Genomic DNA, 239,538 nt, shown 5'->3' on the forward strand with positions numbered 1-239,538 from the left:
GCTTTTCTTTATGACTCAGTTCTGGTCATCCATTTGAATAAAACATAAATAATTTTGTTTTCTAATTACATAATGTTGCCACATGTATATCTTTCTCCACATAATTCAGACAAACACATTCAGATCTAAAGGTTAAAAGATCTAAAGTTTTAAATTGTACTAAACTCATATTGTTGACATTGAATCTTGATGGTGTTTGAATCAGATCATCAATAGTGGAAATCATTCGTTTTAAATGTCATCATCTTCATTCTTCAGTGTCTTGGATATCCCTCCAAAATTCATGAGTCTTTGATGAGGCCCTTTGAAGATCTTTTGTGTGGTTTTATTCAAAAGAGCATCTCTCGTCTTCTCTCGGTTTCCATTGGTTACACCACACAATGTGAATTCATTAACAATGAACAATGTGCTTTAAATACGTACCACATTCAGATGAAGTGTACAGCGTTAAACACAAACTGATGTGAACAGATGTGCAGCGTTACACAGAAAAGCTTTATTAAAGTGCTTACAGTGTAAACAAGTGTGTCCATGTGAAGGTATTGTTATAGGTTATAGTTGATTTATTTGTAATGATAAGCATTTCACCTCATTCACTCTTCAGTTTATCATCACATTACTTTCAGGCTTAAAATATTTGTAAATAATCTCTGGATATACAATTTAAATATTTCAGTGATGTAAAAAGTTTATATTAGCTCTGAAGTTTTACATCAGTTCTGCACGTTTAGTCAACACTTTATTTACTAATGTGAAGATACAAGGATTTATGACAAAGTATTGTTGTATTTTATACACAAAAAGACCAAAACATTTATTCTAAGGCAGCCTGATTTTCTGCATTTCTTCTGAATTGGTGATATTTCTGAATGTAAATACATGTATAAGACTGTGGCCTCTCATTGATGCAGATTCTTAAAGGAAAACACTACCGCTTTCAAACTTCAACTATGTTCTTACCTCAAATTAGATGAATGAATACATACCTATCTTTATTCAATGCGTACAATTAATCTTTGTACAGCGTGTCGTGAATGTGTTAGCATTTAGCCTAGCCCCATTCATTCCTTAAGATCCAAACAGGGATGAATTTAGAAGCCACTAAACACTTTGTTTGCAGAACTTTGACCTCTGGTGCAGTAATATTGACAGAAGTCAATATTTGACCCGAGGTCAAAGTGCTGCCAACTAGTGCTCTTCCACCATACAATATAGTTTTCATTTTTATTTGCTTAAAAATCGGCACGTTTTATTTTGTGCCACCATACTTACTCGTAACTACTTATGTACCAGTCTTTAAATAGAAAAAACATGGAAGTGTTTGGTGGCTTCTAAATTCATCCCTGTTTGGATCCTAAAGAATGAATGGGGCTAGACTAAATACTAACACATTCATAATGCGCTGTACAAAGATTAAGTTCACGTATTGAAAAAAGATAGGTATGTATTAATTTGTCTAAGTTGAGGTAAGAACATAATAAAATACTGTGATGTTTTCCTTTTATATCGAACAGGAAATATTATCTGAGAGATTTCACATGGACACAGCTGAATGAAATAAAGCACGACTCTGATTGTCATGAGGATTTGTGTTCATCTTTCACACCTCAGCTCAGACACCCACTGTAACTGATGATGAACCTGTCTCTATACTTAACACTGAATGCCAATCATACTTTAAACAGCTGAAAATAACACACATCTGACCGTATATAGCGTTAATAATCATCTGTGTGATGTTAATGATGTGTGATTATTAATAACATTTCTTACTTGTTGAAGAAGTTTAACACAGCTATACAACCACATCATCAGACAAATATACTACAAATCACATTATATAAATTTTGTGAGAATCAGATGAATGGTGCTGGTATGAGGAAGCGACTAAACACGAAGTATTGAAAAAACCACACATGAGCTTTATTCATCTCTTCATGTTATTATAGGTCAGGGGTCTTCAACTACTCTTCTTCGAGGGCCAGATTTTAAAATTTTAAATATGATGCGGGCCAAACTTTTAACACTATTTTTACCTTTTATATATTTTTATACGCAGACACATATATGTTTTAACTTATGTTGTTTTCGTTAATTTTTATTATACGTAAAAAATAAAAAAACATGCATTTTCAAAAAAGATGAACACTTCCAGTGTTTTGCATTTTAATGACTGAAAACGCATATTTTCTTTTTTAATAATTTAAAAAGAATTGCAATTTAACATTGCACAAGCCTTATGTTAACTAGTTCAACTATAATCATTGCACAAAAAAAGTGACATTTTAAATAACACATGTAGAGCTCTTAAAAATCTTTTGTTCATAACTGTTTAACTTTCATAAATGGTTACATTTTACGTATTCACAACATATAGTTAGTCTTCTCCTAATGACTAAAATTGCACTTCATGTTTTTTTTTTATATTTTAAAGATATATAGACAAAACCGCCTTTCCATTGTACACTACATCCAGACACGAAAGTTGCGTTCGCCCCCTAATGGCAGTCGTAAAGAAATTTCACTTTAGTCGTAAATCCATGTCAAGAGCCTTTAATCTACTGTACGTATATATTTATTACTTTAGTGTGATTCAAATGTTACTGATTTATGAAAAATGATTCATAATTTTCACCTTGCACAAAGTGTTTTGATTGGAACACACTGAAATACATTACTTCCCGTCTGCGGATCACATGCGGTGTAGTCTCACAAGTTTATTTTTTATGCATCCAAAGCTCAAATTGGATCCAATAATTACTCACCCGCAGATTGTTGGCATCAAACAAAGCCCATTTCTGACTTTGTTTTCAGTCTTTCGGCCGTCATTTGTCATGTACAGTGGAAAGGTAAAAGTAACCATGCTGATTTTAAATTAGACAAAGATGGTCGGCGGGCCAGATAAAGATGATTAGGTTGTTATGCTGACATCTGGACTTATCGACTGGATTCTGCACAGTAAATGAACATTAAGATTACAGGAGATTTCCTTCTTTAATCACCTGCCATCTATTCGTCTATCCGTTCTCCTGCAACCTTAGTAATTGGTTAGTATTTTTCTAACATATAACTGGCTAACAGCATTTAGAGATCATTTCTGTTCATATGTGATCTTTAACACACACAGAGCTCATCTATATTACATCATCATAATGTCACGGTTAGCAGTGAAACAGATCAAACTCAAGTGAAATGTTTTGTATGAATGCAACTATTTCTAAATGAAGAGTGAAGCACACAGTGATAAAAGTGAAGGTCGTGTCATCCATCATCAGAAGCTGTAAGAAATGACCTCGTGTTCAGAGCCATGAAAGAACAGAGCATACATTGGAGAAAGACAGAAAACACTTGATTTACTTTTGAGTCATGAGTTTAATGTTGTTAAAGGAGAAATCTTTTCTTCTGCCCACATTCACTCAATAAGAGAGGTGAGATGCAGAGCCAGAAATCATCTGATAAACTAAACTGTACACCACTGAACTGTCAATCATTTTAAAGATGGGTGTGATTTAATGAATGTTTTATGTAGAAATTTTTAGTCAATATGAATGCAATGAGAATTGGAATCGGTGTAGAATCCAGTTGTAGAAAAACAACAACAAGGCAAACAATCCAAACAATCAGCAGGCAATGAAACATAGTCGAAGGGCAGGCATATAAATCCAGTAAACCAAAAAGACAGTCCAACCAGGCAACAAGAGAAAGAGTAATCCAAAAGACAAACAGGAACAATAGTCATGACAAGGAACATGGACACGAACAATAAACAGTGAAGAATGGAAAGCTCAGTACGCAGATAAACTGATAATACTTCTCAATGTCAATATGGAAAAGGCATGGCTTTAATACACAACGAACAGGAAGTGAGTAAAGAAGGAGAGAGATTGGGAGAGGGTGCCACCTGGTGGCAGGATTATCGGGCATGCGCCCATTCATTACAGTGAAATTAAAAATAGACCTTATTTTTTTCTTAAAACGCATGTGTCACAGAGTGACTTTTATGGGCGGAACAGTAAGGGCGAAGGTAGTTCCGCCCGGACGAGTTTAAGGGCGCACTCACATTATCCAAACCAAACCATGCCCCAGCGCGATTGTCACCCCTCCCTACTCCCCCAGGTGCACGCACTCACACTGTACTTTTTAACAATCCGAGTCCGGGCGCGCTTTAATCATTAAGATGCGATTGTTTTGAAAAAAGCAGGAAGTAAAGCTCTCTCTTAACACTGGAACCCACCGTAATAAGAAGTCTGTGTTTTTTTTTCGGAGTCGTTTGGTGCGCGATTACAGACAGCCCTCTCACATGTCATCATATTGCTTAGTTGATCTGTCACGTGTGCAGCTCAGACATTCACGTAACCCCGCTGCGTGCATCAAAAGGTTTTTACGGAGGCAGATGAAGGTGAGGGGTCACGCAACTGACGTCTTCACCTTTTGAACCGCGCTCCGGCCCACCTCTGCAACCTGGCCGCGGTGCGATTAACCAATCCGCGCCTGGGCGAGCGGAACAGAGCGATCACACTAGTCAAACAAACCAGGCTTTGGGGGGTCAAACACGCCCGAGCGCGGTTTGGTTTGGATAGTGTGAGTGCGCCCTAATGAAACACCAGGCCGGTTCCGGTTGACTCCGCGCAAACAAATCAGAGATTATCGGGATCAGGTGTTTTCAGTGAGTGTGGCGATCGATGATTGGGCTTTGGAGAGGAGAGGAGGCCCATAAAAAGGGCGTGGAAGAAACGGAAACAGGGAGTGGTTCCGCGAGTTCGAGTTCTCTTTGGGAGCCGCTGGGTTGCTGTGAAAGGGGGCGGGTGAGGGGAAGCCGGAAGGAGGAGACGAAGAGTAAAGACGAGCGTCTGGATAAAGTGAAGCCAATGGCGGATGAAAAGTAGCCTTCAAAGAAGGAGCGGAAAGCCATGTTTGTTCCGGCGTTCGCGGGGGAGCGAAGCGGAGAGACTATGGGGGCTGAAGAGACGCATCGGAGGAGAAGTTTATTCCGGCAAGTGCTGTGGGTGAGACGGAAGTGGTCGGTGTGTTCGGAGAGACGTATTGATGTGGATTTGCAGGCTGGGCGAAATCAAGACTGAAGAAGAGACAGAGCTAAGTGTTCAATCATTCATTCTGAAGTATTTGTTCTGATTTGACTGTGTATCTTGAAGAGATCGTGTATGTTGAAAGGACACAGGAAACGAATCGAAGGGGAGAAAGTAGTGACGGAAGAAACAAAGCAATTGTTGCACACACGGCAGAGAAGAGGAAGGAGGAGCTTAAGGATCATGGCCTCGACGTTCACAAGTGGTTGTCCTCTGCCCCAGTCTTTCGACTATTCGGGACTACAAACCCGGCCCAACGTTGTGACTGACCATATATCACTGTGAGTGTGTGGAGTGCGGTTGGTGAGTCTTTTTGAAGTGTGTACACTTGGACAGTTGTAGTGCTGTGCTGTTGTCAGTGTTGTCAGTGATCAACTCCTAGGCTGAAGAAAGAGCCCTGTGTCAGAAGAGCGAAGTGGTGCCGTTGGACGGCTGCCTTATATACATACACAACCGAGACCTGTTAATCTCCTTCCCGCCCGGTGGTGGCGTTGCGGCTGTGGAGAGTGCCAGCCTATGCTCAGTCTGTGCTTCCGCTCATTCACTCGCCTGTATGTATCCCTGTACGCCCAAAGCTAAAAGCCCAGTGTACTCACCGGTATGCATCCCTGTACGTCCAAAGCTACAAGCCTGGCGCACACACCTGTATATCGATCTGAATGCCCCCCTGTGAGAGCCCAAGGGACGAAGGCCAGAAGATTTGCCTTTCCTTTTAAGAATTTAAATCCCCCTCTGTTGTTTTAATACTTAATAAAGATTGTTACATTTTATTTCCCTCTTCTGTCTGGTCATTGGCTTTTTTTGGGACCTCCTCGGGGTGGAAACAGAAGGAGGAGCGTGACCCGCGACACAGGGCGTGAACCTGAGGCCTGGGCTTGAGCCCCAAGTTCAAGCCCTCTACAGCAGAACTACACAGAGAAAAAAAGAAAGCAGTGAAGGTGGAGATGGGGAGGAGGAGGGATGCTAAAAGAAATAGCAGCTGGACGCTGAGGCCTGGAGGCTGCCTTATATACGCTCATGAATGTTTAGGCTCCTCCCAAACCTACGTTTAGAACTACATTTTTGTGGAGTTACTGTAGATCTTTACATGTTAAATGTTATCTACAAATCTACATTAATTTGTTCAATCTTTAGGCAAACTCCTATAATGTAAAGTGATGATGACACGCTTCAAAAAAATCTTCAAAATAAACTTCAGACTCCAGATTCTGTCTTTCATTTGTTTTCCATTTAAATTTGTAGTTTTTTGTTATAACAGTTCTGTGCTGATATTGTTCAAACATAGGATCATTTCCGTATCATAAACGTATCCGTATCCTAAGTGTGTGTTTGTATGTTTTTGTAAACTTTATACGTTAAAGAAATGAAGATAAAAGTTTTCAAATCTCTATTAACATGTAATGAGTGTTTTCTGCACTGATGATTTCTTTGTCATTTTCACACACAGAATAGTATTGATAGCACACTTCATAAGCTTCTGTCAGTATTAAATAAAAATCAGGACACAACGTTCATGTATTAAAACTGCTTTAAATGTTCCATTAGAGCCATATGGAGGCCTTCAGACTCACCTTACACAACCTCTTGCTCACCTTACACAACCTCTTGTCTATTTTGGAGCATCTGAAAGATGTTTTCTAAAGATGTTTTCCTGAGCTGAAAACATTTACAGCATGAATCGCTTTGGGGAGTCAAGACAACTTTCAGATCCTGAAAAACTGTTGGTTATCATTAACCCTTAACAAACTCTTTATTCTGACTCATACACTCACTAACCATCACTTTATCATGTGCACCTGTTGAACTGTTCATCAGCCAATCATGTGACAGCAACTTAATGCATTTTAACACGAAGAGAATCTGCTGATGTTCTGATCTCTACTCAAAACTGCAGCATGTGAATGCAGGAGATGCCAGAGACAAGGTTTAAGGGTGCTTCTGAGGTAAAGATCTTGAGACATTTGACATGAACACCAGAGGACTCAGATGAAGGTATAAATGTGTCACAGTCCATATTCATGTTATCACTCATTCATTTATTCATCCATCCATCCATTCATTTATTCATCCATCCATCCATCCATTCATTTATTCACCCATCCATCCATCCATTAATCCATCCATTTTTTCATCCAACCATCCATCTATTCAACCATCCATCCATCACTTAATCCATTCATTCATTCATTCATTCATTCATTCATTCATTCATTCATTCATTCATTCATTCATTCATTCATTCATTCATTCATCAATCAATCAATCAATCAATCAATCCATCCATCCATTAATCCATCCATCCATTAATCCATCCATCCATCCATTCGTCCGTCCGTCCGTCCATCCATTTGCATCAATTCATCCGTCCATCCATCCATTCGCATCAATTCATCCGTCCATTCGCATCCATCCATCCATCCGTCCGTCCGTCCATCCATTTGCATCAATTCATCCGTCCATCCATCCATTCGCATCAATTCATCCGTCCATTCGCATCCATCCATCCATCCGTCCATCCTATCCGTCCGTCCATCCACGCGCATCAATTCATCTGTCCGTCCATCCACGCGCATCAATTCATCCGTCCATCCATCCATTCGCATCCATTCATCCGTCCATCCATCCATTCGCATCCATTCATCCGTTCATCCATCCATTCGCATCCATTCATCCGTTCATCCATCCATTCGCATCCATTCAGCCGTTCATCCATCCATTCGCATCTATTCATCCGTTCATCCATCCATTCGCATCCATTCATCCGTTCATCCATCCATCCGCATCCGTTCATCCATCCATTCACATCTATTCATCCGTTCATCCATCCATTCGCATCCATTCATCCGTTCATCCATCCATCCATCCGCATTCATTCATTTGTTCATCCATCCATTCACATCCATTCATTTGTTCCTCCATCCATTCGCATCCATTCATTTGTTCATCCATACATTCGTATCCATTCATTTGTTCATCCATTCATTCGCATCCATTCATTTGTTCATCCATTCATTCGCATCCATTCATTTGTTCATCCATGCATTCGCATCCATTCATTTGTTCATCCATTCATTCGCATCCATTCATTCGTTCATCCATTCATTCGCATCTATTCATTCGTTCATCCATTCATTCGCATCCATTCATTCGCATTAATTCATTCATTCGCATTAATTCATTCATCCATTCATTCGCATTAATTCATTCATTCATTCATCCATTCATTCATTCATTCGCATCCATTCATTAGCATTAATTATTTTATTCATCCATTCATTCGCATTAATTCATTTATTCATCCATTCACTCGCATTAATTCATTTATTCATCCATTCATTCGCATTAATTCATTTATTCATCCATTCATTCGCATTAATTCATTTATTCATCCATTCATTCGCACGCACACACACTGTATATTCTATTCCCCTTACCTACCCCATTCTCTAACCCCAACCATCACTGAAAACCTTCTACTACTACACATTTTCAAAAAACATAATTTTGTTTGATTTATAAGCTTGTTTCCTCATGGGGACATTTAGGTCACAAAAATACTGGTATTCCAATCTTTGTGGGGACAATTGGTCCCCACAACAGGATAATTACCAGGTACACACACACACACACACACACACACACACCTCAATAATGAACTATTCAATGTTGATTAAAACATTTTGAATTGTCGGAGCCAGCAGTGTAGTGTGCAGCGCTCCGACATGTGGTGCTTTTGCACTTTCTTTGACCCGAGTTCGATTCCTGGCTCGTGGTCATTTGCCGATCCAATACCCTTCTCTCCTCCCTCTACTTTCCTGTCCTCTCCAAAACTCACTGTTAAGTAAAGGCAAAAACTGGCCAAAAAAATGTAACTTAAAAAAACATTTTGATTTATATTATGTTGTATTTGATTTTGTTCAGAGTTACTGTACTTTCAAGAGTTTAGAAAAATAATGTTCTTAATTGACCAATCCCCTTGATTCTGTTACTAGTCCAACATTAGTTCTGGAATGTATGGTTGATCAGTTTACCCCCAGCTGGTTCACTTTACCCCCTTGATTTTTCTGGTCTGTCTCAGTTTACCCCTTGGGTAGACACAAGACCACTTTTTAAAAACAATCATATTTTCACTGCCCTTCGTCCTAAATACATTCCAGTAATTTCCATTGCTAGGAAACATCCTGAATTAATGGGAAATGTGTACATTTGACTGATACATCATTTTAGCTTCCGATTTGTGGACAACCTACACTAACCACTGAACCACTGCCAATACACACATTAATGTGCAAAACCTTTGCGAAGATATAGCCTCAAATCCATTTTCGTGCTCGCCATTATATTTGTTGATGTGCTATACAACAACTGACAAAAACTTCTAGATTGTGTGTACCAAATCCAAGCCAATCAAACGAACGCCGTAGGAGGAGTTTTGAAAAAGTTGGTATGCTTTGTTATTGAAAATGGCAGACAGAAAACGTTTTGATATCATTTGACTCTGCATACCTCAAGGAATCTAACAATAGCACTTTCATGAATTTAGACTCAATTTTGCAGTAGTTATAAGCAAAAAAAAATCACTTTTCAATGACTGTTATGACACATAACTCATGGACATCTTGACACTTGGTCAGGTGGAGCTGGGGTTTGAACCACCAACCTTCCGATTTGTAGACAACGTACACTAACCCCTGAACCAGTGCCAATGTGCAAAACTTTTGCGAAGATATAGCCACAAATCCATTTCGGCATGCTCATCAGCATGCTCACACTAGGTGGTGCTGTACCGAAACTGTGCACGCACCCTCAGGTCATGACTGCCATCGAAACTACCAAATCTTGTGTGAATATGTTTAACTTTGGCGATGATACAGCCTCAAATCCGTTTGTTCCCACTCTGCGTAAAATTCGTTGACGCGGTGTACGGAAACGGATTGCCGAATCGACACGAATCCCATAACTTTTTGCCATGAGTGTCTCTAGATGCTACACACCCATTCTTTACGCAAATTGGACAAAAGCTCTAGGACGAGTTCGAAAAAGTAGGTTTTACAAACAATTCAAAATATCGAAATAATTAGCATGACGGAAATGATGTCATATGGTGCAATCGAATTGGCATGAGCCAAGGAATCAGAAGAAACAAGAATTCTATAACCCGTTTCTATGACGTACGGGTCAGCAGTTATAACTAAAAATGTAAGTGAAAATTTGGACTGTTGGTGGCGCTATCGGGTTTGACATAGACACTCCAAATTTGGTGTGGGGACTATTTGGAATGTCCTCTTTGAGTGTGCCAAATTTCATAACTTTCCTACAAAAAAAGTTAAAATTCAAGATGGCCGACCACCAAAATGGCCGACCGAAAACCTTTTGGTATCGTTTGACTCGGCATGCCTCAAGGAATCTAACAATAGCACTTTTATAATTTTAGACTCAAGTTTGCAGTAGTTATAAGCAAAAGTAGCCATTTTTCAAATCTCGTGAACACTAGGTGGCGCTGTGACGAAACTGGGCACGCACCCTCAGGTCATGACTGCCATCAAAACTACCAAGTTTCGTATGAATATGCTTAACTTTGGCGAAGATACAGCCTCAAATCCGTTTTTTCGCGCTCTACGTAAAATTCATTGACGCGGTATACGGTAACGGATTGGTGAATCAATACGAATTCCATAACTTTTTGCCATATATAAATAAAATAAAATTGAACTCACGAATAAAGCAGATACAGAGATAATTGGTCCCTATGATTGTATTGATTGTTCTCTTCATCACAGTAATGATATGTTTAAGGGTATATTTACATGATCCAGTTACTGTCTGCTTCATTTATTGCTGCTCACATACAAATCATTCATTGGCTCATACCTACAAATCCCTCTTAAACATCTACAATAGATCTCATCAAGAACATGATTTGATCTCTAGAAAACTGACTAGAAATTAACATACACTTTTCTGAAGACAGAAAGTAAGGACTTCAAACATCTGCTGAAGAATAATGAAGCTTTGTTTTCATTCAGATCAAAAAACTGCTGTTCAATCAGACTTTTGTATGATATTTTATTAGATATAGATATATGATTGTAATCTTTTTGTATCACTTTTGGATGTTTCTTTAACACTTCTGTACTCTCAATGTTTCCTAAAGGAGAAGTGAAACAGCCCTTTCTGTTCCTCTGAGGTTAAATCTGTCTTTGATTTCAAAGATCTTCATCTAAACTCATTCAGTTTATATAACACAAAGAAAGAGAGATGAAGAGTCAGAGTCTCCTGGCAACAGAATTTGACCATGACACTCCTATACAACACTTAACTAAAGCCTTATATACTTATAATAACAGAGATGTATCTACAGGTCACATATTTCATATGACACCAACTTATAGAGGTTTCAGCAAACTATCTTTTCCTCAATTGAACCCATAATTGTAAACGAATCACACATCTTCTTCATTTCACAGGGCAAAATGTTGCGTCTAGGCAATAAACTTTTTCAAATAATTCCTTGTGACATTCAAATGACTCAAAATGTTTTAAGGTGACTCTATGGGAATTGAGCAAATATCGTAGTAAAACTATATGAATACTGTAGTAAAACTCACTGATAGCACACTCAGACCATTGGGTCGCTCCAGACCTTTATATAAATTTTATTAGATGACAAAGAGAGCGATTACATCATCATCATCATCACTGTAGAGCTTCATGACATCATAAAAGCTGATGGTTGTTTTTCAGCTCTTCACATCTTTACAATCACTCGAGATCTGTAATGAAATCCTTCTCAAGGACAGCACACTTCTCCTAGGAGACAGCACTTTATTAAAGATGTAAGAGTGAAGAAAAAAAGCGAGTGAGGGGTGAAAATGAGACTTTATTAATAAATAATATAACACATGAATATTTCCCATTAAGTCATAGTTCAGTGTCAGAGAGAGAAAGAGAAAGACATATATGTTCTTATATGGATATGTTGAGGACAGTATGTTGAATCAAACAAAAAGAAACTGATAAAGCCCGGTTTAGTCACAGAGGAAAAACAACATCACCCACTTTACACCATTCAGTTAATTCTCAATCTTCACCAGTACAGAAGAGAAGAGTGTTAGAAGTCTTAGAGTAAATGAAGTGATGACATCAGACTCATAAAACAATTGTGACATCTAAAACTATCAAGCAATAAATGTAATTCTAAATGTAGGTTTGGGAGAAGCCTAAACATTCAGGCCTGTCAATCATCATTATGAGTGTATATAAGACAGCCTCCAGGCCTCTGCATTCAGCTGCAAATTTTCCGGCATCCCTCCTCCTCCCCATCTTCACCTTCACTGCTCTTTTTCTTCCTCTGTGCAGTTCTGTTGCGGGGGGGTTGAAATTGGGACTCGAGCCCTGGCCTCAGGTTCAGTCTTTCTGAAGGTTCAGAGCTCCATTTGAGGACAGCAAGCCAAGTTTGTTTATCATTGATCATTAAGACTGAACGCGAAGTCTACAGTTGCGTAAGTTCTACGCCGTAGCTATGGCGTAGGCTATCCCTAGCCTGTGCGTAGCCTGAGGTGCACCTTGCAAAATGTTGAACAGCACGTCAGTTCTACGCGGACCGCAAGCGCTATGATTGGTCCAGCAGAACCCCTATCTTCAGGTAAAAAAACTGCATCATAGGTATGAAAACAAAGATGAGCCCAGTTGAGGAGTTTAACTCAAACTGCAACAAAAGTCACTGTTTATTTACTTCCATCATTGCTGGTCTTCTCAAATCATACACAAGTTGCTGTTTCTTCTTCGTTTGTGGAGTTAACTTGCCAAGCTTCTTCTCTGACGGTCGCACTGCTACTGTGGTTACACGCATGGATACTGCCTACCAGTGGTTTGCACGTGTGTTTGCACGTCGACGCTGAGGACGACGCAAAATTATAAATGAAAACCGACACGGAACCTACGGCGCAGGACTTACACACAACTATAATGAGCCCTTAAGACTGTGGGCCCTATTTTAACGATCTAACGTGCACGGTCTAAATGGGCGTGTCCGATGCCACTTTTGCTAATTTAACGACGGGAAAAATTATTTGTATGCCAAGCGCATGGTCGAAAAGAGTTGTTCATATTCTCCTAATGAGTAATGGGTGTGTTTTGGGCGTAACGTGCAATAAACCAATTAGAGTCTCAGCCAGCCCTCATCACCTTTAAAAGCCAGTTGCGCTGGCACTATGTCTACTCCCTATTTAGATGACAGACTTTGTAAACTGAAAAACTAAGCGGAGGAAGAAGACCCCCAGTTTAAGAATAATGTTAAAAAAATTGTTGTTTTCATTTTTATTGAAATTTAAATTTTTTGGATTAAAACCTTTAAAAGACGTTTTCTTTCAGTCATAGAAGTACAAATAGCAGGCTTTTAATTGCTGTAAATTGATATCCTACATAATCATTGTAATCTCATAAAATAATTAGCAAATATGCAAGAAAAGGTTTGTACTCTAAAAATACAAACAAGAGATAAAGAATTTACAAACGCGCCGAGAGCAGAAGCGTTTCAGCACTTGGACAGGGCCATGGGATTTTTAAAAAGCATTATTTAAAATGTTTCTCATCATATCCACAGGTACAGAGTCATCATATACAATAAATCCATAGGGTAGTATGTAAAAAACATTTAAAAACAGATGCATTTGTTTAAAGCAAAGCATTTATTTACTTACCAGGCTACAGGTGAAGCTTCTCTTTACCCCTTCTAATGTCTCATAATCGGTCCTCATTTATGTCCAAGAGACTCAATAATAATCTTTTACATTCAATCCTTTAATTTTTCATATTTAAAAGCGTTTTTGTGCTGCTGCGTATCCATGTATGTGATAAGCAAGCCCGCATTGTCGTCCCGTTTATAGGTGCATATTAACGTGCTCTTTAAAAAAAAAAAACATATTGCGCCATTGACTTTAGACCAGGTTTTTTTGGTCAATGGCGTAGTCTATGTTAGTTGCCTCAAAATAGTGACGCGCCAACAATGCGCCTGAACACACCTCGTTTTTAGATCAGAACGCCCATGGGCGCAAAATTGGGTTCAAATGCATTTGCTATTTTACAACGTGGCGCTAAACATGAGAATGATAATTGCGCTAGGTTGAAACTAGCAAAAGACACTTGTGTCACGCATTGCGTTGCATTGCGGTGTATGATAGAGCCCTGTGTCTGTCTGATATTATTATTCAATCTTTATTTTTTTTTTTAATTAAATATATTAACCAAGCCCCCCTCTTCATTATAGGGTCGCCATGATTTCACAAAACAAGATGTGGTCCTGGATCAATGTTTTAATCAGAGAAACCCCAAATTACCTTTAACTCAAACCCTAATCCTTTTTGAGAAGCATTTTTTAAAATGCTTTATAGGGGGTCCCTCGATGTTTATAGATGTGTAACCATCCTTGTGAATGGGCAAAAGCCTTCAGCTCGTGCTTTGCACATAGATGATGAAGTTAGCATCAGGACTGTCAAGGCCAGCGCTGCCTTTGGACGTCTATGTGACTCGGTATGGGAAAGGACTGGCATCAAGCAGGAGATAAAACTGAAGGTCTATCGGGCTGTTTTCTTACCAACTGTCCTGTGTGGGTGCGAAACCTGGACCGTCTACCAGCGTCATGCCAAAAAACTGAACCATTTCCACTTGAGCTGTCTGAGGAAACTGCTGAGGATCAAGTGGCAGGATAAAATCCCTGACACGGAAGTCCTCAGCAAGGAAAATATCTCCAGCATTTACACCATGCTTGCGAAGGAACAGCTTAGATGGACTGGCCACGTCACCAGAATGCCCTACGTGAGACTTCTAAACCAAGTCTTCTTTGGCGAGCTGAAAAGTGGCAAGCTAGCACAAGGTGGCCCTAAAAAGCGCTACAAGGACACCCTTAAAGCTTCCATGAAGAGCTTTGGACTAGACCTGAAAAGCTGGGAATCCCTAGCACAGGATTGACCTGCCTGGAGAAGAAAAGTCCAGGATGGTGCAGTCCTCTGTGAGAGAAGGAGAAGCTCCTGTGCTATCTTGAAGAGGCAGTAGCGCAAATCTACCAAGAAAGTATATATGGCTGCACCACAAAGCTCAACATCCTCCCTGACCTGTCCAGTGTGCCATAGGGAATTCCAGGCCCGAATTGGCCTCTTCAGCCATCTGTGCACTCATCAAAACCCAACATAATGACAAATGTGCCATGGTCATCATCAACTTTGATGGACGAACAGGATAGGAGGTCCGGGACCACCCTAGCCCCCTCTCAATTCCAACACTGGTTTAAGGCTTGTTGTGAAAAAAAACTGTGTGCTTGTTTATGTCACACACACTTAAAACAAGTGCAGAAGTACTACGATAAACCAGAACACTTTTTATTTTTTAGTCATTAGTGATGGCCAATATCTCTCTCCTCTGTTGTTTTAGCTGTAAAAGTCACTGCACATCTGCAACCTAATAATGTCCTTATTGCCACCAACTATTAGTACGCTACACACCATAAACACTATACCAACTTGTTTTTTATCATATATCCTTATGAATATACAGTATTGTTCAAAATAATAGCAGTACAATGTGACTAACCAGAATAATCAAGGTTTTTAGTATATTTTTTATTGCTACGTGGCAAACAAGTTACCAGTAGGTTCAGTAGATTCTCAGAAAACAAACAAGACCCAGCATTCATGATATGCACGCTCTTAAGGCTGTGCAATTGGGCAATTAGTTGAAAGGGGTGTGTTCAAAAAAATAGCAGTGTCTACCTTTGACTGTACAAACTCAAAACTATTTTGTACAAACATTTTTTTTTCTGGGATTTAGCAATCCTGTGAATCACTAAACTAATATTTAGTTATATGACCACAGTTTTTTAAAACTGCTTGACATCTGTGTGGCATGGAGTCAACCAACTTGTGGCACCTCTCAGCTGTTATTCCACTCCATGATTCTTTGACAACATTCCACAATTCATTCACATTTCTTGGTTTTGCTTCAGAAACAGCATTTTTGATATCACCCCACAAGTTCTCAATTGGATTAAGGTCTGGAGATTGGGCTGGCCACTCCATGACATTAATTTTGTTGGTTTGGAACCAAGACTTTGCCCGTTTACTAGTGTGTTTTGGGTCATTGTCTTGTTGAAACAACCATTTCAAGGGCATGTCCTCTTCAGCATAGGGCAACATGACCTCTTCAAGTATTTTAACATATGCAAACTGATCCATGATCCCTGGTATGCGATAAATAGGCCCAACACCATAGTAGGAGAAACATGCCCATATCATGATGCTTGCACCTCCATGCTTCACTGTCTTCACTGTGTACTGTGGCTTGAATTCAGAGTTTGGGGGTCGTCTCACAAACTGCCTGTGGCCCTTGGACCCAAAAAGAACAATTTTACTCTCATCAATCCACAAAATGTTCCTCCATTTCTCTTTAGGCCAGTTGATGTGTTCTTTGGCAAATTGTAACCTCTTCTGCACATGCCTTTTTTTTAACAGAGGGACTTTTCAGGGGATTCTTGAAAATAGATTAGCTTCACACAGACGTCTTCTAACTGTCACAGTACTTACAGGTAACTCCAGACTGTCTTTGATCATCCTGGAGGTGATCATTGGCTGAGCCTTTGCCATTCTGGTTATTCTTCTATCCATTTTGATGGTTGTCTTCCGTTTTCTTCCACGTCTCTCTGGTTTTGCTCTCCATTTTAAGGCATTGGAGATCATTTTAGCTGAACAGCCTATCATTTTTTGCACCTCTTTATAGGTTTTCCCCTCTCCAATCAACTTTTTAATCAAAGTACGCTGTTCTTCTGAACACTGTCTTGAACGACCCATTTTCCTCAGCTTTCAAATGCATGTTCAACAAGTGTTGGCTTCATCCTTAAATAGGGGCCACCTGATTCACACCTGTTTCTTCACAAAATTGATGACCTCAGTGATTGAATGCCACACTGCTGTTTTTTTGAACACACCCCTTTCAACTAATTCAACTAATTGCCCAATTGCACAGCCCCAAGAGCGTGCATATCATGAATGCTGGGTCTTGTTTGTTTTCTGAGAATCTGCTGAACCTGCTGGTAGCTTGTTTGCCACGTAGCAATAGAAAAGATGTGCTGGGAACCTTGATTGTTCTGGTTGGTCACATTGTGCTGCTATTGTTTTGAACAATACTGTATAGTGTTATAAGTGCTCAATGAAAGAGTTTCCCATCATCCAGGCCTTTGAATCCGTGGCACAAGAAAGTAGTTTAGCACAAAAGAGGCTTTTAAAGACACTCTGTTGTTGTTTTTGATTAATCTACACACTTTTGCTGTTGTATAAACCCAATATCGCTCTTTTTGTGTGATATGGGTGTGATATGACTTTATATCAGCTGTGGTTGTCTCCAGTAGTCGACCTGCGGCCTCATGCCTCTGACCTAATCACAGCCGTGCTGATATATAGAGACATAGCACATAACTACCAGACAGATATTGCTTTTATAAAAAGACTTGTGAATGTCAGGTGTGAAGTAATGCACTTTACACAGCTGTCTCCAGTTCTCTTCATGCTATAACTCAGATTAATCAGACATTAACTCCTCATTTAAAAACTCTTCTTCTTTTCTCCAGTTTATATAATTCGCACGGTTCAATTTTCTGACTAAGTGTGTGAAATATAAAAGTGCTTCATCACTTCTGTTTGATTATAATGGGGTTAAGTCTGTGTGTTTGAGTTCAAGGTGAAAGTAAAGCTGCAGTCGCCTGATATCTGTTCTTCTGCATTCCTCTGAACGTCCTACAAAAAACACAGAATAGTTCAACTGCTTACACTTTCATGTCTTATATGATTTTAAATAGAGATCCATGTCTAGAGGAGCTTTAAGACAAGCTGTTATAAATTAGATAAGGTGTATGTTGAGTGTACCAACTCTCTCTCTCTCTCTCTCTCTCTCTCTATCTCTCTCTCTCTCTCTCGCAGGTGGTTTAAGACATTCAGTGCTTCTTTATTTTAATATGTGAATGTGTCTTGTCACACAGTTTCTATAATGAGTGAGTATTTACACAAATTCTTCCAAAGGACATACATTAGCACTTTCTATCCACAACAGCCTCTCGGTTTCCCATCTGTCATGTTTAATATCAGTGTTAAAATGATGTATTGTGTTATTTACTCTGGTCAGGGATCTCTCCCCCGGTCATCAGAGAGCTTACTCTTCTGAGGATTAATGTATGGACTCCATTTCCCATAATGCAATTCACCCACCTTGATTACTACTGCACCTGTTGGATATCAGTGGGATTATTTAAAGAGCACCAATTATCTGATTTATAAGTGTGATTTTAAGTGTGTATTAGTACATGTTACAATATGCAAAAAGTACAAATCCCAGAGTAAACTTTGACGCGAGTTATTGTCTCCAACGTAAATCCCTTTTCTTCGACTACAATAAACACCAGATTGTAGGCAGCAGTTTACTTCCTGGGCCTGTTGACGTGGACACGATGGTCATTATCATAATTCCTCCCGCTTCTGACATACAGCCTGTAAGTAGTCTATGTTTTCATATTTAAAGAATTTACTACTGACTAAACCATGATAAATACACAAGTTTTGTGCAGTGCAGAGTAGCGCTTGTTGTTTGTCGTGTCTACGATCACAAATACAGACATGCTAATGTTTTAGTATCCTTACCTTACCAATCTGTTACGTCCTGCTCAAGGCGCGCTGGTAAAGTTGATCAATCAGCTTGGTCATCTGTAGAGATCGACCTATACTGATTTTTTAAAAAAAAACGATACAAAATATTTGGATGCTTATGTGCCCGATAACCGATATGCTAAACCGATTTTTATTTACTGTTACTCTATTTTTGACACAATTACTACAACCCCACTGAACTGAACAAACCCTTATAATAATAATCTCATTGTCAGGAAAGTAACAAACAAAACCTCTTATATGTCATTGAATTTCTTAACTGCTTTTTTATGCCAGAATAATTCATATTTTGTTGTTATAGCTTTTGAAATGGCTTTTGACAAAGCCCTTTTTATCTATGCATTTACTTGCGCATTAACTGTTTCGAACTGTGACAGCTCGTAGATGTTTTTAGCAAAATAATGTTTATCTGGTAAATGTTAATACACCAACTTTTAATATGTAAATCTTTTATCGGTCAATCCAATATTACAAAACTGATATTCGATAATGGTAAAAATGCGTCAATATCGGGAAATATCGGGAAACAGATATATCGGTCGTTCTCTAGTCTTATGCATTTTCTGGATCAGATTCGGCTCATATTAATAAGGTAGTAAACTCCTGACATTATTGCATTGGGAGCTAATCTTTAAAACACGGTAAGGAGCGTCACAGTTCCAGCTGACCTAAGAGGTATTCAGGCCAATTACAACGTCTGGTCACAGTGCTTTTCAGAACAATGAGATTAGTACAAAATCAAAGCGTTTCAGGAAGACAGGTGTCACAGGTGACGTTTGGTAAGGGCGGAACCAAAAGTGTGGAAGACGGGTTCCGCCCGACGATGGTTCCGCCCGGACGTTTTATTCTGAACACCGGAATTCCCGGGGTTTCCCCGATTACGAAATCAAGCCTGATTTCGCCCAGGTGAGGGTAATCTACACAGCGGTTGCTGATAGGCTGAGGAAGGGAAGAGGTAGAGGATATAAAGACCTTTAAAGACATCAAACGGGGTGCTTGAGATGTACTTTGTGTACGCTGTGTTGCTGCTTTGCAGACGCTCTGTGCTGGCCTGATCGTTCCCTTGGGGAAGTAAAGGAAGGAAAGACAGCTAGCGAAAGAGTATTAGGAACGTTTTACCCGTGAGTGAGGAAGATTCAGAGCAGCGGGATTATAGACACAGGAGGCTATTTGACAACTAAGAGTGAGTATCAGCCATTGTGGTTACCGTGTACTACGTTAAAGAGGAGTTGCCTGGTGTGTGTTTTTCTTGTGTTTGAGGTCCCTGGCTCCACCGGAGAGGGAAGCGTGGGCGAGCCGTGGTCTGACCGGAAACACGGATGAGACATTCGGATAAGAAGCGCCGTCTACAATAGATCAGTGGCCCTGCGGGATAAGAAAGCGTGGGTGAGCCAGAGAAGAAACAAACAACACATTCAGAGCTGTGAGTAATACAAAACCCATTCTCAGCGGTGACCAAAACATCGCCCAACCATCCTCTCGAGGGAATTGAAGCTGGTGGCTAAGTCCATATTTTCTATCACGTGAAGTGTGTACAAGAGTGCTGTGGGTGAGTTTCACTTATTACTTGGTGTTGCGCTGTACTTGCTGTGTGTATGCTGTGCTTGTAGTGACCAAACTGCCGGCCTCGGACGAATCGTGAGATGATTATACCTGTTGTGGCCTGAGTCCTATGAAGGGAGTGCAATTAAGCCTTGGCCCGGGTGTGTTGGAGAGAGCTCCACTCCTCGATAGAGCGGACAGTGGTGAAGCCCAGGGTGGATAAGAGTGAGTAATTCTCTGAAGTGCACTGTGCGGAGTGAAGGTTATAGTTGTGTGTGTGTTCGACCTAACCAACAGAAACTCGTGGTGGCGGAGCCTCAACGAAAGTTCGCCCCAACTCGGGACCCCGGTTGTGGAAACAGGAGGGGGAGTTCGGGAAGTGTTCGGCTCCGTGCCACTGGACCCATCAGTCCCCACGACGCCCGAGAAGCTTGAGCGGACGGGTGAAGGAACACGGTGCACCAGCGCTGTAGCGAAAGTCCACTGTCTAAGCGTGAGTACAAAGATTCCCAGTGTTGTGAGTAACATACCCGGTGCAGCGATATCTGATCTGTGCTTATAGCAACCACTTACCTGTGTCTGGACGAAAGCTGTGTGAACGAAGACTCCCAGTGTTGTGAATAACATACCCTGTGCAGCGATATCTGATCTGTGCTTATAGCAACCATTTACCTGTGTCTAAACGAAAGCTGTGTGAACGAAGACTCCCAGTGTTGTGAGTAACATACCCTGTGTAGCGATATCTGATCTGTGCTTATAGCAACCACTTACCTGTGTCTGAACGAATGCTGTGTGAACGAAGACTCCCAGTGTTGTGAGTAACATACCCGGTGCAGCGATATCTGATCTGTGCTTATAGCAACCACTTACCTGTGTCTGGACGAAAGCTGTGTGAACGAAGATTCCCAGTGTTGTGAGTAACATACCCTGTGCAGCGATATCTGATCTGTGCTTATAGCAACCATTTACCTGTGTCTAAACGAAAGCTGTGTGAACGAAAACTCCCGGTGTTGTGAGTAACATACCCTGTGCAGCGATATCTGATCTGTGCTTATAGCAATCACTTACCTGTGTCTAAACGAAAGCTGTGTGAACGAAGATCCCCAGTGTTGTGAATAACTTACCTCTGTGTGGTGTTATCGACTTGTGTTTACAGCAACCACTCACCTGTATTTCAACGAAGGCTCTATGTTGAACGAAGATCCCCAGAGGTGCAAGTAACTTACCTCCTGTGTAGTGACATCAACCGGTGCTTATAGCAACCACTTACCTGGACCTGAACGAAAGCTCGGTGTGAATGAAGACCTCCAGTGGTGTGAGTAATTTACCCCGGTGCAATAATATTGAGCTGTGCTTGTAACAATCACTTACCTGTGTCTCAACGAAGGCCCTGTGGGAAACGAAGATCTCCAGTGTGGCGAATAACTTACCTCTGTGTAGTGTATTGATTTGTGCCTACAGCGATCACTTACCTGTGCCCCAGCTAAGGCTCCGTCGGGTAGGAGGACCTCCTGTATTGTGAGTTGTTTCCCAGCATGGCCCACTAACGATCTCTGCTTCCAGTAGCAGCTGTCGAGCGATGAACCTAAGGCACAGGAGAAAGAGGGAAGACGGAGGATTAGAGTAGCAGTAAGACCACATTGAAGCACATTGTGATAACTCGCCTTTTTGATTCTGCCTCCAGGGAGAAGCGGAGCGCGCCACGGATTCTAGGACCAGAGCCCTAAAGGAGCCCCTGTCCCCCAGTCCTTGTCCCAAGTGGCTCTGGAGGCGAGAAGCAGACCCCTTTAGTTTTAACTTGCCCTTTCCCCTTTCCCCTTTCCTTTTAAATATTTAATAAAGTTCATTTTAACTGTAGTTTACTCGTCTGTCTGGTCATTGGGGTGGTCTTGGGAAACTCCTCGAGGTGGAAGAGTTGAGAGGGGCGTGACCCTTAGCATAGTCGGGTCCGCCCCCGTGGTGTGACACAGGGATTTGCTACCCAGTCTTATAAAATTATGTACATATAGTCACGTAATTTTTTTTATTCTTTTTCGTGATACTGTCACGAATTTCTGCTTTTTTTTGGGATCGTATCACAAATTTCTGTTTATGTGTCATTGTCACGTATTGGTTACTCAATTGCGTTTTCCTATTTTCAAGCCATTTTCGCTTCGGTTTAAGGTTAGATTTGGTGTTTGCGTTAGGATGTCACTTTAAGTATTGATTTATACAATTTTTTTCTGATTTATTTTTTATATTTTCTGATTTTTAAAGGAACAGTATGTAGGAAATGTATATCAATTAATCTTAAAATGGCCCTGATATGTCACTAGACATTAAGAAATCATTTTTATTTCAAATACTTATATCACTGACAACAGTGGTCCGGCCAGGATATTGTCATTTAAAAAGTGGAGTTGCAGCCCTCAACTGATGTTTATGTTGTCATTTTGTGTATTGGCCACCAGTTGTGTGATTGCAGTACCAGTTTTAGCCACAAGTTTTGTGATTGCAATACCAGTATTGGCCACAATCCTACATACTGTTTCTTTAACCATTGTCGCCTGGCATTAGGGTTAGAGTTGGGTTTGTGTAAGGATGTCATTTTATGTAAATCTAACCCTAAACCGAAACGAAAATGGTAAGAAATTAGGACAAAACAGTTGAGTAACCCAATAAGTGACAATGACACATAAACAGAAATTTGTGATACAATCACGAAAAAACACGGAAAATCGTGTCAGTATCACGAAAAAGAATAAAAAAATTACGTGACTCTTGTTACGATTGTTCCATGCTTGCCATGATCAGTGTTGCATGCTTATCATCTTTATATGTTTGTTTTGCATGCTTGATTATCATTTATGATTGAGGCTTGTGTTTGCTTTGTTGAGTTACATGCTGCCTATTGTCGGTCTTCACTGTTAAAGGGGGAGTCCATGATGTTTGAAAGCCAATGTTGATATTTGAAATCACCTAAACAAACACGCCCCTACCCCAATAGAATCTGGACCTTCTTTTAAAAGACCCGCCCCACACATACGCAACCCAGTTAACGATGACGGTTAGTAGACACGCTCCTTACTGCTGATTGGCTATAAGTGTGTTTTGGTAGTCGGCCCGTCTCCTTTTCCAAAGCTTTTTTTAAACATCGTGGACTCCGCCTTTAATTATTAAATTTGTGCAAATAAATCCAACAAGTCTTGAGTCTATGTTAAATACTCAAATATTTTTGTGGAGTAATTTTAGGCGCAGAACAAATAATCCAGTTTAGAGTTTTTCGATTATGATGGTGCTGTAAAGGACGACTTCCTAGATGTACTGTAGTATTGATGAACATTGATGTGAGGTTTAATGTAAACAGAGCAGTTTCATTAATACAATTTGTTACTGTTCATCTGATATGGCTTGTGACTTTAGACACTTTATTCATTCTACAGTTTAACATCAACTCAAGAGGTGAGATATGACCTGTGAAACATCACATTTTTTTATTTTAATTGATTTGTTAATTGATTAGAGTCTGAGCACACAGTTTTGCTTGTCCGATTGCTGTAGGTTTTTGGAAAATAAACCATTCCTGCTGTTTATAAAGGAATTAAACATTGACAGGCCAGTGACATTAATTATGTTTAGATTTGAAACACCTCAACTGCACACAATTTAATATCTGAAAGAGAGAGGTATGCATATTTTCTGTGCGCACATTTGTTTTATGAATCGTACGTACGCTCTTTTGAGAAATGATTGATCAAATTTAGAATGGTCTCTATGCAGCATTTTATATAAATGAGGTGTCAGCTGTCAGAGTCTTTATGTTCTGAACTGTTTTCATGGAGTTAGGTAGATAAGGGAACGTTCGGTGTAATTGTTAGCAGAAGGGATTGTGCTTATTTGCAGTTTGCTCCTGATAGGAGCACAGATGTGTAGCAGCGAGTGTCAGGAGGAGAATATGATGTGAACATCAACATGGAGTCAAAAGAAACTTGACAGCACAGAGAGCCACTGTGTCTGTGAGATCATCAGATTGTGATGTGATGACGTGAGGATGACACACAGTGATGTTGTGCATATCAGGAGGTGGAGAGAGTCACATACTGAATGTAGTCTTCCAGTAAGACAGGACTGAGTGCAGTTGCTGTCATATGAAGGGTGAAGAGTGAACCCAGTAACCAATAGTCATCATTTCACCATCTAGGTAAACTATAGACCCGCTATGCGTAACCAACTTCTAGCCAAAATAAACTTGAATTTGGTTACATGTGCCAAAATAACTTGTGAGTTGTCTGATATTCCATTATGTAAGGCAAAGTCAACAGTGATTATGAGCTGTTTGATTTTATTTATTTCTATGGTTAGACTTCTAATAAATTCTTACTGACAACCCAGATTTGGCCTTATTTTAGCCTAGACATGTAAGTCATTGGACGGCTATTAGACGCCTTTTAATTAGCAAAATTGTGCAAAAATTGTCCAACCAGACCTGGGTGGGCGGAGCTAGCGTAAATAAACACTCCATAAGAATTTTTAGAAAGAAGATATAATTTACAAATATACACTCACCTAATGGATTATTAGGAACACCATACTAATACTGTGTTTGACCCCCTTTCGCCTTCAGAACTGCCTTAGTTCTAGGTGGCATTGATTCAACAAGGTGCTGAAAGCATTCTTTAGAAATGTTGGCCTATATTGATAGGATAGCATCTTACAGTTAATGGAGATTTGTGGGATGCACATCCAGGGCACGAAGCTCCCATTCCACCACATCCCAAAGATGCTCTATTGGGTTGAGATATGGTGACTGTGGGGGCCATTTTAATACAGTCAACTCAATGTCATGTTCAAGAAACCAATTTGAAATGATTCGAGCTTTGTGACATGGTGCATTATCCTGCTGGAGGTAGACATCAGAGGATGGGTACATGGTGGTCATAAAGGGATGGACATGGTCAGAAACAATGCTCAGGTAGGCCGTGGCATTTAAATGATGCCCAATTGGCACTAAGGGGCCTAAATTGTGCCAAGAAAACATCCCCCACCATTACACCACCATCACCAGCCTGCACAGTGGTAACAAGGCATGATGAATCCATGTTCGCATTCTGTTTACGCCAAATTCTGACTCTACCATCTGAATGTCTTAACAGAAATCAAGACTCATCAGACCAGGCAACATTTTTCCAGTCTTCAACTGTCTAATTTTGGTGAGCTCGTGCAAATTGTAGCCTCTTTTTCCTATTTGTAGTGGAGATGAGTGGTACCCGGTGGGGTCTTCTGCTGTTGTAGCCCATCCGCCTCAAGGTTGTGTGTGTTGTGGCTTCACAAATGCTTTGCTGCATACCTCGGTTGTAACGAGTGGTTATTTCAGTCAAAGTTGCTCTTCTATCAGCTTGAATCAGTCAACCTGTCCTCCTCTGACCTCTAGCATCAACAAGGCATTTTTTTCCCACAGGACTGCCGCATACTGGATGTTTTTCCCTTTTCACACCATTTTTTGTAAACCCTAGAAATGGTTGTGTGTGAAAATCCCAGTAACTGAGCAGATTGTGAAATACTCTGGCACCAACAACCATGCCACGCTCAAAATGGCTTAAATCACCTTTCTTTCCCATTCTGACATTCAGTTTGGATTTCAGGAGATTGTCTTGACCAGGACCACACCCCTAAATGCATTGAAGCAACTGCCATGTGATTTGTTACAACAATGCAACAAAATCGGTAGTGCAAATTGAATAGTAAAGTAAGTGATGTAGTGTCTTTGCAACAGTACTGCGTGTGTGATGAATGTTAATAATGAAGATATGATGAGAAGTGTAGTTATAAGGTGATGTCACTGATCTATCAACAGCTGCAGGCCTTCAGTAAATGTTTGCTTGTGAACACGGACTGATTACAGCACAGCAGAGAAAAAGAAATCTGATTGAAAAGATTTTCTCCATGAATGACAGAGAGATTAGTGACTCTCTTAGAGTCTGTTTCAATATGATGAAAACTTAGCAGTGGGTGCAGACCGATGTGTTTATGAGAGACGGACAGTATTATCCCGCTTGTGTTTAATTGACTCGCCCACAGATCATCCCATCAAAGCAATCAGGACAGAAGCGGTCAAAAGTGGACAAAAGAGACGGATTAAAAACACCAGGTGTGAATGTGTCTCTCTCGGCCATTTGTGATCCGACAGACCAAAACGCATCTTAATGCCAGCGCACAGTACACAAAACTCATCACAAAAGTGTAACTATAGTCTCCAAATCATACAATTGTGTAATTACACAAATAAATACAGTGGATATAGAGTGAATATCTGTATTCTCATGGTGTCTTACATGCATGCTGATAATCATTCATACTCAAACATTTGAGACTCTTGCAGACACAAATATGAATTAAATGCTAATATGATCAGAGATTGACCTGAACAGCAGGAAGATAATATTAGTGAGTCAGCGATCTGGGCGCAATTCAGCTACGAACCCGAAAAATAAAAATGAAAACGGCCATCTGTCCACAGTCTGAGCAGAGGCACAGAGGACAATATCACTCCATAGAGACTGAAGTTATGTGGACAGAGGGTGGGTGGAAGGTGAGATATGAAGGGACAGATATAGATGAAGATTAAAGACAAACTCAGTCTGTGTGTGTGCTTATTCTGATGATGATGTGTAACTGATGTGAGACTCCAGCTGTGACCGAGAGCTCAGCAGCGTTTCTGATTCATCATCATCATCTGACCTTCACATGCTGAGGGTTACATGTTAATAAATGGTTAAATGAATCGTGTGAAATGTAAATTAATTTATTCTCTCTTTTCACACCTATGTATACATCTCTTCAGTGAAACATTTAAAAAATGTTCAAGCAAGTGATTTTACTGCCCGGCTCTCATAAAGAAGGATCGTTAACTGTTCGTTTTATATGACAGCTGTGTGTGAGGAATCTCCAGAAGACACATCAATGAATGAGATGAAATTCATGATTTAAATGATGAAGATCCGATAACCAATTTGACAACACAAACAGTTATTATTTGAATTAAACCATGTCAGCCTGAAAACAATTAATTTTGGCATAAACCACATTCAAACCCACACATACACACAGACTGAAAATCAGACGAATCATGTTCTTATCATTCCAGCATCATGTATACAAGTGTTTGTTCTGATGGGAGAGCAGTCAGACGCACACACACAGACACGCGCACAGACACGCACACACACTCTGACACGCGCGCACACACACAGAGACACACACACCTCACAGTTTCACAGTTTCAGTCCACACTCATTTTCTCCTGAGGTGTTGTCCACAGAGATGTTATAAAGGTTTGATTGACAGCACACGTGGGATGCTGATGGTCATTTTATCACATCTTTACATTCTTCTCTTCTGTAAGCCACTGCTCATATTTCTCTTAAGGAAAACATAAATATATACACAATAAGACAAACTAAAAACACCATATTACAGTATGGTGTGTAATATTTCTCTTTGGACATTATGTTAATGCTTTCATATTAACAAACAAGCATAAAATTAAAGAATGAAATTATATTCATGTACAGTACATTTGGCGGATGTTTTAATTCAAAGTAATCGATCCTTTAACATCTTCATTCTAGCTACAAATCTACAACGCTCACTGTACTGTATGTGCACTGTCACAACAAATATAATAAAATTAAATCAATTATCCATAAATATTGTGTGACGGATGTCAGCGTTAATGCTCCCGGTACTTCTCACTCACCCGCATACTGAACTACATTTCCCATAATGCACTGCGACCCGCTGATTACACACCAGCTGTAGCGTATCAGCGGGTCTATTTAACCTGGGACTCTATTTAACCACTCAATCTTCGGAAGTCTTGTTTGCCCCTAGCAGCATTACTGAGCGTTTCCTTGTGTTTACCCGTGTTTGCTTTCCTGGTGATTATATTGGACTGTCTACTGGATTATTGCCGTTTGCTGCCTGCCCCGACATTGGACTGTTTATCGATTACGACTGCTTTCTGCCTGCCCCGATCCTGGACTGTGTAACGTATATGAATGATATCTGCCTGCCCCGATCTTGGATTGTGTTAACGTTTATGCTTATCTGGATTTGCCCACTCATTACTCACTGTTTGTTGTGTGCTTACATCAATAAAGAGTTGCAAATGGAACCTCACCTGTCTGATTCGTCACAGAAGACTTCGCCACCACAGGATCCAGCAACCTTAGCACAACTAACAGGCGAGCTGTCCTCACAAGCACACATCCTGGCGGCTCATCAGCAACAGTTAGCCCGGCTAACCTCTCTCACGGAGGAACTGGTTCGCTCTGTTCAGAGTTTAGCGGCATCAGCAAACGCCGCCGCCACTCCAGCACCAATTCCGCCTACACCTCCACTCGTAGCTACACCCCGTCTGACTTTCCCCGAAAAGTTTGATGGTACCCCGGACAAATGTAAAGGCTTTCTTATGCAGTGCGAGCTCTTCATCGCCCAACAGCCCAACCTATATAACACGGAGGTCGGTAAGATTTCTTTGATTTGTTCTTTACTTACCGAAAGAGCTCTGGAGTGGGCCACGGCATTATGGGCAGCAGGAAGTTTTAATTGTTGTACATTTGATGAGTTTCAAAGAACCATGCGAGCTGTGTTTGAACATCCAGCTGGAGGCCGAGACCCTGGAGAACAGCTATTAAATCTTCGAAAGGGACGTCGCACAGCCGCTGATTATGCACTTACTTTCTGCACTCTCGCTGCTCAAACCAACTGGGTAGAGGATATGTTAAAGGTTCTATTTCGCCAAGGATTAAATCAAGAGTTACAGTCTGAGTTGGCCTGCACGTGACGAGGGGAGGAGTTTCGACGAATTTGTCTCCGTGACCATTCGCATTGACAATTTGGTATGCAGTAGAAGACCAGTACGAGGATATGATATCCCTGCGTCATCTTCATCTGATGTTAGTGAACCTATGCAGGTGGGACAAGCACGTCTCACGGTGGAAGAGAGAGAACGCCGATTTCGTGAAGGTCTGTGTCTGTACTGTGGTGAACTTGGTCATGTTCTCGCTGTCTGTCCCACATGACCCTCACAAACACGTCTCGGACGGGTGAGTGCATCAATTCCCTCTACTGCTTTTGAATGTATGGAAGTACCCGTTACGTTGACATGCAGCATACTACAATACCTTCCAAAGCACTTCTCGATTCCGAGGCTGCAGGAAACTTTATTGATTCAAGACTAGTAAAATCTCACGGCATTTCAGTAACCCCTTGTGTACGTCCTCTCTCTATCGCAGCACTAGACGGACGGCCGCTGGGGTCCAGTCGAATCACTCACATCACCGAAAACATTACTCTTGTCACTTGAGCCAATCATATCGAAGAAATCACTTTCTACGTCATTTTATCTCCTCACAACTCAATCATCCTGGGATTTCCCTGGCTCCATCTACACAACCCGCTCGTTTCTTGGAAGGAAAAGCGCATTCTCAAATGGAGTGAAGAGTGTTTGATGTCCTGCTTGAGTAAATCTCCCGAAATCCCCGTATGTACATCTCAAATCAATCCCGTAACCAATTTACCAGACAATTTTCCCCACGAGTACTCAAATCTGGCCATCACATTCAGCAAGACCAAAGCTACACAACTACCACCTCATCGATCCAGTGACTGTGCCATTGAACTGCTACCCAACACTGTACCACCTAGGGGACGCATCTTTCCCTTATCTGAACCCGAACGACAGGCCATGAAGAAATATATTGAAGAAGAGCTGGAGAAGGGTTTCATTCGTCATTCTACCTCACCAGCGGCTGCAGGGTTTTTCTTCGTGGTAAGGAAGGGTGGTGGACTTAACGGCATCACTGTGAAATTCCGCTACCCTTAACCTCTAGTACCAGCTGCTCTGGAACAACTACGCAGCGCCAAGATCTACAGTAAGTTGGATTTACGCAATGCTTACAACCTGATTCGTATTCGTGAGGGTGATGAGTGGAAGACAGCATTCTCAACCAGTGATGGTCACTATGAATATTTGGTGATGCCCTTCGGGCTCTCTAACAGTCTGTCTGTGTTCCAGTCATTTATTAATGATGTGCTCCGTAATATGCTCAGTCGTTTTGGAATCGTCTACATCGACGACATCCTAATTTATTCAGACTCCCTGGAACAACACATCATCCATGTCAGAGCAGTCCTACAACGCCTCATTGAACATCAGCTTTACGGTAAGGCAAAGCAATGTGAATTTCATCGATCTTCAATATTCTTCTTAGGTTATGTCATCAGTCCAGACAGGGTTGCCATGGATGAAAAGAAGGTAGAATCAGTACTTAACTGGCCCAGACCTACTACTGTGAAGGAACTTCAACGCTTTCTGGGATTTGCCAACTTCTATCAGCATTTTATAAAGAATTTCAGCATCATTGCAGCTCCTTTAACCTCTCTAGTGCACAAGTCCAATCACAAACTCTCTTGGAACCCTGACGCTGAATCTGCTTTCAGAGACCTAAAAACTCGCTTCACCTCAGCTCCCATCCTGCATCACCCAGACCCAGAAAGACCCTTTATAGTCGAAGTGGATGCCTCCAACTCAGGTGTGGGTGCTGTCCTATCTCAAAAGCAAGGTAACCCCAGCAAAGTGTACCCCTGTGCCTTTTGCTCCAGAAAATTGAATCCAGCCGAACGAAACTATGATGGAGGCAACCGAGAACTTTTGGCTATGAAAGCGGCTCTTGAAGAGTGGCGGCATTGGCTAGAGGGAATATATATAAATAAACATGGAATATTTGCAATCTGCCAAACGACTCAACACTCGTCATGCAAGGTGGGCATTGTTTTTCACAAGATTTCAATTCACTATCACATATCGACCTGGCTCCAAGAACACCAAAGCAGACGCTCTATCACAGGTTTATGATTCAACGCCCCAGCCTATCTGTTCTGAGCCCATCATCCCGCCCTACCTCATTGTGGCTCCTGTACAGTGGAATGTCATGCAAGAAATTAACCAACTCAATAATCTCAACCCACCACCAGTTGAATGCCCTGCAGACCGCACGTTCGGACTTAGGACTTCCTGAAGACATCATATCCGACCGGGGAATTAATCCTGTGTCTTACCGTTTACAACTCCCTCCTAATTACTGTATCTCTCCCACTTTCCATGTATCCCTGCTCAAACCTGCTGAGGAACCGGGAGCGGCTGTAGACTCCGGTGGATCAGGCCCCCCTCCCATTATGGTGGACGGTGAAGAGGCCTATCTGGTCAGTGAGCTGCTGGACTCCAGACGGCAGGGCTCCAACCTCCAATACCTCAACAACTGGGAGGGGTATGGTCCCGAGAAGAGGTTGTGGGAGAATGCTAGCAACATCTTGGATCCCAACCTCATCCATGAATCCCACAGACTACACCCGGAGAAACCAGCCCCTCGGCTCTGTGACAGATGTCAGCGTTAACGCTCTCGGTACTTCTCACTCACCTGCATGCTGAACTACATTTCCCATAATGCACTGCGACCCGCTGATTACACACCAGCTGTAGCGTATCAGCGGGTCTATTTAACCTGGGACTCTGCCACTCTGTCTTCACGAAGTCTTGGTTGCCCCTAGTAGCATTACTGAGCGTTTCCTTGTGTTTACCCGTGTTTGCTTTCCTGGTGATTATGATGATGAATAGCCTTTATTTTTTGTCATTGTACTTTACAATACAATGAAATTACAAACCATCAACCTGTCCATACATACAATACATAAAAAAACAAGGGGGTAGACAGAACAGGTCGACAGGGCATTGAGAAAAAGTTCAGCATTACATTAGGTAAGGGAGGAGAAAAAAACAAACCCCCAGACTATGCTCCAAAGGGAGTACAGTTTGGGAACAGGTAAAAAACACCTAAGCAACATAAGCACATAGTCAGTATACCTTACAACATGAACAACATACGACTTGCACACATTAGGGGGGACTGGGGGTTAGAGATAGCCCAGCAGAGGGGAGGAGCCATCCGGTCCGCAGCCATTATGGCGCTGGTCACAGACCCGCCTGTCAGGCTGGGGGGTACAAAGCTGCGAAGGCTTGGGATGTGGGTACTGGGTGGTGATTGCATATATATATATATATATATATATATATATATATATATATATATATATATATATATGTGTGTGTGTGTGTGTGTGTGTGTGTGTGTGTGTGTGTGTGTGTGTGTGTGTGTGTGTATTAGAGTGCCTCAGTCCGCAGGATGTTAAAGCGTAAACACAGCAAATTGCCATGAAGACAACCTTGATTAGGTCCAAACAGAGTCAACAATCAGCAGGTGTCTGTGGGAGATAGGTAGGGAACGCAAGAGCATCTCGCTGCAGTGCTCTTCCGAGGGAGTTGTTGTTCCAGCAGCGGCCTTGACCGAGGCCAGTGCTGGATAAGGGGGTCCGAAAGCAGATAAGATTGGAATTATTTGGTCTTTGGGCGAGTAGCCGCATTCCTTTACATGACTACTCTCATAGTCCATTCTGGTCCATCTGCTTTTTCAAATCCGTGAGCATCTCTTTGATGTTATCCATATTGCGGCTCATTTTTAAATTGTTATCCAAAATGCGGTTAATAGTCCCAGCCTGAGTGCTGACCGCTCTGCCCACTGCTTCAATCATCCCGGGCAGATTTGTTGGGCTTTTGGCAGCTGTCACCGTCTTCTTAATTTCTCGATAAACCAGGGCAAAGCCTAATCCAGTCAGCAAACCCCATGTTATCATGATTCTGAATAGATAGATATCTTCAATGTCCTCCACGGAAAGAGCCGCCAGACACACGACCCGCCACCTCTCCCATGCGTCCATCGTGTAGCCAGCTGCGAACGTTCCGGCAGGGCAGACAGGTTCCCCTGAACCCAAGCTTCTCGTCGAGAAGATGGTGTCAATTGCGTTGAGAGACCAGTTGATCAAATCCATGATTTTTTAGTTTGGAGAGCAGTGCGGAGAGAGTCTCTCAAAGTTAAGACACAAGACTATACAACACGATAGGAGCAAAGCAGGGAAGGTTACGGGGAATTATATTGTACTGTCTATTGGATTATTGCCGTTTGCCGCCTGCCCCGACATTGGACTGTTTATCGATTACGACTGCTTCTGCCTGCCCCGATCCTGGACTGTGTAACGTTTATGAATGATATCTGCCTACCCCGATCTTGGATTGTGTTAACGTTTATGCTTATCTGGATTTGCCCACTGATTACTCACTGTTTGTTGTGTGCTTACATCAATTAAGAGTTGCAAATGGAACCTCACCTGTCTGATTCGTCACATATTGGCAAATATTATCATTTGATAAATTTCTTAATGATAAATTTAATATTGTCCACTGTTTACTTTTATCCGATATGATGGTAAACTTAGATGTGATAAGGAGAAAAAAATCTGCTATCTGTTTGCAGAAACTGTGCCGCATGCTGAATTTTGGTGAAGTGCAAAGAGTTTATGTCTAATAATTTTTCGATTGCTAAACGACAGTGAGCACAACTGGAGCTACATGTGCAAAACTCTACAGTCTGCAGTACCAACAGTCACCTGAGCTAAACTGTTCATATCACCTGCAAAACTCACTCCAAGCAACACAACTCTTAACACATGACTCAAAACAGCTCAGTGCAGCCAAACACAATGCACAACCCTCACTGAGATAACACACACTGTCACTCAAAACACACTGAGAGGAAAAACACTAACATCAAACACCAATACTGAAAATACAAACTTTTCATCTTTACAGTTTGAACAAAGTAATGTTTTCTTCAAAGAAAAGAGTGACATTCTTTCACATTATTTATTTACATTTTTAGAACATAACAATTCTTTAAGGTAAATGAAAAATAGCAGTTTTCTTCAATAGTTTGTAGTAATTTATGGAATTACAGTAATGAGAAAAAAAAGGTAGAAACTAAAAGTACATACTGTAATTCAAACAAATAATTGAGGGGGTAATCCTGCCTCTCTCTAGCATCAGGCCACTACCTGGCACCCTTCTCCCTCCATAAACCTGTTTTCCTTGTTCCATTTCCAAAATTAGTCTTTTTCCTAGCTCTACCTATATGTATTTATATTTATAAATATATATTTATATATATAATTATATTTATATATTTATATGAAATTGCAATCAACAGTGTTTGAAAGGCACAAGACTAAAATCAATTCTTTTTTGAATGTGTGGTTCACAGTTTTGAAAGCAGTGTGTTAGCATTTGAACAAAGTGCTGTGAATCCACAGTGTTGTGCAGGTTGTGGTTAAAGTCATGGGATAAGTGTGTAGAGTTTTGAAAACTATGAAAAACAAACTTTTTAAATTAACAAAGGTTTTTAAATGCAGTATAACTGCAGTTGATTATTAGTTCATGTTAACTAATGTTAACTAATGAACCTTATTGTAAAGTGTTACAATTTTCATGTTAAATTAATTTAAATTAGATATTAATGACTGCCAATATGAATTATACTGTAGGTTTGTATAGTAGTGATAAATATGTGATTCTAGATCATTTCTATTTTAATCACAGATGTAATGTGTGGTGTACTAATAAAGGTGATGTATTGTGCTTTGGTTATGTGACAATGGTTTAGTAGTTAAATGGGAAAGATTGGATGATTCCAGTAATCGAACAATGGCTAATGAATGATAAAGCCTTGATAATTAGTCATTTGAAAAGTGGGTGGAGGGATTGAATTGCTCAGCACACTGTGGAAGGCTTTGAGCCGATACGTTTGTGTCAGTTTCCAATAATGATGAATGTAAAAAGATTGTGATATAATTTATAATAATAATAATCATTATTATTTATTATATTATTTGAGAATAAGCAGAAATTGAAGGAATTGGTTAAACGACAACAACTGAGTATTTGTGAATCTAAACATGCATTTATAATTACAGCTGTCATTAAAAGCTCACATACACACTGCTCATTTGCTCTTTATCTTGTCTTTATTCATTCATGGGGCTTTTCCACAACTCAGATCATTTTACTTTTAATCTAAATGAAAGGTTTTCCTCACAGCCCACAGTGAATTTAATTAAAGTTTAGAAAAAAAAAGATTATAAAATGGAAGCTTTTGTAAAGTGAGATATTTATATATCTATCTGACTTACACTGTTCCTCTGTGTTTTCTCAGTTGACTACAAAAAAATGATCATAGATCTCTTTTAAAACAAAGATATTTTGATAAATGATGGTAAGCACATGGATGATGGTACCCATAGTAGGATAAACTAAAACTATGAGGTTAATGGGTACTGTCAGCTGTGGGCTTACCATCACTTATCAAAATATCTTTGTTTGTGTTAACCAGAATAAAGACTCATACAGGTTTAAAACAACACGAGGGAGAGTAAACAATGACAGAATTTCTCTTTAAACCATGATGTGTCAACTGTTCAAAGTCTTCCCCATTTCAAATTACCATGGTATTACTATCTGACAGCACCACTGTACTGATTGTAAGGGTTACTGTCACTGCTAATATAAAACATATTGGCAGCATCATGACGTTTTATCCCGTCACCATGGCAACCGTCCGCAGCATCCTCTGTCCATCCACGCAGCTGGACGGTAAGAGCCCACATGATCACATTCAGACAGACAGCGGATGGTGGTGAAGATGTCAGGTGTGTTAGCCCGGGTTAAACAGCTGAAGACAAACACGATACACATCGGACCGATAGAGGAATAAAGCAACAGCATGAAGGTCAGTTCAATGAACGTTTCTCTTGTTTGCTCTTATAGTTTATATGAATAAGCGCGACGTTAAATCTTACACAGATAAATAAAAATAAGCGCTAAACTTCTGAGGTAAAAATGATAAATGACTTTGTGAGTTATTAAACCTTCACATTTCAATGACAGAAACATTTGAACCCTGCGTTATTTCAATAACGCTTCTTCATCACTGACGCGACTACACGAGCGAGCGTTTATTCATGAAGGATATCATCTTCATCTATCTATATGATCGTCAGACGCTATATACAGCTACAGTTATAGCAAATATATGAGGATCAAACACATAGGGGTGGTTTCCCGGACAGGGATTAGACTAGTCCTAGACTTAATCACTTTTAAGAGCTCTCCAAACTGAAAACAACTTGCACTGACATATCGTAAAATACAACAGTGCCCTTTGTTTTATCTCAAAATGCACACAGGTAATGTTTTTAGTAAGGCATGTTTGTTAAAACTAGTTATATTTCCTAATTAAACTAAGTCTTAGTCCTGGATTAAGCTAATCCTGGTCCGGGAAACCGCCCCATAGACATCTTAGAGAAAACTTCTTGATTTCGATATTTTTATCGAGATAACAATAGTTTGCTCTAATATTCGGTAAAGGAAACAATATATCCTGAAGGTAACATAAGCTTGAGTTTAGTTAACATAAACTAAAAACGAGCAATATAGTTTTTTATCATTTATAAATCTTTGTTGATGTTAGTTAATGCCAATACTATTGTTTATGTTAATTCATTCTACATTCATTTATGTCAACAGTTACAACTTTACATAAAAAATGTGTTAGTAAATTCTGAAATTAACACAAACTAAGATTAATGAATGCTGAAGAACTGTTGTTCGTGGTTAGTTCATGTTAGCTAATGCAGTTCTCAAAACTTTTTCGGTATTTCAAGAAAATGTATGACATAAAATATCTCAAACTTAAAATTGGAATTTTATTAAACATCACATATCTCTTTTATAAACATAGCATATTAAACAAAACATATGAAATTCTACAATGTAGTGCTGTTGGTTGGCCTTATTTGTCTGAGGTTTAATTGCAAATTAAAATATTTTATAAAATGTCATAAAACTAGGGCCCCCCGCCCGGCACAATCTCATGGCCCCCAGTTTGAGAATAACTGAGCTAATGCATTAACTAATGTTAACTAATGAAGTGTGTCTGACATGTTTTCTTGTAAATGAGATTTTTTATCAAGCTGTTATGTTTAGGTTCAGTAATTTCAGTTTAAAGGTGGAATACGTAGAATTCGCCACTAGATGGCGCCAAAACGGCAATAATAACAAATGACGTAGATTTGTGGTCTTTAACTCGTCCGCTGATGGCCATCAATCAGACACGAACGAGAAATCACGTTGACGGATAAGGTAATCAAGTTTTATAAATGTTGCGTTTGATGACATCGTTTTATTTTATGATGTAAGGTTATATTTAATGTTCAAATTGTTAGTCATAGATGTCACAGTATTAGTCCAAATTTGATGGTGTGTTAACAGAGCACAGAATTGAGTGTTCAAACTTACAATCTACAATGATTTTTCACATAATGTATTGACAGTACAAATCTTATTGTGAGGTTAAAATTATGATAGACTGTACAGTACCAGACTCTACTCTATTATCAAGTATCTTAAAATGACCATTTATATTGCTTTACAATACCTCTTGATATGCATTATATCGTCCGAGGGAAGATGTACTGATAACATGTCTTGTGATCGATATAATAGCATACGATTTTTGAAGGGTTACGAATCAAAACAACTCACCCGTAGCGTAAAACAAAAGCAAGATCAGCCTCTATGTCTAGTTAAATGTTGTCATGAAGCTCTCTCCATCCAGATAATGCAACACTGACATTGATCCTCATTCTTTCTCTCTTCTTGTCTTAAACTCTTCTTGGGTCGTTTGGTTGGCCCGTACGCTTACGGGAGCTGTCTTTGCTGACACAACCAGCAGGAGACGGTAAAGAGTAATCTTAGTCCATAAAAAAGCGTGCAGCCCGACAGGCGCTAAAGCATAGTTCCGCATTTCTACACGACACTGTTGTCATGTGCTTTTTACGTCAGTAAAGGCGGTAACAAAGGGTCAAGTAAGGGATAATGTAGAGGCAGCCGGTAGTTATTGGGAAATAAGCCCCGACAGTGTGATCAGGACCCGACGCGAAGCGGAGGGTCTTGTATCACACTGAAGGGGCTTATTTCCCAATAACTACCGGCTGCCTCTACATTATCCCGCTTATTACACGGCTACTTGCCACATAAGAAAAAAAACTGGACATGAATATGAATTTGAAACGTTTTATTGGCATATTTGTTTTAAATTAACATTTTTATCCTTCCGCGAAACTTTGCACAGATGCATAAAATGATCGTAATACCTTATTAAGATCCTCTGCTTCATACTTTTCTGTCTCCATTTTTTCTCTTTTAGCCAGTCTTTGAGAAGTTTTAATGCCCATTCTGTATTTTTTTGTGTGATGGCTTCGTAGCTGTCATGCTCTATTTTGTCAAGTTCAGTCTCAGTAAGCTGTCTGTGTCTTGTCGTGGTTGTTGAGTGTTTGTCACAAGATGGCGCCAAACAGACAGTCTTTATTGATCTTTATTGGCGCGGAGCGATTTTACTTGTGCAAGTAGTACCGGCTATGCGTTATTATTTTGGAGCGGTTATTATTTGAAAAGAACGAACCTGCAAATGTCTCAACTGACCAATCAGAATCAAGCATTCCAGAGAGCCGTGTAATAAGTGGATATTAACGTCATTTACAGGAGACTGCACTGCCCCGTGTCAATGTTTTGAATGGCAATTTTCTCATGGTTTACATGTAGTTGAAAACATTAGAGATATTGATAGTAATCAATTGGACAAAATATATAACACTGGTCTAGTGGACTGGATATTTTACTGCAAATATCTTACAAATTGCACCTTTAATGCAATAAAAAGATTATTAGTTAGCAATTGAAATGTTGTATTTAACAAATGTCACTTTTGTTATTTCATTGTTAATGAACAAATTTGACCTTCCTTTGTCTTTAGTTGCAAAACCCTCTTTGTGCATGGAAGCTCGCCTACACACTTGCACTCATTCCTATATGCTTTTTAGGGATTTCCCATTCAAGTTTGGTTTTTATGTAAAATCTTACAATTTCCCCATTCAGTCAAAAACCTTATTACAGTTGTAAACCATAGAGAGTGCTAAAACAAACATTTCGTTAGTTTTATGTGTTGCTAAGGACTTCATTTGGACCCTCAGATATCAGGTTGTCAAATCATTGTATCTCTGCCAAATAGTTTTGTGGTCCAGAGTCACCACATTTGACTCCTTTCCAACCACTGGCTATAGATGGTTTCAGTGGCAACAACATAAACAAACGGCTTTTGTGGACCAAACTTAACTTACAGTATACTTTTGGGAGTGGTTTCCCGGACAGGGACTACTTTAAGACAGGACTAGGCCTTAGTTTAATTAGGAAATATAACTAGTTTCAACAGACATGTCTTTCTAAAAACATTATACTTGTGTGCATTTTGAGGCAAAACAAAGGGCACTTATGTATTTTAAGATATGTCAGTGCAAGTTGTTTTTTAGTTTGGACAGCTCTTAACTTTTATTTTAGTCTAGGACTAGTCTAATCTAGGGCTGTCACTTTTTATTCGATATTCGAATATGCATTCGAACATGACGTGAAATATCCGTATTCGAACTATAAATAAACCATCCGGTTTTTAAAATGACATGTTTAGCGCATTTTTTACAGTAACACCTCGTAATAGGAAGGAAGAGTGAGAGTGAGACCGACGGCAACTGTGCACAAGAGAGGGAGTCAAATTGGACCAACATGAACCTAATGTGCATGTCAAGATAGAATTATAGTTTGTATATAAAATTACATTATTATAGTGTTAAATATTATAGCAGAATAAAAAGCTTGTGTTAATACGCTAGCATTATGAAATTAGCGCGTATGAAGATAATTTCATCATGTTTACAACGCAATGTAAACTTTATATTAAACTACAACAGCATTTGTCTTGTAAACGGATTTTAAATGATCATGTGCTGACTGTCGCGTGAGTCAAGTGAGCTCTGCTTAACTCATCGGTAAGTTTTATTTCATCTCAAATATCAAATGGTTTGCGCTCTCTATCATTAAAAACGGGCAAGCAAACAGCACGCGCAAAGATAATGCACTTGTCAATGACGGCTCACAAACACGCGAGATAGTCTATATATGTGTGCTTGTTGTCAATGAGATATCTTCTCACAAACAGGCTCAAGCGTGGGATATGTGTGCTTGTCAATGAATGGCATTATATCCGCGGAATTCAGCGGAGTTTTCCGCCGAAATCTGCGGGCGCTGATTTCGTTTGGGCTTTGCTATATGCCTTACTCCTGCTGCTGTTTAAGTTGTCACCTGTTCTGAGTCGTTGTTATTCATAAGTTGATAACCTGCTGTTTCAAACATTAAGTAAAAAAAGTAATGCAGACAGCCCTGTTTATGACTGTCACTGTTAATAAATTGAATCTCCATTACGTTGTTTTTTTTTTTATACGCGCGGGTGCACCTAGATATTCGAATATATTCGGATACATTTCATGATATTCGATATCCGTTCGAATGAGATTTTTCTCAAAAGTGACAGCCCTAGTCTAATCCCTGCCCGGTAAACCGCCCCCTAGCGTCCCTCTAGAGTAGATTATTTCTGATAACAAGCTAAATAAATAACCAGTAATATTACCTTAGTTCAAATCAAAGCACTTTAAAGGGGGGGATTAATGGTATTTCAAGCATTCTGACTTATTAACACAGTTATAGAGTTGTTTCCTCATGCTAAACGTAGGCAAAGTGTCAAAACCGCAGTTGGGCGTGTTTCAGAGTATTTCTGTGCCGAATGCACTTCGCCAGGGTTCGTACAATTTTCGGCTAGTTTTTTTTAATTACGGTTCTAACTGACGTTTCAGGGGTTTTCAATACGTATCACTTCTTTATATGGGCTTCCGCCGGAAAACTTCCCCCGGAAAACCCCGCCCAGCCGTCAGTAAGCGGGAGACGCTAGAGCTTGCTAACAGCTTATCACGCCACTCAGCTTTGTTTAATTTCAAAAGTCAACAAGGCACAACAAGAAGTGTGTTTTTGGATGTAAGGAGAAGACATCCAGCCTTATGGAAACAATGGATATAGTTTATTATCCGGATTAGCAGCAGAGTTTTGCGTGTGTGTTTGATGCGGTGGATTTTCAGAACCGGGTCATGACGAGTTACACGTGGTAAGTATGACTTCTGTCTTATGTTGGAAATAGGCGCGTGTATATTATATAAATGACACGAACATGTAGTGAATCATAAGTTAAAACAGTGTTGTATAGTGTTGCATGACTCGTACTCGCTCCTCCTGCGGTAGTAACTCCTCCTTCTTCATTTTTTCGTACGTTATCGGAAAGATTCGGTAAAGCTAATCTTTCTTTTATAAATCTGATTAAACTAAAGACTCTTCAGAGATATAAAGGATGTCATACTACTCTATAGGTACTCCAGATTAACATCAGAAATGCAGAAACAGCGTGTGTTACGTGAGCTTTAACCATTAAACTGAGCTAAGATTACTGTGTAAAATAAATCTATACAATGTTGTAGCAACTCAAAATGTAATAACTGCACATAATGTAAAAACTGCACATAATGTAATAAGTATTATTATTATTGTGTAATGAAATGTTAATTGTGTAATCATTTTCGTAAAACGTAATAAAATCTTAATAAAAATGATTACATTACGAAAAATATATATAAACTCAACAAAAATCATTTTAAACATTGCAAAAAATATTATTAGTGTTGCTTGCATTTATGCAAAGCATCACTATTATTATACATGGTAGAAACATAGAAGTTTCACTGATTGGTGGGCACTAATTCTCTGCCAAACAACCAAATAGAGTACCCTAACAACCGTTTAGCAAGACCTATATATCTGTATTAGAAAAAAATTTAGTGATCTTGCTTCCTTAATGGCCTGGACTGTAATCATTGGTGGAAGCCAATTCACTCCCAAGCAAACACCCCAGGTACCCTAGCAACCACATTTCTTTAGAAAATGGTACATTGCGTTTTGTATATAAATAAGCCAAAAACTAAAACTTATTTTCCACCTGCATACCACAGTACAAAATGTGAAAAGAGGAATTAAAATGAATGACAAGAAAATAAATGGAACTGTGGGGATTTGGGAAAAGAAACTATAAGTATTATTAAGTTTGTGGATTATTAAGTAAGCAATAAGGTACGAGAGGCTGTGCTGTATCGTGAATAAGTAACGGCTGAAGGGCGTTGTTAGGCACGACGCGAAGCGGAGTGCCTGCAACCCCTTCAGCCGTTACTTATTCACGATACAGCACTTGCCTCGAGTACCTTATTGATTTTATAAAACGGTTACCACACAATATTAAAGTTAAAAAAAATATTAGTGCAACTTTCATGAAGTTAAATCAATAAAAGCATTCCTTCCGCTAGAAAAAAATAGTCCCTGACTGCGAACAACAACATGAAAGCTCAAATAAAAACAACAAACTGTTCTCAGACTTTGTCTCATTATATGTTTATGTGTTGCTAAGGGTGTTGCTAAGGGCGCAGTGATATTAAATAGAACCGTTGTAGCAGTGTTTTATCGTGAATAAAGCACACATATTGACCAATCAGAATCAAGTATTGGAACTAGCCGTTTTATAATTACTTTTATGTACTTATGTACAGTTTTAATGTATGGAAAATAATTTATATTGTAAAATTATTATTATATTGTAAATGTTGTTTTAAATTATTTGCCAGTATTACCTTATCAACTGCGATTATAAGTGTTCAAAATGTTATTGTATGAGAAATGTATTACATTATTACATTATGTGAAAAATTATAACAAGATTTTATTACTTTTTGAGAAAATTATTACATTATTAACATTTAATTATAATAACAATGTAATACATGAAGCAATAGTCCATGCTCACTGTCTCCCCTAAACTTTTGAAAACCAAAAACTTTTTATTTTCCACAAGGTATTTGTTCCAGAGGTTAATTTAGCCAGATCATAAAACAAACAAAGATCGGAAAGTAATTTTAGGCAAGACACATAACAGCGACGCTTGTGCATCCGATGAAACCATAAGATGTTGACATTTCTCTTTTACACTGAGGAGAAATGAGAAACTCATACACAACTATTACAAAAGATAATCACTGATGTTTAAGACGGCAGCATTAAGAGCCAGGAATGATCAATGTCAAATGTTGTTATTTTGTTGCTTCCTGAACGATGAAATAAAATGAATTGATTATTCGTTTGCATAGCCTTTGCTCCGCTTGTCTTCTTGAGCATCAGTGAATCTTTACACCTATTTTGATGAGTTGAATTGACATCTTCTGAACTACAGTAGTGTGTGATGTTATACAGTAATGTGCAGACATTTACTTACAGTTAGGGCTTTGTTAAAATACCAAACCCATATAAGCAATAAGCAAGCTTTTAACACATACTGCCAATAAGTGAATGAATCCAGTTTCATCTCAAGATCAGTAATCATTCTTATGCGTACAGAAGCGCAAAACTAATAAATGTTTTGTTTTGTTTGTTGTTATCTTTCATTAACACATAGAAGTAGATGAAACATTGAGTGGTTAATGTGGTTAAACTGATGTTGGCTCCTTCTGGTGGTTGAGAGGTCTGACTCTCAATGACAGATGTAAAGTAAATTCATACCATTATCATTTTATTATGATTGTAGCTGACAATGGACGCATACAATTATTTATTAAAAAAAAAAAGCTTTTTACTGCATGCATATATTTTATCATTATTCAAATGACTTGGAGTTATTACAGGTTCAGTGTTTTATCCCGGAATGAGTTCAACCCAGTGATTTCTGTCCTGTTCAGTATAATTGTCTTAAGTGTTGCGGTACTTCTTTTGTAAAACTCTTGAATAAATGTTTATACTGCTTGTGGTTAAAATGAGTCATATAATGAAGAGCAGTATATCAGAGCTTCAGGTCTGTGAATGTGTGTATTTAACAGTGTTTGAGTTTGACCACCCACCTGCTGTTTCCTTGAAACTGAAGCCATTTTCTGTTTAGAGTTTCAACTCCGCTTCTGTTTGATTGCTGACAAACCATTCAATCAAGAGAAGATAAACCCTCACTATTCCCATCACACACACGCACGTACGCACGCGCACACACACACACACACACACACACACACACACACACACACACACACACACACACACACACACACACACACACACACCAACACAAATTTGGATTGTATTGAAGGGGGTGTTTTACTCCGATCTGTGATTTGATCATTAGGAGTAAAGTATGCATGTAAATGTGTGAATTGTAGTAGTTTTTGTAGTAGGAGCACGATCAGATAATTAACTAATCAAGCACAGGTGCATCTAATTTGGTAATCAGCCAAACACTACATATACAGACATCCTACCTACCTCAGTCTATTGAGATTGTTTTCGGATATCCCTCCACCACCCCAACTCGCCAATCTAATCTGTTCTATACCAGTTTGGGATGGGGGAGTTCTCCGGGTTCGGGCCATACCCCGGATTCGGAGTTCGAGCTTCACTCCGGATCCTGAGTCCTCCCCCAGGACAGCACGCCAAAATATGCTTACTTTCGCAATCAGATTAGATGTAAGGGCGAACTCGTGAAATGATTTAGAATAAAACATTTGTGGAGACTGAAACAACACATGAGGAGAAAACACAAAGCGTATTGTAAGCATCATCCCTTCACCTGTATTCGATCAATTGGTTCATAGATGGTGTGCTATTTTGGAAAGCCTTGAAATGACACAAAACACTGAGTATTGTATTGATAATAGTTGTGCAGATCTGCGCTAAGGTTTTGCTGCTTTTTCTTCTTCTTTCTTTAAAACAGACAGTGGAGGACAGATAAAGAAAGATGAAAAGTAAAAGCAACATTGCATCAGAAAACATCAAAAGGGAGGTCATTATTGCATTGGTCACAAATGTAGAAACAAGTTTCAAAGTGTCAAAGCAAAGGACAAAAGAGTCCAAACTACAACTGATGGATAACAGTACTGCTTCACTTACTGTCTGCACGGCAGAACTGAAAAAAAAGGAGCCCTCCGATGGGCATCAGATAACATTTACAAAAAAATGATAAATTGTCTGACTGCTTCATTTCCACATGAGCCAAACTCGATCGGCACAGGTCGTTTTTTGCTCATTACCCCAATTTGTCATTGCATGTAACCGCCTTCAAAGGTTTTCTCACAGTTTTGTTCATGTGTCACAAACAGAAGTAAGTGTAAAGTAACACATAAAAGTCTACGCTTGACTCATGCAGTTGGCAGAGAAATGGTGAAATTTAAAGCTCATGTTAGACTTACAGGCTCTGCAGACATTAGAAGAGATTCGACAGATTTCTTGCTGGCTGAGATGGGCAGTGACATCACTGCCTGCGAGAAACCTGACAAATCTCCAAATGTAAACGCAATTTTCGGTTTATTGATTTCTATAATAAGCAGATTTTTGGTAGTTATTGGCTTATTCTGTGACAAATGATCACACAGACTGCTGTTGTGCTCACTGTGTCAAGAGTTTTGTCACTAAAGTATTAAGAAATGTGTCCTACTGATTGAAACAAACTGTAATGCTAAATACTAGGTGCTTATCCTCTCCCCAAATGTATCTGATTGGTCTGTTGTCTTAAATTGACTTTGATCATCTGGACTATAAAAAAAGAAGAATACAAAACAATAATAAGATATGGTGCCATGTCCACCTGCCACATGTGTTTATAGACACACAAATAATAGCACAACTGGATCTCTTTTGTAAAAAGTGGCTTAATGCTTATCAACGGATATCTCAATGTCAAAGAATGACAGTGGGTTTATGCCAATGAATGCAGTGTTGTATTAGGATCAGGAGGAATATTAGTCAATGTTGTATTAACTGTGTACTGTAATCCCTTTTGTCTGATATGTCTGATCATGTGTAATGTGTCTGATGGTGTCTGATCGTGTGTATTGTGTCTGTGTCATCAATTCTCTGATGTCTCTCGCTTTACTGCCACAGTTTTCCTCGGGTCACTTCAGCAGTGAACATTTAAAGTTATACACAGACAACTTGACAAATGTTTCCAGCAGCACTTCTGGGCTTTTGGGGCTTCAGTCCCTCAGGTGGGCTTTGACTCTTTGCTCTGTCCAAGACTATGTGTGTATGAAGATAAGCTCAAGGACAAACTAAAGTGATGTAAGCTTAACTTAAAGAATTAGCTCAGCCCAAAAGGAAAATGTAGCCCTTATGTAACCTCTGATGGTTTTCTTTGTTCTTCAGAACCCAAACACAGATTTCATGTTGCTTTAGGTTTTCGGGGTTACTATTGGAGTCAATGGTGACTGCCTCTTTAAACTTCAAAAGAACACACAAGTGTTTACTTAAAACTCATCTTTGAGCATCATAATAGCATATATATATGAAGAGTTTGGTTCCAAAACGCAATAGATCCATTTTGACAAATTTCGGTAAAAACGTGTTTTCTATACCAAGAAAGTGACAAGATGAAAAACACTATTTTCTGTTACAAACTTTCACATAGCATCTTTAGGTTATAAAAACATACAAAATTAAAATCCATAACTTGATTTTCAAAGATTTATTATAAAAACTGATTTTTTTACCCACAAAATGCAATAAATCCATGACAAGTTTTTTTCAAAATGCTATAAATCTATTGAATCAATGTATAAATGTGCATTCATCTTTGCCATGTTATATTCATTTAGTTGAACAGTTGTACACACTGATTAAAAAAATAAACATTATTGGCATTAATCAAAACACTTACTTTGTTATATTAATGACACTGTCATTGCTGCGGTTATACTTGACGCCGTCGCTTAACATTTTTCAAAGCGATCCGCTGTAAAATGTTTTGGTCCTGCTCGATTTTCGTTGACTTTGAGTAAAATAATGGAAAGTTTTTCATAAGATCTCCTGGGATCAATGTGTTAGAATCACAAACTTCACAGATGCTGTCGGAAGAACAAGCACCCGTCTCCCGAGTGCCTCTCGCATTGGATGTTGATGACTTACAATCTTTCCCGTCACAGAAAACAACCACAGGTTTTTCAATGCCATTAAAGTATTATTTTGCTTTTGTTTGTTTGTTGATCACACAGTACAAAGTAGATGAGGAAAACTAGGATTCTGTGTACTCAACGCGCCGCCATTTTTTGTTTACATTGCGTGGAATGGTGCGCTGTGGGATTTATTGCGTTCTGTAAAAAAGGGGGAGTGGCGTTTATCTCATTTTGGGAAAAAAGGGAGAAAAGATGACAGAATAACACGGCGGATATTGGATTTTGCGTAAAATTAAGAATTTACTTTTAACTACTGACCTGATATAATGCTGATTTTGGCAGTAACTCATTTTTTTCAAAAATGGCGTTTATCGCGTTTTGAAACCAAACTCTTCATATATATATATATATATTATATAAGGTTTTCCTGTGAAAGTAATTTCTTCATGCTTTAAAATAGCTTGAATGTAACGCCACACACTTACCTTATTTATTATACATGGATAGGAATATTAGTGAAGAAAGTTAGTCCCCACCTACACTATTTCACACCACCTCGGACCATATATAATATATATATAAATAGATGGTACGTTTGGCAAATTCAGACAAATTCAGACAGCAGCTGATGATTTTAAATGATGAATTTGCACATGGTTTATCTTAAAGGGGACATTCCAGAAGATGTTTTTAAGATATCAAATAAATCTTTGACGTCCCCAGAATACATATGTGAAGTTTTAGCTCAAAATACATGTATAGGTAATTTATTGTGGCATGTTAAAATAGGCAATTTATGGGTCTGAGCAAAAATGCACCGTTTTTGTGTGTATCCCTTTAAATCCAAATGAGCTGCTCAGGTAGGCGGAGTCTCAAGCGCTGGCGCTGTAGACATGACAGAGCATCAGGGAGATATTCTCACGAAATAAGTTATGTAAGCGATGTTAAGCATTATATATTTGAACAAGTTTAAAAAGTCAATCATCTGTTTTATGCATACTAAATACATGTTTATCAGCAGATGGGGAACATTGTGGAATAAAAATAAAGACTTTTAGGTCTCATAGTGTTTTAAACAGGCACAATGATTTTCAGCATGTTACAATAAATGACACTTCCACAAACACTCAGAAGTTTACTTTTTGACCAAACCACACAAGCACATTTAAATGATCTGTAATAAAACAACACGTTTAATGCTTAAACTTTAGAGAAACAGATCAAATGACATGTTTAAGTTTATTGTGATTGAACACATTTGCGTTTCTGTCAGTCTCTCACTCTCTATCTTGTAACTCCTCGTATTCATTTGAAACTTGAGAGAAATATTAAACAACATATTTATGATATGATAGTGAATAAGCGTTGTTCTCTCACTCTGTCTCGTGCAGTGCAGTGCATTAATCCTCGTGTTCATTCATATAAACTTCAGAGAAACATATTAAACAACATACTTTAAAGCGAACCGTCGCGTTGCTCTCTCTCTCTCTCTGTTCGTTCGCTCACTCACTCTCTCTCCCTCACTCTCTCTCTCTCTTGCACTAAGATAACGTTAATCATTTAGAACGTTAATTCAACATAGAAAGATTATTTAAACTACAAGTTATAAGACTGTAGGCTCCTCTTTGTGTTTGAGGGAATACAAACGCGTCATGCTGTCAGTCATACTTTCTCTCGGTCGCTCGCACTCAAGGTAGCGTCATGGTTGGATAGCGCAGTTGAAGGGGCGGTATCATTATAATAAGATCCCTTAGCTACGTCATGGGGAGAGCGAAATCCGCATGACCTATATATTCACATGCTTGCAGAGAGAGCCCTACCAAAACAAAGTTACAGGGTTGCTATTTTTCATGTTTTCTGGGTTGGTAGAAGCACTGGGGACCCGATTATAGCACTTAAACATGGAAAAAGTCTGATTTTCATGGAATGTCCCCTTTAAAGCATATTAAAAGACCACATAGAAATATAAACAACAATAAAAACTCGCTTTACACCACAGGGGGACTTAAAGATCAGATGCAAACATCACAGTTGACACATGCATTTGTGTTGTTTCCCAGACATTACACATTATTTAAAAATTAATGTCCTAAAATGTGTAAATGACAGACACATGTCAACACGTTTATTAAATAGATTATATTTTAGTTACACTTGAGTTATCTAATGACACTTTTGCAGTCTCCTGAAGCTTGAAGAGGCGGTCACCATCCAGTCCCATTGTAACCAGAAAACACAAAACAACACTTCAAAAACAACAAAATCAGTGTTTTGGTTCTGAACAGCGAGAGAGCGAGAGAGAGCGAGAGAGCGAGAGAGAGAGAGAGAGAGAGAGAGAGAGAGAATTTGAATTTTCAAAGCTCTTTATTCATAAATATACAAAAACGCTTACATCAATAATACAAAACAATCCTAAAATGCAGTAAATTACATATGCAGAGTCAAAAGAAAAATAATACAGAACACAGAGCCTCCTTACTGCGCTATTTCAACTCAAAAGAAAGCAAGTCATTCACTGACTTGAGAAAATTAAAATTGATAAACACTCTGGAGCTGAAGAAAGAATAGTTACTTCATGCCCAGGTTTTTGTTCAATTAATTTCTTCCTACTTATGTTGATCGCTAGTTTTGCTTGACCCAAAATAAATTGAAGCAACTGACAGTCAAAACATCTTATCAGTAAATAGCTGAATAAAGGTTTCTACAGAAAAAGCTTCAGAAAAACAACTAAAAAGACTGCTTAAAATAACAAATTAAGGTTCTAACCTAAAACATTTTGAAAGAGCATGGAAGACATTTTCTTGTTCAAAACAAAAAGAACCAACCTCAGGATTTAAAACAGAAATCAAAGCATTAACAGCAATGGCCCCGTGCAGGATTCTCCATTGAATATCACTCTCTTAGTTAATGATGTCATGATTCTGCCCTCTTGTCCTTGTTTTAGTATTAGTCATGAGGCAGAATCATGACAGGCCCATGTTTTGTGTGAAAGCACTGGCCTTGATTATTTAAGCCAGTGTTTCCCAATCCTGGTCCTCGGGCACCCCCTCCCAGAAAGTTTTAGATGTCTCCTTATTTAAAACACCTGACTCGACTCATCAGCCTCCTTCCAAAATGGTAAACATGTGTCCCTAACAAGCTGATGAGTTAAATCAGGTGTGTTAAATAAAGAAACATCTAAAACTTTCTGGGAGGGGGTGCCCGAGGACCAGGATTGGGAAACACTGATTTAAGCCATGTGCTTTCTGTCTCGTCTTTTGACCCCGCCCCCTTGTTTCCTCATTAATGATCCCATTATTGTTTGATTCATGTCACCTGTTCACCTCTTGATTTTCTCCCCTATTTAATGCCCTTGTGTTTGTTGTTTTGTGCAGATTCGTTTTGGTAATACCTGTACTTACCTGTGTGATTATAGGCAAGAGTATTTTGTCAAGTTTATTGTTCTATTGTTCATATCCTAGTCTTGTTCCTGTTTTTGTTTAGTCAAGTCCTGTTAGTTATTGTCATTGTAAGTTTTAGTCTTAGTCATTGTCTTGTTTTACCCCCTTGTGGGTCTTTTGTTTGGAGGTCTTTTATTAAAAGTTTTTTGAGTTCATCTACACCTGCGCCTGGGTTCTCTTTCTCTCTCCTTTCGGAGAAATTCCTCACAAATGATGGTTTATACAAGATTCTCCATTCTGGTTTAACATCTTCAACTAATTTAAAATGAGAACGCCATTTAAAACCTTCCTAAACACCAGAACACACATTTTATATATATTTTTTACCACAAACTGAAACAAACTCATGATTCAGAGACTTCTCAGCCTTTAAAAATAACCCAGTACATTCATCTAGTTTGGAAGACATAATGTTGGAAAAGGGTCATCACTATTTGGGAATTCTTATCCCAGTACAATAATCTGATATTAAAAGTCTTTCTTTAGTTGTTAAAGCAGACTGCCATTTAACCATCAATTGAGAAACGAATCATGTGGAGGAGATCCTGAGATGTGATGATGCTTGGTCAATATTAGAAAAAGTGGGTCCAGCCACATCAGACAGAAGCCCCAAGGTGTTAATACAGTATTAGATCTGCACAATATGGAGTTTAGACAAAAGTAAAATCAATGTCAGATATTTCCTAGCGGGCTCCATATACTAAAGGCTCTTTTAACAGCCAGTGAAGCGAGTCCATATCTTGTACTCTTTGAAAATTAAAGAGGCTCCATACTTTAAAAAGATTCTGATAAAAAACTGGCAAGCCTCAAGTGTCCAACTTAAGGGGATCCACCAGGAAGAGGGATTTGTCCATCTGTAAGCCTCCCAAGCACCGTAAGAGAGCACAAACAATGGCTTTCCAGCTAAATTTTGTTAAACCTACAAGTATTCTCTGTATAAACTGTAGCCGGAAAGCTTCTGTTCTGCTTTGAATGTTCATCAATCCTTGTCTACCCTCCTCTTTGGATAAATATAAAATAATTTGAAGAATCCAGTGTAATTTGTCCCAAAATAAATCTAATAAAATAGCTTGAATCTCTGCAAGCAACTTTGGTGGTGGATCTACACAAGCAAGTTTATGCCAGAGAGATGAAGCAACTAAGTTGTTTATATTTAGAATACGCCCCTTGTAAGACAACTTTGGAGCTAGCCACTTCCATTTGTCTAAACAACCTCTTCTCAACAACTCCATGACAGTTTTTGTGGATGGTAATCTCATCACCTAGAAAAAAAAACAAATATTTATAACCACCGTTACCCAAAGATACTTCAAGTTCCCACAAATTAAACTTATTCCAGTTAACTTTGGCAGAGGATAAGAACTTAAAATCATCAAGGAAATTTAATAAACACTGTACATCACTTTGACTATTGATCCCTATGACCACATCATCTTCATAAGCTGATAAATAAACATTGTAGTTAAAACCAGGAATATGAAAACCACATGACTTATCATATTTGTTGCGAAAGGGGTTCTATGTGTAACCAACCAGACCTGCCGGTATTTAAATATATAAGTTAAATGCCACAGACGGTAATAGCAATGATCACTTTTACAAGCAGTTTTATTTATAATACAAAACTTCTAATTCCACATAACATGATAAAATATTTAAAATACTATGGCAAACCTCATGATGTAGAAAAATATTTATACTCTCATGACAAAATCACAGGGCTCCTTAAAAGGCACCACTGGAATTGTGAAGGATATACAACCACTGCAATGCAACCCCACTTCAACACAGCAATCACAGCACACAATAAAAGGTGTCACGTCACAAGAATATCCCACCACCGCACCAGTGCCAGTCGCACCCACAAGGGAAGCCCCTGTGCTGCCGAGAGTCAGAAAGGATGAAAACTACAAAGAGAGGAAACAAAATTAATCATACATTTCACAAAAATAAAATAAAGATAATAATGAATAAAAACCCTCAAATCATTACACAAATACTAATAATAATCATAAATCACTTATATAATGAGAAAGGGGTAATTCACCACAAAAATCAAAATATAAAATAGTAACAATAGTCGTGCTCGACCTGTAAAACAAACACTAAATATGAATTCCTTAAATCAACCCTTAAATTAAATTAGGAGGTTTTACCAAATTAAGAAAATACCTTAAAAATATATCTGGATCTGAGAAAGACAGAATTAAAACCAACCGGTTGTTTCTTCTATTAAAAAGGAACCTACAAAACAACCTTTATGAGCAAAAACTTCTTTTAGCATATTAACATAAAGACTTATTAATACTCATTACCTCTAACAAGCATTTCGCTCATACATCACTCATACTCTTTGAAGACTCTGTCGTCAGGCCAATCACCATTAACACGCACGGTTTTCTGAAAGATGACAACATCATAAAACACTTTTCTTTCTACCCCTTTAACCTACTAATTTCTTTATAAATTCTCATTACCTTAACAATAAAATCCGTACATGAAGATGCCTTATACCCGCATTAAATTAAATGAACAGTAACCTATAAACACACAAACAATTCTAAACATAAGCGATCAACTACTTGGCATTAATTAGCTGGCGAACTTAAAATATACCCTTCCATAGTCATAGAGACCCATTACCTGAAGATCGACAAGCTTGTTTGTAGACCCGACAAATGAGGTGAAAGCAATCCACACTACTATGAGTCTATTTATAGTACCTACAGACAGCGTGAAGCGCAAATCACTTAGTAGCAAATACTTGTATACATCATCAATGCATAAATGAAACGAAAGCGTGTTATGCTACTGCACACCCCATATAATTACACAAGCAAACACAATCAAGCACAAATACCTTATAATAATGTTTGCTTGTTGGCAGAATCAATGAATGAAAGAGGAGGACACGCTATGCTACCGTGCGTCTATTTATAGTGCGTGCTGACGTAAACATTACGCTACTGCATAGCCTTATGGGAAATGCAGTCTCGAACTCATATCACCCCGTTACATATGGCAATTGAATAGAGCATGCCTGACAAAGGCCACCCTTGCCTGACAACCCTTCAAACTTAAAAGGGAGTGCATAAAACACCATTCCCTTTCAGCATACTCTCAACGTCACTGAAGCAAACTCTGATCTTATTAATAAATTCTTGGCTAAAACCAAATGCTGTTAAGGTTTCCACAGAAAGTTATGTTCGACTCTGTCAAAAGCCTTCCCTTGGTCTCAAGAAATTAAAGCAAAATCCTATTTAAACAGTTTGGAGACTTCTAAAATATCTTGTATTAAGGAAACATTATCAAAGATTATTCTACCAGGTACGCAGTAGCTTTGGTCCTGATGAATGATTTGTTGCATTACTTCCACGAACCTATTTGCCAACGCTTTAGAGCAGTTTGTAATCTGTGCAGAGCAGTGAGATGGGGCGCCAGTTCTTGATGTCAGAGAGAGGTATAGGTTATGCCCTGCTATCAGTCTTGTTCTGATGTAGAAAGTAAATAAAAATTTGGCTACTTGGTTTTGGTAAAACTGTTTTGGCTAAGAAGTAAGATCTGAAAGCTTGAAATTGAAAAAAGTTTGAAAATGACCTCCAAAGGAAAATTATTCATGTTAAAAGATATTAAATGTGTTTTCAGTTTGTCTAACCACAGAAAAATGTGTGTTATTAACCATCCAGCCAAATTTGAATGATAAAAAAATAAGTTAAAAAACAGGCAGGATTCTCTGCTCTCAAACACTGGGGGTGTGTCCCCTGTCAGAGCTGAAACCACACCCACTAGCGGGAAAGCTGACATCTCTCTCTCTCAACTTTCAAACACAGCTATGGACCTGAATGGATGCTTGTGATTGTGTTAGGGCTGAGCCATGCTCGGTGGCTACAGTGCATCATTGAGCTATTGTTTTAGCCCCACCCAAATAATCCTGAACTCAGAAATGTGGAAAAACTTTGATACTTGTGTAACTCCACAATTCAATATTGCATACTTTACAGTCTTTGTGCTGTGTTTCAGCAATACATTTGTAACATTTATAATGTGTGCAGAGACAATTGTCTGAAATCACTTTACACCAGATACAACCCTGCTCCTGGTGAGCTACTGTCCTGCAGACTTCAGTTCCAACCCAGCTACAATTCTAAAGGAGCTAAAATCGGCAGGACGAACTCAAGTCTTGAACTGAATGGTTAAGTGTTGATCTGTTCATAAGAAATACACATTTTAAAGATCTGTAATTAGGATATCAATTTCTATGTACATTCAAACATTGTAGCCTGTAGCATAATTCATGGGCTTGAAGTATGTAGTCATATTTTCTGATCTCTGGAGATCCATTGATGATGTGGTGATCCAACCGTTAATGCTTTGATCTTTGAGAAATGTCGTCTTCTCTTAAGAAGAGCTTTAAATAATAAATGCATTCACAGATGTGATTTTGGATGTCAGTGAGTGCTATTTTCAAATCTGAAACCAATGATTTTCCAGCACAACATCTAAAGAACCCAAAACTGAACTCAAATTAACCTGCAAAACTGAGGGAAAAACACAAGTTAACACAAACACTGGTTATACATTTAGTATAGCTAAATCTTAATGACTAATTTATGTTTACATTTTTCACTTTGTTTTCATATGTCAGATTACAGTCACTTTTATTTTTAGATTAAACACCCCCTTTTTTTAATAATGCATGAACACTGTGAGCTAATTTACTATAGTACATAAACTTCATTCTCACTTTGACTTTATGTAGACCAATCAATGTTTGACATTATTAAAGTATGCTGACCGCTCGACATGTCTTTGAACTGCTCTCATGATTCTTTGATGTCAAACGCTGATCAGTCTGTGCCGTCCTGCATGAAGTCAAACAGTCCTGTTAACTGCACAGATGTCTGTGGGTTGTGTTTTTAGCATTATCAGACATTATCAGTCTATTAATCATCTGTTTTTACCATTTTACATTTAATTAATGTTATCATTTTGATAGAGGATATATGAATCCTGACAGATCAGTGTTGTACTCAACACTTGGTTAATATGACAGTATTTGTAAAAGCAGTCAGTATTTAGATAATCTGTTCTATAATGTCTCATAACCCACTACTGTGTGTCATAGTTCAAATCATTCACACAGGATGAATCGATCAGGCTGTCGTAGGACCTTCACATCATCTCATGGCCGTGTGTTCAGCTTAGAGCTCTCACTCTTATAGACGTGTGGACAGACACAGACGCTGTGTAATGTGTCAGAACTAATTCAATTTAATTTATAAAGTGCTTTTCAATTGTTTAGTTGTTCCAAAGCAGCTTTACATAAAAAACACAGAAAAATCAGAGGACAAAAAAGTAGCAAAGTAACAGTTAAGATTAAACCGTACTAGTCAGCGAAGTAATAATGTTACATATAGAAGAAACATCTAAAAGTTAAGCTAATGTCAGCTGACTCCCTAGGGTTTGAAAAATACTCCCTGGATAAAAAAAACAATAGTATAAACCAATACTTAAAATGAGATATAACGCAAACTCCAAATCTAACCCTAAACTGAAGCGAAAATGGTTTGAAAATAGGAAAAAGCAGTTGAGTAACGTGACAATGACACATAAACAGAAATTCGTGATACAATCATGAAAAAAAAACACGGAAATTCGTGACAGTTTCACGAAAACGAATAAAAAAATGTCATTACTAATAGGTACATAATTTGGGTAGACTGGGTAGGCAAAAACAGTGAATAAAAAGAAACCTTTGATGCAGCATAACCAGATCTAAATGCAATGTTGTAGTCTATTTTTTGCTTTATTATTTATTTAATTGCATTAAAAGCACATTATTTAAAAAAAAAACTAGCCTATAATCATACTGGTAACACTAACACTTTACAATAAAGTTGTATTAGTAAACATTGCTAAATGCATTAACTAACACGAACAAACAATGAACTATAGTTTCTCATGTATTAGTGTTAACAGTTACTTATACCAGTGGTTCTCAAACTTTTCCGCGTTCGGCCCCCCTTGTGTACGGTGCATTCCTTCACGGCCCCCCCAAAGAAAATTTATGACAAAAACTGTTCTAAAATTTATTTTTTAATTAAACAAAGCATATTAAGTTATACAAAGTAGTGCAAACAGCTAGCCTTATTTTTATTAGGTTTAATTACACAGAATTCATGATAAATTAATGTATTTTATAAAATGTCATAAAACTGGGGCCCCCCTGGCACCATCTCGGGCCCTGGCCCTCAGTTTGAGAACCACTGACACAATGCTTGATTTTATTAGTAAATAACTTAAACTTAAACTAAGATTAATGGTTTAAGTTTAGATGTATTGATCATTGGTTTAGATGTATTGGTCATTGTCAGTTCATTTTTGTTAATGCATTAACTAATTATTAAAAAATAAACTTATTGTAAAGTGTTACCAACATATACAATTATTTTAGGAAGACATTTTTGCATGGCGCCAGTATTGTTGCGTCTGGGTTTGTATAATTCATGAACAATTAATTGCGTCTATAATGAAGCATGCACATGATTAAAACATAAGAACTGATCAAATTTAGTTTATTAATAGTAATAATAATTAATATAATAATTTTTATAATTAGAATAAGTTCATTAATACTATTATAGTTATATTTCTGTTGTACCCTCAGTCCTACAGGTTTACATTTTCAACACTAGATTCTCCCACTAGATACTCTTTCATAATATACTTAAAGTGCTCTATTTTCACATACTAATTTTATACTTAATATACTAAAATTTCTTCTTTTGTTAAGATAATCTTAAGAACATCATTCTAAATGTATTTATGCTATTATGAGACCATGAATATGAACTAAAATGTGCTAAAAATGTATTTAGTTACTACTTGTAGTAAACTTGAACTCATCTTTGTATGAAAGATGGGTTCAAGTTTATTAAAAGTGTTAACTAACTCATTTTTTAAACCAGAGATAGTATGTTAAAAGTGCATTTTAGTTCATATTCATTGTGTCTCAAATAGCACAGATAAGTACTTACTAAAGAATTTTACAAAGTACAAAATTAGTGTGTGAAAATATAGTACATTTTTGAAGTGTCCTGCTTTTTCACCTGGGCTTTCATCACAACGAGGCAGAAAATCAATCTGATCAACATTCACTGATTCTGTTTCTCTCTACAGAATTAAGCTGCCGGTCTTTAACTCTTTTATTAACTTCTTACATTTGCTGGTGTTAAAAGCTCAATGCATCTTAATCAGCTCCTTACTTCATGTATTGTGAATCACTATATGGGTTAGGCCACTTCTAAGGACACTTGGTCACTACACTCTGGAACACAGATGACTTATTTTCCTGGGATTGGACTATTTAAGAGCATTGTTATTTATATTAAAGAGCATTGTTAAACGTCAGCAATGGTATTTATCACAAACAGGCAGAAGCTATCTCTCTGTTTTTCGCACTTCATTTGTGGTGCTTCAAGTACTTTGATTATTCTGTTACAAGTCTGCGCAAAATTTCAGCCGAACTTTAAATATGAACTAACCCGATGTTTCCTGCTTGTCTAACGATGTGTGCATATATATAAAATATATGTTATTATAAAACGGTTAGTTCCAATCCTTGATTCTGATTGGTCAATATGTGTGCTTTATTCACAATAAAACACTGCTATGACCGCTTCACCCAACGGTTCTATTTAATATCACTGCGCCCTTAGCAACACCCTTAGCAACACATAAACATATAATGAGACAAAGTCTGAGAACAGTTTGTTGTTTTTATTTGAGCTTTCATGTTGTTTTCATGTTGCAGTCAGGGACTATTTTTTCTAGCAGAAGGAATGCTTTTATTGATTTAACTTCATGAAAGTTGCACTAATATTTTTTTTTTACTTTAACATTGTGTAGTAACCGCGTCGTGCCTAACAACGCCCTTCAGCCATTACTTATTCACGATACAGCACAGCCTCTCGTACCTTATTGCTTACATATATATGTTAAAGCAATAAACCCCAAGAAGCAGTGGGTTGCCAGTACATTTTATAACAGCTAAGGGGCGTTGTTAGGCACTTAGCTGTTATAAAATGCACTGGTAACCCAATGCTTCGAGGGGTTTATTGCGTTTATAAAACGGTTACTTCATATTCATAACGTTAGCGGGATTTTATAAAATAAAACACAAATAAGTTGTAATTATATTAGTACATATATTAGGGGAGAGCGGGGTAAGTTGTCACACGGGTAAGTTGTCACACTGTTCATAACTGCAACACTAGAGGCTCTATGTCAAAAATCAAATAGCCACTTTATGTGACTTCTTCTTCTATAGTCAACTTCCTGTTCACATGTGGTCAAGATCACTGTAATCTGAGGTTAGCACAATTTTCTTATTTTTCTGCTTAAAAAGTAAAAAAAAATCACTTTACATTTTATGCAATACAACTTTGTTAGGTGTGAATGTTTAAAATGATTATTTTGCACAAAATAGAGGAGACCGTAAAGTGTCTTTTGATACTTTAGCTAAAGTGATATGATGAGCTAAACTTGAGATTTAGACAACATTAGCACACAAGTAAGTATGGGGCAAGTTGTCTCAATGACTTTGGGGCAAGTCGTCACATCTGACAACTTGCCCCTGTACAAACAAACACATCGAACATGCTCAGAAAACATGATATAGAAAAGAATAAGCCTCAATCTAGCAAAAAGCTGTTTCAAAAGAAAGGGAAGCAGAAATCTGGACCTATGAAAAACAAGGCAGCTAAAAGAAGAAAAATCATGCAAGAGTCATCATCAGATGATGAAGAGTGCTTCTGCCTCGTCTGTGTAGAGCCATTTTCAAAGAGTCGTCCAAAGGAGACCTGGGTAAAATGTGTAAAATGCAACAATTGGGCCCATGATGCTTGCACCTCAGGCCAGGCAATTTATGTGTGTCAGAATTGTGATTCTTGAGATGAGTCCTATTAGTCATACAGGGCATCTGTTTTGTTCAGAGGTTAAACATGTTAAGTTAAGCAAGTTATCTGCAGCGTTCCATTCAGTTATCTGGTTTTATGTGAAAGCCATAGAACATTTGAACCAAAGTTCAAAGTAAAGTGGTCTTGCCACTTAATTGAAATGTGCATTATTTGGATTGAAATAATTGTTTTTCCAGATTCTCCAGGCACGGATGTTTATATTTCCAGTTTGGTTTGAGTTTAAAAATTAAAATCAATATTCACAATTAAGTAGTTGTGTTCTTATTTTTAGATAATCTAGTGTGACAACTTACCCGCCCTAGTGTGACAACTTACCCTCCGATGGGGCAAATTGTCACAAGTGCACAGTCACTATTCAACAGTCTACAACTCTGTAATGAGATAAGATATAAAGATGTTATGAATACAACATATGTGCCCAAGACTTCCTTCTTTCATTTGGTATGAGATTTATACCATTTTGATGTATGGTGCTCAGTAAATGTTAGACAGTGTGAAAAGTGTGACAACATACCCCGCTCTCCCCTACTCTTCCGCCAAACAAAGTAGTTCCTCAGAATCAAGTGTGACTGAAACAGAGCGCAGTTCCCAACCAACACAGACGCAGCAAAGACGCAATGAAAATATGATTTAAGACTGTGGTGTTTATTTTATAAATCACCATTCATCTAATTTATACATTAACATTTATATTGTGCAACTGTTGAAGTGATGAACAAATATGCTTGGAAGCATGCTGAACTCTTTCCCCGTCAGCGTTTTTTTTTTTTTTAGTTGCCCCCCAGTTTTAGTTTAATGCCGTACAGAAAAATTATCTTTTTTAAATAAACAGAAAATAACAAATGAAAGAACAGTCCATCCGCTTTCCAAAAACAAACAAAAAAAGTTTCATCCTACCTTCATTTGTTCTCTTATCACCTCTCAATTTTTTTAGCTAAAAGTGGAGATAATTCCATTTTTGTGAAGAACTTTTGTAAGACATCAGATTCAGAACCTGATGAAAACACGCTGTTTTCAGTGTTGAGTAAATGCGTCAGTGTTTAAATTGGGTAAGATCGCCACCCAGTGGATAATAGCGGACGTATGAACTTGAGTTATAAACTCCTGAGACAACGTTTTCTCTTTATCGACAAGATGACTCAACAATATTTATTGACATTTATCTGGATATCGCCATTAATTGTGCAATTGTAGACAAATTAAAAAAAATGATTAAAGACTGTGGCGTTTATTTTCATAAATCAGTACGCAGCAGTGGCGCAGTGATACTTAATGTGGTCTGAACCATGAGGTTACCGTTGTATTTTATCATGGCTTAGAATGCGTTTCAACCAATCAGAATGAAGAACCAGAACTGCCCGTTTTATAATTATTCTTTTGTAATGTTTTTAAAGTTTGCACTTGCAATTTCAATCTGAGAGGCTTATTAGGTGTGTTTTTTTTAATCATGAATAAATAATGGCAGTTTTAGCAGAACTGTTCCTTTAAAGTCCTTCATTTGACCCTGTTTAACTGTGTCTTTGACAGGGTGCTAGTTGTCCAGAAGAGAAGTCTTTCTGTCTGTATTCCTGGTTTTCCAGGAAGCAAATACTCTCAGATTGAGGTCCCGGCTGTGGGGTGGAGATGGAGCGTTACTTGGGGGAAAATTCCGGTGCTCCGACCAACGCCACCAACGTCACGACCACAACAGGAGCGACGTTTCATGTTAAGGTGTTGACAGAACGATTAGCCCTGGTGACTCTGTTGGCTTTGCTGACGCTACTGACGGCCATCATGAACGCTGCTGTTATCGCGGCCATTTGCACCACCAAGAAGCTCCACCTCCCCGCAAACTACCTCATCTGCTCATTGGCTGTCACTGACTTCCTGGTTGCTGTGCTGGTAATGCCCATTAGCATCCTCTACATCACCATGGAGACGTGGTCTTTGGGACAGATCGTGTGCGAGGCGTGGCTGAGCGTTGACATGACCTGCTGTACCAGCTCTATTCTGCACCTGTGCGTCATAGCGCTGGACCGCTACTGGGCCATCACCAAAGCCATCGAATATGCACGCAAGAGGACAGCTCGTCGTGCGGCCGTCATGGTGGCGACGGCGTGGCTGATTTCTGTGTTTATCTCTATACCTCCTCTGTTTTGGAGGCGTCGGGAGGACGGCGGTGGCCCGCAGCAGTGCATCATAGAGCACGATCACGTGGGGTATACCATTTTTTCCACCTTTGGCGCATTTTACATCCCCATGACACTCATTCTCATCTTGTACTCGCGCATCTACGCCGCCGCCAAGACGCTGTATCAGAAACGAGGCTCGTCGCGGCACCTCAGCAGCCGTAGTACCGATAGCCAGAACTCTTTGAACCACTGCCGGGTCACGCACGCTTTCTGCATCTCCGACCTCTCAAATTCTGACCATACCACAGAATTCGACCGGAACAATGTCGCTATTCGCATGCCATCCATCGATATGGAAACGGCAGATTCGGACGAGAGGAATCAGATCTGTACGTCCCGCGAGAGGAAGGCTGCACGAATTTTGGGCCTTATCCTGGGAGCTTTCATCCTGTGCTGGCTACCCTTTTTTCTGAAAGAACTGCTGGTGGGCCTGAAAATGTTAAACCCACCGCCTCACGTGTCAGACCTTCTCACGTGGCTGGGCTACATGAACTCTCTGATTAACCCACTGCTCTACACCAGCTTCAATGAGGACTTTAAACAGGCCTTTAGGAGACTGATCGGACGCAAAGAGCACACATAGGCACAAATTATACCTTAAAGAGACTCCTAAACGAAATCATGCACAATTGAGTTCTAGATTTTGGATTTTCATTAAAGTCAAGTCAAAATGTTTCTCAACGCAAAGTATCACGTGAAACATTACTTGCTGATATAACATTTTAATAAAACACAATAAAAACCCACTGTCTGCTTTTTTTACAGCACCGCAGACATATAATCACAAATGTTTCTGTCAATGTTCGAATTCAGAGAAATTTTCAATGTTAACAAGTGTAACATCCCTCCTCAATGTGTCACCTGTCAATGGTGTCACGTCAGCGTTATCCCTGGTTTTCGGATTTACTGCTGTAGAAATCATCAGTGTATTCGACATGACGACGTGAGTCCTGTTAGATTGATTTCCATCAGCGATGGAGGTGAAGACTACAACTCCCATCATTCCCCGCTCTTTTAGACCTACATCCATAGACATTAAAGGAACAGTATGTAAGAAGTTTATATCAATTAATCATAAAATGGCCCTGATATGTCACTAGACATTAAGATATAATTTTCCGTTCAAATACTTATATCACTAACAACAGTCTGGCCAGGATATTGTCATTCAAGTGGAGTTGCAGCCCTCAACTGATGTTTATGTTGTCATGTTGTGTATTGGTCACCAGTTGGGTGATTGCAGTACCAGTTTTAGCCACAAGTTTTGTTATTGCAGTACCAGTTTTGGACACAATCCTACATACTGTTCCTTTAAAGAAATGTTACATCCTGTGTTAATGTTAAAGGATCATTCTGGTATTTAACACTTTGAGTCTCATTTCTGGTTTGTTTTGGATGAACTACAGTGATGGACACTGAAATTTTGATAATGGGTCGTGTCTTGAGTTTTTGACTCGTTTAGAAGCGTCTCTTGACTGCTTCAGAATAGAAGTCAAGGGCCATGTACAAACATGTCATTAAAACAACACTTAACGTTCATTTTCAAAACTGTGCTACTCACAGAAAAATTTCTTCTGAGAGAAACCGAGCTAAAAACTACAACCACATGTAAACAAACCCCTTTTCCGTTTCCAGCGGCGGAGTGATATATCAGCGAGCAATGAGTCTTCCAAGAGAAGTCAATTAAATTTTACAAAATGCCAGATAAAACACCACAGAAACTGTATTTCGCTACACTACTTGTTTTTAATCATCAGAATGGAAGTCAAGAGCCATGCACAAACATGTCATTAAAACAACACTTAACGTTCATTTTCAAAACTGTGCTACTCACCGAGTAGTTTGTGGTGTTCGTTCATGATTAAAAACAAGTAGTGTAGCAAATACAGTTTCTGTCGTGTTTTATCTGGCATTTTGTAAAATTCCATTGACTTCTCTTGGAAGACTCATTGCTCGCTGATATATCACTCCACCGCTGTGGTTGTAGTTTTTCGCTCGGTTTCTCTCAGAATAAATTTTTCCGAAAAACCAACGAACCACTCAGTCAAGAGACGCTTCTAAACGAGTCAAAAAATAAAGACACGACCCATTGTCAAATTTTTTGTGTCCATCACTGTAGTTCATCCAAAACAAACCAGAAATGAGACTCAAAGTGTTAAATACCGCAATTATCCTTTAATATACTGCAATACTGAGCCAGCCCACTAGAGACTGCAGGAGTCAATGTTCTGTGGTTGATACTGAATGGAGTAAAATAAAATAAGAGTGTTGTGAACCTAGTCATGCTCTCTTCATCTAAATTTTTCAGACAATAAGCTCCAAACACTCCAAAATACCTAGGCCGTCCATTGGCCACTTTTGTTCTGCTCCTACGATACGTCAGCGGCGCCGGCAAATTAGATGTGGCAAGATGCGACCATATTAGATGTAGCAGGAGTAGCAATGGTTATTTTTTTAATGTCTATGGCTTCATCAAGCTTTGCCATGTAGTTTGTTGGTTTCATGTTGTAGTAAAATTGTAGTCCAGTTCATGTTACCTCACCCCAATTCTGTCAAGCTTCCTGAGCTCATTTAAAACTTTAGCTGAATTTCAATCGCATCCATGTGCCTGATTCAGATGGGCAGAGTTTGTGTAATGGGAACTTTGGAAGAAGATAGGCAATTGTAATTATTATATGATAATATACTCATTTAAATCAGACTTGGGGAACAGATTAATGAAAACATAATTTTCTCTTTTCTCATCATTTGCATCCCATTCCGGCAATTCCTTTTTATGTTTAAAATGTGCTGTTCCTGCAGCACTACTGACTCACACAAGGACTGCTTGCCTGATGCTTAATTAATGATTATACAACAGTTCTTTCTGGTTCTCGAATCTGATTGGCTAAGAGCACTTCCCAGCCGTGCAGTATTCTACTGATAACATAACAGTAACTGCATCACTGTTTGTATCATTCCACCACCTACTGGTCATTTTAGATTTGGTGAGCAGTGGCGGCTCGTGACTGCTCGTCCAATGGGCGCTAATTCAAAATAAGTGTTCGGAGTGTCGTGTGTGTTGCTTGCGTTTTCAAAATATGTGTTTGTTGCACGTGTTTTGTCAAAATAAGTGCCTGCTGGACACGCGTCAAAACAGTTTATGATAAAAAAAGACGCTTGCGTTCACAAAATACACACAAAACACTCCTTTAACAGTAAACTTTGATTACGCATGAGATTATGCGAGTTTCTGGCAAACACAAGCGTCTCTTTTATCATAAACCTTTTAGACGCATCTGCAGCGGGCACTTATTTTGACAAGACACGTGATGCACACAGGATCTCTCGATGTGCAGACCACATATTTTGAAAAAAAGAACCACACACATGACGGGCTACATACATGTCGTGACGAACTTCGCATCGAGCGCCCTCGAAAAAGAAGTCACCGGCCGCCACTGTTGGTGAGGGAGGCTTCTTTAAACACTTGAGCCATATGGTCACATATCTGTGACTGGAAAAAGGCACCAGAGCAGATGGTCACACACACATCCACGGACTCAAATGCTCTCCTACCTGAAGTGCCCTTAAAAGGATGCAAAAACACCATTTGGAACTGCAGGTAAGGACTGCTCACTATAAATTGGGGCACTTGATGATTATTTTCGTGTGACATGACTGTTAAAACACGTTGTGAGATATCACTACTGATATTTGTAACACATAGAAACATCTCTCTGAATTAAATACACAATATAAAAAATTTTACAATAAAAAAATGACATCATAAAACACTTAATTATTCTGTTGTATGTACTGACAAGAACAAAGTGCAGTAATAAAGCGAGTGCTCAATTTCCTTCAATTAATGACAATACTATAACTTTTTCGAGAGGAAAAGAGGTAAAAGCCAATACAATACAAATAATGCCATATTCTCTCATTTGGTCTTTGGCTGAATGCAATTTTACATAGTTATTTAATGATAACATATTAACCCAATAAGTCTTTAAAGGGACTGTAAGTAGGATTTTAAATGTTTTATTAATCAAAATCAATGTCTTTATTCATAAATATGTCCTCGTTGGTGTCAAATGACCTCTACCAGTGATCTGACTTTTCTTTGTAAGATTAGAATTTCTTCTCTTTACTTACATTGAACTGGTAAGTCCAAAAAGGCATCCATATCGTTCCGCCGTATTGATAAACTATAATAGCAGAGAGGGACAAAAAGCACTTGCCTACCAACGCGTTTCCACAACGCTTTTTCATTCAGAACACTTCAACTAGCTGCAACAGACAAGGAGATCAGCGATTACATAACAGCTATCGTAGTTGCAACACGCATTTGGAAAGGGGAGGCGCTAGAGAGCACTGTTCGTTTGAATGCAAAATACAATTTCACCACTAGATGGGGGTAAATCCTACTTATTGCCCCTTTAAATAATTATATAAAATTGCATAACTATTTAAAGTTGCATGCTATGTTTAATGCACAAATGAAAGTAGCATCCCCCTACTGAATAATCCAGCGAAGACCAGTATAAGCTTCTAGCTGGTTTTAGCTGGTCCAAGCTGGTCCTCCCAGTCTGGCAAAGCTGGTCAAGCTGGTAGGTCAGCTGGTCTTCCAGCTTGGCCAGCTAAGTCCAGCTTAAAAAGTGACCAAAACACAGCTAGACCAGCTTAAAAAGTGACCAAAACACAGACCATCTTAAAAAGTGACAAAAACACAGCTAGACCAGCTTGCTACACCAGCAAAACCAGCTAAAACCAAGCTGGAAGACCAGCTAAAACCAGCTCACCAGCTTAAATATAAATATACAACCTAAAGCACGTTTTTAATTACATACTCAAGCAATAAGCCCCGCGAAGCAGTGGGTTACCAGCTAGGCGTTGTTCGGCACGACGGGAAGCGAAGTGCCTAAAACCCTATTAGCAATTATAAAATGCTGTAACCCCACTGCTTTGCAGGGCTTATTGCTTTTATAAAACGGTTAAATCATATGCATAGCAGGAATTCATAAAATAAAACACAAATAAGTTGTAATTATATTCGTACAAATATTACTCTGAATAAAGTGTGGCTAAAACAGAGCGCAGTTCCCAACCAACACAGATGCAGCAAAGACACAATGAAAATATGATTAAAGACTGTGGTGATCATTTTTATAAATTAACATTCATCTAATTTATACATTACCATTTATATCAAGCAACTGTTGAAGTGATGATCAAATATGCTTGGAAGCATACTTAACTCTTTCCCCGTCACGGTTTTTAAAAAAAGTTGCCATCCAGTTTTAGTTCAATGGTTTCCAGAAAAATTATCTTCTTTAAATAAACATATAATATATCAAATGAAAGAACAGACACTCCGCTTTCAAAAAAATAAAAAATAAAAACGTTTCATCCTACCTTCATTTGTTCTCTTATCACCTATAAAATTTTCAGCTAAAAGCGGAGATAATTCCATTTTTGTGAAGAACTTTTGTAAGAGATCAGATTCAGAGCCATGATCATAACACGCTGTTTTTAGTCTTGAGTGAATGCGTCAGTGTTTAAGTTGGGTAAGATCGCCACTCAGTGGATAATAGCGGAAATATGAATTTGAGGTTAAAGAACTCCTCAGGAAATCGCTTTCTCTTTATTGACGAGATGACTTAACAATATTTATTGACATTTATCTGCATATCGCCATAATTGTGCAATTGTTGAAAAATTAAAAAATGATTGAAGACTGTGGTGTTTATTTTCATAAATCAGTACGTAGCAACAGTGACGCATTGATTCTTATGTAATGCGGTCTGAACCGTGGGGTTACCGGGTATTTTATCAAGGCTAAGAACTCGTTTCAACCAATCAGAATGAAGGACCAGAACTGTCCATTTTATAAAAAAGAAGCTCAACACAGTAAAACCTTCATTAATTTTTGAAAATATCCAACAGGAATAGGAAGCTTGGAAAGCATAAATAAAAGCAACAAGCAATTTCTAAAATAAGGGACTACAAATCCACGAGTACCGTGGGGATGGATTGCGAAAGCGTGCATACGGTTTATACATTTGTAAAACTGAGGGAACAGTTTAATAAGTTGTACGGTGTATAAACTGAGGGGACAAACTACAATACCGTGATCATGGATTTGCAGGACTTGTTCTCTTTTCTGCCAGGCTCCGTACTACATTATGCATTTGCAGCAAATATTCAGAGTTCAGAGAGTTCAGAGAAACTTTATTGTCTATCTATATTTTTCTTTGGTTAAAAGGCTCTCATACAGTACAACATAACAATAGATACATACAATCCACAATGCATATTTAAAAAAAACATCTTTAAGATTAAAAAACAACCTCACACACAATCACTTAACCTTATACATCTCTAAATAATGTCTGATTTCTGTAAGATATTCAATGTAAACAAAGTGGACACAAAAATATCAGAACAGCATCATCTGCCTTTAGTTTATGCTCACAGGATTTATCTATTATCTAATTCTGTTAATCACTTGTTGGCCGTATTAAAAGTTCTTTTTATGTAGCGTCATTAAATGCAAAAATTGCATTTTCCTCAAAGCCACATGAATAAGAGGTATTAATCACACATGTTTCCAAAGGGGTACTGTATAATTTGAAATCATTCATAAAATGTGACAGATTTGGTTTACAAAGGGCCCATTTTGTTTTGTTTGTTTTTTGTCCTTTTTTATTGCATAACGACATCAAATACAAAAAAACACATTTTGCTCAATGCCACATGAACAAGCTGTATAATCAATCACATAGTTTGATAAATAAATTGAGTGCTTTTAAAATATTACATGTTTTCAGAGCTTTTTTGTTTCTTACTTTTTCCAAAGGGGTACTGTATAACTTAAAATCATTCATAAAACATGACAGATTTGGTTTACAAAGGACCCATTTTGTTTTGTGTATATGGTACTTAATACAATAAATAACTGTATAATATATTGTTCATTACTTTCCAAATGATCTCTCTCAAAATAAAAAAACACATCAAATACACCAATTTCTACTAATATAATTTTCCACATCTTTCCCAAAAAGTCTTGAGTAGATACAACGATGAAACAGATGCAAAATTGTTTCTTTTTCCTATTCACAAAATTCGCAAGCATTTGAAATATTAAGCTTAAATCTTTCCAAAACATAATAAGAATATTCATATGACAACAAATACAACTGTTTTTAACAACTGTTTTACCAAAATAATCCTTTCATTGAGCCAGTTTGATAGAAAAGTGATTTGTTTTTAAATAATATGTCTTTGTTATTCCAAATGCAATAACTGTGTGATGAGAAACTGTGTTTAAATCAAATTCCATGCTAACAGGGCCTGTTTATGGAAACCGGCCAGTTTAACCAGAATTTTATCAACAGAAGAATTACATTTCAACAAAAATGTATGCCCCCAATAGAGTTAAATATATATTTAGGAAATACATTCCAAACACTTTCTTTATTCTTCATAAATTCTATTAACCATCTAATCTTGAAAGTATAACTGTGTAATATAATTCAGAAACTCATGTTCTTTAATATTACACATGACCTCTTTTTTAAATCATGGGGCTTTTTTCTCCAGATAAAGTCATACAATATCTTATCCATTTTTTTTATCACAATAGGAGGCACATCTTAAGATAAAGAAATGTAGGCTATACAGATGTATAACCACAAATTACATTTATTTTTTGTTTCTTGGTTCAAAATTGGCTTCCTTGTTTTTCATTTTTTGCAAATAACTATACCAAGTTAACTGGTGTTTAACTGGAATACCTTCTATACGCCTATTGCCTAAGGGAGCAAACTTTTAGGGAAAACAAGATTTATCTAGACTAATTTTAAGGCCCGAAACAGCAGTGAATCCCTCAATACTCTTATGTATAACTGGAACCTCAAAAAAATACATAAATACAGCACGTGACGTGACTCACGTGACTCACATAGTGCGTAATGACGTACAGGGATTTGGTGTCACGTGACGCGCTGTGCGTACGCGGCGGAATTGTAAGTGAAGATGGCGGACGAGGAGGCCGAGCAGGACCGCAGCGAGCGGATCGACGCTTCCGACGCTTTTAATGCGTTCTCAGCGCGACTCGACGAGATAGCGGCGCCTTTAAAAAGCAGCACGGAGTCTCGGGACGAGTGCACGTCGCAGTACTGTTTTGACTTCTGTCAGGTAAGAGCAGATTAACCGACACAACACTCACAAACATCAGCCCTGCAACTCAAATACAATAAGTACGGTTCTGAGAACCGCTGCATGACTACCTAAAAACATTACTAGGGATATAATTGATGCGTTAATGCGTCTGTAGCGCATTTGTCGCGTTTTTGGTGTCGTTATTTGGCTACAGTGTGCATCACGCGCAGCACTGTAAACAAGCACGCAGCGCACGCACGCAAAGCTGCAGAATCAACGCTATGTCACTGTTAAACATCTATATTATCTATTAATGACGTCACATAGTCATCTATTAGCCATTGCAAAACATCATCATCACTGGGTGTGAGAAAAGGGCATTATAAATGAAACGTATTATTATAATCTGCAGTGAATGACAGATGATGATGGTGAAGATGAAGTGCAGTGAATGACAGATGATGATGATGATGATAATGATAAAGTGCAGTGAATGAGAGGTGTATATATTTTCATGATTCATTTAAACAGTAGATAAATTATTTCCAAACAGAAATAATTGACTACACTGTAGACCTTTACCATTTTTGCTTTGTGTTTTGGCTTTGAATTTTTCCTAAGGGCCCCTTAAAACCTTCTGGGGGACCCCTGATCTAGAATGCATTTCCCTAGGGGTGTGACGGATAACAAAACTTACGGTTCGGATCACATTAGATTTTTGAGGCATGGATCGGATAATTTTTTGGATCAACAAAAAAAGGGGTGGGGAAAATCTAATAAGAACAAATAAAAAAATTACAAACATTTATAACAAAGTAAAGTTAAAAGGTTAATTGAGGTTACTGTCTCTTTAAGATAAACACAGACCTGGTTTCTGTACGGATCAACTGTGATCCGTTACGCCCCTACCATTTTTGCTTTGTATTTGAAATTTTCTGGGGGCCCCTTAAAACCTTATGGGGCCCCCCAAATCTACAATTCACAATCTTTATGCGACTAAAGGCTGCTTTTGCACAGCAATGCAATAACAAAGGCAAAGCTTAATGATATTAAAGGAAAGTGGAACGATGAAGGATGTAGTGCGGATATTAATTATGGATTTACAAATCCTTGGTAACTCTTGGGATTATTTGGGAAGTACACAACTTCATAAAATATATCACATTGTGCAAGTTTTTGGATATTTTTATTACTAAAATCTTACATATTGTGGCTTTAACATATCATATGAATATGTGCACTGGGTATTAAAAAAAAACAAATAATAATAATAATTGAAACAATATTTTGTGATTTAATCTCTTACCCATCTGTATTTTCTGAATCAGCATGATGATATTGTTTATTACTTTTATAGAGGTAGTGTATGAGGATAATAGATGAGAATAGCATTATCAAACTTTGAGAAAAGATCGCTGATTACCTGTAGTTCAACAAGTGTTTTTGTGTGTAGTTGTATGTTAATGTTACTGTGATGAGATGAGTAAGGGAGTGTTCATGCAGTTGTGTTTTTGCTGTGATCGTTTGTTGACCATCCATCTACTATCGTGCATATGAATAAGTCCTTTTATCAGTGATATGTTTATTCTGCCCTTAACTTGAGATAAAATTAAGTTGTGGTAGTCTATAATTTCTTAAAAGCGGTGAATGTTTTTTACGAATCATTTTTCATTAATACCACTGATAAGTTGATATTAAATCAGTTCAAATCCATTTACACTGCAAATCCTAATGCACATAGACATTTGTTTACCTTTATCAAACATGTTTCTTATCTCACACTGAGAGTTGGTATTAAAGATACATTTAGCACAACCTCAGAGTCCTAATGTGTGACTCTTGCGTGTCATATCAAGCGTAAAACACATTGATCTGTAACCTGCAGAGAGAAACAACTGCTTGTATCTCATATTATAAAGATGGACACACTGCACCAGCAAAATGCTTCTGTAGTCTGACAAATAAATGTGCATGACATAAGAAATTGTTAAACATAAGCTTTGGTGGGTCTGTGTAAACAAAAATAGAAAATTCTAGTTTAATGTATATTGTGTTATTTCTGGACATACTTATAGTTTCTTAGTAGAATTGTACTCTTTTAAGCAACATTGAGAAAAGGTGTCTGCTTTATATTTGAACATGGGAAGTCTTACCTTTGACAAACCTTTGACCTTTAGTGCCTGATTTCCTGAATTAACAAACCTCCTTAGATGTTTGTGTGTGCATTTAAGAAATGAAATACATTGTGTTTTGGGATAATGATTAAAGCAAATGATTAGACTTGTTTAATGCTTCAATGGTATGTTGTAAATGGTCATGTTCATATTACAGCTTTTATGCATATGTTAAAAACGGCTACTGTATACAGTACAGATCAGTGCCAAAAGCCGGTAGTGATGCCAGACTTCACAAGTAGGGGTGTGATGAGACACTTACTCCACAAAATGAGACATGAGATTTTTACACTTTTTAAGAAATCTTAATGATAAAATATATAAATGGGAAACTGAAATGTTTTAACTAAATAAGGACTGTCACTAACAATTTTTTTTGGTAATTGGTAATGAAGTAATTAGACATTTTTTGGGTAATAAATAGGGATTTACCAATTGTTCGAAAGTGTTCGGCAGCCGAAAGTTTTCCGCCGAACAAATGAAAAGACCAAATACATTTTATTAAACAATGAGGTCTTTGATGACTAGGCATGGGCCGGTATAAGATTTTGGCGGTATGATAAACTTTAGCGTGTTATTTTCAAATGCCAGGTAAAAATAAAGCCTTTAAATTAAAATATGATTTAAAAATATATATATATTATTTTAGTAATGTATATTAAATGTAAACATCAAATCAATCACATGACTTAATGATTTAATGAATTTTGTATAAACACAGCTCATAACCTTGGAGACGGTATCACAGAACATTTTAGTGGTTTTGAAACCTTGACTGTTTAAAACCTCGGTTTACCTTGAAACCGGTAATCGGCCCATGCCTATTGATGACATGATCAATTAGCAACCAGTGCACAGTGAGAGAAGCGCAAATACAGCAAACATGTTGGTTAACGCATTTTAAAGTGTCCATGAAAGACACGAAAACATACAGCAGTACAAGTTTCAAATAACCTTTAAAATTATAATAATATATAATGCTTTTATATATAATAAAAAAATTATAATAATGCAATAATTATTGGTTCAAAACAAATGTTTTTTATTAAACAAAAACAAAACTATGTAAGAAAAACGGCTGTTTTTGAAGGGTTGATTGTGTTTATAGGGTGCACATTATATATGCGTTATTATTTATTGTCATATTTTCATCACTGAGTGTTTGTCTTCAGTAAGCTTGGGTCCTATGGCATTAAATATTTTAATAACATAAAGAACTTATTAAAAGATAAAAAAACTCTACCATGATATGTCATCACAATATAAAATGAATCCTAATGTCATAAAAGTTATATATCATCAAAGAGTTTACATATCAACTTGAAGAATCAGTACCAGGCATTGTTATCAGCCAATCATGAAGACAGCAAATATTGGTACTCTGTATCAGCTGCAAAAATCCTGATTGGAGCATCCCTACTAACCACCTACCACACGTTGTCCAGAAACGTCACGCACCTTTCCATTGTGGGTAGTGACTATGACTGACTGTTGTTACACTGAACGCCCACAACAGATATCTCTGATCATTATTGACTGTCTGAGGCGCTGCACGCTAGCCAAGTTGACTGTTGCAGGTTTTCTAATGGTAGAATTCAGAAGGTTGCCATTTCCATAATATAAGTATCTTTGCTGAAAGTGCGCCATAGATACAAGCTGGAGGTGAGGACAGGAAAAGTGCCCTTCGTATGCTGCTTGGATATAATTACAACAAACAGTGCATCAACGACTTAGAAAGCGAGGTGAACAACTAGAAAAATAACACTTGATGATAATGAACCCTTTGATATGGACGTATGGACTTTCCTGCGACTGTTACCAGAGTGCCCATGTGAGGCAAGTTTAAGAAGTGAAATCATAATCAAGGGCCCCTTTATGTGTAAAGAAATTGTGTTAAAATGCAGTACTTTGAGATACATTTTCAGTGGATTTTTTTAGGGATTTGTCTGTAATGACCAACTAAGCAGTATTGACTAATGACCAATGGTTAATCGAGTATGGCCACTTTGCTTGGGATCATTTCAGGCATTGGTGGAGTTTGCCAGTCTGTGGAAGATAGACGAGGAACCATTAGCAGTACTGGAGGTTTACGTCATCGCTCTTCTCAGCTTTACACAGGTGACCTCATACCTTTCTGTAAAGTGTGAAAAGGTGCCTGTCGTACTCGAAAGACTTTCACTGTAAGTATGCACTTAACAGTTTATGTAAGAATACTTGATTGTTTCTGTTTTTATTTCATATACTTTTACTTCTCTATTAGTGCTGTGCGATAGACTGGTTCAAACAATAAACCAATCTGAATTATGCACATGGTACGAATACTGACTTATCAACACAATTTAAGAGTGGGATTCCTCATGCTAAACATAGGCAAAGTGTCAAAAAAGCAGTTGAACGTGTGACGAGTATTTCTGTGCCGAATGCACTTCGCCAGGGTTTATACAAGTTTTTTTCGAACATGGGTACATCCAACGTAGCATGGGTAGACCTCACTTATCATTTCTTTTATGGGCATGTCCCCCGAAGAAGCATGGTCATATGTTAATCAGTTATTATGTGTTATTTTTCCTTCTGTAGGAGTTGTGTAGAGTTGCTGATATCTCTGCACCAGAATGTCCCAGATGCACTGTGGGAAAGGTTTAGGTCAACTGTTCAGGTAAATTAAACAATGCATTGGTCAGCTTTACCATCTTTGGACTGTTATTCTAAACTGACAGATAAACAAACAAAGCAAATGCTGTTTCCTTTCACTACTAATTTTGTATTGGTTTCAAGACTAATGGTTGTAAAATAATGTTTATATTGTGGGCTACTACTTGTGTATAGATTGCCCATTCATCGGTGCAGGAGAAGGAAATTTCCCAGCTGATGATGCTCTTCACCCTCTCACAAGAGCAAGGCATATGGACCAATCCAACACTGCAGAGTATCCTTAAAAATGAAACGCCAGCTCAAGAGAAAGGTGCGATTATCTTCATTTTCCTCTTTAAATCAATCGAGGAACCGACACCAGCAGTCTGAGATTCTTCTTTTTATCTCTTTAGTTCATGAGTTCCTCACTCTTGAAGGACCAACATTGCTTATGCTGCGAGTCAAACACCTGATCAAAGAGAATTGTGTTGAGCAGGCTGCATTGCTGGCCAAGGCCTGTGCTGAGATCTCTCAAATTGAAGAAAATGGACACTTCAAACAGACATACCTGGTTTGTTTGTGCACTATTGCTCCACAGGAAATTGTAATGGAAGAGGTAAGACATTGAATTGGGAATATGTACTTATGAATTTGCATGCCATCATTCTGGTTTAGTTCAGAGCTTCATTCAATAAATATTCTGCTTTATTAAAAAGCTAAGAATTCAAACTTGAACTTTCTGATAGTTTTCGTCAGTAGGTCCTTGGAGTTTGTTTTTCATACACCTAAAACACAAATGAAACGGCTTTTACATGACTTTTTTTCTTTTTAGCTCTCGAGAGTGGACTGTCGTGATGCTTTAGAGATGATTTGCAACCTTGAGGCAGACGGTGATGAGAAAGCTGCGTTTACTTTGTGTTCTGGTTTTTTGACCCGTCAAATTCTTCAAGAGGATTCTTACTGTGCTTGGTAAGTTACAAAAGTTACCAGCGTTAAAAAGATAAGTGTGGAATTTCATAATGCAACATTCGCCTTGATAAGAAATTTCAGCTCATTGTCAAAAACAGGGCTGCGCAGTACAACCGAAATGATTGAAATATCCCAGGTGTTTATATGGCAATAATAGTTTGCAATAACTGAATAATTTGAATTCTTCCAAAGGCTATGTATAGTAAAAGTTTATCAGACGGTCTGGAATACTTTGACGTGTGGAAAATGATCAACGATCAAAAAAAATGTGAAATGTATGGTTTTTAGTATTTAAACATTTTAATAAGTTCAAATTGATTTCACAAACATTTTATTGCATATCTATTATCACATCAAAAATTGTCTTTGATATTGTGCAGCCCTAGTTAAAAACATGCATGATAATTTATATTCTAAATATTTTGATGTAAAGATCTTGTATGCTCTCTTGGCAGGGAGCTGACTCTGTTCTGGGGCAAACTACTGAAGAGATTAGAACCTTCAGAGCAAGGCTTTTTAGACAGATGTCGTCAAATGTCGCTTCTGTCCAAAACTGTGTTCCATCTACTCTTTTTCGTTAAAGTCGTCCAGTCGGAGGTGTGCCTTTTTTCATCTCATGCTTCATGTAATTATTTTAGAAAAACATTTAAATGTCTTGGAAACACTAACCAAACCTTTATCTATCTGTAGATGGATAAAGATGGACTGCCGACTTGCATTGAGATGTGTATACGAGCTCTCCGAATGGAGTCGTGTGAAGATAGCACCAAGGCCACAGTCTGCAAAACCATTTCCTGCCTGTTGCCCTCAGACCTGGAGGTTAAACGGGCCTGCCAGCTGACACAGTTTCTCTTGGAGCCGACGGTTGACTCCTATTACGCGGTGGAGACTCTTTACAATGAGCCAGACCAGAAGCTAGAGGAGGAACATCTACCAGTACCGAACTCACTGCGTTGTGACCTGATTTTAGTCCTCAAAACCCAATGGCCTTTTGACCCTGAGTTCTGGGACTGGAAGACATTAAAACGCCACTGTTTGGGTCTTATGGGAGCGGAGGCCTCCATTGTGTCCTCTATTGATGAACTAAATGATGGTGACCCTGAGGCATTAGAGGAAGAGGCAAACTTGTTCGGTGGGGAGTTTAAGGATGTGAATCAGCGGTTTCTGGATACAACTAATGAACTGAATGAAATAGCAGATCAGAAGCAGAAGAACAGAGAGATTAAAAAGTTGAGAGAAAAGGGCTTTGTTTCTGCTCGGTTCAGGAATTGGCAGGCTTACATGCAATATTGTGTTTTGTGTGATAAGGAGTTTCTCGGTCACAGAATAGTGCGACATGCGCAGACTCACTTTAAGGATGGACACTACACCTGCCCAATATGTTTAGAGACCTTTGATGCAAGAGAGACTCTCGAACCACACGTTGCGTCGCATGTGAAACTTTCATGTAAAGAACGTCTGGCAGCGATGAACACGAGTAAGAAATTAGCCAACCCAAAAACCGCCGCTCCTGTCATAGCAGCTCTGAAAGCTAAAAGTGAAAATCAGCTGCGAAAGACCAAAGCAAAAAACAACTGCAACAAGGACTCCAAAAAACTCCTTAATGGAGATGCAGATGACTCTGAGCGTTTGGACTTAAAGGATGGTAGCGAAGGGAGTATTTGCCCGGTTCAGAGCTGCCGGAAGGGATTTAAATACTTTCGTAATCTTCTTGCTCACGTAAAAGATCACGGTGACAACGAAGAAGCAAAACGCTTCCTTGAAATGCAGAGCACAAAAGTAGTGTGTCAGTATTGCCGTCGTCAGTTTGTCAGCGTTGATCACCTGAACGATCACCTACAGGTACACTGTGGCACGAAACCCTACATTTGCATACAGCTTAATTGCAAAGCCAGTTTTGACTCTAATGCTGAACTTCTTGTACATAAAAAAGAACACCCAATCTTCAAGGCTAAGTGTATGTTTCCAGGTTGCGGCAAGATTTTTCATGAAGCCTATAAACTGTATGACCATGAGGCACAGCATTACAAAACATTTACCTGCAAAGCACCAGACTGTGGTAAAGTGTTTCATTGTCAGGCCGAGTTAGATCTCCACACTGAGGGTCACGTCACAAAAGAGGAAGGCCAGAGCACTGACAGCCAACCTACAGAACCTTATCAAGAACAATTGCATCAGCCAGACCCTGCCTTGGTCACGCATTTAAATGGCATTGGCATGGATCCTCTTGTGGACCGTCCGTCAGCCACGGTGTTAGTAAAGCATTCTGTCGAAAAAATGTTAAACGTTGCTTTTGCAGTTTCCTCTGAAGGGTCTGTGAATCCAGAAATAGGTAAACCTAAACCGCAAGAACAGAATCCCATTTATCAGCAGATCCCTCAAACTAATGACCATCTGACCCAGGCAGCTATGGGTGCGCACATGTCACATTTAAATCAGTTTGGACCAGAGGAATCTCTCCTGGAGGCATTGATGAATGATTCAGATCCTATTCCCTCTACATCTTCATACCAGAGCTTATTAGAGGACTTTCTGCCTGTTCCAGCGACAGATGTTTTGCAAGACCAGCTACCAACCACTGATTCGGGTAAGACTTTATTATACAACAATACAAATGGTGTGTTTGGGCAGTACAGTACCAATCCTTTGGGTCAGATTCAGACGCAGTATTCAAACATCTACCCTAATAACATGACGCCACAAACACAGTCTTGTCACAGTGCAACGCCACTTGTGTCACTGGGTCAGATGGTTCCACCTGTTTCACAAACACTTCCGCTTCAAATAGCTCCATTACCACCAAGTAATGGACAAACATCTGAAATGAAAACTGTCCAACCGGCAGGCACAAACAGCGCTGTAGAAGTGGTGAAAGAAAAAGAAAGACACAAATGTCCACATGATTCATGTACTCGAGACTATAGCTCTTACAGGAGTGTAACTAAGCACATGAAGGCTGTTCATCCTGATTTTTACACACAGTGGAAACTAGCGAAGAAGAACAATGTGGCACCCCGTTCCGTTTCTATGAAAGGACGTGTCAGTTCAGTTCGACGAGACAAGATGGGTCAAAGAGTCCCTGTCCCTGTTGTTCAAACACAGAACCACCTTAGTCAACCTAATCCTTTCTCAACAAACTGCATAAACCCCAGTTTTCCTTCTGTCACCTCTCATATAACTGCTCCCCCCACAGGCCATATCCAAACCAATGGAATGGACAACATATTGGATCCCATTGTGACCTCTCAACTTGGAAATGGTACAAATCAGTCTCAAATGCCATCTGGCCACTCATGGGACTCCAGGAACAATTCATTGCCCCAACAACAGACATGTCATTCCCAGGCAATGACTCAAAACATGAACACCATGTCAAATAGTAATTTTACTCCTCACTTGGACACAGCTTCTAGTGAAAATCCCCTGCATAGAGGAATGCACTATATTACTCTACAATCACAGAATGATTCTAACATTTCACCTGCGCCAATACCAGTGGAGAGTGTTCAAAAGCTAAATGGACCCACCAATCACAGTTTGCATTCACTTGGCAACATCCATCCACCTCAACAAGTCATGTGTCCTAATATGATGGGAGTTGGTAATTCTGTAGCAAATCCAACTTTGTCCTCTGCTCAAACGTCTGTGTTACCCTCTTACACTGACAGACTGAACAGTTCAATTCCTAAAGATTCATCCGTATCTTCCTACTGTCAACAAACAAGCAATGATACTTTCTCTGGAGTAACACACACTGAGTGTGTTGTGAAGATGGAAAGGGAGAAGGATCCAAATTTACATATACCACTATCAAGCAATGGAGCTGCCCCATTAGATGAGAGTTCTTCTCATAATAACACTGGACATGTGTCAGACGCCAAGGTAAAGAAAAAGGTCAAACGAAACAGAAAAACAAAGTACCCATCCATTATTAAAGATGGAAAGTTTATTTGTTGCAGGTGCTTTCGAGAATTTCCAAGTCCTAAATCTCTTGGAGGGCACTTATCAAAGCGTTCTTATTGCAAATCATTTGAGGAAACTGACCTAACGAATGATCTTCCCAGCTCCTTTCTTGATCTTCTCAATTCACCTCATCCAACACCTTCCTCATATGTGAACCTGGAACTGTCTGTGCACCCACCAGTAAAAGGCCCTCTTGATCCGAAACTATTTCCCAATGTCACTTATCCCCAAGCTAATGGTTCCATTCACACGAACAATGATAAACGGATAGAAGAAGTGTTCAGGCAAAGCACATCAAATTTGTGTGTGAGCTCTGGACAAGAACAACAGATGCTTCCTGATGCCGGCAGGGTGTATACTCAAAGCAATCGCATGTCAGAAACTAGTGTTATACAGCACACAGATAGTGTAAAACATCAACTACAAGCAAGTTACCCAGAGCTGTCCAACCCTATTTTTAATGATGGTCTTAGCGATCCTCTTCTTTCTCAGTTGTTAGCTGAGGACCACTCTGCATCCTCTCCGGGTAGTGGATCTTCAGATCATGTCAGTCAAATTCTTCAAGCTAAAAGTATAAATAAAATGAAAGAGAGCAAGGACAAAACATCTGTCGTCAATGCAAATGAGTTATCAAATGATGGACTTCTGGCAGCCATGGCCAGTCTTGCTCATAATTTAGTGTCTGAAAAGAGTGTCAAAGAAAGACTGCGTGAACAGATATTGGCTGGAGACCCCAACAAAAAACCCAGCAGTTTGCCTGGTGAATCAAGTGTTGAAAGTCCCTGCTCGCAAATGTCTGTAGCAAGTCCGGTGACTGGAGATATGCAGCGTAGCTCAAACGTTATTCAGAATGTGGCTCAAAATGAACAGGAAATTTTGGGAAATGCTGCTGGGAGTTCTGCCAAAACTGTTCTGGAGTTGGGAGACATCAATCCGAACGAGGGCTTAGTTCAAACCAAGTCCTCTGCCTCGGTAGGACCTGCTGTGAATGACCAAATCACAGCCAAAGTGGACGAAATCTTAGAAATTCAAAAGGCTTTTGAGAAGCTTAACCTAGACAGAGATATCAATGAAGATAGCAGCACTGTCAGTGGTCCTACCGTGAATGACGAGAAGCCTAATAAGCCAGTAGAGTCCAAAGGTTCACCCACTGAGATACCAAGTTTTGTGAAACCATTTGGATGTGATGCAAAGGGTTGTACTTACAGAGCAATGACAAAAGATGCTCTTATTAAACATCTCATCAAACTGCACAATTACACAGATGACATGCTCGCTCAGTTAAAAGACCAGTTTAATGTTGCCCCTTTCACCTGTCAAAAATGTTCCAAGGCATTCACACGCAACTCCAACCTCAGAGCTCATTATCAAACAATTCATAATTTTTCACAGGAAGATTTGAAGAAAATGAAAATGAATCATCAGTCGATTCAAATGCCGAAGGAGAGTGACACAGGAAGCCCTTGCCCAGTGCCAGAATTTGTGTCCAATCAAGTGAATAACATGCCACTTCCAGATGTGCGTCAACAGCAAGAAGCTGCTACAGTTACATCAAAGTCCTTGAAAGTGAATAAAATCAAAAAATCTAAATGCGTCATCCCATCACTTGTCCAGCAACCTGCTGTCGTTCCTCAAGGCAAACGTCTTGCTATAAAAAAACAGGCAGTAACTTGGGAAATTCCGATTCCTATACAGCCTTCAGTCATTGTGTCTGGTCATTCTTCAGTAAATCCAAAAGTAGATCAGCCTCCTAATACATGGTGCCCTGGTCAGGTGCATGGCTCCCCTCTTAAAGAACTTCTACCTATGCCTCCCTTAACCCAAAACCCGTCAGCACCTGCAAAAAAAGCAAATAAGTCAGTTGACATGAAGCCCAAACCTAGCAAGCCCCGACCGGCAAAGCCAAAAGAATCTCCCAAAAAAATAAAAGAGAAAAAAGTAGAAAATGATGATGCATTTAGTCCCTACAGACCTTATCGTTGTGTTCACCATGGCTGTGTGGCGGCATTTACAATTCAGCAGAATTTGATTCTACATTACAAAGCGGTGCATCAGTCGGCTTTGCCTAAATTTGAGGTGAACAATCAAGATGAGCAAAACGATGAGGAGACAGAGGAAAAGAGTAAGAATGAGGAGAATGAGGACACTCCAGATAGTGAAATTAAGGAGGTGGATGAGTTCAGGTGTCAAGTCAAAGACTGTTCTTGTATTTTCCAATCAGTTCCAGACTTGCTTCAGCATTACCTTCAGCTGCACAAGTTAACCCTCGAGAAAGCAGGTGCCATGATGTGTAGCATCAATCTGGGCCGGTTTCAGTGTGATCAGCCAGACTGCTCTGAGACTTTTACAGGCTTCTGGAAGTACGTCAATCATGTCGATACAGAGCATAAAGATATAAAAATCTCTCAAGTTGATGCTGTGGAGGGCTTGTTCAGATGTCAGGTGGAGGGTTGTGAATGTGCTTACAGCACACGGTCAAATCTACTGCGGCACACCATGAAGAAACACCATGATGTTTACAAACGACTGCTCATGAACCCACAAGAAGGCAAGCGGGTTAAACTCGGTCGTCCAAGGAAAAATCCTTTGGACGTCGTTGAAAAAGAAAACCGCGAAACGAACAAGAAGCCAATAAAAAAGGGGTGTCTGAAAAAGAAAAAAGATAAGAAAAACAATTGGACCAAATATGGAAAGCCCATTTTGAAAACACAGGAAGAAGCTTCTGCGATGTGCACAAAAAGATTACAACTGCAGTACGCTTGTATGATAAAGGGCTGTGAAACTGTGACCGGTTCAGAAAGAAATATAATGAAACATTACCTGCAGCATGGTCTCCCAAAACAGTACCTGGAGGAACAGAGAAGCAACTTTATATACTGTAAAAAGTTACCCCGATCCAGATATAAAGGGGTCGCGTCCAGAAGTGACGACACTGATAAATCTGCGGAGAGCTCAATCGAGACGTCTGATAACGAGGAAACTGTTGAGCCGGGTCCGAGCGAATCTGAGTTCTCAAAACCCACATCTGAGAAAGAAAGCACGGAGGATGCAGATCTGTCGGACATTAAGCCTTCCACAGACACGTGTTCAGAGATATCGGTAGTGGTGAAACGCCGGAGGGGACGCCCACGCAAAGGCGATGGCAAAACAGACAGATCGTTAGGACGTAACAGGACGACAAGGCCGAGGACCGTGAGAAGCTGTGCTGTGAATTATCTGGACGTAAACTCTGATTCCACCTCCTCTAGCGCTACTCTGACCCAGGAGGATGTCTCTGATCAAAACACACCATTGAATTCGTTCAAGCCCATGGGATTTGAGGTGTCCTTTCTTCAGTTTCTTAAGGAATCAAGGACATCCAATAAGCGAAAGGCAACAGTACCGATAAATGGAAGTTCATGTAAACGGATGGCTGCTTTCCATCTAAAGACCGCGACAGTGGTGTGCAGAAGATCCGATGCAATAATGCCCTCACGGGATGTCCTCCAACATGTTGAATTTAAAAATCCCCAAAAGTTGACTTCTCTCAGCAATGTCACGTTTGAAGTGCATAAAGTCTTTTCTGATGTCCTTGAACTTCTGCTCAAACAGCTTCATGAAATGCGACCCACAGTGATTCTTGAAAAAGAAAATTAATTTACATAAACTTTTGTTGTCAGAACTCAGGATTAAGGTTCATTGCTGCAAACCGGTGTCTAGTCAAATGGTTTTATCTATGGTATGACTGCATATGGACTGAATGCAGAACAGCTGTTGCTCGTCGAAGGAGCTGTGGAATTTGTTTTAATTGTAGAAAACACTACGTGCCCTTGATCTTAATGACCCCTATAGTATGATGTTTATAACTTGTCAAGACAGCTTGTGTATGTTAACCTCACGTGATAGTTGCAGTAGGTGATGAAATACCTCTAAAGCATGCGTGTCCTTATATAAAGCCCATCAGCACATTTTTCTTGCCTTGATTTTGGTTCCTTTATTATTTGTTTTGAGTATTGGATAGGCTCATGACTTTGTAATATTCTATTGGACTTTTTCTATCCAAACTGAAAGTGATTCATGATCATTTCTGAGGTTATGTGCTGTGTAAGAATTGTAACCGTTTTGGTCATGTTTACCTTGTAAATTTAAAAATTTGTCAAAAATGTTGTCTGGTTCTTTGATCAACTACTGCCACCAGCAGTCTGTATGTTACTTAATAGATACCACTTTAATACAGCTTGCATTTTCTTACTTTGTCTTGGACTCATTCTTAATGACAAAGTTTGATTTTTACACGTATTTAGTCATTCAGCAGATGCATCTTTCCAAAGTGACTGGCGATTCATTTTAGTGCCAGTAGTACAATATTTTAAGTTTTGTCACAACATTGTGTTAACAAGTAGTGTTAGCAAGTACACAGGGAGATGAAGGAAAGAGCGAATTAGTCTAGATTTTTTGCACTTCTGTTAACCATCATCCTGATCCGAGTAGTTCAAAATTCGATTAGTATCGATCTTTTCAGTGGCCATTATACACTTTCAGAGAAAAAGTTACAAAAGTTGCCACTGGGGTGGTACCTTTAAATAAGGCCCTAATACCTATTATTTAGGTACCGGTTTGTACCTTTAAGTATGTACCTTAGCGGTACCATGTGCACCTGGCTTTTAGGTACGAAAGTGTACTGCTTGAGAAGGTACCACCGCAGTGACAACTTTGGTACATTTTTTTGAGAGTGTACAAGGAGAGCAGGTTGGATGATGCCATTACATACATAATGAAGGCAAGTGAGAACGTTATCAAGCTGTAAAATTACAATATTTACTATAAAATAACAGAGAGAATCATTGAAAGAACCACTTGATGAAAACACTGTTAACAGATCTCACAGTAATTTGTACAATTTTACGAGTTGGCTATTTTGAATCCCATATGGCAAATATATATATATATATATATATTCAAATATAATTTTAGATATATTTCAAAATATACAAAAAATGCCCAAAAAATATATGTACTGAAATATATATTGAAAATATTTTTCACATATATTATTGCCCATTTTTGTATTTTTTATATTATTTAATATTTTTAAGCATTTAAATATTCACTTTGCATTGGAAGAAAAATGTATCTTACAAACCTGTAAACAACCGGAAACTGAAAAAATATACTTATAATTTTATACAAACATATAGACTTTATACGTATACTTTATACATTTTATTCAAACTTTTTGTTTGGCCAGAAAAAAATATTTTTTGCCGTATGGGATGTAAAATTAGAAACGGATTTGTTGCCCCTGAAATACGTTTTAAATTATTTGTTAATATGAAGGTTAAAACAAAGCTTTACCCTTCTAAAAAAAACAATAGACACCATCACAGAAATTCTATTGGATTTATTGGTTTTAATGGGATTTTTATTGGTTGTATTGGAAACTATAAGGGTCTCTGTTGGTCTCTCCTGGTATGTGTTGGGTTCTATTGGTGGGGCCATTAAATCCTAATGGAATATGTCCTAAAACACTACAAAATGAAATGATAAAAGCTAATGGTTCCTATTGGTATTTTAATGGAAACCATTAGGAATTTCTGTAATGGTTTAATTATTTTTTTTCAGCAGGGTACTTTTTACAAAATTAATTTAGCATATATTTTAAACCATATTTTTGGCCAAATAATTTTACAAAATTTAAAAAATATATAGAGTAATGAAACCCCGCCCCTAACACAATGTCATTGGACGAAATCAAATTGTTCAGAAATATATGTGGATGTATGATGGGATGAATTCGTACAAAATTTAAAAAATATAAACAGTAATGAAACCCTGCCCCTAACGCAACGTCATTGGGCGAAATCAGATTGTTCAGAATGTGGATGTATGAATTAATACGAATTCGACACCTCGTAAAATACGTACGAATTGTCATAAGATTGTGTTGTAACAGACGATGTTGGTTATCAGTCTGGCTGCTAATCTGTCCATGACTACTTTTATTGCACAAATGATGCAATGACCAACCTTAAGTCTTTGACAAAGTTATTTATTTTGGAATTGTTAACACTTCACTTTTCCTGGTTTAAATAATCCACTGTGACGTAGCCACATTTCACTGAAAATATTCCCAACATATATTTCATGTGGCATTAAAGGTTGGGTTTTCTTTCTCTGCCGATGCTGAATGAAGGCCACCATCATTAGATGTTGATAAAAGCTTTGGGGCGGCTGAACCAACAGTCATCACAGACGGAGGTCGACTGCGACCGACGACTTTTTCGTTCACAGAAATGTACTTTCTACTGAAACACTTCCAACACTGTTTAGATATAATGTACAGCATCTCCACCACGTTCAGTACGATGCAGAGTATAGATGTGCATCCCATAATATAAAGAAAGATTTTTTTCTCCGTGGCTTTAGAAATGTAGCAATCCACAGTATTGGGGCATGGGCTCTCCTCACACTGAAGTAATCGAGGGACGTTAAAGCCGCTGTACAGGAAATAGAAAGCGAGTAGAGTCCCCACCTCGAATGAGGTTTTAAGGACCAAACTCATGATGTAGGTGAAGAGCAAACCTCCGTCTATGCTGCTCGTGCTCTGGTACAGTCGCCTCTTGTGTTTGCTCTCGCGGTGTTCTCGGTAAGCCACGTGCAGCGCCACCAACAGCGACGGTGTGGAGACCGTGATCAGCTGAATAGCCCACAGTCTCACCTGAGAGATGGGGAAGAAATGGTCGAAGCAGACCTGCTCGCAGCCCGGCTGCTGTGTGTTACACACGAACTCTTTAAACTCATCCTTCCACACCTGCTCGGCGGCGGCCACGAACACCAGGATCCGGAACACGAAGAGGATGGAGAGCCAAACCCGTCCGATGACTGTCGAGTATTTGTTTACTCCGCTCAACACGTTCTCCAGAAATCCCCAGTTCATCTTCTGTCGGCTGTCATCGGGCTGTCGGTGTAAAAATCACCCTGAAATCAACAGGAGAGGTTTTGTTCTGGTCAAATTTGCTTATGAGACAGGAACCTCCGGAAAGTTTGCATTTTGCAAAATACATAAAAAGATAATTTCAGCTCAAAAAGTGCTTCTGCTGTATTCCATGAAAATAAATGTCTGTTCAATCTAAAATATGCTTGCAATATTGGACAGAACAGTGTGTTCTGTGCAATTAAAAACAAGCCAGTACTTTTGTTTTGATATTTATGTGCCATTATATGAATATTTGGAGTATTGTAAAACATTAAAAACCTCTTTAGAAAGATAAGCACCCCACTTTACACTAATCTGAAAAAGTGCTTCATAAATGAGAATAATACAGCAGAAGAGAATTAGAGATAAATTAATACAAATGTGCTACTATATGAACAGTAAATACTCATGTCATCGTATACAGATGATCAGACTTTTGCAAATAAAATACTGGTATGCACGTCTTAGAGAAATAGGTCTTATTTACCTGTGAATTTGGTCAGATTCCTCTTTTCTGCTGTTTTCTCTGTTTGGTAAAGACTGAAGAGTGCCTCTCTGCTATTTGATAGTCAAATACACCTGGCGTAGGTGCCGCACCTGTTTGGTTTCCATGGGAGAGCTCCTATGTCAATGGAAACACTTCAAGCCAACCAGAGTAATAATGGACCAATCAGATGCTTTATCGCAGTACATGATTCCTGGTAAACAGAACATGTGATGATTTCGTATCCTACTGCAGTGTTATCACTGTAAACACTCACTGTGGGTTGTGTTCAACTTAACTCATCAGATGAACACACACACACACACACTTGTGTCCTTGGTGTAATGTTACTGCAGCGTACAGTAGTTTCTTCATTTCAGTCTCATCTCAACAGTTTAAGCAGCACATTTTTGTGGAGCTTTGCTAAGAAAACTATATTTAAAAAACTATATTTGACATAACATGCATTGTGAGTTAAATATTGTTTGGAGCCGAAAAGAAATGAGTTTGTATTTTACTGGCAGTTTGTTGATGTGATAAAGGAAACAGATGTCATTTCAGTCATCTAACACAACTTCCACTGATAGTGGAGCGTCATCTTCCTCATTTGACCACAAACAGAAACATCACAGTATTATTATACAAATCTATATTCTTTCAAGCACTTCCTTTAAGGTCAAAAATATGTTTAATGTTGAAGTTTGGTAAGTTAATCTTTTCATTCCCATAACATTTGTTTATTTAAAGTGACTGATATGGGCCTTACATATCATTTGTAAGTTAAGCTTTAATGTTACTGTGTTGGCTGTTCCTCAATCTAAAAAAGAAGTCAAAAGGGAATTGGGTGATTCTGGCGAAATTAGGCTCATGAGGTGTCATGAAACATTTTGATAAAAAAAGTAAATGCAAAGTAAGAGTATCAAAATAAGATGCATACAGTTACAAACATTTCAATTTTGCACATGATCTCAAATGACATCATACAAACCAATTTTGTTTTTTTTCCCACATTTAAGGGGAAAATTTTCATTACCGCAACGTGTCCATGACTGGATTTGGGTTCTTTGACATGGAAATATTTATGATTAAAAAAAAAAAAAACTTCAGTGCATGTTATACTATAAACATTTACAGTAAAGAAACATGTGGTATTTTTGGTGACCATTGCTATATGTAGAGACAATAATAAGGAATATAAATGTGTCATCCTCCGCAACAATTTTCAATCATTGTTTAAGCCCTCAAAGAACACTTTCAAAAAAAAAAAAAATTGGTTGGAAGGGACATAATTGACTGTGACACTTAAGATGGCTACCAGCTAAGCAATTCTTATTTTTTCTCCCCAGATAAAAGTTGAAATTTTGTTTGTTATAGTACCTAGACAACTTTTTGGTTCTCATTAACAAACATGAGTTTGTAAATGCATGTATTTAATGTAATATCATGTTGCGGTAATGATAATTTTTGATAATGATAATTTTAACAATGTAAATAAATCTATATGAAATATTTTTTTAAATCCTCTAAAAATAATGATTATAGTAAGTTCAGACCTTAATCTTATATGTGCAAAAAAAAAAAAAACTTTTGGCTTCAGGGCTTTTTAAAAATTCTGATGCTGCCTAAATCTGGACTTTGTGAGAATCACCCAATAGGGCTTTCTCTAGTAGCTCCTAAACTGTAGAACAGTCTGCACCTTTATATTCACAATCTGCAGACTCCATCCAGAGGTTTTTAAGGTGTAGTTGAAGACTCATCTCTTCAGCCAGGCCTTTGAAGTAAGGGATCTTTAATTTTGTTTACAGGAACCTTTTACACTTGTCCAGTCGCATGTAAGAGTTTTGTGAAATCTTTTCTGTTTTCCTTATTGTGCAGCACTATGGGCAACAAAGTTGCATTTAAATGTGCTATATTAATAAATAAAAGTTCACAAAGGGTAGAATCAACTTCTCCTAACTGTGAGAATAGCAGGCATCCTCCCAGCCTTCAGGCACAAATTCAACATCCATCTTTTTAGAGATTTATTGTGTATATGCTGTGATGAATTTGTTTATATGTAAGTTAGTAGAACTGTAACAGAAGGTACTGATCCAGGTTAGTGTCACTTATTGCAGAAAACTAATGTAACACAGGTGCACATTCAGTTTTAATGACTGGCCATAAATTACTGATGAGATCTGTGGCACTGATCTTATTACCAGTGCAGAGACTGAATGTAGTCAAATACAGAATATTATACATTGTTTCCTTCATCAAACTACAGTAGATGTAGTGATGCTGCTTACCATATATATGAATGATACATCAGTGCTTGTTATTCCATAAAATATCACTTACATATACACATATAAACATATCCTACACATGTAACAACTCAGCCTACGCTGACCATATCCAACACTTTTACTCTTAACACGTCTACTCCAACCACCTGTCATGTTGTGTCTGCCAGATAATTCACAGAAATTTACTGTATGTGATCCTGTGGTCTGTGTAATCCAATCTAAAGTTTCATGATCTAACGATGAGAATAGGAATTTCATTTCACTCGTTGATTTTAATCCTTGATTTCATTTGGGCATTTAACAGATGCTTTTATCCAAAGCAACTTACAAAGATTAGGAAACAAGAAAGCGATTTGTCATAGGGAGGCAATAATACAAGTGCTTATGCCACGCTATAAATGTTCAATCTTTGACATGACCATACACACTTAATATTAAAGACATCACAGTGTGTTATGTAGGATGAGTTTATAGTAAACAGTAGATCACAAATAACTTTAGCTGGGTTTTCACAGGCAAGGTCACAATTCAAATATTCTTGAATATCCAGTTTCACTTGAAAATACAGTCAGAGTGAAATTAATTCATTTCAACTCCCATTCAGTGAAGGAAACGTAAAAGTTACAGAAATGACTAAATTACATAAAAAGTTTTGAAATATTTTACCTAATAGGAGGATAATGGGAATAAATTACCTGATAGTTTGTATTAGTAACTATTTTAAATAACTGATCTGAGGACTGGTATCATTGTGCATGTTTTGCTGAGTCTTTCTCAGTGTAGGCTATTGCTGTGTAACTTTAAGATTTCTGTAACATTGTAACTACATTGTAAATTTATAGTTATATTGAAATTACCCAACATGAATGACCTTATTGTTAAAACACTAGCCTTTAACGCCCAACCATTCTACTGTTAAATGTGAATTTATTAAAAGTAACAGGACACAAATGTGCTTCAACTCTTAGCAAAACACCATCTCGATAATCCCTTCTGTTCATCTGAATTTCAACTCGTCGATATTCTGCAGTAATGTTTTGTGGACGCTGGAGGGCGCTGTGATTTTACTCTGAAGCGTGTAAACTCTCTGTGCTCTCTTTATTTCCAGTGCTTTATCCAACATGTCGTCCGCCTGTGCATGAAAACAACAGAAGCGATATTCACAGCGCAGTTTATGAAGTGAAGGGAGGTCTTCTTTATTAAAGGGAGTTTATTAAGTGAACGAACCATGTGCCGTGCGGAGGACGCCAGCGGGAAGGGAGGCGCGCAGAAGCCGGGCACCGGTGAGCGGGAGACGGGTTACAGGAGTCCCGGGCTCCGGGGAGTCAGAACCACTTCACTGTTCCGCGCTGTCAACCCGGAGCTTTTTATCAAACCTGTCAGTGTTTGTGTTTACTTATTTTAAGGGTCAAGTCTCAAATGCTTTGCGATTTGTAATAAAAAATGATAGATGACCTTCTGTGTCCTTAAACTAACCCTGTGGGCTGTCAAATTGTTTTGTATTACCTCACATGTTGAAGTATAAACATAAGAGTGTGGTGTGTTAGACGTTTAACTGCCCCTCTCTCTCTCTAATAAACCTCAATAAAGTGTACTGATGTATTTGTTTTGTCAGAATAAAGGTGTGATGGTGATGGGATTGTTGAGCATCAGTCTGTGTGTTGGATATCTCGGCTATCTTCACGCCATCAGAGATAGAGACCAGCAGCTGTATGAAGCCATAGACAGTGATGGAGAGACATACATGAGGAAAAAAACCTCCAGATGGGACTGATGATGGACAGAAAACCTCTAAAACATATACATATACAGTTGTGTGCTTTAAAAACATTAATAATAAAGCATTTATTTATTTTATTGATAATCATAACGTTTTGTAATAAAATAAAGTATTGACAATGTCTGACATTGGTGTCCGGCGTCATAACAGCACATTTTGTTATGCTGGATGTATGTTGAATGGCTGTACACAAATATATTATTTTGTTAATTATAAAAAAAAATCATAATGTATGTATCAGTAGCCCTGTATTACTGCTGTAATCATCTCACAACATTTATTTGGGGTGATGATGGGTGTTTGTATCTTAGACAGTGAGGTTTGGATTTGTAGAATGAATGACAACTGAAGTCGGGTGATTTTAATAAAATAACACAACAGATTAGCTCACTAAAATGCCATATTTGTCATTACTGAATATCTCTGATAAATAATTCTCAGATTTACTATAGCTCCTTAAGAAAGTATGTCATGAATGATCAAACACAGTATGAGGAATTCACTTCTGTATATAATTTTTGTGTATGAAAGAGACATCTAAAGCTTAAAAAAAATCTCAAAATAGGTTTGACACAAAAAGCTATAACTTGAAATATGCCTGACATTAAAGATATCAAACTACTCCCATCATTTACAGTGAAAACAGGACTAATAAAAGAGATCATGTTAGTTTACTGTACATATCAGGTCAAGAAAGTTTGTTGACTTTGTCAAGCGTGAAATTTTAAATGATAAAGATCTTGATTATGAAATCATTTCACAAGAAATAAACAACTAAATGTGTAACTGATGAAGACAGAAGAGAGGAGGATGACATTTAAATCTGTATGGACCTGCTTATGTTATACACTCACCTAAAGGATTATTAGGAACACCATACTAGGGGTGGGCGATAAACCGGTAGACATGATTACGTAGAGATTTTGGACTATCGTTTCTATCGAGGTTACGCGCCCACGTCATGCTCCTGTGTGCGTGGTCACGGAAACGTAACGTTTGTTCACGTATTGAAGAGCCGCAGTTTTAAAACAAGTAATTTTAAGCCACTGAAACACAAACAACAGATCTATGCGTGCACTCTTTCTGTATGTGAGGAGTGCGCAAGTCGCGCAACCGCTGCTCATTAAGCTCGTGAGCATTTTTCCCACTTTATTGGCCTTAAATACATATATGCGTCAAAATTCCCGTCTTTGCAAGTATCCTCATAAACACGATCATTTAGGGCTTAAAGGTGTAGCGGAGGATTTTCTCGAATTTTAGAAAAGAACCGCCTTCTCCACTCCTGATTGACAACTAGGAGGACCAATAGTCTTGATGATCCACCTGGAAAAATAAAATACCTTTAACTCTTTCCCTGCCATTGACGAGATATCTCCTCAATCAAGAGAAAACGCTTCCCGCCAATGACGAGTATTTCCGTCTTTCCGCAATACCGCTATTATCCACTAGGTGGCCCTTCCGCAACTTTTTAAAACCGGAAGTATTGCCCTATGGCAAGCTGCTGCATGTCCGTGTATGTTTTAAAGATCGCTCTGAATGGGATCTCTATGAAAAGTCTGTCACAAGAATGAATGTTTTTGCAGAAACCTACCCATATTCAAAATCTGATTACAAAAGAACTACTGAAGGTAGGATGAAACGTTTTTTTTTTTTTTTTTTGAAAGCAGAGGGTCTGTTCTTTCATTTGGTATATTGTAAGTTTCTATATTTGAAGAAGAACATTTTCTGGAAGGCATTAAACTTTTGTGAAAATCATGAAAAACGCTGGTGCTGGCTGGCAACTTTTTTAAAAAACGCTGGCGGTGAAAGAGTTAAGAGAAAGTGAACGCATGTGTAACATAAAGTAGGGTCCGGACTTTGGGCTTAAAGGGGAAGTTACCTAATTTTGCTCCTGTCTGTCACTTATATTTATGAAACAGCATTAAGAGAAAATCTCTCACTGCTCTTGACCAAATCACTTTTCTACCTTAAATAAAAAATAATAAAATATATATATATATAGTATACATAATTATTTATTATAATTCCTTTAACATTGACTGTTTATCTTCAGAGAGCTTGAGTTTTGTTTGTTTTTATTCTTCTTTTTATGCTTGTATAAGGTTTTTGTGAGAATTATGAACATTTCGATGGTATTAAAGATTTTAATAACAGAAAAACCTTATTAAAAAACTCTACCGTGATACATATCGTTATCATGATATAAAATCCTATCGTGATAGAAGTTTTCCTTTCGCTTTCGGAACTGCCTTAATTCTACGTGGCATTGATTCAACAAGGTGCTGAAAGCATTCTTTAGAAATGTTGGCCCATATTGATAGGATAGCATCTTGCAGTTGATGGAGATTTGTGGGATGCACATTCAGGACACAAAGCTCCCGTTCCACCACATCCCAAAGATCCTCTATTGGGTTGAGATCTGGTGACTGTGGGGGCCATTTTAGTACAGTAAACTCATTGTCATGTTCAAGAAACCAATTTGAAATGAGTGACATGGTGCATTATCCTGCTGGACGTAGCCATCAGAGGATGGGTACATGGTGGTCATAAAGGGATGGATCATGGACATGTGGCATTTAAACAATGCCCAATTGGCACCAAGGGGCCTAAGGTGTGCCAAGAAGACATCCGCCACACCATTACACCATTGCATTAATAAGAAATTGAATAGGTGTTCCTAATAATCCTCTAGGTGAGTGTATATCATGCAGGGGTTAAATATTCTGTTATCTCAGCATCAATAGTAATTAAAGACACAAAAGTCCAAAGGATTTTTTTAATATGCAGTACTAAACATCTGGAGGTGTATTACAGAGTTATCCCAACCAGACGATTCATGAGTATTAATTTCATCAGAAATAAATGAATGAGTAACTATCTTCCAGTTCAGTCATAAATACAGTAGAAAGAAGACAGAAAAAACTACAATGCCTGTGACATTTCAGTCATTTGAAGGTTTTGCACAACAGTGTCTTTTAGTGGAGTTTGAATACTAAAAAAAATTTAAGTAAACATTTTGATGTATGTTTGTTTTCAAATATAGCTCTGGTCATCTTAATTTCATTGATGTGAACCATCATAAAACTATTATATTAAAGGAACAGTATGTAGGTTGGTGGCCAAAACTGGTATTGCAATCACAAAACTTGTGGCTAAAACTGGTACTGCAATAACACAACTGGTGGCCAATACATCAAATGACAACATAAACATCAGTTGAGGGCTGCAACTCCACTTTTTAAATGACAATATCCTGGCCAGACCACTGTTGTCAGTGTTATAAGTATTTGAAATGAAAATGATTTCTTAATGTCTAGTGACATATCAGGGCCATTTTATGATTAATTGATATAAATTTCTTACATACTGTTCCTTTAACTATTAAAAAATATTTAGTAAAAGCTGTAATATCTACAACAGTATATTAAAACACAGTTACAATATTTGCTGTTAGTTAAAAGAAAAAATTCACCTGAAAGTGAAATATCTTTTATCTCACTTTCTCACCCTGGTTGAGGATGAATAACGTCTATTGGGTAATTCTTTAAAGTCTTACAGGAGACTTACACAAGAGTGATTCATTAATCAGTTTTCATTTTGTGGGTGAACTAAGAGAAGTTTGAACAGCAACAACACAGCATTGTATTTTATAAAGTAATGCACAAGGACTGTGTGTTTTATATTAACTAGACATGAATGTTTTTGGGGCAAACATCAGTTTGTAAGTGTTTGGTTGAGAAAGTCTCTGAAGTTTTGCTTTCAGCTTTAAAGCGTAACTAAACCCCTGGTCAGAGCCTGACTCCACCCACTGGCAATATTTGAAAAATGCAAGAAAAGTAGGCAGATCCCAACAGAGATAGAGGGGACGAACTAAGCTCGTACCAAGTGTGTGGTGAGATCGTAACAAGGGCGTGGTGAGCTTGAACCTGCTTACGTCATGAGTCATTTTTTGGACCCAACATCCAATAGGAAAATTCAACTGCAGTAGCCACCGTTCAACCTGAAGAGGGCAGCACTCAGACGTTTTTACACCATATATTGTAGTATTGAAACACTTTATATCCAAATGTCAAAAAACTTACTAAAATCAATGAACAGCGCTAATAAAGCATCATTCTTAAAGATCATTAACTAAAAAAAGTTGGATTAGGGTTTAGTTACTCTTTAAGTGATAGCCTTTATAACTCAGTATATAACAGTATATAAATCTGCCAAATATTTGCCTATTAACTCATATCTATATATGATGAACCTCATTTTCCTAATTCTTGGATTATTTTCACTGGGTCCTTACTAAAAAACATTTACTTTTATTTTTAAACATTTTGATAAGAACTAGTAGTGACATCACAATGTCCAACACATGACCACAAAGAAAGATTAAAGAAAGATACAGCACTGCTGAGAAACATAGTTTTATATCATCGTCACTACCACTATTATCATCATCAATTACTAGAGATCATTCAGCTTCAGCTTTAACAGATAACATTCAGAAAACCCCCCAGACGATTCTGCTGAATTTAATGAGAATGTGTTCCTTTAAAGCTGTGTGACCTGTTCTCTTCTCATTCCTTTAACATGATAGGTTTACAAAGACATTTCTAGTGGGTTTTTTTTTTCGACAAGACTGGATTTTATTCAACATTTTTTAAATGCCTACATGTTTGTTTCAGTGTGTTTGTGTGTGTGTGTGTGTGTGTGTGTGTGTGTGTGTGTGTGTGTGTGTGTGTGTGTGTGTGTGTGTGTGTGTGTGTGTGTAGAGTGGGCGGGTGTTTGTCGGTTTGCTCCGCCCATCCGCTGTAGGTTATAAATGAGCGCGTGCGGTATCAGATTCGGCTGACCGGTTATCAGGACCACTGAGCACCGAGATGTTCGCGATTTCGGGCTCAACATGGCGGAATCTCTCGCGTGTTGTGTCTCTGTCCCATTGCACACTAAGTCTCTTTTAAAGTTTATGAGTTTTTTTAATGAGGATTATGATGAAAACGGACGCAGTTTTTGGTGTTAAATGAAAAACATGAGCAGCTCACGCGCAGGTAAGCAACAAGTGCATCAGCTTCAGTTTAAAGTTCGTCAGGTTTAAGTTAAATTTCCTATCATAATGACTAATTTTATTAGAATCATGAGTGTTTGTGTGAGTGTGTACGTGTATAAACAAACAATATGAATATTAAATGTTTAAATGTTGTTATTTTAGAGATGCTGCCTGCAGATGACGTGTTAAAGTCTGGAGCTCTTACATTCCCCGGTAAATCTAATTCAGATTACTGTTGTCGTCATTACAATTTTTGAGTCTGATGAGATCTAATAATGAGTGAATGTGTGCAGGTGTATTTGATCAGACCGGATGTCCACTGCTCGTGTTTCCTGCTGAGACTCAACACAAACTCAAATCAGATGAGATCAACAAAGAGGATGTGTCTCAATTCATACACTACTGTCTGCGTCTACACAGGTCACGCAAATCTCTGTGTGTAAACACTTAAGTGTTAAGTAAATGAAGAGGTTTTGTCATCAAACTGTGCTTCATGTATCATAAATCTCTCGTTAATGTTACAGTAAGAAGGTTGAGGAGACTCAAGTGTCTGTGGTTGCTGATCTGAGGCAAGCTGACATCTCTATCGTGAGGTTTATCACTGAAACCCTGCTTTGGTTGGAGGTTTGTTTTTCCTCTAACATTAGTTATTTAGTATAAATAATTATTAAAGGGGCCATGGCATGAAAATCTGACCTTTTTCCATGTTTAAGTTCTATGATTGGGTCCCCAGTGCTTCTATCAACCTAGAAAATGTGAAAAAGATCAACCCAGTAACTTAGTTTTGGTTAACCATTCTCTACAAGCACATGAAAAATAGGTCATTGAATTTTGGCTCTCCTTATGATGTCATAAGGAGCTCTTATTATAATAATACCAACTCTTAATCTGCACTATCCAACCATTTAGTGCAGAGAAAAGCACAATTGAGTTTTACTTGCAAGAAACCACCGTCATTGTGATCAGTGTTTGAATTTCATCAGCTCATTTGTTTTTTAAAGGACACACACACAAAACGGCACATTTTTGCACACGCCTACAAAGTGGCAATTTTAACATGCTATAATAAATTATTTATATGGTGTTTTGAGCTAAAACTTCAGATATGTGCTCTGGGGACACCAAAGATTTATTCTATATCTTAAAGTCTTGTGCCATGGCCCCTTTAAGATGCTGGTGAGGTCAGACAGACCTTAACCATGTTTACTGTATTTTTACTCATCTGTTGTACTTCACAGATTTTGATTCGTTCTCAGTTTGTATGAGGATTGAAGAACTTTAGTGTTTTGTTTGCTGAAGTGTCTAGAAGTTCACATGTCTGCTGTGGTCATATGTCTGATCTTATCTAATGCTGAACTTCTACTGGGATGCTTTTAGGCTTTAAATGGACATTACAATTCATTAATCCTTTGACTTTCAGTAATATTTAACATACGTTTTCATATGGTGTTAAAGGTTCACTCAAAAATAAAAATTGTAATTTTCTCATCCTCATGTTTTAAACCTGTATGTTTTTTTGTTGATGAACACAAAAGAAGATATTTCGATAATGATTGTAAACACCCAGCTAATTTTAACCATTGACTTCCATAGTAGGAAAAACAAATACAATGGATTTCAATGTGTACTGCAAACTGTGTGCTTGGCTTACCATAACTTATCAAAATATCTTCATCATTTATTACAATACTTTCATAATATTTGTTTTTCCTACTATGGAAGTCAATGGTTACAATCAGCTGTGTGCTTTAAGTGTCCAGAGTCTGTATATCAGACAGCTGATTGTCTGATGTTACACAGGTTTACAGGAGGATCATTCATTCAGTATATATTGTCCAGCCGAAGAAGAGATCTGTTCAGAAGCAGCTGGTGAAACTTCTGACGCCGAGCTCCAAACAGAATAAACCCATCCTCTTTAAAGTGAGTTCATGAGGATCTCTTATTTTTTTTTCATAGATGCTGGACAACACCGTCACCTGTATGAATTTCTTCTGTTGAAGACATTTTAAAGAACTTCTTGCAGTTTTTATTATAAACTTGCCATTGCCTAGTGGTTAGAGTTGGGTTTGTAACTCAAAGGTCAAGGGTTTGAGTCTCTCGGCCGGCAGGTTGTGAGACCGTGCCCTTTAGCAAAGCAACTCCACAAGTGATGAACACTGCTATGTGTTTGCGTGTGTGTGTTCACGGCTCACTGAATGGGTTAAATGCAGAGGTCACATTTCTAGTATAGGTTACCATACTTGACAAAACATGCCACATTTTCACTTTTAAATGATTGGATAAAGTACACGGAGGCTCCCAAGACCCACAAAATCACTGTTGAAGTGTCATGAAATGGCAAATGCTACTGTAGAGCTGATATATAATGGGTTTATGTGAGGAACTGATATACAGCTCTTGCTTTTGATTTGACCATGTCAGTGATATTCTAATTGCATGATATGATGTCAAACCTGTGTGTGTATATACACACATACACAGAGCATTTAGTAATCAAAAAGTGTGCTTTGAGAGCTGTTGTTGTGTTTTGAATGATTGTTTTGTTCATAAATGGATTTTTGTTTTGCATGTACACACAGCGAGTTTTTCTCAAGGATGTTTTTGAGCTTTCCAACTACATCGACAGAAGTCAGTTAACGTCTGATTTAGGAGGATACCTCATATACTCTCATGAGAGCTGGGTTAACTTCATTAAGGTAAGAGTGTGTGCATACGTCTGCGAGTGTGTCTGTGTTTAAAGGATTAGTCAATTTTCTTTAAAAAAAAATCCAGATAATTTACTCACCACCATGTCATCCAAAATGTTGTACGTCTTTCTTTGTTCAGTCAGGAAGAAAAGACCTGGTTTTTTGAGGAAATCATTCCAGGATTTTTCTAATTTTAATGGACTTTAATGGACCCCAACACTTAACAGTTGTAATGCAGTTTAATATTGCAGTTTCAACGCAGCTTCAAAGGACTCTAAACGATCCCAAATGAGGCATAAGGGTCTTATCTAGCGAAACGATTGTCATTTTTGGCAAGAAAAATGAACTCTTAATCCACAACTTCTCTTCTTACATATATGAAACGCACATTTGCGAACCATTTTAAACCATAAACTGACACAAAGACATTAATAAGTATCATTCGACATACAACAACGTCGGAACGGTCCTCTTTCTCCACACTTGAAACACTGGGGCGTAGTTTCGCATACGATCCGTGACCTCTTTACGTGATGACGTATTACGTGAGGTTGCGCTGACGCGTCATAGGAGCGGGGGAAGACGAGAAGTTGTGGTTTAAAAGTGCATATTTTTTATTTTTGCCAAAAATGACAATCGTTTCGCTAGATAAGACCCTTATGCCTCTTTTGATATCGTTTAGGGTCCTTTGAAACTGCAATTTTAAACTGCATTAAAACTGTTGCGTGTTGGGGTCCATTAAAGTCCATTAAAATGAGAGAAATCCTGGAGTGTTTTCCTCAAAAAACATAATTTCTTCTCGACTGAACAAAGAAAGACATCACATTTTGGTTGACATGGTGGTGAGTAATTTATCTGAATTTTTTAAAAAGAAAATAGACTAATCCTTTAACATTGAGCAAAGACACCAGAACTGAAGGATGTTTAATGATTATGAAGTAGTGTATATGTGTGACTGTATTATTTTAAGACTTCATCTTCAGTCACATGATCTTGTTTCTCCCCATCCACACACATAACCACACCACACACTTAAGTATCTAAAATATACGCAGTAAGAGTTGTGTTGGTTGTATCAATGTTTGTTTCTGAATGTAACTACTGTCTGAATGCAATGCATAACCAAGTGTGTTTTTTTGAAACTATGCATGTCATCAGTTTTGTGTGTGTGTGTGTGTGTGTGTGTGTGTGTGTGTGTGTGTTAGTACAAAGGATCTTTTACAGTACAGTAATGTCCCATGATCTGCTTCAGCGCTGTACTTTTCTATTCACTTTAATAATGTCAAAATCTTCTGACATACTAAAGCCTTCATGTACTCTGTGCTTGTTTTGTGTTTTGTTGTATCACAGTATTATTGAATTCATTGTTCTGTAGTGTCATGTGCGGTTATATCATGCTCTTTTACACAAACATGAGTACGCTTAAAATGACTAATATCAAAATCAGTCTTCCTATTGCTAACCTGTCAACTCTTGATACTGCCATCATTCTGGTGTTAATATGTGTATATTTGTACTTGGTAAAAAAATGTATTGGTATTATCTGCATTTGGTTTATGTGTGTCACAGTTTGGGTACAGTCTGTGGAAACAAACTTCCTCTTCGGAGTACAATAAAGAATGAATGTGAATGTTTCATCATTAGTGTATTCATGAGTTCATCTCTATTGTGTGTTTCTCTGGAGGAGCTTCAGAGATCTGAAATCATTAACATGTGAAAGGGGGAACGTTCGCTCTCTTTCTCTTGTGTGCTTGTCCTCAATGTCATGTGCCTGCTATTCACAAACACCAGTGCTTGCGGTTTTAATACTTAATATTTGCCTTATAAAACGAATGTTTCTACTTGGGCTGGGCGATTTTTTTCCTTTTCCGATTTGAATTGACATTTTGACGCTTTTTATTTTATTATATATAATATAGGGTTTCCTGCATTTAAAATGAAATTGCAGCCGCCCAGGCAAAATTACAAAACCATTTAAGTGATATTATTTTATCTGACTTCGTTCTGTGTACGCTGTGGGAGAAGTAATGGAGAGCGTCGTTATCCCTTCTAATAAGCGTTCCCTTCACTCTCCCTCCTTTGTTCACGCCCTGTCGCTCAGCTCTTTTCTTCAAAAGCAACAAACAAAAGTGCAGATGACTGAAACCATGACCTAAACCCACCTAGGCCTTCAGTGGTGTCCTATCTGAATTAATCCATCTAGTAATTCTATCATTATGGTGTCATGGCAATAGGAACGCATCAACAGTTTAATTGTGAAGTAAAATAGAAATTACTGTATTTTACACCTCAAGGAATAAGTCTTGATTTCAGATCACCGCAATGATTGCACATCTCTCTAAAAAACAGAAGGGGGAGCTGTAGCATCTGTATAAACGAGACCGTATCGGATTACCTTTAAATACGTGTTGTGTATTTATATTTACTGCCAGGTAAACCTTGCAGATGATTTAATTTAAATAATTTCACACACATTATTGGAATTATTTCATAAAAAATAAGAATTAAATGTCAAAGCAATAAAACAGACAATGAATTGTCATAATCATCAAAGCCCTAAAATGTCACAATTTATTAGACATTTAAAGCAACACTATGTAGTTTCCATGTAAAAATGACTCACAGATCCCCCATGTGGTTGAAAAGCGCAACAGTGCCTGGTATCAGACACTCTTCTGCAGGCAGGGGGAGGGGCGGGGCTGTGTTTCCTACCCGCCACCGCCACTTTCAGAGTGTGCTTGTAGCAGCTAGGAGGCTGCTCAGGTTGCAGCAACTGTGCAATTTGTCCAGTTAAAAGTTGTTCTATCACTGAAATAATTTTAGAGACATTATTTAAAGGTAAAAAACTACATAATGTTGCTTTAACCCTCAGCCAAATTTCGTAATGGTGACAGCCCTACTTATAAGTTATAAGCACATTTTTTGTGTTATTGCCTCCCTATGACACATCACTTTATTTGTTTCCTAATCTTTCCTTATATTTTGGACAAAAGCGTCTGCTAAATGCCTAAATGCATGCAATACCGCATGTCATTACCGCAACCTTCTTAAAACTGATGCCATTAATCCAAGCGCGTCATTAAAGCTCAGGTGCTCTGAAATTCTCTGCGTGCCAGGGAGCGGGAACAACATACTCTCTGGTTTTAAACCCCTGTGCACCTAACACATCTCTAGTGCAAGGACATGTCAGAGCCGCACATATTACAAGCTCATGTGCGAGCCGAGGATTCGAGGAAGAGTCCGAGTCAGGTGCTAGGAGTCAATGACACACGCGTTCAGGTCCGAGCAAGAGTCCAAGACGTGTGCATTACGAGTCCAGGTGTGTGCAAGAAGGAATCCGTGCACGTTACCAAGCTTTCTCATGCAAAGTAAAGCCCACAAACCCTTTTATGCGAGGGAAAAGCATGCAAAACTATGATGATAATACGAACTATCGCCAACTATTGTCAGGAAAACCCACTATCAGCCGTATATCTGACTATCGTCGATACACGATAGTATCGTCTACCGGCACAACTCTAGATCCCAGTGTTAATCTATTAAACCATACATGTTTATAGTTGTGGTACACTTTAATAAAAATAACATATAATATAATCCCAGAAGTCTTGAATGTAATTAAGTGACTGGACTGATATCTCTCTATTGATTGTTCTGATCTATTGTCTTCTACAGGAGATTGATGCGTTTGTTCAGGAGTTTCTGTCTGTAGTTAGCAGATTGCCGTCCTGTATTTCAACCCTACAGTCGCTTGCTAAACTTCCTGTACCTGCAGACTTTGAGGCGCTCAGTGAGTTTTGCTCTGTGAATGAAGCTCGATTCCAGCAGCTCAGGAGGTATTCATCACACTGACATCCTCACAGAAATCTGGGCGCTCGTTAGATCAACTTATAGCACTGTTTCTAATCAAACAAACACTTTTTAGGGATCTTGGTTTGGATGAGTTGTTAAAACGCTGTGAGTGTTTACTAGAGAAACTGCGTTACCCTGAAACGGAGCCCTGTTTTCACGCCATGGCTGGAACAAACCTCTTCGCAAACACTACACTAGAAATGATCCACAACTATAATCGGTACGTCTGAACACTAAACACCTTTCATTCTCAGAGAAACTTCTGTTGAAATGTTAAAATGAGTGTCTGTCTTTCAGTATAAATGCAGCGGTGGAGAAAGTGGAGTTGCTATGGCAACAGGTATTTTCAAAGGCCCGCCTCCAACTTCAGGTCATCCACCTGCAAAGAGAAGCTCAACAGGTTAACAACACACAAGGATCATTAAACGCATGTTTCCTCAAAGGCTGTGTCTGAAATAACCCCTTGTGTCCTCCTTCACTATGCCCTACATTACTCCACTAATATTGTCCACTTAGAGAAGTGAATGAAACAAGAGACACTTAAGTCCTCCAGGAGCGCTTCGGGCCGGGCGCCATCTTGTGTTGAGACCCAACATTGGTACTACACGCCTCACTGTGATTAAATAGCAGCTAGCTGTAGAGTGGACATAATTTGTATGCTAGTTTTTGTGGTGTATTATGGGGTTGAATAAGTGCTGATAATGTCCACTTCATATGTAAGGGTACAGGGAGCTATTTTAAACACCGCCTAAATGTATCTGCATAGAAAAAAATCTGGGTAAAGCTGATCTTAGCCCATACGGCAAAATATATGCGAAATACATTTTGTAGAAAGTAATTCTTAATTGAATATATTTTTGAATTTGGAAATGCAACGTTTTAACCTTCATATATCAACATATATATTGTAAAACGTAACAAAAACAGACTAAAATTGAATTGAACCTGAATATTAGGGCCGGGACTCGATTAAAAAAATTTATCTAATTAATCAAAATTAATCACATTTTAATCACATAAATATTTTTCACATGGATTTTTAGTATACCATGAATAATGACTGAATACATAAGCTTAAGCAACAAAATATTGTTTATTTTTGTTCAACCAAGTCGTTGTACTTGGAGTCGGGCTAACGTCCACGCTAGCTGCTATATGTTTTGCATTGAGATGATACTTGAGGCTAGCTTACACACAATCATGCTCTTATCGACGCTTCCATCCGTTCGGTTTTATAAAAAAAAAATCCCAACTCATCCAATGAGAAATGTTCCGCGGTGCAAAACTAAGTGTGATTAAAATGCGTTAAAAATGTTTAACGCGTTATTTTTTGTGTAATTAATCTTAATTAACACGTTAAAGTCCCGGCCCTACTGATTATATTTCCTTGGATTGAAATATATGGAGGGCTAAATATATTCTTTAATGGTTTAAAAAAAATGTTTTTTTAAATATATTTCAAAATTTACAAAAAATGTCCAAAAAATATATTTTGTAAACATGTTCCAAAATATATTTCACCAAATATATTTTTGGCCTTTTTTTGTAAATTTTGAACTATATTTAAAAATATTAATATGTATTTCTTTGCTGTATGGGAATAGCAGAGGAGTGATATATGAATGTCTGCTTTTATTTCAGATACAGGAACAGATGATTGTGTTGCACAGGGAGAAGGTGCAGTCCTACAGGATTGAACCGGCTGAAGATGTCCACAGGGCTGAAAGTCTCCGTCTTGAGTTTGAGACTTCAGTGTACATGCATGCAATGGTCTGTACCAGATCTTAAGGATGGAGTAAATATATTTTAACTTGTTCAGATGATCAAACATCAGCCTAATATTAACAAGCTATAAAATAAAATCTTACGGTAGCTACATTTCCATTACCCTTTAAATTGCACAAATTTATATTGCGAATTAAAATGCGGCCGATGGAAACGCATCAATTTAGCAAAAACTCCCATATATCGTCAAAAGGTGTGTACGCTCGCATGAGGTGATGTTCAGGAAATTTGATAAAGGCATTTTGCAAAACAGCAGTGGAAACTTGATGCAAGTTAGTCACAATTATTTCAAGATGACCTCTTAGAAACACCTCAATATGTGTCTGCTCACATGTATAAGGGGCTTTCCTTGATAATAATGTTTGGATAAAACTTTTACGCCTCCTTCGGTTAAAAAAAAATACCTAGTGCAGTGGATGTTATATTCATAAACCTACCAACATCTCGAAAGAAAAAAATACCTTGCAGTCACAAATCATCGGTTAAAGGTGCAGTCAGTGTACATTTTTACGGATCTAGTGGTGAGGTTGCGTATTGCAACCAATGCCTCACTCTACTGCTCACCCCTCGCTTTTGAAACACATAAAAAAGCTACGGTAGCTGTCACCGGACAAACATGTCATCTTTGGAGACAACTTGGTAAAAAGTTTGTCCGTTAAGGGCTTCTGTAGAAACATGGTGGCACAAAATGGCGACTTCCATGTAAGGGGACCCTTAGTATGTAGATAAAGTGTCTCATTTTAAGGTAATAAAAACATAACAATTCATTATGAAAGGTCTTTATACACCTCTGATAATATAGTTTTGTATATTATTTTGCATTTCTGTCAAGAGATCCTTCTAAAAATTGCATACTGCACCTTTAATGGAAATGCTGACATTTTGCAATAGTTTTTGGTCGACATTTAAAAAATGGTTTATTGTCGGCATCGCTAAAGTTTTGCGCAAATCTGTAATGGAAACTGAGCTACTGATGGAGTGATTCATGTGAACAGTGAAGTCTCTCATCAGTGTCTGTGGTTAGTCGAACAAAGTCTTTGTAGATCTAAAGTGAGGGATTTATGTGTCATGTTGTACAACGGTTTCATATTCGATTACATCAAATTCAACAGCAGTTTTTTAATGGTTTGTCTGTGTTAGATGTCTGCATGTTTAATCTGTTCTCATGTTCATCAATGCTCTTGTTAACAGGCTCTTGTTCGGCGTGCAGATGATGTGATCCATACATTAGCAGAGATGTTTCCATTAACAGAGCTCCAGCCCAGAGAACCGTGGATAGATGATCTGAGAAGAATCAAAGAGAACCTTGCATCTTCTGTTCAACATCTTTATCAAACTCTCAGGAATCTATCAGACTTTCATTACACGTTAAACAAGGTATGTGCACTTCATTCAGAGGAACATTGTTGACTAGTAAACTCTCTATGTTGTGTTAGTTGTGGCATGTGTTGTAGTTTCAAACTTGGATGTGTTGTTTTTTGGTCAATAGTGCAAGAACTGGCACAACCTGGTGCTATGCAAAGCCTTCCTGCAAGACCTGTTGGTGAGCAGAAGTCATGATGGTCTGGATGAAAGCAGTTTTTCTCCAGACCTGAGTGGCGTGAGACGAGGATTTGAGTCGTTTCTCAGAAGAAATCCTTGCCCTTCGGTACAAGAGTTGGTGAAGTTGGCTCATCTTGCTAACGTTATAAGTGACCCCAACCTGCAGTACAGTGGCAAACAGCTCTCTCACAGGTACACACTAGTGTCTTAAAAAATTAAAATAGAGATGTCCCAAACTGATCACATAGTTTTGTATCTGGACCCATCAAGACATTTTTAAACTGATCAGAATTGACTATGTGTTGGCTTTTATTCATTATTAATGTTTGGTAAACTGAGCTCAAGTTGGAACTCAATACTCCGCTAAATCGTCTGTGGTGTAAAAATATAAGAACAGCACAACAAACACTTATGAAATGCTTGCATTATAGATATCACAAGACTGTACTGCAATAATGGAAAGTGAATACAACGCCTTAAAACTAAAACACTCGAGCACATGGCCTCTAGTTTCTCCTGTATAGCTCAGTGGTAGAGCGTTGCATTAACATTGCAAAAGGTCATGGGTATGAACCCAGGGAGCATTCACACATTTTTAGTACTTTACCAGTTTTATGATCATACTGCATTAAAGGGACCCTTCACCCATTTGCATTAAACTTTTTGTATAGTTAGAACCCCAGTCATGTTTTTGAATGCTCGTGCTTAATTTCCTCAGTTGCCGCTGAGACAGGAGAAATGCAGATTTCAGTGTTGTATTTCCTTTCAATGATGAAAAAATCGTTTTGCATCACTAAAAGCAGGATGTCCAATATCTTTGTTGAGGGGGTGAGATTACAAACACCCCTTTTCTTGGTCAAATAGGCACCAAATTATAATTATATATAGGCACTACAAATAAAATAAATAAATAAAACGAACTCGCCATTGAGGGATTATTTTGTCAATTAAAGGTAGGGTAGCACATTTTGAAAAATGCTAACGGTAGCCGCCTAGCAATGAAATCCCACCCTCAAGTCAAATCGCCATCCAAAGTCACGCCTCTTTCAAAACACATGAACACGCACAGATCAGACGGTCACGTCTCATGTCTCATTCAGCAGTGAGAAAACTTTGCAGTACAAAGTGAATAACACTTCCAAAATAACCAACATAAACAACTGGTTTACATCAGAATTAGTTTAAGCACACGTTCGGTTGTGTAGACGTAGTAACTATATCGTTATGCTAATCCGTAAACGAACACAAATTTCATAAGCAACACAATATTTCATCAAAGTAGAATATCTGAATCCATCTCAATACAAACATATCGCGTACCTACCTTACCAAAATAAACAGTGCAACGACTCTTTCAGACTCTTTGCCTCCTGCAGCTGTTTCATCTCGTGGTAAAGCAGTAAAGTTACTGATGTTAATTTGGGTTTTTGCTCTTGCTGATCCAGGCAGTTTTTGCTGGTGTTGTTATAGAAGATGCCTTTAGTTTTGTGGCTCCAGTATAGGTTGTAAATTCAGCAGAAAAGTTTGCTGTTCTCTGTTTACAGACAGGAGGTGAGCGCACGTGAATGCGCCGATGACGTATGGTGTCTGCGTGGACTCGCTGCGCAGTGGGAATTCAAATTACGCTTACGTATGAGGGACAAAAAAGGAAACGTCTGTTCGGACCGAAATCTATGATTGATTGAACATTTTTTGGTCCTACGCCTTTCACAGATGACATACATTTCTACAAATACATTTAAACAACTTAACACAGTGATTGCTATCAGGATGTGAGGAGACTTTTAACCAGCATAACTAAAAATGTTTCAGGATCAAATCTGTTACCATACCTTTAAGAGAAAATGCTTTCCTGCCAATGACGAGTTTTTACGGCAATCCATATCCACATTAGCCTGACGTTGTCATACTCAATTCTAGTCAGAATTTGAGTCTGATACCGCTCCATTGAGCTAAAATTATGAGGCGTGTCTCAACCGAAAAATGCCTCTGCACTCAATTGGATAGACATACGACCAATCAGAGCAACGGAGTGTGTGATGTTGAAATGGCGTCTTTCTTTAGCAGCCTGACCGAACTGCTAGTAATTTCGCTACAATGATACTAACATCATTGTAATTATACTAAGTCTGAGTTAGCGAAGGTACATCAACACCTACTATGTTTACAACATTTCATTTATATCACAACATTAAGTATTTACTAAGTCATACAGTAAGACTTTCTCTTACCATTTGTACGTTAGGTGAACTTCATCCACGACGATAACTATACGTTGGCTTGAAAAATATCGGAGCCTAGCATGTCCCTCCAATTATTCCGATTAGTCACGATTCCAGGCTTCCGAAAAGAAGCTGGCAACGACCGCTAATTATATCCATCTCGTCGTGCACGCCGAGTTGCATCGCTGTGATACCCATTTCAGTTGCTTCTTTAACTTTGTCCTCCATAGCAAGGACGGCGAAAACATAAACAAATGCCTTGATCGCGTTTCTCTGTTCCTCTTTTTAAATCAATGCTCTGTCGATATCTTTTAGAACAGACTCAATGTCAGAATCTACACATCTGAATTCACCAGCGGCAGCCATTTCATTGTAAACAGATTGAACACACGCGCTCTTTGGTGACGTGGTTGATACGTTACTGTTGATCATCTGTCCATCATCGTATAAAGCCCGCCCTCACAATTTGATTCGGTTTTGGTATTCGCATAGTAGCTCCTCAACGGTGAGTCCCCAGACCGATCTTCCCCCGTTTTTCAAATTGTGGTGGGCGGGGCTAAGATCGGCTGGCACCCAGGCTATATCCACATAGATGGGTCCTTGAAATCCTTGAAAGTTTGTGAATCTGGGGAAAAATTTAAGGCCCTGGGAAGTTTTTTGATAATGCATTAAAAGTGCTTGAATCTACTTTATGCAAGTTTCGTTTGAAAAAAAAAATCCATATTCCCTGTGTAGTGTAAGATAATGGCATAAAAATTCTAGACTTCAATCACATGTGCTAAACTATTTACTTTAAATGCTTTATTCTGTATGCGAAAATGTATTCTTACCAATATGCTTTTTTGCATGGTTGTGTTTGACACATGAACGTCTCTGGTTATGTATGTAACTGTTGTTCCCCGAGAAGGGAATGAGACGCTGCGTCCCCCTTGCCATACTTCCTGCGTCCCTGTAACGCCGTCTTTGGCAATATTTCAGATAGCGATATACTTCCTGGCTCCCGCGTCACCCACCCCATCTTTGTCATTAAGCCTCACCATTGGTTGAATTTGAAATACACATTCAGACGCACTTACCCCTGGAGGCGTCCCCAAAGTGTCACCACAGTGACGCAGCGCAAGTTCCCTCGAAAAGGAACTGTAACAATGTATCTTAAAAGGTGACACGATGTAACTTCGCTCTCACTTGAAATGTGTCCCCACATTTAGTCCGTGAATTTGAAGGTATTGGACCTGGGAAGTCCTTAAGGTCTTTGAATTTGAAGTTAACTAAGGTGTGGGAACCCTGTGTATATTTTTATCTTAATACATTGCATGTCACACACAGTGGGTTGATTTTTAAAACTTTGTGGACACCTAAGCAATATATGAAAATACAATTATTCTATAAGGACTTGATATCGGCCAATACTTAAAATGAAGTCAAATTGATTTATTATACCTGTTGAATGCTTTATTCTGATTGGTTGAGAAATGTTCCAAAGGTATAAAAAAAATTTCGTCTTTAAACTGCACACCTGACCTGTAATGTCTCAAAATAACCACCAGGGCAATGTTTGTGGTAAACGTGGTATGAGAATAATTGACCCGGTCCTAAAAAAAATTAATTAATTCAATGACCTAATAGCCATTTTCACACAGAGATTTGCTAATTATCCCTGATTTCTCTCATGAGAAATGTGCATGCATTTTAGCTTTTATGATAAGCTCATATCTTAAAAGTGCAGTCAAAAGTAGATGACACTGTCATTGTCTGCTTGTGTTATCACATCAATTTCAAAACTCAATGGTGTACAATCTAGATGTATCTGTGATAATGTATGTAGATGGAGTGCGTTTTGGATGTTATGACATGAATGATGGAGGTCACGGTGTAAACCATTCTGACCCCTTAAGTTTCTCTGGTAGAATGAGCCAATTTGGCAACAAGGTCGTCACAAAATGTGTACTAGTGTTGTAGGAATGTGTAATATTTTTACATTTAAAGCTTTGATTTGCTGCTGCTGATGAATGTTTTTGATCTCATGTACAGATGCATGACTCTCAGGAGACTCTTGACTTCACGTCACTCTGTGGATCTTCATGATCTTCAGCTTGCACTTCACTGGCAATATGAGCACCTCATGAGTAACAACAAAACCTCTGACATCACCACCGACCAGAATAAGCCTCTCATAGACTCGCTCTTTATATCCAACTCCGTCTCACACAGACGTTCAGTGTCTCACTGTGAGAGTTTGTTTGATTCAGCCAAATGTCCTTCATCTGTCGGCAGTCCTGTCGTAGCGTCTGCTGCGGTCAAACCTCTGTCTCTCAGCTCTTTTGACTCTGGCTTTGATGGAGCAGGAAGCAGTCACTTGGATATAAGGAGCAGAAGAGACTGCACTCCTGGGTTTCTGGGCAGCGTGGACTCAATCAAACCCAAACCGGCTTATGCAGAATTTCATGAGGAAAATGTTACGAGCGTGTCTGATTCAGAAGATCATGAAGAACTACGTTTTAGTTTAAAGAAAGATAACGCTCAGGCCAGTATTCAGATCGTTCCCAAAATAACCTCAGACTCCTTGAACCTTGAGATCAAGGTGAAACGGTCGGCAACGCTACCCAAAAACCCCTGGCTTAGTCTTCCTATAGATGATTTGGAGAGCTCTTATACGGTTACAATTACACAGAACGCATCACGGGAACCATCTGCACGGACACATGACCTGGACACGGATATGAAGAGCCAGGACGGCTTCGAGGACTCTGACCTAGGTCCTATCAGCAATGTTTTGTCCAGTACCATAACAGATCATGAGGAGAAACCAAGCGGCACAGCGGAGGGTGAAGCTTCTCTTGTTTGGGACACATTTGATCTTCACAATCTTCGACAGGATTCTTCTGAACGGTAAGGCTTCTTGACTGAAATAACCACATTATGTTCATATTTATTTGTTGCATCAGCAAATATTGATGGACCTTCAGGTTGATGTTTTTGTGTTGTGTATTGGATAGGTTGGGTGTATCTCTTTGTGACTGGGTTCAGAGAGAACAACAGGAGCTTCAAGAAGTAGAGAAGACTTTAAACCGAGCAGCTGTGATTCTGCAGGTGAGTCTTCAGTCGGGATGTGGATCGAATGGGTTGCTTTCAAAACCTATGGCGTTTTATTCCTTGGTTTGGTTCATGCATGTGTGACCACTGCAATCATGCTTGAATCTGCACCAAACTAGGTACTTGATTAAAAATGAACTCTGGATCAGTTTGCTTCTGGTGAGAAGGCAATCTAACAGACCTTTAAATCAGTCTGTATCACAAATGTAAAACGATTATATCAGTATTACAGTGCCACGCACGTCATCATTGTTTATGGATAACAAATAATAATTCAAGCAATGTAGTAGTTCAAAAACGTGACACAGTGACATTTGTTCTTGGGTCTTACGGCTTTAATTATCTATCAAATATGTTGATTTATGATGAAATCTGGTAGGAATGTCAGCGCCACTGAATTTTTTTAAATTATTAAGCAATGAAGTATAAGGGTGCTCTCACATTGTACCTAACCGGACCAAACCGTGCAAGAGCACGATTGTCCCATGCCCCGCAGGCTTGCACTCGCACTGTACTTTCTTGATCCGAGCCAAAGCACGCTTTAGGATGTGTGTACAAACAACATAACAGTAACATTTTCTAGCCGATTAATAAGACTTATTATACCACTTGTCTGTTGAATGCTTTATTCTGGTGGCTGAGAAGTGTTCCATGGGTGTTGATTATTTTTCAGTAAACCGCACACCTAACTTGTAAAATGTCTTAAAAATAGGCACAAGAGCAATGTTTAAGAGGAATAATTGACCCCGGTCCCTTGAATTATTTGAAAATAAATCACACCCGCGGTAAAAGAAATCTGGTTTTGTATAAATATGGTTTGTGACCCGGACAGTGGCTAGAGATACACTGTTTTCAGTAATGCTCTTCCTAAACTTTGCCATTACTGCCGCACGGTGTGCATTATTTTCGTATAATTAGGGATGGACAATATATATGCCGACATATCGTTATCGGCCGATAACTGCTTATTTTTAATATTATCGGTTATCGGTCTGATAGCAAAATTAGGCCGATAAATGAAAGCCGATAAATGATGGATTATTTTGGTTTGTTGAACCACTTCACTTGCTCATTGCTGGCCATGTGGAGTTTTGATTGGTGCTTTCTGTGACATGGCACGAAGATCACACGTGTTGCGGGCTTAAGAGTATGCTAGTCTAGCGCAAAGACGAGTTTTTCATTGTGAAAATAATATGAATATTTATCGGCCTATAGATATCGGTTATCGCCCCCCCCAAATTTAAAGAGTTATAGGTTATCGGTATCGGCCAAAATTTTCATATCGGTGCATCCCTACTTATAATTCAACAGCCCGTCTTCAATTATTCCTTACTTGGTCAATGCCGATATTAAAAAAATAAAAATATCAGCCAATATATCGTCTATCACTAATTTGTGGCTTGTATTTTGAGTGGTTTGGGACGCAATGACATACGCAGCCCTCTCAGCGTACCTATTATATTTCTTAGTCGATCCATCGCTTATTCTGCTAAAATGTTCACATATCCGCATCAGGTGTTTTTTATTAACTTGAATGATTGTTGCGCATCTGACGTCTTGCCTTTTAAACTGCACACTGAGATTTTGGCTAATTTGGGATACAGCTAATGCCTGATTCTCACGAACGTTTGGTTTAGGCCAGGGTAAGGTTTGGGGTTAGGTTTAGGAGTGATGGGGACGAGACCGCCTATGCCCAGTCCGAGTCAAGAGTCTTTGAAGGGTCTAGACCGAGTCTAGATCGGCTGTATTTGGAAACCAACGGACTCGGGAGTCAAGACCGAGTCTTTGAGCAAGCAAGTCTGAGTCGAGACCAAAGCCGTTTCTCAATGTCAAAGAAGGATCCTCCGAAGCCAGAATTTCGAGGATGCTACGTCATCGACGTCTGTTAAAGGACTGTTCTAATGTCGAGGATCCTCGAAATTTCAGCCAAGGACTGAGTCCTTCGTTTGAGAAATATCCCATATACAGGAAAGGATGTGCATCCTTAGCGCTCTTTACCCGCTGAAATCACCCACAATCCTATGCACGCAGCACTGAAAGCACACATTTCAATCACGCAATGACATGCACTTGCTAGCCTGTTCCATTTAACGTGTTCTCCGAATGCTTAAGAGGAGCCTCGCCTAGCCTCGGCAGGACTAGTCCTTACAAGTCACTTCCTTCAAAGGAAGTATCCTTGACATTGAGAAACGGCTCGAGTCTTTTAGGAGTCGAAACCAAGACCATAAAAACATGTCAGTTTTAATATTAATGATTTAATATCACCCCAGTTAATAATCAACAGTTAGGTCTACAGACTAAGCATGATTGGGAATTGTTTAAAGTCCTCATTAAATAATGATAGCAGTATCTTTGCACCATGGGATGTCATTTTCAAATAATGCCAGTCAACATTGCTTTTTTTATTATTGTTACGTGTTGTGTTAAAAAATGCGTTGGTCTGAAATTACGAGTCTTCTCCCACTGTAGTCCGAGACAGAGTCAAGACCGAATCATTGAAGGAACAAGTCCGAGACGAGTCCAAGAAATCAGAAACCAGACTCCAGTACTACATCACTAAGGTTTAGGATGAAAACTGTGCTCATCCAGTTTGTACGCTCTAATATAAAGGCAGAATATACGGATGAACTTTGACCAATGAAAGGAGAGTTTACTTCTACATGACTTAGTTTGGAAATATAATATTGTAAAAGCAAACCAAGAGGACATTGCAACGTTGTAATAATGTAAGCCCTTGTTTCACAACAAAACTACTGTAGCAAAAGGTTTTTATTTAAGGTTAATTCACCAGCAAACATTTCATTAAGAGTAAAGGTGTATTAACTTGGTTTTCTAATGGAGGTTGAATGTGAGATTTGGATTGTGATGTTGGGTTTCACATGTCAACAAATGGTGTCCGGTATCAGATGAAGAATCACTGAAATCTGTTGTTTCATTGAAAGAAGCTCTCAATTAATCTGACATCTTTTGTAAGGTTTATAACATCACATGGTCCCTCACTCTCTGCTGGTATACTGCATCTCTTTTAAGGGTTCTGAGCGCAGCGCCCCTCCCCTCAAACAGCACAACAAAAATGCTTTATCATATTTGATTACATGTTAATACATACTCAAACTAATATTGTCTGTGTGTTGTTGATCTCTTAAGGAAGAAGAACATGTACTTGAACAAGAGGTGATTCTTGATAATCTGTTAAAAACTGATGATCTGTACAAACATTGGCCTTTATGGAATGAAGATCAACACAATGCTGTAAGTTTGCCTTCATATTTATGAACAGATCTGAGGTCTCTTACAGCTGTATGCATGAACATTCATGTTTCTTTATTCAACCTGAAGTCTTGTTGTACTGAAATGTTCAACTGTGAATGTCAGTGTCAACAGAAATATTTGTTACTTATGTACTGGTATGTGGATGTTAATCATTCAACAAACACAAAAGATAACTGTATACAAACTGTTTTTGTTTTGTTGCTCTTGTGTATATAGTGTATAAAAATGTGTGTTTGTTATTGTTAGAAACTATACCTACATTATGTGAATTTCATGTCATCTTTTCTTTTCAGATGTCACCACAGGATCAGTCTCAGTCTGCTGTTATAGGATTGGATGATGATGATGATGATGATGAAGATGATGATATCTCATCTGCCCTCCCCATCAGCCCTCAGAGTAAACTTTCATCTTCCGATTCAGACACGTTTAAAACAAGTGAGATTTGTCAAAACCCCTCTCCTGAATTATTTATGGGAAGCCCTGCACATCTGGATGGACTTATAGATCAGAAGGTGGACAGAAGTCACATCCTTCAAGAGCTTAAAGATCTCGATGAGCAGATTATTGAGGAGAGCTTAAAACTTGATGCCCTGCGTTGCAGTGAATCTGAGGAGCATCGGTCTGACGTCACGACACACAGCTCCTGTGGAGATCTGAAGATGATCTTGGCACATCCGGAGGAGAAGAAAGTAGAGAATATAGATAAAAGTCTGAACGGAGGACAAATAAAGGTGAAGAAGGGCTCAGGACACAAAGTTGTGAAGTGCTCCATCATGGACAGAAACTTGAATCATGAATTAAGAAACTGTGGTTTCAGACACCATAAACTTCAAGATCTTCATTCTGCTCATCTGAAACATCTGTCAGATCCAGCAACAGATGAAACCAGCAGTCAACAACCTCATCATACAGATACATGTCAGTCGACATCTGAAGAAGATTACATCAGTCAGACACATTTAAATGAAACCATAATGGAGGATTTTAGTCTCAAAGTCTTGTTTGATACTGAGACTTTGAGTTTAGATGTCACACATGCATCCGAGCATTGCTCAAGTTTAGATGTGATTAATGATCAGTGTCACAGTGAATCTGTTACACAAATACCCAGTACACATTTATCTGCATGTGTCCAATCAGAGAGCTTCTCAGATCTTACTGTAGTTAACATCTGTCAGTCAGAGACTGATGATGTGTCTGATCCTGAGCAAGATACATTTGATCCTGGTGGTGTTGTCACTTCTGTGCCTGCTGTTTGGTTTGATATGCAGAAATCAAATCAAACCGCAGACGGACATGAGCAGTCAGACTCGATCTCATGTGACGAAACCATCCAAATACCCCGAGAGTTCACCAATCCACTATACGGACAGCATATGCGTAACAATAACAACAACAAAAATACTGTTGCCCAGCCGCCAGTATTGGACGGAGACCAATCTGAAGCTCAGATGAGCTGTGAATCCTCAAGAGTCCCATCAGAGATGAAGCATACAGACTGTATGTTTATGAATGTTAAAGGTGTTGAGATGATCAGACAGATCTCAGATAAGAATGAAGGTGATGTTTATGACGGTGGTGGTGACTCTGTGAGAGCCGTCTACGGATCTTCACTTGACCGACTGCAGATGAACACTTCAACTAGACCGGTGTGAACTCAAACATTATACTGTAATGGTGACATGATGGCCGTTTCAAACATCACTGAGCTCTCTTCAATCGACGCTTTTATTGACTGACTCAACAGTTTTATGTCTGACATTCATACTTAGTCTAAAGCACCAGTATCAGACTCAATCTAACGTTTTATTCAAGCTAACAAGTTTACTAAAATCTGATTTGGTACTGGAATTGACCATGTTTACATGCACCCTCATAATGCGATTATAATGGGATTTTGGCAATATTGCAATACTTTACCTTATGTAAGCGCAATATTTTAGATAAAAATAATGCGATTTAAGCTCATAATCGCACAAAGTATAATCATATTAAAAGAGGTGGTGTACGCTGGCTTTATTAGCAATATGCGTCTATGTAACATTTTATTGTAGTCTGCACATGCATATATACTATATTGTAATGTCCATTGAGTTTAACAGCTTCTGACATGTGGGTTTTATACTGGTCAGCATGTTGCCTACATAGACATGAAGTCTGCTCACTAGGGTTTGAAACGACTTTTATCTTACTACCACCTTTCATATTCATCAGTGGCAGCTCGTGACTGCTCATCCGAGGGGCGCAAATAAGTGTTCGGAGTGTCTCGTGTGTTGCTTGTGTTTTCAAAATATGTGTTTGTTGCGTCGTGTGAAATAAGTGCCTGCTGCACACGTGCCAAAACAGTTTATGATAAGAGACGCTAACGTTCACACAATACATGCAAGACACTCCCTTAACAGTAAACTCTGATTACGCATGAGCTAATGCGAGTATCTGGCAACCTCGAGCGTCTCTTTTATCATAAACCCTTTAGAAGCATTTGCAGCGCCGAACACATATTTTGAAATTACAAACCACACACATGATGGCTACATAGGCTCTGTCCCAAATGGCGCACTGCATGTGGACTTTCGGTCTTGTGGCCTTAAATTGTGTGTGCTCGCTTAGTCTGAGTGCGTAGGGTGTCCCATCTGTCACTTTTATGCTCCGAAGTGTGCTCATCAGCGCCCCCTTTGAACCCTTGATGCGGTCTTCAGCAAAGCCTGCACTGCAGCATGCTTCATGCACTTTACCAACCCAGAAGTCCTTGCGAAAGAGCAATCAGATCAATCGGACGACGGAAGGGAGGAGTTCACACTGATGGTCAACTTTTCTTCCTATTTCCGGCATGACGCTCAAGTCTGTCCCAAAATACGACTCCAGTGCGCCCTCTTGGACTCGCGTCAAGGGTCCCTAAAGTCTGCACTACATTATGTCATCTAAGTGTGGAATCTGTGCCATTTGGGACAGGGCAAAACATGTGACGAACTTCGCATCGTGCGTCCTCGAAAAAAGAAGTCATTGGCCGTCACTGATATTCATATTAAGTTTTCATTCATGTCTATGCCTTTTACCATATTGTTTTTATTTAATCATTTTGAATCAGATGGAGTACAAGACACCCATTGTTCTAGATACAGGATCTGGTTTGATGAAGGCTGGGTTTGCAGACCAGGACCTTCCATCATCTGTGTTCCCAACTATTATTGGGCATCCAAAATATGAGGTAAACTCTTCTGCTTGCTTACAGTGAGATCATCTTCAGTACTTCAGTCAGTCATGAATGTTGATGTTATTGCAGGAGGTGATGAGTGGAGGTGTAAACCGAGAGCTGTATGTTGGTCATGATGCGCAACACATGAGAGGAGTTCTGACACTTAAACATCCCATAAAGAACGGCATCGTAAACAACTGGGATGAGATGGAGATGGTGAGCTGCTGGGTTTTAATGGTTACTAATAATACACACGGTTTCAGGGGTTTTTCTCCTCCTAGGAGTTTTACCTCTGGACTAGCCATGAGGGTTTTTCTCCTAGGGGGGTTTTCATCCCCTAGAGCAGGGGTGGGGAACCCTGGTCCTGGAGGGCCATTGTCCTGCAGAGTTATGTTCCAACCCTAATTAAACACACCTGAAAAATCCAATTAAAGTCTTCCCGATCACTTGGAAATTAAAATCAGGTGTATTTCATTAGGGATGGAACCAAACTCTGCAGGACAGTGGCCCTCCAGGACCCAGGGTTCCCCACTCCTGCCCTAGAGAGTCCGCCACCTTTGGCTTAAAGGTGGAGTCCACGATGTTTGAAAAACGCTTTGGAAAAGGCCGACTACCAAAACACACTTATAGCCGATCAGCAGTAAGGAGCGTGTCTACTAACCGACATCCTTGCCGGGTTGCGTATGTGTGGGGCGGGTCTATCAACAGAAGGTCCAGATTCTATTGGGGTAGGGGCGGGTTTGTTTAGGTGATTTCAAATATCAACATTGGCTTTCAAACATCATGGACTCCGCCTTTAACTTACTACTTTACTGTATACGTTACATTATTACTATGCTCGCTTTTCTATGCTTTTTCTACATCTATTAATGTAAAGCTGCTTTAAAACAATTAATTGTGAAAAGCACTATATAAATAGAATTGAATTGGACTGAAAACCAAATGGGTGTTTGTCAATCAAAACAGTTTCTGAATTAGTGGTTTTTGGGCTTTGTTTCTAAAAATAAGATTTTTTTGTGTGTAGATCTGGCATCATGCTTTCCAGCAGCTTGCTGTGGATCCTCAGGATCATCCGGTGTTACTAACCGAGGCCGCCAGGAACCCTGTGGAGAACCGTCAGCGGATGATCGAAGTGATGTTTGAGGTCTTTAACGTCCCTCTCACATTTGTGGCCATGCAGGCTGTTCTGGCACTTTATGCTTCAGGACGAACCACAGGTCTGTGGGTTATTTTACATTCTGCTCTCAATCACAGCATGTCAACATATGAAGTTATGCTTCGTTTCATTGTTAGTAAATTAAGTGTTGGCCTTTAAAAATATACTTTTATCAGTTGATACTAATGCAATATTTATAGTCCATGTGTGGAGCTGATTATTCACACTTCTGTTGTTGTGTGTTTGCAAAATGATGTATCATGTTTCCTTACATTTTACCCTCTATCATGGTTTATGGATTAGTTTGTTTCTATATGCCAAACATATATAAGAAAATAAGTGTTGTGTGTTTGTATGGTCAGGTGTGGTGTTGGACTCTGGAGATGGTGTCAGTCATTGTGTTCCAGTATTTGATGGTTACTGTCTGCCTCATGCGGTACAGCGCTTCAATCTGGCTGGCGCAGATGTCACCTCACAACTTCAGAAGGTACACAAACATTCATAAAGTGAGCTTTGATGGTGATGAGATGCAATGAATTAGTAGGGCTGTCAATAGATTAAAAAAATTAATCTAGATTAATCGCATGATTTCATGAGTTAACTGCGATTAATCGCAAATTAATCGCACATTTTTATCCATTCTAAATTTACCCTAATTTAACACTTTTCAGGTTTTTAATATTCTAATCATATATACATATATAGATGCTTTATGCAAATGTATGTTAACAACAGCCTGTTTACATTTTAACAGAATCACCAGCCATTGTTTTGTATATGAATTTTCCTTTCAGAAGATTTTTCTTTCTCCATTTTTGTTTGCTGCTGCATCATTTGTGACATGTGCTGGCAAATTGAGTCGGAATTAGCAAATTTAAAAAAAAATAGTTGTTCATATTTTGACATTCTCTATTAAAACATAGAACAATGCATGATTTGTTGAAATATAAAAAAATATGACAGAACTACACGTGTTTGAAGTTGAAAGAGTCAAATTACCACAAACATTTCCACATCCATACATTATATTACCACATCAATACCTTAAAATCACTGGTAAAACTAATAGATTTAGCACACACAAAGCAAAAACATCATCAATGTATGTTCAACTTTTTTTCCTTGTTGTTTGATTGACATTGAGACAGACTGCTTAAAATCTAAGTGATCTAATATAATGTTACACATCAGATAGTTTTACCCAACAGTTAACCAAACATTTACTTAAAACATAACAGATTATAGAGCCTACCTGCGTGAATTCTTATCAAAACAGATATTTGTAAAACTGTAATTTTGTGTAGATGTCTATATATCCGGGTCGCGCACTCGCGCGTCTGTGTGCACGCGCTTCAGATATCAGTCAGTCAGCGTGAGGGGATCGCTTTTGAGTCTTGTCGCTCTTAATAACTCTTTAACATTAATCAGGTACCGAACTTTATCTCTCTTAATGACTCTTTTAACATCAAGCAAGTCCTGCAGTATATTTTCTAAGTCATGCATAAAAGCGAAACCAAAATGAATTGAGACGCATTTTTGTATTAGATTAAGCATTAGGAGGACGGTAACGTTACACCTCTCAGACGTATAAATAAAGATCATATCAGATGTCCAACGAGCATTTAGAGCATTGGATTTGGTAGACGATTTGCTTAATGTTCTTATTTCTATGAAAACCTTTTACTCATTTAGAGAGAGTCACATTTGTCTGCGTCTCTGTTCATTCAACTATGGGCTGGACCAAGGGTCAAACAGAAATTGCGCGTTGCGTTAATCTTCGTTAATAAAATTAGTGGCGTTAAAATGAATTTGCGTTAACGCGTTATTAACGCGTTAATTTTGACAGCCCTAATTTTTAGACATGACAGCAAGTGACACAATAGACATTAGTGATTTTATGTTTTATAAAACTATAGCAGCAATACAAAACTGGTTTAAGTTTTAATAAAGCATTTATTAATTAAAATCATCAGTTATTTATTAGCACAACACTTTAGGTTGTTTATGGTTGAGACGTGTTATAGCAGTGCACCTGTTGCCATTAGTCATGTCTACCTACTTCATAATAGGGGTGTCACGATTCTCCAAATCCTCGATTTGATTAAATTTTCGGTTCTAATGTCACGATTCGATTCTCAATTTTTACATTTTTTTAAAGCACAAAAAATGCTATGCCATTATTATACTAGACTTTTATGAAACATAATATCTGACCTTGAACCCGGAGATGCCCTGCCAGTCGTGCTGCCAGTGGAAAAATATGGTTCAAGCGCTGATAAAACGAAACTTCCTGTAAGATGAACATTCCTGTCAGTACTTTGCACCTTAAACACACGCTTTTATTACCGTCAGACGAGATTGTGAGACTATACCTCAATAAGTCATGTTTAAATGCTGTTTTCATAACTCTTAAGCAACTGAAATAAGTTGTTGTAAAACTTAAACAGATCTCAGTTCAGAGAAAAGACCGGTCCTGGCACAGACGCCGTTCTGCCATCTCCTCTGCAGGAGGCGCGCGCTGTTTTTTTGTTTCCCATGTAAAGAGCAGCTTGCGTGGTGTCTTCTGCATCTGCCATGCTATCTTTTAACTGGCTGTAGCTAGCCAAGTTAGAGGAGGTTGACTCGCAGCACTAAACGTGTTTTTTTTTTCCCGCTTGGCACGCCGACCGGACGTGACATGGGGGCGTGGCAGCATTGACGATTCAATTTTTTTAAAATTTGAAGTTCGAGGTTATGACTTAATTTCGATCGATTTCAATTTAAAATCAAAATCATGACACCCTTACTTCATAAATGTTGATATTTGTTTTAATAGTAAACTCTGTGTATTTTGTAGCTGCTCCTGGATCAGGGTGTTCGTATGCAGACATCTGCAGAACTGGAGATCGTACGAGAGATGAAAGAGAAATGTTGTTATGTGGCTCTGGATTATGAATCTGAGCTCAGGAGAGGAGATACAGACTCATCTGAACTTCACTACACTTTACCTGATGGACGTCTCATCTCACTCACTACTGAACCATTCAGGTTAATCATCTGTGTGTCTCTCAACATAATAACACTGATCCACCAGCAATACTGCTGTATCCTGTAAATTTACTACTATATTAATGTCATACACAGGGCCCCAGAAATCCTCTTCAGACCGGAGCTGATTGGACGAGATCATTATGGGATGCACGAAAGCGTTTTCAAATCCATTCTTCAGTCAGACATCGATCTGCGGAGGAGTTTTGTAGGAAATATCCTCCTGTCAGGTAGAGAAATGAAGATTATCAGTTCTATTGTTCAAATAATCAGTCCTTCCAGAAAAACTGAGTTTTTTTATCGTTGCGGGCAAAAGTGCTTGATCTTGCGGCACGTTTGCGATTAAATATGAGGGATATTTATGCAATTTTATGTGATGCAATTGAGGGAACTTGGAAAAATTGCGGGAGCTTGCAAAACTGAGAACTTGCAGAAACTGTTTGCAGCTTTTCCTTGACGTTAACGTCGCGTAATTACGTCACTTCCTAACATTCCCATGACAACGGGACATGGCTGCGCTTGTGTGAAGTAAATGCAACATTTTCAGTGTTCTGCTAAGATATATTTGACTTTTTTCCACAAAAATGTGGGGATTATGAAGTCATGCAAGCCCCGCATATTTTGTGTGTGGAAATCTGCCATTTATGCGGCGAAAGTGCAGCGTATTTTTAAAAATGCGGTCACCGCATAAATATGTGGACTTTGCATGATTCAATGCATAATTAGCCAATCACATCACATTTTTCTGGAGGGACAATAAAATGTGCTTTAGTCTGTGTGGTAAATAATGATGTAACTGACCTTTAGTGACACTAATCACAATCCAGCACATCTTATAAAAGTTTATAGTAGTTGTCCATTCTTTTCTTTTAAACAATCAAGTATAGCACTTATTATACATGGCATGTGTTTAGGTAATGTATAGTTTAATAAATATTTGATATTTACAATTGATACAATTTGCAAGTCAATATTTTTTAATAAGACTAATAATATTAGTTAATTAATAAGATTTGTAATTGACAACATTACAGCTCTTATTATATTGTTATAGTGTTTTGACCAATCAGCATCCAGATTTTCTCTAACGCTCACCGTTGTGTCTTTTTTGGAGGTGGTAATACGCTGTTGGCCGGTCTTCCTGAGCGTTTACAGTATGAAATCAGACACATGGTTCCTGTTGATCTGATGGAGAACGTGAGAGTATTGAGTCCAAAAGATCGAGATTTCTCTGTGTGGTGTGGAGGAGCCGTATTGTCAAACCTGCCCATGTTCTCCAGTGCCTGGATCAGTGCTGATGAATATGAAGAGTTTGGTCCACAGATTGTCTTTAGGAAATGTTTCTGAGACAACTCTTTTTAATGTTTTATTGTCTGTCAAACTGAGGCTTTTGAAAAGAGAGGACTTTTTTTAACTCTTTAAAGCTGCCTAAGGTATTCTTAGGTTTTGATCTCAAACTTGAAGTCGTGTTTTAATGATTACAAAATGAACTTCTTTGAACAAACACCCAAAGCTCTTAATAACATTAATAATAATATTGCATATTAATCAGATATCTTTATATCAAATTAATTTTCTATACAATATTTTGTCTATTTTTGTGTTTGTGTGTAACCAGAGTCTGGTTTTTATAAATGTTAAGTTGTCAGTGTTATTCTGATGCTGTGTGTAAATGTGCAGACTGTGCCATAATCATCTATAGACTTAAATCATCTTTATGTGAAACTCTCAGAGGAGTGCAGTATTTACATCATGAGATCCTTTTCTCCTACATCTGCCCAATTTCTCAACCTTTTCTCAGGTACTTTTTATCTTTTGTGTGTTTTGCTGAGCAGAATTTGATTTTTTTTGTGTGCACGCGTGTCATTTTTCAGTTGTCTTTGTAACTTCACTTGGGTTTTGATTTCGTCTTTTATCTGAAGATCTGGTTTTGAAATGCATATGGATGGATTACATGCATTGAGATCTCTGTCCTGCAGCCTTTGACCTCACAGACCTCTTCAATAATTCTCATCAGTCCCATCACTGTTAAAAATGCTTTATTATTCACCTCGTATGTATGTGTATTTACTGTCTGCATTTCTGTGAATGTACAAACTGTAAATGTACTGTAAATCTCTGGGGATTTGGTCGTGTGTAAATGTTAATGTGAAGGTTTAAATACAAATCCTCTTATGTAGAGTTAGTGTATGTGTTGAATGTAATGGATTTAATGTCATGTGATCCCAGCATCAGTGTCTGTTAATCTGTCCTGACATTTTTACAATAAATATTAATTCTAAATGAAGCAGGTTTTGTGTACTTTTCTATTTAAATGTTTATCACGCTCGAAATCTCTACTGCTGCTTATAACCATTTTTATATGTAAAAAATAAGTTTTATTTGACGTGTACAGACACTACTTTTTAAATGCTTTTGTTATATTTAAGAGAATGATGGGCACCCAATATGTTATTGGTGTTACATGTACTCATTCCTGGTAACACCCCTGCATATATCTGACTTTAAACTGACTTGATGTAAAAAAGCTCAAAATGTATTTAACCCGTTAATTGGCGCTGTCCCGTGAGCGGGACACCTACATTTATTTCAATATTTTCTATGTAAATGTTAATCTATCACGACAAACTATATATTGTTGGAAAGGTCTAAGAATGTGGTTTTCATATTTCAAAACCTTTTAGCAGTAATAATAATGCAGTAACTGTAATTTATTCATTTGTGACACAAGTATGCAGCAAACCAGCACAAACCTCCGTTTTTTGACAATTTTATGTATTAAAAATAATACTATATTGCATTTTTATTTATTACAAATAAATGTAAACTGCTTTAAAAAAATTAATATTTTCACCTCCAGACACTTCCCTAAAAAACGTTGACGTGTCGTCTTTAAAACAAAAAATTACCAAAATTAAAACCAAAATTAGGCTTCTAGACCAAAAAAAGGCCAGAGTTATACTAATTTAAAGGTGTATATCACCTTTTCACCAACCCCCCACTCAAAAAGGGCTGCGCCAGTTGAAGGGTTAAACAATATGACTGATATAATATACATGTTAACCATAGCTTAAGACACAGTCTATAATCCAATAAATGTGAATTTAAGTCACTGTAGAAGCTTTCATTATACACTAGTCAACATTTGAAGTGGGTCAAAAGCGTTAATCAAGACAATAACGGGTATTGGATTTAAGACAACTTTGAGGAAAGGTTTTGATCCACTTCAAATGTTGACGGCTATAACTTCAGTGTGTTTTACTACCGTTTCTTTATTCGTCACAATAAGAGACTTTTATTTCGAAACTTTCGATAATGGAGACTTTTATTTTGAAACTTCCGGCTTTAAACGGACGCTGATTGTTTTGATCGCTGGCTTCACTGCGCTGTTTTCACGTGTTCAGTTCACACATCAGTGCCTTGAAGTGAATTGAAATAATGACACATTCAGACGGAATCGTGTAAGTAAATGTTTGTGTGTACTGTTCTGTATGTAACTTTATATTATACATCATTTTGTCGAACTTTAGTTTATATGGGTAACGCTAGTTAAGTTGTTTTAGTAAAAATATCTTGCCAGCTTTCTCAATTTGAGACACGTGAAGCTAGTCTTGGATTATTTATCAGTTTTCCACGGCGTAGTTTCATTACCATCGTAAAAATAACCGTGGTAGTACCAGACAGCTGGTGTTTATGAGAAATTATTGTGCTGTTGTGTGTGTCTGAGATCATTCGAAGTTTGTGTTCTTTAAAACTGACGCTTAGTTTCTTCACTTCTCCTTGTAAATGTTGAAGCTTGTTGATCTTGATCTTTTATTATTTATTTCTTTCTTGTAGTAAAGCGAAAACGAAGCGATCCAAACGCTTTTTGCAGAGCAGAGAACCCAAACTAACAGAAGACCTCAAACAAGCGATGATCATTAAAGGAGGAAACACGAGTGAGATCGTCACACAAACTTTAAAAGATGTGGTGAGAGGTCATAATGTCTGTCAAGAACCATCAGTTCTGTGTGTTGTTGTTGTTATTAAACTTGAGACCAAAAAACCTAAATTAACTTATTTTTAGTTTATGAGGATTCATGATTTTTTTAATGCTTGAGATGTTTGATTAATTGTTTTGTGTTGTACTTGAACTGTTTTGTTTCAGTATGCTCTAAAGAAACCAAACGCAGTCATGTATAAGAAGTAAGTTTTTGTTGTGTGTTTGTGTTTCTGTAATGTTATAATCCTGGATTTAGAAACTGTTTGAGCTGTTAATACAGTAACACTGATCTACTGACATGCAAGTCTCTACAGTACAGGTGCATGATGTAGTCAGATGTATAATTCAGTAATCTAGATAGTAAAAGTAAATAATAGCACACGGTGTATAGTATTCATACTACAGAAGTTTGATTCTGATTGGCTGAGAAATGTTTCATGGGTGTTGATTATTATTCTGTAAACCGCACACCTAACTTTTCAAATATCTTTAAAATAGACACCAGAGCAATGTTTTTGGTAACCTTTGTATAAGCTGAATAATTGACTTTAGAGTGACACTAAAACATATTTGTCTTCTTAGGAAAAACATAGTAAGGCCATTTGAAGACTCGACAGCATTGGTGAGATTATGATTTGAATGTGATGATTTTATTAAAATGTCGTTTTAAAGTCTCATTGTGTAACATGTTCTGATGTTTATCTTTTCTCAGGAATTCTTCTCCAAGAAATCCGATTGCTCCTTGTTTCTGTTTGGGTCACACAACAAGAAGCGACCTCATAATCTCATATTTGGTACGTTGGCTCAATAAATGCATTGTTAAAGCTTTTCACGTACACATGATGCTGTCAAAAAGATTGCATTTACATAGATTTGTGAACGGAATTAAATGTGCTGTATTATGTGGTCAGTAGGTGGCGATGTTACTTTATAAAGAAACACTACACGCTTGCACACATACTCGGTCTTCAACTGAGCGATAAATACAAACAATCAAGGCCAAAAAAGCATAAAGTAGTTTTGCCTAAAAATGTTGTTCTGTAAACAGCCCCTGTTTCTTTTAAAGGTAACGTGTTTGTTTACCTTTGTTTGTGATCTTTGCAGGTCGCATGTTTGATTTTCACGTGCTGGACATGTTTGAGCTCGGCATTGAAAAGTTTGTCGCTCTCAAAGATATAAAGGTACAGCAGCCTTCAGTTGTCTGAATGTTTGTTTTTCCCCCCATATAAATAGATGCACATGCAGTATATATTGTCTGACACCGTTAAAAATCCTTAACTGCTGTAAAATCTGAAATAGAAAGATTACATATGAATTTAATTTACTGGAGACATTTGATGAGTTGTGTTGTGTATGTAAACTAAAAAAAGTTTCTGTCTTTTGTAAAGATAAACAAGTGTCCTGAGGGCACAAAGCCAATGCTGGTGTTTACAGGTGAACTGTTTGACACAGATAATGAACATAAGAGATTAAAGAATCTTTTAACAGGTAAGAGATCTCCTCTAAACTCTCAATGATGATGATGATGAGAGATGAAACCTGTCTTACTACAGTCAAAAAATATTAACTCTTTATTGTGTGAATGTGGTAAAACTTGTCAAATAAATAAATAGTTTAAATATAAATCCATGAGAACATATTTTCAATTATTTATCCTCTTTATTCTTGGATTCATATGAACGTTTCCAAACTCAAAGACTTTTGTGTAAGGTTGTGTTATTTTCTGATTTTGTGCTAATGTCTAGTCCACCATTTGAGTAGATGTTATTTGACAGTTTTATATTAAAGGGGACATATGAAAATCTTTTTTCATGTTTAAGTGCTATGATTGGGTCCCCAGTGCTTCTATTAACCTAGAAAATGTGAAAAAGATCAACCCAGTAACTTAGTTTTGGTAAATCATTCTCTGCAAGCATGTGAAAAATAGGTAATTGAAGTTTGGCTCCCCTTGTGATGTCAGAAGGGGATCTTATTATAACAATACCGCCCCTTAATCTGTACTATCCAACCACGGCACAGCCATTTAGTGCAGAGAGAAAATAATCACAATTGAGTGTCAATTTCAACAAACCACTTCACATATGTACTCTGGAGATACCAAAGGTTTATTTTACATCTTGTGAAATAAGTCTTGTGAAATGTCCCATTTTAAAAAAGTCCCCGATATTAATATTGTAGGGATGATAAGAGTCTGATAAGAGTAGAACAGCAGCGGGAGTCAGTCAGATGATGTGCGGTAACGTTTCTTTGATTTTGGTCTGTCAGATTTTTTCTGTGGTCCCAAAGTAAAAGCAGTGCGTCTGGCTGGACTCGAACATGTGCTGCATTTCACTGCGCTGGACGGCAAGATTTACATGCGCAGCTACAAGTAAGACACACACACAACCACACAAAGACACTTATATATTTGCATAATCCACTAAATTTCACACTCATAGAAAACTTTTCACTTTTGTTTTTAAGCCTCACAGGAAGTGTTTGTTACACGTTATATACTCATAAACCACATATACCAGCGCACACACACACATCTGCTGATCCAGACTTTATTTCGTATAATTGAGTGATCAGTGAGTGATAAAGTAATGTGTGATTCTTACAAAGTCTTGTTAAAGAAATCTGGCTGTCGGACACCCAGGATTGAACTGGAGGAAATGGGACCTTCATTTGATTTTGCCATGAGGAGAACTCACATAGCTTCAGATGACCTGTACAGATCTGCACACAAACAGCCTAAAGGCCTGAAGGTACTCGGTCATTTTATAAACATCACATTCAGTGTCTTATCTCTTATCTGTTTCTGTTTGAGCTTAGGTGTTTTGTTTCCTGATAGAGATGTCACTTCATGCAGTGATTCAGTATTTCCAAAGTCTTGTCATAGAAAAGCATCATTTGAATCAGAGTTAAAATTGTTTTGCTGAGGATTACAGATTAGACATTAGATCTTCATGAAACTTCATTATGTTGTGTCTTTATATCTGCACAGCCCAAGAAAAAGAAGAACATATCCCATGATGCCTTTGGCACCAGATTAGGCCGCTTGCACATGCAGAAGCAGAATTTGGACAAACTGCAGACGCGCAAGATGAAGGGCCTGAAGAAGAGGAGAGGAGAAGTCAAGACTGATGCCACATCAGCCAAAAAACCCAGAACTGATGAATAACATTCCTCTGACACTGGTGCATTATGGGACTGTGTGTCAGATTTAAAATCCCAAACGGGCTTTAATGCAAAAGAAAGAGGAAGATGAAGTGCAGATGTGGATGGCTTTTCTGTTCAACAGACATCTCTATCTGTGAGAGGATATTTACATGGAGAAAGACTGAACCTGGGGTTTATACATTAAAACAGATTTACATTGATAAAAAGCTTGAGTTGTGATTGTAATAAACTCATATTTGTACAGTTTGTTTTTTGAATAAACTGCTGTTTAATAGATGTTGCACGTGATTTTTGTGTGTGTTTGACTTTATTGTTTAAATGCATCGAGTTTTCTGAAGCTATCATTTGTTTGTGGGTGTGGCCATTATGGTAATGTACAAGAAAGACTTGTGTCTGTATGCATTTTTTACCTTGATGGAGAAACACATGTTGTGATGGTGCACGTAAGAAATCTAACAGTAAAAGAGTTGACCGTCTGTAGCTCTATTTGTAGTTTTCAGTCAATGACCCACCTGGGGCTTTGGAGGTTAAGAAAGCCAGTTAATTTTCTTTCTATTTCAAGCTATGAATATTTAAATCACCTCTTAACAGAAGAAAATTTAAGATATGAACAGACTTGCATCTGCAAGTAAAAACACGAGATTCCTGCTAGGCCTCCACTTCAGCGATACTTCAGCGATGCTGAAGCGATTACATTTATTTCATGGAAAAACTTGCCTGACATTCCCCTTATTGCGTGATGACTTACTAAAGCTGGAGTACGGAAGCCATGAAGTGCAATTCTTCCTGAGACGTAAGAGTCCTAAGATTTTTTTTCTCTGTCAATTCTTAAGACTACCACAGAAGAAAATACTGCATGCTATATGCAACAATTAGCATGCAATACCAACTTTGACCCCCAGGTGTCACTACAAGAATGAAATGTAGCTCTCTCTGCTATGTGATTATTTAATTGAGGATACATAATTATGCTTGATATGGCATTTGTTGTCATTTATAACCTCTGTAGTTATTTTAAACCCAGCATTTCGAAACAGAGACAGCCTAAAATCTTAGTTTTAAATCGACCCAGGATGGAGCAGTTTTCAGTGAGGAAATGTCTTGCATCTTTCCGTACTGGTGACACCTTACAACTTGCTGAAACATTCTAAGACATAAAAAGTTTTTTTGCATAAATTACCCTTACAAAAAAATCCTGCAGAAGAAAATATAAATTTTGCCCCTATGTGTGTCTTACCTCTCAGTGTTGCATTTTAAAAAGTCCCTTTTGTGATGACTAAAAAATATAAATACATACATACAAACAAACAAACATATGTATATATATCTGTGTATCGCTTAGGTTACTCACGTAACCCCGGTTCCCTGAAATAACGGGAACGAAGCATTGCGTCAGTTAGCTGACGCTATGGGGGAAACTCCTGTTTACTCCGTGACTGAAGCCTATTGGTTAACGTCTGTACAAAGTACAGACCAATGACGTTTGAACCCGCGCGCGGGAAGTACACGTCCTTATATAAGCGCGGTTCAAGCGTCAGGAGCTCATTATTATTCGACTGAAGCGCGCAGCCGAATACACTCGCTGCGTAGACGTTTGTAGCACGGCAAGTGACGCAATGCTTCGTTCCCGTTATTTCAGGGAACCGGGGTTACGTGAGTAACCTAAGCGTTCCCTTTCAATACGGTTCACTTCGCATTGCGTCAGTTAGCTGACGCTATGGGGGAACGTAATCCCATCACGCCGTGCATACACAACGTACAGAAGTGCCTTACCGGAAAGACACTGCGTGTGGCCCTATACCCGGCATATTCACAGCTTTAAGCAATGTGTAAGCACCATATAAAATGTTGACGCGCACACGGTGGGGTTTTAAACGCACCGGGGGCACATAACATAGCACAAGACGGCGAGATACCGAGCGCGTCGCGGGTGTGCGAGATAAGTAAATTCAGAGTCACGTTGGTGAGCTCGCTGAGCGCACCGTGGTGTACACATAAAACGCATGAGCGTGCATGATTGAGCCGAGAGAACCTGCGCTCGTAGGGCAGGGACGTCTAAGCTGTACAATCTGACAACGTAGACGGCGAAGACCAGCCGGCCGTGTAGCAGATATCAAATAGATACCCCTGTAGACCAAGTCCATGAAAAAGCCAAACTCTCACAGAGTGGGCTCTATATAGGACATAGCTCATAGAGGGGCGTGAGCCAGTGCGATGGTTTCAACGATCCATCTAAATAACCACTGTAAGCAACAGACATACATAGTGAGTGATCTGCGAAACTCACGAACGGCCGATCTGACTATAATATGCGGCAGAACGGTTCGTAGCGTGGGATTATACGGATACCACAATAGTGTGAACCCAGGTGCGCCCTCGAGCGCATCGGGATGCATATAGGTAGTGTTATAGTGCACAGATCGGTGAGCTGTCCAAGCGCGCCGTAAATGTGTATTGACTATAAATTGCACGGGCACAGGTGAACACTTGAATACATCGTGAATGCATATAGATGAATCAGAGTGTTATAATGCACAGGCCGGCAAGATTCTCAAGCGCGCCGTCATGTGTTCTGATAATAAGTTGTGCGCACACGGGTGAACCCTTCAGCGCACCGTGAATGCGTATAGATAAATCAATGCACAGAACGCGCCGTGAATGTGTACAGATATGATTGATGAACGTACGGTGGGCACTCAACGCACCGTGAACGTACACAGATGAACAACAATGTATGTATGTGTCACAGCCGTGTATACAGATGAGCTTTTCCGAGCGCATCTTTAGTGTATACCGAAATGTTATAGCGTGCATATGTGAGCTTCTCTAAGCGCACGGTGGACGCATATAATTAAAACCCATATCGTGCATACAGGTGAGCTTACGCGGCGCACCTTTAATGCAACAAACCTCACTAGTGCGCGAAGCAGGGATGTCGAAGCTGTAAAGTGACAACGTGGACGGCGGGGACCAGCCGGCCGTGTCACAAATGTCAAATGAGAAACTTCTAAGACCATGCCCGAGGATCTAATCCATACATGGAGTAGACTTCATTGTCACGGGAGGTGATAACGTCAACGATCCATAACTAACCTGTATTGACAGGTGCGCTAGTGAGTGATCTGTGACGCCGATGAACAGCTGATCGTCTGATGTACGTCAGACGTATCTGTCATACAGGACCTTGGACAGTTCCAGAGCGCTGCGCCTCGGGCACCGTCCGCATCTGAGAAATGACAGACTTATGAATAAAGTGGATGGTCGGTCATAAAAGCGTGGTTCGCTGTTATCACCGCCACATATATATATACGCAGGGGGAGAAAGCCGCCGTGCACGAGCCTCTGTAGTGAGGAGAAAGCTGTTCCACCTACAATTCGCGGGGGGAAGACTCTCGCTGTCACTAGACAGAATAGATCAGACTTTGCATAAGGACGCCTCGCGAAAGGGGTCCTAGCAGCTCGTGTCAACGTGTTATAAGGCACGTAATGTAGGTCGTGTCCCACGGATGCAATCTCTGCACGCCCATCGTAACGGGTTCATATGTCTGCATCTTGGTAGTTAAGCACGAGATGCGTATCACTCTGATTGAACATAGCTTATAAAGCGATGCAATGAGGTTATAAAGGAGATGACTCGCCAGCTTGTACAGGGGGCGAGATCTCAGTCTGGTTCGGTAAATAATGAAACCACCGTAGTTTGCCCGACCGCATTATCACAATAACATGGTCGAGAGTGCTGCAGTGCTAAAATCATCCCCTTAATGGACCGTATGTACAGTACAAGGTGATTGATATGAGACAAACGGGCGTTCCACGCGCCGAAGGCTGATTGCCGTCGTAAAGCGTGTTCAACCCACAGCAGATGCTGGCGATCTCGTAATGGTAGCACTTCATGCAGCTGTGTGTAACTTAAGCATGAGCTTCCCGGCCGTCAGCTCGGGGCGGGACCTTTGCTTAGTCAAACTGAAGTGGACTTATGAACAGAATGCCACGATATTCAGTTTTCTGAGGCTCGTTAGAGGGGTACGTGAGCCCGTCTTAAACGAGATGCCGCGCGTCTGTCTGTGCGCGCGCTTGAGTTTTGAAACTTATTGTGGCGGGTAGCAAGCTCACTTCAGGTTGATATTACCCTTAATATCTCCGAGTATTGGAGCAGAGCGGAGGTGTGAGCGTCTTCGGATCCGCTGATATAAATCAGCTGTATGGCCGAAAAACGTCATAAACCGCTTGGCTGTAAGCCTTTGAGTAGCCGTCCGGAGAGGGCGCGATTCAAATGCTTGGAGCCATGCAAAAGTCTGAGGCTGCGTCTCTCTAGGAAGAGAGAATGACAGCCGTAAGACCGTGCTCGTTTGCGCCGTCAGCATCGTAGCGGAGAAACTGAGGTGGGCTGCGAGCGAATTTGGCAGAAAAATGTTAGAGACACCGTACAGCCGTGGGGTGTCAATACACAGTATATGGCCAAACCGGGTTTTTTTTTTTTTTTTTTTTTTTTTTTTTTTTTTTTTTTTTTCGGCAAGCGTCGATAGAATTATGGACAGCGGGCCGTGTGTGCGTATTACTGATTGCTTGTCAGTAAGGCGAGAAAGTGTTTAGAGACACCGTACAACCGTGGGGTGTCAATACACAGTATAGTAAGCACGGAAATTACTCTTTTTAGAGGAATTCAATACCGTTCGCCACTATAGTGAGGTCGCATAACCAACAGTATTACACAGTATGTTTGGATAAACAGCACACAGAAAACATTTCAGGGCAGTCCAGCCGAGGCGCGACTTAACCCCTCTTCAGACAGTTCTATGTCGACGCAGCTGTGCTGCGAAGACCAGAGCTCAGCCGTTCAGGTGCAGGAGCCTCAGTAGTGACGGTGACCCGAACGGCTCACGGAGCAGAGCAGTATGTATAGGTGGTTTAATGTCAGACTGAACCCATCGCAGAGAGGAAGTCTGCCGTGAGGCCCGCGGTTTTGCCGTTTATTAAAAAGGGCAGAAAAACCGGGTATATAAGAATGTACCAATATTCAGCGCACTGATATAGGACGGGACTGAATAAAGGGAGGTATTCGGGCCTCGGTATGTTAAACAAATTCGTTCTGCCTCTGATTCCGTCTAAACCAGAGAGAAATGACCGGGCAGACTAGTAGTGAGCTTTCCGAAGTGAGATAGACTCAGGCCGGTTAAGCTCTATAATAAGTGTTTTAGCGCTCAGATAGAGGCGTGTCCGCCTTATCGAGCAGACGAATGAGATCGCGCCGCTCCAGGGGGGAGGGGCATGAAGCTCTGTATAGACGAATAGTGAGCCGGTTAGCTCTTATAATGAGTGTTCTTGATGCTCCAATAGCGGCGAATCCGCCCTATCGAGCAGACGAATGAGATCGCGCCGCTCCAGGAGGGGAGGGGCATGAAGCTCTGTAATCGTTGAACACTAGACAGCTGCATTTAGAGGCAGCGAGCCGTAAGACTGCGTGCTAACTACGCCGTTAAGAGACCTCACCATTGCGGGGAAAGGAGCGAGGGACTCCGCGAGCGTGGAGCACGAGTGGCTGTGCTATGACAGGGAACAGGGGCAGATCCGCCCGTGTTTGCTTGTCGTATGCATCTTTCTAGTTTTACGGTTCCCCCGCTTGTTCATCTCAACAAGAGAGAAACGGCAGAGGGGAGCAGCAACACAGACAGGACAGCCATGCGTCATATAAACGGTATCACCCGATGTACTCGGGAGATTCATATGTGTCAGAGATCTCGCCACTGAATGTGAGAGGAGCGAAGGGACTCTGTAAGCATGAACGGTTGCGATGTGACAGAACACAGGGGGGGTTAGTCCGTGTGTGCAGGTCTATGCATCCATCTAGTCTCATGGCTCGCCGTGTGTTCATCCCGGGGAGAGAGGAACAGCAGGGGGAGCACGAAACATGGATAAGACAACCGAAGCATATAAGCGCGGTCCCGGCGTGGGAGGTGCCAGACCGGTGACGCGCTCGGGGAAATTCATAGCAGGGAGGCTCACTCAAGCCGCTGTGCTGGACGCTATTACAACAGCGCCTGCTCTTTTAGCTTACAGCTTTATATTAAAAATATTGATCTTACCGGGCGGCCGCAGGGGAGACCTCGTCAGGCATGTGTCCGCTGCACAGGGCTCGTACCACGGCAAGCGAAGGCTATCTTCGGTTCTCGGCCGGAAAGCGGCAGGGGAAGACGCTAGACCTGGATTCTGCTGTCTTCGGTTCTCAGCCGGAAAGGGCAGGGAAGACGCTAGGCCTGGACTCCGCTGCAGGGCTTTTGTCGACGGCGAGGTAAGGCTTCTTCTTCTTCTTCGGAGCAGCGAGAGGTTCGCGCTGAAGGAGAAATTAATGAGCTCCTGACGCTTGAACCGCGCTTATATAAGGACGTGTACTTCCCGCGCGCGGGTTCAAACGTCATTGGTCTGTACTTTGTACAGACGTTAACCAATAGGCTTCAGTCACGGAGTAAACAGGAGTTTCCCCCATAGCGTCAGCTAACTGACGCAATGCGAAGTGAACCGTATTGAAAGGGAAGCAGTATTACATTTTATGTTTCCATAACATTGAAAAGGTATAAAGGATCAGAATAAGAAACCTTTTAGGAGTTTGTGTTCATTATTTTACTTTTGGTGGGTCCAATGTAGGCTTGGCTCGAGTCTTTGCTGGCATTTCCAATTTTTGGAATAGGCTGTGAGTAGCCAATGTGCTCCTTCCGAAAACAGCCATGGCTAAATCCTTAACTATGACTGACCATGTTGTGCCTTCTCTAAAACATCCTTTTCACAATGTTCAGCATTTTGTGGATTATCACCTGTACAAAACGCATTCATTAATATAACTTAAATTGTCAGTGCTTGTTTTAAGGGAGAATTGTACTTATTTCTTGAAATAAATACTGTACTTATTTTACAGTAAAACTCATTTGAATGTTTTAAACAGGATATCTAAATCATTCTCACATGTTCCAATTCAGAAGAGATTTGGAGGTGGGGTGGTTTTGAAGGACAGTGCATGCTTTCGCTGCGTTTAGGTAGCAACTCTTGAAATCTGTTAATAATCTTTTAATTTTTAAATGAAAAGAATAGCATGTTAAAATTAACTCTGCAATACATAGCAAACAACTCTAACCATATATAATAGCCTAACTTTTTGAAGTATAAAGTTGAGGGCCTTTAGTTCCTGCTAAATCAGTTTGATAACAGCAAAAAGCATCAAACAAATATAATGTTAATATTATTTATTAAATATTATGCATAATTAATTATTCATTTATTATTATTTTTTGCAAACACAACACAAACCAGTAAACTTCATTGAGGTTTTAATCTGTTACCTTGGTAACCTATTTCAGTACTGGTCTGACAATAGATGGCGCAGTAGAAAATTTACAGCGTGTGACCTGCAATGCTGCATTCACACCAGCCGCGGTAAAGGCGTCAAGCGCAAGTGATTTCAATGTTAAGTCAATGTAAAGATGCATTGACGTGTGCCTGGAGGTCTCGCGGCACGAATGAGGCATTAAGCGTGGTAGACACGATTCCGCCTCATTTGCGTGAATGGCGCGAATTGAGCATTGCCGCAGCAAATGCGCGAGTTCAAAAATTTGAACTTTGGCGGAAAATTGCGCCGCGTTAACCAATCAGGAGCTTGCTCTAGTAGTGACGTGATTACAGGAGTCGCAGAAGCATATGGAAGGCCCTCCCATGACGCGAATTTACGCATGAATGTCTGGATGCCTAGAATTTCACGTGTGAATTAAGTGAGTAAACTCAAAATGTTCAAGCAAACTAGACGCGTTAGACGCAATTTTGATGCCTCAAACGTGGCTGGTTTGAACCCACAGTAATGCTGAGTTTACACCAGACGCGGTAGAGGTGTCAAGTGCGAGTGATTTCAATGTTAAGTCAATGTGAAGACACGTTGACGCGCTTCTGGAGGTCTCGCGTCGCGAATGAGGTGTTTAGCGAATTGAGTGTCTGGCGCGGGACGCAGGAATGGTGCTTTTTGTGCATTTTGCGTTTGACGCGAATTTGCAGCTGATGCCCGAGTTGAAAAATTTTAACTTTGCCGGTTTTTAGCGCCGCGTTAACCAATCACGAGCCTGGTTGTTGCTGTGGCGGCAGCCCTGCCCGGAGTCACTCATTTAACATGGAGGAACGCTTGATATTGTCCGTGAGCAGTCACCCGGAGCTACACAACACAAGTTCTTATTTCTATAGAGACAGGAATAAAAAGGACCTCAGTGAGGACATTGTGCAACCTGGTAAGTTGTAAGTACACATTTCACTTTTGAGTCACATGACGTTTATCGACCTGCGGCATTTGCACCATTTTTTTTTAAACTATTTCCCCCCTATAGTAAGATGACCAAATACAAACCAGTAACTGTCTCGATAAATGCACAATCAACATCAGCCATCTTGCAAACAGACAACCGCATAGCTCTTGCCCCTCCCACAAGAAGCGGATTTCGCCTCAAATGCTTGCATGAATGCATTCAAACTGTTTAATCTGCAAACTTGCCGTGGTAGACACGATTTTGACGCCTCAAACGCGGCTGGTGTAAACGCAGCATAACTCGAGTTTGCGCGAGCAACAAAATAACGGACACTTAAAGAGCATGTATTTTCCATTTCATGATTTTACATTTTCTTAGGTGTGTAAGTGTGTCTTAGAACATGTAAACCATATGCTAAAGTACAAATCCCAAAGTAAACAATGACACGAACTTGAATCTCTTTTTTTGGACTACAACAAACACACAGATTATAGGCAACAGTTTACTTCCACGGCCTGTTGACGTGGACACGACGGTCATTATCATAACTCCGCCCGCTTCTGACTCACAACATGTAAGTAGTCTATGTTTTCATATTTAAAGGTGACATAGAATGATTGAACGGGGTATTTATCCTTGTTCTGTGATGTGACATGTAGACCAAAAATTTTTTTTCTGTCTGTAATGCCTTAGAAGCTTCCTAAAAACCTCTCTCAGATAGCTCTATTAGGGTGGGGGGTTTTAAACAAGTGGTTTTGCACCTATTTGGCTCCCCCTACTGGCTTAACTTGCAATCTCATTACTGATTGGCTGACTTTGCTGCCACTCAAAAAATGTAGCCAATTATTTTAAAGTGGATGGGCAGTTAGATGCCTGTGATGTCATAAGCATCAGTTTTTCAGATTGGGGCGTTTTCTGGCTGACATTTCTAAAAGAGGAATTTCTATGAGACTGAGATGTTTAGCATGTCTAGCACTTTTTGTATGTTTGTGAATGCGGGTAGACTACCATTATTCAGCAAAGACAAGGTAAAAATGGCTTTTCATTCTCTGTCCCCTTTAAAGACTATGATCCAAACACGAGCAGTGCAGTGTAGAGTAGCGCTTGTTGTTTGTCATTTCTACGATCACAAATGCAGACATGATTTTAATGTTTTAGTATCCTTACATTACCAATCTGTTCTGCTCAAAGTAAAGTTGATCGATCAGCTTGGTCATCTGCATTTTCTGGATCAAATTAGGCTCATACTGATAAAGTATATATAAAGACGATATTAACTCCAGTCAGTAATGCATTGGGAGCTAATCTTTCAAACATGGTAAGGAGCGTCACATTCTGTCTGATGTCAGAGGTATTCAGGCCAATTAGCTGGCTAATCAGAGGACACTGCGCTTTAACAAATCTATATTAATAAACCTGCATGACTCCTGCAGGAATAAACCCTGATTTGTATTCTTTCACACAAGGACTTTTTTGTGAGGGACTAAGCGCAATTGGAAAAGACTAGGCATGATCAAATTACATTCATAATAATCTGTGTGAAATTTATTAGGTGTGTCCGTAAGACCACAGTTTGGGGGGGCACTGTCATCAGTGATTTACTGTAGTATGGGCGGGATCTGTAGTAGCCACACCTCTCTAGCTCGATCTATATTTACACGTGTTATTGCAAAAGCAGAAGAGGCATATGAACCGCGTGCTGCGAGAAAGTAACGTTATATGATGTTTGTATAGCGATCCGCACGAGCTTAAATTATATACAATACCTGCACTGACATCAGACATCAGCATGAGTGACGCGTCAAACGCGAGTAAAGACATCAGCATGAGTGACGCGTCAAACGCGAGTAAAGACACCGCAGAGATGGACGCGAGCGAGCCGGAGGTGAAGCAGGAGAACGGGGACAGTAAAAGCGCTCCGGGCGAGGAGAAAGCCCCACCGGGAGAGCTCGAGCCCCCTGAGGGCGGCTGGGGATGGGTGGTGATGCTGGCGGCTATGTGGTGCAACGGCTCGGTGTTCGGGATCCAGAACGCTTTCGGTATTTTATTTGTGTCTCTGCTGAAAGAGTTCGGCTCCGAGGACGACGAAGACCTCCGCTTTAGAACAGGTAAACGAGCACGCGACACAATAGTAGGCTAGTAAAGGCGCGCTTTTAGTGTTTAAAACTTTATATGTAATCTAAACACGAAACAACTTAGTCTGAAGTTTAATAGAAACCTGTGTGAGATATACGAGCAAAGTTCACTGTATGATTGTGGGATTTTTCTGTCAGCTGTTATCAAATGAAATATGATGATGGAGCAAATTTCTAGATTGGAAGACAGAATTTACAAACAGATGAACTAAAGGCGTAGAAACAAAACCACTGCTAACGTTAGAGAAAAACCACATCTGTGCACATTTTTACATTTTACAGTCTTGTGGAAACTTGCCCATTGACAACTGGTTTCTTATATCATTCATGTCCATGAAACTACAGGATAAATTTGTGAATGTGTGATTGAGCATGAAACGAGACTCTGAGGCTTCTTTACAAAGCTTTGTGCAGGTGACAACAGGTCCAGAATCAGATCTGTGCTACTGATGACTGACATTACACAGTTTACAATAATCTGAAGAGATCGTAATTCAGTAAATGAAGAGTTTGGTTCCGAAACGAGATAACGCCGTTTTTTTAATTCGTCAGAAATCTCGACTCGTTTTTTTATTGTGCATTTAAATATAACCTTAAAATTGCAGTTGGTTTGTTTTGATTTAAGTCTTAATAAAAAAAAAAATACACTTTGCACAATAAAACACAGTAAAAACATGATAACATAATAATAAACATGTTTTGACACAAAATTATCGCGAGTTATCTCGAAGTGAAATACTGGTTAACTTAATGTGCAAGTAATACAAATATCAGATAAAAGGTAATCCTAAAAAACAGTAATAATACAGATGATATGATAAAACAGAAATCTAGTATGTAAACCTGATGTTTGTTTGTCTTGAGGTAATGCAGGGACTTTATATGTAATAATGCTCCAATAACACCACTGATAGTCTCCATATGAAGTCTAGCTCATCTCGTGCAAGTCAATGTGGGAACATTCACACTGAGATTTAAATGAAGGTTATTGTCATTAGAGTTTGTGTGAAAGTGTTTGAAGCAAAGCTATAGGGGAGCAGAAATGTGTTAAAGTCATCAGCACAACAATAGAGTAAACTTAGAACATTCCTGTCTTTGTCATTAGTTTTGCATTAGCAAGCGATTATTCGCTAGTGTTAACATTTGAATATTGTAGTGAGAGATGATTTCCTTCGTAATGTTTGTGAAGATTGCATCATTATCATCATCAAAAGCGGTAAAGTCCAGCTGTCCTCGTCCCTCAGACGGCAGTGACGGATGCCAACAGAGCTCAGTGTCCAGCTTTTAAAACACAGTCAACATACTGCACACGGACACTGTAAAACACACAAAGACATTTCATTAATTACACCCTGAATGTGTATTTGTAAAGAAAACATTGCCTGATCTTGTGTTTTGAGAAGGTTTGTGTGTTTGAGGAGGGGAAATACTCTTCATCATTTATGTGTTTAAGGAGAGTCATTGCTTCTTTCATGTGTTGTCAGACACAAATACTGACTGAGGGTTTTTTTTTCACCAAAAGAAAGTGTTTATGAGGTTTGGCTGTTTGTTTACATGACAATGTGATGCGCAAATCTGTGATGCGCATGTGTAAATTTAGTCTATAGACATGCGAGAGTATAACCGAAACAACAATGGTGGCCTACAGGGGCCTATGCCATGAACCCAGACGGTTTAGTTGGCTAGCCTGGTAAGTTAAGGATTAGTTGTGCCATTCCTGGGTTTTGGGCCTCATGAAAGTTACTCAGTAGTGAATTTTGATTCATCTAAGTGAATCTTTCATTTTCAGTTCGTTCACCAAAATGATTCATTGAGATTCGTTTACTGATTCGTTCTAAATACACCAGTAGGTGGTGAAGATGTGTGTCTAATGTGTTATAAGACAATGAAATAGACTAAATCTCATTAGGGTTTATTAAAGCTCAAAGTGTGAAAGCTAGAGAAAACAGTTAATGTTGTGTATTTGTAATGTATTTGACACATGTACAGTTATAGTTCATCTAATCTGTGCTTATTGTGAACAAAGACTTGCATACTGTACTGAGTGACTGGCAATGGATGCCTGCTTTGGTTCAGTCGACCATCAGAATATAAATGAAATTACATAAAAACTTTCATAAATGCAAAGGAAAGACATTGGGCCCTATTTTAACGATCTAAGCGCATTGTCTAAAGCGCATAGCGCAACGTCTAAATGGGCGTGTCCGAATGCACTTTTGCTAATTTAACGACGGGAAAAATGGTTTGTGCGCCGAGCGCATGGTCGAAAAGGGTTGGTCCTATTTTCTTAATGATTAATGGGAGTATTTTGGGCGTAACATGCAATAAACCAATGAGAGTCTCAGCTTTCATCCCCTTTAAAAGCCAGCTGGCGCTTTGTCTAAACCCTATTTAGATGACGGACTTTGTAAACTGAAAAACTAAGCGGAGGAAGAAGATCCACAGTTTAAGATTAATGTTAAATAATTGTGTTGTTTTTCACTTGTATTGAAATTGTTATTTTTTCATTAAAACCTTTAAAACCCGTTTTCTTTTAGTCATGGAAGTAAAATGTAGGCTTGTAATTGCTTTAAATGTATGGCTATCCAATATCATAAAAAAATAATTTACAAGTATGTAAGAAAAGGTTTGTACTCTAAAAATACTTTCCACAAGGTTCAGCATTTAAACAGCGTCAGTATTTTTTAAGCATTACTTAAAAATGTTTCTCATCTAACCATAATCCACAGAGTCATCCATAAATCTGTGAGGTAGCATTTAAAAAAAACATTTAAAAACAGATGCATTTGTTTAGAGCAAAGCATTTCTTTACTTACCAGGCTGCAGGTGAAGCAGCTCTTTGTGCCTTCTAACGTCTCATAATTAGTCCTCATTTATGTCCAAGAGACTCAATAATAATCTTTACATTCAATCCTTTAATCTTTCATATTTAAAAGCGTTTTTGTGTTGCTGTGCATTCATGTATGTGATGAGCAAACCCGCGTTGTCGTCCCGTTTAGGCGCATATTACTAATGCGCTCTTTAAATAACAAAAAAATATTGCGCCATTGACTTTAGACTTTTTGTATTTTTCTTTTAGTGTATTTACTGCAAGACCAAATCTCCTGCTGTTGATATTTTTAGCTTGAGATGTCGTACTGTATGTAGGTTTATGTTTCCACTGCAGTGTTTGTAAAGGTGTATCTGTTATCCTTTAATCTGGTTTTCCTCTGGAAAAATCTGGATTTTAGTTGACATTCGTTTTTTGGCAGGTCTATGTGCTGCTGTGGTCCTTGTTTCCACCTGAATCTGATGATAGGCTGAAACACACAGAGATGATCTAGTGTTTAGAGAAGAGGTTCTGGTGCTGTAGGAATTTGAGCCCAATAAATCGATTTTCTGGTTTTGGTGGTTGAGGTTTCAAAGTGAGAGGTGTAGGGTTTAATGGATGGACTGAGCTGAGCTAAGCAGATTGACTGTTACTGTTGTCAATTCCCTGACAGTTTCTCTCTCTCTCTCTCTCTCTCTCTCTCTCTCTCACTCTTTCTCTCTTTGTCACATTCTTCCTCTTTCAAGACTCATAATAGCTTTATTGGCATGGAAACAAAGCATTTTACATCACCAACAATAAATGTACATGTTATAAATACATGTTAAAAAATAAAGGTCTGCAAATATAAGTCTGTGATAAAATAATGTTAATAAAACAACAAAACACAGAATACTGTAATTTTGTGCAATGTTATACATTGTTTTGGTCAGTGTTTCCCACTATACTGAAATATACTTGTGGTAGTAGCTGGTGAAAAAGTGGTCTACTTTACGTTTGACAAACAACTAGTAATGTGTGACACAACACAATACTTTGATTTATTGAACATTTATAGTAAGTTCACAGTGTCATTTATAAAATGCTGCATAGAAACCATCCCAAACTTGAGCTCACGATCATTTCCCAAAAATGCATACAAGTGATTCATAGAACGAACGTACGCACAGAAAAACACGTACCCCTTTCTTTCAGATGTGAAATCTATAAATCGCAAATGATCTTAAACTTGTGCGCAGCTGAGCCGTTTCTATGACATATAATAGGGCGCCTGTCAATGTATAAATAATTTTCGAGCAGCAAGAATGGCTTATATTTCCAAATAGCAACCGAGAGGTTTACACATAATGTATAGATTATGTAAATGAGAATTGACAAACGTAAGTTTAAATGGTTTCTAGCATTTGAATTGAAATATTAAATGATGCTTTAATGGTGCCGTTTCCTCATTCTTATGTAAACCTCGTACATGCAAAAGACAGCGACTGTGACATTACAGGCAAGATGTACACCCCAACATTAATTTACACATTTAATTAATTACAATGTTATTACAATGCTAAGAAACAAAGGGTAACACTTTATTTTACGGTGTCTTTGTTACACATGTTACATGTAATTATTATAGTAATAACAGTTAATTATGCATAATTACATGCAACTAACCCTAAACCAAACCCTATTCCTAACCCTAAACCCTACAGTAAGTACATGTTGTTGATGATTATTACTTGGTACTTAAATATATAATTACAATGTAACAGTGACGCCTTAAAATAAAGTCTAACCAAACAAAGCTGTGACTGCTTAGTTGGCGCTGTATGCTAGTTATAATGCTATATAGAGACAGAGCGCAGCGCGTCACAACCTGAAAACCACGCCCACCGGGGGGGAATTCAATCCAACAGTCTCCATTGACTTTGTATTGCAAAAGGCCGCCTCCTTGTCATTTCTGGCTTATAACAAAAAACTGAATAATGCCTAAAAGCTGCTTTGGGACAATATGTACAGCTAACAAGCCAAAGAACACAGAAATAAGTTTTTATAAGCTGTCGAGCCGTAAAACCCAGTCTTTAAGGAGAATAAAGTGGATCGCCGATTACATTTCCCCCTATTGGACGCAGTTTTACTAATAGGAGTACTATGAAAAGTTGCCTGTTTCCATTTCTGTGTCTGAACGCTCGTTTTTTGAAGTCGACAGCTTATAAAAAATTATTTATTTATTTTTTTGGCGTGTTAGATGTACACCTTGTCACACAGCAGCTTTTAGGTATTATTCTGTTTTTAAGTTTAATCTGTAAATAAGTTTTTATAAGCTGTCGACCCCTGAAAACGAGCGTTTAAGGACACAAAAATGGATACAGGCAACTTTTCATAGTACTTCTATTAGTAGAACTGCGTCCACTAGGGGGTAACGTAGTCGGCGATCCACTTTATTCTCCTTAAAGGCTGGGTTTTACGGCTCGACAGCTTATAAAAACTTATTTCTGGGTTCTTTGGCTTGTTAGCTGTACATATTGTCACACAGCAGCTTTTAGGCATTATTCAGTTTTTTGTTATAAGCCAGAAATGACAAGGAGGCGGCTTCTCGCAATACAAAGTCAATGGAGACGGTTGGATTGAATTCCCCCCCGGTGGGCGTGGTTTTCAAATTTGCATAACGGCGCTCTGTCTCTATGCTAGCTTTTAGGCTGAAGTTCTACTATTGACGTTAAGTTACATTTTGCAGGTCCATACTGAAAAAAACACAAACTTCAGAAACATCCATTAACAATCTCCAAACAATTGATTATTCCTCAAAATCTGCTCAAACACACACCGAGCTACTGAAGGAGCTGCTCTGAGAAACAGCCAATCCGAGCAGAGCTCAACATTATTATTCATGAGTCATGACCCTTTCAAATAAGGTAATAATAGACCATTTCATTTTAAAGGCAAATCCTAGGGTTGTAAATATATATGTAAACTGTCTCTGGATCATATTTGCATTTAATAAAGCCACAAACCTTCTGTAGATATCAGAGAACAGTTTAACAGATTATTTCAATGCATTCTGCACCTTTTATGAAACATTTAATTTACACAGAACCAAAGGTGAAAGCTAAGAAGAAACTTTACATTACATACACACACTGTCATTCAGTGTGACTGAATCTTTTTGTGTTGTTTTTTTAGTGTTTACTGTGTTTAGTGTGTCATCTCATACACTTTTATCTGCGTCTCACACATGTGGACGGCTGTCGCATTTCCATACTGTGTCATCATAAACTTGTTTTAAAGCAGATAAGAGATACACATACTGCTGGCATCAGGCTTCATGCTGGGGCACAGTAACAGTTTAAAACAAGTTTGTTTTTTTCTCACTTCAATGCAGGTTTTTTTCATGATTTCAAAATATTTTGCAGAGGAAATGTTTATAATTCATAAACATGAATTATATGATTTCCCACAGCTTATTGTTTTTTATATTTTAGTAATATATTACCACCTGCTCTCAGACCTTTATAATAAAGTCGTATTAGTCGTCGTTCTCCTCTACGTCCTCTGGGGTTATGATTGGTTGACATCACTGAATGTTAAAAGTTATATTTTTCATTAGGTGTCCCCAGCTACTTTAATGCCTTAAATTAATATTATGTGGCAATAAAAGAAATATAAAAAAAACTTCCTAAGGTGATAGTAGAGATTTTAGGGGTTAAATCAGATCTCTTCTGTCTTTTCAGCATAAACATCAGTGTTATATAGGGAGACGTATATAACAGTGGTTAAAGGCGGAGTGCATGATTTCTGAAAGACGCTTTGGAAAAGGAAGTCGGGCCGACTACCAAAACACACTTGTAGCCAATCAGCAGTAAGGGGCTTGTCTACTAACCAACATCGTTGCCTGGGTTGCGTATGTGTGGTCCAGATACTATTGGGGTAGGGGCATGTTTGTTTAGGTGATTTCAAATGTCAACATTGGCTTTCACTGATCATGGACCCCGCCTTTAAAGGACTTTCATTTTACATTACAAAATATTAACATTTTTAAAAAGTAACACTAATAAAATATCATTACACTCATGCTGGGTTGTTTTAACTTATTGTTGGGTGAAATATAAACTGGCAAATGTGTAAATGTAAGTCATAACTTAATTACTACAAGAACTGTAATACTTTTTCATGAATGTGATTATGAATGATAAATGCATACAGTCTTTTGGAGTTGTGAAGTGTCTGTGATCGAATCGATTGTTGTCAGTGCTAGAAGAAAAATGTGTGATGTCCCAATCATGTTTTTGTGTGTGTCTGATACGAGTTATTTCATTTTGAATATCAAGTCCTGATCTGATGATTGTATTTTCATATAATGCTAGGTGCACACACATCAAGTACATTTAGGGGTGGTTTCCTGGACAGGGCTTATTCTAGTCCCAGACTAAAGTGCATGTTTGAGCTGTCTTAAGTGAAAACCGTGACATCTCTTAACATATATATCAATGCCATTGATTGTTTTGTCTCAAGATGCACACCAGTATTGTTTTTTTTTGTTTTTTTGTAGGTTTTGTTTGTAAAAACTGCTTAAATGTCCTTATTTAACTAAGGTCTAGCCTTGGATTAACCTAAACCTTGTCTAGGAAACTAACTCTTAGGGGTGGTTTCCCGGAGATTATCTTAAGACAGGACTAGGCCTTAGTTTAATTATGAAGCATAACCTGTTTTAACAAACATGCCTTATCAAAAACATTCCTTCTGTGCATTTTCATGCAAAACAAAGGGCACTGATGTATTTTAAGATATGTCAGTGCAAGATGTTTTCAGTTTGGACAGCTCTTACTAGTGATGCACCGATGTATCGGCCGCCGATATTTATCGGCCGATTTTTGATGAATTTGAAACCATCGGCATATCGGCAATAGCACGAGAAAGGCCGATACCGATTGTTTATTAATTAACTGCAAAAAGAAATCCATTATATGTAAAAAATGAGTTAATGTTGTTAATAAAATTAATGCTGAATAGCAAAAACCATCTTTGAAGATTGTCATGCTGTCTTATTATATTTGTTTTAGCTTAATTTGTGCCTCTCTTATTATGTTGGTCAGTTGAATGTTAATTAGATCCAATCCATGTAAAAATAATTTGATGCAGAAATAAACTAGCTAATAGACCAACTGTATAGTATTATATACAAGTGTTTTAATATCGGCATCGGCCAGAAGTTGTCTGTTTGTATCGGTATTGGCCCAAAGAAATCCTATCGGTGCATCCCTAGCTCTTACATTTATTTTAGTCTAGAACTAGTTAGGGATGAGAAGATTACCGGTTTCATGATTAACCACGATAAAATGTCCTGACGGTTAGTATTGTTTATTTGTTTGGTTACCGTGATTTTGTAAACTCGCTGTAAATCCTGTCAAGCCAGAATCAATTTGACGCAGGCACGCACATGCAACATAGTTTTTGCATAAGGCGGCATTTAAGGAATAATGTATTGTATGAATTTACGGTAAACTTATTAGACAGATTTTTTTTACCACAGAAATAATTTCAGGGACATGAAATATGAAATTGTGATTTTCAAAAATAAAACTTGTTCAAATGTTTTCATTGTGTGTATCAGTTCTTTTTGAACATCTAATTTTAACAAAACCATGATAATATTGATAACTGTGATAACTTTGGTCACTATAATCATGATATGAAATTTTCATACCGTCCCATCTCTAGAACTAGTCTAATCTATGTCCGGGAAACCGCCCCATAATGTTTTTAAAATCAACCCATTGTATGTGCTTGAAAACTAAGTAACTCTCCAGTGCATTAAGGTGAATATATACATGTATCCACTTCACTTTCTTTTAGTTTTTTTTTTAAACTGCCCTTTACCTTATTTTCTTTAAATGGTCTAGTATTATTATTTAACAATTTAGTTTAGTGCAGCATTATAGTAATGTGTAATAAACATTAATATGATCTCAAAATCAGTTTCTACATATTGAAGTAGCAGCATTATTGTGAAACCTGAAAGCAATAAATTTTTTATTGAGAAAGTTTAGTTCCTAAAGTACTTTCAGTGTGACTGGAGCAAAGGAGCAAAAGAGCTTCATTCAGTAATATTGCATCGAACACTCAACAGTTATTTATACTTGAACTCACATCTTCATTGTGTTTCTGGACAACAGATTTCACTTCTCAGTGACATTTCAGTCACAAATCTTGCTGTAAACCTCCTGTATAGCAGAAACATGGCACAAACCTTTTCTACAGAGATACCAGAGTAATTTTGTTATCGCAATGACAATAAAGTGGTCCTTGATAAAAGTCTTAACCAGGCCTGATAATGATCTCTGTGATCGTCTCTGGACATCCCTGATGTCCACACTAGAGATGTTCAGCCTTCAGTAGAGAAATGCACTGAATTCACCATCAGACTAGATTTCAGTGGTTTGTGTCTTCAACTCTTCAGTCCCATCGTTTCTGTATGCGTTTACAGTCTTAACTTATAGTGCCTACATGATATTGATAAACAGACCACTACAGTCATTTGTTGCTCTGGCCTTCGTTCTTATCTGCTCTGAAGCAGGTGGAGTATATGTAGACACGTGCCTCTCTCCCACACAGGTTAGTTAATAGCTAACAGAGCAGTTGATCTCTGTCCATACAAAGTTTAGGTGAAGGTTGCTGGCAGAAAGAGTAAACACCATGAGGACCAATCACATCGCTCCCGAATCCAGTATGGCATCATCTCCCCATAGCTGTAGTTGGTGTTGTGGTGAATGTAGATTTAATTGTTGTTGTGTGAATTCGCGCAGCAGCTGCTCAGGGATGAAGAGACGTTTTAAAGTGAAATGAATTCTTCTGACCTGTTGTTAACCTGACACACAAAACATTTATTACTTTACATTTATTCACTGTGAATTTCTTTCCATTACTTTATTTCAGTGTTTCAGTTTGAAGCCCACAAATGGGCTTTTAGTTTGATATGAACCAGCAGCCTTTCTGCAGCCAGCCTTGAACCTAAACCTGTCCCGCAGGCTATGAGTAACGTTTGTTTGATATCTGCACTTCTGAGAGTAAAACGTTGGAGTTCAGGTGCATTATATCTGGTGATATCATATCATTGACTTGTGTTTGCTGTCTGCGCCTCAACTTAGATGCTAACTCCAAACAGCTGTTTATTTACATTTATATTTATGCATTTGGTAGATGCTTTTATCCAAAGCAGTGCATTACAAGATATACAGTTGTTTTTATAAATATGTGTGTTCACTGGGTTTAAACTGAGGGGCAACCTTCCGACCGCTCTGATGAAGCCAATACGGAAGTGATTTAAACTGACTGGCCACTTGAGGCTGGCTCCAAAGGGGAGTCAATTCCCATTGACACCCATGTTAAAATGCCCAACTTTACATATAAATAATATGTTTACAGCATGGTACAAAAAGTGTTTTTGGTCTGTATAGCTAATTTTGCCCTTCATGACAACTGTGAGGGGGTTGAATTTTTTGGTAACTCATCAGTTTAAATTATATTAAGCCTTAAACTTTTGCATAATTAAGGGCGTGGCCACTTGAGTGACGGTTGAACAGCCACTGCTGTAACTAGAATTGAACTAGGCGGGTATGGTTTGAGCAACCAGCCACCTCAGCTTTACCCATGTCCCGCCCCTTTTTGTCCATTTTCGGTTATCCACGTGATTCGCAGTGATGCGCGGCCAAGATGGCGACGGCAGAAACGCTGATCTTTACAAACCAATGGGTGACATCATGGACACTACGTCAGTCTTTTTTTACAGTCTATGGTTTAAACCCATGAACTTTTGTGTTGCTAACACAATGCTCTACAATTGAGCTATTCAGGAGCACTGTACTGCTGTTTCACAGACACCATATTATTTATCTCAGAGGGTTTATTTTCCTATCACTGCAGACCCTCAGCTTACTGATGCAATACTCTTCCTGTTAAACTGGTCTAGTTATTATGTCTAAATGCTGTTGAAGATTTCATTATCGCTGTACTTGATAGTGTTGAGATCTTTTTCTCTCCTCACTCAGTCCATCCCAAACTCTTTAGGTCTGAAATGATCCATCATCTTCTTCAGCTGTGTGCTGTAGTTCCTCAAGCTCCATCCTGCAGATGGACAACACATGTTTCAGTAGATTTTGCAAAGTCATGATGATGAGTTAAGCTGGGTCAGAACTGTTGAGGCAGTATGGTGTTTTCTGGAGTTTAGGCAAGCACAGAGCTGGAATGACTCGGAAATGAAGTCTGTTCGGCCTCCTCCGTGACCATAAAACCCTCTCAGATCTTCAGGAAAAGCCTGAGGGCAAGCAGTCAGGATCTGTTGTAGGATGAAGTTAAGGCCAGATGTGGATCAGCACATTAAAGCTCAGTGTGGTGCTCAGGGATGAAACTGACTCATAAATGACTGCTGGTGGATGAAACTGACTCAAAAATGACTACTACTGTAATACACAGAGCGATGCTAGCATTATGACAAATCTAACCTTACCTGTCTTATTTAAAAAAAACATGATAGTTGTGACAGTAGATTAATGTTTAGTTTAATTATGTTGATAATTTTTTCTGTCCGACATGCTTAGTAAGTCAATGTTTTAACCTGTTTGACCTTGGGTATTTTGACTGAACTAACATTAGTGATAGTGTGAGATGTGTAATGGACTGGCAGATGTTGGTATTATTTTTGACACCGCTGTACTCCTCTTCTTTAGATTACTATCACTGGGTTCTTTCAGTTTTTGCATAGCAACTTAGCAAGCGTGGTTTGTGCCAACTGTAAACTGTCGATCAGTTTTGCATTGAAAATTCTTCATGAGTTCACTGATTTGTCGAATCTCAGACTGTATGTGTGGGTTACAGAAAACGGGAAATGAACCACAGCTGCAAATATCAAAAAGATTTTTACATTTTACAAGTTCCTAGTCACATTACTAGTGTGATTTGAGTGTTATTAGCTTGTTGCTATTTGGTTGCTATGGTGATTTGAGCATTTTTAGAGTGTTGCTATGTGGTTGCTATGGTGATTTTAATGTTTTTAGAGTGTTACTATTGGCACTTTTCCATTGCATACTACCCCATGGGTCAGGTCAGCTTACTTTAAGGTGCTTTTCCACTGGGTACTCTACATAGTACCTAATATTTTTTAATACCACCTCGGTTGGGGTTCCATTGGGTACTATGCCAAGGAAAAGTGCCAAATGTGGTTGCTGTTGCTATGGTGATTTGAGCGTTTTTAAAGTGTTACTATGTGGTTGCTATGGCGATTTAAGTGTTATAAGCTTGTTGCTTTGTGGTTGCTATGGTGATTTGCACGGTTTTTAGTGTTGCTATGTGGTTGCTATGGTGATTTGAGCTTTTTTAGAGTGTCACTATGTGGGTTGGTATGGTGATTTGAGTGTTTTAATTGTGTTACTCTCTGGTTGCTATGGCTATTTGAGTGTTTTAAGAGTGTTACTATGTGGTTGCTATGGTGATTTAATGGTTTTACCATAATGCTTTATGGTTGTTATGGTGATTTGATTGTTTATTTAGTGATAATATGTGAATACTATAGTGATTTGAACGTTTTAGAGTGTTGTTAAGTGGTTGCTATGGTGATTTGACTGTTTTAAGAGTATTACTATGTGGTTGCTATGGTGATTTGATGGTTTTACCATAATGCTTTGTGGTTGTTATAGTGATTTGGGTGTTTTTTAGTGATAATATATGGATGCTATAGTGATTTAAACATTTTAGAGTTTTACTATGTGGTTGCTGTTGCTATGGTGATTTGAGTGTTTTTAAGTGTTTTGCTATGTGGTTGCTATGGTGGTTTGAGCGTTTTTTTAGAGAGTTTTTCTATGTGGTTGTTGTTGTTGTGATTTTAGTTTTTTACCACGATGCCACGTGGTTGCTATGGTGATTTAAGTGTTTTAAAGGTGTTACTATGTGGTTGTTATGGTGGTTTAAGTGTTTTACCGGGGTCAACCTTTAGATCTCTCTGATGAAGCCAATACAGAAGTGACTTACTTGCAATTTATCGACTGGCCGCTAGAGGCTGGCCCCAAAAGGGAGTCAATTCCAATAGCCCCCCCCCCCCATGTTAATATGCCCAATTTTACAGTAGAACATAATGGGGCGGTTTCCCGGACAGGGATTGGACTAGTCCTAGACTAAAAATTTTTAAGAGCTGTCCAGACTGACAGCGGCTTGAGCTGGCATGTCTTGAAGTACACCAGTGCCCTTTGTTTTGCCTCGGGGTGCACACGGGTAATGTTTTTGGTAAGGCATGTTTGTTGAGACTAGTTATTTCCTAATTAAACTAGGGCCTAGTCCTGAATTAAGCTAATCCCTGTCTGGGAAACCGCCACTATATGTTTACAGCCTTGTAAAAGTGTTTTTGATCTATTCTATATAGATAATTTTGCCCTTCATAACAATTGTAACTACACTTTTTCGCCAGTATATTAAATGAAGACATATTTCATGAAACCAAGCGTTAAGGGTGTAAATTATTTTATTCAAAAAGAAGAAATACAAAATAAATTGTTGATAAATTTTGCCATGCTGGCTGTCAAAAGAGCCCTGAGCACTCATGCACCTATCATTGGTTTAGTTTTTCACAGTTAAAGTATACAGTAAACACTGTCTCATTTTGACTTCATTAAATCTCTGTTGTGTTTTGGGATTTGTGGCTCTGTAGATTTGCACTGAGTAATCGGCTAGGCTAAATCTATTTTGCAAAGATGTGTTTGCATTTATTTGCATGGCTTCTCTGTGTTTGCATTTACAAATAAGAAGATTTTATTTGTTTTAGAACTGTCACATTCGTCATTTAAATAACAGCAGTATATGCCTGCTTGCTACATAATGATATAAATAACAATAGAGCTCATTTATATACCATTAAAATCAGAAAAGCTGAGTCAACCAAAATCACAGCAATATCTTTACCTCAGCAGCTTTATTTGTTGTGCGCCACTAAATAGTTTTAAATCTCCGCATTTAAATGATGTATAACTATTCTGGCTTATATTTCCAAAAACCTGCAGCATCAGACAAGGCGTGGCACTAAGTACTTTTCCACATCAAAGACAGTTTTTATAAATATGGACTTTGCCATGGATTTTTGCATACGCGCACACTTTATGATCAATTTGTGCATACGCACGCTTTATAAATGAGGCCTCTTATCTGTACCAATATGATGATAGGACACATCAATCAAGATCCATATAGATTTGATTTGATTAACTTTATTAATCCCTGAAGGAAAATTCACATGCCACAGCAATCTCACCACACACAATAATAGATAGTATAAAAAAAAATGAAATAAAAATTACCAATACAATTATAACAATGTTTATACACAATGATTTAAAAGTCTATGATTTATAAGTCTGACAGCAGTTTATTAACACTGAGAAGAGAGGAGTCTGGAGAGAAATGTTGGGTGTGGTGCTCATATGTTATGAACGTTGAACTGTTTGTGTGAGCACTAATACATGAACTCTGTGTTGTTCACAATCTTATCAAACAATATTATTGCTGGATCTTCAATGCAAAGTATGCAAGGTGTGTGTTCAGGGTCCCATTTACTCTTAAAGATGTTTTAAGTAATGCATCATCATAATACAAATATACTACTAACTTATATACTAACTCAATACTGCTCTGAAGTTAAAGTTTGTTTCTGTGGCACTTTTAACATCAGATATTGTTTCACAAAGTGTTCATGTTACAATCAAAGATGTATTTTCTGTTATCCGTCAGAGATATGTGTTAATAAACACTTAAGTTATGTGTTGTGTATTCAGTTAAGCAGACACAATGAATGGGTTTTTGAGTACACTGAGAGACAGTCTGTTGATTTGTATAGTCAGGATGTGTGCAGCGTACACGAGCAGATTTATTGTTTGGTTAATTTAGCTGCTGTTCAACTCTTGAGTACAAACCCATGAACGTGATTATAAAAAACTACAGAAAGAGGAAGTGAAGTAAACACAGTAAGTGTTTTGGCAGTAAGGGTTATTTGTGGTATTCAGGAACTGAGCGTTAAGGAAGATGTCATCATAAGTCTTTTGTCAGTCAGTGTAATGTTTACTGTCATTATTGTTTAAAGTAAGAAGTGAAGCGGATGCAACAATCCGTGTGTCAGTCCTGTTTACACATAATTCACTTATGAACCAGATTGTCAACCTGATTAAACTACGCCCGTCACACTATTGGAGGTTCAGCTGTTTGTTTGTGCTGTTTAGGGTTTGTTTTGGCGTTGGAGGATGTGGACATGTTACGCTCTTAGAGATTATGTGATGTTTGTTTGATTTAGTAACCTAACTCACCTGCTGATCTTCTCTGTGGGAACACAACTCAGATGAACATCAGTGAAAATAAGTTGACGATCACTGATGTGAGGAATTATTCAAGAACGGAAGAAGAACTTGTGTAGAATGACAGGACGTTAATGTTGTTGTTTCTCATGGATGCCAACTCTACCGCAAGACATTTCGTGGTATAGTTACAAAATATTTGATTTATTTATTTGTGTTCTTGGGCACGATTATTTTTCGTGTCACTCGGCACAAATTTCTATAAATAGTTTTTTGTGTCCGTAGCACGACTTTTATTTTTTGTGTCATTTTATGTATTGTTTTTTCCTTTTTATTTTTATATTTTAAAATCATTGTCGCTTGGGGTTGGGGTTAGATTTGGAATTTGGTTAGAATGTAAAAGAAAGTCATTCTAACCCCAAGCGACAATGGTAAAAAATAGGAAAACACAATACATAAAATCACATGAATAAGAAAGTTGTGCTACGGACACGAAAATCTATTTATAGTAATTTGTCCTGAGTGACACGAAAAAGACATTTGTGCTCAATAACACAAATAAATAAATCAGGTATTTTGTTACTATACCACAACGTGCCTTAAAGGAAAATTTTGTCATAATTTTCTGACACTCATGTTGTTACAACCCTGTATAAATGTCTTTGTTCTGCTGAACACGAGGGGAGATATTTTGAGAAATGTTTGTAACCAAACCGTTCGTGGACACCATTTACTTCCATAGTATTCTTTTTCCTATTATGGAAGTGAATGGGGACCACAAACTGTTTGGTTACAAACATTTCTCAAAATATCTTCCTTTGTGTTCATCAGAATAATGACATTTATGCAGGTTTGTAACAACATGGCGGTGAGTAAATGATGACAGAATTTTCATTTTTGGGTAAACTATCCCTTTAAGATTGGGTTGTGGATGCTGGTGTGCAGGCTTCTCCATCTTAGGTTTATGTCGTAAGGTTGTCACAGAAGTCTGCCTGGAGAAAAAACCCTTAGATCTAGATGACAACATTTCTTCTGCTCTTTCACGTCACACAGTATAATGGTTTATTAGCTTTTATTCATACACAGATCTGCTCAATGGAATGGAGTATTCATGAATGTCATATTTTCTGTTAATTTTTAATCCTGATCGTCATCATGTGATTTATTTCTATTACTTCCCTTCTGAAACTGTCAAAGAGAGCAAAGCAACATCAAGGACATGAAAGTGCGTCACAGAAAATCCAATGTTTGTCTACAACTGCAGCAGTGTTACATTAACATCACTGACAGATCAACAGATTACACATACTGACTCTCTCAGTCTGTCTGTCTGGTTGTCTGATGTTGTTTGGATGTGTGTGTGTGTGTGTGTGTGTGTGTGTGTGTGTGTGCAAGAGAGGTGGAATGGGTCAAGGACAGACTTCATGTCAGATTTTAAAGGTGCTGTAGAATGTAAAACTGTATTTACCTCGGCATAGATGAATAATAAGAGTTCTGTACATGGCAATGACATATTGTGAGCCTCCAACATGATTGTTTCCTACTTTATCCCTGCTGAAAAAAACTGCATCAAACCAGTGTGGACCAGCATGGGAATTATGCTGGTCTATGCTGGTTTGATGCTGGTTTAGCTGGTGGTCACCAGCATACCCGCACCAAAACACAACATATCCTGGTCTTGCTGGTATGACCAGCATGGGATGCTGGTGCTAATGCTGGTTCGGTGCTGGTATAGCTGGTGCTAATGCTGGCTTGGTGCTGGTTTAGCTGGTGCTAATGCTGGTGCTGATGCTGGTTTAGCTGGTGTTCACTAGCAAACCAGCACCAAAACACAACATATCCTGGTCTTGCTGTTTTTTTCATCAGGGTTATGTAAACCTCGTGTATGCAAAATATTGCTGGAAAACAAACAAATTTCAACATAACACAACTGTAACGTTACAGTCGAGATGTACGCCCCCAACATTAAATTACACATTAAATTAAGTACAATGCAGGACTCCAGACTGCCACCAAATGGGGGCATTTTGCCACCAAAATTTCAGAGTGTGCCATTAAATTTTTAAACCCATTCGCACATGTGCGACCAGTAAATCTGATTTTTTTTGTGATGTGACAATGAATTTGAAACCGCACATTGTACTTTTTTGCATCTATCATTAAAGTATTTATTAGTAATACAGCGGAAAATAGTAGAATGTGAATATTTGGTTAGCATGTTGATTTACGATGTGTGCCTCTAAATTTTTTGGTTGCGCCCCTAAAATTTTCAGCTGGGGGTCACTGTGCTCCTAGTGAAAAAAGTTAGTCTGGAGCCCTGTCAATGCTAAAAACAAAGTTGTGACTGCTGAGTTAGCGTTATATGCTAGTTAATGCTATATGCTAACGTTTAGGCTGAAGTTCTACTATTGATGTTACAGTTACGTTTTGCAAGTCCATTCTGAAAAAACAAACAACGTACCACTCAGAAACGCCCATTAACAATCTACAAACAATTGATTATTCCTCAAAATCTGTATTTTTGTCTGATCCAGACTCAAATATAAGATCTGTTTACACACTTACCGAGCTACTGAAATGAACCGCTCTGAGAAACAGCCAATCAGAGCAGAGCTCAAGAATATTTTTCATGACCCTTTCAAATAAGGTAATAATAGACCATTTTATTTTAAAGGCAAATCCTAGGGTTGTAAATAGACATGTACAACCATTTCTGGATAATTTTTGCACTTAATAAAGCCACAAACCTTCCATGTAGATAGCAGAGAACAATTTAACATTGACAGTAATTAGTACAATGCATTCTTTAGCACCTTTAAACCTGTGTTAGGACTGAACAGATGTAGTTTGTGCTGTGATTGACAGCTCTTGTATTGAGTTTGTTTGTTTGTGTTTTTGTAGCATGGGTCGGCTCTCTCTCCATGGGTATGATCTTCTTCTGCTCACCGATCGTCAGTGTCTTCACCGATCTCTTCGGCTGTCGGATAACAGCGGTCGGCGGGGCTGCTGTGGGGTTTGTGGGACTTCTGGCCAGTTCCTTTGTCTCGTAAGTAAACTATATTATCATTATAATTATCACAAACCTTCAAAAGTGGATGTTAATGCTTTAAGCTCTCTCATCATTTACTTAAACTGTCTTCTGTGGTTCAAAAAATAAAAAATAAATGGTAGATTTCTTACAGATTCTGTTCCTGACTCCATTCTTAGTTCATTGCTTATCTAGGTTAACTAAGTGGTTTAGTTATCTGACTAATTGTTCTGAGAGGTTGGTCAAAATTACTTATCATAGTTATCAATACTAGCACATAGAGAGAGGAAACATTGCAGAGCTCTCTCAGATAAAGATGATGTTTGATCTTATCAAACCAATATTGTGTCAGTGTCAGAAAGACAAACGTCTGCAGATACATTGTGAGATCAGACTTTATATCTGATTAATGAGAAAGTCCCACCCACAACCTAAACCAGCCAATGAGAGTTTTTCATGCATGATCACAGTCAAACTATTATATCAAAGTATTTTAACATCTAAAATGTACAACTTTTACGTTGATTTGAAAGTAGCAGTCATCACGTGCATGTTTCTCTTTGCAGGTCTCTCGAGCCGCTGTACTTCACTTATGGCATAGTTTTCGCCTGCGGGTGCAGTTTTGCATATCAGCCTAGTTTGGTGATCCTGGGTCACTACTTCAAGAAGAGGCTGGGTCTGGTGAACGGGATCGTGACGGCCGGCAGCAGCGTTTTCACCATCACGCTGCCGTACATGATGAAGGGTCTGCTGGATAGTTTGGGACTTTATTACACCATGCGAGTTCTGTCCATCTTCATGTTTGTGCTGGTGCTGGCGGGCTTTACCTACAAACCCCTCCTGCCCAAACCCGTGAGCAACGCTAAGTCAGGCAGTCGCTGTCCGGCCCTTAGCAGGGTCTTTAATGTGCAGATCTGGAAATCTCTGGGATATCGAATCTGGGCGTTTGGAATCCCCGCGGCCCTCTATGGATACTTTGTGCCTTACGTTCACCTGGTAAGTGTGCACACTGTCTGTCCGATTCAGATATTGATAGTGTTGTGTAACATAATGATGATGCTTGAGGACGTGACAGAAGAGAGGACTGAATGAACCAAATGCTTAATAGTCATGCAGCTTTTGACTCCAGCGTGGGAAATGTTTGTCCTGTGAGGATCATTACATAATAATAAAAAGTCAATCTGATCCGTAGAGATGAGGTTGTTGTTCCAGCGCTGGCGTACGCAAACAGACATTGTGTTAGGGTAGATTTTCTGGGTTCGGCTGAGACGTGACGGGCCACGGGCAGCGCTGCTTGTTTATGTACAGATATTTTTCTCGTGTTGTGAAATGATCGGATTATCCAGGGGCGTCTCCGCTATGTGTTTTTAGGCGGAAGAAGCGCTGGGTTTGTGGTGATCAGTAACACAAACATTCATCTCAGCGGGTCATTGTCATCTGACAGGGTTGAGCCGTACACTCGACCCGTTCAAGTCAAAACAAAAGCAGGCTCCTCAGGGTACGAGGTCAGATGGACTCAGTGTTTTTAAGCCTTTTAGTTAACCCGGCTCTCAGTTTCAACCCTAAACTCCAACCAGGAGGATAAACATTGACTGCTGACTCGAATCAGTGCGGATGAGGAAAACACTCCTAAATGCCAAAAACATAATAATGCAACATCAAATGGCATGAGAAGCATCTCTCTCTTCTCTTTCATAGTCTGTAAAATAATGGAAATGAAACTCGAAAGAAAGCCATGTGTGGTTTTGATGCAAAATACAATCCAGATGACATTAAACTAGTGTGAATATAAAGTATATGTATAGTGATAAACCTTTATTAGACAAATTAACATCGACAAGACTGATATACATCCACAATGAACCAAAAATGTACAGTTTTTTACTGACAATCACTCAAACGTTTTTATATATTCCTTTAATAAAGTTGTGTAGTTTGTTGTAAGTGTGTATTATAAAGTGAAGGTATAACAGCAGCACACTGCAAAAAATGAATTTCAAGAATAAAAAATCTTATTACTTTTGTCTTGTTTTAAGTAAAAATATCTATAAATTCTTAAATGAAGATGCTTTTTCTTGATGAGCAAAACGACCCAAGACAATAAGTCTAGTTTTTAGACCAAAAAAGTGATTTTGTGCATAAAACAAGCAAAAAAAATCTACCAATGTGGTAAGCAAAAAAATCTTGAACATTTTTCTTACACACTAAATTCAAGCGAAATTTGCTTTCCCCAGTGGCAGATATTTTTTTTGCTTGTTTTATGCACAAAATCATTTAAATTTGATATTTTTTGTCTTAAAACTAGACTTATTTTCTTGGGTCATTTTGCTCATCAAATAAAAGTATCTTTATTTAAGAATTTTTAGATATTTTTACTGAAAACAAGACAAAAATACTAAGAAAATGTTTTCTTGAAAATCATTTTTTGCAGTGCCGAGGCGTATTTGAGTCTGTGCTGTCATCTCATGATGGAAATCTGTTGCCTCGTGACTCGGTTCATCCTGAGATGTGTCTCTCGTGCTGACGCTGTCATTATCTAATCTGCTGAAGTCAGCGGTCATGTGCCAAACCATCAAGAAATACATATAAGCATTTAGACAAGTCAAAGTCCAGTCTTTATTATGTATTATTATTATTATATGATCTTGTGTGATAAAGGTCACAGAAAACCATTTCATCAACTCTTTATTGCTCATTTATTATAGACTTTTATTTTTTATAACACTTCAGTGTTGCAAACAGCTTTACATTAAAAAAGGAAAATGCAGAAAACAGGAAAATGTATAAATATATAAAGTAGAACAAAATTAAATTAAATTCAAGAATACAAGGTATTATTGTAAATTTTATTTTCCTCATAAATGTTTGTAATCTACTAAAATGGTCTATATATTTGAGACTATAGGACATTTAGTCTACAATTATGATCAGTGTTGGGTAAAGTTACTTTTAAAAGTAATGCATTACAATATTAAGTTACTCCCAAAAAAGTAACTAGTTGCGTTACTTAGTTACTTTTCATGGAAAATAATGCTTACGTTACTATTTAGTTACTTTTACCTTACTTTTTCTTGTCTGAAGCTTGATCTCTTTCAGGCCTTGCAGGTGTTTTTTATAACTGAAAAGTTCTGCATTCAGAAGTTGCATATTTCATCACAAAAATGTCGAGCTCTGGTCTGCCATCTCAGTTTCTGACTCAAACTGTTCTCACACAGTCGTGTACGTATAATGTCAAGTGCATAATGTGACTACGTTCAGTTTACTTCAGTACATACGTTTTTTTAAATCAAATTAATTAAACTTAAAAAGTAACTTGCATTACTTTTTTAAAAAAGTAACTCAAATATTAATGTGTACATTTTAAAAGTAATGCATTACTTTACTCGTAACTTCAGAAAAGTAATATTTTTACGTAATGCACGTTACTTGTGATGCGTTACCCCCAACACTGATTATATTAGATGACAGGTATCAAATTAAAGAGTTTACATGGAAACGACCCTTAGAAAGAAGAGAAAATGATTTCAGAAGAAGAATGAAACACACAGACAATCTGCAGTGATAGCATTAAATAAGTGGATTTAAGTAGGTAGTTGGATCAGTATAATCTAACTTAGCTTTGAGTTTTGAAAGTTTTGTTATTATAATATCAGCAGTGTTAAAGTAAAACAAGACAACATGGTGACAGTGGCAAGAACCCAAAACCAATGTACTTTGTACATCATTGATGTATGAAATGAGGACAAACATTGTGTGAAACTTAGTCGAGAGGATCACTTCACCTATAACCCTTTAAAAAAAGAAGAAAACTTTAAATAATGAATTACAATTTTATATCGTCTTTAAAACGAGTAGGTCTGATTTTGTGGCACACAGTTTGTATTTATGTGAAGAGGAATTTACTTGTAATGAAGAGGCAGGAAAACAGCTCTTTTCCTGTGTGTGTGTGTGTGTTTGTGTGTTGGTGTGTGTGCGTGTCTGTGCGTGTGCGTGTTTGTGTAAAAGAGAGACATACTACTCATGAATGCCCATAATTCATTTTACATGCTACCAAACCATCTACACACACACAATTGGTCCCCACAACGTGATAATTACCAGGTTCACACACACGCGCACACACACACACACATCTCAACTTTACCATAAAGAAACTTCCATGTGCACAGAGAACAAAAGAGTGAGAGTAGGGCAAGTGGGGGCACATGATGTAAACCAGATGTGGTTGGTGGTTTATGGGCGTTTAGATCCTCCTCCCAATATGCACCAATCTGAGAACAGAGAAACAGAACAGTCCTCCTTATGACATCACACACGCGTGCACACACACACACACACACACACACGCACACAATGACTGCTTGGAAACTCTACACACGTGTTTAAAGTCCATGTAAAGTCTGATATTAAAGGTGTTGTTATAAATGTGTTATTATTAAGCACCCAGCCAAATTTGAACGATGAAATAAACCACCAAGTAAATAAAATAAGTTATCAAACTCTTGTAAAAACAGACAGGATTCTCTGCTCTCAAATGCTGGGGGTGTGTCCGCTGAAACCACGCCCACTTGCGGGAAAGCTGCAGTCTGTCTTAACTTTCAAGTACCGCTGCAATCTGAATGGATGTTTGTGAATGTGTTAATGGGTGAAGCCATGCTTGCCTTGGTGGCATTGACGTACCGTTTTAGCCCCGCCCAAATAATCATGAACACAGAAATGGTGAAAAACTGGTTTAACCGTCTAACTTTGCAATCCAGTACTACATAGTTTAAAGTCTTTTTGCTTTGTTTCAGAAATACATTTATAACATTTATAATGTGTGCAGAAACAATTTAATGGAAAGGAAATCTATCAATATTTGTGTTTCTGGTGTAGCTGTATGTGTGTTCATTCATAGTGGAAAGCGGGGGCGAAAGTACCATTTTTCAGAAAAACATAATTTTTAAGATAATGTTTTAGACAGAGATGGTATTTTGTACCGGGTGCTAAAATAGCAGGTGCTATTTTGTACAAATGTAGAACGACTTCAGTATAATTTCACTTTTGAACAAAAGTATGGCATTGTTATTTATGACCCCCGTTCATCAAATGTTTCAAAAGCAACCCGACAGTACAAACTTGAATTGTTAAGAATAAAAAAAACGATTTTAATTTAATTTAATTTAATTTAATTTAATTTAATTTAATTTAATTTAATTTAATTTAATTTAATTTAATTTAATTTAATTTAATTTAATTTAATTTAATTTAATTTAATTTAATTTAATTTAATTTCTCAATAAAATGCAACAGTATTAGAAGTGTGACAAAAGTAGTGACAGAAACTCCTGACATTTAAACCCAATTTACTTTAATACTGAAAAACTCTGAGAAGGCAAACTTCAGGATGTGTTTAAGAACTAAATAACCTGTAGATTGATTAGTATTGTAACACATGAAACCAGAAACACAACTTGTAATTAGAAAAAAATGACAGTTTCAGTAACTTACTTTACAGCTTTCTGGACCTACACACGGGAAACGATCACAAATAAACACAATATTTGTCAGTTCCGTCAAGGGATGCGCGCTGAATGTGCTGTCATAGAGGGATACTTAACGATTAATCGCGATTAATCTATAGCAGAATAAAAGTTTTGTTTACATCATATATTTGTGTGAACTGTGTATAATAACTTTCTATAGATAAATACACACACATACATGTATATATTTAAGAAATGTGTATATACATTTGTATATTTATGTATTATTTATATTATGTATAAATATAAATACTTAATATATATAAAAACAATTCATAAAATTATACATGCATGTGTGCATATTAATATATACATAATTATCTTACACAACACACACACATATATTATGTAAACAAAAACTTTTATTCTGCTATACGTAGATTAATCGTGATTAATCATTAAGCATCCTTACTTGAAATGCAGATGTAGTCTGAGCTCTGAGAAAATCACCTTCACCCCCACTCTCCCCTACATTGACCATCACTGACAGGTGTGTGTGTGTGTTTGTGTTTTTGTGTGTGTTATCAGATGAAACATGTTGAAGAGAGGTTTGGAACGGACTCCAATAAGGAGCTTCTGCTGATGTGTATCGGCATCACGTCAGGTGTGGGTCGTCTGATCTTCGGTCAAGTGGCTGATTATGTACCTGGAGTCAATAAAGTTTACTTACAGGTGAGATTAACAACACAACCTCCACACTCTTGTGTTCCTGTAGCTCTGCTTTACTAAAAGCAACAGTAAATACATATGAAGCAAATCTAGAGATTGAATACACTGTGTAAGTTGATTAAAAATAAATGTCAAGAGTTATAGGCCCTATAACAATCCCCCCTCTCTTTCTCTCTCTCTCTTTCTCTTTCTCTCTCTCTCACTCTCTCAGGTGTCTTCATTCTTGGTCATCGGTCTGATGTCTATGATGATTCCTTTGTGTCAGAATTTTGGTGGTCTGATCGCTGTGTGTCTGCTCATGGGTTTGTTTGATGGCTGTTTTATCTGCATCATGGCTCCGATTGCCTTCCAGTTGGTGGGCTCTCAGAATGTCTCTCAGGCCATTGGCTTTCTCCTGGGGATGATGTCTGTACCCATGACTGTAGGACCTCCCATCGCAGGTACATCTCAGCTCTCTCTCCTGACATCATGAGTTCTGTCACATTAAACCACTTTACTCATTTGTTCACCTCTTCTGAGTAGGAGACAGTTAACAACACTTCACAATAATCAGATCATTGCTCATTTAGTTACATTGTTTATTTATTTATTTATTTTTACCGGGGACATGACACACTTCTGTGAGAACCGTTGTCCATCATTTGAGCTATTTACTTTATTAAAAGTCTATTTAAACTACTGTAGACCTGGGGCCTCATTTATAAAAGTGCGACGAAGGAACTATCCTACATTTCATCTAAGAAATGTTTGTACGTGTGATTCAGAGAAAAGGAATGTACGCACAAAAAAAAACGTGTGTGCGCCTCTTTTCCAGATGTGCGGTTTATAAATCACAAATTATCTTGAAATTGTGCGCAGCCGAAAGCTCTTAAAACTCCGTCTTGTAAACGCCCCTAATTTATTTCATTAGCATATAAATATTACATTATCAAAGGCCAAGTTCTCTGACTGCTACAATGGCGAGTGGTAAGAAAAAATATTTGTTGTTGTTTACTTAAGTTTTTAATATTTCTAAATTCTAACATGGAAACTTCATTGACATCACTCGAGTTAAGGCAATTAGTGGACCTTTCAATTCACGGGTTTCATTTAAATATAGTTTTACACGTAAACGTAATATTTGTGTCTTTAAAGTTTTGTTTCGTGTAAAAATTTGAAATTTGCGACTTTAAAATTCAAAGATCGTATCTTAAACTGTCAGAATAAATTCCATATGGATTCATTTGGATTTACAGATGTTTTTGGATGGATTTACAAATTTATATTAATTTTTGAAACACCCACCACTCTTAAATGTCACATGTGCCTTATTGTACATCGAGGCTTTACAATTCAGTTCCTTTCACGTCGTTTTAATCATTAAATTCGATTGTTTTTACTTTCGTTCAATAAAGCACATGTTTTGTAATATTTGAAGAGTTTCGTTGCAAAACGAGATAAATTCGTTTTTTTAATTGTTCAGAAATCTTGTTTTTTGGTTGTGCATTCCAAATAATATCAATTCAACTGCAGTTGGTTTGTTTTGATTTAAACCTTCATAACTTAAAGGGACACAAGGCAGCATTTTTATGTTAATAAATCATCTTCGTAAGTCGGTATATGGTTAAATGACTCATTACCGGACGAATTAAGTCTCTCTCGCCCGCCCCTATCGTCTGTAGGAAGAATACCCCACTTGCAACTTCGCTGTATCCGACCCGGTGTCCTTCAGTCTCGTAAAGTCTCAGATATCGCGAGAAGCAGTATCACTTTACAGCAAACAACACAGAGGCAGGCGAGCTAAACACGGCTAGCGATTGTTGCAAATGGCAGAGCCATTGAAAACCTTTGTCGGAAGGGAAACCTAACTGGATTGGAAATAAGCTGATAAACTTGGTTCCGAGGGGGGAGGGACAACAGTTCGTTTTTACGACAGTGTGTTTGAAAGCATTTACTTTTAGACCCTAGGGGGAGCTCGTAGAGAAATATTACGCAGACTTGCCTGGTTTCCCTTTAAAAAATACAGCTAAGTAGCACCATAAAACAAAATAATAACATGATAACATAATAATAAACACGTTTTGACAAAAATGTTAAAAAATGGATTTATCTCGTTATGCAACGAAACTCTTCATTTACATGTGCGTTAAACACCGCAAAACAATTTTGCTATATATTTTAATATTTTTTGAAAAGATTACGAACTAGAAAATCGTTTACTGAACCTATAGCTTGGGCGCCACCGTTTTGCATCAGAATAGGCCTACATTATAAATATCAAAATAGGCCAACATATTTTAAAATTTATTCTAAAACCTTTAAAAGTAGTATTCCTTCTCCACAGTTCATTTTCTGTGTGCATCATTGTTGCATGTTTTTTTATTACCAAACAAACAGTGCAGTGTACATGCTTCGTCCTTTTTGCATTAGTTAATTAAGGGGACAGTAAGTGGGGTTTTAAGTGTTTTATTAATCAAAATCAATATCTTTATTCATAAATATGTCTTCGTTGGTGTCAAATGACCTCTGCCAGTGATCTGACTTTTCTTTGTAAACTTAAAATTTCTTCTCTTTATTTACATTGAACGGGTAAGTCCAATGAGGCTTCCAACATGTTTTCATTCTGAAACGGACAAGGAGATCAGCAAGTATGTAACGGCTACCGTAGTAGCAACACGCATTTGGAAAAGCGAGGTGCTAGAGAGAACTGTTCGTTTGAATGCAAAATATTTTTTGAGCGTACACACGGTCTAAGATCATATCTGTGCGTAAAAATGCTTGCTCAAAGACTGACTGACAATATCAAAGTTGTTTTATCATTTTTCATTCTGACATTAGGCTGTTTTTATTTCATTGCACATAAACTAGTTAGTTGTTAAAATGCAATGTTTAAAGTGGGAGTTCAAAATAAAGCTGCTTTTTATTGTTCATACCTAATAAAGACTGTTATCATATTTATCATATCAAATTTGTCATTAAATATTTTTGTCAACATGCAAAGGTAATGAAGTTCTGATGAAGGATAACGCTACACACGAATGATGTGCAAACCTTGTTCTTCTGAAAGCTTTCGTTGATTTATACCCAATGAACCTTATTTCTGTTTTATTTGTGTCCTCAGGATTCTTAAGGGACCGTTTGGGAAGCTACGACGTTGCTTTTTACCTGGCAGGAATTCCTCCAATCATCGGCGGTGCCGTGTTGTGTTTGATTCCCTGGGTGGAGGCAAAGAGGAGGAGGAAAGATGAAGAAGGTGCTGATGTTGCAGAGAAGATGCTGGAGCGAAAGATCGACGCGCAAGACGACGCAGGCATTCCAGAGAAAGCCGATAACACCGAATCTGTCATCTGAATATAAGCAGCGTTTTTAATGAGCAGACTTACAGAAGCCATGAAACGCTTCTGACTGACCGTCCAACAGGCAACTCCTGCACAAATGTGATTTTTAAGCTATGCATACATCATTGAAAGTTGTTCTACTTTTAATGTTTTCAATGGAAATTGTGCGGACTTGAACGCTATAAATGAATTTTTTATTAAAAAGGGAAAATGTTTGCCAAACTGCAGGGGAACCTCAGAAAACTTTGTGGGATTTTAATAACCAAGTTTTTTCATTTATACAATGAATCTCTTTTTAATTCAGTTTTTAAGTAGGTTTTCGCTTTACCCTTTTTTGAATGGTAAAGGTTATAGTAATAAGGAATTACCGCATGTATTGTTTTGCTTCCTATAATTGTGTAACTTTTTTTAATGCATGCAGATTATAGCCATGCCTGACAACTTCAACTTGAGCACTTCGGAAGTGTTTATAAAGCAGATGACAGTAAGAATCACTTTTATTTGTGATGTATAGGAAACATTAATGCTGCTTATATAATCAAAAAAAGCCAAATTCAGTTTCTTATTCAATGCAATGCTATGTCCTCGATGCCTTATATCTTGTCAGTGTTTTCTATAGATTTAGGATTGTGTTGTGTTGTGCTCCTGACAGGGCAAAGATATATTTCATATGAATCGAGTATTTTTTTCTATGCAGTGAGGATGTGAAGTTGCTCTTTATAATGAATTTATTTTTATAATGTTGCCGTGTGCATAAGAGAGCCATCAGATCTCCAGATGTGTGTGTGTCGATCGGTCACATTTCTTAAAGCCGTTCGCTATCACTCGACGTCTGATTATACAGAAAACTCTCTCATCAGTCCCTTTATGATAGTGACTCGCTACATCTGTGATGCCATTTTATTTAATACCTCATGAGAGGTCATCATCTGGTATTAATCACTTGATATAAATTGGACATGTGTTCCTGTTAATGATGCTACAGCAGGTGGATAAGTTAAACATGACCTACAGTGTTCAATATGTATAGTGCTGTATTATTGACTAAACCGCTGTTGTTATTGTTTTGGACTTTATCTTACACATCAGTGTGGTCTATAGGAGTATTAGTTTGATCCTGTAATCTACCTCAGTTGATTTGATTTATAAAGCATTTCTTATGAATACCAAAGAAGAGAAACACTGATCACAGGTGAAAATGCTCACATATCTCATATAGCGTCCATCATCATTATTCTGTCATGATATTAAGGGATATTAGTGCCTTGACAATATGATTTTAATATGCAAGACTCATTTTCTTAACTGAAACCATTGGCATGTAGTCAAGTCATGCAAAAATATCTGACACATTTAACTTTATTCAAATATTTTTCTGTTGTAATCTGAATATTATTATGAGTTGGTTTTCCAACGTTTTCATATTTCATTTTTTACTTTTAGTCCTTTTGTATTTTTTAATCTTATATTGTTCATGTAAACCATGGTTGTATACACACGCGTGTTGTTGCATATTTTGTGTTGACAGAAGACAATCAGCATTAATTTACTCAGGTGATAAAACACACAGTAATTTAATTGTAAAGTTTCCTCAGACTTCAGCTAAACACCAAAACAAAACCTTCGGTGCCTTAAAGTATTCTTTGCAACGTTTGTCCATCTGTTTAGCATTTTGCCTGATATGAATTTTATTTGTAATATTGTACAATGAAATATATCCAATCATCCAAACCTAGTATTAAGCAATATATATTTATATATATATATCAGTAGATAGCTGGTTCAGACTCCATGGGTATGATGACAAATACAAAGTAAGATTTCCCATTTCTTCATCTAATCTTATATTTGTAAATCATCATGCAGATGAATTGTTGCTTCAATTTTCTTAATTGTGCCACTGCAATATTTCTCATGTTAAATTTTTTGATGTCATTGCCTGCATGATTTCATTGTCTGTTATGTTTTGTTGTATGTACCACACTGCTATATTTCAAACTACAATAAAGAACGAACATAACCTTATGGGCTGTAGTAATAAAAATGGTGATCTTACGTTTAGCAATGTTTCTTAGCCACTTATTACAGTTTTTTACAGACGCTAGGACACATTTCTCAATACTTAGGTCACTTTTGCAAAACTCCTCACACAGTGAGCACAACAGAAGTCTATGTGGGCTAAACTGAAGATCAATTATCATTGCTTTGGCATAAAATGCATTCAATAACTACATCTCTCAAATTTCATGAATTCTTTTCTCACTCAGACACAACAACTGCCAAAACTCTTTATACATACAGGCCAATTTGCACATGCTTACTACTGTTTTCAAAACTGTTAAACTTATGTTCAAAACAATAACATGATACAAAACTGAATAAGACAGCAAATTGCTATTTCTACAGTAATATTTTAATGAAATTTATTTTAAATCTTAAAATTAAATGCTATAAAAACAGTTGGCCAAATGGAGAAGACAGAGTAGATTTGCGTTAATGTATCTGTATCAGTGCATAGTGTGTATACAAATTCTTGTATTTTGGAACTACTCTACTAACAGAAAAATTAAAATAAACTACATCAAATATTGAACAATTCTGCATCATGTCTGATTCATTCCATTAACATATATTGCAATGAATTATAAACAGAGATGCATCCTTGTTTTACACAAGAAAACACTGTATGCTACATGTTGTTAGTGTTTTTTTGGTCATTGTTTTGTGAGTGACAAAGTATGTTTGTCGGCTGTCAACCTTTGCTAGTGTTCTGGAAGATGATTTGAGACCTGAATAAAGTGTTTTGGTATTTGTAGTGCATTTGGAATGTGAAATGAACTGCTTTGCCAAGCTGAAAGTTGGTTAGGAGAACTGTGTGAAGTGTTTTGCAAAAGCGACCCAAGCACTGAGAAATGTGTCCCAGCGTCTGCAACAAACTGCAAAGGTAGTGACACAATATTAATGAACCGATATGTAAAACTCACAAGATACACCATATTTGTTCTGTTTCTATACAACAGTGATCTGATATCCCAGCATCATCTCATCAATCTGACTGCATACAGAAAAAACTAAGAGCGTTGAAAATTGTGTGCAAATGTACAAAAGCTTTGATTTGTCTCAGTTTATAGGAGTTCATTAATAATAAAATCTTTTCGTGGCAGTCTCTTATTCACACTATTTTAGGCCTCATCTTGGCACAGTTGTGACAATTGTGATGATCACTTTCTTAAAAAAAAAATACTGAAGAAAACACAAGAAATGTTTTACATGAAACGCAAGTAAATAAAATACGAGGGAACAATTTCTTATTAATATCTGAATATTAATCAGTCTCAGTATCTGAATTATAGATTCAGATCACCTGCACGTGTGCCTACGTGAATCAGCCTCATATCCCCCCATACACGCCCATTTTTAACCATAAATAGTCAATGCAAATCACCCCATGAATGCTGATTCACTAATGAGACTGGCATCCAAATTGTTCTTTCGTAAGCTGTAATGCGACCCGCCAATAAATCCACACGATTGATGTTATCCTCCAACAGTGCAATCATGCAGCATTACACACAAGGCTCACCACCGTAGCACTTGTTATTTAGACTCATAATTAACACTTTGCCAAAATCACAGCATGTGGTATCCTCCATCCGGGATAAATTTTCAAGACGACAATGTAAAAGGCAAACATATGTTTCTTCATGCCGTTTTTTTATGAACACCATAAATGTTAGAACTAATAATGAGGACACAGAGACTACACTCACAAAAATGTCTGGGTTGTTTTAACCCAACTGCTGGGTTATTATACCCCATGGTTGCATAACAACAACATTGGGTCATTTTAACCCAGCATGTGTTCTGTCCAATATTTATCCATTATGGGTCAAAAATAACCCAGCCATTTTTAGAATGTAATGAGATTTGATGATAAATAATGCACAGTATTGTATTCTGCAGTTATCTAATGGTATTTGATCATGTTTTCCTTGCAGTCAGGCCAGCCGTGCTCCCTATCCACATTATCTTCGAACGCGGAAGTAAGTGATGTGATGTATTTCCCTTTTTTGTGTGAGACTTCCGTTTCAATAGCCAGCCGGTAGAAAACAGTGTCGTGGGAGGCCCAGAGCAGTTCACATTTGTTTTCAGTCCTCATTTCAGTTTTTCTTCTATATACTTGTCCCCTCTGATCATGATGGTCACCCTCTGGTTGCAGCCAACTGTTCTGATCTGCTCTGTCGGATAAGTGCGGCATTCAGTGGATTTACTGCATCTGAACCTTCACAGAAACACAACACACATCACCACTTCTGTACTGGATAGCTTTGGGATAAAATATGTTGAAAACCTGAGAGATATGTGAAAATACACACCCGTTAAGTTGTACAGTACACTTTTGAGATTTAGGAAACTTCTCCTTCAGTAATCTGATTCCCTTCTCCATTAACAGACCGGTGAGTTCCACTGCACCACGAGAGTTCCAAACAGCATCAAAACTTTAAAACAAAAGTTCAGTAGATTATTGAGTCATTCTGTAAACACTGTAACCGCTAAAATATAGTGTTATTTTATAAAGTAGTCCAATCAACGTGTGTCGTATTTCACTTAAAGGAACAGTATGTAGGATTGTGGCCAAAACTGGTATTGCAATCACAAAACTTGTGGCTAAAACTGGTACTGCAATCACACAACTGGTGGCTAAAACTGGTACTGCAATCACATAACTGGTGGACAATACACAAAATGACAACATAAACATCAGTTGAGGGCTGCAACTCCACTTTTCAAATGACAATATCCTGGCCGGACCACTGTTGTCAGTGATATAAGTACTTGAAATGAAAATTATTTCTTAATGTCTAGTGACATATCAGGGCCATTTTATGATTAATTGATATAAATTTCTTACATACTGTTCCTTTAACCATCAAGAATCACTTAATGAAATAAGACTGTGATTTTGATTTTGTTTTTGCTCTTTTACACACACACACACGCACGCACGCACGCACGCACGCACGCACGCACACACACACACACAAATCATACATACCATAGGGGTGAGCGGGGTACAACGTAACACAGCTATTTTAGTTACACAGGGCCAAGGAGCTGTGCTTTTAATAATTTTCTCTCACTCTCAGAAGATCTCACTCTCTCCTATGAGTTCAGTTACATGTATACTACTGGATCAAATACATGTGTTGTTAAAAAATATTGTAACATCCAAGAGAAATGCACAGACACTCGTTTAACAAAACTCCTGCTGAAGACTTTATTCAACCGAGCACCAGTAGGCCGATGCTCACGCCTTACACATCCAAAAACACTATTCGGACGGGATTAGTTTTCCAAACGACGTTTGAGTTTCAACGTGTCCCCCAGGACGTCTGTGATTATGTACCGATTCGGACGGTATTAAAATGATGCAGGCTATTCCAGAGATGGTGTCTGTTTCATGCATTTGGGCGTTGCAGTAGCACGTGCTCTGGATACGCGTGTTTGTAATGTTTAATATTTTGCTTTAAATGTAAAATTATGACAGAACATGTAATTTATTAATTTAATTTTAACAAATCAAAATAAAATATACAAATCCTACTAAAGTAGCGTTAGCCTACGAGTTTTATATAACTGTCTGCTTATAATAAACACAAAGAAATGAAGAAATAATGATTACTAAAATGTAATATCTTTATTAATTAACATTACCATTCCGGAGTTGAACAACTTTGAACAAGTTTCTTATAACGTTACTGATATTACAGTGGCCAGTCTTAACAGTGTATGATATTCAGCTCGTCTTGATTTAATTATTCTATTTTGCCGAATGCGAAAAAACATTCATATCTGAATGAATGGGACTCAGGAAATACAATATACGAGCATTAGTAAGACCTTACGGCAGATCACGTTGGCCAAAACACGAAATGAACCGCGTTTTCAAAAGATATTGCGGGCAAACACAGACATTTGCATTCGGACGGGATTAAATTTCTCAGAGGACCTCTGACAGAGGTCCCCCTGTAAAACTAATCCCGTCCGAATAGGGCTAAACACAAAAAAACATCCAAGAACATCAATTTATACACTGCTACATTATCTTACAAAAATGATGGTGGGGTTTTTGAGGGGTGCTCACCCAGGGTAAAGGGGGTTTCCACACATGCTTGAACTGCTACTGATTTGATGTAACGGTTGGATTACTATTAACATATAATTAACATAACAGGTTAGGGTTGAATGGCACAGGCAGACTGCGGGTCTAAAAGCCAGTGTTTTGACTCGATTCCGTACAGGCTGATAGACAGCTGCTTTTTAAAATGGTCCTGTACTTGTTTGTGTCCATGCTTTGTCTGGAAACAGTTAAAGGTTTATAATATCAGTGCGATTTGCAAGTGCGGGTTGGCCGCGGTCTTTATAATAATTTGTTACATTTATATAGAGCTTTTCTGTAGCACTCAAAGTGCTTTACATATGAATGGGGGAATCTCCTCAACCACCACCAATGTGCAGCATCCACCTGGATGATGCGACGGCAGCCATATTGTGCCAGAACGCCCACCACACACCAGCTTATTAGTGGAGAGGAGATTAGAATGCCAATTAGAATGAGGGATGATTAGTAGGGCAACGGGCAAGTTTGGCCAGTATGCCGGGGCACACCCCTACTCTTTTTTGAAGGACATCCTGGGATTTTGTCAAAGTCGTCTTTGATTTGTTAATATAAACTGGATTTCCAGGAGACGCGAGTGTCGCGATTAGTTTCGGTCCCTGGAAAACAAAGCTCTGACTTTCCATTGAGGAAGAGAATCAGTCGTGTTCACGTGAATAATAATGAGCAGTTATCATGATCAGCTAAACATTGAATTCTCAAAAATATGCAAAGTTCGCGGCATAGACTCTCCAAAAGACGTCCAAGAGTTTTGCTTAAGGCAGTTAGTGGAGTCAAAAAGTTTGGTTCTCCTGAATTGCTTGTATGTGTTAAAAGTGAAGAGATATGCTTCAAACAGACGTTTAACGGGAGCGTCTCATTGGTGTACTGTAGCTGTTGATGAAGTGCACACCATTGTTCTATGGTGAGTAATGTTGTTTATTTAGATGCTATTCGATTGGCTGGTTATTCCATTACTGACTTGTTGCCAGCCGGCTCGTTTGTGTGGGTAGGGTAGTCGGAAATGTAACGCTAGACGAAACAAACTGTGATTGGTTGTTTGACATGTCGGTCAAACAGCTTGTGGGCGGGCTTTGTCCAGAAAAAGCAGCGAAAAACACCAGACCTTCAATATTGAAGGTCTGGCTACGCAAGACTAGCACCGATTATCTTATCAGATTTCCCTGCATTGCACGGTGTATTAGGAAGTGTCTAAACCTCTAAACCTGCTCAGAAGCATGTTGGGGCCGGTTCGATGGCAAATCAGAAATCTGGTTGTGTGGGGTGAACAAACGCACATACACAGATGGTCACGTGAAACGCAATGATACCCAATCAGAATACATGTTGCTGAAAGACGAAACCGTAACAACTACAGCCATGACGCAGCAAGCACAGTCCAAAGTGAGATGGACATCAGAGATGTAAAAAAACAGTCCATTTCATGCTATTTCTTTGTCCGTTGTTCGCCATGTTTGTTTAGTGTGAAGTCCCGTTTGGCCGCGAGAGACATCGCAAGATCTCTGCGGAGAGTCTTGGTGGAGACTCGCATTGTTTGTGAAGTTGATCTGATGGTGCGCGGTGTGCTATCATGACCACATAGCGGCACGCCACACATTATAAGAAAAAAAGTGTTAAATCGTTGATTTTTTTCATCATGTTTGTAGTCTCTCACATTTTGAAAATCTGATAAGATGAAAAAAATCTTTTGGTGTGGCCCTAGCTTTAGCCCCTCCCCTTCATTAAGACTTCCTTTTATACTGAATGTTTATATGTAGTGTTTAATGGGTGTTAAATGCCATACCAATATTATCGAACGGACCGATCATGAAGCCTGACTCAACTTCTTTTTTTGATTAGTTTGTCTACGACTTCGGGTTCTATAAGGGCGGATTGGAGATTATTACATATGATGTTTTGGGACAGCGGACATTCTAAGCCGGGTTTAAAGCCGTTTTTTAGACCTGAAAGCAGGTAATCAGTGAATTCGGCATCCGGGTGATGAGCCAATTCGAAACGCATGCGTGAAATATTCACAGGAGTCTCCCAATACTGTTTAGATTTTTTATTGACAGACTTGAAAACTGGACATACAATGCGAGCATGGGCGCCGCCACAAAAACTACAAATGTGCAAGTACCGGCAGCGCAATCTTTGGCATTTGCCTGCATTAAAATGATTACAGGGCTGCGTGCTTTCGTCGAAAGCAGAGTCCTGTGTAGCTCTGGTGGTTGCGGATCGCGGCACATAGCTGGTAGACTTTTACTGTGACTTTTTTCCTCGAAGGGGGGAGAGGAAGGGTTGACCTGAGGGCATGATGCGGTTGGGTGCGCCACTGACCTGCAAACTGCGCAGGTAATATTTTTGCAGCCTAGAAACACTCTGTTGTGGAGATCTGAGTCGAGAGCACCCCAGTATGTGCATTGGTTCCACTGTGCGACTCACACGGCACTTTTGGCTGAAAAAAGTTTGTGGTATGTGTAGAAATGCCCGCCCCCATAGGACAGCGCGAGTTCGGCAATGATTGCTTGATAATCGTTCAGTTCGCGCCGCCTATGGGAGAAGGCTGCACAGATAATTTCGGTGAAACGTGAAAAAGCGATTGAAAATTCGGAAAATGAAAGGACGCGAGATGAGTGTGTGTTTGTGTTTTTTTAGGGTAACTGAGAATTCGCCGCAATCCACTCGGCGTTCTGGTTCAGCTGCGGGGAGGAGAGACAACAGAGAAGATAAATCTACATTCGCCCCTGGAGGATCTGCGCTCTGATGGATTGGGAAACTGGTGGGGGTTCCATAGCAACTGCGTTGGATGGAACAGGCATCGGAGTGGCTGTAAAAAGAGAATATGGTGATTTATTTTGTATAGTAGAACTGGGAAGGGTAAAATCCGGGGCTGCAAATGACGGCGGTGCCCTTGTGATTGGAAGACCTGTTGGAAGATGAAAAGGAATGTTAGTATGAGGATGTAAGGAATGATTGAACTCGCTGTGTGCTTGGGCTGCAAGCGGAGGCGGAGCCAGACTTGTTTGGGTTGCTGCAGCTGCAGGCCCTTGGAAATGGGCGGGGTTGTAACCTGTTGGGTAGAATTGTTGCCCTTGTCGTATCTGTGGTGCTAGCGGCGATAGCTTCGCGCTAGTGTTTGCCGCTGGAGCTGGAGGCCACTGAAAAGGAAAAGGGTTATGAACAGCGGGAGAATAGAACTGTGCGGCTGTGGAGAGGCTTCTGGGCCCGTCTGCATGTAGCGCTGGCAGAGGTGGAGGGCTGAGCATCGTCGGCCGGTGATAATGGACCTGCCATGGCGAAATCTGGAGCTTTGCCCAGGCTAGCTGAGGGCCTGTTGCTGCGCCGACTCGACAGCTGGAGCGAGCTGCGTCCTGAGCGAGAAGACAACGATGGTGATTGGGCAGGCGATTTTTGAGCCCTGCGGGCTTTGCTCTGCTTGTGAGTCGTCTTGGGAGTCGGCTGAAGGGAGACATACAGAGAGTACAGCTCCGCTTTGTTCATCTTCCTCGGAGCTTGAAGGTCTGAGTTACTCAGTGCTTGCCTCAGTCAGGCTACGGTCCATTTCCCAATAGGAGGGATCGTTGGGACAGCCGAGCGGTAGGAGGAAGCTGGAGAAGGATGTGGGTGGTGAAGATTGGTATCGGCGTTTTGGTGAGCGCCAGGCTGAGTCTATTTGTACCCTCTTAGGTTGATTGCTGAGTGCTTCCACCTGTGTTTAATTATCTGAACGTGCTCCTCACGAACCTTGTTAATAAAACATCATTACGTTGTGGCCTGCTCCCCCCCACACACAAACACAAACACACACAATCCTTACCGGAGCTTCTGCAGACTGCTGCAAGACTGAATGAAGTAGAGGATTTCAGAGGCCCATTTCTCGGTCAGAACGGGAGCAAAAATAATTAACACATTTAACGAAGACAAAGAGGACAGTGGGTACCACAGAGCTTTTATCTGCTTTTCAAAGCCGTCACTTCTACAGACACAGAGAAAGAGATAGAGAGACATCAGCTCTATACTATAAACCTCTAATGTAATCTAAATACATACTAGTTCTACATGTTTTTAATTTTACAAACATACTGTTCGGATGAGTAGTTCATATTGTGGAAGGCCTGTAAAAAGCTCTTCAGATCAAAGCTGGACATCTCCGAGCGTGGATATGTCAGGTTGATTTTAGGCAGCAATTGTGCATTCTGTGGGCTTAAACAACACCTCTCCACGTTCAATCTGCAGGTCAAGGGACCTTATTATTATTACTACACTTATGAATGAATAGGTTTTACAGCAATAGTGTAAGTATTTAGTAGTGATTTCTTATAAACAAGACCAAACACAGAATCAAATAAAAATTAAGATACAAGTGTGATAGAGATCAGTACCTAATCTCTCCATCTTGGTTATTTAGAATGAAATCTGAGCAGAAACTCTCCGTATCACTGCAATCAGCTCTTGTATGTAATCTGCCAAACAGAGTCAATCATTTAATATCTAAATATGAATGCACATATAATAAATATTAGCTGTTTATCACCTGGCAATAGACAAATCAGTGATGATGTTATTTACTAATGAGGTGATTAAATATGACCTGTGCTCGCAAAATGATTCAGAATGAGCACGTTCTCAAAAACGAGTTATTTATATTTTGGCATTCCCATTAAAAAAACTTTTAAAAAGTATGATTTGTTGGAATCTAATAAAAAATGACAGAGCTACACCTGTTTGAAGTTGAAAGAGTCAGCAAAGTCATTTGTGAAAAATCATGTTTTTGAGGATTCAAAAACAAAACATCACTGCATCCATACCTTAAAATCAATGTAAAACAAATAGATTTAGCAAATACAAAGTCAAAAACAATATCTATAGATATATGTTCAACTTTTTCTTTTATTGTTTGTAGCAATGCTGACATCGCGGGCATGCACATAGAAATTCTTAGGCATAAAATCTGATGGTTGTAGTATGTTTTCACTACATAAATACGTCAAGTCCGACCACCGGAAGCGTTTGATATTTTGAGCTTTCAACCCGGAGGTGTTTTTAGTTTACAGCAACTGTTTGAAAATTTGTGTCACTTTCAACCAGTCGGTGTGCTTCCACTAAACTCTGGGCACTAATGAAACGTAGGTGGAACACAATATATATCTTTTATCTTGGTACTGAAACATGGTAATCTACATGAACGTCCACTGCAGGCATTGTTTTAAAAACCATGGGTCTGATGCCCATTCCAACTAAAGTTTCATGCCCATTCTGACTAAAACAGTAAATGTTCATAGTTTAATTTGAAACAACTATCAAAATTCTACATTCAGTTAAAATTTCATGAAAATATTTGTTAAAATGAGAAAGTTATAAGCAAAAACATGTGAATAAGCAGCATTTTCGGTCACACACCTTCCATTGACATCAATATACATGTATAACTTTTTCCACTGATTCAAATATAAACAATATGATAACTTTCTCAATCCTCAATGGATTTTTACAATCCAGGTATCTTTGTAAATGAGAATGTCTGTTCTGTCTAGTCATGTGATACATTTTGAGCTTTAGGGTTTTTGAAAATTTTGTCATCATACCTATTGTTTGACTGACATTGAGACAGACAGCTTTAAGATCTACTGTAGGATTAAATAGTTACACATCAGATATTTTTTCCCAACAGTTAACCAAATATTCACGTGAATATATATATTTTTTTTAATAAATTTTTTTTGGGTCATTTTGCCTTTATTGATAGAAAGTAGTTTTTTTTTTTTTGAGAGACGACAGGAAAGTAGAGGGTGGAGAGAGGGGTATGGGATCGGCAAAGGACCTCGAGCCGGGATTCGAACTCGGGTCGCCGGAAGTGCGTGTGCACCATATGTCGGAGCGCTGCCCACTACAGCATCGGCTCCGACCACGTGAATATTTTTAAAAGCCTTTTTTTAAAAAAAAAAGTTGCCCGCCAGCATTTTTTGTGATTTTCACAAAATGTCTTCCAGGAAAATTTTCTTCTATTTTCTTCTTCTGAACCTACATATTAAATGAAAAAACAGACGCTCTGCTTTCAAACAAACAAAGCGAGGAAAAACGTTTAATTCTATCTTCATTTGATTTTTATAACTTCTTAAATATGGGTAGGTTTCTTCAAAAATACCAAACTTCGAGCAAAAAGCTGAAATAATTGCATTTTTGAAAAGGAATTTTGTTTTTGACAAGATAACTCGTCAATGGCGGTGAAAGAGTTAATAACTCTTTTAACATCAATCAGGTCCTGCCCTTTTTTCTAATTCCTGCATGTTTTAAAACAGAATCCAAATATCAGATGTGCAAGTGCATGGAAACATAGATTACGCATTTAGAATGGTACACCTCTCAGAAAACGTACAAGTAAAGATCACTTTAGATGTTTAATGACTATTTACAGAATTAGGATTGCTAGCCGAGGGCTTTATGTACTCACTTTTATGAAAACCTCAATTTCAACCAAAATTGACTTTTTTACTCTAGCTGAAAATTAGACCGTGCACATTCTGACTTAATTCGTCAGCCCAGGTAACATACACTCACCTAAAGGATTATTAGGAACACCTGTTCAATTTCTCATTAATGCAATTACCTAATCAACCAATCACATGGCAGTTGCTTCAATGCATTTAGGGGTGTGGTCCTGGTCAAGACAATAGCCGTTTCTCAATGTCAAGGATACTTCCTTGGCAGGACTAGTCCTTACAAGTCACTTCCTTCAGAGGCTAGGCAAGGCTCCTTTTAAGCATTCGGAGAACATGTTAAATGGAACAGGCTAGCAAGTGCACGTCATTACGTCATTGCGTGATTGAAAGGTGTGCTTTCGGTGCTGCGCGCATAGGATTGTGGGTGATTTCATCGCGTGAAGAGCGCGAAGGATACAAATTTGCATCCTTTCCTGTATATGGGATATTTCTCGAACGAAGGACTCAGTCCTTGGCTGAAATTTCGAGGATCCTCGACATTGGAACAGTTCTTCGACGGACGTTGATGACGTAGCATCCTCGAAATTCTAGCTTCCGAGGATCCTTCCTTGACATTGAGAAACGGCTAGTATCCTGAACTGCAAACTAAATGTCAGAATGGAAAAGAAAGGTGATTTAAGCAATTTTGAGCCTTGGCATGGTTGTTGGTGCCAGACGGGCCGGTCTGAGTATTTCACAATCTGCTTAGTTACTGGGATTTCCACGCACAACCATTTCTAGGGGTTACAAAGAATGGTGTTAAAAGGGAAAAACATCCAGTATGTGGCAGTCCTGTGGGCAAAAATGCCTTGTTGCTAAAGGTCAGAGAAGAATGGGTCGACTGATTCAAGCTGATAGAAGAGCAACTTTGACTGAAATAACCACTCGTTATAACTGATGTATGCAGCAAAGCATTTGTGAAGCCACAACACGCACAACCTTGAGGTGAATGGACTACAACAGCAGAAGACCCCACCGGGTACCACTTATTTCCACTACAAATAGGAAAAAGAGGCTACATTTTGCACAAGCTCACCAAAATTGGACAATTGAAGACTGGAAAAATGTTGCCTGGTCTGATGAGTCTCGATTTCTGTTGAGACATTCAGATGGTAGAGTCAGAATTTGGGGTAAACAGAATGAGAACATGGATCCATCATGCCTTGTTACCACTGTGCAGGCTAGTGGTGGTGGTGTAATTGTGTGGGGGATGTTTTCTTGGCACACTTTAGGCTCCTTAGTGCCAATTGGGCATCATTTAAATGCCACGGCCTACCTGAGCATTGTTTCTGACTATGTCCATCCCTTTATGACCACCATGTATCCATCTTCTGATGGTTACTTCCAGCAGAATAATGCACCATGTCACAAAGCTTGAATCATTTCAGATTGGTTTCTTGAACATGATAATGAGTTCATTGTACTAAAATGGCCCTCACAGTCACCAGATCTCAACCCAATAGAGCATCTTTGGGATGTGGTGGAACGGGAGCTTCGTGCCCTGGATGTGCATCCAACAAATCTCCATCAATTGCAAGATGCTATCCTATCAATATGGGCCAACATTTCTGAAGAATGCTTTCAGCACCTTGTTAAATCAATGCCACATAGAATTAAGGCAGTTCTGAAGGCGAAAGGGGGTCAAACACAGTATTAGTATGGTGTTCCTAATAATCCTTTAGGTGAGTGTATATTAATTTATAATTAAAGATGCAGACTAAGATGATTTGTAGTGGTTACCTGATCTCCTCCCAGTTTTCAGTGCTCTGCAGGAAGTCTGTCAGGATGAGGGCCGTGTCAGCTGAGATGTTCTTTAATGGAATATTAACAATACCCACAGTCTTCTGTTTCTGTAGAGCATGAAGAATCTGCTGCAGACTTTGATTTGAAAGACTGTCACCGTACAGTCTGTAAAATCACAAACATATACAGATTTATCATTGTAACAAACATCATAAATATTAGATGCTTTATAAGCTCTCTTCTTATCATAAACATCTTTACAGCAACTCTCCCAGTAGCTTTCCTTCTCCAAGAGCTGAAATCATATCACAAACATCCGTATCTGCCAGGCTTTGGACCATCAGCCTACAAAAACAAAAACAGACCATCAAATATCACAGATTATCCAACTTTGACTGTTATCACCGCCGGAGACGATTTTTTACAGTAAACTTCTGTATAGGAACAAATCAGATCTGTCATTTGTCTGAAGTCAAAATAAATGTAAACATCTGTGTTTGTTTCTTAGTCTTTTATACTCACTTTAGGTTTGGTGTCCTGCAGAGCACATGCTGAAGCAACTTCAATTCTTCTGCTGCAAAATTGAGCATCAGGCTTTTGACGTGAGGACAAAACTCCAGACAATACACTAAAGCCCAGCAGTCAGTCCTGCTCACACGTTTCCTGACCATCTTAATTTTCTGCCAGGGGTTAACAGCTTTCTGCACGAAGTCCTTCTCGTGAAGCTCATAGAGGCAGTGCAAGATGACAGGCAACAATTCATAATTTCTATTTGAGCTGATTTCAAGGATTAATTCCTTTAAATGTGCTTGGACAGAAGGTGGGACAGATACATTGTAAGTTTCCTTGAGCAAGCAGCTCACTTCTTCATTGCAGAGACCACAGAGGAACTGAATCACAGAAAAATCTAATTTAGGAAGGCCAATCTTTAGTGGAAAATTTTTATCTTGGACATCACAGCTTTGCTGTTTTAATTTACTAAGACACTCTTTTTCATCGAGTGAGATGTAGTACAGAGCGGTAAAAAACTCCTGAAAGCTGAGATGCATAAAGCTGTACATCGTTTCCTGTCGGGTTCGTTTCTTAAAAAGGGACTTGGTCAGGAACAGACTGCTCCCAGGGTCTGAAAGTGTTTCCTTCACAGTTTTCTCATCGAACAAAACTTGTTTTTTCAGCATCCCTTTCTCTGCCAGCTGACCCAGACCCTTTAGTAAGGTCGGGACAGACTCATTCAAACCCTGACAGTGATGCTGCAGTAGGATGGACACAAAGTCAAGGTATATAGACGTGGTTGTTTCTAGATGTCTTGCTATATCTGTACCTTTATTCAATCTTTCTCTGATCACTGTGCAAATGATCCAACAGATAACAGGAATGGAGCAGGCAGTGAACAGGATTTCATTTGCTTTTACAGACTCATAAGCCTTTTTGAAGAGTTTCTCGTCCTGATAAAACTTCTGGAAGTACTCCTTCACCTCCATCTCCGAGAAACCTAAAATCTCAGTGAAACGTTGAGGTTTCTTCAGCAGATCTATCAAATTCTTTGCAGCTGTGGATCTGGTGGTGACCAGCAATAAGGCCTTAGGCAAAATGCAACCATTTAGCAGGCCTCTCAGTGTAGCTTCAGGTTGTGCTTTTTCACACAGATTTTTGGGTGTTGACTTATTTGACGTGTCACTTAATGAAAATTTAAGTTCATCAAATCCATCGATGAGGACAAGCACTCTTTTTGGTGACTTCTGCAGCATCTGGAAAATTTGATCTGATGTTAAGTTAGAGTTGATGCTCAAGATCTCCACCAAACTCTGCTCTTCGGATATCTGGTTCAGCTCCTTGCATTTCAAGTGAAATATGCAATCAAAGTCGAGATGCCCCGATGCCCAATCACACATGATCTTTTGTGCAGTGAAGGATTTGCCTTTCCCGGAGTTCCCTTGAAGTATGACAGCATCAGGACAGATCCCTTTATTATCCACGCTGAAGAGCGCATCCAGGACAGTCCTGTCCTTCTCTGCATTATTCTCAGAGATTATAAGCTGCTGGAAACTCTTTCCCATCAAGCGCAACTCTTCTGTCCTCTCTTCCTTCTCTCTGTGTCTCATTATGATCAGAGGCTGCGTGTAGCGCTCACATATGAGCACTTGTTCTCCAGGCAGGGAGTTATACTCCGTCACATACTTATATTCTCTCTGGATCCACTCTTTATATTTATCTGTTAAATACAGTAAACTCGTTAAAGAGAAACAGACATATGGGCTACTTTTGTATTGGTAGCATAAAAATGTAAAGAAGTTGAGATAACCACTCACCTAAGCTTTCTTCATGACCCTCGGTAGTTGGTGAGTTGGAACCTGTGAAGGTTTTAACAGAACATATTTGACATACAGTATATATTTATAAGTCCTACATAATAAATAATAAAGGAATAGTTTACCCAAAAATAAAGAAAACCTCTCATCATTTATTTACCCTCATGGCCTGTATGATTTTCTTTTCTTCCCCAGGTGAAAAAGTAGTAAACTTTCATAGTGTACTTAAAAGTGCGTAAACACTAATTTTGTACTTAATATACTAAAAATTAATCTTTAGTACTTCTTAAGATGTTCTTAAGATCATCTAAGTGTACTTATTTGTGCTATTTTGAGACACCATAAATATTAACTAAAATGTGCTAAAAGTCTACTTAAAAAATGTATTTAGGTAGGTTCCACTTGTATTAATCTTAAACCCATCTTTGTATGAAAGTGTTAACTAAATACATTTTTAATACAGAGATAGTATGTTAAAAGTGCATTTTAGTTCATATTCATATTGGGATGGGGTCGCAGATCGTGTTACGACCGGCAGATCATTCCACAATTGTGGAACAGCTCCTGAGAAGGTACGTGCTAATGTTTTTTTCCCTTTTTGAGATAGCAACAAAGCCGTCGCTCAGTGGCAGAGCACCGGGATCGAGAGGGTACACAATGTGCTCATTTAGGAAATGTCTAATTTTCCTAATATTGTAAAGGATGAATCTACAAGAGTGAGCGGTGCTGGCAACATGCTCCGTGAAGCTAAGCTGATCATCAATGACCACTCCCAGGTTTTTGGCCATCCTGGAAGGCGTTATGGTCGAGGAACCTAGCTGAATGGAAAGGTTGTGCTGAATCTTTGGTTTAGATGATATGACAAGCAGTTCTGTCTTCGCAAGTTTAAGCTGGAGATGGTGATCCTTCATCCAGAGTGAGATGTCACTCAGGCATGCTGAGATGCGGGCAGACACCGTGGGATCATCAGGTTGAAACGACAAGTGGGGTGGAGTGTCATCTGCATAGCAGTAGTAGGAAAAGCCATGTTTTCGAATGACAGAGCCCAGGGATGTCATGTATATCGAAAAGAGCAGCGGTCCAAGCACAGAGCCTTGAGGCACCCCGGTATCGAGATGTTGAGGTTTGGAGATGTTACCTCTCCAGGATACCCGAAATGACCTCCCTGAGAGGTACGACTTGAACCATAGAAGCGCTGTGTCAGAGACACCCATAGCCATGAGGGTCGACAGGAGGATGTGGTGATTGACAAGAGCATGTGTAATATGAATAAGAGCTTATAAACAACAGTTTAAATAATATCCTGTATTGAAATGAATGGAGTCTTGGACTCGAAAACAGTATTCCTTACTGTCATGACTTAACATGTGATTACAGAGACACATGAGGCGATTGCCAACCTGCGCACATGTACAGTAGCTACCTCGAAATAGCTGGTTTCACCACAATTTGAGGCTAACAAGCTAAAGTTATGGTTTAGATGATGCCAGGTTTAAGTGTTGGTCAGAAACATCTCGATTAACTGCAATTTTAACCAGCAATTTTAGAGCTATCTGTCTTCCCCCCATTCAAGTACTGTAGATAGAACTTTAGCCTTAAACCAACTCTAGTGGCATTATGAGATTGTCACGTGTAAAACTTGGTTTTTGATGTAAAAAAAAGTGCTCTTACTCAGATCTCTAAGCAGAAGTGCTGCATGCTTTTCCAGTCCAGAATAAAAGGCAGATTTAATCTTATTTCCACCGGAGTTCAAGACTCCATGCAGCTCTCTCATTTTGTTTTGGTTGGTGTCTGCTGATTTGATATTGCAGTATGCCTCATATCCGAGCATTCCTTTATTTGACAAAAGCTCATCCACTATTGGCATCACCGCTGTGTCAACCCTCTGAACGAGTTTCGCCCAGTGACTGTCCACAAACTGAGCACCTGGCGGAGAGATAACCAGACGTTTATTATAACAGATCAGAAAGTCAAACAGTAAAGCACAGAGCTCTTCAACCTTTTACAGACCATGGACCCTTTGGTGAATAGAGAGGAGCAAGAGACTCCTGTTGTCATGGTCCTGTCAGACATCCGTGCTAGATGTAGGTCTGAGTGCATCTGACAGGACCGTGGCAGTATCATGTTCTGTGTGGGGACATGTGGGATCACATTCTGTGTGTGGCTGCCACATGTCCCCGGTGTCTTGTTGCTGTCGTGATCTTGCCAGACCTTAGTGTAGATCAGGTCTATGTTCTGTGGGCAAGGTCAGGGTAGCAGTGTGTGTACGTGGGAACACGTGTGTTCACATCATATCTGTGTGACACGTGTTCCCAGTGTTTTGTGGCTGTCATGGTCTTGCCTGACCTTGGTTATTATCCAGAGGGCAGGACCAGGGCAGCAGTGTTTTATGTGGGAATACGTGTGTATTAACATCATATCTGTGTAACACGTGTTCCCAGTGTCTTGTCACTTTTACCCTACTCCCTTATGTAATCATGTCTTAAGTGATTAATTATGTTCACCTGTTCCCCATTGATGTGGTGTCTTTATAATGCCCTTGTGTTCTCTGTGTGGTGTGCGTGCGTTGTTTGATGTTTGATGTTTGTTGTATATTCCCAGTGTTATGGTTCCTGTGTATCTGTTCCATTCATTTGTGTTTCATCACATTGTTTTATTCCTTTCCGTTTTACCCCCTCGTGGGTGTTTCAGTTTCAGTTTAATAAATAGTTATATTTTTTGTACATCTTGCGTTTGGGTTCGTCTTCTGTTATTTTTCCATTATCCGGTTTACACGTACCGTGACATAACGCACGCACCCAACAGAACCCAGCGAGATGTTTGCTGGCAGCCGCCTGGCGATACGGGGAAGGAGATCCCGCCCCGCATACGAGTCGGGGTACGAGTGTTATGACCCACTCGTATGCGGGCCCGAAGGTAATGCCAGGCGGCGACCGACCGGATCGTTTGGATCCCGCCAGACGCAGGCCAGCTTGAGGGCCATTAGGACCGGGGCTATCCGGCTAGAGGGATCGACTCCTGTCTCCCCGGGGTTGGAGACTACTCCCGGGGCCAGTCTTGGACCTGCTCTCCCTGCGTCGAGGGGGAGGAGGAGAAGGACGAAGAGGGCCTCGGAACCGGCGCAGCCGGAGACCCGTCATCCGCCGGTGCAGCCGGAGACCCGTCATCCGCCGGTGCAGCCGGAGACACGTCATCCGCCGGTGCAGCCGGAGACACGTCATCCGCCGGTGCAGCCGGAGACACGTCATCCGCCGGTGCAGCCGGAGACACGTCATCCGCCGGTGCAGCCGGAGACACGTCATCCGCCGGTGCAGCCGGAGACACGTCATCCGCCGGTGCAGCCGGAGACACGTCATCCGCCGGTGCAGCCGGAGACACGTCATCCGCCGGTGCAGCCGGAGACACGTCATCCGCCGGTGCAGCCGGAGACACGTCATCCGCCGGTGCAGCCGGAGACACGTCATCCGCCGGTGCAGCCGGAGACACGTCATCCGCCGGTGCAGCCGGAGACACGTCATCCGCCGGTGCAGCCGGAGACACGTCATCCGCCGGTGCAGCCGGAGACACGTCATCCGCCGGTGCAGCCGGAGACACGTCATCCGCCGGTGCAGCCGGAGACACGTCATCCGCCGGTGCAGCCGGAGACACGTCACCAGCCGGCGCAGCCGGGGACACGTCACCCGCAGCCGGAGACACGTCACTCGCCGGCGCAGTCGGAGACACGTCACCCGCCGGCGCAGCCGGGGACACGTCACCAGGCGGCTTTTCAGCCGCGGGACGTTAAGTTTCATAACTTTGGACATTTTGTTTCCCCTGTTTTTGCCCCACCACCCCTTCATCATATTTTGTTTTTGTTAAATCACCCTAATCCTTTTGTCACCTATGTTTGTTTACCTCTGTTGTTCGTTGTAATGTTGTCGTGGTTGTCTTCTGTTGTGCAGTCTTTCGTTCCTCGTGTTTAATGTTTTTGTTTGTTTTTGTTTGTGACGTCTTGTATCCGTCTTTTAAGTGGGGGGTACTGTCATGGTCCTGTCAGACATCCGTGCTAGATGTAGGTCTGAGTGCATCTGACAGGACCGTGGCAGTATCATGTTCTGTGTGGGGACATGTGGGATCACATTCTGTGTGTGGCTGCCACATGTCCCCGGTGTCTTGTTGCTGTCGTGATCTTGCCAGACCTTAGTGTAGATCAGGTCTATGTTCTGTGGGCAAGGTCAGGGTAGCAGTGTGTGTACGTGGGAACACGTGTGTTCACATCATATCTGTGTGACACGTGTTCCCAGTGTTTTGTGGCTGTCATGGTCTTGCCTGACCTTGGTTATTATCCAGAGGGCAGGACCAGGGCAGCAGTGTTTTATGTGGGAATACGTGTGTATTCACATCATATCTGTGTAACACGTATTCCCAGTGTCTTGTCACTTTTACCCTACTCCCTTATGTAATCATGTCTTAAGTGATTAATTATGTTCACCTGTTCCCCATTGATGTGGTGTCTTTATAATGCCCTTGTGTTCTCTGTGTGGTGTGCGTGCGTTGTTTGATGTTTGATGTTTGTTGTATATTCCCAGTGTTATGGTTCCTGTGTATCTGTTCCATTCATTTGTGTTTCATCACATTGTTTTATTCCTTTCCGTTTTACCCCCTCGTGGGTGTTTCAGTTTCAGTTTAATAAATAGTTATATTTTTTGTACATCTTGCGTTTGGGTTCGTCTTCTGTTATTTTTCCATTATCCGGTTTACACGTACCGTGACACCTGTATGAAACTGCCTATCCTATATTTACATACATACTGCAACACTGTAATATTTCATGAATGTGGTTATATATTTTTCAATGTTTAATTGCCTAAATGATATCTTTTTTTTTTCTTTAGAAAAAATAGCCATGGTTCATTATAGAAAGGCAAAGTAAATGTGTTTTTTGGTGTTTAAAAGCAACCTGTGTTTGTGTATTTGAGAGATGACTTGAGAGTATAAACATACATCTGTGTTGTATTTTATTTCATTTTTTTTAAATGTATGAGGTATTCAATGTATATAAGTATTTATATTTTTAGATGCATATGCAAGACTTCATACTTGTTTGGCAGTAGGTAACACATGTACACATGTGAAGCTACACTGCAAAAAATGATGTGTTAATTTTTTGCACATTGTGTGTGTCATGCCATTTAATGCGTTAATTCATGTTAAAATAAATGAAAGGGACAACACAAGTTGTGTTAAAAACAGTGATGGGAGTAACAGGTTACAATTAATTCTGTTACTGTAATTTTACTACTTTTAGCGGTAATAAACATGTAACGAAGTATTTTTTTTATATCAAGTCACGCAGTTACAATTAGTGAAATTTAACCTAGTTGGTGACTCACGTTACTCTATTTTGTGATAAATGAACACCTGCAGACAAGACATTTCTGATCGAACGTCGCAGGACCATGGGGGGCGGCACAATAAATACACAGAAGGTATGTTAATGTGTTGTCCATGAACTAACAATGTGAGTAACCAACTCATTTAAATTTCACTAATTGTAACTGCGTTACTTGATAAAACAAATACTTCGTTACATGTTTATTACTGCTAAAAGTAGTGGAATTACAGTAACAGAATACATTTTAACGCGTTACTCCCATCACTGTTTTTAACACAACTTGTGTTGTCCCTTTCATTTGTCTTAACATGAAATAACGCCTTAAATGGCATGACACACACAATGTGTAAAAAATTAACACATAATTTTTTGCAGTGTATAGGTTGCTAGATTTGTCTTTGGTCGCTTTTGTAAAAAACATCACTAAATTAGTCTAAAAGTTGCTAAATCGAGCAATAACTCGCTAGACAATTTCACGAGCAATAAAGTAAGCCCCACCCACTGATTAACATTTAATTTGCAAACAAGTAAACTTGAAAGTTAAATCGAAAACCAAGAAATAAAGGAGAACATAAAATTTAAACTTAACTTTACACTTTAATTAGATTTTTGTCATTATTATTGTGTGAGCCTTTTAAAATGTATTTGCAGTTTCTTTTTTTCATTTGCCTTTTTTACTTTCATATAAATATTGGCAGACTCGCCTAGAGATTATTAAAAAAATAAAATGTCAAATCATCAATTGCATTTTATTTGAACTTTTAACTATTTAAACATTAACCACAGAGTTTGGTTCCAAAACCAGATAACTACATAAAACAAAACAAAAAAACATTATAACCTAATAATAAACATGTTTTGGATTTTTTTTTAAACTGAGTTATCTGGTTTTGGAACCAAACTCTTTGGTAAATTAAATTAAATTCTTTTTTACAAATGCAGAAACTGTTATAATTGTTATATTAATTCTACAAAATGTGTTTTCAAATAAGGGAACATGACACATATGAGTTGAACTTGGCTTATTAGTTTACTTCTGGAGAAAACGTAACGTTAGTCATCCAGTACATGACAATGAAAGAAGCAGTAGTGTGACGCCAAAAAACATAAGTGGTCCCTGCATTGTGTGACCTTTAAATCATTGTACTGCCACTTCGTTTATTTAAAAGTATTAATGTTTTAATAAAAATGTTGTTACTGTATGTAGGCCTACTTACGAATTTCGTCATGCTCCATGATGTCTTATAAACGTCTGCAAGCGTCTTGGAAAGTTGTCTGAAATCATCCATCCATCTTGACATAAAGACCGCATGTTTTATAACATTGGACCATCGGGAAAACACAGCTGTCCGATAAAAACAAAAGTACAGTAGGCTACACCCACGAGTTGACTCGAGGTAGCTCAAATAACCCTCTCTTATTAAAACACATTAAAGACGAATAAAACCCAGAAGGCCGCTTGGTTTCATCTCCTGAACTATTATTATAGATCTCCGAATCCCGCTTGGCGATCTTGTACCGGAGGTTTTCCGGGACATCAGGAATGAGGATGTCTAGGTTACGCCTCTCAGTTGATTGAGAATCTTTAGCGCTCTGCTCAAACTCAAAGTATGCACGTGACGTCACCTTCGGCGAAAATGACTGCGGTTACGCCCACTGAGTGGCAAAAGAGAGCGGCAGCATTTGAGTACAGTGTGAAATCAGCGAAAACTCATGAAAACGCGTCTAAATGGGAAAAAGCTGTTGTGCTAAAGTCAGACTTTAAAATAACACCACATTTTTTTTGTGTAATTATTTAAGTATGTGTTTAACTTAAAAATCTCATCTTTGTTTCCAAATACAAGGCTTATGGATCAAATAGCAACACTTAAGATTTCCCAATATTTTTGTGGCAATAATTTTTTTTACCACCAAGATGAAATGTAAGATTGAATGGAATTAAGTCCTTCCAGCCTGGCAAAGTGAATTTTTACTGGCGAGTGTGCGTATGGGTTGGTTAGGGGTGCTGAAAGAGGGGTTTGCCTAATCCATTATACAAGCTAGAACCACCCCTAAATGCTTGCAGATTTGAGTGTTTTTGTCTGGTCCACATGTGGAGTGACCAAAGTGTGATTTACATGTCACTTACAATGAATTCAGTAGAGCTCCAATGATGAGATTGTATGATAGGATGATTTAGTTTATTCACATCAAAAAGGTCACTTCAATAAGTTGAAACGGTTCCAAGAGTCCATTACATCATTCCTCAGGGAGGTGAGATTTAAACAATCTTTCATGTGACTACATTCTTTAACCAGCAGGTGTCACTATAGTGACGTTAACTAGTAATGTCATACAGTATATCATTTATCAGAAGCATTTCATCATGAGCAAGTCACCAAATTGTGTTTTTGTATTTTGACAGCCATACCAAATTCCAGTTTGGATCTTTACAATACACTAAACTCATCTATTCAATGCCTTACAACTTTTAAGTATTTAAAATGCTGTGTTCACATCACATTTTACAATCAGTTTATTCAGAAATCTGCAGGGGTCACAAGTATTTTTTAACACCAATGAATGCAGACCAACATTTAAAATAAAAAACACAATGCAATTATTGTGACATGCTGCAGGCTAACATTGCATTTTAATTGTGCTGTAAATATTTATAGAAATGCACAAACGTATACCTTGACTTGTACTGTGTGGTCGCTTGGGATGAAAGTGTCTGCCAAATGCATACATGTTAAAATGTTGGTAACACTTTACAATAAGGTTCATTAGTTAACATTAGTTAATGTATTAACTAACATGAACAAACCATGAGCAATACATTACAGTATTTATTAATCTTTGTTAATGTTAGTTAATAGAAATAAAGCTTTTAATTGTTTGTTCAAGTTCATGGTGCATTAACTAATGTTAACAAGATTTTTAAAAAGTATTATTAATTGTTGAAATTAACATTAACAAAGATTAATAAATGCTGTATAAGTGCAGTTCTTTATTATTACTAATGTTACCTAATGAACCTTATTGTAAAGTGTTACCAAAATGTTTTATTTTTAACTAATTAAATAGAGAAAGTAGACAATAAGACTCCAGAATCAATAGGAACTTCTGTTGTTTGAAAAGCATCACAGAATGAGTAAATATTAAAAAATATAACAACATTTCTGCAAATTCTTGGCAATAAAGTGATTCCTTTGAATATTCTAAAACAGTAATATATTTTATATAAAAATTTGGGGTTTTATAGTTACATAACTCTCATTGATATACTTGTGTCGTTCCACAGCTTTAAATACTTGATTCTAAAATGTTGAAAAGTATTAATAAAGAATGAGTAATTGACCCTAAACATTTCATCGGTAGTGTATGTACAACTTTGATTTATTTAAACCAAAAACCCAGGATGTGATCTTATATGGTTTTGTTACATGTGTTGCATGTGGCCCTTGCTTGCATATGAGCCTACAATTAATTGACAAATTAGATTAATTGATTACAGTTAGTAATACATAACTATCTTACTAGCCCATTTACAATACTTATAAGGTACTTACTGTAGGCATTAGACTGGAAATGGTGTGTGCATTTAAAAAGAATAACAGATTAAAAGAGTTTATTATGAATTCTATAACATTGCTATTCAATGTCCTACAAAGTTCAGCTTCAACCCTAATCCAACACACCTGCCTGTCTTTTTCAAATAATCCTGTTGACTTCCATGAGCTTCTTCAGGTGTGTTGATTTAGGGTTAAAGCTGAACTCTGTAGGACACTGACCCTACAGAACCAGAACTAAATATAACCCTGTTCTATAAATTGTTTTGTGTGTGGTGCATGTTGTTGAAATTTATTGGAAAAGGTTTTCCATTCATAAGATGAATCCAGCTAATCTTCATCCTCTAACATGGTGTGTGTGTTTAGATTGGCATTATATGGCTCCAGATCTGTGCCTTTTGGTAATATGGAGACAATGTGAGTCCTGTAAAAAATAAATAAAAAAAATAAAAGCATTAATATGTAAACAAACGTTTCTAAGACTCGCAGATGATGTTTCATAAACTCTCTCTCAAAAACATATTTATTATCTGAACAACATAATGTAATTGTCTCAAAATGAGAAGTGCTGTGATGTCATTAGAAAGTAGGGCATCAGGACAAGTGAGTGTAACTCAAAGCCCAGAGCTTCATACAGAATACACAGATGCTAATCCACGTGGATTATTCTTAGCCTTACCCAGATTAACACTAATAAGATTAAAATAATGTGGCCAGCATGGTCAAGGCCACAAAACTATTTTAAACTAAATAAAAATCTTTTGTTTGAGATCTCTAAGAATAAAGTTCAATCATTTACAAGTGATTACGGTTTATGTCAGACAAAGAAAAGATCATAAATTCAGCATTTCCACTCATCCTGTTCCAGTTGAATTTGAATGTTGTTCAGTTGGTGAACAGGGCTTGAGGATATCTATGTAACACCCTGTCAATACTGTTAAAATTGGAACTACATTTCTTTAAAATAAACAATAGATATATCAATTTGTAATAACTTTGATTTAATTAACTTTAATACATTATGGGGTGGTTTCCAGGACAGGGTTTATTCTAGTCTCAGACTAAAACGCATGCTTGACCTGCTTTCTTTAAAAACACCTTGTACTGACATATCATAACATGTATCACTGCTATTGTTTTGTCTCAAGTAAGGTATTTAGGGTACTTAAATGTCTTAATAATACTATGGCATATTCCTGGATTAATTCAAACACTGTCCAGGAAACGCTAAACTGATTGCAATCACAGTTCTACTCAACGTGAAATGAAAAATGAAAGTTACGTGATTGTCAAATATTACAATACCCGAAATGTGACCTCTGCATTTAACCCATCCCAGTGAGTAGTGAATGAACACATACACAGCTAACACTACAACACCTGGGAAGCAACTGGGGGAAACATGCCTTTCTCAAAGGCACCTTAGTCACAATCTCTTGGCCGTGAGGCAACCTTCAGGTTACAATTCTCTAATCATTAGACTATGACTGCACCCTTATTTTTTTAATCTGCTTAAAAATAAAAATCAGCTTACTGCCAAATCATGGGACATAAAAAATAATTTGGTTTGTTTTAGGTCTACTGTAGGTTGCAGAAAATTGTAATAGGGCAAAAGTTAACATTGTGCTTAAATTAGTTACAAAACTGGTATTTCTAGAATTTCAACAATTACAAATATGTTCTTGCCTGTGGCAAAACAGTTAAACAAAAAACTAAAAAAAAAACAAAGAGAAAATTCTACATAGCTTGTTTTTGCATTGTACGTAGCAAATTTGTGCTGACACAATAAGCATGTTTCTACTTAACAAAACACACAATTATATTAACTCTTTCGCCGCCATTGACGAGATAACTCGTCAATTAAGAGAAAACGTTTCCCTGCCAATGATGAGAATTTCCGGCTTTCCGCAATGCCGCTATTATCCACCACTTCTGCAATTTATACAACCTGGAAGTAACGCCTCACGTGAAAGAGAAAGAACTCCGCATATGTTTTAAAGATCGCTCTGCATCTGATCTCCATCAAAAGTCCTTCATAAAAATTGAATTATCTCAGCTTTTTGCTCAACATTGGGAGTTTTTGAAGAAACCTACGAGTATTTGTGAGGAAATAAGAAGAGAAGTAATGAGGGTAGGATGAAACAGGTTTTTTTAGGCAGCGAGGGTCTGTTCTTTCATTTGATATATTGTTTGTTTTATTTAAAGAAGAACATTTTTTGGAAGGCATTAAACTTTTGTGAAAATCATGAAAAATGCTGCCGCTGGCTGGCAACTTTTTTAAAAAATCCTGGCGGGGAAAGAGTTAATGGTCACTCACTCATATAACTAAAAACTTAAAAAAAACATTCAGACCATTATAATTTTCATAAACATACCCATCACTTGTCAAAGCTGTGACATCACTGCCTTGAACTTGTTGTTGCTTGGCATCAGGGAATGGTTGTTGCTGCTCACTGTATGATGACCTCTGACCTGAGGGACTACGTCTCATAAAAGAGGGTTGAAGACAAGCCGTTGGCAGTCTCCTTCTGGCAGGTTCGCCCCATGGCCGTGGTAATGTAGAAGTACATGAAGATGTCCATGTATGAGGGACTGATTGGTTGTCCTGACAGAATGCTGCCCGAGCTTCAGAAACTGATTGCGAACTTATAACCTGAGCGTCATTTTCTTTTGCCATGACCCAACTATGTATACTAGTGATGGCTGGTTTTGTGGATGCAGATGGAGGACTTGGCACTGCATGGTACACAACGGCACAAGAAGGTGGAAGTCGTGTTCTGGAGACAGGCGGAGTTGTAGGTGGAAAAAACTTTGATTGCAGAGTTGTGGCATAACCCTCCATGTGATCATCGCATTCTTGATGTGGTTGAGATCTGTGTGTACTTCCATTAGCTAGGCCTATCTTGGCAGTGGACTCAGCAAGTAGGCATGGCAGATGAACAACCTTTCGGAAATCCTGCTTGAGGGAGGCTGCTGACTCCAGCTCAACCGTTTGCTTGTAATCTTGTTCAGTGCAGGAACCCACCAAGGCATCTTGCCCCAAAAAATGAGTGGCTGAGTAAGTCATGGAGTCTTGTTGCATGTTAGCTCCTTTGGGGGTCACAGTCTCTCTTTGCAGTGAATCGTGGTGCTGTGTACACTGTGACCCATGAGTCCCCTCCTTAGATGCCAAGCCCACACTTCTTTCAAAAGAGTTGTCCATCAGCATCTCTGGGGGTGGAGGAGGAAGACTGTCTAAATCCACATGCTCAGCTCGGTCTGCCAGTCTGGCCTCAGGTGGATGGATGCTTGTATCCCCTCTGCTGTTTGACAGCAACGGAAGCACGCATTTCCTGTTACTTTTGACTTTCATTGGTTTTTGATCTAAAGGACCTTGTGTGGAACTGCCATCGACCCTTTGGCTAAAAGTATTAATGAGCCTCTTGACAGCATTTCGGCCAGGTGGTTGTGGAGTAAATGTTGGAGGAGAATTAGGTGGTATTGCTCTAGATGGCCCTTTGCTACCATACTGAAGACCATAGTACCTGGTTGCATTCTGTCCTTCAGATAATGGTTTTCTTATCTTTGAACGAACATGACTTTTAAGCTCTCTAGGCAAACTCTTACTTGTCAAAACCCCCTCAAGAGTTTGTTTGTTTATTCTCTGTTGCACATTTATATCAAAGTCTTCTCTTTTGCTACATAAACACTCAGTGGATTGTGAACGCTTTGGTCCCCTTAAGTGGCAGTGCTTTGGCTTCATCTGACAGCTGCTGTCTGCAGTTTTTGGTCGTCTGGTTTTCTTCTTTAAGTTACTGTTGTTTTGGTCATAGAGTTGAAGCCCATTCTTAACTAGAGGATGACTGGAGCCTGCATCAGAAGAACCACATATCGTACCCCTTGTTTTCTCAATCGTCTGCTCGTCTCTAACACTGACGTCCTTAACTTCTGCATCATCATCATCGTCATCCACATAGTCATAGTCATCATTATCTGTAGCTTCCTCGTTGCCATTTAGAAACTGCTTATCAGGGGAGCTACTTGTGGTACAAACAAATGTTGCAGCCACATTTGATCCTGATCCGGAACTACTTCGATGGTAACGGAGGCGTTCTGAGCCAATCTGACACTCATTTTCTGCACCTATGCCACTGTCCTCACTGTGCAAGGTACAATCTTCAGGACTGGACTTTTTGAGAGCAGCAGCTTCAACACGAGTCAAAATCTGCTTTAAGCGCCCCTCTGCCATGTGCTTAGCCTGCAGCTTCTCTCCTAACAACTGAGACAGGGAAGCAAAGTAATCAGCTAGTTCTTGTAAGGCCGAGTCGCCCAGGCATCTCACAGAGTCTCCCACAGAGATCATTTTCTGTGTGGAGTTAAGAAGCATTTGCTGCAGCAATTCAAAAGGAACCTCAGAAACGTTCAGCTCATTGTTGGGTTTGGTTGCTGTAGGCGGGCAATGTGATGCCATATAGTGTCCGTGTTCGCACAACATCTGCTCACCTTCAGCCGCCATTTCCTCCAAAGCCTGGTTGATTTCTTCATAATGCAAGACTACTGAAGCCACCGTGGTCTGCAAAGATAAGCGGGTCTGAGCCGCCTGGTCCAAAAGCCCTAAAAGCGACTCGTATCTGGATATGCTGGGGTTTAGATAAGCATAGGCTGCCTGGTGTGCTTTTAATATGAATTCTGTTTTGTCCTGCACATTTGAGGTTTTTCTGTGCCTATGTTTTCTTTGCATCCTCGGTTTTGCTTGCTTATCTGTTGTCTTTATTTCTTCTTTGCCTTCTTTCATGTTCCCTAAGAGGCCCTCTTGTGCAATCTGTTCATTCCGAGGACCTCCTTTCTGGACCACATCTACGTCATCTTGAGGACCATCTTCTTCGACTCTCACAGCAGCATCACAAACCACATAATCTTCTGAGGATCTCTTACCTATTATGGTTACTGTGTTGTCCTGTGTCTCTTTATCTGCCAATTGTTCTGAAGGCGTATTTGAGAGCAGTTCTTGTGGTGCGGTTGCTGGAGCTTTTCTACTGAAGAGTTGACCTTTAGATGGTGAACAGCCCATGTTGGTGTATTCCTTTTCTTTTGATAAATTTTATTAGCGTGGGTTTAAAAGTGTCTCAGAAAACATAAATGTCTTTCCTGTGTATCATGTCATTCCCTTTCCGCTTCTTTGATCATCCCTTAAAATATCTTCTTCAAGTCTTTTAAATCTGTATTGTTGAGTTTCACCACAGCCGAGACGATCCCAGTGACTGAGACACAGAATGTCCAGCCTCACACACAAACACATATGGTGACACTGTGCATGCGTAAGACCATAAGCTCATCATGCTATTAAGATGCCCTGCTGGTTACCCTGTCTTTATTTTTGTACCTTTCATTTGGAGAAATAATTTTCTCAAACTAAAAAGCAATGAAAGTGATATTGGTAAGGTGACTATTTTGTATTGAATTAATTAAATATGTTACAGTAACTTCATATCAGGTTAAAGGTAAGCCCTCATCACAAGGGTTTTTCACAAAGAACTGTAACACATTACAAATGAGGTTTAGTGTGACTGGAGTATTTCTGTATGTTTACTTCTCACTGAAATCCTCTCTGGACATTTGCCAGATATCTGCTAAGAAGAATTTAAATGAAAGTCACAGGTAAACCTTACAGTCACAGACACATAAGTGTATTAAAGGTAAAGACAAATTCAGTTATGCAGTGTATGTTTGTAAATATGTATATTATACTACATATTACACACATACACAATTCAGTGCATTGTTACACAGTGTTTTATGGTGTTTAACAAGTTAGTACAGAACAACTACATATGCTTTTGATATACACATGCAAAAATAAGATAATGATAATAACTGAATGCTCTTAGCATATTATGTATGTTCATCAATACTTTCGGTTAAAATCCACTTAATCGCGATACAGCCCGCCATACAGAAACACAGCTTTGTAGGCAGAATTTGTTTGATAAAAAATTATAATTTACAAGAAAATATGTCAGATGCATTTAGAAGATTTTGCATCTAAACTCTTCAAATTTTTTCCTGTAGCTCAATTGGCAGACTACTGTATGAGCAGGTCAAAAGGTTGTTGATTTGATTCCCCAGGAACACAAATACTGATACAATTTTATACATTGAATACACTCGCTGTGAAAAAAAAGCTTCTGTCAAATGCATGTTCTACATTTTCTTAAATATGGAAAAAAAACAGTAAAAAGCAATTAAAGGTTAGTTTACCCAAAAATGTGTCATTTTTTCGCTCTCATGTCATTTAAACTTTCAGTGACATTGTTTGTTTTTTGGAACCAAAATTTTAAACCAGATTTATAAAGAAGCATTCAAGATTCAAAAAGATGGAAAAGCATTAAAAAACCTCCATGTGACTTGTGCCACATATTTCAAGTGTCCAACGATTGGGTTTAGTAAAAAAAGTGACAAAATTACGGTAGGACTGTGCAAACAAAGTATCTGTCTAGCATTACCATGTCAGTGTATTGATTCATTGTCCCTTCATAGTTTGCAAGACACATTTAATACATTTATAATTAATATTAAATAAACTAAGCATATTTAATAAACTAAGACGTAGGCTATTTAATAAACTGAGCGTATTCATCTGTCAATATGAAACGCGACTTGGCCATTCTAATTAATGATCAGAAGAACGCGTATCGACCACAGTTACTGTAAATTATGCACGTATGTCCATTTAAACTCATTTTGGTCAAATGTGGATTATATCATTACACTGGCAAGAATATGGTTACATGTAAAGATGCCGTACCAAGTATGACAACGCAACATTCAACTGCTTTTGAAATACGCTGTTTTTTTACTTCCTGAAAAGTATCTGTTTTGGACATACGTGTGGACATTTGGTGGATAATAGGTTAATCTATCAATTGGTACAAAAAGCAAGACAATCCACGTAGAAATGTGTAGTGTGTCTTTGTCTGTTCTGTATAGAGTTTATAGTGCCGTCTCTATGCTCCTCTGATAATCCCACAGTATGTACAACGCTGGTGGTAGTATCACTAGAAAGTGTGCTAACTGTCTGCACAGATTATGCTAAATCCTCTCCCACACCATGAGTGATTATACTTGAGGTTGGAGGAATGTGGCCTTGTTCAGGTAACACAATGTCTGCCCTTTCTGTGTGGTGTCCAACACGCCTACTCGACCTCCGCATCCTGGAAGAATTTGAGTTCCCAGACAAATCCCACAGGACTATGAAGCATTTAGGGACAAAATGGCAGAGGATTATGCCATAGCTGGAGGCCAGAACAGCTGAAGCCTGAACAATGTGTTTCTGTTCTGTTTGGTTCTTATTAATGTAAATGGGAATAAAGCAAAGCCAGGCAAACAGATGAATCAACATGCTAAAGATGATGGGCCCTGTGTCATTAAAATCCTGTGGGACTCTTCTGACCATGAAGGCAAGAAAGAAACAAATGAAGGCCAACAGAGCAATATAACCATGCATGACTGCAAAACCTGCAATAGATCCATCATTACAGATGACATACTTTACCATTCCTGTTTCAGGCCACTCCCTCTTTACATCAGGAGAGTCGAAAATCAGCCAGAACAACAGGATGACTCCCTGACCGGTGGTAATCACAAGCAAATTCGTATAAGGCATGTAGAGTTTTTTAAGATGATGTTTTGTGCTCTGATTTAAGGGCATGAATTCCAGGAAGGTGTAATAGGCTTTAATCAGGATGCTTGAAACACACAAAGTGAAACCGAGGCCGTACACGGCCTGCTGTGCTTGACACAGAGGTTTGTTTGGCTTGCCAATAAACATGATTACACTAATGAAGCTAACCATCAGGCCCAGCAGCATAAAACAAGATAGCTCGAGATTGGCCATTTGGAATACTGGTGTGTCTCTGTGTGTGAGATAAATGATAAATGAAGTAAACACCAGAATGATGCCTATTGTTGTTGCCACTAAGAGAATTATGGGATACGCTTCCCACCAGAAGAGATACTTCTCCTCGAATGGTTTGCATTCAGTCGCATTCTCTAGTGAGTGCTGATCATCTGGACAATTATGACAACTGCTTTCATCTGTAAAAGAAGTCACATGCAAACATCAGATTTGTATTAGGATTGAACAATATAGGCTACAGTGGTGTGAAAAGTGTTGGCCCCCTTTCTGATTTTTAGATCATTAAACAAATTTAAATATTAATCAAAGATAACACAAGTAAACATAAAATGCAATTTTTAAATGAAGGTTTTCGTTATTAAGGGAAAACAAAGCAAGCACTTTTTGGTAACACTTTATTTCGATAGTCCACTTAAGTATATGTAACTTTCAAATACTTATCAACTACCAATCTTTAGAGTATTACTAAATGGTCTGCTTAATATAATAACCGTTTCTGAATTACATTTAGAATCCAGCCCGGGATTCCGGGATGGATTGCCAAACGTGAAGTTTGCCGGCGAGCGTCAATAATGTTATGGACGGCGAGCCGTGTGTGTGGGTGCATAGAGGAGGAAATTTGCTCTTTTTGTGAAAAGTTACAAATGTTTGTTTCACTGTGGCAGCGAGGTTGTGTCCAGCGCCCGAGGGGACTGAAACACCTGGAACTTTCGAGGGTGAGCCAGGCGTAGCGGGACCTAAGCCTCGTTTCCTCCTCAGCATCACTTCAGGGGGGCGGCGCTTCGTACGGGTACCACGGCGTCATGGGGGGCCGGCGCTTATGTCGGGTATTAACGCTTGACCTCCGGGTTCGGGTCTGTGCTGCTGAGGTTGTGTTGGTGCGCGAAGGGACAGGTCTGTAGCACTGCGCAGGTCTTTGACGATGGCTGGATCGGGGCCCGACTCATTTCTATCTTGGAGGAGCTTAGCTTGATATACTTGCAGAACAGCCATCATGTGGAGGGTCGATGCTGCATGACCGTCAACGGAGTATGACTTAGCAGCCAGAGAGGAAGTCATACAGCAAGGCTTAGAAGGGTGGCTGGATTTAGCGCACCAGCCGGCGGCTGACGAAGGACAGAGATGAACCGCAAGCGATTGCTCGAGCGACGGCAGCTTGGAGTAGCCACGATTGTCCGCGCTGTCCACCACAGACAGGATTTGGGAGACAAAGCTTTGTGCTCGGGTGGAGTGAGGAGCACGCCAAGACTTTGTGAGCTCCTGGTGGACCTACCGGAAAAACAGCGCTTGCCGTTGATGAGATGTATGACGGCGTCACAGCTGGAGAAACCACTCATCCAGACGGCTGTGCTCTGCCTCTGACGGGGCCGATGATTGAAGACCGAGCTCGTGCCAGGCTGGGGGCGTGTCTCGCTGGGCTCATCTGCAGCAGCAGCTTTCTCATCTGAAGCCGCCCAATCCCCCAGTTCCTCCGAGGACGACAGATCGAGAGCTTCCTCGACGCCAAAGGAGACCATGTTGCTGGTGGTCGGCAGGGGGTTCTGGTCTTCGTCCCTTCGAGCACGGACTCAGCGTGAGCAGGACCCAGGCAGGAGACACACCCCAAATGACGATGAGAAATGCTCTTTTAGAGGAAATTCGCTCTGGAAATTCACTCTTTCTTTTACCTGCCGGAAAGCAGGCAGGGGAAGACGCAAGGCGTGGAATCCGCTGCAGGGCTTGATTCGACGGCAGAGTATGGCTTCTCTAGATTGAAGGAGAAATAAGATAAGCGAAATGGCATTCTAACCCACGTTATATAGAGCGTAAGCCCTGCCCTAACGTGGGTTTGAACACCATTTGTCTGTCATTTTTACAGACGTTAACCAATAGGCTTCAATCACGGATTAAACAGGAGTTTCCCCATAGCGTAGCATCAGCAAACTGACGCAATGCCAAGTGAACCGTATTGAATGGAAACTGCATACTGTCTTTACTTTTATTATCTTTGATTAATATTTACCTTTGTTTGATGATATAAAACATTAAAGTGTGACAAACATGCAAAAAAACAAAAAATCAGGAAGGAGGAAAACACCTTTTCACATCGCTGTATTAATGACATTATAAGTATCAAAATGTGAAAACGTTTTTAACGAGTATTATAGCACAGGGCAGGACTGTTAAATGCTTTAACCTGATTGGTTGAGAAATGTTACACAGGTGTTGATAATTTTTTTTCTGTAAAACACACCTCCGACCTGTCAAATGCCTTAAAATAACCACTAGAGCAATGTCTATGGTAACCATGGTATAAGAGGAATAATTGACGCTTCTTTAAATTATTTGAAAATAATGCACACCTGCGGTGTAACTCTGCTTCGAATGTGCCGCATTGCCACATTGGGTGTGCATTATTTTCAAATAATTCAACGTCCCATCATCAATTAGTCTTTACATATTTCATTTGACCTTTATCCCAAGCAAACACTTCTACATCGATCTGTCAGTTAGGTAAGTTTCTTGTCTTTCACATAACTCCACCCAATTTCTTCTTCAATCAGTATTTACCTCTTACTTTCTTTATGTGTGCATTCATTAGCCAAATTAAACAGAACCAGAAAGATAACTGAGTAAGAGAAATGTGTATAGATTTACCATATTCACTAGTGTAAGTTCCTTCAGTACAAACAATGCAGCTGATGCAGCAGGAATTGTTTGTCACACTCTTACTGCTGCCCGGCCCGCAGGACTCTAAGCATTTAAACTGGACCTGGACTGAAGACTGCAGGACACAAGAGATGATCTTTAATGATAAACTCTATGAGAACATTGATTGTGAAGAACAAAACCCACCGTTAACTTCTGGAATTCATTCAGTAGCTCCGCTTGTCCTTTTTCTAAGAGAACTTTTCCAACAACTTCAATAAATCGTCCAACATCAGTTTTCTTCCACCATATGAGGTCATAACCATCCGTAAAGTCCCCGTTCTCATCAAAGTAATGTGTAGTGCCATCAAGAGTGAAATTCACACTACGAATACTTTCCACCAGCTGCAGAAAAAAAATAAAACTTTATTTATATGCATCCATATTTTACCTGACATCTTGATGTTGAAATATTGAAAATCTTATGGACATTCTATGGTTCAACTTCCCACTTACAAAACACAACAGAACATCAAATTTGCACACGTTACATGTTAGACATAATCTTCCCCTCTGAGAAATCTCACCTGCCAAGGTGGAAAGTTGATATCGCCGTTGCAGGCGGTCTCATTACATTTAAGAAGTTTTTTGAGACCATGAGCTACCGCATATATCGCCACTCTCTGACTGTAAACCTCTCTCAGGTCCACCACACCCAGCAATTCATCTACACTGCAGTTCAGAGGTGAGATGGAGCAGTTCAGTCGCAACTCTTTGTACTCTTCAATAAAGTCATTTCTTGCCCCTGGTGTTGGCCTGAGATTTTTCAAGTAATCTTCAAACCCTGGTATATTTCCCATGGTAAAGGAAAAGCCAAAAACATCACCCACTTTATTTATGTCTGGTATCTTTGTTAAAGGACCAAACATTGACCAGGAGTCACTCGCGATCCAGATTCTGCTTGTGTTGGTTTGAATCATCCATTTAAAGATCTTTTCCACCAGCTGTGGCTTTAGAATAAGGAGAACAACCTGTGCGGATGAAGCTAGTATACTGTCAACAGCATCTTTGACCTGCTTATCAACATCCACGTGGTCCAAGTAGTGCGTTACTTCCTTCTCAAAGGCGAAACATACTTTTCCCTTGGCCTCTTCCAGTAAACTCTGGTGAGCTGCTCTACCGTAGTCATCGTCTCCATAAACCACACCAACCCAGTCCCACGAAAAATGGGTCATTAGCTTGACCAGTGCTTTAGTTTGGTGGACATCATTGGGAATGACACGCATGAAAGACGGATAACGCAATTTGTCACTGAGGACTGGTGAAGAAGAGGTACAGCTGATCTGTTAACAGAAAGAGAGTCTGCATAAATCATTTCCAATATTGATCGATTTACATTCTTATCTGCGTTAAACTGTAAATACTGTACAGCACAACATAGATAATCAAAACACATAGATATGCAAAGGTTTTGAATCAAAATGTATCTTTGAATATGCACTCTTTAGGTACAAACTTTTTGAAGGGTGACTGCTCCTCCTTATTTATGACAGCTTTTAGTGAAAAAAAAAACTATATAATTTATTATAATTAAATATTTTTATAATCTGTGTGTCATACTATAAAGCTTATGATAACTGTATGTGAGGAACAGACCAAAATTTAAGAAGTTATTCATTTATAAAATCCTTGTGAGGGTCTCTCTGCAATCTTTGGTGAAGGGAAAAGAGGATTTGTTAATAATACCCTCTAAACCCTCTAAACTTGACAGACATGTTCATGTACTGTTATTTTTTTTAAGAGCTGAATAAGTAAATAATGACAAAACTTTCACTTAAAGTAAAGAGAGAGCTGTATATTACCTGAGGAAACAAGTAGAGGCTGAGGAGTTTGGCAACAGCGATAGATAATTCAGAGTATCTTTCTCCCAAAAGCGCTTTCACTGACGGACGGAAATCTGAGTAGTCAGAGAGAACCGGCAGAGATCCGTTTATAGCCAATAGATGTTCCAGACAGTGCAGCGCTTTAGTAGGAGATGCACAGGGATCACAGACTTCATATCCAAAATTAATTCCCGGAAGAAATGAAGAATTATTGATTTCTTCAATTGTGTGGATGGCAGCCAATGATTGTACAAACGGGATCAGATCAAAACTGGTGATTAAAGAAAGTGCATTTTGTTAACATAAAAACATTTTGTTAACATTTTACTTTTCAAATGTACACATAACATAGTGTTCGAAATTTTGTTAAATAGTTTGGGTTGTTCACTTACTCAGTACAGATGAACGGCTCCGGATGTGTTCGCTTGTGAAGATTGATAACTTTTGAGTGAATCGATGACAAAATTGCACAGTTAACGTCTCCATGCAGGTATGCTCCACTAAGAGAATCAGGAATGTTACAATGGACCAACACATCCAAGCCCACGCTCAGACCCAGTACACAGACATAGAGACAGGAGGTACAGGACTTCATCTTGAAAATGTGTAGACTACTATGACAATTCTCTTCTTAAAAAACTTTTTGGTTTTTGTGACATGAGTTAAAAGATGGCCTTAGACGATAAGAGTTTACTAGAAGCATTCTGAGATCAACCTGCTTGGTTGCATTTCTCAGCATGCTCGTGCAGCGACCAGCAGCGAGGCACGTCTTGTTGTTTGTTTTTTGTTTAATGTTTTATGTTTTGTTTGCTTGCTTGTCGCTTTGCTTAATTCCCTGCACAAATAGAAACGGTCTGAGTGAGTGAAAAGAAATTCATTTGACTTTTATCTGTTTTGTTGGGAAACAAATAGCGATGGAGTGGATTGTTTTGATTGTATGGTGGACGGTGCTCCACTTCGGTGAAACTCTGAATGAGCCTGCACAAATAGCCTGCACAAATAGCCGCCTAATCCAACGCATGCGCCTAATCCAACCCATATTCGATACAGCAGAGACTTTCTATTAAAATGGAGCAACTTTCAGGTCAATAATCCTCCCATCGATTTGACCTTCCCTGATCTAAACTGTTTCCCCGATCAATCGAGAGGAAAAAGGAAAGGGGAATTTACTGGTGAGCTTCCACGCAAAAACAGGAAGCAAGGAAAGCGAGGTGGCGTACTTCAAAGACTGAGAAAACAATCTTTCTCCCAGATCCCCCTGCCTTCTATGATTCTATCAAATGCCCAGTAACTTCGTAATAAAACTGATGAGCTGCAAGCCCATGTACGCTTCCAGCATGAATTCCTATACGCCTGGACAGAGATGCCAATGTTACAGGTATGTCGCGAGGTGGGGGGGTTTGCTTATATGTGAACCAAAGATACTGTAAAAATTTTCTCATTAGAGAAAGTTTGTGCACCACAGATGTTGAACTACTATCAGTGTCTTTGCGCCCCCCTTGCCTCGGGAGTTTCCACAAATATTTGTTATAGTGGTATATATTCATCCAAGAGCAAATGCGGATAAAGCCGCGGAGTCGATTTTGAAAGTTACACAAAAATTGCAAGCAATATCGGCCGAAGCACCTGTCTTCGTCCTGGGTGATTTTAATCATTGCTCACTGAAGACGTGTCTGAGAAACTTTTATCAATATGTTACGTGTCTGACTAGAAAAAATAAGACATTGGACCTGTATTATGGTTCTATTAAAGGTGCCTATAAAGCTCTTCCTCTTCCCCCGCTGGGCGGGGCTAACCACAACTGTGTCCATCTCATCCCGTGACCGTCGTATCGCACGGCTCTGAGGAGGGGTAAAACTCTCACTAAACGTGTTAAGATCTGGACTGAGGAAGCTATCTTGAGCCTTCAAGGCTGTTTTGACTGTACTGACTGGGGCATGTTTAAGGATTCCTGTTCCAACATAGATGATATTACAGATGTTGTCAGTTGTTATGCTTCCTATTGTGCTGATAATGTAATCCCTGATAAAATTGTAAAGGTATATCCTAACAATAAGCCATGGGTAAGAAAATCACTTAAGCTGCTATTAAATAAAAAGAGGCAGGCATTTAGGGAAGGCAACTTATTAGAATTGAACAAGTTGAAAAGGGAAATAAGAAGTGAAATAAAGAGAGCAAAGCAGGATTATAAGGAAAAAATTGAGAGAGATTTTAGCGGAAGAAATCTACGTTCAGCCTGGGATGGTATGAAAACCGTTATTGGGACCAGGTCAGAAAAGAATGTTAAGGTCATGTTGGAAGGTTTTAGTTGTGACAGTCTTGCATCTGAACTAAACACGTTTTATTTGAGGTTTGACACCTCTAATTTTACAAATGTCATTTTAGAACAGAAATCTTATTTATCTGGAAATGGTTTTGTCCCCTTTTTTGATGAACTAGCTGTGGTTAACATGTTTAAACACTCTAGAATTGGAAAAAGTTTTGGGCCTGACAACATAAGTAGTCGTCTGCTCATTTCTTGTGCTGATCAATTAGGCCCCATTTTTCATTATATTTCCAGTTATCTTTAGAGCAACAGAAAGTGCCGAATATATGAAAACAGTCAACGGTCATTCCAGTGGCTAAACATAATCATCCAAAAGTTTTAAATGACTTTTAGTTGCTCTAACCTCATTAGTTATGAAGTGTTTTGAAAAACTGGTTAAAAAAGTAGTTTTCACACAAACAGAGCAGCTCATGGACCCCTTACAGTTTGCTTATAGGGCTAAGCGCGGGGTAGATGATGCCACTACTACTCTGCTAAATATGTTATTTAAACACCTTGAAGGTAGTAAAACACATGCAAGGATTTTATTTATTGATTTTACATCTGCTTTTAATACAATCCAACCACATATTTTAGTTGATAAGCTTTTAAATATTTTTAACCTTGATTTTAACATTGTGGGGTGGATTCTTGACTTTTTAACAAATAGGACTCAGAGAGTAAGTTTTGCCTTCGAAAACTGTCAAAATTCCGCATCGATAAGACCTTGATGACCCTTTTTTACAAAGCATACATTGAGTCTGTACTAACATTTTCAGCAGTCTGCTGGTATGGAAATCTCACTGTTAAGGCCAAAACTGCTCTTTCAAATATAGTGAAGGCTAGCAGTAAAATTATAGGTGTCCAGCAGTGCAGCCTTGACCTGTATTAACAGACAGGTAGTTAGGAAGGCAAAATCGGTAATTTCTGATGATTCCCATCCTCTTCATTTAGAGTTTCAGATCTTACCTTCTGGGTCTCGGTTTAGACTACCTTTAGTAAAGAGCAACAGATACAGGCACTCGTTCGTTCCGACAGCCATTTCTCTATTAAACGCAGCCCAGGGGACTTGACATAAATTAGGGATGGGTCTGTTAAATAGCATGAATAATACTCATTAAGGTTTCATGATGTTGTTGATGTAATGATGATTGTATTGTAATGTAAGTATTTCATGTGTCTGATTTTTGTATTTGTGTTTGTCTAGTGTATATGTCTTGCTGCAGAACAAATTGCCCTAAGGGGACAAATAAAGGTTTAACTAACTAACTAACTAACAAAGGAATGCGTTTTCGCTTTTATTGTTACATTTGACAGTACAACAATTGAATTGGTAATATTGGTAATTGGTAACTACTTTGGTGGTTACTATTGTGATATTATGGGTAACACTTTCTATGAAAACAAAGGATGGTTTTATTGCATCATAACGGAAAAAAACGTATAATATGTTGTATTGTCTCATAAATATAACAACAGTTACAATACATTCTAATACTTACTTATTTGTAGTTATAATGTCACAGGGTGACGATCTTTTGGGGCGGAACCAAAAGTTGGGAAAGTTTGGTTCCGCCCGGATGTTCTGCCCGGACCGGGAAGAGAAAACACCGGACATCCGGTAGCATCGCGAGGGCTGTAATCAGCCAAACTACGTACAGCTGTGAGTTATTAAGAGGAGCGCCGGGTGATTGGACGATGGCAAACACCCAGGAGAGTATTTAAGAGCAGTTTAAACCACAGTTTAGGTTCATGTTGTTCCTGTGTATCGTAGCGCTGAGTTGGGCTCGCCGTTACGCTTATTGGATCGCTGTACTTGCTCTCTCTCTCGTCTTGTATCGTGGACTTATGTTGATGGAGATACCATAGACCTTATAGGTTGAAAAGTAAACGGATATTGACATTGGATGAGAGAAACAAAGGAAGAAGAACCGTACCATTGTGAGTATACATCTGTGGAAAAGTGGTGTTGGCGGCTGGAAACCGCCCTGTCTATGTATCTGGAGTCATTGCAGTATAAAATCAACATAGGGGAACGTGGGACGAAGAAAGTGCAGTAGTCGTGAGTAACAGCATTCATTTATGGAAGTGAATTGCATGTATTTGACCTGTATATCTTTTTGAGTGTTTCCAAGAGAGAGTGGGTGGCCCTACCCCTGAGTCAGTGTGGTGGGTGAGCCAAAGGGTCCTTGTATTGAAACAGCTACAGTGACGAAAACAAACACTAGGCCGTGTTACCATCTCCGTATTCTCGCCCAGAGCGAAGTGAAGGAAGACGGGCGTCTGTTGTGTGCACTGAGCGTGGTGGGTGAGTCTTTGGATGTAGGAATTTTCACTTGAAGTGGTGCTGTGTAATGCTGTGTATTGCAGTGAGATTGCTGTGTCTTGTCAGACGTACCCCCGCCTCCAGTCACTCGTCCCGGGGCACTGAAGAGGAAAGCGGTTCTAGAGCAAACCTGTATATGATTATGCTGTGAGTGTGTTTCAGTCTTAAAAATCACGGAGTGGCATCCTGAAGTATTTTCGCAGCCAAACGCTTGGCGGACTTGTGTTTAGGAGTGGCGGTGAAGAACTGTGCAATTGGCGGTGTGTGAGTATTACAAATAATATTGCTATCTTACCTGTGTATTTTCATCATCGCAGAGCTAGAGGCGAAGGAGATCCGCCGCCCCGAGGTCTCTACGAAGGGGCGCCCCGGTCCAGTTTTCGATTGCCCAACGGGTATCGAGGAAAGGGCAGCGCTCGACCCGGTGTGCCGTCGTGACGTTCTCGCCCCTCTGTAGACCAACGAGCTCGCCGAGAGGGTTTGGTCCCCGGCGTCATATAGAAACCACTGTCCAGTTGACGCATGGCGTAAGCCAGCTATCGTAAGTCCGCCACCCTGTAAAGTACAGCATAACCTGTTAAGTCTGCCGATCAACAGGGACGAGGGGTGTGTTGTGAGAGCTGTGAAGAGAACCATACCTACCCAGAAGCTGTAGTCAGCGAAGAGGTGAGAGAACCAATTGAAATCGATTCACTGTGTCCCAGCTGTCGTCTGTGGAGAGAGAAAGAGCCAGCGTGAACGCTAAGATACCGAGCTGTGAAGAGAACCATACCTACCCAGAAGCTGTAGTCAGAGAAGAGGTGAGAGAACCAATTGAAAACGATTCACTGTGTCCCTGTTTCCCAGCTGTCGCCTGTGGAGAGAGAGAGCCAGCGTGAACGCTAAGATACAGAGTTGTGAGGAGAACCATACCTACCCAGAAGCTGTAGTCAGTGAAGAGGTGAGGGAACCAATTGAAATCGATTCACGGTGTCTGTGTGTCCCAGCTGTCGTCTGTGGAGGAAGAGAGAGTACAAGCGTGAGCGCTGAGGAAACGAGCTGTGGAGGAAAGCCATACTTACCAACAAGCTGTAGTCAGCAAAGAGGTGAGAGAACCATTTGAAATCGATTCACTGTGTCTGTGTGTCCCAGCTGTCGTCTGTGGAGGAAGAGAGAGAGAACAAGCGTGAGCACTAAGGAAGCGAGCTGTGAAGGAAAACCATACGTACCAGAAGCTGTAGTCAGCGACGAGGTGAGAGAACCATTGGAAATCGATTCACTGTGCCTTTGTGTCCCAGCTGTCGTCTGTGGAGGAATAGAGAGAACAAGTGTGAGCGCTAAAGAAACGAGTTGTGAAGGAAAACCCATACTTCCCAAGAAGCTGCAGTCGGTGAAGAGGTGAGAGAACCCTTCTGAGATCGATCCACTGTGTCCTCGTGTCCCAGCTGTAGTCTGTGGAGAGAGAGAGAACAGGAAGGGAGAGTGAGTAGACAAACAAGGAGCTGTGTGAGATAGGCGGCGAAGCGCCGTGAGCTACATACAGGTACACGGACAGGAAAAAAGTTAATTTCCCTTTCCCCAAGTCCCAGTACATTTTAAATATTTAAATAAATAAAGAATATTTTTTTATACTTACCTGTCCTCGTTGTTGTCTGGTCATTGGGTTGGTTTTGGGGACCTCCTCGAGGTGGAAGTTGAGAAGGGGCGTGGCTTAAACACTAGCAGCCAGCCCCTGGCTTGTGACAATAACGTTTAAGAGTTTGATGATTTATAACACATTGTGAACCCCATAACATCTAAAGAGCTGTATAGTGTGCACTAAATTAAGCCCATGTTGATGTCCCGATGGTTTTTAATAGGAATGCACCGCTGCGATCGGCAACCGGACGTTTTTTGTATTTTTTCGGACGATTTTTCCGGAAGTGCACCCGCGTGCACAGACTACATTTTGTGTAAAAGCATTTCGAAATCTGTGCGCAGGACATTAAGATTGCAAGCTGCAATGTCTGTAAAGGACAAGTTAATCGCGGAGATTAACAACAGTACATTCGCAGGGCTCTCAAGTCTCACGCATTCACTGTGAGATACACGCATTTCAGTCAGTTTACACACTCACTCCTTGTATTTCTAAGAGACTGATAACTTTCCTGATATATACAGGCGCAGGGAAGTTATCTGTTGAGTTTAGCTGTCTCAAGTTTTTCTTGCACTCCTCTGATGCCAATCACATGGATGCGCGGCCCGTGCACGAACAGAGTGAAAGTTAGAAGAGCAAGATCCGATAAATGCGGTAAATAACGCAGGTTTCTTGAATATAGCCAAATACGTGTTAAATTTGATTTATGAAAAAACTCTCCAAGTGCTTTGCAATCAGAAGCTTTAGCTTTAAACTAATGTAGAGGCTTCCTAAAATTAATGAAAGGACCAGAGATGTCTTTCATTATTATTGCCATGTAGTACTGAACATTTAGCCTTATCTCTCTCTTAAACACAGCTTAAAATACACGCTGATGGCAAGTGCTGCAATCCTACTGTATATAATACAGATTTCATTTTAATTTTGATACATTTGTATTTTTTAATATGTAGAGCAATTTATTTAATTTGGATAAATTTGTTTGTCAGACTTACCAATTGTTATAATTTATATTTGTTCTGGTCAGTTATGAATAATACATAACATTGAACTGCTAGCAAAAACTTGAGGAATTTGGTGGGGCAGAGGGGCCTCTCCCCTAACAGATGTTATCTCACTACAAACTTTTAAATAAAACCTGAGAACCCTGCATTCACCACAACAAACTTGGTCAGACATTTAAGTTCATCACCTGATAGAACACAATAGGTATCAAAAGTCTGTTGATAATGCAAAACAGGCAAGACCATCAACCCTCACTCAACCATCCATGTCATGGTCTCGTTTAACCACTTATGTTTGTTTTGAACGTAGCCTACTGCACAGTTACTGCTGTTAATTTTAGATGGTTACAGTTATTGTTTTTATTGTTTATGTATACTTTCATTCTTTCTTGTTTGTTGCTTGATAAGAAAAAAAATCGGATCGGAATCGGCCAAGTTGCTTGTTAAGAAAATCGGTATAAAAACCGTTCATGAAAAATCAAGATCGTGCATCCCTAGTTTTTTATATAATCCAGTAGCTAGCCTACATGTAGTTCCTCTTTCAGCATGTTTGCTTGTGCTTCACCGAATCACAGTTTAAACTTCTGAAAAGTGTTAATTTTTATATCTACGTTCAAGGTTTTAATATATTATGTTCATATAAGACCCGAAACTGTATTAATGATCATCTTCTCCCCTGCTAAAAAAACAATAGACACCATCACAGAAATTCTATTGGTTTTATTGGGAATTTTATTGGTTCTAGTGAAATATGGCCCAAAACACACTACAGTGTATTGGTCTTTATTGGTCTGTAATGTTATGTATTGGTTCTATTTATTAGTTCAAATGGAATATGGCCCAAAACACACTACAGTGTGTAGCTAAGTAGCTAAGCGCTATGGGGAAATTCGCCATAGCGAACTTGCCATGGGCAGTTCCGGAGAAGAGGGACCTTCTGTCTCAGGCGGGGGATATGATATTTCATCCCAGGCCTGACCTGTGGAATCTCCATGTTTGGCCCCTGAAGGGTACCAACTGAGGGACATGGGCTTGTCGCCTGATTTTATTGACTATTGACTATTTTGAGTGCTAGGGCTCCCTCCACTAGAAAGAATTATACCTTTTATACGCTCTTTCAGCTTGCCACACTTTGGTGGATGGGGCGTCGCTCGGGAGGCATCCTCTGCTTGCTCGCTTTATTCATGGAGCAAAACGATTGAGGCCTCCAACAAGAACTAAGATTCCTTCGTGGGACCTAGCTATAGTCCTTGAGGGTCTGGTTCAGACCCCATTTGAACCTCTAGAGTCAGCGTCTGATAGACTTCTGACACTAAAGATGTTTTTTCTTATGGCGATAACTTCTTTAAAAAGAATTGGGGATATACATGCTCTGGTGGTTTCGCCATCCTGTCTAGATTTTGCCCCAGGAATGGTGAAGGTGATTTTGCATCCTGATTACCTGCCTAAGGTTCCCTTTTCGACTGCACATCCGGTCATTCTTAAGACTTTCTGTCCTCCGCCATTCGCTACGCCGGAGCAGGAGTTATGCCATAGGTTGTGTCTGGTCCGTGCTCTTCAGGCCTATGTCCACCGCACTAGCCAGTGGCGTAAGTCAGAGCAATTGTTTGTCTGTTTTGAGGGCCGCAACAGAGGTGCTGCGGCCACCAGGCAATCCATATCACATTGGGTTAGGGATGCTATTGCTCTTGCCTATGAGGCACACGGTCAAGTCTCACCAGCAGGTCTGAGAGCCCACTCCACCAGGGGAGTAGTCTCCTCTACTGCTTTAGTAAAAGGGGCCTTCTTACAGAGCACTTGTGATGCCGTGGGTTGGTCCTCTCCGCATACGTTCATAAGATTTTATAGCTTGGATGCTCATGTCACTCCAGGTTATCATGTCCTTGAGTCAACATCACAAGCTGTTGTCTAAACCATTTGTTCCACAAAGGGGTATCCCCCACTGCTACTATTAGTGAGGGGTGCCTACTTATAGGTGTTTGTGAGGTGGCAGGAGCATACTTTCCGCACACATCCACTATTATTAGCTTGGTTATTTATGTCTGAGATTTCCTTGCGGTCCTTGTGCGCACACTTACACATCCGTAAGGGGTCCAGACATCTCCAAGCACGGCAGCGTGGGTATTGTCGTTCCCCATAGCGCTTAGCAGCGCAGCTTCAAGAGAAGCTTTTGATAGAGAATGGTGAGGTTACTGTCATGGATTTTCCAGATGGAATAATTGATGCAGTAGAGAGATATGTAAAATAATTTGTTTTATTAAAGAATTGTATCTAGACAGCATAAACACAATACTGGCTCAGCCTGATGATCATCAAAGAGATATGACAGCTGAACTGCCTCTCCAAACCCCCAATTCCGATTCTTATAGTTTCATTGCAAGCTTGCAACGCACACATTTCCTGTTTTTTTAACACCTTTTAAAACCCAGACTCAATGTTTTTCATAGCATCAACTACTAATTGTTTCTGTCACATATGCTAATTTGAGCAGACCAATTGTCTGTTTTTTTGTTTTCAACCTTTTAGTTTTCACCAATTAGGAATTAGGTTTGCTTTGTTGCTACAGAGCAAGTTATTTTTGTTTCAATGCCACTGCACTTTTCTTGGAAACTTAACAATGCACTTGTGATGAACTTCAGTGTCCTTTTGATGAACCAAAACTTAACAGCAAAACAGTTCTATTCAGGTGACAGAAGACACATTAATATTCAACTTTAAGATATGAAAACACTCAGTATATGAAACAATATGATAATAAAAAAAGTACAGCATATAAATGCAATATGAATCTCCCAAATTCTCTCACATTACTTGAGTGTAACCTTGTTCCCTGAATAAGCAGAACGAGATGCTGCGCTGTCTTGCCGTACTGTAGATGTCACAGGACTGGTCTTCAAACAATGATCTGATGACACAGCTGGTGCTCATCTATTTTATAGCCTTGCATCGAGTGCACTTTGATCTCGTCATCAACCAAGGCTCCGGGTCAATTCCATTGACACATTTACACACTATATTCAGCAGGTCAAAAATAAAGTCTAGCCTGCAAAGATCATAAATGTGCAAAGCCACTTCTGTGGCAGATATATTGTCTTGTACTATCTCCAGTGTATGATGGAAAGCTGCAGTTTGCCTAAGTGCAAATCCAATGCAAGGCAAGTTTATTTTCATCTCTGACAGAGATGAAAATTCAAATATCTTGACCTTTACACCCTCTAGTGGATTGAAGTATCAAACAAACAAAGGGAACAATCTTAAGTCTTTATGGTTGGACCCATCCACAGTTAATGTGACAAAGATGCGCTTGTCCAAATCATGCTGAATTTCTTCCTCTGACAAAGGACCAAGGATGTTGCATATTATAGCCTCAGATTTAATGCGAGCAGAAGAAAATTTTCGGATCATACAATTTCTTAATCAATTTTGCAGTGCAGTCAGCTGACCAAAAATATGGCCATGAATAACAGAATGATATGCAAAAAGTCCTTTAGGTGCATGCACTTTATCAGGCAAGAGAGAGAGAGACAGAGACGCAAGAGAGAGATGCAAGAGAGAGATAGAGGGGCAACACAGCTGCGTGCATCGGAGCTCCATCGAGTTCATCATCTAAATCCTATTTTCTTACTATCTTGTTCCTATCTATATAATATAACTTACTAGTTTATCTTAGGAATACTTTACCAATACGATTATTGAACAGTATTAATAAGTGAAACGATTTATCACTAGTAAACACCCAGTGTTAGCATATAGCCCGCTAGCATCAACAAACGGTGCCAGGTGAAGTTTGCATTTGCTCACTGTCTGCTTACTGTAAATTTGCCTTCCTTGTCGATCTAATGGCAGATTCATCCAATGTATGCTTTTCAGACCTGTCCTCACCAGAGCGGGAAGCTGTGGAGGAGCTGATGCCTGGCATTCGCAGATCCAACACGAGGTCCGCGCGGTCTCCAATTTTGGGCTGCACGCGGATGTCCCTAGTATACTTTCGGCTTAAGACCGCTAATGTTAATGTTACAAACACTGTTTCGGGTGCGCCTAGTGTTAAGCGTACTACACATGGCTCGGTTCCGACTTCAGAGTCAAGGTGGCTGACTAACTGGGTGACTTTCAGGCGGCATAGTCATGTCCGGGGCCCAACTAACGGTCCTGTAGTAATTTCTAACAGATTTTCCCCACTCAGCAATACACCGGCTGAGACGTCTATTAAAAGTGCCCTGGTTATTGGAGATTCTATTCTCAGGAACGTTAACATTGAGGCACCAGCCACCATAGTCGAATGTATACTGGGAGTGTCTGACATTAGATCCAAACTTAAATTGCTGGCTAATGCTAAACGTAAGTTTTCTAAGATTGTTATTCACGCCCGCACGAATGACACCAGACTCCGCATGCCGGAGATCACCAAAGATACTATTAAAGAGGTGTGTGAAATTGCAAAAACAATGTCAGACAATGCAATATGATCTGGTCCCCTCCACACCTACTGGGGGGATGAAACGTACAGTAGATTAGTGTCTCTTCACGGCTGGATGTCAAAGTGGTGCCCTCAGCATAACGTAGGGATTATAGGCAATTGGAAGCATTTCTGAGGGAGACCTGACCTGCTAAAGAGAGATGGCCTCCGTCCGTCCCCGGAAGGAAGTGCTATACTCTCTAGAAATCTGACCAGTAGTCTTACTTGTGATATTGTCTGACTATCCAGGGCCCAGGTCAGGGAACAGGCAGATCGGCTTACTTATCCGTCTGTTAGCTGCCTTGACATGTCAAGATCACATCCCAGCACATAGAGTCTATTTTCCCAGAGTCTCAACACATTTCACCTTTGCCTGTTCCTCGAACAAACAAATACCGAGCACTGTTTACCTTGTCTCGTACAAATCGTATTAAATCTTATTAAAATTAGAAAACAATACATTACCAGATGAAACTCAAATTTAAAATCCTTCTTAACATTAGAGCACTTACCAATAAAGAACCTATTATCAATGAAATAATTACTGACCAAAACGTGGATGCACTCAGTTTAACAGAAACCTGGCTTAAAACAGACGATTACATTAGTTTAAACGAATCCACCCCACAAGACTATTATTATAAACACGCACCTCAATCAAAGGGGAGAGGGGGTGGTGTAGTTACAATATACAAAAAATATTTAAACTAAACCATAAATCTGTACTAAAATTTAATTCATATAACAGTGAAGATCTGGATATTGTAATAGAAAACCTGAACAACGTTTGTCCTAGCATGCTGGATGCCATTGCTCCGATTCGAAAAAAGAGAATTAAAGAGAACCACAATAACCCTCGTTTCCTCTTTAGCACAGTTGCAAAACTGACTAGAAACAAAGAACAAACCTAAACCTATAGCAAACACAAATAGTAATGACTTCATGAACTTCTTTACTAACAAAATTACGGTTATTAGGGAAAACATTGAAGCTACGCAAGTAGCCAACACTCCACCCAATAGTACATTTAACAATAGATTACCATACAAACATCTTGAGTCATTTAAAGCTATTACAATAGAAGAGCTCTCTAAATTAGTAACGTCATCCAAATCATCGTCCTGTATATTAGACCCCGTTCCCACAAAACTACTTAAAGAGGTATTCCCTGTAGTGTCAGACCCAGTACTAAATATCTTTAACTCATCACTAGAATTAGGATACGTTCCAACAGCTTTCAAACTGCAGTCTTAATAACTTTAGACCAATCTCAAAACTCCCTTATTTTCTAAAATATTAGAAAAGGTAGTGACAAGCCAGCTATGCACATTCTTAGTGAATAGTACATATGAAAAGTTCCAATCAGGATTCAGGCCCCAGCATAGCACAGAGATAGCAGTGCTTAGAGTTACAAATGACCTCCTTTTAACATCTGCCACTAAACGCCACTGCAAGAGTGCTTATTCATTCTAAGAAGTATGACCACATAAGTCCAATTTTGGCATCTTTACACTGGCTACCAGTCAAATATCGCATACAATTTAAAATACTATTAATGACATACAAAGCCTTAAATGGCCTAGCACCTTCGTATCTTAGAGAATTAATTTTTTAGAATACAATCCACCACGTACATTGCGGTCGCAAAATTCTGGTCTCTTAACTATCCCTAGAATATCAAAAGTGTCTTAAGGTGGTAGATCCTTTTCCTACTTAGCCCCTAAGCTCTGGAATGATTTGTCAACTGATGTCCGAGAATCAGACACAGTCGATCACATTAAATCTAAACTTAAGACTTTTTTCTTTAACAAAGCATTTACATAATTTGTCTAGTGAATTATACTTATCTCGCAATAGTTCGCTTGTACGAAACAAAGCATTCACATAACTTGTCTGGGTAATATTACTAATGCCGCAATAGCTAGCCTGTCTGGAACCGAGCATATATTAAAACACAATACTGTATGACACTTGCATTACCTGCGAACGGCCCCTACGCTAATAGGATTCTGTTTCTCTCTCCCTGTCTCGTCCTTGAACCTGAGGACATTGAGATAAATAGACCCAGTTCCGCCTGCCGTAGAGGTCAACACACCACTGATTTACTGGCCATCCTTCAACGTGATGCCCAGCCGATGCCTGACCAACGACCACCGACGGAACTTGTTATCCGTTTACATCCCATATATATATCTCCCAAGGTTTTTTTTTCCTCCTAGGACTTTTTTTCCTCCCTGAGGTTTTCATCCTAAAAAAGGAAAACCTCCCAGGGAAATCAGCTGACTTTGGCTTTACTTAGCGCCCTCTTGTATCCTATACATTATTAATATGCTCGCTTGTAAAGTTTATTCATAGTCGCTGTATTTTGCTACTTATATTGTCTGTTGATTTTTTGTGTTGATTTTCCCCTGCTTCTTTTAATGTAAATATGCTTTGAAAGAATTACCAATTGTGAAAAGCGCTATATAGTTAAAATTAAATTGAATCTGTTGTTGTGTCTTTGTGTTGAGTTTATAGTGCCGTCTCTATGCTACTCTGATAAACCCACAGTATGTACAGTGCTGGTGGTAACATCACTAGAAAGGGTGCTAACTGTCTGCACAGATTACGCTATACCTGAGGTCGGAGTGATGTGGCCTTGTTCAGGTAACACAATATTGTCTGCACTTTCTGTGTGGTGTCCAACACGCCTACTCGACCTCCCCATCCTGGAAGAATTTGAGTTCCCAGACAAATCGCACAGGACTATGAAGCACTTAGGGACAAAATGGCAGAGGATTATGCCATAGCTAGAGACCAGAACGGCCGAAGCCTGAACAATGTGTTTCTGTTCCGTCTGGTTCTTATTAATGTAAATGGGAATAAAGCAAAGCCAGACAAACAGATGAATCAACATGCTAAAGATAATGGATCCTGTGTCATTAAAATCCTGTGGGACTCTTCTGACCTTGAAGGCAAGAAAGAAACAAATGAGGGCCAACAGAGCAATATAACCATGCATGACTGCGAAACCTGCAATAGATCCCTCGTTACAAATGACATACTTTTCCATTCCACTTCCAGGCCACTCACTCTTTACATCAGGAGAGTCGAAAATCAGCCAGAACAACAGGATGACTCCCTGACAAGTGATAAGCATGAATACATTTATAAGTGGCTTGTAGAGTTTTTTAAGATGATGTTGTGTGCTTGGATTCAAGTGCATGAATGTCACAAAGGTGTGATAGGCTTTAACAAGGATGCTTGAAACGCACAAAGTGAAACCGAGGCCGTACACGGCCTGCTGTGCTTGACACAGAGGTTTGTTTGGCCTGCCAATAAACATGATTACACTAATGAAGCTAACCTTCAGGCCCAGCAGCATAAAACAAGACAGTTTGACATTGGCCATTCTTATTACTGATGTGTCTCTGTGTGTAAGATAAATGATAAATGAAGTCAACACTAGAATGATGCCTATTGCTGTTGCCACTAACAGAACTATTGGATACGCTTCAGACCAGAAGAGATACTTCTCATCGAATGGTTTGCATTCAGTTGCATTCTCTAGTGAGTGCTGATCATCTGGACAATTATGACAACTGCTTTCATCTGTAAAAGAAGTCACATACAAACATCAGATCTGAATTAGGATTGAACAATATACAGTGGTGTGAAAAGTGTTGGCCCCCTTTCTGATTTAAGATCGTTAAACAAATTTACATATTAATCAAAGATAATACAAGGAAACACAACATGCAGTTTTTAAATGAAGGTTTTTATTATTAAAGGGGTGGTGAATTTGTCGATTTTATTGTTTTATACTGTTGTCTGATGTCTACTTATGATGTTTGCGTGGTTTTTATATTCAAAAACTTCAAAAAGCAATAAGTAATAGGCTACTTTGTATGCAGACATCCCAAGTCTCCCGGAAGTTCCGGGAGTCTCCCTCATTTTGATAGCGGCTCCCTGATGCCCGCAAATTAGTTAAAATCTCCCGGAATCTAGAGCGAGCAAGAAAGAGTAGCACGCGCACGGCAGAGAGGGAGGGGGAGACCTTGTGTGTGTGTGCTAGTATGCCTCATTAAGCGCATGTAAGACAGAGAGCATTCTGATTGGCCTGCTCCGGTAAATCAACCAATCAATTGTCAGCGTGGGCGGGCTTTTATCTCTTCTCCCGACATAGATATATACAGTTCTCCCGAAGGTGAGTTCAACAAGTTTAATATCATGTGCATATTTTTCAGGCTGGCTACTAGTTGCCAAGGCTACATGAAAACAACAAACTCCTTAGACCTGCTTAAAGTTGCAATAGAATATAAATAAAACAGTTTATATAAATATTATAAGCAGCTTATATAAATAGTAAAAGTGATCTACATATTGTAAAAAAATAATTAACAAATAATTGGGTAACACTTTACAATAAGGTTCATTAGCTAACATTAGTTTACTACATTAGTTAACATATAATAATGAACTGCATTTATAAAGCATTTTTATCTTTGTTAATGTTAATTTAAACATTTACTAATACATTATTCAAATCTTGTTAACATTAGTTAATGCACTGTGAACTAACACGAACAAACCATGAACAGCTGTATTTTTATTAACTAACGTTAACAAAGATTAGCAAATACAGTAACAAATGTACTGCTCATGGTTAGTTCATGTTAGTTAATACATTAACTAATGTTAACAAATGAGACCTAGTAAAGTGTTACCAATAATTGCATAGGCCTCTAGAAATTAATATTATGCTTTTATATCTTGAAATGTCATATCCTTGTCCTCCTTAATTTTTTAATTTATTTTTTTTTGGGGGGGGGGGGGGGGGGGGTAGGGGGCTTCGGGATACCTCCCTGAAATGACTTTTTGCAGGTTGGGATGTCTGGTAATATGGATTACTGGCTCTCTGGAGAAATGGTACGTTTGAAGGGGTGGATCGCATGGAAGACCTGGACGTAAACACCCACAGCTATGTTTGGACAGGTTCATTCCCCGTCATTACATGTGGGGAAATGTTTTAAAAACATGAATGTGTAAAAAATTGCAGCCGAACACACATGTTTGGACCACAAAAGATTCTGGGTGCTAAAGATGATACACATAAATGACAATACGTATAGTAAAGTATAAACAAAACTTTAAACTCAACGTGACTAAATTACTGTATACAACACAGTAAGTGTGCATCAGAATCTAAACTGCGGCTGATAAATCCTTATCAATAACTTTGTATTAGGGGTGGAACGGTACATGTATTCGTTTCGAATCGGTACGGGGGTCACGGTTCGGTGCATGAATTTAAACGGAGAATACATGGTATGAAAATAAAAAAAACTTGCGTGCAAAATAATTAATGTAATGCGGAACTACTGTTAGATACGCGGGTTCTTTATGGACAGCTAATCTGTTGCCCCGCTTTAGCTCTGAAGCTCTGATTGGCGCCTATGCAGCTGAGCTCCGCCTATGTATGCGCTCTATCAGAGCCCGTCTACATTCTGGCACTCTGCAGTTTTTTGTCAGGTCGACCCCAGTCCGGTCCAGTCAGTTAGTGAGCAGCGATAGCGAGGATGGCAAGTGGTGTTCCACAAGAGTTACACGCTCCGCCAGCCTCTTTGAGATCGCAAGTTTGGCAAAACTTCAGTTTTCCAGTCAGTTACAATAGTACAGGTGAGAGAGTGGTGGAAAAGACGAGGACTGCGCGTCGGCGTTGTTCAGCAGTTGTTAGGTATGTGAGTAGAAATACATCTAATCGGGGCTCTCAAGTCTCACGCATTCATCTTGACACACACGCATTTCAGTCAGTTCACACGGCGCCACACCTTGTATTTCTCACGCTGAGAAGTAGGAGATAAATTGTCCTGCTAATATACAATTAATGTCAGTTCTTCATGACATCTCAAAATAACACTGATAAGGACACCTATGTTTTTAAGATTATCTTAAGTACTAAAAAAATGCCTTCTTCATTTTTGTTTTGCTTTTCCCTCCATTGTACGGAAAGTGAATCGAACCGTGGCCCCTGAACCGAGGTACGAACCGAACCGGGACTTCTGTGTACCGTTCCACCCCTACTTTGTATATTTCTATTGTGCTTGTGAGGTTTCTCTTACATACACGTAATGTTACATACAACAATTATATGATAAAAAAGCTTTGTTGAGTGTTGAACCTTTCAAATGCAACTTGACTAAATTACCATATACAACACAGTAAGCGGGCATCAGAATCTTAATCGCGGCTGGTAAGTCCTTCCTTATTACTAACTTTGTATATCTCTACCGTTATATAACAGCCGTACTGTTTGTACCTTTATTAATCGTTTAATGTTGATAGTAAATTAAAACTGTCAAACATACGTGTTTAGACACGGTTGTAACAACAGGACATATCAAGCGATCTCTTCTAACAAAGCAATAGTGAAACGCAATAACTTAAATAAAGTAAAATGTTTTACTTACTGTGTATACTGCTATGTCATTTTTGTCAGATCCAATATTAGTGGTGCTTTTAATCACAGTCTCTCTCATTCAGCATTGACTTCTTAACAAATGAATCCGCGGTACACAAAGTAAACAAACACTCCCAATGCCAGCTGGAACTTCTTCAAAAACAAACTTTAACCACGCATTCCTAATGTTATGTTCTGAGCCTCCGTTATCCAGCGTCTGTGTTCTTCCCATAGACGGTTCTTCCACAAACGAAAACTCTGTTTCCATGGTTACTCTATCATAACAGATTACAGCGTCAAAATAAAAGTCTCTCAGAAAAAATGTATTTAAAAATCATTTTGGTTACATTTGACAATCTTTAAAGACATGTTTACTGATTGAGACACACGTGTGTCACGTGAAGCTGTGGGCGGGGCTACAAAAGTGGTTGTTGTATTTGGGTTCGGGGAGGTGCTTCAATTCTACTCTGACATCATATTTCTCTTAATTCCTCACTTGGCTGTTATACTGGCTTGGTGCCAAAAACTGTTATATTTCAGTAGCACGTCTGTTTTCAGTTCTGAAACTTGCAGGATGTTCATTTAGGAATGATGATCTCTTATATAACAAATTATCAAGTTAAAATTGAGTATTTGATTCATGGCTCCTTTAAGGGAAAACAAAGCAAGCACTTTTTCCACACAGGGCCACGTGGGTTTCGATTTTGTTTTCCCTTCATAATAAAAACCTTAATTTATAAAAAACTGTTATCTTTGATTAATATTTATTTACATTTGTTTGATGATCTAAAAAATTAAAGTGTGGCAAAAAATAAAAAATCAGGAAGGAGGAAAACACTTTTCACACCAATGTATTAATGACAATGTAAGTATCAAAATGTGTGAACTTTTTTAATGAGTGTTATAGCACATGGCTGTTGAATGCTTTAACCTGATTGGTTGAGAAATGTTAAACAGGTGTTGATAATTTTTTTTTCAGTAAAACACACACCTGACCTCACAAATGCCTTAAAATAACAACTAGAGCAATGTCTATGGTAACCATGGTATAAGAGGAATAATTGACGCTCCTTTAAATTATTTGAAAATAATGCACACCCGCTCTGTAACTCTGCTTCACATGTGCCGCATAACCACATTGGGTGTGCATTATTTTCAAATAATTCAACGACCCATCATCAATTATTCCTTACATATTTTATTTGACCTTTACCCCAAGCAAACCCTGCTGAAATAAACAGCATCAAACCAGCATGGACCAGCATGGGAATTATGCTGGTCTATGCTGGTTTAGCTGGTGGTCACAGCATACCAGCACCAAAACACAACATATGCTGAACAGCATGTGATGCTGGTGCTAATGCTGGTTTAGCTGGTGCTAATGCTGGTTTGTTGCTGGTTTAGCTGGTGTTCACTAGCAAACCCGCACCAAAACACAACATATGCTGGTCTTGCTGGTATGCTGTTTTTTTCAGCAGGGAACACTTCTACATCGGCCAGTCAGTTAGATTAGTTTCTTGTCTTTCACATCACTTAACACAATTTCTTCTTCAATCAGTATTTTACCTCTTACTTTCTTTATGTGTGCATTCATTAGCCAGATGAAACAGAAAGATAACTGAGTAAGAGGAATGTGTATAGATTTACCGTATTTATTAGTGTAAGTTCCTTCAGTACAAACAATGCAGCTGATGCAGCAGGAATTATTTGTCACGCTCTTACTGCTGCCCGGGCTGCAGGACTCTAAGCATTTAAACTGGGCCTGAACTGAGGACTGCAGGACACAAGAGATGATCTTTATTGATATACTATATAGATGAAAACATCAATTGTGGAGAACAGAACTCACGGTTAACTCCTGGATTTCATTCAGTAGCTCCACTTGTACTTTTTCTAAGATAAATTTTCCAACAACTTCAATAATTCGTCCAACATCAGTTTTCTTCCACCGTATGAGGTCATAACCATCCATAAAGTCCCCGTTCTCATCAAAGTAATGTGTAGTGCCATCAAGTTTGAAATTCACACTGCGAATACTTTCCACAAGCTGCAGGAAAAAAAAACTGTATTTATATGCATCCATATTTTACCTGACATCTTGATGTTGAAAATCGAATGGACATTCTATGCGTCAACTACCCACTTACAAAAACACAACAGAACATCAAATTATAACACGTTACATGTTAGGCATAATCTTCACATCTGAGAAATCTCACCTGCCAAGGTGGAAAGTTGATATCGCCGTTGCAGGAGGTCTCGTTACATTTAAGGAGTTTTTTGAGACCATGAGCTATCGCGTATATCGCCACTCTCTGACTGTAAACCTCTCTCAGGTCCACCACACCCAGCAATTCATCTACGCTGCAGTTCAGAGGTGAGATGGAGCAGTTCAGTCGCAACTCTTTGTACTCTTCAATAAAGTCATTTCTTGCCCCTGGTGTTGGCCTGACATTTTTCAAGTAATCTTCAAACCCTGGTATATTTCCCATGGTGAAGGAAAAGCCGAAAACATCACCCACTTTATTTATGTCTGGCATCTTTGTTAATGGACCGAACATGGACCAGACATCACTCGCGATCCAGATTCTGCTTGTGTTGGTTTGAATCATCCATTTAAAGATCTTTTCCACCAGCTGTGGCTTTAGAATAAGAAGCACAACCTGGGCAGATGAAGCTTGTATACTGTCAACAGCATCTTTGACCTGCTTATCAACATCCACGTGGTCCAAGTAGTGCGTTACTTCCTTCTCAAAGGCGAAACATACTTTTCCCTTGGCCTCTTCCAGTAAACTCTGGTGAGCTGCTCTACCGTAGTCATCGTCTCCATAAACCACACCGACCCAGTCCCACGAAAAATGGGTCATTAGCTTGACCAGCACTTCAGTCTGGTGGACATCATTGGGAATCACACGCATGAAAGACGGATAACGCAATTTGTCACTGAGGACTGGTGAAGAAGAGGTACAGCTGATCTGTTAACAGAAAGAGAACCTGCATAAATAATTTCCAATATTGATTGATTTACACTCTTATTTGCTCTTAACTGGGATTACTGAACAGCGTAACAGAGATAATCAAAACACATTTGCTGTTCTAATTCTGTGGAAGACAAATTAAGTTTTAACACTCGCCATACACTCACAGAATGAAAGGTACAGATGGTACACTTAAAAAAGATCCTTATTTGTACCATTTGGGTACAGATATTTAAAGGTTTTGAATCAAAATCTTTGAGGTACTAATATGCACTCTTTAGGTACAAACTTGTACTTTTTGAAGGGTGAAAGCTGCCCCTGTGACAACCTTTGTACCTTTATTTCTGAGAGTGTATAATGACCTATATCATTTATTATGATTGAAGAAGTTTTATCATCTGTGTGCCATACTGTAAGGCTTACGATAACTGTATTTGAGGAACAAACCAAAATTTAAGAAGTTATTTATTGATAATGTCCTAGTGAGTGTCTCCCTGGGAGCTTTGGTGAAGGAAAAAGATGATTAGTTAATAAAGATACCCTCTAAGCTTGCATACGTGTTTACTATGTACTGTTAAAAGCTGAATAAGGATTCTTTAATGAAGAATATATTTGAAATGACATAAAGGTAAGTAAATAATGACAAAACTTTCACTTAAATTAAGGTAAAGCTAGAGCTGTATATTACCTGAGGAAACAAGTAGAGGCTGAGGAGTTTGGCAACAGCGATAGATAATTCAGAGTTTTCTCCCAAAAGCGCTTTTACTGACGGCCTGAAATCTGAGTAGTCAGAGAGAACCGGCAGAGATCCGTTTATAGCCAATAGGTGTTCCAGACAATGCAGCGCTTTAGTAGGAGATGAACACGGGTCACAGACTACATATCCAAACTTAATGCCCGGAAGAAATGAAGAATTATTGATTTCTTCAATCGTGTGAATGGCAGCCAACGATCGTACAAATGGGATCAGATCAAAACTGGTGATTAAAGAAAGTGCATTTCGTTAGCAAAACAGTTTTAATTTTCAAATGTACACATAACGCAGTGTTTGAAATTTTGCTAAAGAGTTTGGGTTGTTTACTTACTCAGTACAGATGAACGGCTCTGGACGTGTTCGCGTGTAAAGATTAATAACTTTTGAGTGAATAGATGACAAAATTGCACAGTTAACGTCTCCATGCAGGTAAGCTCCACTCAGAGAATCAGTTATGTCACAATGGACCAACAAATCCAAACCTATGATCAACCCCACTACAAAGACATAGAGACAGGAGGTACAGGACTTCATGTTGAAAATGTATAGACTACTATGAGCAATTTTCTTCTTAAAAACTTTTTTGTTTTTGTGACATGAGTTAAAAGGTGGCCTTAGACGAAAAGAGTTTACTAGAAGCATTCTGAGATCAACCTGCTTGGTTGCATTTCTCAGCCTTTAAAAGAATGCAGTTTTGCGTTTGTTGTTACATTTGACAGTACAACAATTGCACTGGTAATGTCTACTGTGGTGGTTACAACTAGAGGTCTACACGGAAAACCCGAGACCCGAAGACCTGGGACCCGTACATTTTTTAAATGATCAGCCGGGTCCGGGTCAGGTCTCAATCTATTACTTTGGGTCCCGGGTCTGTTTAACATTGTGGGTAATACCCGAGGTCGATCGGACTCGGAGAACACACACTCACATTTAAATAAAATATTTCAAAAACAGCAACAAAAACTTAGATGAAATGTGCATACATCTTTCTATGACGCTAAAATTGCGTTAAAAAGTTTATATTTGGTTGCTCCAACCAGGCAGCTAACGCGCATGTGCTCTTTTAATGTTTCTCTGGCTTCCAGTCAAGAGCTTCTGCAGTGAGACGCAATGACTTTACCTTTGACAATTGGGTCTTTTATTTAGAAGGCGGGACCTATTCCGCCGTACCGCCCATTTTGCCCTGACTTCTCTAATTTTTATAATAATATTATAAATTGACCGTCTTGCTGTTATATCTAAAGTTTTCGCGACTCTTCTCAAAGAGCACAGAGATGATAGCAAAGTAAAGCTAATGAAAGCAGCCATGGCACTGAACGAGCAATTGTTATTATAATCCAAATGGGCAAACATTATTAAGCAAGTTGACCCAATACACAACAAATGTAAAACTGCGTTATTAATACTTTTAAAGCTGGAATAAGCATTAAACATTTCAATCGTCAAGAGAGGATGACATGGATGGAACTTTCTTGGAAATAAGGATTGTGCATCACACAGTCAGGTACAAGGAGGGAGAAGACTAACTTCTATGGGTAAGACAAAAAGTTTAATTTTCGCTACGTGTTTATTGACTCATATCCTAACATTTAGCTAAAGAATATTTGCCGGTCGGGTCTGTGTCTTCCCGGTCGGATCCGGGTCCAGCTTTTAAATAATAGACGGGTCCGGGTCGGTTCCGGGTCCAGCTTTCAAAACAACAGACGGGTCCGGGTCGGCTCAGTGTAGCACATTTACGGGTCTGATCGGGTAGGATTTTTTGGACCCGTGTAGACCTCTAGTTACAACTATTGTGGTATTATGGGTAACACTTTCTATAAAAACAAAGGGTGGTTTAATTGCATCATAACGGAAGCATCATTCTTTAATAAAAACCTTATAATATGTTGTATTGTCTCATATATATAACAACATTTACAGTACATTATAATACTTACCTATTTGTGGTTATAACGCTTAAGAGTTTGATGATTTATAACATATGAGGAACTCAATGAGATTGTGTCGCTTTACTGGTTAATAATACAGCCATCGGCGTCAGGCTGCAGCTCCCTCGTCCGAGGAGTGGACAATGTTGATACACAAAGAAAAAAAACAGTTATATTAGTTATATTTTGATACCTTGTATTTGTGTTGATCAGTTAGATTAAATTTATTTTAAATCTTTAAAACTGCATCTACACTGTTGTAGCGGAGCGGTGCGCTTCCAAACACAATGTAAACACTCCACTGCGGCCGGCCTAAGCCCAAAAGGGTAATAGAGCGGTCGAGTGGACAGCGAATACGTCTATCAACAGGTTAAAGATGTAAATAACCAGACCCCGAAGGGCCAAATTGCGACTGTCAGGGGAACAATCCAAAAGACACAGGTTTGTTACCAGGAGGGGAGCAAGGAACGAAGGCTCCAGAATAATAGCAAAATATATATTTTTTTTATTTATATTTAAAATCTTTGGCACAACACAGAGTAAAAAGGTCGCTCTTAAAGTAACAATATTAAACACACTCACGGGAAATGGATCAATATTCAAATGGAACGGGAGATAACCCCTCGCTGCACACACATATAATTTGTAATCCCAAAATGTATGCACACGGCACACAGGTGAAAATCATCAGGTAAGCACAGCACACAGTGTAAGAAACCCACACAAAGAAAAGAATAAGAAGTTACCTCCCTCCAAAAGAATAACCCACCCCACACAAATAACCCAAAACAAAATAAAACAGAAGACACTCAACCATTAAAGAAAGTACACTCTTAAACGACAAACATCAAATAACAAAACGACACTTTAATCAAAAAACTCAAAAAGAAGTCCCGTTACCACGGGAATGAACCCAATGCTCAAATCGGAAGTACATATATTTGTGTTCTCGTAAAGAGACAATACACTCATTACTGCTCTTGGACACAATACCCCATTAATAAAGGTCTTACGAGGCTTACTACTATAGTAGTATTGTGAGTATATAGAGAAGTCCCAGTATTGTGTAACCTTTACCTTTGCTTACAGCACGGACCTAGAATGAAGAAAAGTCCAAGTATTGTGTAACCACTTACCTTTGCTTACAGCACGAACCTAGAAGGAAGAAAAGTCCCAGTATTGTGTAACCACTTACCTTTGCGTACAGCACAAACCTAGAAGGAAGAAGAGCCCCAGTGTTGTGTGACCACTTACCTTTTGTCTACAGCACGAACCCAGACGGAAGAAGTGCCCCCACGTGCATATTGCCCGCCTCAACCAAGAGCCTAAGGAGAGGGAGAGAAGAGGATTAGACATCTTGTCAATATCGGCCATTGGAATACCCCTGGCACTGGGTGAGGCTTGTAGACAGTACAGTAACTACCTTTTCTTGTGATTGCCTCCAGGAGAAGAGGAGCGTGCCACGGGCACAAGTGAGGAAAGTCCAAGGACCTTGACCCCCGCCCCCGTGGGCCCCCGCCTGGAGGCGCAACAAATTAGTGTTTTAAACTGCCCCTTTCCCCTTTCTCCCTGATTTTAAGTAATTTAATAAAGATTTGTTTTAATTATAACTTTCTACTCGTGTGTCTGGTCATTGGGGTGGCTTTGGGACCTCCTCGAGTTGGAAACTAGGAAGGGGCGTGACCCTTTAGCTATCTCGGGTCCACTCCGACCTGTGACTGTACTGTCCCAGTGACAACTTGTGTACCTTTATTTCTGAGAGTGTAGAGGCAGATGACGCAAATTCTGTATCTCAGTTACACTTTTTTCCCCACACGTTCACTCACTGTATGATTTAACGAAATATGATTTGGTTAGGTACCTTTTACAGCGTGTTGCGGTGTTGCGTAAATAGTGTTATGCAAAGCTTCAACAATATATCTGGGAGATAAGTCAGTAAATTTAAGTGAAATCACAGGCTTTGCTTATCCCGTGCGAACCGGCCACACGAAACTCAGACGTAGGGATGTAATTTCTAAATCACACAGGTCCCGAGAAAATACTTATCCCATGCAAATAGTATATTATTTGATCATATTTTTTGATCATATTCATTGAAACCAACACTATGCTCAGATAGAACAACATAAATTAGACTGTTTAAGAAAAAAACCCGCGCTTCTAGCTCCACCTAGAGCCTGTTATTCACTTGGTCCAATCAGTGCAGGCCGGTTCATTTGGTCCAATCAGCGCAGGGCTGTGCAAAATCTGCCTGTCAATCACAGTACCTGCACGCGCCACAGATCCCCCCTCCCCCTCGTGCACATTACAATATCACGTGCATCTGCCTGAAGTTCATAGGTGTTTTAGTTTGAACGCAGCGTGATGGCGGAGAGAACATTCACTAACAAACTTCCGATTCCTCGGTTAACAACCAAAGCTAGGAAAACAACAAATCAAAAGAAGGAAACAAAGATAGAAAGCGACCGTTACCGTAATAAAACTAGGATCAATATCGGACCGGCATTTGAAAGGTGGAGGAATCTACGAGATTTTAAAGGGTTCAAGCTGGATGCCGAGCTTGTCACATTTCTTCTCTACAGGTAATTGTGCTTTATCAACCATTGATTGTATTTCAGAGTGTTATTAAAGAAATCTAAGTATTCTTGCTAAGTATGCGTTCACAATAATACTGTTGCACTGCACACGCACTGACGGGAACAAGCTCGAGGGGAGGTTGCTCTGTGGTAGTGGGGGAGGGACATGAAATTGCAAACATTTGGAAACTGCTCAATCCTCCTTCGGTTGAGTAGAGGAGCCCGGGGAAGATGCCGCAACCATCGGCCTCTGCTGCGTAGAGAAGCTTGGACAGACTACTGCCTGTACTCTCGCTGTGTGCTTCTTTATAACATTTCTGCATCAGATAAGGATATGGACGTTTGTTTGGTGAAGGTTTCCAGGCAAGAGAGCAACTTTGCGTGCGTTTGGACCTGTTTATTTCACAGACGTGTTTCGGCTTACGAGCAAACGCGCTGCGGAGTATATGAGCTTGGACGGACTCTCGCCAGGGCCGCTGGAAGTCATTTTGAACAGGGGGTGCTGTGAATTTTTTTTTAACAAAAAACCTATGAGCCTATAGGCGCATTTAAAATACATTTTAAAAATAAATACATTGAGTTTCACACTACTTTATTGTCATATACACTAAAGCAGACAGGGTCTACACACAGACATAATCAGTTCTCAGATGAACAGTTTGCGCTATTAATCAGAAGCAGAAATACTTATAACAATTCCAGGGGAAATTACTTTTGTTACAACTTCAGATATACATTACATACATGTCATGATTTCGGTCTTATTGGCTGCTTTGTCTTTGTTTCACTATGTGTTGTGTTTTTGTTTTGACAGCGCGTCTCCCACCTGGTGATCTCATTATCTTTGACTCTTCTCACCAGCGTCCCGCACCTGTTCCTCATTATTGCCCAATCCGGTTTGATTTAAATTCCCCTCGTTTCCTTTGTTCCTTGCAAGTTCGTCTTAGTATGTCCATGCCCGCTAGCATTGTCTAGTTCTTGTCTTGTCGTGCTATACGAAAGTTTACTTATTAATATCTGCGTTCTCTGCTGCCTTTGCCCCTTTAGATTCCCCGCCTCGTTGACACTCTGTTGAAGATTAGTTTCCAGTTATCGCCTTCACTCGGCTGGTTTGTGTTTATTTACTGCTGTCAGTCTCCCCCGGCTGGTGTGGCAACAATCGAGTCTAGTGCTCTCTCCGTCTGTGGATTCTCCGAGCACTATCCTACGTCTTGCGCTGTCCAGCTGCAGTGCGCTGTCCAGCGCGACATATCTCTCTCTCTCTGTGCCCCGCCAGGAACATCTCTCTGTGCCCCGCCAGGAACATCTCTCTGTGCCCCGCCAGGAATATCTCTCTGTACTCTGCCAGGAATACATCATTGTGGAGTTCGGATGTGCGAGTGGATGTCCTACGGCAATGCTGTGTTTCCCACTCAAGTGACTTTCCCGAACGGATCGTTGTGTCCCGCTTACCTAGTGTTTTCTTCCCTTCATTGCATTCCTACAGACACTGAGAGTTATCTATTATACATACTACTGAGTTACAAGTGTTTTCTTCTCTTCATTGCATTCCTACAGACACTGAGAGTTATCTATTATACATACTGCTGAATTACAAGTGTTTTCTCATATATATTATTCTGATGACATTGAGCAGGGCCGTTTTTTGCTATGGGCAATGTGGGCGAATGCCCAGGGCGCAATCTATGTGAGGGCGCACGAGCGCCCTAAAAAAAATTATATCAAAACCGCTCATTTCCATGTCAAGTTATTGCTGAGAAACGCAGGTTGTGTGCGTGTCAGAAGAGGCACGGGTGAGGGGGGCGGGGAATCAACTTGCGACTGCAAGTCCCTCGCTCTCCTTAAGGGGGGCAAACGAGGGATTGACTGATCCCAGGCCAGAGGCCACACAACACAAACTGCTGCGTCTGCTTCCAAATAAATTTTATTTTTCATTCCTAAAATGAACATAGACCCATATATATACCTACGAACATGTAATTAATTGGGTTATGTGAAAAAGATTCTGTAGAGTCATCTATGTGACTCACGTCACGTGACTCCGGTTGATTGACGGGCAAAACGGACGTTGTTGTTGGCAAAATTTAATGCAAAGTTAATGATGTCGAGTCTTCATCTTCATCATCATGGATCAAATTAAAAGACCAAAGTAGCCATCTCAGTTGCCCGGTTCAGATAAAGAAGAAAAGAAAATGAGGAGAAACGGGCAAAAGATAAAGGTATGCCGATTTCTATGAGTGACAACGTGAGTGACAGTAGGAAATAGGCTATTTATATTAGCCTCGCTCTTGCTAATATGTTGCTATTAGCCACAGAATACGACTGTATTTGGTTTTAGTTTTGCTGAACTAGCAACTATTAGAATTGAGGCATCATGTCATGCAACTAAATTCACTTTACAGTCTAGTTTGTGTGTGCAACACAAAAAGTGCAAATTCACACAGACCTCCTGACTGTGTAATTTTTTATTGCTTTACGCTATATGTGTCAACTTAAATAACTTGTAATATACATTGACATGGCATTTTGTAAGCTACAGTGATATAGCTTTTTAAATAATTTGTAGTGTATGCTTAGTTTATAGGATGTTAACAAATACTAATAAAATGTGTGTTATGGCCATTTTAATTGAGTAACTGATGCATGTGTGAAATAAGTGTATCTAACTTACATAATTGTATCTTAATTGTTAATTCAGGGGCACTTCTGAAATATTTTAGAGCTAGAGCACCCACTGGCCAAAATGAGGAGTCAGATACTTCCACAGCAGCAACTGTGTGTATGTGTGCGCGTGCGTGCGTGCGTGCATGAGTGGGTGTTTATACTGTATTACATGTTTTTCTCTGTTCTTGTTACCTTTTTGTATTTAAGATTATATATAACAAAATAATACATGTTGATGGCGGGGTTTGGGGGTAATTCTTTTTTTTCTGGGGGCGGCCAAGGGATGGTTCTCCCAGGGCGTAAATCTAGCCAGGACCGCCACTGACATTAGCCGTGTTTGCACTATCGGGCTTCAAGCGGGCGTGCCAGTGCCTGCCGAGGCCTGTCGCGTTTGCATTGTCACTTCCGGGGCATGATCGTGCTTCACTGGTGCTTCGTTGGTGCTTAAGGCCCCGCTTTTCTGGCCCGCCGAAATCGTTGGGCCAAAGCGGGCTTCTCGGGGCTATGGGAGTGGTAAAGGTCTAAGGCGGAGTTTATCTGAGTCTCTGGCAAGATGCGCATCCATCTGTCTGCAGATTTAAAACTTTAAATATAACCGGGATCAGCAGTAATTTACTGTTTCACGGAAGATGCCTGCTATGTTTGTACTTCGGACTGAAGAAAATGATCTGCATATGTAAAAAACAAAGACGCGTTACAACGCCGAACTCGCCACGCTAAGGATCCGGCGCACACCGCTACCGGTTCGGGAGAAGTTTATAAAGTTTCGGGCACAGAACAAAGTGTTTAAAGTGCAACAGTGCTGAGAAATTAAAGATGTGTGTTGAATCATCATTTAATCGTCCATCACTCCATGTATTAAAGCGATCGAGTCACGATGGTATCTACAGTCGGTGAGTTAACATGCTACATAACGTTTGCATACAAAACACTTAAAATACAAATAACGATTGCAGAAGTGTCTTACATGGGTCTTTGTTGTGTTTTTTGTGTTATAGTGTCATCTCTGTTGAATTTTTTAGTCAGCCCTTAGAAAAAGTAACCATGGTTTTATTATAGTCATAGCCATGCTTTCTGGTATTTTGGAGATTAATTAAACTCTTATATGAATGTAGCAAACTTTATATGTCGGTATACTGTATGTGTATTTACAAACCCTTTATACAAAACGTCACATGTGCTGATTTCTTTTGTGTCCGTTTTACAGAAAAATGCCAACGTAAAGCTTTCAGTTTGTCATCCAGGATATTTTATTTTGTGTATGAGAGATGACACAGCAACAAATGCAAGAGTAGGTGATGAAACGAAGATGATGATGATGATGAGACGACAGGAGCCATGGATGTTGAAATCAGTCCGGAGGAGATGTCTTTAAATACACTGTTTGTGCACTGATATAAACTATGTAAATAAAGTACCGCGCTATTATTACTACGGCTGCTTGTCAGTTTATTGAAAATGATTGCTTAATAATCACATCTGAAACACAGAAATGGTAAGATGCAACAAAATGGTAAATATAACCATCATTAACTTAACCACTGTAACATAGCTTTTTAAATACTTGTGTATATTCAGAGTTGATTCTTAACGCGTAAATTTTCTAATGATTTCTCAAACGTTTTGATTTTTGAGATGCAAGTAAAGTGATTTTCAGTTCTATTCAGCTATTCGAGGCAGTTCTTTATAGACAAAAGTATTGATTGATTGACACATTATTGAAATAGCTATTAGACAGTTACCTTGTGTTTCATGTGATGCTCAACTATTAACGTTTTCATGATTAAAGATATCACACCTCTTATAATGTGTAAGTATGTTTACATCGCCATAGAACTATAATTACAAACGTAACGTTACATATTTAGACATGCATATTTTAAAATAAGATTATTTTACATAAATGTAAAACTAGGACTCGTTATAATCTTTAAAATATTGTGTATATAGTATAATGGCACATTAGGTAGATGAACGCTTTATTTGTAATTACCACTTCATAAAGTTTACTATTGCTTATTGATCTGATCTCGTCGTGAGATCGCTCGTGTGCAGCCAACATAAACTTCAAGAGTAACAGCGCGGATGAAGCAAACATCTCTATCTTCTCATCTTGGCTTTCACCGTGCAAACAGCCGCCTCAGTTATGTTCTTTATGTTTGTTGTATGATGATGCGATCTCACTCCCGTCTCCTGTCAGATTGAAGTGACTTCCTCACGGTAAAACAGGCGGAGTTGTGTGACATTACATCCAGGTAGGCGTATTAAGGGCGGAGTTTTCTGAACCGCTGCGGCGCTATTGGCTTGACAATGCAAACGCGTCGTGATTTTGGCTACACAGCTGGAGGTCTGAGGCTATTGGCTCCGTGAGGCCCGTTTGAAGCCCTGGCTCGCACATGCCCGATAGTGCAAAAGCGGCTATTGAGTGTTTGTCTAACTACACATATTGAAAAAATACCTCTGCGCTGGGATTCCCGTCTTGTGTATTCCTAACAGGACATATATTTACATACAACATATAATATTATAACAACATATAATATAAAATAAACTTCACCATTTTCAATGTCCAGACAAACATATTTTACCTTCGTTTTTAAGTTAGGATCACACGTCGATTAACAGTGGTAAAATATTCTCAGTTACATACCTAGTATATTTTTATATAGACATTTTTTACGAAATAGTACTATTGCTGGCTTTTTTAACTTATAAATAATTCATACATTGAACAAAAATAATAATGGGTTTAGTTCTGATATTGTATACTTTTATAAAGAAATAAAGGTTTGTACTCTAAAAATACTTTACGTTCTCATCTCACCATATCCACAGGTACAGAGTCATTATATGCAATATATTCGTGGGGAAGCATTTAAAAAACATTTAAAAATAGATGCATTTGTTTAAAAGCAAAGCATTTATTTACTTAGCTACAGATGAATCAGTTCTTTACGCCTTCTAACGTCTCATAATCGGTCATCATTTATGTCCAAGAGACTCAATAATAATCTTTTACATTTTAATCCTTTAATTTTTCATATTAAAAAGGTGTGTTTGTGCTGCTTCGCATCCATGTTTGTCATCCCGTTAATAGTGTATGCGGATATCAACGCGCTCAAAAGACAGTTGTATAATAAAGCCCAAAATCTCTCATGAGGGGACGAATGCCCAGGGAGTTCAGAATTTCTGTGTGGGCATGCATCAGCCAAAGGTGTGTGAGTCTTTTCTGGGTCCTGGTGAGTGCGTACCCATGTCTTCAAAAGACGCAAGGCGGAGAAAGTGCGCTCAGATGTGGCCACGGAGATGGGTAGGCACAGAGTTTTTTTTTAGTTGGAACTGTTTTTCTGTCTTTATTTTTGCAGTGTTACTGTGATATGAATTATAATGTTGGGCTAGTAACGTAATAGTCGAATCGACTGTATGTTAACATCAGGCACCCAGCACTGGCTCTGTTGTTACTATTATCCGCGCAACAACTCCTTTGCATTTTGACTTACAGACACAGCTGCTAGCCTACAACACAATGCACGTCTCTTCTTTCTGCCTCTCGGTTGCGTACGCAACCAGTTAATGACGTCGCCGAGCAACCCATCTATAAATTGTTACTTAAAAAAAATCTCCCTCTCGCCAACAGGGGGTGCTGCAGCACCCGCAGCACCCGCAGCACCCCCAATTCCCGCGGCCATGACTCTCGCTGTGTGCTTTCGGTTTAACATTTCTCCATCAGATAAGGATATAAACGTTTGTTTTGTGACTGTTTCGGGGCACTTTGCACATGCTTATTTCAAAGACGTGTTTCGGCTTACGAGCACAAGCTCCAAGAGCTGAGGCAGCGCGTCTGTGAAGATATTGTGCAGGGGACGCGTTTGTGTGCAGGATGCAGGGATAAACGGACGTCTGACTGTAAAGTGCACGGAAACCGATATGCGGCTGAAAACGTATCATTTTAATTTGACAAAAGCACTCTGTTTTGTTTTAATTCTGAGTACACAAATAAAATAATTAAAATCAAATTATGTTTTACTTTTATCTGTTTAACAATTAATAACCATAAAAGTAATTTAAGGTTCAAGTTTCTCATTGTGTATTGTTATTCACGGGCATATAGTCAAATAGGGCTTGGGCGTCGTGACGTCATTACTTGTCGTGGCGGCCATGTTGATAGCCTCCTTTACTGCTGCGCTCCATGGGACGCTCTGTTTATAGACATACTTTCTCTCAATCGTGTGTCTTAATTTTATTAATTTGTCGTTATTTTTTCAACCATGGTCAACCGTTGCTGTATTAATAATAAAGTAACACATTAAAAGTAATTTACATTAAAAATGACAGATAAGGACAAAACTTCATTATGTTTTATTCAATATCAGAAACCAAACATTAACCTCAACCCCTCAGTAATGTGTATACATGACATATAAATGACATTTATATATACGACAGTGAAGTATAACATCTGAATATTAATTTATATAGCTTAAGTCAACGTTGAACATAAGGAAAATGTCCCGGTTTACTCGCCATAAATACGGGAAAATTTCAACATTCATCTTTCTGTTGCTATCCCTCTGTTGACAGCAAAAACTGCTGCATTTACTAAGCTAGTTGTGAAGCTAGGTCGTGCGTGACTTTGCTTACAGATTGGCGTGAAATCGTGCTCTCACAACAACCACGCTGTTATCTTAAAAGGCTCTTGATTCACTCTTTTTTCATATGGATCCAAACCGTTAATAGTTCCGATTTTGTCCACATACCGGTCCCTGTTTCCCTGTCAAACGTATCCCAGTAAATTCCACATCCTTTCCCGGATTTTAACATCTTTTTTCTTTCTTTTAATTCTCCCAACTCTGCTGCTTCTCCTCGTTCGACTTGCTGTATGTTTACATTCGCGAGGCCACCAACATGGCCGCCACGTCCCATAATGCAACGCGGCGCCCAAGGGAGAAAAAAAATCTTTTCTTTAAGAGTGTTGCAACAAAGGTCTTAACTGTCACCCTTACCTAAGTGTTTATACTAAGTATTTTACGGTTATCTCTGCCAAAACATGGCAGCGGAGAATTGGTTGCTAAAAAAATAACCAAAAGGCTATTTAATGTCTTACAGTTTCATTGGATTTGTGTCTGATTAATTTATGTTTATATAAATATAGGTTGGTGGATCTCTCCCTAAATCAGATTTATACTCA

General features: G+C 39.0%; 11 protein-coding genes and 1 long non-coding RNA gene across 23 annotated transcripts; 6 read left to right on the forward strand and 6 right to left on the reverse strand.

Moving 5' to 3' along the window:
• Positions 1-35,837: 35,837 nt before the first annotated feature.
• LOC129429975 (5-hydroxytryptamine receptor 1E) lies at positions 35,838-62,552 on the forward strand. 2 transcript variants are annotated; one of them, XM_055186978.2, is made up of 2 exons: positions 35,838-36,045; positions 61,161-62,551. In XM_055186978.2, the coding sequence occupies exon 2, from the start codon at positions 61,257-61,259 to the stop codon at positions 62,385-62,387; it is 1,131 nt and encodes a 376-aa protein (XP_055042953.1). In that variant the 5' UTR covers positions 35,838-36,045; positions 61,161-61,256; the 3' UTR covers positions 62,388-62,551. The 2 variants fall into 2 exon arrangements, with proteins under 2 accessions (XP_055042953.1, XP_055042954.1); XM_055186979.2 differs by lacking the exon at positions 35,838-36,045 and adding an exon at positions 37,382-37,457 and having other exon boundaries at positions 61,161-62,552.
• Positions 52,237-53,267, reverse strand: LOC129444327 (uncharacterized). Of its 4 annotated transcripts, XR_012358407.1 has the most exons (4): positions 52,971-53,267; positions 52,828-52,899; positions 52,703-52,746; positions 52,237-52,562 (listed from the first exon to the last, which is right to left on the reverse strand). It is a non-coding gene; the product is annotated as an uncharacterized lncRNA (long non-coding RNA). The 4 variants fall into 4 exon arrangements; XR_012358408.1 differs by lacking the exon at positions 52,703-52,746; XR_012358406.1 differs by having other exon boundaries at positions 52,703-52,899.
• Positions 62,553-69,781: 7,229 nt separating the features above from the next.
• On the forward strand, positions 69,782-83,919 carry znf292b (zinc finger protein 292b). The gene is made up of 8 exons (XM_055185616.2): positions 69,782-69,988; positions 74,152-74,306; positions 74,704-74,782; positions 74,953-75,088; positions 75,171-75,373; positions 75,590-75,726; positions 76,182-76,323; positions 76,417-83,919. The coding sequence occupies exons 1-8, from the start codon at positions 69,827-69,829 to the stop codon at positions 83,323-83,325; spliced, it is 7,923 nt and encodes a 2,640-aa protein (XP_055041591.1). The 5' UTR covers positions 69,782-69,826; the 3' UTR covers positions 83,326-83,919.
• Positions 83,920-85,696: 1,777 nt separating this feature from the next.
• gjb7 (gap junction protein beta 7) lies at positions 85,697-87,290 on the reverse strand. The gene is made up of 2 exons (XM_055187031.2): positions 87,132-87,290; positions 85,697-86,646 (listed from the first exon to the last, which is right to left on the reverse strand). The coding sequence occupies exon 2, from the start codon at positions 86,603-86,605 to the stop codon at positions 85,811-85,813; it is 795 nt and encodes a 264-aa protein (XP_055043006.1). The 5' UTR covers positions 86,606-86,646; positions 87,132-87,290; the 3' UTR covers positions 85,697-85,810.
• A 3,206-nt stretch (positions 87,291-90,496) lies between these two features.
• Positions 90,497-91,578, forward strand: smim8 (small integral membrane protein 8). The gene is made up of 2 exons (XM_055186188.2): positions 90,497-90,791; positions 91,029-91,578. Exons 1-2 carry the CDS (start codon positions 90,642-90,644, stop codon positions 91,185-91,187), a joined length of 309 nt encoding a protein of 102 aa, XP_055042163.1. The 5' UTR covers positions 90,497-90,641; the 3' UTR covers positions 91,188-91,578.
• A 4,440-nt stretch (positions 91,579-96,018) lies between these two features.
• Positions 96,019-124,354, forward strand: LOC129429380 (uncharacterized). Of its 6 annotated transcripts, none has more exons than XM_055186022.2 (23): positions 96,019-96,232; positions 96,394-96,444; positions 96,525-96,666; positions 96,756-96,855; positions 98,032-98,151; positions 98,811-98,927; positions 102,594-102,754; positions 102,844-102,990; positions 103,068-103,170; positions 104,412-104,540; positions 105,747-105,932; positions 106,045-106,289; positions 110,351-111,208; positions 111,316-111,409; positions 114,560-114,664; positions 114,979-116,337; positions 117,777-117,896; positions 117,972-118,100; positions 118,909-119,101; positions 119,403-119,527; positions 121,877-122,067; positions 122,164-122,297; positions 123,182-124,354. In XM_055186022.2, the coding sequence occupies exons 1-23, from the start codon at positions 96,205-96,207 to the stop codon at positions 123,412-123,414; spliced, it is 5,070 nt and encodes a 1,689-aa protein (XP_055041997.2). In that variant the 5' UTR covers positions 96,019-96,204; the 3' UTR covers positions 123,415-124,354. The 6 variants fall into 6 exon arrangements, with proteins under 6 accessions (XP_055041997.2, XP_073711928.1, XP_055041998.2 ...); XM_073855827.1 differs by having other exon boundaries at positions 114,991-116,337; XM_055186023.2 differs by having other exon boundaries at positions 96,525-96,651.
• A 1,015-nt stretch (positions 124,355-125,369) lies between these two features.
• On the forward strand, positions 125,370-129,485 carry rpf2 (ribosome production factor 2 homolog). Its single transcript, XM_073855829.1, has 10 exons — positions 125,370-125,528; positions 125,905-126,037; positions 126,215-126,252; positions 126,632-126,671; positions 126,762-126,843; positions 127,154-127,230; positions 127,438-127,537; positions 128,315-128,412; positions 128,647-128,796; positions 129,036-129,485. Exons 1-10 carry the CDS (start codon positions 125,506-125,508, stop codon positions 129,210-129,212), a joined length of 918 nt encoding a protein of 305 aa, XP_073711930.1. The 5' UTR covers positions 125,370-125,505; the 3' UTR covers positions 129,213-129,485.
• Positions 129,486-139,140: 9,655 nt separating this feature from the next.
• On the forward strand, positions 139,141-169,309 carry slc16a10 (solute carrier family 16 member 10). Its single transcript, XM_055185793.2, has 6 exons — positions 139,141-139,595; positions 157,647-157,791; positions 158,340-158,769; positions 163,827-163,970; positions 164,179-164,407; positions 167,068-169,309. The coding sequence occupies exons 1-6, from the start codon at positions 139,277-139,279 to the stop codon at positions 167,295-167,297; spliced, it is 1,497 nt and encodes a 498-aa protein (XP_055041768.2). The 5' UTR covers positions 139,141-139,276; the 3' UTR covers positions 167,298-169,309.
• A 1,207-nt stretch (positions 169,310-170,516) lies between these two features.
• LOC129429246 (NACHT, LRR and PYD domains-containing protein 1 homolog) lies at positions 170,517-190,905 on the reverse strand. 3 transcript variants are annotated; one of them, XM_073855830.1, is made up of 11 exons: positions 190,567-190,905; positions 185,647-185,901; positions 183,976-184,017; positions 182,189-183,878; positions 181,928-182,011; positions 181,664-181,831; positions 177,827-177,907; positions 177,528-177,674; positions 177,262-177,420; positions 171,661-171,783; positions 170,517-171,566 (listed from the first exon to the last, which is right to left on the reverse strand). In XM_073855830.1, the coding sequence occupies exons 1-11, from the start codon at positions 190,583-190,585 to the stop codon at positions 171,440-171,442; spliced, it is 2,895 nt and encodes a 964-aa protein (XP_073711931.1). In that variant the 5' UTR covers positions 190,586-190,905; the 3' UTR covers positions 170,517-171,439. The 3 variants fall into 3 exon arrangements, with proteins under 3 accessions (XP_073711931.1, XP_073711932.1, XP_073711933.1); XM_073855831.1 differs by lacking the exons at positions 177,262-177,420; positions 177,528-177,674; XM_073855832.1 differs by lacking the exons at positions 177,262-177,420; positions 177,528-177,674; positions 177,827-177,907.
• Positions 190,906-191,528: 623 nt separating this feature from the next.
• On the reverse strand, positions 191,529-198,245 carry pcare2 (photoreceptor cilium actin regulator 2). Its single transcript, XM_055185420.2, has 2 exons — positions 195,276-198,245; positions 191,529-193,324 (listed from the first exon to the last, which is right to left on the reverse strand). Exons 1-2 carry the CDS (start codon positions 197,948-197,950, stop codon positions 193,231-193,233), a joined length of 2,769 nt encoding a protein of 922 aa, XP_055041395.2. The 5' UTR covers positions 197,951-198,245; the 3' UTR covers positions 191,529-193,230.
• Positions 198,246-199,963: 1,718 nt separating this feature from the next.
• LOC129429218 (G-protein coupled receptor family C group 6 member A-like) lies at positions 199,964-208,652 on the reverse strand. Its single transcript, XM_073855450.1, has 7 exons — positions 208,580-208,652; positions 207,062-207,256; positions 205,285-205,445; positions 204,010-204,765; positions 203,630-203,827; positions 203,432-203,558; positions 199,964-200,973 (listed from the first exon to the last, which is right to left on the reverse strand). Exons 1-7 carry the CDS (start codon positions 208,650-208,652, stop codon positions 199,964-199,966), a joined length of 2,520 nt encoding a protein of 839 aa, XP_073711551.1.
• Positions 208,653-219,616: 10,964 nt separating this feature from the next.
• On the reverse strand, positions 219,617-227,958 carry LOC129428915 (G-protein coupled receptor family C group 6 member A-like). Its single transcript, XM_073855451.1, has 6 exons — positions 227,514-227,958; positions 227,117-227,405; positions 225,670-226,425; positions 225,300-225,497; positions 225,017-225,224; positions 219,617-220,602 (listed from the first exon to the last, which is right to left on the reverse strand). The coding sequence occupies exons 1-6, from the start codon at positions 227,822-227,824 to the stop codon at positions 219,617-219,619; spliced, it is 2,748 nt and encodes a 915-aa protein (XP_073711552.1). The 5' UTR covers positions 227,825-227,958.
• Between the last annotated feature and the right edge of the window lie 11,580 nt (positions 227,959-239,538).

Source organism: Misgurnus anguillicaudatus, chromosome 18 (genome assembly GCF_027580225.2).
Source record: "Misgurnus anguillicaudatus chromosome 18, ASM2758022v2, whole genome shotgun sequence".
NCBI classification, from domain to species: Eukaryota; Metazoa; Chordata; class Actinopteri; order Cypriniformes; family Cobitidae; genus Misgurnus; species Misgurnus anguillicaudatus.

Bases quoted from the DNA above. Each gene is read 5' to 3' on its own strand.
- slc16a10 (XM_055185793.2), top strand. From the start codon at position 139,277: ATGAGTGACGCGTCAAACGCGAGTAAAGACATCAGCATGAGTGACGCG. The intron at 157,792-158,339 runs GTAAGTAAACTA...TTCTCTTTGCAG, and splicing joins CTGGCCAGTTCCTTTGTCTC to GTCTCTCGAGCCGCTGTACT. The intron at 164,408-167,067 runs GTACATCTCAGC...TTGTGTCCTCAG, and splicing joins TGTAGGACCTCCCATCGCAG to GATTCTTAAGGGACCGTTTG.
- LOC129429975 (XM_055186978.2), top strand. From the start codon at position 61,257: ATGGAGCGTTACTTGGGGGAAAATTCCGGTGCTCCGACCAACGCCACC.
- LOC129429380 (XM_055186022.2), top strand. From the start codon at position 96,205: ATGAAAAACATGAGCAGCTCACGCGCAG. The intron at 102,991-103,067 runs GTACGTCTGAAC...TCTGTCTTTCAG, and splicing joins ATGATCCACAACTATAATCG to TATAAATGCAGCGGTGGAGA. The intron at 114,665-114,978 runs GTAAGTTTGCCT...TTTTCTTTTCAG, and splicing joins ATGAAGATCAACACAATGCT to ATGTCACCACAGGATCAGTC.
- znf292b (XM_055185616.2), top strand. From the start codon at position 69,827: ATGGCGGACGAGGAGGCCGAGCAGGACCGCAGCGAGCGGATCGACGCT. The intron at 75,374-75,589 runs GTAAGACATTGA...TTTTCTTTTTAG, and splicing joins AGGAAATTGTAATGGAAGAG to CTCTCGAGAGTGGACTGTCG. The intron at 76,324-76,416 runs GTGTGCCTTTTT...ATCTATCTGTAG, and splicing joins TTAAAGTCGTCCAGTCGGAG to ATGGATAAAGATGGACTGCC.
- gjb7 (XM_055187031.2), bottom strand. From the start codon at position 86,605: ATGAACTGGGGATTTCTGGAGAACGTGTTGAGCGGAGTAAACAAATAC.
- LOC129429218 (XM_073855450.1), bottom strand. From the start codon at position 208,652: ATGGCTGTCGGAACGAACGAGTGCCTGTATCTGTTGCTCTTTACTAAA. The intron at 207,257-208,579 runs GTAAGATCTGAA...ATGTTGGAACAG, and splicing joins TCTAAACCGAGACCCAGAAG to GAATCCTTAAACATGCCCCA. The intron at 205,446-207,061 runs GCACCTTTAATA...CTCCTACTAAAG, and splicing joins GAAGAGGAAGAGCTTTATAG to CGCTGCACTGTCTGGAACAT.
- LOC129428915 (XM_073855451.1), bottom strand. From the start codon at position 227,824: ATGCTTCTAGTAAACTCTTTTCGTCTAAGGCCACCTTTTAACTCATGT. The intron at 227,406-227,513 runs GTAAGTAAACAA...TTTAATCACCAG, and splicing joins GAGCCGTTCATCTGTACTGA to TTTTGATCTGATCCCATTTG. The intron at 225,498-225,669 runs GTGAGATTTCTC...TTTTTCCTGCAG, and splicing joins TCAACTTTCCACCTTGGCAG to CTTGTGGAAAGTATTCGCAG.
- rpf2 (XM_073855829.1), top strand. From the start codon at position 125,506: ATGACACATTCAGACGGAATCGT. The intron at 125,529-125,904 runs GTAAGTAAATGT...TCTTTCTTGTAG, and splicing joins ACACATTCAGACGGAATCGT to TAAAGCGAAAACGAAGCGAT. The intron at 127,538-128,314 runs GTAAGAGATCTC...TTGGTCTGTCAG, and splicing joins ATTAAAGAATCTTTTAACAG to ATTTTTTCTGTGGTCCCAAA.
- LOC129429246 (XM_073855830.1), bottom strand. The intron at 184,018-185,646 runs GTAAGAGCACTT...AAACCTTCACAG, and splicing joins ACTTCTGCTTAGAGATCTGA to GTTCCAACTCACCAACTACC. The intron at 181,832-181,927 runs GTAAAGATGTTT...GTGATTTTACAG, and splicing joins AAGCTACTGGGAGAGTTGCT to ACTGTACGGTGACAGTCTTT.
- pcare2 (XM_055185420.2), bottom strand. From the start codon at position 197,950: ATGGGCTGTTCACCATCTAAAGGTCAACTCTTCAGTAGAAAAGCTCCA. The intron at 193,325-195,275 runs GTATGTTTATGA...TATTTTTTACAG, and splicing joins ACAGCTTTGACAAGTGATGG to GACTCACATTGTCTCCATAT.
- smim8 (XM_055186188.2), top strand. From the start codon at position 90,642: ATGTGCCGTGCGGAGGACGCCAGCGGGAAGGGAGGCGCGCAGAAGCCG. The intron at 90,792-91,028 runs GTCAGTGTTTGT...TTGTTTTGTCAG, and splicing joins CGGAGCTTTTTATCAAACCT to AATAAAGGTGTGATGGTGAT.